Source organism: Pinus tabuliformis, chromosome Q, assembly GCF_031772625.1.
Source record: "Pinus tabuliformis cultivar Carrire ecotype Pingquan chromosome Q, CPIR1, whole genome shotgun sequence".
Taxonomy (NCBI): Eukaryota; Viridiplantae; Streptophyta; class Pinopsida; order Pinales; family Pinaceae; genus Pinus; species Pinus tabuliformis.
Genome location: NC_142296.1, coordinates 31,019,694 through 31,308,051, shown reverse-complemented (window position 1 = coordinate 31,308,051; position 288,358 = coordinate 31,019,694). Strand labels below are relative to the sequence as shown.

Here is a 288,358-nt window from a genome sequence, read left to right as displayed (position 1 = left end):
TTGGAGATCGCTTGGTTCTCCTTCACTAAATCAATCCCCGACAATTCTTAAGGCCTTTGATGGCCGTGGGTTTCATCCTTTTGGAATTCTATAGGATTTGCCTATAGGGGTTGAAGGAAAAACCGTTAGTCTAGATGTGGAGGTGGTTGATGCCCCTCTAGACTAGAACCTTCTCTTGGGTCGAAGCTGGTCTTACGCTATGACAGCGGTCGTTTCATCGGTCTTCCGAGTAATAAAATTCCCACATAATGGAAAGATCGTAACAATAGACCAGCTGGCTTACTTTTCATCCGACCCAGCCTCTTCAGAGAGTATTCATCATGTCGGTAAAACGACTATCCCATATAAGGATCTTGGAGTAGGATTAGTTAAAGATGTCGGTTTACTGGGAACTTTTCATTTTCCTCTGATCAACGCATCAACTTCATTGCAACCATTCATATGATTACATCAGACACTATTTTTTATGACGATCCTTGGATCGTTCCTTCTGAATCTGACATAGACTCATTTGGTAATTTGAGTCCATATGAAATTGCCTATGAAGCCGTGCAGTCTTTTACCGACCCGTGTTCAACCAAAATTGACCAAATGAATGTGGTCCGTGAGGAATCACTTTCCACATCAACCTTGGAGTTAATAGTGTTTCCCGAAGTTGTTTCATCTGACGAGCAAATTCGTGAAGTCCTGTGTATAGATGATTTACCATGGGACGATCTCCATCATAGATCTTCGTTTTTACCTGAGGATGATCATTTTGAAAATGATTTCTCATCAATTTTTACAGCTGAATATGTCAAGGAAGCTCAGAATCCCATGAAAAATCCCGATTCAGAGTTAAATTTGGGAAACATTTCTCGAACTATTCCCATTGACATTTCGATTAAGCCTGGAATTGTTGAAAACATTCATATAGGTGCCTCGTGTACAGATGACGAAATTCAGACATACAAGGCCCTATTTCAAGAATTCGGCGGCGTGTTTGCCTGGTCCTATGAGGAAATGCCAGGAATTGATCCCACGATTGTTGTCCATGAGATCAAGACTTACCCGGACGCTAAACCCGTCCGGCAACGTTTGCGTTAGATTCACCCACGAAAAGCGGCTGCCATTAAAGCAGAAGTTGAGAAACTGTTGAAAGCAGGTTTCATTTATCCGATCCCGTTAACGGATTAGGTATCGAATATTGTTCCGGTTAACAAAAAACAGGGAACAATAAGAATATGCATCGATTATAGGGACATTAATCGAGCTTGTACAAAAGACAACTACCCAACTCCCTATATTGATCAAATAATTGATGATTGTGCCGGCAGCGAAATATTTTCCTTTATGGACGGTTTTTCCGGATACAATCAAATCAACATTCTACCTGCCGATCAACCAAAAATGGCTTTCATTTGTCCATGGGGAACATTTGCTTATTGCAAATTACCTTTTGGGCTCAAGAATGCCGGAGCAACTTTTCAAAGGGCGATGTCTTATGCGTTGCATGACATCAAGCACATTGTGCAACCCTATCTCGATGACTTGCCTGCTCATTCATTACATCGCGTTGATCACCTCGTCCATTTATGAGCAATCTTTATGAGGTGTAGGCATTATCGTATTCGGTTGAACCCACACAAATGTGTCTTCTGTATAGAAACGGGTCGATTGCTGGGGTTTGTAGTTTCGAAAGCCGGCATTCGCGTTGATCCCTCGAAGGTCGAAGCTATCATCAAATTGCCTCCTCCTTCGAGTCTTCGCCAACTCCAAAGTTTGCAGGGGAAAGCAAACTTTTTACGACGATTCATTCCTAACTACGCCGAGATTACAAAGGGTTTTACACGGTTGTTGAAACAGAATGCTCAATTCTCTTGGGATGAGATAGCTCTGAAATATTTTGATGCACTCAAACACGTGTTGACCCATGCACCGTTGTTGCACCCTCCCAACTACAACCAGGATTACTTTTTGTATCTCGCCGCCTCCCATTCCACCATCGGAATGGTCTTAGTTCAGGAAGATGAATTCGGAACGGAACATGGGATATATTACCTTAGTCGAACGTTAAATCCAACTGAGCTAAAATATTCACATGTGGAGAAATTGGCATTGGCAGCCGTTCAAGCTGTCCAACGTTTTCGTCACTACATTTTACTACGTAAAACTACAGTCATTTCGGATTGCAACCCTATGATCTACATTTTGACCAAACAATTGCTAGGGGGCAAGTACTCTAAATGGATTGTTATCCTGCAGGAGTTCGACTTGGAGTTTGAGAAATCTAAGTCTAAGAAATCTTTAGTTTTTGCAGAGTTAATGTGTGACTTCCCGCGTGCTGACAAGGAAACTATGGCAGAGGAGCCCATTGCGGACGAATCTTTGTTTCTAATCAGCACTTTAGATCCGTGGTATGGGGATTTGTTATCCTGCAGGAGTTCGACTTGGAGTTTGAGAAATCTAAGTCTAAGAAATCTTTAGTTTTTTGCAGAGTTAATGTGTGACTTCCCGCGTGCTGACACAGAAACTATGGCAGATGAGCCCATTGCGGACGAATCTTTGTTTCTAATCAGCACTTTAGATCCGTGGTATGGGGATATCATCGTCTATCTCTAGACCCAATCCTTTCGGCCTGAAGTTTCAAAGTCGGAACGTCGGAAAATTCGATTCCAGTCCCAACAATACAAAATTATTGGAGATACTCTTTATCGTCGTGGGGCGGACTCTATTTTTCGACGTTGCTTAACTCACGAAGAGGCTGAAAGGGTTCTAAATCACTGTCACTCTGGAGCGTGTGGCGGTCATATGTCTGGGTATGGCACAACCCAAAAGATATTGCGCGCTGGCTACTTCTGGCCGTCCTTGTTTAAAGATTGTATTACTGCGGTCCGAAAATGCCACAACTGTCAAGTGTTTGATCGAAAGATGCGCGCTCCACCTGCTCCTCTCCACCCTATAATTGCCGTTGGTCCTTTTGCCAAATGGGGTATCGATTTTATTACATGTAACTCTCACTCGGCCGGGGGGCATGTGTATATCATCCTTACGGTAGATTATTTTACTAAGTGGGCCGAGGCAATGCCTACATTCGAGGCAGACGGCAAGACAGCTGCAATTTTCATGTTCAATCATATAATTGCTAGGTTTGGTGTCCCACAAACGATAATCACTGACCATGGGCGCCATTTTCGAAACGTCATGATGATAGAACTTACAGGCCAGCTTGGTTTGCGTCACGATAGCTCAACTCCTTATTATCCACAAGCGAATGGTCTGGTTGAGTCCATCAACAAAGTTTTAGTTATCATGATCCGACGAATCATTGGTATTCATCGATCAAATTGGCATAACATGTTATTTTCAGCGCTTTGGGCATACCGAACCTCAGTGAAAACATCAACAGGGTTCACTCCTTTCCAACTAGTTTATGGTTTGGAAGCTGTGCTACCCATTGAATGCGAAATCCCGTCACTGCAAATGGCCATCGAGTTACTTCCAGCTACTTCCGAAGAGGGAAAGCGTTTATTATACTTAGCTCAAATAGATGAGAATCGACGTGATGCTGCATTAGCGATCGAGACTCACGCAAAACGTATGAAAGCTCAGTATGATCGAAATGTGACTCCTCGAAATTTTTAGGAAGGAGACCTAGTGTTATTGTATGATCAAGCTAATGATAAATTAGGTGCTGGAAAATTCGTTCCTATGTGGCATGGGCCCTATATTGTCAAGCGAAAGCTAGCAAAAGGGGCCTATGAGTTGGTAGACTTTGACGGGGACTCTTTAGGTAAACCCAGAAATGGTCTTTACTTGAAGAGGTATTATGCTTAAAAGAACGGGTATGGAGATTTTTAGTTAGGTTAGTTTTTCTTTCTAGCTGGTGTGTTTGTTAGTTTAGACAGTGTGCTTAGCTTAGAGAGTGTGTTTTTCGTCATTATTCTGGCTTATCTTGGTTTTACTCTTGATATTGCAGATGTCGATGCCTCTCCAAACATACATTGGTTTCGCTGATGGTGCTTGTCGTAGTACACGGAATATATCTTCCGCAGCTTGGGTTATCTATTCGCCCTCTGACGAGTTAGTATCTATGCATGGGGTGAGCCTCGGTCAAACAACGAACAACATTGCCGAATACAGTGCAGTGATTGAGTTATTATCTGAATCTATTTCATTTGGGATTCGGAGTTTGATAGTGAGGTTAGATTCTGAACTCGTTGTATTACAGCTTAATAGAGTGTATGCCATTAGAAATTTAGTGTTATTAACGTTATTTTTTAGAGTGCGTCTCTTGGAACGTGAGTTTGATTACATTGAATATCAGCATATTCCAAGGTCTTTAAATACATTAGCATATGCAATTGCTTCTCGAATGTTAAATAGACATTTGCGATAATCATACATGTAAATTTAAAACCATTCCATAACATGATTTACAAGATAAGCCGGTAATAATGATATATATATATATAGGAGTGTGTCAAAAAAAAGTACATCGTCTTCGATCATAGGTTGAAAAACACCTTATGATCGGCAAAAATGATAAGTACAAAAAACCAAAATGTCACATGTGTCTACAAAACGACCATCCAATCACTGGTGATGATCTCTATATGACACCACTGCACGGACCACCCTACACAAGAACCTCCTAAAAGGTCCTGGGACCCCGACTACATAGCGCTGAAGCCTGATTGGAATATCATATATGGTAGTCTCCGGTATATCTATTGTAAGACGCTCCAGGTCACTCTCCAACTCAGCCAAAGTCTCCGTGGCCTCGTCCTGTGGGGCCGGTGCCGCTGCAACTAGTAGTCTCCTCTCGTAAGGCCCGAGATTGGCTGGACGTCATGGGCCTACATCTGCATTTTGAAAATTATTACTATGAGTTTTGAGACGATATAAAACAAACAAAAATAATAGATAGTTTTAAAAACTTGTGAAAAATGAAGTTACCTGTATCATCCCATTGTTCTCCCGGTGGAAGAACCATGTCCGGATCTCCACGAAAATCAACTCCGGCATAAGGAAAATCCTGTATAGAAAAGACCTCGTCTTCTAACCAGCGAAAATACTCCGGAGTAAATCGGACAACCTCCGTCCCCTCATCAGGATGACGGGCCATAACCGCAACCCATCGCATCAATTTGGGCTCTCGGGGAAGCCCAGCCTCAACAGTGAGCTGCTGTGGGATCAGCATCGGAACCCTCTCTAAGCCAAAACTCACAACTAAAGCCCCATAACCAAAGGTCTTTAGCTGTCCGTTTTTGGCTCTAGTCAGTTGGCCTTTTACATTGGCCAACACAGCATCACACCAATTGAAAATGGTACCTCGATAGCAATCAATTGCCATCCGCATCTGGGATCCAGTGGCAATATGTAAAGCGGCAGCCCTGCAAAGTCTGGTAACTGTAAAGGCAATCGCCATAAGTTCAGGACGGGATATAGTTTTGATCTCTATCCCCTTCTCCTGAGACTGAGTGTTACACCACTCTAGTCGGAGACTAGCGATAGACTGGCCACCTGCCCTAGTCCCGAACAGAGTGAAGTGTTCGCCTCTCTTGGGCAAACCAGTGAGAAAGTAGATATCTGCCGGCTCCATCTCAAGCTGGTGCCCTCCAATATAAAAACACTGGTCCTGAACGTTCCATCTTTCTACCAGCCACTCTAGAAAGTTCACTTGGGCCCTCATGCCAGGTATGGACCAGTATTTATAAAGGTCGCATGCCTTCAAAGCATCAATTGACGATTGATGATTAATGGCGGCCAAATCAACATCTTCGTGCTCTCTCTCGCGCCAATCAAGCATGGTGAACAATCTACATACCATAAAACATCCATTAGATTCCATAAAATCAAAAAAATTTGGTCCATTTTGGAGAATTTAGGGTTTAAAAACTTGTTGCGCAGGGTATGCACCCCGCCTTTAGGCACAGAGCGTGGGTACGCAGAGTCCCTCAAGGCAAGGTGCGTGCCCCTAACATTTTTCCAACTGAGAAAATGTCGGGGTACGCGGGTCCCTAGTGTGGTGCCTGCGTACCCCGAGAGGCGGTTTTTGAAACCACAAAACCTCCCAAAATGAAATCTGGGGCATAAAAAAGAATTCTAAACGGATGAAATTGAAGAGGAGGATGTTGTAGATTACCTGGAAGAGACGGCGTTCGATTTCGACGGTCGGATTCTCTGCAATGTCCACAGGAAGTTTCTTGCCAAAAGCCCTTTTTCTCTCCTCAAATAGTAAAATGGTAAAAATGAATTGGTAAAAGCCCTTTTTATAGGTTTTTTGGGTAAATAAATGGTAAATTTGTTTATTTTTCACCATGAAAAGGTATTTTTCAAAGTATTTTTATCTATCTTCAACAAGTATGAGTAATGTGTTGGTTTTTGTGCAGGATAAAGGATTTTCAGGGAAAATTGTCATTTTTTACAAACAAAAACATCAGAGTCATCTTTAAGCTCTTTTCTGACTCCTAAAATGTGAAAAGATTGCCGAGTTTTCTTTTTAGCTCGTTAAAACGGAATTAAAAAGACGGTCCTCTTACAGCCCTTTTCTGACCGTAAAAACATGAAAAGATAGCCGGATTTTTGTCGTTTCAAATTCGATATTGGAAATAAAACGACGTGTCCTTGATCGCTTTTTACTTTTCAGATCAGAGACACTAATCATGAAAGTACTCCTTGGTCGTAAAGATCAAGCGGTTCTCTCAAGTATTATTTTATACTTTTTCGGGCTTGGGAGACACAAATTTACGAAAAAGGTCAACCCTGGAGTCTTCTTAAGTTTTTCAGACTCTCTAAAATTGAAAAATGCCGAGTTTCTCCTATACTGGACTCGTTAAAATTTCACAATAAAGGACCTGTTCGATTACAAACAGGAACGGACCACTCCTTCTAAGGGTTCGAATCTAAACTAAGTTGGACTCATCCGAAGGATGAGCTTATAATCAAGCAAATGTTATCCTCCTCAAGCTTGTAAAAAATAAAGAGGTACTTGCCAGAAATGGTGGGGGAAAAGAGAGGAAAATGAGCCTATTTGTTATACTTTGTCTCGGAAAAACCTTATCACCACTCTTGAACACGACACTTTTCATTCACCTGGGTTGGGAAATCCTTTGCCTAACAGTTGATCAAACCACATTGAAAGTCTTCAGCCGGTTTCCGGGTATTAACTTTGGGTCAATTGTCACCAAACCATCTGTAGTGTCGTTATGTGTTCAAGAGGAGTCTTGCAAATAAGCCATTCATCTGCAAAATATCTGTCATCCATCTTGACCATCCCTGAGTCAGTCCTTACAGCTACATTTCTTCGACTTGATCTATGATTTCGTGTTGTGGGCTTGCCCGCAACGGATCACTTTCTATCGACTTCAGCACATTATCTAGAAAGATGATCTAGGAATCATCAGTACCTTGAAATCTGCATGCCTCAATGGCAGGTTTCTCACCTTTGACGACAGGTTACATCAATGACCTTCGATCAAGGGATTCTGTGACATGTTCGACATCAACACATTCATTCACATTTCACGGATTGTACTGGGTACTTTGAGAGCCATTGACATCACTGGTGGTTTCTCTCACACTTGTTAACAGTTTACATCATTGACTGGTAATCAAGTGGTTTCTACCATGTTCGACATCAACTCATTTATTCGCATGGATAGAATCGTACTATTTCGGGAAGCAGAAATGAAGACCCTAGATCTAGTTTCCGCCATCCAGGCTGCGAGGAGTTTTGTATTCATTATATAGTAGACTAATTATAAACAGATGGTTGTGTCCATATTGTGTCTACATGTGTCTATGATTATGATGTATTGCGAAATCATTCCTATTTCAGAGCAGTAGTTAGTTTGTTAGTTAAGTTTTTGATCTGAGTATGGGAATGCCTACCTCAGCGATGATATGATCTCATATATGTATTTTGTGTTGAATATTTGCAGGTTCCGACTGGGCTCTCCACAAGATAATCCTCGAAATGATAAAGTGCTTCACCCTTCCTAGATGATATAAAACCCTAATCTACTACAGACCTCGCACTTTAGGGGGCAATCTGTTACACTAAAATTTGTCACCATGACTATTTGCAGTCAGTATGGCTCCATCGATAACCATACTGTCCTCCTTGGCAAGTCTTATACCTCTGCTCTTCATGTCAAACTCCAAAAAAGAGAGAAAGCCTTTAAAAAATCAATATAACTCTGGTTCCGCACTTTCTCTTACTCTTACCTGCGGACACGCACCTCAAGTGCATAATACCTGCGTACTTGTACACTCTGTCTGTAAAGGGGTGGGTGCGTACCCCTGTAAAAGTCAAAAGGCGCAAGTTTTACTTCAAAAAACTTACTTGCGGTCGATTCTAGAGCATTCTAGAAGATGGTTTGACGTGGATTGAGCGCCTCCAGATGGTTCATGCATCCCAATGAAAGAGGAACTTATCCCATGAAGAGGGGAGCTATTCCTTTGAAAGAGGGGCTTATCCCATTGATGGTGGACCTGTTTAACTTCCTCCAAAGCATTATAAATACAGGCATTGGGCCAGAGGCAAGGGAGGTTGAAAGCTAAACATTCCTAAGGGTAGATGCTGCTGAAATTAGGACTCCCTTCTAGAGCTTGAGAGGAGAGATCACATTCCTTTCTTAGCTTCATTTGGAAGTGGGTGAGCTGATCAAAGTAGAGGAGAACTCTTGTTGGACCCTGGGAGGGACCTGCACAACACCAAGGCACTGGTTGTAAGGTTTCTTTTGTTTCCAATTAATACAATTAAGTTCATTTTTCTCAACAAGTTGTTATATATATAATTTGTTTCATAAACTCCTTGGTCTTTATGATGAATATGTTTTATTATATGAGTTATTCAGGTGCTATGTAATCATTTGCTTGTTTGTGTATGCAGGTTTCAAGGAGAAGGAGCTCATCTGAATCGAAGAGGCTTGGCTACTACAAACAGCGTTGGACTAAAGGTAAGCCTTAAACACCTGGTTGCTTTTATTTTAAATGCATATTTAGGGAAAGATAGTGCTTGATTGTTTTGTTTGTCACTAGAAACGCCTTAGTTTCTAGGGAGGTCGGTTTTGTCCGCAAAATTGACTCTTTCCGCATGACATATGTAATGATTCTTCTCATCGCTATACGTTTAATTATTTAGCATATAATCACGATATCTTCATAGTTAATCTTTAAATTGTTAAGTTGCTGAATAGTTAAAGAATGATGTGCAATCCGTGTTGTTGAAACTACCTGGAGTTTGCAATACTATTTTTGCAGTTGCTGAAACAGTTAGAACGGCGCGTAAATCTCGAAGCTGAAACAGTTGAGATTTGCATTCTAAATTTGACAGCAACAGAGGAACTAGACAGATCACCGAGGAAGCTGTTACACTGGATGTAACGCCTATAATCTAAAGATAGTATTACTGTAACAACATTTTGTTGACGGGAAACTGATTTCCCTAATCTTGTATAATGGGTTAAAATAGAATTTATAATGTAAATCTTTTGTAATAGATGTCTCCTCTTTAAAAAGAGGAGACATCTACATTAGAGGGGGATGAACAGACTGTGGAAAAGGGCTCAGTTGAAGGAACAGGACTAGAATCCTTTTTGTAGCATGACATATTTATGGATGAATAAAATTTTGTTCTGAACATCTTTTTCTAGTTCTTGTCTCCTGGGGAATCTTGTGAGAAGGACAGGGCCCACCTTCAACACAAGATTCACCCGTTTTACTTCTGCAGTGTGTCAAGTGTGCCTTTTATTCATACCTTGTTAACAAGTACTATTTACTGGATATTGTTTATAATACCTTTGCTGAAACTCTGTGTCTTTCTCAATTGATTATTGTTCAAAGTCAGTTCGTGAGTGTTTCATCGGTGATTAAGTTATAGAGTGAATTGGCAAGCTAGATAATCAGAGGTAGGTGCTGAAGATTCCCGCTCTGGGGATAGGGTCCTGATTCTTTGTTACAGCATAGCCATTGTTTTCCTTTGTAGATTGAATCTTTTTCATTATATGACTCTTTGAATGAAATTAAGCATTCTTTGATAGTTATCTGCAATAGAGTGTATTCGCTGTAATTCAGAGTGGAGCTTCAGTTTGTTAAATTGAGGTGTGATTTGTTCGTACTACAACTTTTGTTGCTTTTAGAATTGAGTACATATAGTACGCAGTTGCCTTTGAAATAACAAGACTTCCTCGAGTTGACAATTTATGTACCACTTTGTTGTTTAATTCAATAAGCAATTAAAGTGACCAACACTTATTTGCATTAGAATATTTCAGGCAGATCATCGATGCAGACTTAACCCACTTTTGTAATGCAAAGAAGAAGGCTCAGCTGAAAATAAAAAACCAGTTAGGCCCTTATGTCATCAATTCTAGGGATGCATGGAAATATGCTAAGAAGATATTAGAAGAACACCTTAGATTGAAGAAGATTATTCGGTGGGTGCCATATGACCCATATAGTTTCATAAGTGACAGAAGGGTAAGAAACACGCTGCCAGTTTATATACATCATAAGATCCCAGAAATTTAACAGCTTGCAAATCAGGAGGAATGGGTAGAAGGGACTTTAGTAGAAGAAGTTAGTGAGCAAGAAAATATGGAAAATGCCATGAAAGATCTTGAAAAAATCCTTGACCTGGACTCTTTTGGATATGTATCTTTCAAGCTGCCTCAACGAGCAGGAGCTGGTACATCCTCTGCTGGAACTTCTCAGCAGCCTGTATAGGAAATCAGTACACCAATTACAGGAACTTCAAAGGGCAAAGAAGTGGCAAACACAGAGCAGTCTGCAATGATAGATCAACAAGAACAAATTCCTCCAGCCCAAACTAAAGCAGCAGGAATTCCAGCATTGCAAACTCCTCTAAATGAGGAAAGAAATAGGAAGAGAGACAGACAAGCCACTCCCCCCACAGGTGGACCTGCAGAACAACTAGGTGCAAAGAAGCAAAGATTGAATCCTCCATCAGAAGATGAAATTATTGAACAAACCACAGACGACCAGAGGACAGAAAGGGTAGTCAGCCAGCAGACTTCCCCAGTGGTAGAAACATCAACTGGCTCACATAGGCAGGAGCTAGAAAGACAACACAGTGTTGAAGTATCATCTACCAGGCCACAAAGCAAACAAGCCTCTGACATTAAACGGACTTTCATAGAAATTAAGGCTAAAAATGATCCTGTGAGGATTCAAATGTACAATCAATATTTGAAGATGGCCCCCTCAAACCAGCAAAGATTAATGTCTGCCTATGACATTAAAGAAGGCAAAATGTTAATGAGTTATTTTAAGCCAAAGGTACAACAACCCTAGTCGGCAGCAGATTACATCAGAACAAACTTGGAGGTCCTAGCCAAAGACATTCATCCAATGGACCAAATTGAACTTCACAAGCAGACTGGAGAAATGGTCTATTCTACCCTGGCTGACAAAGCAATGTTGGCCCACCAGTTGCAAAACTCCCTGGACAATACAGCAGCTCAACTACATTTGGAAAAAGCCTCTTCTCTGGCCAAGGATAACAGAATCAAATCGTTGGAAGAGATCATCATGGAACTGGGACATGACCCCAAAGATGCTAAAGGCATAAAGGCACTAATCAAGAAGAAAGAAGAGGACATTGCTGCCCTGAGGAAACAGCTGAAGCTACCTCCTTCAAGGCACCCTCAGACTGCAGAAATCATAGAGCAGAAATTAGAGGAAGACATGTTGGACCTGCTCATAAAACTCAATGAAAGATTAACCGATACAGAGCAGGCACTGGAAAAAGCACTAAAAGAGAAGCAGGGAGAGTCGACCTCCCAGCCACTTGAGGTAATCCCTACAGTCACAACTACAGTCCCCTCAACAATTGGATCAGCATTGGTCCCAAATGTCCCAACAATCACAACAGAGGTAATCACAGGTACATCGTCAGCAGGAGCAGCACCAAGCAGTAGTACTAATATGAGCACAGAAGAATTGATAAAGGCCATGGAAGAACTAAAGCTACAAGTGTCAGAGTTGAAACTGGTAAAAGACCAATTGGCTAAGGCAGAGAGAAATTATGATATTTCCAAAATCAATGTTGTGGAAAAAACCAAGGAGATTAAAGCCTTAGAAAGTAAAGTCAAAACATTAGAACAGGAGCTCACCTTTGATAAGCCCTTAGTAGAGATCAGAAAAATCCTTTGGGCAAATATCACCCAGTCTATAAATGAAATATGGCCATCTATCCAAGTGATCTATGAGCAGATCGACTTAATAAACACAACCCATGAGGTAATTCAGCAGACAAGAGTACAGTTGGGCAAAATGCCAGAGGAAGCTAATCGGCTTATACATTTTTTGAACACCCACAATGCAGAACAACTGGAGCAACTTGGCATTCCCGACAGGACAGACACCATTCTAGAAATCAAAAGGGTTCTAACAAAGAGAACTTTGATGCAGAACTTAGAGAGAAGGTGCCAAGATATGCAAGTAAAAATTAATGCCTTTATGGAGAAATTCACAGTTTTGTTGAGTAAAGGGCTACCAAGCCCTTTGGTCATCAATGATAAGTTAATGAAACACATTTATTATGTTGATAAATTAAATAAGTACGTTAGCAATCAAACTAGCGCATCATCAAGTGCATCGGGAGTCAAAGCCCTTCCATCTGGCTGAGTTCTCTATGACAACTTAGTGAATTTATTCTACATCGAGCACGAGGTAACGCATCTATTCGCCATTCAACCTAATTTCTTCAGATAAACTGATGAAACTCTCATAAAACTTCAGAGGCATAAATTGCCAGAGCAGAAATGGTGGCAAGATATGTTAGAAATTTTGTAAATTTCTCTTGGGTAAAACGTAGATTTCGGGTTATTTTTCCATGATAAGATAAACAGAGATAAATAAGGGTCAAGCGGGTCGAAGTGTATTTGATCAGGGTCAAACAATATCCGACAAAGACGGAGCAGCCAGCATAGAGTATCAGTGGAAGATAGCTGTAAACCGACTCGTAGAACCTACCTCCAGCACATCCGACAAAGATGGAGCAGCCAGCACAACAACAATTTATCTTTTCCCTGTTTTCGAGACTGTTTGTCTCTATCTTTTGTAAAAAATGGATTAGTCATCACTAGATATTATCTCCATGAGATATTTTGTAAGATATTTTGTATAAATACCCCCCAAACGAAGTACTTGGGGTTGGTGGGCATTCCTAGATTTTGCTGTAATATTGAGTTTTTGTGGAATAGAAAGTTGTTGGAACCATCTGTTGTCTGGCCTACTGGATGAGGAATTGATGTAGAGGACTTGTCACAGAATTCTTGAATCAAACTCCGGATCAATAAGTCCCCTATATCTCATGTTTTATAGTTTTCTTGTTTGCTATATCATCGGTGTTTCATAATCTGAATGGTAAAGAAAATTATTAATTCAGAATTTGCTTAAACTACACTCTGTTTTCAGTCTTTACTATTCTCTGTGTTTTCTTCAGAATTTGTATAACAGTGAATTCTTAATTGCTCCTATTTCCAGATTCTCTCATATTGACTATTTGCTAAGGAATTCTTAACTGCTCCTTAACAGTGATCATCCATTTTCCCTCTTTCAATATGTTGAAGGATTCTTAACTGCCCTTCACCCATTTGAGTCCATTCCATCTGATTTCAGCCTTAATTTGTTCCATGTTTGACTACCTTGCTCTGTGATGTCATCCTCTGTTAAGAAACCAAATCCAGAAAGCCATCCTTCTTTGACTCCATCATGCCCAATGGACTAAACTATTCAGTTTGCCTCACTGTTCTATTAAATCTTACCACCCAAACCCAAAACAAAACCCTTGAACTTCATAACTAGCCTAACACATTTCAAAAAAAAGCTAAATCATAAAGAGAGAGCCCTCTCTGGATGCAGATTGGCTAGAATCTATATCTAAAAGATTGGTCTGTGGTTACCTCGACCGTATTTCCTTTCTTACAACTTTTGGGAACAACCTAAGTGATAACAGGTTTTGCTATTATTGGTAATGCTATGGCAGGTGGAGCTGTGGGTGCCAATGATGCTACCAGCGTGTATGGAACTGTTGTAGATACTGTGGGGATGACAGTTCTAGAAGTTGTGGCCAAGTCACTTTGCTTCGACTGAATTAAAGTGTTCAACTCCTTCTCTGTCTCCTTAAGTTGATCGTTTAGCTTCATGACCAAGTCCATGAGCTCTTCATGTCCTTGTTGTGCTTCTAGAACTTCCTGTATTTGTGGGTGATGCAGCTAGGGTATCTTTAGATGCTTCTTGAGTGCAGCAATGTCATCATTTTTCTTCTTAATTAGTTGCTCTGCAGCTTTTACATCTTTGGGATCGTGTCCCAATTCAATCACTAAGTCCTCTAAGGACTTGATTCTATTATCTTTAGCCTGTGAGAAGGCCTTCTCCAACTGAAAATGGGCTGATATATTGTTTAGGGAGTTCTGTAATTGGTGGGAAACAATGGCCTTCCCTGTTAATGTGGAGTATATCATCTCCCTTGTTTGCTTGTGCAGTTTAATCTGGTCAATGGGATGAATGTCCCTTGCCAATACTTCAAAGTCCACTTTCTTAAAATCTGATACTGTCCTTGGCTGCTGAGTGGTTGGCTTGATGAAAGTCATATGCATTTTCCCCTCTTTGACATCAAAGGCTGACATTAGCCTTGTTTGATTAGTGGGAGTCATATTTATATTGTGCATATGTTTGGCTTTAAGCCTCACATTCCTAGCCTTGATCTCTTTGTATCTTTCCTTTATGTCTTGATCTTTATCTGTAGGCATCATGAAGGAAGATACCTCAATATTTTTCTGCCTTTCCAACATCTAAGTTTGTGATGTGGAAGGACCTGGCATGCCTCCAGATAGAGTAGCAAGCCTGCTCCTATTTCGTTCTGCACTAGTGATCTCTACTATTTCCTCTGTGTATTCCTGTTCAGAGACAGGATTCACTCTTTGTCTTTTAGCTTGGATTGTTTCTGCGTAAGCTTGTGAAGTTTCTCTTGTTGAAGTGGTGGCCCCTTCCCTTTTTCTCTTTAGGTTTTTCTCCTCATTTAGAGGAGTCTGCACAACTGGGGGGTGCTCATGGTTGTCTCTGATCTGTTTGATATGTTTGATTGGTCTGGTATGTCTGATTGGTCTGGCACCTTTGATTTCTCTGGTACCTTCGATGGTTCTGTCCTGGTTGACTGATCTGGCCTATCTGATTGTTTTGGCCTATCTGACTATTTTGGCACCTGTAGGAAATAATTTTCATAAATTTGTTCTTCCAGATCAATTAATGTGTTTTCCACATCAACTTCTGCATTATCCCTATCCTCTAAAGTGTTTTCCACCCATTGCAATTGGTTGGCATACTTTTCTATCTTAGGGATGTGATGACGGATATAGGGGGCCATCTTGTTCTTCTACCTTCTTTTGCAGATGAAGTCCAAGGGATCATATCTCCGTATGAAGCTCTGTTTTAGTTTTAATCTCTGAAGGATTAGGTCTGCCTCCTTTCCAGCTTTTCTTCTATTACAAATAAAGGGACCCAATTGGTCTTTGATTTTGAGCTGGGCTTTCTTTTTGGCTTTAACAAAGTTTACTCATCTAAATTTATTATTTGCATGTAGTACTCCAGGGCAAATAACCTCATTGGGAGGTATTTAGGTAGTTTGTATGGGGCCAACTCACAGCCATAAATCCTGATTTCAGTGTGGTTTTGGTACAAGTACCAATCTCCCACCTGATGATTGATGTTTAGATGAAGGACTCTCCTAATTTTAGGATTGATTCTTGGTGGAGGGGTTCCAGTGAGCATGGTCATCACAGGGTGGACAAAGGAATCAATGAATTCATTGTATGAATAGGGGGAGGGATGTTGATGAATCAATGGGGTCCAGAAGATAACTGATCTTGGTTGGCCCTTGGTGTCCAATTTTTGCAAGGTAAGTGGGAATTTGTCGAATTGGTAATATAGGAAAAGGTGATACAAGACCGAGGAGTATTTGAAGACTTTCTCATTACTCATTCTCAGGAACTGTTCATGCATTCTATCAGCTATGAACTGAGCATAGTCATATATGACAAGAGGAGGTTGTCCTGGAGTGTATATGGACATGAAAGCTAAAATAATCTCATCAATATATTCACTAGTGGTATAACCCAGGACACTGTATATCATATCCACTATACTTCTACCCTAAGGAGAAAATAAAGCTGCTACATATGGAGGGGGGTCTTTGGGGGTATACTTATCTTCGATGATGAAGGTTTGGATTATTTGGGCCAACCTTGCAGGGCTAAGCTTGGGAAATAAGTCCAACAGGTCTCCAATGGAGATGGGAGTCAAGTTTTGGCCAAGCTGGAGTTGTAGCATCTCATTTATAGATTCAGCAGTTATAGTGAAAAGTATGGCCTGGTTGGGGGACATGACTGCTCTTTGACTAGGGACATAGTTGGAATGGCAATAATGTACAATTTCTGGGAAAATGTGGACTCTGGGGAACTAGTACTTAGGCAAATTGGACTCCCACAATCCAATTTCATCAGCCTGGTTCAAGTATCTATCCCTACTTTGGCAGTATTCTTTGAACGGGGATTCATGGACAGAGGTGTCCTTTATCTGGAAATCCCTATCAGCCAGGGGGAGGTGGTCCAGGTCTAAGTGGGGTGTAGAGATGGGTCTCACATCCATGGCAATTGGGGCAACCATTCTTAGTTCTTGTGGATTTAAGAATGGGGGAGGTAATTTGCAGTGTTTTTAGGGCAATGGTGGTTTAGCACAGAGTAGGCTTAGGTCCTTGAGCTTATTTGATTAATTTTTATCCTAACTAAGAAAACTTAGTAACTGGTTTCTTTGAATTTGACAGGGTAGTGGGTGAATTGTGGCTTAAATACCTGTAAATGGTTCTGAAGAGGGCGGCTGACGACTACAAATGGTCGAAACAACTCTATGTAGGTTGGAAAGCTAATTGGGTGCTCTGTAGCGTCTCTGGAGTGTAATTGGAAGTGAGTTGATGGCTTCAAATGTTTGCAGACGACGTGCGTGCGCGCAGATGTTTACAGTTGAAATTTCAAAAAAAAAAACAAAAAAAAAAAAAACCAAAAAACAAATTATTTGGGGCTTTTTGGATTTTATGCACAAAAAGTCAATTTTGGCGGGTACGGGGTGAACAATGGACATTTTGTCATGTAGCGGGGGGGCGGTAAATGGTTTCCATCGCACCGCTCTTAAGCGTTTGGTGGTATTGGGAAGAGGCCGCCCGATTCCACTCATCAGTGGACACGTAGCATTGGGGACTGGTGGAAAAACCGCTTTTTTGGTGGGTATAGTTCGGCGGATGGGTTGGTCTGATATGGATAAGGGTCGTCAGATGTGGAGGGAGGTGATCGGGCGGGGAAACTGCACGGAGGGTAGTGGGGGGCCCAGCGAGCGCTTAAGTGCAGGGGTATCAGGGTTAATGATGGGTTAAGGCGAGATTAATGACTAAGGGCGGGATTTTAATTTTTTTGGGGATAAGGGGTAATACTATAGTTTATAACTAAACTAATGGGTGAGGTTATTTTATATAGAGGAGTTAAATATCTACGGGATAGTGGGTTTTCGGGAATTAATAAATAAATTTAATAATTAATATGAATGGGCGGAAAAGGGACACACCACACTAAGCAAATGGCTTTTTCGCGATCTAAATGCTTCTCACGTATTAACATTAATACTTAAGGTAATGTGTTTTGTGGGTTTTTTGGAAAAAAAGGGGTTTTCCATGTGGGTGATTACTTTCCCTAGGCAAATAGTGTTTTAACCTTAGGAAAAGGGGTTTTATTAGGGAAATGAGGGGGAATGGAGGGAGAGGAATTTTTATGAGTGGAATTTAGTACTTGATAGCCATAAATCATTGAGTCGAGGGTCCGATCCCTCCAAAAGTCAGAGAAATGCTCTGAGCCTCTTTGACTTAAAGGTTTTAAGTACTTTGAACTTATTTATGAGAAATTAGTAAAGTAAACTGGTGAAATGAATGGGGGAAGTTAATTAATTGACTTTGTAAACCTTATGCATGCTTAATTGCCCATTCACATTTGAAATACATGTTGAAAGATGATAAATGTGCTTTTTTCTAATCAATCATCATACTTCTACAACCTTTCTTCTACTTACCCATCTACTCATCCTACCGTTTTTACTTCTCTTTATTAGGGTGAATTTGAGCTAGCAAACCCTTATCAAACATTTTTCTTTCTCTTTACAATAGTAAACTAACTAAATCTAACCTTATTACATCCAAGGGCTCAGATTAAACGGTTGAGCTCCTTTTATTTACTCTACCTATCTACTTATCAGCCAAGGTTACACTGTTTGGCCATATTTTTATTCTCTATTTATAGACATGAAATTGAAAACATGAAATAGTCAAGTTTAAACATTTTGACTATCATGGATTGTGGCAAGACTTACAAACTGCACACAATCATTTATTCTGTACAAAAAGTAAACAGTAGTGGCATTTTGGCTTGCTCACTTTCATGGCCTCTTTCCTTTCTTGGGTTTCATATTTTTTCATGTTTTTCAACTTTTTTATTCTTTTTGTCCTTTGATTATTCTTTTAGGACAAACCCTCTTTACATTTTTAAATTTTTCAATATGGAAAACTTTTGCAAAAAGCAAAGGTATGTACATATTACAAGTTTTAATCTCAGTCATTCAAAAATTATGATGCCTATTGGTATAGGAACCTAACACTTGGGAATCCATCTCCTTGGATTACATGTCGGGCCTTCCTTCTACTAAGCATGGAAATGATTGTGTTTTTGTGGTCATCGATAGATTCTTGAAGATGGCCATTATGGCAACCTGCAAGAAGAATATCACAGTAGAATCCATTGTTAAACTCTTCTTTGAACGAGTGTGGGTACACTTTCGGATCCCACAGTCTATCATCCCAGATCAGGACAGCAGGTTCCTCAATATATTTTGGTCCAGTCTCTAGTCGTCATTGGACACCAAGCTCACTAAGTCCACAACTTTTCATCCCCAAACTGATGGCCAGACAGAGGTCATCAACAGGATGATCGTACACATTCTGCGCATGCACAACTCAAAGCATCCACGCACATGGGATGAGAATATCCCCTATGTCTAGCATAGTTATAATCGAGCTCTCCACAACTCGACTGGCCACATCCCTTTTCTGGTGGGCTTGGGATTCCAACCACTATTTCCCATTGATGTGGTCATACCATTTGCAGCTACTCAGGTAGATTCGACTCATGTCCAGTACGAAGCCGAAAAGCAAATCAAATTCATTGAGCACATCCAACACATCCACTAGAAATTCCACGACATTCTAGATAAATCAAATGCCAAGTACAAGCAATGACATGATCAACATCAGGTGCCACACAAGTTTCAGGTGGGTGACAAAGTCTGATTGCATTTGCAGAAGGAACGCCTTACTGGAGCCTATCGAACTACTCTTATATGGTTCTAACACCATTACCAAGGTTATGGGAGACAATGCATTTAAGCTCAACATTCCCCCATTCCTTGGCCTACACCCAGTGTTCAATGTGGACCGCCTTCGACCATACTTCCCACCATTGTTGGACACATCAAATGTGGCAGAACAACTCACACCTACATAGTTAAATCCGGAATGCATGGAAAAAGCCACAACTGATTGGATCATGGACACACAGATCAAGAACACCTGATAGTAAAGGATCCAACTATATCGAGTTGTCAAAGCAGGCCAACTCCTTCACCAAGGCAAGTGGCTCACTAGGACCAGTTCAGCAGAAGTTTCCTCATCTCATGGAGGAACTCAACTCAATGGGGACCATTGCTTCCTGAGGGGGAGGAATGATCCAGGTGGATATTGGTGGCCACCCTCCTATTCCACTTGGACCCCCACCATTGTTTCTTTCATTTTTTTCAGTTTCCTTAATTGTAGCACAATTTACTATTTTTGGCAGTTTTTTCGAGTCCTGAACATCAGGAGTTGCTTTGAGGCCCTAAACTATGTTTTTTGGGAAACTTGTATTTGTTGAATATGAGTTTTCAGTTTGATACTCATTATTAGTAGTTATAGTCCTCAGATAGATCTTTCTAGCGAGGTATCATGTGTGTCAAACGGAGATCGTATGCCAAAGTTACAACCCTGGGAAGTTCATGTACCAATTTACCCCAACGAGGCCCATAGTTTGGTGTTTCATCTCCTAGGGTTAGGTTTTTGGATGTTTGTGGTTTTCCATTGTTTCTCAATAATAAATAGTCCTTCAAGTCTCATTGTAACACAGTTCTTAGGCATGTAGCCGCCACATCTCTCCTAAGAGATAAGCTACCATTGCCTGAGCTAGTTTACTTTCATTCTGTATGTAAGCATATTTATGTTCTTTGATATTAATGAAATGAAGTTTTATTTCTGTTGCATCTCTATGTTTATGGTTATATATGTAATTTGTTACATTCCTGTTTAAATTCAGATCAAGTGTTTAGGTAAATATATTAAGAAGGGACAAGATTAAGGGGAGAAAGAAAAAATCTTGAATAAAGGTCAAAATTAGTTGTAGGTGATAATAATATTTTTTTGGTAAAAATTAGCCTTTAATTTTATTTAAAATTTTAATTTTTGATAATGTAATATAGAGAAAGTAAGGGGGGGAAGTAAATAATAAAAAATAAATTATTAAATTGATTTAAATGAAAATCTTTTTTTTAATCAAAATTAGCCATTTGTATTACTAAAAATTCATTTTTTGATAACATAATATAAAACAGGTAAATGAGTGGGGGAAGTAAATAATAAAAATTAAATTAATAAATTGGTTTAAATGAAAAGAAATATTATAACAATTTTTTGGTCACAACTGGCCCATATATATATATATATATATAATTTTTGATAACTTAAAAAAAAAGGAGGAAAAATGTAATTAATAATGATTAAATTAATAAATTGGTTTAAATGAATAATAAAATTAACTCATTAAATTGGCTTAAATGAAAAAAATAAAAAATAAAATAGACTAGACGGAGGGGAGATGTTAACTAAAGATTAAAGGAGCATGGGCAAAGTGTCTGCCCGAAACGTCGGGTGTTTCAACCTATTTACATAGTTCAACTTCAGAAATCTATATACAATATGAACATCTATCGAAATCCACATTCAAACATGGTCACACATATTTATGCATTAGAAATACCCCTAGAGATTTAAGCGAGAGATATGTTCCTACATTTACAAATAACAACATGATCTATTGTTATGCATCTAAAATTGCGGTTTAGGAAGATCATGTTGGGATGCCTAAGACTTTAGAAGGCTACTCATTGAGCTCAAGGCTCGCATTGTTGGAGGTCCGAGTAACCCTTGTTGGTACCCATTTGTGGAATATCGCATGAGACGGTTGTGAAGGTAAATCCCCTCTGCAGACAAAGGTGATCCCTCTAGCCCAATGAGTGGGTCTAGCAACAAACTAAACAAACTAACATACACTTTCCTAGCTTATGTTCAACAAATGCAAAGAGAGAGAGTGGCCTACCTCGCTCTAATGCTAATCGCTTGGTCCTTTGGAGATGACTTTGATTCTTTCATTTTAGGCCTCACTCCTTTCTTGTTCTTTATGTCCAAGTACCCGCAAAGAAGATCAAAGAGCTATGTACGATACAAGAGCATATATGACATACATCAAACATAAACTACTTAATAGATCAAGGAGTATTAAGCTAAAAGCATAAACATTTACACAATTATGGAGACCTCCTTTTGACGACCTATCTAGAGACCTCCTTTTGATGGATGTCCAAGTCCAAGAAAAAAACTCTTCAATCACTCCTTCTCCAAGTTAGAATGGGTAGCATGTAAGCATAATATCAGCATAGGGATGCAGCGATCAATGACCAACCATTTGGGGATGGAAGGGAGTGGATTTATAGGAATGGAAAGGGAGTTAGCGATCCAGAAAAGAGGGAGGAAGGTCAAAATGGGAGATCTCGACCAGATCAAGAGGTCCAAATGGGAGAGCTTGACCATATCAACAACAAATAATATCCAGCACGTTGTTCTCGAAGGTTCTAGTGCATGAAGCTTCTCCAAAAACACTAGGGTAGGACAAAGCAACCTGCCATTAGCACGGGCCCTAAAAATTAGGTTTTTAGTTAAACTTCTTCAGAATTGACCCAAGGCAGTTTTCCTTTGATTTTTTAAGGAGGTTTTGGTCTGTATATCATGATGGATACGCTGCACAGTTCTCAATGTTTTGGCACTTTGGGATATGGAAAAGGAAGTGAACGGGAGGTGTGACAAAATATTGTGTAACACAGACAAACCTGAACATGGACATTACTTTCACGTAGTTTGAGTATATCCAAAGTTCTCCTAGCTCTCTTGATACCAACCATTAATGTGCCTGATTATTATAGTGCAAGAAAAACAACATATTGAAATATCACCCTCGCGCATTGGCCATGTATTGTTATATCTGAGGGCTATATACCTAAAATACCCTTTCTATAAGCCATTTCTTGCCCATAAAATCATAAAATCTATTTGTGTCATTTAGTGAGATTTCTTTCATTATGGAATCAATATTCCATAAATGCATATTTTATTTTGCTGCAAGTGCATTGCTTAAATCACATGCTTTATATACTCTAGACCAAGGTATAAATTTTATGAGCTCTCTACCCATCAAGTAAATTTTTTATGGCGAGTTTTTTTTTTAATTATCTTTGGCATGACATTTGATTTTTACTTTTATCCATCATTTAAATATTATGTATTATGTGTTTTTTCCATTTTTTGTTGTTGATATAAAAACAATTTTTTTTAATATAAGTTTTGTTTTGTCTTTGTAAATGCTTTCATTTTGACTTTAACCAAATAAAATATGCTTCAACCAAGTAATATCTTAGATGTATATGTTTTACATTACTTTAGAAAGATCAACCATGTTCATTCCTAATGCCAAATTAATAATTTGATGCAATTATATATAATCATTATTTATGTAATTTCAAAGATTTTATAAATTACGCTAAATCATTCTTGAAAAGTTTTCAAGTATCTTGGTCAAACCCATTACCTTTAATGTATTTTGAATAGAAACATTCCATCTAGTTTTCAATGTATGAGTTGGGCTTAAGGAGGATCTTATAATTAATAAAAACAAGTTTAAAGCCACTTTTAAATAGGAATTTGGGAGGATCCTGATATTTCGAGCAATAATAATATGCAAGACATGCATTTTAAAGAAATTCATAATCCTCTAAGAATGATAAGAATAGAGCTCTCCTTAAGGCACAATAACACATGAAAGATCCAAGTCTAGTTGTGTTTAGATTCAAGTATTAATGTATCGAAGACATCACAACCTTTGTAGCTCCGCATTTGAGATTTCCATATCCAACAACAAAACATATTTGTTTTATCACCAATATGTCAATACTAAAACAACTACATAAAAAATGGTTATTTATCCAAAATAAACAAGAAAAGTTAGTTAGTGTTTTATATATGGTACCAATGGCCCATGGATGTGGAAATGTCATATGAGTCTCAACCTTAGGCTCCAGGTTTCAATGTTCATGCTTTAGCCTTAAGTATTTACAATGCAAGATTGCATGGTGTGCGTGAAGACATGGATGAGCTCACTAATAGGGTATCCTATGCTTAATTTGAAGTCTCATATTAAGTCTTAGTATTGTGGGTTTGGCATAGTACAATACTTATCTTGGATTCTCGACCAATAGGATCACTAACTTCTTCTTTTTTATGAAATTTTATTATATATATATATATATATATATATATATATATGGCGGTTTGTAAAATTACATAACAATCATAAGGGACATGCATATTTTAAAATGGTCAGTGTTTGACGGTTAACTAAGGAAATTACAGATAAATACCCATCAAATTTAACCCCTACTCTAGACATCTCCACTCATATGCACTAATAATCATCCAAAAAATCAACATTGCAATAGATCTCCTAGCATAAGTCAACATTTAATCCAAATCATACTCTCACTCGTATTAAACCATAGACTTATGATTAAGTATAGGCAATCGCCCTAGGATAGGAAACTATTTCTAAATCTAGGAGCGAAGAGCAAGACTGTTAAGGTGACTGTGGGTAGCTTGCCTAATCATTTCCTTAAGTTTCTCCCTGCTAAATTCAAGACATTTTCTTTTAAAAAAAATTGAGAAATAACATGACACAAAACCTAAAAACATTTAACACCAATAAAAACTATACCATTACAAAACACAAACTTATATTTTTAAACATATTTTTTATTAAATCAACCTACATACATCTTAACTCGGGATCTATCAAGTGCCAAGAGGGATCCAATCTCTCAAGGTGCAAACATTTTTTGAGTGAAAAACTTAAATAAAGGTTTGCACCTCGAGAGATTTGATCCCTCTCAACATGATAGATCTGGAGTTAAGATGGATCTAAATTGGTTATATATATATATTCACAGTGGGAAAACCTATCATAACCCAATTTTCAAACCAACAGTGAGGACAACCATCTCTGATTGTTATCTATGAATGCAGGCTGACTCATTACTATTATTTAAGGAAAACCATGCCACCTAAAATTACTTGCTGGTAGTCCATAAGGGGGCAAGCTCTCACTCCCCCCAAATGCATTTGAGTCTTGGGTTGTTAACCTGTTTCCTTACATCCGAGGAAGACGAGCTCTTAGTCAAGCAGAAGCATTTTTATGTCATACTCTTGGCCTAAGATGTAGGTTGGTTATATATATATATATATATATATATATATATATATATATATATATATATATATATATATATATATATATATATTTCCCAAGGAAAAATCACAATTTTATTCATAATGAAAAAAATTACATATTGTAGATGCTAGAAAGCATATGCGTAAAACAACAGATCTTGGTATCCAAGATCAATAACAACTCATCAAAGAGTTAACACAAGTCTACTCTTTCTACCTTTCTTTTTTTCCACTTTCTGTCAACCACTAGAGTTGGGAGTGGAAGATACAATAGTCATTTGAGTCTCTTTTACATTTACATGGAATTCTTCATCAAAATCTGAACTTTTTGGTGCATGAATTCATCTGGTACCACTATCTTCTTTTCTAGATGGGATTTTCTCAATTTTTTGCTACTAAACGGAAGACATTGGACCTATTGAAGAATTATGCTTGACATTGCTCTTCTACATGGTTTCCTTGGATTTCTAGTTATTATTGTTGGAGTTGTTTTCTAGGATTTCTACATCCTTTGCTTCGACTTCCTTGGATTCTGAAAACTACCAACCTTTTGGCTTTGGAGCTTGTTTCTTTTTCCTTTTAGGGTCTTGTTTTGCTTGAGGACATGCAACTTTTTCCTTTTAGGGTCTTGTTTTGCTTGAGGACATGCATTTTGAAGATGGTCGGTCTGTAAACATATATGGCAATGGAAAGTTGTATTCTCGTAATCAAGACGCTAGGACCACTGCAGATTGTTGTGAATAAGAGTAATGCTATCAGGTAAACCTTTACTAGCGTCTACCTCTACACAGATTCTAGCAAAAGTGAAAAATTCCTTTTGAGACTCTATCTGCATCCACATTTAGGAACTTCCCCAAAGAATTCCATATTCTTTCTAGTACTTTGTAATGCCAAAAATGTAGGGGTGGGTTATGTAACCTGACCCACACTGGAATTTTGAAGACCACCATGGTATTTGCATCAAATCCCGGAAATGAAGGTATCATGAATAGACCCACATTGCCCCAGAACCATGGTCCATAGTTTAATACATAATCCAGATCTTCTGTTGTGTCAAAATTTACAATAAAAACAAAAAACAAAAAAAACATAGGTGAATATCACAACTTTCTGTACATGTAGAGAAAATCCATTGATGTAAATTCTTTGATTTGGGCCAGAATCCATTGAATGTGCATACAACTGCTCTTGCATGGAAACCACAGTAGAGTTCATTTACCTCGGGCAAGTTGATTGCCAATGTCGGCACCTAGTTCATTTGCTCCACAATATAGGGACCAGGAAGATTGGGGGATTGTTCTGGATTATTTTATGGACATATCTTCCCTTTAATTGCATCCTTGAAGAAAACTAGGCCTTTGGAACTAAATCTAGGACAACCTCCAAGAGGTCTCAGGTTCATGATGATGGTTGAATCAAGTACAATGCCATAGTCTTGCAACTTGTAGTCCTCTTACAATGATGATTTCCCCGCATGTTGGGGCCTTCGTTTCAGTTTTGCAAAAAAAGGAGCGAGGGGCAAGTGGTGGGGACTACCATTGTGGTTGCATAGCTGACAGCAAATAGTGGAATAGGAACTGGAAGTGAACCGACAGGTGTGGAAAGGTGGTAGAGAGGAGTAGGAGCAATCGAGCAAGGGGAGAACAAAGGTAGCCGACGATGAAGACAACCAAGCGGAAGACAAGCATAACTAGCAGTCTGAGCATAAGGAGGAGGATAAAAAGTAGAAGGAAGGATGAAGAAAGGTTGTTGTTGGTCAGTTGAGTGAGCTAGGGATCATTGGAGATTTCATTTGTTGCGAAGAAGTGTGAACAACTCCTCGATCTTGTCTGATGGTCATGATATTCATATTGTCGATGATTAGACCTTGAGCCTCTTTGTATTACTTTACGTTATGTTAATGGAAGAGATGGTTTAGAACCACATTGTGTTCTTATGCTCCTTATTGACTCTTTAAAATTTTTAATGAATGTGAACACAACCTCAGATTGTTTACAATACCAATGCCTGGAACATCTAGATTTTCTTGTGTCTCGTACAATTCTCAAGAGATTGGAGACATCACATATATTTTGAACATATATAGATGTGTGTGTATATATATATATATATAGATATATATATGTGCAAATATGTACATATATACATACACACACACACACACACACATATATATATGTATGTATATATGTAGATATATGTACATATGTATATGTATATATATACATGTAATATATATATTACATGTATATATATATATATATATATATACATGTAATATATATATTACATGTATATATATATATATATATATATATATACATGTAATATATATATTACATGTATATATATACATATACATATGTACATATATCTACATATATACATACATAGATATATGCAGATATCTGCATATATCTATGTATGTATATATGTAGATATACGTACATATCTATATATATATATATATAGATATATATACACACACATATATATACACACAATAAAAAGCATGGGTTGGTTCATTCCTTGGAATCATCAAAGGACATAAGCCATGTATTTCTTGTACTCTTTCACATATATAACTCATAGAAATATATGTATAAACTAGTGGAGGCCGAGTAGTTCGAGGACCTACAGTTTAATCAACTTTGGCAGAGCAATGAAAGAAGAGAAGGAGATAGAATAACTCATCATATAGAGCTTGAAACATCAAGAATTCTACACTTATCTGAGTTAAAGATAGACATAATGGATGAAAGAAGATTGGGTGCAATGATTCATGGAGCGCAATTTTAAAGATATAATCTCAAAGATACATACATGCATGTGCATTAACGAGTCAATACAAATGAATCTGTAAGAACATATGAAACATTTATGGCAGCTACAATTACATGAAATCAGAGAGGAAACATGAACATAATGGAATTTAATAGAGAGGTAACATACTATAGTACTCGAAGGTTGGAATCACCACCATTTCATTAATATTCTGAAAGATGCAAATCTGGAAGTCATACAGTCTCAAAAATAACATGTAGTTAATCTTTAGGATTCATAACTTTTTCTAAGTGTTTCTTCATCCCTTTTATAAGGAGAGGGAGAACATGGAAATTACAAAATATCTCAGGCTAGAGCTTCTAGCTGCCTACATGACTAGTTGTCTTGGCGTGTAGGCTCTGTCGCCTCCAATTATTACAACAGAAAGATACTTTTCTTGAAAATAAAACAGAATAACAATAGCAATCATAAAACAACAAAACAAAATTAACAAGTGAAACTGAAATGATAGTCCTGTAAAAATATCTCCATGCCACTCTCTTTGTTGGCCTTTGGTCCAAATGCGTTTCTGCTACATTATGCCTCATGCTCTCTCGGCTAGTTCCCTGTCGCTTTCGGTCTTAACAGTTTCACTTCTTCTTTTACAAGAAGCAAGAGCGATCACCCATGATGGTCATAACATATTCTCAACATTGTTGCCAACTCATCCGTCTCCTTAACTTCCTGCAGAACACTATTGGAGCCATACATGCCCTGTGAAATAGTTAAACAGTTGTATCGGATCTCAGGTTCTTCTAGAACTTTAAACTAGATAAGCTTTGTAAAATTGCGAATGTTGATCTCTTTAAGCCCCTTTTGCTTTGATTCCTTTCAATATTTATTCTCATATGACAGGGTGCTTGGCCAAATATCGGAGGTGTTACACAACATTTTGTCACGGTCCCTGTACTCCCCGTTCCTCGATCTTGGAGGACCTCTACGGTGAACCCTATATGCTTACGCTTCATGAAGAAACCCCCATTGTGTCCCTCTTCATGAGAAGATCAATTCCCTTTTGCACCATTTTCCTTGAAACTTCTATTTTGCTCAGTTTACAAGACCGATGCTAATGGCCCTTTTCCCCCTCGCGTTGATATGCAGGGGTTAGCATTGTCCCTAGCGCTAACCAGAGCAACTACGCGTTGTTTCAGTCACACCGGTCCTCTTATGAAAAGTTTTTAAATAAAGGGCTAAAGCTTCCAACTCTAAAAGCTTCATAACAAAAGTCTGGTAAACGGTTTGGTCGGATGGGGTCGAGGGTGTCAGTTTGGGCTCCTTTCTCCTATAATGATGGAACTACTTCAAGGGATAAGACCTTCTCACATGAGAAGATGATCCATCTCCCATCCATTCAACCTATATAAACCCCCTTTTTCCCAAGCACAAGCTAGTGTTAATGTTGGTGTGCTAGTGCTATTTTTGGTTTCGAGTAAACAACAAGCTATTCATAGTTGTAGCTCTCTAGTTGTGTGAGGGAGAAGTGTGAATTTGGTTTGGAGTGAAGCCTAAAGGGAAGAGCCTTAAAACTACTATTATTGAGGCCATCATGGAATGCTAGCAGAAGTGTGTGGGAACCTGGTCTTGTTAGAGGAGAACAGCAACATCAATACAATGGTTGTAATCTCTTCTTGATTCAATATATGCAACTATCGATTGATTTCCTACATGATTTGTCATCTTACATATTCATGGCTTAATGTTTCTTGACTTGTTAAGTAGGTTGAATTACAATTTGTCTATTATCATTGTTGTTCTTTGTTGTTGTTTACTTGTTTCAGGTATTTGAAGAAGGAAGCGAGAGATAGCTGGAGCGAGCAAGCAAGGACACCATCAAACGGGATAAGTGTACTAAGAGGTAGGCCCTCTTAATTGGTTCTAACCTAAGGAAATCTTCCATAGAATGTATCAGTTGTGGCTAAACCCATTATCGGGCTAGAGGAATTTGTTCGTGTCCGCACTTTATAATTTTACCTCACCACAAATTGACGACCTTTTCCTCTTGAGGGTTTCCCCTATACAGGGGGTATTCCCGCCAATTTGCCACCTAACTATGTATCTTTGGCACAGTTGGTTTCAGGTACACCTAGTGCCTCACCACTTTACCATAACCCTGTTTAGGAGTCAAGCGTCGTGCCTGCTTCAGGTCTGTTCATTGCAAACACGACTTCCCAACAGGCTATTACACCAGTCCTGGTGCAACCCACCGTTTCGAACACCCTTGTATCATCAGTCCCAGTCACCCATCAGTCCTAACCGATGGCTTCGAAGAATGTCTCTGTCAGTTCCTCCATACCTCTAGTCAGTGGGCAAGTTGTGCCACCGCCTGGGGAGAAAAACCTAAATGTTTTTATGGTGTCACGTGCCACCAATGTGAGTGCCTCACAAGCTCACATGCTTGGTATGAACCAACCTTCTTCTGGTGTTATTCATAACCCTGCTGATCCTACTGGATCAAGCAATGTCCAGTACCAACAAGTTCAGAATCCCGTTGGTCCATCTGGATCGAGTAACATCAAGTATCAACAACCCTATGAGGCTCAAGTCCAATACCAGACTCCTTACGTTCCATATGGTTCTCAAGGAATGGTTAATCAACCTTACACCCTTCAGTCTGGGCAATATATATAGCCTGGCTCATCCACCTTCCAGGGTGGCTATGGCCAGATTTAGTTCAGAAATTTTCCGAGCACTCTTCAAGTACCCTTGAAACAGCAAGGATAGCCTCTACAACAACAAGGGCAACCTCAGTTGCAGTAAGGGCTATCCACGCAACAGTAACGGAAAATGATCCTGTAGCAAGGTCAGCTGCAACAACCGCAAGGTAAACCCTTGCAATAGTTGCAGCAAACTGTGTAGAAGTAGATGTAATATGCTCCGCACACCTCCTAGCCCATGTCCTCGCAGGGCCAACCTCTATAGCCCCAGGGACAAATTTTGCAACCGCAAGGTCAACCCTTGCAACAACAAAAGTAACCCGGGCAACAACAACCCTTGTATACATATCAGCAGGGTCAACCCTTGCAAGGCCAAGGCCAAGGTTAAGTCCTACAACAACAAGCCCAAAATCCTAATGTCCAAGGTCAACAGGTCCAGAATCCTTCTGGTCAAGGACATCAAGTACAAAACCCTAATGCCCTAGGTCAATAGGTTCAAAATCCTTTTGGTCAAGGGCAACAGGTATAGAATCCCTATGTCCAAGGGCAACAAGTGTATCAACCTTATGCCCAAGGACATCAGGTCCAAAATCCTCTTGTTCAGGGACAACAGGTTCATCACCCGTATGTTTAAGGACAACAGGACCAATATCCATATGTCCAAGGTCAATAGGCTCAACAGCCTTTTAACCCGTATGTTTCTTATCAGCAACCTATGGCCGGACAGTTCCAAGTTATTCAAGGTCAAAATCCTCCCTATGGTCAAGGTAACTCGCGATGGGGGCAACATTAGATGCCATATGGCCAAAATCCCCCACTTTGGGGTCAAAATCCTTACCAACATGGATGGGTTCCTCCGTTTAGACTTGCTTACTAGCCCAATATGCCTTTTAACACCCAATTGCCATTCTTGGCCACACTCGAGTTGCCAGATGTATCTCACCTTATGAATGATTCAATCCTTCATTCGCCATACTGGCCTCTGATCTCATCCAAGATACCAAGCGATTGTCAAAATTTCGATGGGAAAGCAAAAGAAGATCCTCAAGCCCATGTGATGACATATCACCTCTCGTGCTCGTTGAACTCGTATATTGACAATTCCATTCGTCTCTTTCTTTTCCAATGAACCCTCACAAGCGCTGCAACCCAGTGGTACATCGAGCTCCCTCGAAGTACTTACCATGACTTTAACTCTTTAGCCATAGCTTTCCTCACGCATTTTCAGTTGCTAGTTCGCTATGAAACTGACACCTATTTGCTCACATCGCTCAAGCAAGATACTGCGACACACATCTCCAATCACATCCATGAATGGAGACGTAGACGTTGCCTGATAAAATTTGAGATTGTTGATCAGTTGCTCATTGAATGGTTCACTAAATCATTCGTGTCCCTAGATATAGCTATGGGTGGATGTGTAACTGGAGAGCAAGCCATAGCTCGTGCCCAGTACTTAGATCTAGTTTACTCTAAGTCTGGCACTTTGTATGAGTTATTACCCGATGCTCTCTGGCCATCATCCGATCCGGCGACATCAAAGTCACAAGTTGTACCTCCTGTCGATGGAGTTATTGGTTCATTATCCCAGACCCCTACTAAATCTTCTTCCAAATAGAAGTCGGTCTCAAATGGAGTTCCTAATAGTTTTCCCATAAGCCACGTGGCCCTGGTAAAACCTTAGAGGTTCACACTGTCTAGTCTACAGCTGTGGACAAATCCTTGAAAGGTAAGAAGAAAGGCAAAGGCAAGGGTAAAGCTGATGCCCCAAAACACAGTCCTCTCAAATCATCTGCTGGCAAATTTTCGCAACGGAAACTTAAGTATCCCTGCCTCATTTGCGAGGAAGATCACTACATTAAGGATTGTCCCTGACGATCTGAAGTTAGTTGTTTGCTCAAAGGGACCCCCGTTGTCCTCAAAGAGCCATTTCCGTCTCAGCATACCCAAATGGTAGACCAACCTCAATCATCTGCTTCCTCAGGATCTCAATTGTTCATGATGAGTACACCTATTAATGTGGCTACTAGATCGAAATATTATCAAACTCCTACTCCAGCAGTTGGGAAAGAGAAAGAAGCCACCCCTTCTTCTTCTGCCCCGAGTTCTAACCCTCTTCATATTGAGCACCCTAACCCTGATTCTGCTATATGACCACCCTCTCGAGGTGTGTTGCGGAAATCCTCATACAATCCTAATGCCCGAGACACTCAGCGCTATAATAATGTTAAGGATTTGGCTCAGGCATTGTCAGCTATGTCAGCTCTCGAGGTGCTCCAAAGCTACTCATCGCAGTGGAAATCTTTGTTGTTAGCTATCAGGGGTATCGATCCCACCGATTCCAATTTGATATGTTTTGATCTAGAGAACCATGTTCCACGCCTCCCTCATCAAATTGCCTTTCTCATTCAGGTAATCATCAATGAGAAGACCATCCATAGGACTGTCATCGATGAAGGTGCTTCCACCTGCATCATGTCAACTGCATGCTGGAAGGTTATTGGCTCTCCTGCTTTGAACCAATCTCCGAACACGTTAGAAGCTTTCGATGGGCACAATTCACGACCCTTTGGTGTGTTACCTAACCTTGCCATTACTCTAGAAGGCAAGACAGTGCAAGTCGAGGTAGAGATTGTTAATGCCAATCTTAACTACAATCTTCTTCTCGGCTGGAGTTGGACCCATGCTATGCATGCTATAGCCTCCTCCCTATTTCACGTGATTCGTTTTCCCCATCAAGGGAAGAATATCATTGTCAACCAGCTGTATTTCTTTGCCTCTTCCTCCTCGGATCGCAATGTTTCGTACGTCAAGCACACTGGTGCTCCCTATGAGAGTGTGGGGGTAGGTATTTTTAAAGATTCTGACTTGATGGGAATTTTTCTTCTCCCACCTCCTCATGTTGCCTCTATCAACGTGGTCTCAGTTAAATCTAATCCTTGGGTCATCCCTTCACCAGATCTTGTTGATACCTATGGCGAGGTTATGTCACTTAGTCCTGCCGAAAACAATTATGTCGAAATTGTTTCGGCTTCGAGTTCCGCATCCTCTGATTCTTCTATTTCGAAGACCTCACTCGATACATATTCTCAATTCTCGTGGCTTGGCGTTTTGGAAACCCTTGATCCCTTAGTGGAGACCTTCCTTGTTGATGAAGGTATCATGGAAGTCATGTCTCTTGAGGAACCACCGTGGACCAATACTCATCGCCGTTCCTCGTTCTTGCCTCGCTCGGCGGTCACATATTCTGATCTTGAAGAGTTTTGTTCTCCGCTGCTTATTGACATGTCAGTTTATCCTGACGTGGTCAAGATATTTCAACTAAGAGCACCTTTATCCCTTTATGGATTTAGGATTTTTTTCCCTCCCTGAGTTTTCAGCGATTGCCCATTATTACAATGGGGTTGCCATCCGACTCGTAACCCTCCCTCGCCTAGGGGGCATGGGGGAATGCATTATATGAGTTCTACTCTATTATTTGGCTGAGTCGATGCTTACTCGTCATGGAAACGGTAAAACTCTGGTGTCCATCTGTGTTGATTGATTACCCGAGTCCCAGCATGGACTCTCTCAAGAAGTACTATGCTTAGGTCATCTTGCATGGTTACTTGTGTACATTAGTGTGTCATTCATTTTTGTGTAGTGTGGTTTGGTGTGTTAGTTTTCAAACAGCTTTCCTATTTACTATGCTTTTCTTGCTTTGCAGATGTCTGCGACTCCTCACATCGGTTTCGCTGATGGTGCTTGTCGTAGTACCCAGAACCTATCATCCGCAGCATGGGCTATTTATGACCCTAACGGTGAGTTGATTGACCTTCAAGGTATCTGTTTAGGTCGTACAACTAACAACATTGCTGAATACAGTGTGGTCATCGAACTATTGTCAGAAGCCATTGCTCTTGACATTAGAGAGTTGGTTGTCAACCTGGATTCACAGCTTGTCGTCCTTCAACTCAACGGGCAATATTCCATCAGAAACCCTCAAATATTGAGAATGTATCTCTGTATTCATCTACTGGAAAGACATTTTGATTACATTACATATCATCATATTCCTAGGCGCATGAATACATTGACAGATGCATTAGCTAATTATGTGTTGGATAGACATTTACGAAACATGTGAAAAGATAAAACAAACCATTTGTACCATAGTAAGCAAGGAAATACAACATATATATATATATATATATATATATATATATATATACATATGTATGTATATATAGGTAGATATATATATATATATATATATATATATATATATATATATATATATATATATATATATATATATATATATATATCTACCTATATATACATACATATGTATATATATATATATATATATATATATATATATATGGTGATAATGTTTGATACATCAGAACCCCAAAAAATAATATGTGTGTCCAAAATAACATCGGCAGCTCACAAGCCTCATATATCCGTGGCACGCAGGCCTCAAAAAATGTAAGTGCTGGACCTAGGAACTAATCAGCATGGTGATCATGGTAGCATGATACAGCTCATGCAACACGAGTTAGTAATCGGTGGATCCAATCCGAGACTCCCATCGTGTGTCTCTGGTACTAACGAGGAATGTCTCCTACCCGAGCATACTCTGGGATACCACGAGTCAACCCCTCAAGGTTCCTCGCAATCTCCTCCTCGTTGTCACTCCCCTCCTGATAAGGAGTGACAACATCAATCAGGCGGGGGACGTGCCTGGCTATTGGGGACATCCCAGCAGGCCGCTCTGGTCCAACGTCTGCATTAACAAGAGAAATGTTAAAAGCACATATATACTAAAAACAATTAAGAATTTCTAAAAATTAAAAGATTGATTTTTTACCTTCATTGTCAAAATCCTCTCCATCTGGTAAGGGCATGTCCGGATCTCCACGGAAGTCGATGCCACTGTATGGCTAGTCCTCCACGACGATCTTCTACTATCATAACCATGAAAAGAATGCAGGTCTGTACAACATGTGTTGACCCCCAGTGATCCTAGGAATTAAATGACTCCAGCGGGCCATCTGTGGTTCACGTGGCATAGGAGCATCCACCTCAGTTAGCTGATACTGGAATAGTGGCGCCCGTTCCAAGAAAAAGGTCACGAGCACAGATCCAAAGCAAAATTACTTCAGATTCCACGCCTTAGCTTTGATTAGTTGGCGCTTTATGTTGATCTTCATGGCCTTTGCCCAGTTGAAGATCGTAGGTGTTGTACAGTCGATAACATACAGGAACTTTGACTTGTTGGTCTCATGTTCCACCTAGGACTCCGCCACTTTGTTGATGGTCAATAGAAGCACTCTTAGTGTCAGATCCTGAACACTGGAAATCTCAATCTTCCCACTCTTGGATTTCAGGGCCTCAGGGCAGTGTTCAGCAAGCAATGAAGATATGCTTGCCCTAATCAGTCGTGACCTATACAAGTTGACTGGTTCTCCTCTTCGAAATAGTCCAATGATGAAATATATATCTGAAGTTTTCAACTCTAGCTCCTGGTCAGCAATGACAAATATTTCCCATTTTATGTCCCAAAGACTAATCAGGTACCGAAGAAACTCAGGTTAGGCCCACATCCCTAGCGTGAGAAAGAATTTGAGGAGCCCACAAGCCCTCAAAGCTTCCAGGAAATTTGGATCATTCAATGCCTGGGTGTCCACATCCTCATGTTCCTATTCTTTCCAGTTCACCATTTTCGGCGATTCTTTCCTGCAAAAGCCATTAATTTGAGTCAAAAATCATGCTGGGCCCATAAAATTCAAGATTTAACGGTGATTTTGTGAGGAGCACGATTCCGTGCCCGGAAGTCGCGCCGACCGAGGGCAAAAAACTTTTGATAAAACCCCCCTCAAAAAATCTAAAAATGGCTAAAAACAGGAATAAATGACATGAAAATGGAGCTCAGGGCTTTGGCTCTTACCTGTAACTGGCAGCTCGGCGAATGACCTCCTGGATCTCCCACAATCTGCTCCGGAACAATTAGGGAAAAAGTGAGTAAAAAGTCTTCACAACAAGGTAAAATGGTAAATGGTAAAAATATATTTACTTTTCTCCTTTTTATTCATTTTTTCATGAAAATATTAGGTTTTTGTAAATATTTTAACCTATTTTGCCTCAAGAACTAGATAATACACTTTACCTTTTTGCGCAGCGATAGGTGATGGATGTTCGACGATGATGACGAGTCACGTTTCAACTCTTTTCTCAACTCGTTAAGCTCATATGAAAAGATTGCTGAGTATTTTTCCCTTTTGACTCGTAAAAGAGAATAAAATGGGGGGCTTGCTTTCAAGCTCTTTTCCGACCCTTTAAAAGCGAAAAGATGGTCGAGCCCTTCTCATTTCGAACTCGTTAACGGATGCGAAATGTCGTGTGCCCAGTTTAAGTTTCTACCTTTTTCGAGCTAGGAGGCACTATTTACGAAAATGGTACTCCTTGCCTGAAATGGTCAAGCGATTCTCTCAAGTATCATTTTCTACCTTTTCGGGCCCGAGAGACACAAATGTACGAAAAGGGCCCATGTAGAGTTTTCGTTTATGTGTCTTTTTCAAACTCTCTAAACATGAAAAAGATACCAAGTTAAACATTTGGCAGACTCGTTAAAAGGTTAAACGACCTCAGATTCGTCACCATGACGAACATGAACTTCTCCTTCTTAGGGCTCATTAAACTTAGTAGGTCAGATTCATTCGAAGGATGAACTTACAGTGCAAGCATATGCTATCCCCTTCAAGCTTGCGATTAAAAATAATTGGGGTACCTGCCAGAAATGGTGGGGGAAAATTTAGAAATCTAATCAGTTGTGTCAGCAGCTCACTCTTAAATATGACACTTTCTGCTTCTTGCGGGTTGGTGTATCGTTCACCTTCCTGGGTTGGGCCATTCATTTTTGCCTTCTATTTGATCTATACAATGTCATCATGACCATCGATCCTATGGATCCAAAAGCTGCTAAACTTCCAGTCATGTCGCCAATATGTTCAAGATTTGTCCTTCTGCAGTTACATTTACCTCAGATTCTCTGTATCATCCAAAATCATTTTGCATCCCTCTGTCTTGTGTCAATGATGTGGGATACATTATGGCCCTCCTTCAACACGGTCGCCTCCTGTCGACTTCAGCTCATTATCTGAGAAGTTGACCGAGAGACTCCCTTTCAGTACCTTAGAGCTTGCATGCCCTAATGGCAAGTTCTTTGCACTCGACAATAAGTTCACATCATTGGCTTTCGATCGAGTGATTTCACGGGTGTTTGACTTCAGTTCCTCTGTTCACATTCCATGGATTGTGCTGATAGTACCTTGAGGAGCATTGTCATTATTGGTGGTTTCTCTCGCGCTTGTTAACAGTTTACATCATTGATTGGTAATCAAGTGACTTTCTAGCATGTTCAACGTCAAAACTTCTATTCACATGTTAAAATTTATACTTTGATCAGGTTGTGTTGGAGCACAAGACCCTGGGCTCAGATCACAAAATTCCAGGTTGCGAAGTGATGAGACATGGTTATGTTGATATGCATGTCTCTTTCAGATGGATGGCTACGGTCATACCATGAGTTATCATATGTGATCCTTCTCATTATTGGATGGCCGCGACCATACCTTGGTTTCATTATGATCCTCTTTGACGGATGGCTGCACCCATGCCTGGATCCATTCACATGATCATTCTCTGGATGGATGCATCCATACCATGATTCATGTATCATTTGACAAGAGTTCTCAGTTATGTATATGTATATGTACTTTCTTGCAGGTTTTTCGACGACATACTACGGTTCTCTGCACTAATTCATAAAGAATTTCATCCCTCACTTTAGTTCGGCCTTGACGCTTTAGAAGGCATTTGTTACATAACATTTTGTCACTATCCATTTACTCCTCATTCCTCAATCATGGAGGACCTCTACAGTTAACCCTATATGCTTACCCTTCATGAAGAAACCCCCATCATGTCCCTCTTCATGAGTAGATCAATTCCCTTTTGCACCATTTTCCCTGAAACTTATGTTCTACCCAGTTTACAAGACCGACGTTAATGGCCCTTATCCCCCTTGCACCGATATGTAGGGATTAACATTCCCTAGCGCTGTCCGGAGCGACTAAGCTTTGTTTCAGTCACGTTGGTTCTCTTATGGAAAGTTTTTTAAATAAAGAGCCGAAGCTTCCAGCTCTATAAGCTTCGTAATGGAAGTCTGGTAAATGGTTTGGTCGAATGGGGTCGAGGATGTCAGTTTGGGCTCCTTTCCCCTATAATGATGGAACTACCTCAAGGGATAAGACCTTCTCCCATGAGAAGAGGATCCATCTCCATCCATTCATCCTATATAAACCTCCCTTTTTCCCAAGCACAAGCTAGCGTTAATGTTGGTGTGCTAGTGCTCTTTTGGTTTGGAGTAAACAACATGCTATTCATAGTTTTAGCTCTCTAGTTGTGTGAGGGAGAAGTGTGAAATTGGTTTGGAGTTAAGCCGAAAGGGAAGAGCCTTAAAACTACTATTACTGAGGCCATCATGGAATGCTAGCAAAAGTGTGTGGGAACCTGGTCTTATCAGAGGAGAACGGCAACGTCAAGACAATGGTTGTAATCTCTTCTTGATTCAATATATATGCAACTATCAATTGATTTCCTACATTATTTGTCACCTTACATATTCATGTCTTAATGTTTATTGACTTGTTAAGTAGGTTGAATTACAATTTGTATATTGTCACGGTTGTTTTTTGTTGTTGTTTACTTGTTTCAGGTGTTTGAAGAAGGAAGCGAGAGATAGCTGGAGCGAGCAAGCAAGGACATCATCAAACGGGATAAGCATACTAATAGGTAGCCCTGTTAATTGGTTCTAACCTAAGGAAATCTTTCATAGAATGTATCAGTTGTGGCTAGAGCCATTATCGGGCTAGAGGAATTTGTTTGTGTCCGCACTTATAATTTTATTTCACCATAGGAGGTCAGCAAATCGGTGATTTCCTATCAACATCCTTTGTGCATCCTCCTCAAACTTGCGATCGCCAATCGCCTTTATGCTTAGCCCCTGGTTCCTCGGCTCTTTATGTGATCGCGTGCCAGCGCTCATTGGCGCCCCTTTATCGGTGGATCACAACCGGAGGTTTCACTATAGGGTGATGCCTTATTTCGTCGATTTCTAATCACCCTATCCACTAAGCCCTTGGATCTTTAACTCTTTATGTGACCACGACTAGCCCCCTTATTAGAGCCCCTTTATTGTTGGATCACAATCGAAGTTTCACTGCGGAGTGATGCATTGTTTCGCCAATCGTCAATTATCGATCACCCTCTGCGCTAAGCCCTTGGATCTTCATCTCCTTATGTGACCGCGAATAACCTCCTTATTGAAGCCCCTTTATCGCTGGATCACAATGAGAGGTTTAATTACAGAGTGATGCCTTATTTCACCGATCGATGATTGATGATGTCATCACTGCCACGTGTCACTTCCCGAGTGGTGACATGTGTCACCCGAATATGCCCCCATCTTTCCTTAAAAGTGCCAGATCAGCATGCCACATGTCTGCCATACTACCACATCATGCTGATGTCAGCATCACCATATCTTTATCGGATCCAATAATACTCTTCCACGCGGCCCCTTGGAGGAGAGATAAAAGGCCCGCCTGCCCCTGGTTTTGCGACTAATTTCTATGTTAATCGAAATCGACCCTCCCCGACGCTTTAACACTAACATATCACAACTCACGATATCGCAACATTTTAGAGTTGTCACCCTACCGGCGCACTGATTTACCGATCGTCGATTCACCCCTGACATGTGATGCGCCAATATACATTGTACCTTTAAACCCTCAATCACCGATTTGCAATATCGGTGATCGCTGATTTCAACCCAAACCTCTGATTACCTTGTCACTGCTAGGACCTCCGATCGCTGATTTGCGATTCTTTCCTCCTTTCAAAGGTGACAAAACCCCCATCTTTAATAGGCCATATCTTCTGATTCTGGGGTCCATTTGAGGAGTTCCATATACAGTTGGAAAGCTTATTCCAAGCACTATCCAATGCAGAGGGACCGATTTAGCTTTGAGAGCTTCTGTGGCTTGGAAGATCGCTTCAAACATAACTTCTCTTTTTCACTTTGGACAACTCAAAACACATTTGGCAATGAGTGACAACAAATTGCATCTGTTCATATGGTTTCCTAAGATGGTATGAGTAGATCGTTGTGATTGGGTTAGTGTAGATTATGAGTTACTATGTTGTGGTATCTTTTGTTTGTCATGACTCCCTTGGTGCCTAATTCCACCCTCATCTAACTTCAGTCACGACACACCTTGGGTGAGACTCCTTACCCTCTCTAGGTAAGGTGAAAATGTCGGCGTTGCTCTAGACTACAATGGAACCTTGTTGGCCCCTTATGCCTGAACCTAGGGTCTCAACCCTGTTGTCATTTTCGTGCCAACAAATGGTTCCGTTGTCAAGACCTGAAATAAAAAAGGAGGGTTCAGAATATGGTATCAAGGATTTTTAAGAAGGAAATATGAAACTGGTGGGACGACCAAGTGGATCAGTTTGTATCCTAGTAAGCTCTACTTCGTAACTGAGTCGTTTCTAAAGTGAAAGACAAAGTTCTATACTCAGAGGTTGAAAGTGACCAGTACGAGATCTTCTGGTGTAAGTTCCTAGAGGAACTATACAACTGATTACGGATACTACAAATGAAGGGTAGGATGGGAGGATAGACGCAACGTCATCGCGACTAGACTTCGACGGATGTCACGGCACTGCACCATTTGGACACAGATCTGAAAAGAGCAGAAGATTTTTGGGTGGAGACTACACTGGAAGGGTACGTGGTCGAGTTCGCAGCAGAAAGCTACCAGTCCTTTTCAAAATCCGACATTGTGTTCTGAGCGGGGCTAAGAGGGAAGTTGCTGAAAGAAGTGCCTCTCTAGATTAAAGTCTTAATGGTGGAAGAAGGCTTGCTTATATTCCAAGGTTTAAGCATGGAAGTGTAAACCCCTAGTACTGGGGGAAGGATCTAAGGGGATAAATTCTACTGAGCGGGGGATCATGAGGCCATCAGAAGGATGGACGCAAAAGATTCACGAAGGGCTAGGGAAATGAGAGTGCAGAGGAGGGCACAGATAGCATAGAGGTGACAAGAAAGGGCCATGCAAACAATTGGAAGGCATTTAAGGGGACTACACCAAGCAGGAGTAGCATTGAGGAGTCCAGAGGGAGAATACAGAATGGAGGAGAATTCAGCGAAGGGGATAGAGACAACAAAGACAGTTGGAAGTCTAAAAGGTGATAGGAGCCCTCCCTCACCAGTTGTGGGGGAGGAGTCCAAAGGAATTGGTTGCGGTAACCCAGAGGAAGACATGGATGACGAGATGTGCTTTGTGATGAGAAGACTATTCACGGAAGGTGATGCATCTGAGAGAATTAAATATAGAACTCCTAGAGGCTCAGGTAGCATTCCCCCCCAACCTTCCCCTGGTACTCTACAATAGCCTTGGTAAATTTGTTTCTAAGTTGCTTAAGACAATAAGAGTGCATAGTGTGCATGTCAATTATAAGGCTAGTACTGCTAATAGTAGTGGAAATAGTAGTAATAGTAATCTGGGATTACAAGGATCTCAACAACTGGGAACCCAAGGCTTTGTGCTTCTAGCATGAATGCAATCTACAATGGCAGGATCATTCACAAGATATCCAGAATTCTCTGGTAGAGGAAATGAAGATGTAGAACAACACTGGTACTTATGTGAGGCTATATGGAGGGCTCATCAGATGCTTGACAATGTGAAGTTGATAGAGTTTCAGACCACTCTCAAGGAGATATCCCTAAGGTGGTTCATAAAATGGGCATATTTTAAACTAGAACCTGACAATGGATGAGATTAAGAGGAACTTTGTACAGGAGTTCAAACTTCCCCAGACGGATTAGCAAGGGTTGTCAGAGTTGTGGGAGATCAAACAATGGGAGGGAGAAACCACCTGGGAACTAATGCATAGGTTTAAAGATGCAATTGGTAATCTCAACTATACCATAGACCCAAATCACCAAAGGGATTGGTTCATCAAAGCCCTGCTACCTCTCACCCGAACACCATTAACACAACAGAAAATCAAGACACTACAGGATGCCCTAGAGCAAGCAACCCGCATAGAGGCTATGGTGGGGTATCCGCATGAGTATCGGGGGTATCCACTTCCTATGATCCCTCTATCTTAGGTCTCCAGCACTAGATTGCAAGTTTAATATAGAAGCTGAAAGATCTACAGTGGGCCCAGCCAGCGAGACTGAACATGTGGTGTACCAATTTCCTAGTGGAGGTTCATGTTGCAATAGAGTGTCCAAGGTTGAGGGGTGTGAGTGCCACATCAGGGCCAATGGGACCATTGGGGCCCCACCTATAGTAGGAGTCGTGACAGTAGGTTCCCAAGGTGCATTTTTGGGTTGCAACAAACTAGAGTACTCTGAAGTGTTGGGGGGATATGGACACCCACTGCGCTTATGCCCAATATTGTAGAAGTATTTGAATGTCCCGAATAACAAATATCGTGAGTTCTGTGCATCTATAACCCACCACATGGACCAGTGCCAAGTGTTGGATGCTCTAGCAGATCGACTAGACCATTCAACTTTTAAGATCAACGAGATTGCTTGTGATGGGAGAGGAGGAGGGGGAACGAGAGGAGGAAGAGAAGGGGGAATGGGACCTTTTCGTTGCTATAACTAATTTGATTTAGATTATTAGATTGTTGTGATAAGATCCTCCTCATACTATAAACAAAATGCTTTCATTGTGCTTAAGGATTCATGAATTTTTGCAAGTGAAATGAAGAGTTTTTATGTTAATTTTATGAACAATTTAACATAAATAAGAAAATGAACAACAATGTAAACATGTACAAAACATCATAAAAAAAACATTACAACAAAAACATGATAAAGGAGTTCACCCCTCCTGGGATACGTCTCCTTGATCCAGCTTCCAATGGCTTGGGCCTCTCTATTATGCTCAAAAGTGTAAAAATAGTGTTTACAATGCTCAAATGCTTTTAAAACCTACTCCCATCAGTCCAGAATGTCCAAAAACGGATATCTAGAGTCTTTTTTTAATCCAATATGGTGGAAAACTAAAGAAGTTATGACTTCCCCTTGTTTTCCCCATATTCGCTAAACAAATAGCACCAATTCTGGCATGATCCTACAAATTAGCCCAAAAAACGTGCTAACTGGGCGAAAATTTCACAGCACGATGAGGCATAATCTGTCGGCTGACTGTTTATCGCAAATCGAAATCGGTGAGGAAACCAACAAGCTTTATAGTCTATGAACGCGACGGGTGATGTGTGATTGCGATGTGGCAGACTTGACGGAAGTATTAACCACAACCGATAAACATATCGCGTCTAGGATGCTTTTGCAAATCACAATTTGGAAGATTATCAATGGTACATATATGCGGGACTTCTTTTTTTCTGCGAAGTGCGATTGCGATCCATCACATCGCAACCCTTCCCTACTCGGGATCGATTCTTTAATGCCTTCCCCCCTTCCTTATCGCATCGCACCTTGGTTGTTCTGGGGCCAATTTTTAACGCTGACCCACCTGCGACATGCAATATGTGAGGGCTAATGGTGGCCTGCCACTTGGCGCTTCCCCATTTGCTAAAGGGCCTTGCCACATCATCCAATCTTGCCATGTGTCCAAGTCAAACCTGAACTTTGACTTTCTCTAACTTCTGCATATGAGCTCGGATTTGAGTGTCATTCGCATCATTGGAATCTGAATGACGAGCTCTTCGATTTGAAGATAAGTTTATAAAAAATCTGACACTTTGATTTTTTAGCCTAATTTTGAGCACTTGATCACTCCTCCCCACTGGAAGCCTTTTGGACCTCAAAAATATCACTTTCAATTCTCCAGCAGGTGAGGGTACAATTCCCTCACCTTTCCAACCTCTATCCATTTGGATTTTAAAGGATTTGTACCCTTGAGCCCCACTCGAAGATAATCGATACTTCCCCTTTTTGATGTCCTTGTTCTTCTGTCAAGTATAGTGTCTTGCTAAAGCTCATCAAGGAATTCTGGAGAAAAGTCTTCAATAGAAGGAATTTGAATATTCTCTCCTTGATCTGCAATCAAAGGAGGGTCATACAACCTTAAATTCTCAACATTAACAACAACATAAGTTTGCATTTATGAAGGCAAATCCAACCTGAAGGCATTGTTGCCAAACTTTTCCAAAATTCTGAATGGACCATATCTAATTGGTTTTATATTTTTACCTTCTCCTTGGAGACTCTCTTTGTTAATGTGAAGCCAAAATTCATCACCAACTTGGAACTTGTGATCTTAACGATGCTTGTCATGCCTTGATTTGTACTTGCCTTGGCTTTTGTCAAGTTGTTCTTGAACCTTTTTGTGTACTAATTGGACTTGTTCAATGAACTTCCTTGCTTTGTCTATGTCGCTATGACCTTCAATAGCAACATCTTTGCCAAAAATAAAATCCAAAGGAGATTTAGGCAAGTATCCCAAGCATGCCTCAAATGGAGAAGTTTGAGTAGAAGAGTGGCTAGCTCGGTTGTAAGCGTGTTGAATATAGTGCAAATGTTCATCCCACAACTTAGGATGCTTGCTGCAATACCCACGAAAAAGATGTATCACTGTTTTTTTCACCACTCCGTTTGACCATCTATTTGTGGATGAAAATTTGTACTCTTTTTCAATTTGGTGTCCATGAATCACCACAAGCTTGACCAAAATTTCCTAACAAAGTGAGAATCTCGATCACTAATAATGGGTGTGGGCAATCCAAAATGCACCCAAACATTCTGAAAGAATAACTGAGCGGTTTGTTCAGTTGTAACTTGCTTTTTACATGGCATCAAAATACACATTTTGTTAAACCTATCCACAACTACATACAAATAATCATGATCTGTTTTTGACAATGGAAGAACTCCTAAAAAATCCATAGAAACACTCTCCCACAGTCGTGAAGGAACCGAAAGTGGTGTGTACAATCCTAACTTCCTATTGATGGGCTTACTAATTGCACATAATGAACATCCTTTAATAAAATGAGACACACTTTCAAGCATACGAGGGCAATAGAAATACCTCTGTAGATGTGCCACCATCTTACTTACATTGAAATGACCAACAATACGAGAAGTATGGTCCTCTCTTATGATGTTAACTCTTTCTCCCTGTGGAATACAAAGCTTTCCAAGATGGTACAACAAGTTATCATGCAAATGATAATCCAATTCCTCTACTTGGTTACCTTGACTCAAGCTTACATAAACATCTTGAAAGTCGTTATCTAATGCATATAAAACAAAATTATGCTTAAGTAAAGTAGCTTCACTAACGATAGGCCTAGAAAGCATATCAACAACTTTATTGTAGATACCTTTATTATACCTAATCACTAAGTGGAATTGTTGAAGAAAACACATCCATCGAAAGTGCCTTGATTGCTACAACTTTGATTGTGATTGCAGGTATTGCAATGGTTGATGATCACTGTGAATGACAATTTCCTTACCCATCAAGTAGTGTTTCCATTTTTTTACACTTTGCACCAATGCATACAATTCCTTGTCATATGTAGGATAGTTAATCACTGCACCTTTAAATTTTTTTGAATGAAAATAGATAGGCTTACAATGTTGCATGAGGACTACACCCATAACATAATCATTAGCATCAATCTGAATCTCAAACAATTGTCTCAAGTATGGAAGTGCGAGTACTGGAGTTGTACTGATCTTTTCCTTCAACACATCAAAGGCCTTTTGTTGTTTGCCTCCCCACTGAAAAACCTTTTTCACACTTGTCAACGCATGCAAAGGAGTTGTTATAAGAGAGAAATTAGCAATGAATTTCCTCCAATATTGGGCTACTCCCAAAAAACTTCTTACCTCTGTAACTGTCTTGGGCCTTGGCCAATTCACAATGACATCAACCTTGGAGAGATCTATTTTTAACTTATCTCCTTCAATAATATGACCCAAGTAATCTAAAGAAGTTTTCCCAAACTCACACTTTGACATCTTAAGATACAATTGTTCTTTTTTCAAGACATTAAGTACTTTTCTTACATGCATGACACGTTCATCCCAATATTTACTGAAAATTAAGATGTCATCTAAGTATACTACGGCGAACTCATCAAGAAAGGGCCTCAATACATCATTCATCACATGCATGAATATAGGAGGAGCATTGCATAAACCAAACAACATAACTAGCCATTCAAGCAAACCATGTTTTGTTTTAAATGTTGTCTTCCAAATGTCTCCTTCAACTATTCTAATTTGATGGTAGCCACTTGTTAAGTCCAACTTAGTAAAATAATTTTCATCTTTCAATTGATCAAGTAAATAATCTATTATGGGCAGTGGGTAACGATTCTTTACCTTAATTTTGTTTAATGTGCGAAAGTCCACACACATGCGCCATTTTCCATCCTTCTTTGGCACCAAGACAATCGGTGAACCACACGACGAGGAAGATGGTTTGATGATCCCTTTGTTCAACAACTCTTGAATTTGCTTCTTAATTTATGCACTTTCCATTACTGACATCCTATACAAGCCAATGTTAGGAAGAGGATAAACTTGCTGCAACTGTATCTCATGTTGGATTCCTCTCTTGGGAGGTAATCCCTTTGTTTCCTGAAACATCTCGTGATATTAGTTAACTATGTCAACCAATTCATATTTCAAATTCGAATCACAAACTTTGAAAGCTTCATTATCAACATCATTCTTGGGTTTGATCATGAGAACCACACAATTCTTGCTTGAATTCACTAGTCTTTTCATCTACCCTGCATTAACAAGAGAAAGATTTGTTTTCTTACTGTGAGCTCTCACAATATATTCTACTCCATCTTTGAATAAATGACATTTATTTTCATGTCTATGGAAGATAGCTTTTCTGTCATAAAGGTACGGGTTGCCCAGAACTATGCCACAGATATCTAACGGCACAAAGTCAAGCTCCACTTCATCTATGAAATCTGTAGTAATAGTGAATCTTAGTTTACACTTTCTAGTAACCTGTAATTGCGCATTGTCACACACCCATCCAAGTGGATACGGTTTATGATGTGGAACAGTTTCCAAATTTAAACTTTTGACAATGTTTCAGAGATAAAATTGGCTTGAGAGCTGCTAACGAAAATCGTATCAATCTTGTTGTGTTTTGATATCACCCTTATGTGAAAAATTGTTATTCTCCTCTTTATGTTTGGACTTTCATTTTGTGAGTTTGAATAACTAGTGCTAGCAATGGATTTTTTTCCTTTTAACCCCATGGTTGTGATTTTAGTTTCATCGCCCGAATCGGATCCCAAATCCTGTTGAGTGGTTGTAGTTGTCTTTTGTTTTCCCTTGTTTCTATTTTTCTTTGGTCTCATTTCAGGATGAAGCTTCCAACAATGAGCTTCATCGTGACCCTCTCTGGAACAATGTTTGCATGTAATTTTCTCTCCTTCTTTTTTGATAGATGCATTTTTCTTTTCCTTCCCTTTGAAAGCCTTTTCCTTTCCTTTACTCTTAAATGGCTTTTTACTACCTTCTTATGGAGTGTTTTTCCCTCTTTCCTCAAGATGAGTGGCTTGGGTACACACATCATCTAGATTATTGGGATTAAACATTAAGATAGTATGCCTAAGGTAACTATGTAAACCCCCTATCTACTTTAGCAATGTGTCCTGTGATTGCAAATCTACACCTAACATCAAAGAACTCTTTTTGAATTCTTAGGTGTACTCTTGCACATTTTGACCTTTAAGTTGTCTATAGTTCTACCAATTCATGGTGGCTTTCTACATATAATCTAGAGGGTAGAACTGTCTTTTGATTGCAGCAACGAAATCATTCCAAGAAATTGATATCTTACCGTGTTTTTTAATCTCCTCTTGAGTCTTTGATTCCCACCATACCAGTGATGCACCCTCCATTCTCAAGGAAGCTAACTGAATCTTTATGTAATCCTATTGAAGGTTTTGAATCCTGTAATAGACCTCCAAATAACGAATCCAATTATCAAGCTTCCCTGCATTCACTTCACCATTATACATGGGCAACTCAAATTTAACATCAAGTTTTAAAAAAGGTGATTTACCAGTTCCTTTTGAAGTATGATAATGAGTATGAGTAAGGGTTTTGTTAGTGGAAGAGGGTGAATATGATTGCAAAGAAGAAGATGAAGAAGACGGTGGAGAGGGTGGAGGTTTGTCTCCATTTCCATTACCCCCTATCTACTTCAACAATGTGTCCTATGATTGCAAATCTACACCTAACATCAAAGAACTTTTTCTGAATTCTTGGGTGTAATCTTGCACATTTTGACCTTTAAGCTGTCTAAAGTTCTGCCAATTCATGATGGCTTTCTGCATATAAGCTATAGGGTAGAACTGTCTTTTGATTGCAACAATGAAATCATTCCAAGAAATTGATATCTTACACTATTTTTTAATCTCCTCTTGAGTCTTTGATTCCCACCATACTAGTGATGCACCCTCCATTCTCAAGGAAGCTAACTTAATCTTTATGTCATCTTATTGAAGGTTTTGAATCTTGCAATAAACCTCCAAGTGACGAATCCAATTATCAAGCTTCTCTACATTCACTTCACCATTATACATGGGCAACTCAAATTTAACATCAAGTTTTAAAAAAGGTGATTTACCAGTTCCTTTTGAAGTATGATAATGAGTATGAGTAAGGGTTATGTTAGTAGAAGAGGGTGAAGATGCTTGCGAAGAAGAAGATGAAGAAGAGGGTGGAGAGGGTGGAGGTTTGTCTCCATTTCCATTACCTCCTCCTGAAGAGCCTTCTCCTTTGGGAGGTTGGAACTTTCCCCTTGCAACTTGGCATTCCTCTCTTCATAGAGTACCTTCACCATATCTTTCATATCAAAGAAAGCATTTCTGAGGGTCTTCTCATCTTCTATCTCTCCTTCCCCTTGACTCAACTTCAAGGCTTCCAACCAGCTTTCCTTCACCTATTTTGAGTTTTAACCTTGTAAGCATGAAATAAACTTGCAAACAATTAATCCCTCTTTCACAAAGAAAACCTAATGCTCCGATACCAAATTGATCTAATTTATAATATTAGATTGTTGTGCTAAGATCCTCCTTAGATTATAAACAAAATGTTTTCATTGCTCTTAAGGATTCATGAATTTTTGCAAGTGAAATGAAGAGTTTTTATGTTAATTTTATGAGAAATTTAACATAAATAAGAAATTGAACAACACCATAAACATGTACAAAGCATCATCAAAAACACATTACAACAAGCACATGATAAAGGATTTCACCCCTCCTAGGCTACGTCTCCTTGGTCTAGCTTCCAATGACTTGGGCCTCTCTATTATGCTCAAAAGTGTAAGAATATGTGTTTACAATGCTCAAATGCTTCTGAAACCTACTCCCATCAGTCCAGAATGTTCGAAAAAGGCTATCTAGCCAATTTGGTGGAAAACTGAAGAAGTTATGGCTTGCCCTTGTTTTCCCCATATTCACTCAACAAATTGCACAAATTCCAGCCTGATCCTACGAATTAGCCCCAAAAACGCGTTAACTGGGTGAAATTTTCGCCGTGCGACAGGCCATAATATGTCGATTGATTGTTTATCACAAATTGCAATTGGTGAGGAAACCAACCGACTTTATAGTTTGTGAACGCAATGGGTGATGTGCGATTGCGATGTGGCAGACCCGATAAAAGTATTAACTACAACCGATAAACATATCACGTTCGAGATCCTTTTGCAAATCGCAATTTGGCAGAGTATCGATGGTCCATATATCAGGGACTTCTGTTTTTCTGTGAAGTGCGATTGTGATCTGCGATCCATCGCATCGCAACCCTTCCCTGCTCGAGGCCGGTTCTTTAATGTCTTCCCGCCTGCCTCATCGCATCACACTTTAGATGTTTCGGGGCCGATTTTTAATGCCGACCCGCTTGTGACATGCGTTTTGCGATATGCGGGGGCCAATGGAGGCCTGCCACTTCGCGCCTACCCATTCGCTAAAGGGCCTTGCCACATCATCCAATCCTGCCATGTGTCCAAGTCAAACCTAAACTTTGACTTGCTCTAACTTCTGCATATGAGCTCGGATTTGAGTGTCATTCACACTGTTGGAATCAGAATGATGAGATATTCGATCTAAAGCTAAGTTTATCAAGATTATGACACTTTGATTTTCGAGCCTAATTTTGAGCACCTGATCAATAACTGTGACCAGGAGGGACATGTCGCTCGAGACTGCCCCTACCAAGGAGACCCGGGTGCTCACAATGCAGGGTCAACACCCACACATTGGAGGATTGCCCGGAGCTGATTGCAAGATTGGAGGAGCGGACCAGACAATGGGGGACGAATCTAATCAATGCAAAACGCAGGGTTACTAAGATAGCCTTGCTATCCAATATAACAGTCACCCATAAAGTCAAGAAGATGGGGGTTGACCAGGGTGCCCCGGAATATCCAACAATCATGCGGGTAGCCTCACCAAAGCGGTCATACAACCCTAGGCAGCAGAAGCAATACTATCAGGAGGCAGCAAAATTGTTTTAAAATTTGATAGATTCTCATAAATATTAGACACATAACCTTCCAAAACTAACTGTTTCCTGCCCTATTGAGGAATGGTTCAAACTATTCCTGCATATTGTCAACAATGATCAGATGCTAGGGGAGATGCGTAAAAGCCTGAAAGTAACCCTACTAGAGGAGGAGATTGGGGAAGGGAATATCTCCACAAATTTTCCTAAGAAGCACACAAGGAGAGTCAGAAGAAATAAGAAGAGAACAAGCAGGGAATTCAGGATTGATGCACAGGTCACAGGGTTTCAAATCAAGGATACTATGCTAGACCTAGGCTCCGACGTCAACATTCTACCAAGAAAGACGTGGGAGGCATTGGGGAAGCCTCAACTGAAGTTCTCACCAATCCAATTGAGGATGGCCAACCAATATTGTATATTGTTGATTGGGAGACTAGAGGATGTAGAGGTAGATGTGGCAGGGGTGAAGATACACGTGGATTTTGAAGTGATCAATATTATGGGAGACAAAGATCCTTACTCGGTGCTGCTAGGTATTGACTAGGCTTATGAAAATTATGTCATTATCGATCTAAAAAAGGAGTTGATGATCTTTGAAGTAGGAGTACGAGTCATCTAGCCGCTAGACCTGTACCATGGACCTAGATTCACAGAAATGGTAGACGATAGAGATGATCCAGGGATGTTAGACCAACTCTACCAGTTAACAATGGGCAAAAGAGAAGATTACATCAACCCAACAACAGAAGGATCGGTCAGCTGGAGGAGTATCTAGAGCTCTGAGGTTGGCTTAGAAGCTGCATGGGATGCTTGGCAACAAGGCGGATATGAATTTGACACCAGATGTTGTGCTACGGTATGCATATCAACTGGATCAAAACAGAGGTAAGAGACTTTCCCACTTTCAATGGCATAGATTCAGTAGATGTATTTCTCAACAAGGTTGACAAAACTGTAAGGGAGAGCCATAAAATACCGTTGTTAGACATTGCACTACAAGTGACCCCAACATGCTGGTGGGGGTCCACCACAACCACCTCCAAGATTGGGAGAGGATCAAGAGGGCCATGAGGGAAAGATTCAAGCATGCAGGGGATCACCTGCAAGAGATTACAAAATACAGGGGGAACTCAGATCCCCGACAACACCTGGATAGCTGCAAAGACAGATGGAACAGAGAAGGAGTTCTAAAGGAACTATGGGTACACATGTTCATACACACCTTAGGCATAGTCCCTCAAGCGTGGTACATACAGGAAGAGGTAAGAAGGCAAACGGGAGATTGGGACGCTCTGGCCGAACAATTCACTAGCAGTTTCTCGTTCAAAGATAGTGACAAATGGCTGACCGAGGCTCTGTATGTTATAAAAAGGATCCTCTTCACATCAGGCTAGTTATGGGAGGGATGCATCGATGAGAGGATCCTACAGTGCTTTTATGAGTCGAGATACCTAGAAGCCATGACCTGCGAGAAAGTTAATGAAGATCCAGAGGAGGACGACCTGGAAGGGTTGAGGCACCTTACATTTCATGAGACTGAAGGCGAGAGGGATATCCAGGAGGGACCTGTAATGGAGGCTTCGCACAACATTGGCACGGAGGTTAAATGTAAGATGGCATCAATAGGGGACTACTGGGATGAGCACACGACAAGAGAAATTTTCGATCTCTTACGGGAGTACGAGGATTTATTCCCAGCTTCGGTTGCAGAATTAAAGGGAATTAAGGGAGACATAAGGGAAATGAAGATTGTACTGAAGCCCGATGCTAAGTTGGTGAAGATACAGGTTGAACCCAAGGGTCAAAGAGAAGGTCAAGAAGGAAATAGACAAAATGTTGGAAGTGAGACTTATTTTCCCAATGGACGAGGCAAAATGGGTTAGCCTGATAGTGATATAGAACAAGAAGGATGCCACAGAGATAAGAGTTTGTGTAGACTATCGCAGCCTTAACAACACTTGTGTGCATGACCCATTCCCCACACCCTTCAGTGATGAGGTCCTAGACAATGTTGCAGGGAATGAAGCATATTCCTTCACAGATGGGTTTTTAGGATACCATCAGGTCAGAATAGCTGAGGAGGACAAGAAGAAGACCACGTTCACTACAAAGTGGGGGTCGTATGCTTACCACGTGATTCCATTTGGCCTTAAGAACGCACCTGCAATATTCTCCTGAATTGTCATTGCAACATTCAAAGACTACATTCACATGCCCTATGAGGTATACATGGATGACTGAACGATATACATCCTATTGAAGAAGCATGCCAACCTACTCAAGGTAATTGTTGATCATTGCCAACAATTATAGATATCCTTGAACCTGAAGAAGTGCATATTCGCAGTTCCATTTGACACACTTCTAGGTCACATTGTATGCAAGGATGGGGTCTGCGTAGATCCTGCCAAGGTTGCGAAAATTATTAACATGGACCCGCCAACCAATGTGAAGCAACTGAGGTCAACGTTGGGCTACACGGGGTACTATCGCAAATTCATCCAGAACTACACTTCCATCATTGCCCCAATGGAGAAGTTACTTAGGAAAGCATAAGAATTCACATGGTTGGAGGACTGTTATGAAACCAGCTCAAGAAAAGATAGATCAACGCCTTAGAATTCAGCCTCTTCGAGGGGGAAACCTCCTTTACATTACATAAATGAACAATTCTTGGATGATTCAAATGACAAAACCTCCTTTCTATATATAGGAGTCTAAGGAGTCACAATATAATCCAGCCGACCTAACAATAATAATATAAAGCCACAAAAATAACAATAGAGGGATTCTATGGGGCACAGTAATAACAATATGGGGGCAATAGGGGCACAACAATATTAATAAGGGGTATAACTACAATAGTAATCGGGTAATCACTAGTATTATAGGGACCCAACATGCCCCTCTCCTTCAAAAAAGTGTTGTCCTCAACGCTTGAGTAGTTCTGGATACTTCTGCATAAAATTCTCATCCTCCCATGTGGAATCTTCAGCGGATAAGTTCTTCCACTTGATAAGATACTCTGAAATTGATCGATTTCGTAGCTGTCGAGTTCTTGTTTCTGTGACTGCTTCCGGTTCCAATATAATTTTTCCTTCCTCGTCAAGTTCTGGCAATATTGTTTGAATTGGGAGCTTGTCGCCTATAACCTTCTTTAAACATGAAACATGGAAAACTGGGTGCAATCGAGAAGCTGCAGGAAGCTCCAATTTGTATGCCATAGTACCCATCTTTTGCAACACCTTGTACGGACCATAATACTTTGGTGATAATTTATTATCCTTCTTAGCTTGCTTGAGGGACATTTGCTTATATGGTTGTAGCCGTAGGAATACCCAATCACCTACATCAAAACTTCTTTCACTGCGATGTTGATCTGCCTGTTGTTTCATTCTATTATGTGCCAACACGAGGTTATCCTTTAAGAGTTGGAGGACTTGTTGTTGATGTTCGATGTGATGTTCCACTGCCTGAACCTTAAAATTTTCTCTTAAATATGATGTGATGGATGGTGGTTGATACCCATAAAGTGCCATAAATGGGGTCATTTTTGTTGCTGTATGGAAGGAAGTGTTATACCACCATTCAGCCAGAGGCAACCATTTGACCCATTGTGTCTGTTTATCAGATACAAAGCAACGAAGATATCCTTCCAAACATTTGTTTACTATCTCAGTTTGCCCATCAGATTGAGGATGATAAGATGAGCTATGAGCTAACTGAGTACCAAGACAAGAAAATAATTATGTCCAAAAATTTCCAGTGAAAATGGGATCTCTGTCACTTACAATAATCTTTGGGTTTCCATGTAGCTTTTGAATTGTTTCCATAAATGCAGTAGAAACTGTACTGGCTTTAAATGGATGTGATAATGCACAAAAGTGTGCATACTTGGTAAGTCTGTCAACTACCACCATGATGACACTCTTTCCCTCAGACTTGGGTAAACCTGTGATAAAATCCATTGAAACCTCCTCCAACGTTGGCTTGGAATGGATAAAGGTTGTAATAGACCCGGTGTCTTAATTGTTTCAACTTTATTTTGTTGGCAAACCAAACATTCTGCCACAAAATTTTGAATATCTGATTTAAGGCCATCCCAAAAAAATTCCTTCTTAACCCTGTGGTAAGATTTTAAAAATCCTGAGTGCCCTCCTAAGGGAGAAGTGTGCAATTCCATAAGAATCTTTTGTTTTAGCTGGGAATTCTTACAGAGGTATAAGCGATCTTTGTACCATAACGAATCATTTTTCCAGCTAAATGTATCAGACGTACTGGAATCTTGTTGTAACTTTCGAATAAGTGCCCACACTTCTTCGTCATTCTTCCATTCCTCCCTTGCTTCATTTATCCAATCTGGTTGGATAATAGAAATGGCGCACAACAATGCTTCCACATCCTCATCCTTTCTTGAGAGTGCATCTGCCACCACATTTTGCTTCCCTTTTTTGTAGATGATTTCAAAGTCATAACCCAACATCTTTGTGACCCACTTTTGTTGCTCTTCAGAGGATAATCTTTGTTCTAAAAAGTATTTAAGGCTATCATGATCTGTTTTTACCTTGAAGTGTCTTCCCATTAGGTAGGGTCGCCATTTCTTAAGTGCATGGAGTATTGCCAACATTTCCTTCTCATAAATAGCTTTGCTTAAAAACTTTCCCTTGATTGGACGACTTTCAAAAGCAATGGGTCTTTCATCTTGCATTAGAACAACACCAATTCCATTTCCTGAAGCATCACATTCCACAATAAAGGTTTTTGTGAAGTCCAGTGTAGCTAAGACCGGTGCTTGGCACATTGCCTCTTTAAGATGTTCAAAGGCCTTTGTTGCTTCCGAAGTCCATGAAAATGCATCTTTCTTCAATAATGTTGTTAGAGGTGCTGCTATTCTCCCATAATTCTTAACAAACTTGCGATAATACCCTGTCAACCCAAGAAATCCTCGCAGATGCTTTATGGATGTGGGGATTTTCCATTCCTTAATGGCTTTAATTTTGCTAGGGTCTACCTTAACTCCTTCATGAGATACAATATGACCCAAATATTCCACCTCCTGGACTCCAAAGAAACATTTGGATCTTTTTGCATATAATTGTTTCTCCTCCAATAGTTGTAGCACCCTGTCAACATGTTCAACATGATCCTTCCAAGACTTGCTGTAGATTAGTATATCATCAAAAAATACTAACACAAATTTTCTAAGGAATGGTTTGAAAATTGAATTCATCAAACCTTGAAATGTTGAAGGTGCATTGGTAAGGCCAAAAGGCATGACCAAAAATTCATAATGACCCTCATGAGTTCTAAATGCTGTTTTCGGAATGTCTTCAATCTTCATTCTGATTTGATGATATCCTGAACGAAGATCCAACTTGGTGAAGTAAATTGATCCATGCAATTCATCCAGTAATTCATCAATGACAGGAATGGGGAACTTATCTTTAATAGTGAGCTTGTTGAGCTCCCTATAATCCGGACACATGCACCATGATCCATCCTTCTTGTGCACCAATACTACTGGAGCAGAGAAAGAACTTTGACTAGGTTGAATTATACCAGCCTCTAGCATTTCTGCAACCATACGTTCAATTTCACTCTTTTGGACATAGGGATATCTGTACAGCCTGATGTTTGGAGGAACACTTCCTGGAATCAGATGAATAGCATGATCATGATCACGCATAGGTGGGAGACCTTTGGGAGTCTCAAATACCTTGGAATGATTGTCCAAGACTTTTTGGAGATCTGGAGAAATAGATGATTCCGATGTGGAAACATCTAGCGAACATAATTGTGCAATTACACCTCTTTGCTCCTTTTTTAGAAGCTTTGTCATACCATTAGAGCTGATTATCTTTCCTGGTTTCCCTGCAATACCCCTTAATTCAACTTCCTTTCCTTCCATAGAAAATTTCATGAAAAGTTCTTGAAAATTAAAAGCTATTGTACCCAAGGATTGTAGCCATTGGACTCCTAGTACAACATCAACACCTCCCATTGGAATGGAAAGCATTGGGCTAGTCAATACATATTCTCCCATGGATAGCTTGATATTATGGCACTTTCCAGAGCAATTTATTGTTCCTCCATTTGCAATCATCACTTGACACTCTGGTGCTGGATAAAGGAAGCAATTCAATTCTTTTGCTACCTTACAATGAATAAAATTGTGGGTGCTTCCTGAATCAATCAAAACTATTACCTTTTTCTTCTTGATTTGTCCTTCTATCTTGATGGTTTGAGGAGTGGTAATTCCCGCCAATGCATTACAAGATATGGTCGGATTTATTTGTTCTTCATCTAGGCTTTGTTCCTGGAGTATATCCTCTTCTTTTGACCTTTCTTGCTCCTTTTCTTCTTCCTCTTCACAATCTATGTAGAATAATTTCTTCTCAGCACACTTATGACCTTTAGTGTATTTGCTATCACAACTGTAACAAAGCCCTTTTGCTCTTTTTTCTTCCAATTGTTGTGGTGTCAACCTTATAGGTTGTGGAAGACTAGGGGCAACAACACTTCCGTCTTTATAGTTGTGAGTGGTATGCTTCCTGGTTGCCATAATTTTTCTTTCCATTTTTCTTGCTAACCTGAATGCCTTCTCTAATGAATCAGGTTCCCAAAGGTGAACATCATGTTGGATATTATCCTTTAAAGACCCTATGAACACATCAATCCTATGCTCCTCTGGAATATCTTTTACCCTTATGTTCAATTTTTGGAACTCCTCAATGTGCTCCATTATTGAACCCTTTTGTTTGAGACTTATCAATTGGCTAAAAAAAGTGTTGCTTTTTGTATCCTCATAATGTGCTATCAATTCTTCCGTAAAAATTGCCCAAGTGATAAATTGTTTACGAGAGCAAAGCCATTGATACCATACAAACTGATTTGGTTCCAAATATAAAGTTGCCATATGTACCTTTTGTGTGTTTTGCACATTATTGAGATCGAAGAATTGCTCCATCTGTAATATCCATGTGGCAGGATCCTTGCCATCAAACTTCCTCATATCGATTTTTGGAATATGGTGAGTCTTCGATCCAACATTAGCGTCTATGGAATCATGATTAACATTTCTTTTATTCTCATCATGAGTTTCCTTTAGTACCCTTTCACCCTTAGTTCCCATTTCTTGTAGCAACTTATTCATATTTATCTTAAATTCGTCCATGTCTATCTTCAAATCTATCTTCAAATTATCCATCTTAGCTTCCACGTCAATCATCTTAGCTTCTACGCCTTTCTTTAAACAGTCCATCTTAGCTTCTTCACCTTTCTTTAAACCATCCATCTTAGCTTCTATATCTTTCTTTAAACCATCCATCTAAATTCTGTTCCTTTTTGTGTAAGGGACAATTGTTGCACTTGGTCTTGTAACTTTGATATATCATGTTGCATTTCTTCCTCTTCTTCATGAGTCATGCTAGAGCTTTCAGGTTCCTTACTAGGTGTTTGCATTTTCTTTCCTCGGGGCATAAATTACCAATAATAATGCTCTATAATGCCCTTTGAATTCCTTCAAAATAAATTTTCAAACCAAGCTTAAGCAAAAATTTAAGAAAATCCACACACCTTTTTTCACTTTGTAGGAGCTCGATATTGCCTCTGATGTATCTCTGTACTTTCCGATCATCTAGTTCTAAATTTGTGACCTGTAGTAGCCCTCTGTGTCCTCTTTCCAATGCCACAAGTCTAACCCAAATTGGATTCTCCAAGGAAGAGTTATGCGAAATCTCCCACAATGACTTGATTATAGACTAGTTCAGTAGAGCGAACTTGTACGACGTGCCACGAGTCACTGTTTCGACCTTTGGATTTGAAAAATGCATACAAGAAACTATAGCCCGTCCTCTTTCTGCACCTTCTTATGAAATTTCAATCCAATCCCCAAAGAGAAAGTTATGATGATTTTCCCCAGGTCACCTGTTTGGAATGTAATTCAGGAGTCTGCAAAAAGACCAAATTCCTTAGATCATATATCCGCAAATATAGTGCGAGAAGCTCTGAAATTTGGACCCAAGGTTCAGCGCAATTTCTTCTCAAATGGGTTTTTTTTGCGACTTTTGAAACGTCACAGAAAAAAAAGTTATAGCGAAAATGCCACGATGACCTGTTTGGAGCAGCGAAACCCTAGAATCCAAAGCTCTGATACCAAATGTTATGAAACCAGCTCAAGAAAAGATAGAAAAGATAGATCAACGCCTTAGAATTCAGCCTCTTCGAGGGGCAACCTCCTTTACATTACATAAATGAACAATTCTTGGATGATTCAAATGACAAAACCTCCTTTCTATATATAGGAGTCTAAGGAGTCACAATATAATCCAGCCGACCTAACAATAATAATATAAAGCCACAAAAATAACAATAGAGGGATTCTATGGGGCACAGTAATAACAATATGGGGGCAATAGGGGCACAACAATATTAATAAGGGGTATAACTACAATAGTAATGGGGTAATCACTAGTATTATAGGGACCCAACAAGGACTATCAAGCCGCATTGAACATACTGAAGGAGAAGCTGGTAAGTGCTCAAATTTTAGTATATATTGACTGGAATAAGCACTTCCATGTACATATTGATGTGCCCGACATTACTCTAGGAGCAGTCCTAGTGCAACCGGGAGAAAGAAGCTTGGACCATCCCATCTATTTTGCCAACAAAAAAGTTGTCCACTGCAGAGAAAAACTACACCACAACTGAGAGGGAGGCACTCACTATGGTGTATTCTCTTCAAAATTTTAGGCACTACTTACTTGGGGGCCCATTTAAGTTCTTCACAAATCACTCGACATTGAAATACCTGGTCAACAAATCAGTATTAGAAGGGAGAATTTGCAGATGGTTGCTATTATTCCAGGAGTTTACATTTGAGGTAATCGTCAAACTAGGCCGGTTGAACGTTGGGCCTGATCACTTGTCAAGATTGGAATTAGGGGAAAGTGGGGGCTCCCTCGATGACTAGCTGCCCGATGCTGATTTATTTAGAGTGGAAGCGATACCTGATTACTTAGAAGAGATCGCAACATTCTTGGCCACAAGGAAATGCTTGGAGGAGTACATGGCAACACAAAGAAGATACATGGTCATGCGAGCAGCCGATTATCAGCTTATTGCAGGACATTTGTACAAGTTGGGGTTAGATCAGGTGTTGCAACGATGTTTCCTCCAACATGAGCATCAAGATGTCTTATGGGAATGCCACTAAGGAGTCGCGAGCGACCACATAAGGGGGAAAGCAACCGCATGGAAGGTGTTGCAGGTAGGGCTATGGTAGCCAACAATATATAAGGACGCTAAAGAGTACGCTAAAGGATGTGATGCGTGTGAGAGAGTTGGGAAATCGTCACATCACAATGGGCTCCCACTACATCCGGTACACGCCTTGCAGATATTTGAAAAGTTAGCAATTGATTTCTTCGGTCTGATCAATCCGCCGATGTGTCACACTCAGACTAGATACATCATCACGATGACATAGTATCTCACAAGATGGGCTGAGGCAACACCGATGAAAGACTGTACAACAGACACAACAACAAGATTTATTTTTGAAAATATCATCTCAAGGTTTGGGTGCCCAAGAAGCCTGACAAGCGATCAAGGAACTCACTTCATTAATGAAACGATCGCTTCTATGTTGCAGAACTTCTTGATACAACATCACAAGAGTAGCCCATATCATCCACAGGCTAATGGAATAGTAGAAGCATTTAACAAGATACTTGAAAAGGGCTTAACAAAGGTATGTTCGACAAATCAGGATGATTGGGATGAAAGGGTGTTGGCCATGCTATGGGCATACTGCACAATAGTAAAGAGGTTACACAAGAAAACACCATTCTAGTTGGTATATGGATGAGAAGTCATTGTGCCAGCAAAGTTTGCAATCCCAAGCATCTTCATCACCCAGGCCACAAGGATGATAGAAGAAGCATCACTACAGAAGTGATTGGAGGAGCTATTGGAACTAGATGAGGCCAAGTTTCTAGCAAACTTTCACCAGTCAGTTGAGCAAAGAAGACAGAAGGCATGGCATGATAGACACATCAAGAAGAAAGCCTTCATGGTCGGGGGACAAGTTTTGTTATATGAAAACAAGTTCCAAAAGTTTCCGGGCAAGCTACAAATGCATTGGCTAGGGCCGTTCATAGTTGCGGAGATTAGGGAATCTGGAGTGGTGAAGCTCGTGCAACTGGATGGAATACTACTACCAGGTTGGGTGAATGGCACATGCCTGAAACCCTTCCACCAACCAAAGATTCACATTCAAAATTGATTGGGTCTCTGCAAAGAGACTGTAGGTAGGATTAGGAAAAGTTAGTAGAATCAATTAGTTGATTTAGAATGAGTTCAGTCAGTTAATTCATTAGTCAGTTTATTTTCAATAAAACAAACCCGGGACGTCAAGTTTAGTTGCGACTTCCATGTCACCACATCGCAACTGATTGTGGTTGGGGGGGGGGGGTCAGTTACACGTACTAGAAGTCTTTTCCGTAATAATTAAGCAATAAGACCGCCATCGGGCTGAATTTCCGTAGAATATTTCTCGTTATATTAAAAATTAACTCCTAAACGTTTGCCATTACACCAACATTATTACCCATCCACTATGTAGCAAGATAGTCTTCAGACCTAGTTGTCCGCGCAATTGTTTGGGTTCATACGGCAGGCCGCACAACGAGCATATCAGATTCATAACAACCTTGTTGTCGATCACGAGCAGCAAATCACTGCCTTCACAGTCAAGAGAGACTAGCTCTGCCAGAGCAATCAACAACTGCAGACACAGGTTGACCAGATAACATTGTGGTTTCAAACACTTTGGCCTCCCATTTCCGATTTGGTCATTAAAGCCCCAGAGGACTTTTCTGTGTGCACCTTGGTCGAATGTTGCGACCACATTCAAGTTGCATGCATCAAGTTGATCTCCACCAATAGAGAACTCAAGTAGAGCCTCGATGCTGCGAGAAAGGCTCTGCCCGATCCGTCCACTGCCTACATTGATGAGATTGAACAAAAGCTCACTGTCGTTGTCGTCCTGAAAGCCTCTATTTCTGATGCTCTAAACAATGGGTACATTCTGATGGACCAAGTCCATGATTGGTTTGGTAGTCTGAACACGAAAAATCAACTAGTATACCCACTTTGACAATGAATGCAACTGCTCCTCGGCAACATCCGGAACTCCAAGGACAAAGACCAAAGGAAGAAGTTCGAAGCAGAGGTAGCCTCTCTGGAGGCCCAGGTTCAGCACATTGAAGACGAGTCAATGAAGACTAAAAAGAAGATACGGGACCTTCGCCCACCGGTCGACAATCATGTCAATGCTTTGTAAGAACTTTGTGATGAAATGGAGGAGCAGTGGGTTTCCCTACTGAGCAGTCAACTAGACCAACCAATGTCCAACACGAAAACATAATTCCTCAAACAAGCTGACACAATTACCAGACCTTGGCAAGTAGACCTCAATGATTACCCCCGATTCCACTAAGAGACAATTGCTGCGGTGTTAGAGTTGGGGCCTTTGTTTAGAAAATAAGGCTAGTAAGAAGCTGCAATAGCACAACAGGAAGCAACATCAGCACAACAACAAAACCATTAATGACGACAACAACAGAGGCAACAATAGAAACATCAACAACGCCAACAACGACAACACCAAGGGCAGATTGACTCGGGGACGAGTCAATGGACTGTGGTCGGGGCTTGTGGGGGTCTTCCTTTTGAATTTTTGCGGAAAAAGGAGTAAGGGGCAAGTGGAGGGGACGATTGTTGGGGTTGTGGAGTTGACAACTAAGAGTGGAACCAGAATTGGAATTGAACTGACAATTGTGGAAAGGTGGTAGAGAGGAGAAGGAGCAATCGAGCGAGGGGAGAACAAAGGCAGTCGAGCGAAAGACAGGACAAACTGGCAATCCAAGCACAAAGAAGAGGATAAAAAGTAAAAGGAAGGATGAAGAAAGGTTGTTGTTGGTCAGTCAAGTGAACCAGGGATTGTTGGAGCTTTCCTGTGTTGCAGAGAAGTGTGAACAACTCCTCGGTCCTGTCTGAGTCTGTTTGTGTTGGTTATGATATTCCTGTTATTGATGATCAAGCCTTGAGCCTCTTTGTATTAATTTATATTATGTTAATGGAAGAGATGATTCAGACCCACATTGTGTTCTTATGCTCCTTATTGACTCTTTAAAATTTTGAATGAATGCATCTGTTCATATGGTTTCCTAAGATGGTATGAGTAGATCGTTGTGATTGGGTTAGTGTAGATTATGAGTTATTATGATGTGGTATCTTCTGTTTGTCATGACTCCCTTGGTGCCTAATTCCACCCTCATCTAACTTCAATCGCGACACGCCTCAGGTGAGACTCCTTACCCTCTCTAGGTAAGGTGAAAATGTCGGCGTTGCTCTAGACTACAACAGAGCCTTGTTGGCCCCTTGTGCCTGAACCTAGGGTCTCAACCCTGTCGTCATTTTCGTGCCAACACTGCATAAATCAAATTTCGTATCCCTTGTGCCTGAACCCAGGGTCTCAATCCTGCTGTCATTTCCGTGCCAACACCGTATAAATCAAATTTTGCAACCTTGCTGGAACATCCAACTGTTCTTAAATCTTTTGCTTAAGAGTTTGTACTTGATCCCCGAGCCGGATCCTCATACACACTGATTTCCTTCTCATCTTTTTAATAAAAATTTGGATCAAAACCCCTTCAAGCAGATATGGGCATTGGCATCCCAGATTCGTCCACATATTGGTCTCGACCGATAGATTCGAGGGTAAATTGGGAGCCCAAGAGAGTTTTACCGAATACTGGTAGAAGATGGAGTTGAGAGCCTCCCCGATATCAAATGCTCCAAAACTCCAATCCATGTAATTCCCCAAATCCAACAGATTGGACCAAACTCTAGGAGTTATTGATTCGATGAGATCCACAGGATCTATGACTGGAAGATAGTTCGAGGTTTGTGACCATGATTTCTCACAAATCACATTCCTTTGACTGTAATTAGGGCCCAAATGCGGCCAAACCATTGTTCTTTGATGCTGCGAAACCCGTTGATCGGTCTCATCATGCCAAGTAAAGCAGCGAAGGATGTTGCGTATCAATTCTCCATTTGCAGTTTCACGCTCTTCCTCATATTTCCAGTGAATCCGCCGGATCACAGCCCCATGCCATATGTCAGCCTCAGGTGCCACCACAACATCACTGGGTTTGGCTGGTGACTGCTTCGGCACTTTGTCTTCAACAATAACAACCGTCACTCGCTCGACCTTTCGTGTTTTCTGCTCCGACTTAACACCTCCAACTTTCTCCTTCTTCGGAGTAGGGTTTGTCGTGACAAGCTTATTGGCGAGGTGAGAATCCATGGCAAGAACAATCCTCTCTCTCTCTCTCTCTCTATATATATATATATATTTTTATTTTTATTTTTTATTTTTTATTTTTATTTGATCGAGTCAAAATGTTTACATATCTCTTCCATATTCGGTTGGAGAGTGTCTCTTATTTTATTTTTACTATTTTTTATTCTATTTGATTGAGCCAAAATGTTTAAATAACACAATATAACAAGACATTACATCTCTTCCATTCTGAGCTAGAGAGAGCTTCTTGGCACAATAGTGATAACTAGCCTAGATCCATCTTAACTCTCGATCTATCAAACACCAAGAGGAATAAAATCTCTAAGGCGAAAACCTCTTTTTTAGTGAAAAATTGAGAAAAGGTTTGCACCTTGAGAGATTTGACCATCTAGGTGTTTGATAAATGAGAAGTTAAAATGGATCTACATTGGTTTAATTATTAATAATTAATTATTCATTTTTTTTTCAAGTCAAAATGTTTAACCTAACATCTCTTTCGCACTAGGTTGGAAAGCACCTCTTACCACAACAAAGAAAGATTTACACGTCAAAAAATATGATTTTTCTAAATGCTCGATAAATCTGAAATTAAAATGAACCTAAACTAATATAATAATTATTAATTTAATTTAATTTAAATTTTAAATTTAAATTTATTTTTATTTACATTGATGATACAATTTACAAATGTACTGACTCCAAGTTGCTTTCTTATATAACAAAAAAAATAAAAATAAATATTACACGCCCCATTGCAATCACATACAAAGCTTTGAACCAACCAGCGAGAGAAAGAAAGCCTAAAACTTCAGGGAATACGGCATACACTTACGAGCATGTAGCTATTCTACCTTCCCGGGGTTTTGGGGCTATATCAAATTCTCTTGGGCAATTGACTGGCTTTCAAAATCATGAATTTGACGTTTCCATATCGCGATTGGAGTGGCTGAAATCTTCTGTAACTTTGAAATACCCTTAGACATTAGACCTTTAATACACATCGTGAAAGGATCCTAGCCAGTTTAAGAATTCGCCAGGTTCGAAGGAGTTCTGGATATTCAACCGTGCCCATTAAAAATGGCAGGTTATAAATGTCTTTTCTTGTTTTTTCTGAAACGGTTTACAATTTGGCTTAATTATATTACGTGTTTGATATTAATCATCTTAAGCATTGGCGGTGCAGGGGGCCAAGGTGAAGGGGAGGAGAAATTAGATAAATTATCGATGGAACTCACAGAAGATGTCATGAAAAGCATGGAGATTGGTGCTGTCTTTAAAGATTATGTACGCATGTTTCTCAATTTTTACCTTTTTGTTTTTGCTTTGATCTGTTTGTCATGGAACCATCATATTCATCCGCAGGTTGTGTTTATATTCATCCTTAGGTTGTGTTTGCCTCTTCTAGAACTAAATTTAGAATGACATTTAAACTGAATCGATGGAAGCTAAGTAGTCCTTGTGACTCTTCAACCTTCCTTCATAACTTTATTTGTAATTGTCACAGAATGTGATTTAACTTGTTTTGCTAGGGTTTGAAATGTAAGTGCGTATAAAAAATATGCTTCATTCTTCCTCGATTTTAATTCATAGAGATATTATATAGTCGACGGAAACATGAGTCTTCATAACTATGCAATGATTACTGAGTCACTCTGCTTGCCGAGCCTGCCAGACGGTGTCAAATCTCTGCCCTTGGCCAAACTTGGTCAAACGCACTTTTGGTCAAAGTTTGTCAAAATTTTCAGAGTTTATATTCCTTCATTTTTATTTTACTGCTATATGTTCCCTGATGTTAAATAAGTCGAGTTTTGTACCGTGTTTCGCCGGGTCGACAAGTGGACTCTTCACTTCGAATTTGCTGAGTCGTTGCGAAGTCCAGACTCCAAAATCATGTGATTGAATGATAGTCAATGAGAAGAATTGCCGAGCTATTGAACAAGGACGATTGCGGCCCGCCAAATTTAAAGGAACTTTGGTACTGTAATCTTGAAAAATGTGGTAGAACCAAAATTTTGCTGTTGGTTAACCCTGCAGTTGTTCAGTTTGTCAAATGTATGCTGCACTGTTGACCATGACTAGAAATATCTGAAACCAATTACTCTGCTTATGTTCTTGTTTGAAAGCTTAAGTAATAGACGTTGAATATTTATTGCTAGAAGATTGAATTATTTGACAAGTTCTGGTACTGCGAATGTTGTTGCTGCCCCCTATGAGTACAGTGGTTGTAGCAACCGAAGACAAGGTTGTAGCTGCGCTTCTAACAGGTTGCATCTTCATGAGATATGGGCATTCTTGCTTAAGTCAAGGATGTAATAATAGACGCAGGTTTGATGTTTCTCAAGCACGGATCACAATATCCTATGACACTATTAGTACTCTAGAATATGATCAAAACATTCCATGTTGTTGTTGCAGTGTTAGATTGTGCGGCAGTCATTTCAGGATCACCTTTTTTTTATTTTTTGTTTATTATCTATTTAACAACGTGGTGAATCGGTAATTGCTAGACCTAATCTAAGGAAAACCCAGGATCAATTCTCGTAGCTGCCACTATAACACCAAGAGTACATCCAACAACCTGCAAGCAGATATACTAATTTCTTATGATTTTGGCAAGAGCCGAGACTCATGGATAAGGGGAGTCTACTCCTTGAGCCGCACACCATAGTAGGATAATATACTCAATGTGATTTGAACCCTCACATCTTATTGAGCCATGGGTGTATTATAATGGGGGTTAGACCTGCTTATTTTCTATTCAAGGATCAAACATCAAATTCTTTTAATACCTCTATTGTCTTTAGAAATTTCTCATTATTTGAATAATCATGTTTTTTTCATTGTTCCATTGAAAGCTATGTTGAAAACATTTTCAAACACAAATAACCATTGGAAAGGCTATTAGCAATGGCAACCTCCCTTTCCATCGACCCTAAATGGTAAAGGTTTAACTCACCCAACCTTGGAGTGCTTGAGCTACATAGATAAACCAATAAGTGAAATGATTAAGACCTCTAAGAGATGATCTTGATTTTGACAATTTTTGGGACTTGAACTTTCGTCATGTGTTTCAAGGCTTTCCCATGTGTTTTTCAACCCAAAGCACATAAGCCCATGGAGCGAACTCAGTGTTTTAATTTTTTTACAAGAAGTCAAGGAAGACCTAAAACAAACAATTGAGTGAAAAATCATAGTCCCAACAAGGCTCTTCTTCATTTGGACAACTCAACATTCTTGCTTGGCCCTAGTTTTTGTGCTAGGGCTAGGGTTCTCACATATTAGGGCTTTTGCCTCTTAGGGTTTTGTTGGCATTCATACATTATAGTTTTATCTTTTTGTTATAGGTTTTTTTGGATGAGGATAGGTGACACATTTCTTCTCGGAGCTAAGTTACTACCATTCTAACCAATTTATATTGCTTTGCATATTTTAGTGTTTTTGCTATTTCATTCATTAATAGAATTTGGGTTTCATTGTATCACTGTGCTTTTTGCTATATCTTTGTGTTTAGGTTTTCACCTATTCTTACTATCTTCATTTTGTTCTCAGCATAATCTAGATCAATGGAATAAGAGCAATTTGCTATTTGTTATTTTTTTGTGCATGTTCTTAATGAGGTTAGGTAATAGGGAGTTAGGCCTTGGACTAATTGAGCTTGGTGGAGATGTTCCCTGCCAACCCAAGCAACCTCCCACGGTGAATGAAAAGAAATGCGGCAAAGTAGGAGATCCTATCAAGATGTTGCTCAAGGAATTCCATGGTGCAACTTAGGAACGAGATGATGGATAATTTTGCGTAAATACTTAAGATTCTCAATGGTGGTGAAGGTACCTTCACCAAGTAGTCAGTGCAAAGGGACAATACCCTTGAAAGTACAAGTTATTTTGACATTCCTTTGTGTGAAGGTGAGATAGATGTAAATGCTTTGGAGAAATGGTTAAATCTGCTAGTTGATTATTACTCCATTCAAATTTTTTCAAAGATTGAAAAGATTTCCTTCGTTCTCCTTAAGTCCCTTCTCCATGTCAAAGATTGGTGGGACCCTTACTGTGTGCAACAATAACAAAGATGAATTTGAAGTGTTTGGATAAAACCCACTTGGTTTGTTGTTGTGGATGCCTCAAGGAGGAATTCTGCCTTTGGTTTGTTGTTGTGGATGCCTCAAGGAGGAATTCTGCCTTGTTGGAAACTACAATGATTAGTGTGCGAAATGGACAACTTTGTGTTAGGAGAAAAATTAGGCAGAGCAATAGTACACCAATACCTTCCTTACCTTATGTTCAGTTGGGCATTGTTACACCTTGGTCTACCCTACATTTTTTCACTTGATGGCAAGGCCATTGTAAGCCCAAATTGTGTCTACATGATGGTATTTTTGTAATGTATCGACCATCATGGGATGAGTTATGTCATGGCTATTGCCTTTGGGTCTATGGTACTTATGTACAGACCACCACTTGATAGGTGGTAAGTCCCTACCTCTTTGGGCATTTAATGTCCTGGGTAGGCTTCCGAAGGTCTTGGGATGGATCTATTTGGACACATGATTTACAAGAGCCCCTAATTACTCACTTATTATATTGCCATGTAAAGGGTGATTGTGTTTTGTATCTATTTGGACACGATTTATGGGAACCCCTAGTTACTCACTTATTATATTGCCATGTAAAAGGTGATTGTGCTTTGTAAGGGTTGTCACACCCATGTTTAGCACATCTACTTGTTCCTCCTATGGACCACTTTGCCTTATGTACATAGAAAAATTTAGCTATGGTCTCTTGGAGATGATTATGCATACATCCAATGCAATTTCATAGTTCATGTTTCCCAATGTACATGAGACTCTTTCCCAGTCAAAAGAAGGCTCATTGCACTCATCAATGCCTCTTATGTGCCTACCATATTGAATTTTGTTGAATGCCTTCTTCAGAATCCCATTTCAAGCTTTATTTCATTATTAAATGGAGTCAATTACTCTCCATGACACCTATGGGGGTTTATTGTTGATGTGGTGTTAGCACACAAATCTATCTCTTTGGAAAGTGGTAGGCTTGGTAGATGTGAGATAAAAATCTCAATACAACATCTTGAAGAATTTTCCCTTTAATGTCACATGCAAATCCTTCTTTGTCTTCGGGTTGGTGGTTACTAGCCATAGGGGGTGTGTTCCTAGCCTCGCATGCAATGTTTTCCGTGTAAATCTGCAAAAAACACACAAACAAAAAGTTTCTTTCGACCAACAATGTAGCAGCCAAAGGGGTTATAAAACAATTTATGAATAAGTGATTGAATTATCTCAAGCATTAGCTTTAATGATAAAATAAAAAATAGAAAGAAAGCACTTTAAATGGAAGTTTTTTTACCAAGAAAAAGGCTTAGAAGTTCTAAAATGTTGCACAAAATTCATCAAAATGTTGACAAAATTAGAAAGACAGATTAGATCAAAACCAAGCTTTATTATGCAATAGTTAGGAGGTTGGTTGTGCTAAGAAGATAGTTACAAAACCAAGATTTACTTTGCAAAAGCTAGGAGGTTGGTTGTGCCAGGAAAATAGTTATGAAATTGAGATAGTGATGTTCTTGCATAAGAGAATAGAAGCTAGAAGAGATAAGGAGAGACAATTGAGAGAGAAAAAGAGTAGTTTGTTGCTTCCAAAGAAGATCCAACCCTAAGCCAATAGCCAACACTTGTATTTAAAGAGGGAGTTCGAATTCCTTAGACAAGAGTAGCCTATGCGCATTGATGAGTGAATTTGCCATCAAATTGTAGCTACTCCTTGTCGAAGTGTGTGTGAATCTTGTAATCCCATAAAAGGGTAAAGTGTCAAGCGCTCTAAGTTAGATCAAGGAGTAGTTGAGTCAACACAATTTGAAGTATCCTAAAGTATCAATGCAAGTTGAGTCAAGTTAGAGGAGTTCTAATGCACACTGGCTTAGTTGAGAGTCTAATTGAGTGAAGTTGTTAAGGGCTAGAGAGAAAGTCACATGTTTTGGATGATGTGGAGATCTCGCAGAGATGCATCGATGATAAAGTGATGTGAACCACCCATGTGCACTACGAACTAGGGGAGACAGAGAGTGAAGTGAGGATGAAGTTAGAGAAGAAACTAATGTGCACTAGGCAACTGGGGATGAAGAAGAGTGAAGAGTGATATGCCAGAGTTATTAGATATAATGATAAGCCAAGGCATGTGGAGACAGACTATCCATGCGCATGGGTGAAGAAATGATTCTAGTCTAGTCTAAGTAAAATCAAACTAGAGAGGGAGAGAATTAGACTAAAGCGAAGTGGAGAAAAGAGAATGCATGCACTTAGTTAACTCGAGAGAAAACCTTTTAGTCTCCTCCATGCACGACGTGACTCAATTAACTCAAGTAGGTGCCAAGTCACTCTTCAACCCATGCATGCATCCCAATAGAGTGTAGTTCAAGCGACCCCATTAACTTACCAACATGCCAAGTCCAACTCAAATGACTCACCACCTTACTCTGGCTCATGCATGCATCTATATTTTACCAATGTCATAATCAAATATTGCCACGTGTCATCACTAGATGTTGCCATGTGTCACCCCTACATGACAACTACTAAAAATAGAAAATTGTTTGCATGTCCACAAGGTCATACTTATTGTCATCAATTTTTAGTGAGGAGTCCAAATATGCCATTAGAATTGATATACAAAACCTGCTAAAAATAGAAATATCTCACGTGTTTATGGAACCACTCTCATTAGACTCAATTTTTAGTGAGGCGTTTGAATATGTGACTCGATTTGACATCCAACCCCTACTAAAAATAGACCTATCTCGCATGTTTCCCTAGAGTATTTCATTGGAATTGTGAGCTCACAATAATCTCAGATATACCACCACTAATGACATGTGAGTATCTGAATTGGAGTCTCTACAACAAGTATCATGCATGTAATTTGGAAAAGGCTTATTGGAATCTTGAGCTCGCGAGGACTCTGAATACGTAATCAATAATTCCATGCAAACCTCTGATCCCTGTCTCCTAAAAAGTACGAGAACTGCTGATAATAACAACTCTTTCTAATTTGACAAAAACCTATGCAAGAACTATATCTGAGCAACCATGACATCACTGAATAAATATTGTCGCTGTATTGCATGGGAACCAACCCTTGACTCAAGCAAAGCTATATATATGTCTTTGAACTTCCAACCTAATGAAATGTTCTGTTTATTAGCCCTCCATATTTGTAAGGGGAAAAATCTAGGGGTTAACAATGGCGAGTCAAGGGGACGGGATCTCTATGAGCAATGTCGATAACCTAGTAACCTTTAACTGTATCCATGAATGACAACTTGTGATAGCCAATTTGTAGATTAGAACCTGTGCCTGTATTATGAGGACTATGATTTGAATAATGGTCCCTGATACAATGTGCCTATCCAGTGGGCAATGGAGTCAATAAGTATGGAGCCTAGCTAATTGACTGAAAGAGGGTATCATCGATACATATGTTCCCATCCTAAACCACAACTTGCTACCACATAACTTGTATGCTGCTCCTAATGGATGATGTGCTGAAGTCAACTCATGGGAGACAACTACCTAGTCAAATACCAATAATGGAAGCATGTGCTAGGTGTGGAGGAGCCCACTAATGAGCCTAATGGGCCCTAAGGTACAAATACAACTTGGCAGTGTGGAAAATGTGTTGGAGTTGAATGGCTAGCAAAGATCATCCAATCAAGGCCCAATGATGGTCTCAATGATGGCCAACGAGGCTAACAGGTACCAAGGTGCTCAACTTCTAGGTTACCCCCCTCATAAGATTTCAAAGTGTATGAGTGGTAGCTTGTTGAAAAGAGAGGCAATGGTGATTCCTCTCTCTCAACACGAAGTGATCAACAATAAGTATAAAAAGACACGGCATCATGTTCCTAGTGGTGGATGAGGGGGGACAACTAGCTCAAGATAAGGACTCAATGCAAATTGAAGAGACAAGACAACAATATGACTCAAGACTCATCCTATTGGCTCTTCAACACTATCCACATATCGGACACAAAACTCAAGGAAAGCAACAAGTGGCCCTCATCCAAGCTTGACCTAAGCATTAGCTAAAGAAAAGGCTAGGTGAACAGATTGCATGACACTCAAAGTTTAGCTTAGTAAAATAATAGACACCAAGATTATTAAGGAAAGACATACCAGCCTCATAAGAGGCTTTTATTATGTAATGACACAAGATGATATGTTGATATTAAGCAAGAAAACCATATAATTACTAACTAAGACCAACTATCATTTAGAATAAAGGAAAAATCTGCAAAATAAAGAGAATCGACTTGCTGTCCTAAAAGCAGAAAATTACCAATATCAAAATCTGAAAATGAGACTAGAAATTAGCAATAAATATACTACCCAAGACGTAGAAAATCATCATTATTTTCTTTCCTTATTTTTCTTTTCCGTTATTATTTTGTTAAAGATCAAAAGAATCACTAAAACTAATGTTTCAAACGTTGCCCATTACGCGTCCCCTCACGATCCCTGCTAAGATGGCCAGTCGAAAGTTGTTAAGTCACATAGTCACATCTATGTGATATGGGCCCAACCATAGTTACTGCATTTCTGTGGTTTCTCATTCCTTTTGTCCCACAATAGTACTATATCTCCAGTCTGAAATGCCTTTCCTTTTGCTTTATGGTCAAATACCCTCTTGACTTGAGCCTGATAGTCTGTGAATTGGGTGAATGCCACGTGTTGATCTTCCTCAAGGTGCTCCAACTTGTCAATGTAATATTGTAGAGCCTCTTGGATAGAGGTGAAGTGTCCCAAGAGCTTGTATACTAGTAGTCTCAAATTCATTGGAAGAATCACATCCAAACCATAGACCAACTCGAATGGACTCTTGCCAGTTGCACTCTTCTTTGTGATCATGTTAACCCATATATGAGATAAGTGTCCCAAGTATGTATGTTATCACCATAGTTTTCTTGATAGTTCAGGTCAAATTCTTATTGCTCGAATTAGCTAACGAGTTCTCCTATGGATATTAATTTGCTACATGAGCCAATGTAATGCTATACTGGGAACAAAAGGGTACCAAGTCATCTGACCAAAAAATGTTGCCATTTTTTTTGGTAATTTTGCTTGGGACCCCAAACCTAATGATGTTATCCTCCAAGAATTGACAATGGTGACAAAGGGGGAATTTTTGAGTTAAATTGCCTCATCCCACTTGGTGAAATAGTACATGGTCACTAAATTCAAATTATGATTACCATTGGAAGTTTGTGAAATTTGCCCAATAAAATCTAACCCCCACTTCTAGAAAGGAGCCTCCGTTATAACAGGGTCCAAGGGCAAAGCAGCGAGTTTCTGCCTCCCTTCAAATCTCTAGCAAGCTTGATATTTTAGAGCAAAAACATGCACGTTTGTAAAAAGAGTAAGCCAGTGGTATCCGACACACTTGACTTTGTGTTCGGTGGTCCTAGCTGAGAACAAATCTTTGGCAGGCTTGATATTCTCGAACAAAGACATGCGTGCTTGTAAAATGAGTAGGCCAGTAGTGTTTGGCACACCACATGACTTTGTGTGCGGTGGTCTTGGTTGAGAAATGGCCACCGCACACTCTCGAATGCAAATCTTGTAGAATATCCTTGGATTCCTCGAAATCCGTACAACGTAAGATAACATCATCAAGATTTCTCCATCTTAGGTCACCTTGCACAAAATAGTACTTTGCAACTCGAAGTTGTAGAGATCGCCTCTACGTCTTATTAAGGTTAGGAGAACAAGACAAATTCTTCAAATAAAACATAATATCCTTATATCAATCAAAATGTTCTAAGGAAGAAGATAACGTATTCAATTGTTCCTATACCTGTATGTCTTGTACAACATTCAATTTGCTCTTGGCCATCATTCTTGCTAGTCCTTACCCCCTAAGTAGCTTTTTAGGCTTTACCTTGAGATCATACTCCTTTGTCTTGGTTATTCACCTCCCCTTTGGTTCTTTTTGTACTAATATCTCTTTGACCATTGGATGAGGAATGTAAGCATCTACTTTAGTGTTCCAAAAGTAGTCTTGGAAGTAAGCCAAGGCCTTCAGCAACGCATATGCCTCCTTTTCCATTAGTTTATAATTCAATGCAAAACCTTGAAAATCCCTGCTCATAAACTTTATAGGCTACTCCATACGCTCATTATTTTTCTGCAAAAGAACAATAGCCATGGTGAAGTCAAAGGCAAATGAAACAATTGAAAATATCTACTATAATTAGGACTTGCAAGTAGGAGAAGGCAATACAAAGCCTATTTAATATCTAGGAAAGCTTTCTTGGCTTAAGTGTTCCACTTTAAATTGAGGCCCTTCTTTAGCAAGACTAAAATTGGCTTATCCCTGCGAAGTTATGAATAAGTCACAAAGTTGATCTTGTTCTAGGGAAGGGGAATCTCTTGTATCCCCTTTACTCTTTTAGGGTCTACTATGACACCATCTTTAGAGATGATGTATCCTAACAATTTGCCTTCTAAAACTACCAAAATTGACTTTTTATAATTAGGTGATAATAATAGATATACCAAGTGACTTGCAATGATCAAAGATTTTTCTTAAGTGATTAACATGCTCATTTCAATCTTTAGAACAAAACTATAATGTCATCTTGATAAACTAGAATAAATTTAATGATGAAGTCAGAAAATGCAAAATCCATGGCACGTTGGAAAATAGCTACAACATTCGTGAGTCCAAACTCCATACAACATGCACTTGTATGAATAGGTGTCCCATGGAGTTGTAAAAGTGGTTTTGTAAATGTCCTAATTAGTGACAAATACTTAGTCATACCCTGAAAATTCATCTAGCACGGACATTACACTGGAGATTGTGATCGCTTGAACCACATGCCCCATGCCTAAGAAGTGGGTAGTTATCTTTTAAAGAGGTGAGTTTGAGGTTAGGAAAATCAATGTGAACATGAATTTCACCATTCTTTTTTCGTACTGGTACCATGTTCACTACCTAGTTGGAATATCAAATGGTATCAATGATCTAGGGTTTTTGAACTTTTTGCAATTCTCTTTGGATGGCTAGGGCCACTTTCAAATTTATATGTCTTTTGTGCTGTCTAAATGGTTTTGTATCCTCCTTCAACGAGATCACATGGTTAATGATCTTTGGGTCGTACATTTTGAGTTTGTTGTATGACCATGTGAAGACATCTCTATACCTTTGCACTAATGATCCTATCCTTTTTCTTTCCCTTGTGGTATAATCTTTTCCAATATTTATTGATCTAGGTAATTCTTCTTATTTGACATTAGCTTTGATCACCTGCTCACCTACACAATGTTTATTACCCCCCACAAATGCATTAGATTTATCAAAAAGCTTCTTGGAAGGGACTAAACCTTTCAAGGTTTTGCTAATCCTTAGCTAGACTAAAGGAATGTCCTCCCCTTTGTATACCTCATCAGCAACATGGTCAAACAAATCATTAATGCAATTAAGGAAAATACAAATTTGACACTTATCTTCGAAAATTTGCCATGAACGAGTATTATCAAGAACAAAGGGACGAAACATTACCTCAACCACATATCTAATATGATGATTAGGCACAAGTGGTTAGTGGCATTGCTTAAGGTTGCTTTGTGACTTTGAAACTAGGGTTTTTTGGGACTATTCCTTTTTCTAGTGTTTCCTAGGGTTTGAACCCAATCATCTCTTTTTTAGGGTTTAAACTCTCCTTTAAGATCAATGTACTTTTTCTTTAAGGCTTTCCTCGAGTTTCTCTGGGATTTGAACCTCTTTAAGACTAACACAATTCTTTTAGGGTTTCCTAGGGTTGAAATACTCCTTCAAGACCAATGCACTTTTTTTAGGGTGTCCTAAGGTTGAAGCCCTCCTTTAAGGCCGATACACTATTTCTAGGATTTCCTAGAGTTGAAACCTTCGTTCAAGGCCAAGACTCTCTTCTTTTTCTTATGCAACAAAAGGTGGCACAATGCAGGTTTTATTTTGAAGAAAATGGTACCTCTCCCTTGGGTTATCAAGTAAAACTTTTGAAGACTTTATGGATTCTTCTTCTTGTGCTGAAATTGATGGACTCATCTTATAGGGCACATTTGGTTGTCTACTCCACATATGTGCCCTTCCTTTTCGATTATGGATGAGCCATAGAGGACCTGAATAATAGTTTTAAAGTGGTTACCTCGAGTTATTGTGATGTGAGGCATGCTTCTCAAACTCTTGATTTGGGTGATAGTGATATTTGTGGTCTTGTGACCACTTGTTCTCTTGGGGTAGCTAAGTATTTCGTCACCTTCTAAGACAAAGTTCCTTCTCATTGTTAAATTTTGAATCCATCAACTGGCAATTGATTCCTAATAGATTATCATGGAACTACTAAATAAAACATAACTAGCTTTTTAACAAAATATTCAAGAAAAGCACAATTACAAAATCGATCTCAATCACATATGACATACACAAATTTTTCCCAATCAAATCAATTATTCATCATATCTTAATCAAAACCTACTTCAGCTCTTGTCCCGGGATAACGGGCATATTACCCACTAAGAGTGGGTAACCCATGGGAGAAAAAATTTCTCCTCATTTGACAACTAACCAACCACAACCCTATGATGGTCTTTAGATAACATTATGCCATAGTTCTCCACCTATTGTTCCAGTCAATCTCTCTCCCATCTAGCATTTCTTCTTGAAGGAAGCTGGGTCATCTATCAACATATACTTTAACCATTTAGTAGTCATGTGCTTTCATTTAATGTTATGGGCATATTAATATGAATCACGGGGCAAACTGGATGATTGTCCACTCTTGATTGGATCCTTATTCCTGCACTTCACATGGTAGGATAGCCCTTGACTCTAGTCGAGTGGGACCTCCTCTCAAGTCTTATGGTTTAGGAAGGGAACAACTAGGGATGCACTAATTGATATAGCATGTTGTGAGTAATCCATACTTACAAGTTTCCATCCTTTTGGATTATTCACATCCATTCTTTGGGTTGATTGTCATTGCTCATTGGGATTGGCACCCTATATCCACATGTTGGATTCAGGTTTTGAGAACTTGGCCCCAAAGGTTGATGCAGTTGAAAGAATGATAAAAGCATATAAAAGCATAATAGAAAGAAAATATAAAATGCAAAAGATGGTTGGGACTTATTTAGCACATGGGAAAAAGTCTATCATGGGCTCTACCCCCCTCCTTAGCCATCACCTAGTTCTTCAAGCATTTATTGCCCAATTTAAAAAGAAAGGAACTCTTGAATGTTCCAACCCCGATGAGCGAGAAACTGCTACATCTTTAAGGGGTATTGGGAAAGCACAAAACAATCTTGGGCTCCTAAGCTATACAACAAAGAAAGATAAATCGTTAAAGTAAAAGGCACAACAAATGGGTGGAAAAAATTGTCTAAGGAAAGGGGTAACTCATGCCAACATGATTGCTCCCCTCTTATATCATTACACTAAGGATGTCAGACTCTGATCAACTGGTCTCATGGTTATAGCATCTTTCTTGAAGTCTTTCCCACTCCATGGCCACCTTATTGTTGGAAATATGGTAGCCATGGTCGGTATTTTCATCATGAAGAAATTAGAATTTTTTTTATTTTTATTTTGCCTCATAAAATTGATTAAGTCGGCTGGGCCCCTTGGAGGCACCCATTCACCCCCCTTGAAAGGCTATAAATAGGAGATCACTTCTCCTCGTTTGGACATCGATTTGTGTCTTGGTTATCTCTGATCCAGCTAAGGCAAAAGGAGAAAAGGAGGGTTGAATTTTAGGAGGAGGGCTTGGTACTTGATTTTTGTTCTTGGTTATTGGTTTGGCTATTATCTTGATATGGTTGTTTTTGATGTATTGATGAATCTTGAACTCTCTCTCATAAGGAAAGATTTCTGGGTTTTCCCCTTGTGGGTTTTGCCATGGCCTCAGGCCTAATTTCTATGTCTCTTGTCTCATTGTCTCATGGTTATTTTTCTACTATTCTTTCATGTTTATTGGTTGAAATTTTCTTCTGTATAACTGCTTAATGATATTGGATAAATGCTATGTGAAATTAATGCTAACTGATCATTGGAAGTAGTTATCCGTGGAAGAAAATTACTTCTATCTTGTGCCCTAGAAAAATCAACATGGTATCAAAGTTGAGGAAGATTGAAGGGTTGAAGAGCAGTTGAAAATTATATCTCTTGGAAGGGTCGAATCTCTCTCGGTCTAGTAGGTCGAACTTCTATGAACACAGGAAACCAAGCTCTATAAGCATCTCTGTGAAAGAAGGCTGAAAAATTCCTGTGTGCAAGAGGACCAATTTTGAGATTTATTAGATTGAGGAACAAACCTCGTTGCTAGTTTGAAAACTTGATGATGATCTTAGCTCCCTCGAATTGAAATAATCTTTGAGCTCGAATTCTCTTTGTGGTGAAAGTAATCTGAGTTTTCTATAAGAAGGGCCATATTTGATCCAAATTAAGAAGGTTTGTGAAAAAGGTCACAAGGCAATGAATTATGGGTAAAAATTCTGATGATCCGAGTTCCTTTGTAATGACAAACCAATCCCTTGTGATCTAGCCTAGTGACAACATCTTGAGATAAATGATGGTGGTCAAGTACGCTGCAAATGATCTCCTCCTCGTGGCATCCGAATTTGAAATGAGAAGAGGATTCATAAGTGGAGGATGTCATCCAAATTATTTTTGTGGAAGAGTGATAAGATCTGAACCCTACTGTGGGGCTGCAATCTAGGCCGAGTCTTTTAGCATCATGTCTCTGTTATTCAAGCCTCCTATGGCACCTAGTTCATGAGGAAGTTTGCGGACTTAAGGCATTGAATCTCTATGGAAAATTTGCGACTTGAGGCTCCTATCTCCTATGGAAATTTGCGAACTCTAAGGCACAAACACTTGTAGTTTGATGCAAGGTCCGTGGTTAGTTGTACTGTGGATATGTGAATTCTGAGGTACATTAAGTAAGAGGCTATATATGACTGTGAAACTATGCAAATTTCCTCCATGGTTGAAACCAAGCTTGTATCCGAGCTCTCTCTGTGGTAAAGCATCCAAAATCTCTGAGGTAAGCATTGTCATTTGATTCTCTATTGTTATTCCTATAAGTGCAAGAAGATGATTCGAACTATGAAAAATTATAAGTCCGTGTTCTAATCCAGAGTCTTAACATATCACGCTCCTTGACATAATATAAAAATATCTAAACTGTGTTCTGTAGCATCTTTATGCGAGTGGCATTTTATTCTCTGAATGCGAGCCCCTGTGGCACTATTCTATGTGAGCTGCTCTGTGATATATTTACTGTGGCATGTGAGTGTCCTTGTAGCATTGTTCTCTATATGACTTGAAGCATTTTACCTCTTTGAAAGGACACGACATTTGAGACCATACACTTGTGACACCATGTGAAGTCTATACACTGAGATATGACCGAAAGTATGAGCACCCAATCGAGGTATGAATTTGATCTGAACTCCTTGTGGTATGTCATCTCTATTATGATTACAATCCGAGGCTTAAGTGTAGATCTATGATGTGACCATGACATTGTTTGTAGGAGAGTCCTTCCTATAGATAAAGGTAGGTCGAATTACACTGTAAGGAAGCTGATCTGATTCTTTATGTTAAAAGCTATTTGCCTTTATGAAAAAGGAACAAAATTTGTATTAAAGTCTGATGGCATAAATACGTTAAAATACTTGAAATCAACTTATGAAGGGAATTGTCATGAAGAGAAATCAAACAATGATGAGTGGCTCAATTGCAAGTATGCAAAATAACTTTAGAACACTGCTTTGAAATTTCAAGTATTGAGCAATAAGGTCTGCCAAATCTATTGATGTTGCTTGTTTCTCTTCAAGTCTTAAAGACCAATGCCTCTCTAGAAGTAGTCCTATATAACTAAGTGTTGGCATGAGTAAGCCTAGTCCTGAATGATGGAATTCATTGCATGGCCCAATGTTACTGTCACAATTGTGATGTAGCTTTGGACATTGGAATCAAATGCAAGAATAACAAGATATGATAAGAGGATAAAGCTCCTCTTCAAAAAAAAAAAAAAACTTAAAGTCTGATCAGGTTATTGTTAACGGATTTGAAATTTGTTGAAATTGCAAAACCTGGGGCTTGCAATGATTTGAATATGTAAAGCCTTAGTAAGGATTTGAATAGGAATGACCTAGGGTTTATGGACAAAACCCTAAGACTGATAGCGAGAATGATGAAGTTGGAAAATGAATGCAAGACCCTAGACCAAATTTAAAGAATTATTAGGGTTTGAAGTCAAAATCCTTGCTAATCAGATTGCAAACCCTAAAAGAACAAAGGGGTTGGAAATAAAAGCCTAGGGCTTATGGATTGATTCCCTCCACTTAAATAAATGAACCCTAGCTTCTAGAAGATTTGACATCTTGATGAGGTTGATTTGCGGGTTGGATGCAAGAAGGCTAAAGATTAAGAGGGAGCTGACATGTTCTCAAAAGATAAGTATCTTGTATTTATTTATTTTTAATTTGTTATTTGATGATGTGAACTCTTTGATGATGATGTGGATGAGGTCAACTCCTTGATGATGTGAACAAGGTTAATTCCTTGACGATGTGGACGGGGTTGACTGGATCTGAGAAGGCTAAGATCAAGAGGGAGCTAACACTTTCTCAAGAGATAGTACTTTCTTGTTTATTGTTTCATTATGCGTCTCTTGTCTTTGTATATCTTGCTTGGTTGTATTTGTTCTTCCATGGCCTCTTAGTGAGGATCGTAGGTACATAATGAAGACTGCCAAGGTACTTGTCTCTCTTTTGTGCACTAGCTATTGTTCTCTTTTCTACTTTTTCTTTATGCACTTGCTTGGTTGTATTTGTTGTTCCATGGCCTCCTAGTGAGGATCACAGGTACATAATGAAGACATGTTTGCTGATAAGCAAGATGAGAGGGGAGTGCACAAAAGAGAGACAAATACATTGGCAATCTTGCAATTAGTGAAATGAGACTTGGTTTCCCTCATATAAATAGAGGGGAGTCTCATTCACTTGTTCATCATCATTATTCAATGTACTTGTCTCTCTTTTGTGCACTAGCTATTGTTCTCTTTTCTACTTGGTTGCAATGTAGTTTTATGGAGCGAGTTTTCTTTTGAGGAGGAATTGTACGTGAGGAGACTTATTTGGGATTGATTACAAAGATTCTTGTCAAATGTTGTAAATTTATTGTTGTTTTTCTTCCATTTTTGCATGCTATATTATGTGAATTAGGGTTTCTATGTGTGCCATATTAAAATTGGAATATTTTTCTTGAAATCTTGATTTTTCATGGTATGTAAAATTGTTTTCCTGGAATCCTTCAAGAGAAATTTGATATATTGTTAAAGAGTGCAACTAGGGGAAAATTCCCCTTCCCAGAAGCCCCTCTAATGGCTCATCACTCCATTAGACTACCCTTGATCGCGTTCTTCCTTACCTCAAAAATTAGAATTTTTGTGTACATACAAATACCCTTCTTCAAGTCGGTCTCATCTTCATCTACAAGGCGGCCCCATTGGTGAAAGGTTATGACCCTTGACTTGTAGTATACCTAGGGGGGGATAGTATGGGGTACAGAGGGAGGTATCCAAGGGAATAATGTAATAATGGGATGGGCCATAGTTAATAAATAAAGTGGTTAACCCACATCATGTAAGGGACCACAAGTAGTTAGCAATAATGCGATAAGCCCATTGTATTAGATGTATGGTTTTGAGAGACCCATGGTAATGATCCATGGTATTTTATGTATGAAGCCTATATAGAGGCTAGAGACTCCCCATCGAGAGATGTAAAGGATTATTGTATTGGCAAGCATATGGCTTGTGGAGTGTTCTCTTTCCTAAAGGAGTGATTGTATGGTGTTACCCTACTTTAAGGGTTTTGATCAATAAAGAGAAGCATTTCTATATTCAGATCTTGTTATTTCAGGGCATATTCCTATTTTTATATAATTGCAGGTCAGATATATTACAAGTGGTATCAGAGCACTTTCTTGGGCAAAGCGGAGAGATATTTATTTTTATTTTTGCAAGAATTTTTTGGGCGGCGAGTTGGCAGATCAGATCTGAAACTTTTGGTGCAAAATTTGCAGAAACAAATTGCCGATCTGGATTATTTGCTAAAAAATACCCAAATTCAAAAAAAAAATCGGCCGAATTGGACTCCGGATGAGAGAGAGATATCGTTGATTTAAAAAGCAGTTGTGTTGCAGAATTTTTTTTGACGAAAATTCGTGGACGTCGGATCTCCAGTCAATTTTTGCAGTTTTTGGTGGAGAATTTTGAGAAACTAATTGTAGATTTGGGGTCCTCTTGAAAAATCGGAGTCCGAATGAGGGAGATAGCGCTGATTTAAAATCAAATTTTTTATTTTTATTTTTATTTTTTATTTTTTATTTTTTATTTTTATTTTTATTTTTATTTTTTATTTATTTATTTATTTTTTTTCAGAATTTTTGTGACAGCAGGACGGTTGCAACGCAAATATGAAACCCCAGAATGTCTAGATTGGGATTTCTATCACATGAGAAGTTGTGAAATGGTCATTCATTTTCAAAAACAGGTTATAATAAGGATTTTGAGCAATATTGATCGAGTTGTGTTCATTTTAAATTTTCGCTGAAGTAAGTGATTTTTTTTTCAAAACCCTCTTCATGGCTTCTAGCAAGAATTTTTTTACAGGGAATGATAAGAGTCCTACTATTGAAGAATTCATAAAAAGACAAAAGTCATTATGGCCAAAACATTGGAAATGTTTATGGCATCTTTTTAAAGATGAGACTGCCATATGGTGGCGCTCAGTTGACAGTAAGAAGTTGTTAAGCCTTATTGATGAAGAATTTGAAAAATTCCTTTTAAACAAATGGTCTCATGCTGGAAAACAAGATAATGAGAAACATGTGGGGTTATTTTCTACTGGTATCTCCTTATTAATGGATGTATTCAGAAAGAGAAGATCATTGCGTCTATAAATCCTAGTTGCAAGCAAAATCTTATAAATGTTCATTTGGCAAAAAAATTGCAAGTTGAAAACGCACAGATTGATAATGAGGATGTTCAAGTTTATAAAGATTTGAATATTGTTATGGACAAGTATGTATTGCATTCGGATTTTTATGCTTTAGATATGGCTAATGTGGATATTGTTTTGGGATACCCTTGGATCGAATCTGTTGGTACTATCAATATTAATGTTCAGAAGAAATTCTTGAAGCTTTGGTATAAAAAGAAGAAAATTACATTACAGGATATTTCCATCAATAAACAAGTAGAGTCCAAGGAGGTTGAAGAAGAAAATGTTACAAGTACATCAGATGAGGAGTCCGTGGTTGAAATAACACTAGAAGGTAAGCAACAATTGTAGGGGCCACAACATGTACTAGATACCTATCAGGCTCCATTAGGTGCAGAATTAAAGAAAGATACACCATTGGTTAAAACTTCAGCATATCATCACCCACATTACCTAGCAAGATAACAACCAACAATATGGAAACAAAATTAGCAACAAGGACAACAACCACCACACGACAGATAGAGAGGTGCGCAGATCCAACCATAACACATCAACATAGAGGAACCGCCAAGATCAATTTCCATCTCAAGCGAGCGAGGCACGAGCTAGATCGAGGGTTCACCTTTCTCTTGGATGGCTAGATGCACGTGCATGGTACCAATGGACTACTCTTTTGAGTAGATCTTATTATTTGTGTTCTTCTTATGTTTCGGGGACGAAACATGTTTAAGGGGGGTGGAATGTAGTATACCTAGGGGGGATAGTATGGGGTACAGAGGGAGGTACCCAAGGGAATAATGTAATAATGGGATGGGCTATAGTTAATAAATAAAGTGGTTAACCCGCATCATGTAAAGGACCACAAGTAGTTAGCAATAATGTGATAAGCTCATTGTATTAGATATATGGTATTGAGAGATCCATGGTATTGTATGTATGAAGCCTATATAGAGGCTAGAGACTCCCCATTGAGAGATGTCAAGGATTATTGTATTGGCAAGCATATGGCTTGTGGAGTGTTCTCCTTCGTTAAGGAGTGATTGTATGGTGTTACTCTATCTTAATGGTTTTGATCAATAAAGAGAAGCATTTCTATATTCAGATTTTGTTATTTCAGGGCATATTCCTATTTTTATATAATTGCAGGTTAGATATATTACATGACCCCTCGTTGATCACTATAAATACACCATAAGGCCTCCTCATTTTGGCATCTCATCGTCACACTTTTCTCTTTTCTTGGGTTCGATAGCTCTGAAAATTACAGGAGTTCCTTCACACGTGCAAGGAAGGAGGAGGACGAAATTATAGGTGGCTGAAAATATGAATTGTATGCAACTTTGGCTAGCGTTGACTAATGTTGACTTTGACTTTCTGAGCATATTTTGACTTTGATCCCTTGGGCATATCTCTGTCTGGTGAGGTTGCATTTTTGTGCACAAAAAAGAGGTAATTTGGGCTGTTTGACTAGCATTGACCGCATATAGAATTATAGACATTGATCGCAAAACGTTGAGTAAGTTTGACTAGTTTTTCATCTCCAAGTTCCTTGCTGCATTGACCGAATTAATTGGAGGCTGTTTGATCGCTGTTTGACTACTATTGACCGGATTGGTTAGGGAACATTGATCGCTGTGTATTGCAGACTGCTGACCAAGATTATATTGGACCAGATTGAGCTTCATATCATTGGTTGGTCAACTTTATTAGATAAGTCAATACTTTGACTTTGACCATTGTACTAAATTGGATTTGTCTCTTTGCTAAACATTTGATATTTATCAATAAGAAGGATTAGTTGGGTTTTCCCCCTTGTGGGGTTTTGCCCTGGCAGTAGCCTAAATCTTTGTGTTCATTTTCTTGGCTTGTCTTCTTGTGCATTGTTGATGATGTTCTATCTACAATTATTGTCAATGGTTATCTAAAATGAATGTTAATTGATTGCTACTAAAGTTTATTGTGATTACTATTGGAATCTGAAGTGGAACTATTATTGGGCTAATAAGACATTGAAGTAATTTTTGCAAGCATACAACATACCATAAAAATTTACATGGTATCAGAGCCAAGGTGAAGGCAAGCCCAAGGAAGAAGTAAGCAATCATTGTTGGAATACTTGCTGCTGTTGGACAAGGACTATGGGAACAAGTCTCCATAGCTGCTACCTCTTACTTCAAGACTGAGGATAAACTGAGTGACAAATCAGATTATCATGTCTGGAAGATGACTCTTGATTTGACCTTGGAGGAACATTAAATGTTCGATCATGTGCAAGGGAAAGTGGTGGAGCCTCTTTCAATTGCACCTGTTGCTGCTAGAACGAAGTATAGAAAAGGTGAGGTCAAAGTTAAGAAAATCTTAGTTGACTCCATTCAAAAGCATTTAATCTCTTATATTTCTGATTTGGGAACTTCCAAGGAAATGTATGATAAGTTGATAGGGATGTTCAAGGTCAACAATGCAAATCAAATCCTCTTTCTCAAAAACAAGTTGAGGGATATCAAAATGGACAAAGGGGAATCTATACAAGCTTACTTCATGAGAATAACTCAAGTAAAGAATGATTTGCTATCTATTGGAGAAGTTAGTGTTGATAGGGAACTCACCCTCATTACAGTTGGAGGTCTTTCAAGGCCATGGGAAACATTTGTCACTGCCATTCTCAACAATGATAGGATACCTGGTTTTGATGAACTATTGGCTTGATGCACTCAAGAGGAAATAAAGATGATGGAGAGAGATAAGTCTTTCAATGGAAGTGAACCTACTGCTTTCTTTGCACATGCTAGAAGGAGGAATGATGTTGGTCCATCTAATTCAAGAAAGTAGGGTCAAGGATCTAAGAATGGATTCACAAGAAAAGGCGAAGGAAGATGCTACAATTGCAACAAGTTTGGACACTGTGTTAGAGAATGTCCTAACAAGAAAAATCCCCCAAGGGATAACAACAACAATCAAAGAAACAACAGGTCTAACAACAAAGGAAAAAGGAATGCTCTTGCTGCTCGAGAAGGAAATAATCGACCTCCCAAGAGGACAAGAAATGCCAGGTATGATGAAAATAATGTTGTTGAAAAACAAGATGAATATTATCTCATTTCTGCTTTGTCTACTGCCTCTCCTCCGGACACCTTGGATCATTGGTTAATTGATAGTGGAGCCTCAAGGCATTTCACTGGATATAAGGAGGTTCTCTCAAATTTAGTTGAGAAGAAGACTAATCTAAATATTATTCTTGGAGATAATGCCACCTACCCCGTAAAAGGGATAGGAACTGTTACTCTTCACTTGAACTATGGTCAAACCATACATCTTTAGGATGTTTTGTATGTGCCCGATTTGAAGAAGAATTTGGTCTCTATTTTTGCGATGGAAGACAAAGGCTTTAAGGTAGCTTTCATTGATGGAAAGGTACGTGCATGGAATAAGAACTTTAAAGATGCTTTTACTCTTGGGTTTAGGGTTGATGGTCTTTATCAAGTTGGTGGAAGTCCTTTGGGAGCTTTGGAAAATGACACCTCTATTCAAATTGAGCTATGGCACTGGAAATTTTTTCACTTACATTACAAAGCCTTACTTGGCATAAGGAATATGGTTACAGGGATGTCCGAGTTTCATATGAATCATGAAGGAGTTTGTCAAGGTTGTGCAACTAGAAAACATACAAAGGGACTGCTCCCTTCTAGTGAGAGCAAGACATCTTATATTCTTCAATTGGTCCATTCTGATATGGCTGGTCCTTTGCCTAATGATTTCATTGGAAGGATACTTATACTATGTGATATTTATGGATGACTTCTCTCGCAAGACTTGGATTTATTACCTAAAGTATAAGGTTGAAGTATTTAGATGGTTCTGTTCTTTCAAAGCCTTGGTGGAGAATCATACAGGAAAGAAGATCAAGACATTAAGAACTGATAATGGAACTAAGTATGAATCTAATGAATTCAATGACTTTTGCAGAGAGGCAGGTATTAAGAGGGAGACAACTGTTCCATATAATCCACAACAAAATGGAGTTGTCGAGAGAAAGAATCGAACTATTATGGAAGCCACCTGTGCCATGATTTATGATCAAGATCTACCAATTTTTTTTATGGGGAGAAGCTGTGAACAGTGCTGTGTACGTTCAAAATAGAAGTCCTCATCAAAGTTTGGATTTCAAGACACCCGAAGAAGTCTTCACTAGTAAGAAACTTGATGTTGCTCATTTTAGAATCTTTGGTTGTCCTATATATTTTCATGTACCGAAAGAGAAAAGGAACAAGTTGGAAGCCTCTACGAAGAAAGGTGTATTTGTTAGATATAGTGAATATTCAAAGGCATATCGAATTAATGTACCTAGTCAAAGGGATGTGGAAGTGGGTAGAGATGTTACTTTTGATGAACACACTGCCCTAGAAAAAGCTAGGGATCTCCCTATCACAAGGAAGGACGATGATGCTAAAAGTCAAGAAGAACCTCCAATGGATGAACCCATGCTCTATGGATCCACTTGATCCACCTCCTTGTGATCCCTCTACCTCAAAGAAAAGACCACTATGGCTCCGGGATACACTTCAAGATGTTGAAAATCATGTTGCTCCAAGAGGGACATTTCGGGAAAGTAAGAAGCCCACCAGGTATCAAGGATACTTGGTTGCCATGAGTACTATCATTCAAACCGAACCTTGCACTTTCAAAGAAGCTGTGAAGCACCAGGTATGGAAAGATGCTATGGCTGAGGAATATGAATCGATCATGAAGAACAATGTCTGGGAAGTGGTGCCTAGACCCAAGGACAAGGCTGTGGTCACTTCAAAATGGATCTACAAGATTAAACATGGAGTCGATGGAAGTGCTGAAAAATATAAGGCAAGGTTTGTGGCTCGTGGTTTTTCTCAAAAGGAAGGAGTTGACTATGATGAGATATTTGCACTAGTTGCTCAATACACCACTATACGATCCATAATTACTATCACTGCAAATCAAGGATGGAGCCTGCATCAAATGGATGTCAAGATCGCAATCTTACATGGCTCATTTAAGGAAGAAGTCTACTTGGAACAACCTCAGGGGTTTGAAGAGCAGGATAGAAGGACACATGTATGCAGGTTGAAGAAAGCCCTCTATGGGTTAAAGCAAGCCCCTAGGGCTTGGTATGAGAGGATTGATAGCTATCTCAATTTACAAGGAGCTATGTTGATCTGAACTTATATGTTGATGATCTATTTTTGACTGGTGCAAACCCTCTCATTTATCAATGTAAGAGGGAGTCGACTTCCAAATTCGAAATGAAGGACCAAGGATTGATGCATTACTTCCTAAGGCTTGGAGGTCTAGCAAAAATCAGTTGAGATTTTCCTTTCTCAAGGAAAATATATTATGAAGTTGTTAGAAAGATGTGGTGTGGTGGAATGCAAGTCAATGACTACACCAATGGAACTTAATTTCAAGAAGCTAAGTGGAAGTGCTACTGGTCCGAATTTGGCAAATCCTACTGAACAACTTGTGGGAGTTTTGATGTTCTTGGTGAACACACAACCAAACATATGCTTGGCTGTTAGTACATTGAGTCAGTTTATGGTTGAGCATCATCATATACATTGGGTTGCTGCAAAGAATCTTTTGAGATATCTTCATCTTCATGGTACTATCAACCATGGATTGAGGTACATTGTCCTGATGTCGACTGGGTTGGCAGTGTGGTGGATAGAAAAGGCACATCTGGGTTCTGCTTCTCTTTGGGGTTTGCTTCAATTTCATGGATGAGCCAGAAACAAAAGTTTGTTGCACTGAGCATTGCTGAGGCTGGATATATTGCAACTAGTATGGCTTGTTGTGAAACCATTTGGTTGAGGAAGCTCTTCAGTGAGCTATTTGAGCACGTGCTGGATACTACCGTCATTTATTGCAATAATCAAAGTGGGATTCACCTTTCAGAGAATCTTGTGTTCCACGACCGATCCAAGCATATTGATATTAGGTACCACTTTATCCGAGATATGGTACAACAGGGAGTAATAAGGCTCCAACACATCAGGATGGATGAACAAGTTGCTGACATCCTTACAAAGCCTTTGGGAAAGGCCAAGTTCTTAGCCTTCTGAGAGAGACTTGGAGTCATGGAAAGACCCTCCCATGAGGGTCCTGATTGAGTTGGACATTGAGCTCTGGGAGCTCCTGGGGGCTTGGGGTACTTCTTGGAGCTATATGAGCACAGGGTGAGTGGTTCACCTTCCCCTGTGGAGTACATACCCCAACATGTGAGCATAGGGTGAGTGGTTCACCTTCCCCTGTGGATACCCCAACATACATCCTACCCTTGCAATCTGGGACTCTTGGGAAGTACCTCTCATTTGGCCAATGAGTTGGGAAAAGTGGTTAGGGTTAATTAGTACTGTCGACAGACGCGTCAGGTACGACTGTATTCCCTATGACTAGGATGCATGATGTTCAACAGCTTGATCGTTAAGGATCAAGCTTGGTAGGGGTTCTACCCCTGGGCACGAGGACATGCCTTTGTCATTTTGGCGAGGGTGGCAGGGTCTTGTGACCCACCCCGTTTAGATCCTTTCTTATTGGTCTATGATATCAATCTTCAGCAGAGACGAGACAAGCTGCAAAGATGGTACATGATGGACATGATGACATAACAGTTGATGGATGTTGACAGGTGGTATTCCTCCCTAGCTGAGAGGGAGTGTTAAAGAGTGCAACTAGGGGTAAATTCCCCTTCTTGGAGGCCCCTCTTTTGATGGTTCATCACTGCATTAGACTACCCTTTATGGCATTCTTCTTCACCTCAAAAATTAAAATTTTTGTATACATACAAATACCCTTTCTTCGAGTCGGCCTCATCTTCATCTACAAGTCGACCCCATTGGTGAAAGGTCACGACCCTTAACCCCTCATTGATCACTATAAATATACCATAAGCCCTCCTCATTTTGGCATCTCATCATCACACTTTTCTCTTATCTTCCTGGGTTCGATATGTTGAAGAAAGTGTAACTAGGTTCGGTATTTACAAATGTAATTTTGATCTTTGTACTTGTCAAGAAAAAGAAATATTATTTTTGTAAATTATAAGAATGAGTTTCTTGCTCATTTCATAGGTCTAGGGAAATCAAAGAGTCAAAGTTATGTATAAGGAGCTCTTCTTGAGCCTATGTGTAAATGAATACTAGTCTAGAACAACCCTCCAAGACAAGCACAATCCTCTTGAGAAGAGCAACAAACAAAACGATGTCAAATGCAGTCAAGTCGGCCAACAAAATGATATAAAGAACAGTCATGTCGGCTCAAATGAAGTGACACAACACTTCACTGTCATGTCGGCTTATTTATAGAGACATGACAACTATAAATAGCCCACTGAGGTCACCACAAGAAACAAGAATCTCAGATGTCTCTAAGATTTCAGATGAAGGTACAGGAGCTCTGAAATCTCGGACAAGTGCAGTAAGAAACTCAAACTTATCTGCAATCTCGGATGGGTACAGGAGGTGCAAGAATTTCGGATTAGGAGCAACAGTTCAGGATCTCGGATGAGGAAGTGTCACTGCAATTTCGGATGGATGATACAGTGAGATACTCTCGGCATGATGGAAGGACACAGTCTCCTCCTCGGTACAAATCTAAGCATTGTCATAACCATAGTAAGGATGATCTAAGTAATCCTTCTATACTACACACTGTCTAGGCATGATGGAAGTATTTCATAGTAATACATTGTCTCGGTATGATGGAAGGATCTCATAGTAACACATTGCCTTAGCATAATTGAAGGAACTCATAGCAACACTTTATCTCGACATATAGGTGCAGTCACAATCTTGTTTGTGATGAAGATATAAAGGTCATGATGAGACTATCATAATATCAGTGAATCTATACTCAACTCTCCTATACATATACAAACCTTGTAGATGAAGACCTCAGTGATGGAGCAGTAGTGATGATGATCTCAACATTAATGTAGAAGAGGATTGGTGTCTTGGTCTTGGAGTGGCCTAATAGGTCAAGGGTCAAGGTCTTGGTATTCGTCAATTGGAATCTCTATAAGAAGAATTTTGTGCGGGTTTTCCTCTCCAAGAGGGAGAGGTTTTGGCCCTGGCAGAAAGCCAACATCGCGTGTTCTTGTCTCTTTTGTTTTGGTAGCTATTTGGTGAACTAAGAAGACATACTCTAATAATAACAAGTGAAGACTATGCTAAGAAGAAAAGTTAAAACTCCTCAAAAATAGTTTTCAAGCTAAGAAGAATCACATAAACTTTAAATGCCCTAGATTCTTCAACATGGTATTAGAGCTAAGGTGCTAAAGTCAAGGAAAGGGCAGCAAAAAGAGACACTTAAGGATCAGATTCAAGAAGGGCATCAAAACAAGTTAAAGGAATTGAAAGATCAGTCTTCAACAAGCAGTATACAACAACAAGACAATTCAAGATCAAGTAATCTCAGATAAAGTGAAGTCCCAATACCATTGCTCAGAATTCAGATCACAGTCAAAAGAAGTACCTCTCACAGTTTCAATGCTAGCCCCAAATTGGGTGTCATTACAATCTATGTCATACCACAGAGATATCAATAACTTAAGTCTGAAGCAACTTCGATACTTGGTATTGAACAATGCTTGAAGGCCTCAAAAATCTTTGCTTATTCTAGTCAACTCAAGCAAGGTTCTACTCTAGCAAGGAGCACTACAACAAGGTTACAAGGACATACAATCACATCATACATTACAACAATATCACTTCAGCAGGAGAACACAATGCCACATCTCGGATGGGCATCATGATAGTACTCTAAAATTCTTGATTTCGATTTCATACCCTCACAAGGAATCAAGTAATCTCAACATTTTATAAAAGCAGTAGTGCTTGGTGCTGAACAAGGCAAGGAAGTCTCAAGAAAAGTCTTGGAACTCAATTGTACCAGGCAGCTCAAGCAAGAATCTCATTGAAGGAGATCATTCAAGAAAGCATCAAGGTGAAGATTTCATCTTCACATGACAAGTAAGTATCTTTTCATTCTATATTCAAGTTTGGTTAAAATGACTTCATGATTGCAAGGACATCTATGAATTGGATGGGTTATCAAGATTCCTTGCATGAAGAAGGAGGATAGTCATAGTCCTCTAAGAAGCTGAAGTCATTAAACATATCAATAGGTCTCCTCTGAATTTATGGAAAGGAATGCTTATGAAAGATCCCCTCACATAGCAATATTGGAGACATCAAAGTGATTTAGATGATAAACTCATTCTCTAAAGATGCAATGAAGAAGGTCATATGAAATCTGATCTACATGAAAGTAAAGGGTATCAAAGGATGTAGGATATCTTCCATCTACAAGACCTAGAAAGGAAGATAATCATAATGCACTAACAGATAACCAAGGTAACAAATATCCATGGGATAAGAAGGTTACCTCATTCGACAACTCATGGTCTCTATGCTAAATAGAGAAAGACAAGTGGATGGCAAAAGTATTGAAGGGTAAAGGACTAAATCATGTGCAAAAAGAAAAGGCAAGTTTGATCCTCAAACAAGGCAGAATAGGTAGTGGAAGTTCATATCACCAGATAAATGGAGGAAGCTAAAGAAAAGGGGCAAGGAAAGAGGGAGTAACAGATCTCTATGATTGGGATAATATCCATCACAAAAGGGTCCTATCATAAGCTTCTATAAGATATGACAATGATGATAAGATGCATCGTAGCATCATGGAAGCATTAAAAACAAGGGCTTGTGACATCACCATGGGAATCATGAAGGACAAAAATCCATGAAGGATATAGCTCTTGGGAACCTCAATGGACATTGAAGGAAAGGAAGAAGTCATCTAGGACAAGGCTCATCAAGTCATTTGCCAGTTGGGGATATACAAGATCCTCAAAATTCTCTGATGGAATCCTCATCATAGGGTTCACTAATCTAGAGAGGAAGCAAGTGTTTCAACAAGAAATCCAACTTATGGAATCCATGAGATGATGGTGTGATGACATGAAGCAGATCAAGGGATTGAAGAACTTTTCAATCAAGGAAGCTGTTGGAAGAAGCCTCAATGACTTGAAGGTAAAATAAGGTATGTATGCTTGTGTTTAATATTATAATGTCATGTCATATGGTTGCAGGTAACATGGATCATTGCTTCTATCTTAAGAAGCATGATCAAGAAAAAAAAGGATCTCCTCCTCTAAAAGGATGCAGGAAGGCATAAGTCACACTAGATGAAATCAACATAATATGTCCTCATATGAAGTATGAGGTGATTGACTACAATGAAGTAACTCTGATTGAAAAGCTACTGGGAATGAAATGTGTGAGGAAGAAAGAGATCGTGAGATATGCAACCATGATGAAGGCTATCAACATCCAAAAGACCAAGAAGATTTGACTAGGAAATCTTCTGGAAAGATATGAAGGCCTTGATGAAAGTCTGAAAAAGTTGAAGACCCTTGACAATGGATATCTTTGGGAGATATGTCCATACGTGTGTAGGATGTTGATACCTACAAGAAGATGTCATGATGAAGAGCCATCTCGTAAGGTATGATTTAATTTAATATGATGCTTTGATTTATTGAATAATATCTAGATAATGGAGGGCTACTTAAACAAGAGTTGTAAATACAAGTACAACTAGCATTCATGTGGTGGATGGAAGAAGCATGATGAGAAAGAAGTAGTCATATAATGAAGGTTCCAGATACGAAGAAGGCCACTTTCCATGAAGAAAGGAATGACATGATGAACTAAGGAGGAAAGTGATCGATGATTTTTGCCCTACAAGGAAGAAGCTCAACTAAATTTCATGACATCAAGGAGAGAAGTTGATCAAGCAGCTGAAGGACCCACGAAGAAAGAAGTTGCTGATGTATAGAAGAGTCCCTAGCTAAGAGGGAGCTCTGATAGGTCCCTGATCAAGAGGGAGCTTGGATTGGATCACCCCTGATTAAAAAGGAGTGATAGTTGTGTTTTTCTATTTCATGTGTCATGCACTAGACCAGGACTAACAACCGTAAGTCTAGGTGAAGGCCATGAAGAGAAATGAAGACACATGATATCCTCCCTAGTTGAGAGGGAGAGATAGACACAACATTCTTGTCTTCACTTTGGAAGAAAGAATGGAGGATTGGGTAATCATCTGGCATCCGATGCTCTTTGAGGATGTGTAGGGCATCTAAGACAAGAGTAGGGAAGAGGACCGATGCCTCCTCCATAGTTGCATTAAACTTCTTCCATGAGCTCCTTTAGGTCAACGTAGATCCCTTCCATAGTTTCACTGGTTTGTCTTCTTTGCTGCGGCTAGGGCAGCCTCCTTTCCTCCAACGTCTAGGGCTTCTTCCTTCTAGATTTCTCTCACACTAAAACTCAAGACAAGTGGAGAGAAATCAAGAGAGAAGTGTGTGTAAAATGACTCTCAAGTCATCTCCTTTTATATTAAAACGTTGAGCACATGTGGGGGTTATTTGGTCGTTGGTCGGCCTTGACGAATTGTCCCATAACACGAATAAATTCATAACTCCATGAATACTTATCGGAATCGGATGATCTTTAGATCAATCCCACACCTCTCGATGAGAGGGATCCAAGAAAAATATCAGTTGCCATAAATAAGATGACCCACATGGAGTTTGGCCCTAGTTGCCAATTTTAACAAGTCCCAATACCACGTCTGTAAAAACATCAACAATGCTATTATTTGTATTAAAATGGTTATGAATTACAGAAGCAAAATGACAATACTGTCCTCGTTTACATGGAACTGAGTCCCCTTTATAAGATTTACATGCCCAAAATAAGAAACAGATCAGTCATGAGAATCTCACGATTCTCATGCTGATCAATATCGAGAGAGAATAGAAATCGTTACAATAGGTTCTAAATACAAGGCCTATTGCTATTACATCATTTCTCAAAATCGCAACTGCCTTGATTACTTAGCCGCCCATAGATACAATCTTTACGACAATTGTCCAGTGGAATAGTACCCACGGTCCTAGACAATTGCGATGTAGTCAACATCCTGCGGTGTAACAACAATTTGAGGTGTAACAACAATGCTTGAGGTGTAACAACAATTCGGGGTGTAACAACAATGGTCTGAAACAATAAGTACTCAAAACCCCTTTGTGAATTATCACACCACTGTTCATCCTTTGGCCGTGGACTTTGGAACATCACCTGAAAGAAACAGAGCCAGAGAACTTTTTCCATATTTTCCTCGGACAGCCATAAAAAAGATATCACCTCATTCATATTTAACAAAAGTGGCAAAATAATATGTCATAACAAAAATGGATTCTTATAACCGGGGAAAAGGTAATTATGATATAAAGTCCACAGGTTCAGAGGTGAAATGGTCAAGGATGGGGGGCAAAAGGTGTCTAAAATATGCACAAAACCTGCACCCAACACCTGGTAGTTTATGCATCACCCCTGCTGGGTATTACGCTACCCCTCTTCTGAATCCTCTGCTGGCTGAGAAAATCGATCTTTTGCCTCCCGGACTCACACCTCGACTCCCGGCAACTGAAACTCAACTTCCCCCAGTAGGAAACTCAACTTTCCCTCTATGTTTTGCGTTGCCTCTGCGTCAGCACTGCGTGGGCCAGGGTCTGCCCCTCTCTGGACGTCTTTCTGTCCTCTCTCTGCCTTGTACACTCCAGAACTTCTTTCTTTTGGATTCTCACTGCCCCTCCGCTGCAAGAAATCTCCTCAATCGATTTTTCCTCCTGAGAACTTCTCACTTCAGAAAATCGATTTCTTGATCTCTCTTGGTGTATTTTCCAAATGACCCTCAAGTCCCTTCTTATATCTTCCTGTTGGACAACCAACGACCTAGATTAACTCCTAATCAAAGGCTCAAATCATTTTGACTTGATCTCCATCTTTATCTAGAAGATTCACCCACAATTAGATTAATACCCATTAATATTTTAATTTTCCTAAGTTTAGACTTAGGAACTCCATTAAAAATATTAATTATTTTAATATAATTGTCTCTAGGTGGAATTTCCCAAAACGGTTTCTGGGTTCTTTGGAATGCATGTGCCCAAGCCTCCCCACAAAATTTGAGGTTTAGAGCTGTTATGAATATAATTCATAACAACTAAATAAAATAAATAAATATAAATATTAAATAAGCAAATATCGGTTAGGTTAAATAGCCATTAAGTTAAGTGAAAAGGCATGTTTAAAAGACATGCCCATTCACGAAAGGACACCTGCTTAGGTATAAAAAGTAGGGCCTCATTGTAACATTCATATCATCTTATACAATTTTATATATATAATAAATTATTATTATTAAATACCTGTGTGTATTTTGACGTATTAAGTTTTCAAGCTATCAGTTTTTGTGCTTTAGCATAGTTTTTATGCTACAGTGGTATCAGAGCCATGGCACACGATATAATCATGCAGGCCTTTGAATGTAGTTCGCCGCACAATGTGCCATTACGTTCACATCTTGATTACGTTGAACATTTTAGTATTCAAGAAGCATTACAGCCTAGGTTGCATGAAACGGGGAAACGGGTACGAGTTTCCGAAACGGGAACCGATATGAAACGCGACCTCCCCAAATTTTGGAAACGGGGAAACACGAATATATATATATTAGGACATTTAAGAAATATGTGCAATCATAAAGCATATATGATACATTCTAATTTATTACATTATGATAAAATTGTCAATTGTCAATGCATAAACTATAAGTCTCTAAACGAGAAATTTCTAATTTCTTGTCTCGTGCTTGATTGGGAGTCTCCTACATAGTCAAATGACCTTAGTGCTCTTGATTAAATACAAGTTTCATACCCTAGTACCCTACATGCTCTTCATTATTGGGAGTCTCCCCTGCATAGAGGGCTTGGTTCTCTTGATTAAATACAAGTTCTATACCCTAGTACATGATAAAATCCAATGGAAACGTTGCAATCCCCCCAATCCTGAAATCCTGAAAAATAGATAAGTCTGCTGGATTTTGAGTGAGATCTAAAATTCTACTTTCTCCATATGAAATCCAATGAGGGCGAAACCACTCTCAAACATCCTGAGTCATTTCATAGTAATGTTAAAAATTTAAGTAAAATGATGAAAATGAAAAATAAAGGAGAATATCACTTTTACTTTAAGAATTTAACATTACTATGAACTGCATATGCCTCAAACTTCCTGATGAATTGCATATCAACACTAGGGCAAAAGTTCACTTTTATAACTTTAGACAGGCATTTAGAAGCAACTAGAAGTCACTAGGATAACCTAAAAATAAATTAGAAAACAAATAAAAAAAAATTTAAAAAACACAAGTAAAAGGCTGAAACGTGAGTCGTACGGCCTTGAAACGCGTTTCAGGCCTTATTGGCCACGTTTTAGTTTCGTGAAACGTGGTAGTATGGCCTGAAACACGTTTCGGGGCCGTACCACACGCATTTTAGCGTTTCGTACTCGTTTCCGTACGGAAACACCCCCTTGCCCTACATTTCCTACAACATAGATTACAGCGTTTAGAAAAATCATTTGCAGAAGTTAAAGAATGTCCAAAGGAAATCGATAATAAGGAAAATGATCTAGATCAAGTTAATGATTTAGATGAAGATGATGTGGATGAGGACTATCTTGAGAAACAAGAAGATGAACAACTGCCTTCTGTATCTAGTGGCATTTTTAGAGAAGCAGTGGCTATAAGCAGAGATTCTGAGACCAGCAGTCAGAAAAGCCATAATGACGAAGTACCCAGTAGGAGAAACTCTGTGACCAACAGTCAGAAAAGCTGCAGAAATGAAGTACACACCAGCAGAGACTCTGAAATCTGCCATACAAGTTACAGATATGAGAAACCGAGACGCAGAAAATCTAAAACCAGCCACAAGTTAAGCAAAGAAGTTATACCAAATGAAATTTCACCTGTCTGCTGGACATTTTCTCCTCATGTTATTCAGCACAGAGCTGAACGACTAGAGATGGATGAAACTAAAAATTTACAGCTTGTTCCATCGTCTTTAAGTTTTCTTGGGGATCTATTTGATGAAGTCTATACCATGCTTCAACCAAGTATACAAGGTTATGAAGCACGACAAGCATTGATTACTTTTGTTGACAAAATTGTAAAGCTAAAGATTCATGGTAGCAGTGTTAGTAGTTCTGGACTTTCTGTAAGGGCATTTGGTTCGTTTACAATGGATTTATTTACAGCAGAAAGTGACTTGGACTTAGCTGTAAGTCTTGGTCATACTGGGAATGCTTTCCCGAGAGAAAATAAAATTCAAGTTCTCAAGAAGTTGGTAAAGGGACTTTATGGTCTTCAAGGTGGAGGCAAGATCCGTGCTGTTCAACCAATACTGAGGGCTATTGTGCCTATTGTGAAATTTGTGGATTGCAGAAGTGGAATTGAGTGTGATATTTCTATTGAAAATAAAGAGGGAGTCTATAAATCGGAGCTAATCCACATTTTTTCTTCAATTGACAAGAGAATTCAAAAGCTTTGCTATCTGATGAAAGCTTGGGTAAAGGCACATAACATCAATAACTCAAAGGATGGAACACTAAATTCTCTGTCAATAATTCTCTTAGTTTATTTTCACTTGCAGACTTGGGCTACTCCATTTCTTCCACCATTTTCTGTGTTTTTGGAAGTTGGATGTGGCCTTCCAGAGGTGGAGAAAAGAGTGTTGCGCTACAAGCAGTTTGGTAATAGTAATCGAGAAACTGTTCCTGAGCTGTTCATCTCTCTCATGTGCAAGCTATTATTTGTCGAGAAGGGCTATGTGCAAGTATTTATGAAGGATCTTGGACTTCCAAAATGTTCAATAATAACTGTATGAATGTGGAGGATTTCACCAACCGCTCTCAGAATGCTGCGAGATCAGTAGGGATGAGGGAGTGTGAAATAATTTACAAGTGCATAAGAGATCCTTCAATGACTGAAAACTTAGCGAATTTAACAATACCTGCACAAATCAGTGATATAGCAAACTCAACAAGACCGTCACCTATCGAATCCGCCATTGACGCTGCTCTACATTGGCTCGAACACGCCTCTGCGATCGTGCTCCAATTGAGCCATCCGTTGTCATCACCTCTTTGCCCGCTTTTCATTTTGATAAACAATTATTTTGATAAACGTCAAAGCCGCCTCTCTATTTGCTATCAATGTGTTGGGTTGCGCTGTAATTTCACATATGCCATGAAAAACCTGCTGCATGCTAGCCTCAGATTTCAACAAAATTTGTATTTCACTCCGTTAACTAGCCCGAACATTTTCACTGAATTCTTGTCCGCTCACCCACGCCATCGAATTTCTTGTTGTGTACATCCTATCACCAACTGTGTCTCCTCCGTCTCCGTGAGCGACCACTCCTTCGCCCAGTCATCAAGCATACGTGGAGCAGAAGCCTGTGAGGCATGGGTTAACGTAGCAGGAGCCTTGGTATTAACACACGAAAGATATGGGAGTCAGGGTATCGGTCAACCGTCATTCGTCACGACCTTAGCACCTGCCAAAATCAAATTAAACAACGTTAATTAAATGGAAGCTATATAATATATATTGTGGTTTTATATATATATATATATATATGTTTACGAAAAAAAAAAAACTTCACAGAAAAAAAAAAATATAGTGTTGTATATATAACAATTATATAAAGTTATATATATAACTAATATATTATAATTATAATTTAATTAATTAAATTATTGTTTAAAAAAGTAGAGTTATATATAAATAAAAATAAAAACAAAAGTCAAAGGGAATATTAGTGACCACTGACGAGCTACTTGATGAGAGGACGACCATATTATCCAGATTATATACATCGAGATGACATACACTAAGTGAAGAAAACCCCCAACGTTAAAGCTTTGAGGACAAAGCCTCTGAAGGAAAGGGCTATGTTATGAATATAATTCATAACAATTAAATAAAATAAATAAATTTAAATATTAAATAATCAAATATCGGTTAGGTTAAATAGCTATTAAGTTAAGTGAAAATGCATGTCTAAAAGACATGCCCATTCACGAAAAGATCCCTGCTTAGGTATAAAAGTAGGGCCTCATTGTAACATTCATATCATCTTATACAATTTTATATATATAATAAATTATTATTATTAAATACCTGTGTATTTTAACATATTAAGTTTTCAAGCTATCAGTTTTTGTGCTTCAGCATAGTTTTTATGTACAAGAGCACATTCGATGCTACCCCAAATCAACACTCCCTCTTAGTGAGGAATGTGCTCTAGCAATATACTGCTACTGTATACTGCTCTGACTCTGAAGCATCGTCTTCTGCGCTGCTAATGTCTGACATGCTGTCCACCAACTACTGCACTGCTGCTGCAATTGTACTGCTGCCTTTGACACTACCACTGCCAATGCTGCATCTGTACTACAACTCACTCTCAAACATTGCATCTGCTATGCTGCTAGCACTGCCACTGCTAACACTACATTCGTACGATAACTCAGTTGCTGAGAGGAGCAACTGAAAACACCCAAAACTGGATAAGTATCCCGTGGATACACCTCGGTGCTGAAGGCCTGACCGCTGCTAGTCCCATGTTGTCTTCTGAAGCCACTGCGTTGTTGAAGCTCTGCACTGTGCCTCCATGCACTGTTGTCTCTCTGCTCTGCGTTGCTCAAGTTCTGGCGTTTCTAACTACTGCATCTGTCGCTCCAACACCCCATGGCACCAACTGAAAACTCTTCCATCCCGCCCATTTGTAGCTCTATCGAGCTACAGTTCTATATCAGCCCAACTCCCTCCTGGAGGTATCCTGGAGGTATCTTGGCTGTCATGGCGAACTCCTCTTCTTGTTCAATCTTTGCGGCTACAACCTTAGGATCGTGCTTCTCATCCTTGTCCTTTTTCTTCAAGGGACACTGGGATGCATAGTGGCCCGTCTCGCCAAATCTGAAACACTTCATCTTGGAGGTGTCCTCCTTTCGTCTTTGTTGCCCCTGCTGCCCCTTTGATGCAAGGGTTGCATTGCCATCCTCCTCTACTTTGGGCTTTGACCCACTGTTGCTGCTGCTTTCGTCAAGTTTGACCTTGACCATGTCTCTCCTCATCTCTTCTTGTTTTAGAGCTGCCCACATCTCATCCCAATTTGGCAATGCTGCTTTGCCCAGGATACTCTAGACAAAGACTTGCCATTCATCTGAGACAGAATTTAGAGCCAGTCTCACTAACTCCGAATCTTGAGGTGTATGCCCCGCAACTGACAACTCATCACGGGTCTCCTTTAGTTTCGTGAGGAATGGATCCACACGTTCTCCCTTCTGCATTTGCGCAGATCTCAACTTCTGTTCTAAGTACATCTTTCGCTGCTCGGAAGATCCTTGATACAATGTGGCCAAGGCATCCCACATCTCCTTAGCAGTCCCTCTGCTAGCAACGTGACACACCACGTGATCCTTGACTCCATCCAGGATCATCCTCTTGGCCTTTGCCATCTCAGCTCTGTACTTCTTTAGTGGATCTGCATCCGCAGGGACAACTACCACACTATCAACATACGTCTTGAGGGCATGCTCATCTAGAAGGAAAGACATTCTAGCCTTCCAGATGACGTAGTTGGAAGCCCTGTCCAACCTGTCCTGATCCCTCAAGCCACTGGTTGCCATATCCTCCGAAAACTGTTGAACAACTCCCTCTTTCTCCCTACTGCGTAGCTTCTAGGCTGGCTTATGCACTCCTTGATGGAGCTGGTAAGTCTGCTGCTCCTCTGCTGCCCAACAAATGAGAAACACTGATTTCCTCGGCAAAAAATTGCTGAGAAAATATTCCCTCACTATGCGATCTGCTTCCTTCCGATGACTTTTCTGTGTAGCACTCAGCTTGCAGAAAACTGCTTCCCTCTAGCTTTGCGTGGCTCCCTCTGCCTTGGCAAATTCTCGATCTGGCAGTCTTACCTCTATGTCGACTCACTTAGAGAGTGACAACCCCGAAAATATCGCCCTCCTGGCTAGAACTACGCAATCTCTCAGGGGATTCGAACTGCTGCTTGCTGCAACAAGTTGGCCCTTGCTTCAGTGCTAGATCTGCGCTATCGCTGTTTCACATCAACAACTCTGATTCCATGTGAAAATTCCTAGATCTAACAATCTCAGGAATCGTACTGCAACCAGCAGAATCTACATCACCTAGATTGTAAATTACATTACAAACTTATTTAAGATTTCTTCTTGAAACATTGAAGTAAATTACTGAAGCAGCCTAGGCCCTACACTAATTAAATATGATTATGAAACATAGAAACTGAGCAAGGAAATACAAACACATAGGACACCATTATTTTTGGACAAATGTCCCCGGAAAAACCCAATGCGGGAAAACCGATGCAACAACTCTGAGGGTTTTATTATTATGTAGGAGAAAATCTGAGTACAATTCTAGGATGCTCAACTAGCAATCCAATACAGAGAGAATATTGGACAAAAGATTGGTGAAATGATCTCACCCTGTCACTGGGAGAATCAGTGACTGATCCTGCTAAATTGGAGGCTCTGCGTCACCCTCTACGTGGCCTTTGCACAGAACTGCATCACTCCTGGCAGTTTCTGCGTCACCCCTGCTGGGTATTACGTTGTCCCTCTTCTGGATCATCTGCTGGCTGAGAAAATCGATCTTCTGCCTCCCAGACTCACACCCTGGCTCCTGACAACTGAAACTCGACTTCCCCCAGCAGGAAACTCGACTTTCCCTCTATGGCATGTGCTGCCTCTGCGTCAGCACTGCGTGGGCCAACGTTTGCCCCTCCCTAGACGTCTTTCTGTCCTCTCTCTGCCTTGTACTCTCCGGAACTTCGTTCTTCCGGATTCTCACTGCCCCTCTGCTGCAAGAAATCTTCTCAATCGATTTTTCCTCATGAGAACCCTTAAGTCCCTTCTTATATCTTCCTGATGGACAACCAACGGCCTAGATTAACTCCTAATCTAAGGCTCAGATCATTTTGACTTGATCTCCGTCTTTATTTAGAAGATTTACCCACAAGTAGATTAATACCCATTAATATTTTAATTTTGCTAAGTTTAGACTTAGGAGCTCCATTAAAAATATTAATTATTTTAATATAATCGTCTCTAGGTGGAATTTTCCAAAACGGTTTTTGGGTTCTTTGGAATGCATGTGCCCAAGCCTCTCTGCAAAATTTGAGGCTTAGAGCACATCCGATGCTACCTCAAATCAACACTCCCTCTTAGTGAGAAATGTGCTCTAGCAATATACTGCTACTGCATACTGCTCTAACTCTGAAGCATTGTCCTCTGCGCTGCTGATGTCTGACATGCTGTCCACCAACTACTGTGCTGCTGTTGCAACTGTACTACTGCCTTTGACACTGCCACTGCCAATGCTACATTTGTACTATAGCTCCCTCTCAAACGCTGCATCTGTTATGCTGCTAGCACTGCCACTTCTAACACTACATCCGTATTGCAACTCAGTTGCTGAGATGAGCAACTGAAAACACCCAAACTGGATAAGTATCCTATGGAAACACCTCGGTGCTGAAGGTCAGACTGCTGCTAGTCCCATGTTGTCTTCTGAAGCCACTGCACTGTTGAAGCTCTGCACTATGCCTCCATGCACTGCTGCCTCTCTGCTTTACGCTGCTCAAGTTCTGGCGCTACTAACTACTTCATCTGTCGCTCCAACACTCCATGGCACCAACTGAAAAGTCCTCCATCACGCTACTACTGATCATGGGTTCCTGTAGCAAGTTTATGGTCCAAGAGGTGGGCTCCTCAAGGATCCTGTCCATCTGTAGCTCTATCGAGCTACAGTTCTATATCAGCCCACCTTCCTCCTGGAGGTATCTTGGCTGTCATGGCGAACTCCTCCAACTGTTCAATCTTTGCAGCTGCAACCTTACGATCGTGCTTCTCATCCTTGTCCTTTTTCTTCAAGGGACACTGGGATGCATAGTGGCCCATCTCGCCACATTTGAAACACTTCACCTTGGAGACGTCCTTATTTCGTCTTTGTTGCCCCTGCTGTCCCTTTGATGCAAGGGTTGCGTTGTCCTCCTCCTTTACTTTGGGCGTCGACCCATTGCTGCTGCTGCTTCCGTCAAAGTTTGACCTTGACCAGGTCTCTCCTCAACTCTTCTTGTTTTAGAGCTGCCCACATCTCATTCCAATTTGGTAATGCTGCTTTGCCCAGGATACTCTGGACAAAGACTTGCCATTCATCTGAGACAACCAGTCTCACTAACTCCGAATCTTGAGGTGTATGCCCCGTAGTCAACAACTCATCACGGGTCTCCTTCAGTTTCGTGAGGAATGGATCCACACGTTCTCCCTTCTGCATCTGTGCAGATCTCAACTTCTGTTCTAAGTACATCTTCTGCTGCTCGGAAGATCCCTGATACAATGTGGCCAAGGCATCCCACATCTCATTAGTAGTCCCTCTGCTCGCAACGTGACACACCACGTGATCCTTGACTCCATCCTGGATCATCCTCTTGGCCTTCGCCATCTCAGCTCTGTACTTCTTCAGCGAATCTGCATCCGCAAGGACAGCTACCACACTAGCAACATACGTCTTGAGGGCATGCTCATCTAGAAGGAAAGACATTCTAGCCTTCCAGATGACGTAGTTGGAAGCCCCGTCCAACCTGTCCTGATCCCTCGAGCCACTGTTTTCCATATCCTCCGAAAATTGTCGAACAACTCCCTCTTTCTCCTTACTGTGTAGCTTCTAGGCTGGTTTACGCACTTCTTGATGGATCTGGTAAGTCTATTGCTCCTTTGCTGCCTAGCAAATGAGAAATACTGATTTCCTCGGCAAGAAATCACTGAGGAAGTATTCCATCACTATGCGATTTGCTTCCTTCCGACGACTTTTTTGCGCAGCACTTATCTTGCAGAAAAATGCGTTCCTCTAGCTCTGGGTGGCTCCTTCTGCCTTGGAAGATTCTCGATCTGGCAGTCTTACCTCTCCGTTGACTCACTTGGAGAGAGACAACCTCGAAAATATCGCCCTCCTGGCTAGAACTGCACAATCCCTCAGGGGATTCGAACTGTTTCTTGCTGTAGCAAGTTGGCCCTTGCTTCAGTGCTAGATTTGCTCTTCCCCTGTTTGACATCAACAACTCTGATACCATGTGAAAATTCTTAGATCTAACAATCTCAGGAATCCTACTGCAACCAGTTGAATCTACTTCACCTAGATTGTAAATTACATGACAAACTTATTTTAGATTTCTTCTTGAAACATTGAAGTAAATTACTGAAGCAGCCTATGCCCTACACTAACTAAATATGAATCTGAAACATAGAAACTGAGAAAGGAAATACAAACACATAGGACATTGTTCTTTTTGGACAAATGTCCCCGGAAAAACCCAATGCGGGAAAACCGGTGCAATAGCTCTGAGGGTTTTATTATTATGTAGGAGAAAATCTGAGTACAATTCTAGGATGCTCAACTAGAAAACCAATATAGAGAGAATACTAGACAAAATATTGGTGAAATGATCTCACCCTTTCATTGGGAGAATCAATGACTAAACCTGCTGAATTGGGGGCTCTACGTCACCCTTTGCGTGGCCTCTGCGTAGAACTGCATCACTCCCAGTAGTTTCTGTGTCACCCCTGCCGCTGTCCCTCTTCTGGATTCGAACTGTTTCTTGCTGTAGCAAGTTGGCCCTTGCTTCAGTGCTAGATTTGCTCTTCCCCTGTTTGACATCAACAACTCTGATACCATGTGAAAATTCTTAGATCTAACAATCTCAGGAATCCTACTGCAACCAGTTGAATCTACTTCACCTAGATTGTAAATTACATGACAAACTTATGTTAGATTTCTTCTTGAAACATTGAAGTAAATTACTGAAGCAGCCTATGCCCTACACTAACTAAATATGAATCTGAAACATAGAAACTGAGAAAGGAAATACAAACACATAGGACATTGTTCTTTTTGGACAAATGTCCCCGGAAAAACCCAATGCGGGAAAACCGGTGCAATAGCTCTGAGGGTTTTATTATTATGTAGGAGAAAATCTGAGTACAATTCTAGGATGCTCAACTAGAAAACCAATATAGAGAGAATACTAGACAAAATATTGGTGAAATGATCTCACCCTTTCATTGGGAGAATCAATGACTAAACCTGCTGAATTGGGGGCTCTACGTCACCCTTTGCGTGGCCTCTGCGTAGAACTGCATCACTCCCAGTAGTTTCTGTGTCACCCCTGCCGCTGTCCCTCTTCTGGATCATCTGCTGGCTGAGAAAATCGATCTTCTCCCTCCCGGAATCACACCCCGGCTCCTGGCAACTGAAACTCGACTTTCCCTCTATGGCCTGTGTTGCCTTTGCGTCAGCACTGTGTGGGACATCGTTTGCCCCTCTCTGATTGTCTTTCTGTCCTCTCTTTGCCTCGTACTCTTTGGAACTTCCTTCTTCTGGATACTCACTGCCCCTCTGCTGCAAGAAAACTTCTCAATCGATTTTTCCTCTTGAGAACTTCTCACATCAGAAAATCGATTTCTTGATCTCTCTTGGTGTATTTTCCAAATGACCCTCAAGTCCCTTCTTATGTTTTCCTGTTGGATAACCAACAGCCTAGATTAACTCCTAATCAAAGGCTCATACTATTTTGACTTGATCTCTGTCTTTAATTAGAAGATTCACCCACCCACAATTAGATTAATACCCATTAATATTTTAATTTTCCTAAGTTTAGACTTAGGAACTCCATTAAAAATATTAATTATTTTAATATAATTGTCTCTGGGTGGAATTTCTCAAAACGGTTTCTAGGTTCTTTGGAATGCATGTGCCCAAGCCTCCTTGCAAAATTTGAGGCTTAGAGCCCATTCGATGCTACCCCAAATCAATAAATACCTGCCTGAGCTACAGGCATCAACACTCATGATCCACATGATTGTTTCTGCTACTTGTAGATGATTTTCCTATAGATGATTCTCAATGTGTTTGAGTGGATCTCTCCTTCACATTGCGATGTTAATCCTCATATAGTGATTGTGCATACTGATGTTGATCACTGATTTGAATCCCATCATGTAGATGTCTCGCCTACTATACCTTTGATAGAAGCCGTCTTCACTAGGGAAATATGGCATTCAGAGGGGATAATTTGTTATGTCTTTTCTCTATAGTGGATGTGACTCTTGCGATGTAATCTCTTCTCTCCATGGCCCACTCTTGAGAATGTAGGTTAAGGGGGATGTTTTAAGTAAGGTTGTAATCTTTATTTTCGGCCACAACGATTCTTATATTGAGTTGACTACCTATACCATTTTTCCTGTGACCAACCTATATTCATTTAGGTATCTATACATTCACTTTCATTTGTATTTTGACCATGATTGCCCCTATATTGAGTTAGGTGTCTATGCACCCAGTGCCATTTGTATTCATCATTTTTCTGTGTGCCCCATGTTCAACTTGGTTTTTTTTTTTTTGGGGGGGGGGTGTTGGAATTAGTGTAAGTTTCACTTTTAGTCACGTTAGACCTTGTATTGTAAATATTATATTTCTATGATTGGCTGAGGTCGACCTTGTACATGTAGGCTTGTAACTCCTCTTGGGGAAAGTGCACTACCTCATGAGTTGTGTATATATAACCAACTCTTATTTCTAATTTATCATCAAGTGATTTTCTTTTATTCGTGATAAATTGATTTGTTGAAGGGCACCTATCAAGTCTTGTTCTCTCTTTTGCTAGAATTTATTTCTCTCTAGCACACTTGTTCTTGGGTTCACTCTCTCTCTATAGTTGTGTTTTTCTTGGCTGATTTCTCTTCAAGGGTTGCATTGTGAGTTTTCTTCTCTTTATTTTAGAATTTGGGTTTATGTTGTGGGTTTGTTTGATTCTATCACTGTGTCTTTTGAATCTCAACAATTTTATCTATTATGAGCTAGAGGAGTACAACCTACTTGAGAGCTTATGCTTAGAATTTGACTTCAACTTATCTAGAGCGACTTGTACACGAAGCAAACTATCTTTTTTAGGGTGACTTCCACTTCAAGCAAGTGATCTATTTCAGGCTAGGAGGAGTGTGCCCTATCTTGGAGATCATTTGCTTTGACCTTTTCAACCATACATATGGTTTATTCTAGGCAAAAGGAGTTTATTCCACTTGACGCTATTTCAGGTGGATTCTAGTTTTGATTCACATGCATTAGGGTGATCTATTTTTAAAGATTTCAGTGTTTTTTTAGGCGGTTACTTAGTTGATTTTCTAGTGCATGGAAGCAGGGTGCTTCACTTCTCATGATTTTGTGCTATTCTTAAGTGGCTGGTGCACCTTGGTTGAGTCTTCTTGAAGTTAGATGATTTGACATGAGAATAGATCCACCCTACCTCAAGAAGGAAGGAGAGAGTGTAGTAGGTAGTTAGTTTTAAGGCTAAACCAAGAAACCGTAGGAAAGAGAAAAGAAAAAAATCCTTTGGGTTAATTAGTTATCTAGGGATGTAGGTGAATTAGGATGCTTCAATAAGGTTTTCATTAACAAATGAAATCAAACTAACATAGAACTAATTTCCAATCTCCTTGGTGAGGTAATTGAACTAAGTGTTGAAAAGGAAAGAGAGGAGAAAATGAAAAACTCACTTGGATTAGCATAGCTGTAGTTGTTGAAGTTTTTTGGGTAGAAGATGAGCATTGTGATAGGCCTCTAAGAGAGTGTTCCACCTCCTCAATGAACCTCCATGTGCAACTCGATCTCCCTACAAAACACACTTATACCAAACTCCAATACTATGCAATAATAACAGTAGATCTATCACATAAATGATATAGTGACGAAGTATTGGATACTAACCCAAAGTGCCCTTAATAGGGTTTGATACCACCCTTGCTATTGCTGTGTTGGAAACTCCGTTGAGGTGTTAGGGATAGATTGTACAAGCTATGAGAGGATTAAGCCTTTGAAGAAGCACTAATATGAAGCAACAGGCCCACAAAATTGGAATCAGACTAACAACAAGAGTTCCTCACAAGTAGTATAAGAACCTTGCATGTAGATTAGGAAGCTAGAGCAATACTTGACTCCAATCTTAGTGCATACCTACATGATATGAGAGAAGGAAAGATGAATCTGAGAGTTTAAGAGAAGATCCTTTACAAAGATTGTTTAAGACCATACTATGAGATTTTCCCCAAATATAACATTTTTGTTATATAAACACTAGACATCCTTGAGAGTTTGTACATCTAAGCTAAGGTAAAGGAGGGGCTCAAGGAAGGTGGTTTGGCATTGAGAGATGGTAGAGAGATATCTGTTGATTTTCCACGACCTTGGTGTCTAGGATAGAATCTTAAATCTCTGATGCTACCAAACCAAGAATCTCAACGATACTAATTTGCACAACGAAATATAAACTACAGTAAATCACACATACACAGAATATAGACAACTTTTTACATTTTCAACCCAACTTCGTTATATTAAACAACATATAATCTAAGTCACCAGATTCGAGTTCGAGTTCGAGTTCGAGGACCATGAAATTCGAATAAAGTTCGGTAACTCAAATTTTGTCGATAAAATTCGACATAAAATTCGACATATAAAAATTCGAAAAAAAAAATGTATATTATAGATAGATATATCATATGCATATGAGAAATGGTATGGCAACTTCAAATGCATTTAGTATAGTTGTTTATGTTCTGCACCTATGATTAAAATACTTAATATTTATAAATCCATATACCTAAAAACAAAAGTTATTTCAAATTATAACTATAAAAATAAAATAAAAATTATAATTTCAATATTAAATATTAAATATTAAATATAATATATATATAATATATAATATATTATATAATATATATAATATATTATATAATATATATAATATATTATATATATTATACAATATATTATATATAATATATAATAGTTCTACATGCGAAAGGGCATTGTGTCATTTTATTCCAAAGAAAAGCAGATCACGAGAGTTATTCGAAAGACAAGCCAATATCACATAGAATATTACAGATGGAGGGAGTTTACATAACAGAACAGAAACAGCTATACTAAATGCAGATGCACACGCGGGCCGCGGCAGTTTTCTGAGTTTCGTTGTTTTCTATTGGCCTGTAGGCTGTAGGCCGAGTTGGTTTTAAGGGAGCGTCCATATAACCCTTGATCAGTCACGAATTTTAACGCATCTCTGGCGAATTTCATCGATTTTAATGTCGAATTTAATCGACAGAAATTCGAATTCGCCATGCAATTCGAATACGTCATTAAATACGGCGAATTTTATCGAACAAATTCGAATGAGGATTAAATACGGCGAATTTCGAATTTTAAGGATTAAATACGGCGAATCCGGTGACTATGCATATAATACAACAGTCTAGGGCTCCCATACCAAGGATAATGGCCCTCATGCATCCACTAGTACAAGATACACACTGGGGCTTGGTGTCAGTACATTGACGACCAATCTGCCTTGAACAAGATACTCTGACCATTTCGCTGATGTAGCGCGCTCTCTCAGCTCCTCTTAGTCGTACCTTGTACCTTCCCAATCCTTCGGCTCCCGATCTGCAGCACTGCCTCTATCAACGATCCAAGTCCATCTGGCCACTGAACCTCGGCTATCCAATCTGCTCATTAGTTGTGCCTTAGTCCATCAAGGGCACAACACATCGAGACTCCTGTCGAGTTTTTCACAGCTCCACTTGTGAACAACTCTCAATCTGCCCACTGTTGCTCCTTAACTACTCAGGGACTTCAGCCCACTATGGTCTTCCTGCGCTGCTCCAATGAAGACCAACATAGGGCACGGAGGGCTGCCACCTATCACTGCAAGATGTCCATCTCCCACAATGAACACGGGCTAGGAGGACTGCCCATCTTCTGCTATAGTTGTGCTTCTCCACACACAAGTGTAGGGCTCCACAAACTGCTCCTTTGGTTCGCCAACCCTTGAGCTCAACAACTATCACTCTAGGAACCACCTAAGTCCACGAAGATGGTGCACACCAGGCTCCAACTTGGGCACTATCATGCTGTCCTCCAGCAGACCATAAATGCCCAATCACTATCCACACTTGGTCCACTCTCACGCTGCCCTCCAACAGTCCACGAGTGACCAATCCTTGCTGTAGCATCTGCTCCTAGTTAGGGCATCCAACACCTAAGAAACCCCTCCACATGGCTGCTAACAGACTTCTCCAAGTGTCTAATACATCAATGAATAATCACTGTAGAAACTGCCACTGGTTAGGGCATCTAACCACCAAGTCTGCCCCTCCACTTTGGCTACTACAGGCTGCAAACAAATCCCATCCAAACTGATCCAAAATCATGGACCCAACACAAGTCATTAATGGAGAAAATACATACCTCTGTACTGCTGTTCATGGGCAGAGTTCTGGTCACTGGTTAGGGCATCCTCCTGTAACCTACAGTAGCCCAACGATGATGCCAAAACCCTTAAATTATGCGGCCTCCCTTTCCTTACAAGGTAAGTGACCTCGCTGTTTGAGGAGGCACCTACAGCTCCATGTATAGGGCTGTTTGACCCTCAAAACAACACCTACAGGCCTGCGGCCTAATCATCCCAGCAAGATCCCTTACTCGGCCTCTCTCAGGGAGGATTCTCCTTGGTTTTCTTGCCCAGAACAGCCTTCACACAAACCTTGCTGCCTCTTCAAACAATCCTCAAGGAGCAAATCCGAGCTCCTTTCCTTTGCGGCCTGCAGCAAGGTAACCTCGCTCTCCAACAGTCACAAGGGTGACCTTAACGTCCCCTCTCCTTCGTTGAAGTAGACTCTGTATTGCGGCCTTCTAGCCCAGCTCCTCGGCCCTCCTAACAGCAGCTCTGTCGCCCTAAAATGACCCTGAAACAGTCCTTTGTTCCCTCGCTGTTCTTGCCTTCTTGTTGCGGCTACCACAGAGGTATTTCTCTCCTCCTCTACGAGATTCTTGCTGTCCTTGTGTTGCGCAATGGATGTGTCTCAAATGATCACAATCACCTCCTATTTATACACAATAGAAGGGCTTCTTCCAACGTCTTCCATGGGCTTGTCCAGCTGTCAAGGAGGCTTATTTAACTCAATTCGACCTTAACTCATATGGTGCAAACCCACTCCATAACTTCAAAAATTCATATCTCCATTTCTACAACTCGGAATTGGGTGATCTTTGTTGCATCGGATTCGTCTTGACGAGAGCTATCATTCTTATCCATCACATGTCGAAATGTGCTCATGGTTTTTGCCCAAATCATGATGGGTGCAAAACCCCAAGCTTGGGTTTCAAGCCGACAAGGCCACTTGTGGAGCTCCTTCCTCCAAACCCTCAATCCACAAGGCTTGGAGTACCTCCCAAGCTACAAAAAATCGACAATATAAATGTCATCTTTGGACAAGTCATGTATGGGCATGACTTAGAAGTAGGCCCCCATGACATTATGCCATCATTGGGCAACTCATGCATGGGCATGACTTAGAAGTAGGCCTCCATGTCATCCCTAATGGATAGACATACATGAGATTAAGTGTAAAATTGATATGCTACAAATGGAGGGTGCTTTGTTCTATTTCGAGATGTGTTGCAGATTTACCTTTGTGCTATTCTTGGTCTTTGACTCTTTTTTCTTTTTTAGAGTTTCTCTTTGCCATAATAAAGAGTGCTGTTGTAGCACAAGACTTTTAAGAGTTTATGGTTTGCGATGGTTTAAAATTCCAGCTTGTATAGGTTAACTTTTTTAATTTTTATTAAATAAATTTCAAAATCCAACAAATTCTACCTGTTTCATAATATGGTTAAATATTGAGCAGCTTAGATAGCACATCGCCAGTGTTCAGACATCCACGGTTGACAATCATTTTGGGACTCCCCAACATGAACAATGGTCAATTGGGGGGGGGGGGTGTTCGAAATGCCGCCGAGGCAGTAAACCACAAGTGATATGTGGCACTTTATGAAAGGATTTGCTCCCACTCGCCTATTTGCCACAACTACCATCAATCCCCCCCAAAAACCACTTGGGATGATGTGGGACCAGTGACCCTGATGCGACTGGTGGACCTGACAAGTAAGCGACACCAACTGATAGAGCATCTAGGTGTCAATGAACTATCATGCTTACGTGTACTCCATGTAAGCATGATATCATCAGAAATTTGAAAAATAAACGAGAATGTGTTTTTCATGTGGTTTTGCGCAATTGGAAGTTGTCACGTGTCCAAGAAAGTTTGGCTTCATCGCAAAAGGGAAAAAACAACAATTTGTCTCATTCACAACCATTGAAAGACAAAGACAACCGGAATTATTACTACACTTGTACCAGTGACTGTTGGAAGACCTACCAACACTCTCTGTCAGCCATTTCCTAGGTAATTTCCAATGTTGTCTTGTTTGCTTTTGAAATGAAAAAGTTAACCATGAATCTAGAGACGGTTCCTGACCAATGAATTTAGATGAATTGCCCCTAATTGACTGAGAAGGGCATGTCCATGACACACATTGTGAATTCGACCTTTATGAACTAAGAGATTGGGCTTACCAACGATTTACAAACCAACAAGCTATTTCTTTGATTTGGGAATCATATTTGGCTCGGTTCACTGTCTCATAGACTTATTCTTTCCCGAGTTTGTACACTGGTCTGCTAATAACTACATTCCAAGTAAGCAAGCTCTTATTTGTAAGAATGGTGTAATTTTATTTTCTGTAAACCCCAATCGATCCAAGAAATGCTCAGGTTAGTTATGCCTACTCAAACCCAATCCCTGGACGAGGAAACTCTTAGTTTCAATTACTGAGAATTGACTTCAGAAGACAAAGCAACTCTGCTTGCGTCATACTTACCACTGAATGCTTCCTTACCAAAAAAGTGAACGCCCATATCCAGACAAATTATATCTATAAGTGTTGTTTACTAGGGTATGATCATGATCAATTTGTTGATGAAACCGTCCTAGTGTTCCGAGCATCTACTTCCCCTGTCAAAAATTCTTTTTTTAGATTCCCATTTCAGTCAGTATCTTGGAGATGCGATCAGTTTGCAGTTGTCTCAATACAACTTGACCAAGTATTTTAGGTATTAGTCCTTCTTAGTCTATTTGTTTCTCTATGTTCAAGTTGAAAAATTCGCCAGTCTGCATTTACAACTTCAAGATGAAGGTGGAAATCCAAATGCTGTCGTCTGTTGGACTCCTATTTCTAGAGAACAACCTCAGGACTCTGGACTTTCTGATTATATTTATAAATTAATGCTAATTGTGTATTCTGTGATGTATGAAGAATCTCCTCCCATAATTTTTCCTGAGATAAGGAAAATTCTTCAGCTCAGCCCAGACACCAGAGTTGGAGATTGGTTTTTATATAAAGGTTTTCACAAAGATCAGGGTATGTGGTTGTGAGCTTCCACCTTATCAACTCCCAACTTTTTTGACAATGAAGATTTTTGCTTTGGAATACATCAAGTGGAGTCTGAGTTCTGTTCAACTACATTTTATATCCAAGAAACATCAAGCTATGTTTAAATTGAAGAAAGAGGTGGGCCCATTCCTTGTTAACGCCAGCTGCTATCCATGAGGTAGAGTAAATGATCAAACATATGAATTTATCTCAAGGAGAGGTTGGGCCTTGTCAGGCCAGGCTAGCTCAGAAATTAATGAGCGCAAAACTGAACTGTGTGATATTATTCATTCAACTATTATTATTTATACAAATACAAAAACGGATCAGTTCATCTTCTAGATGACTGTCCGGCTTCACCTCATCCGTTTCGGATTAGGTGTCAACATTCCCCCCCTTAATCTGAAGGGATGTTGGTGAGTCCAAGCATCGTTCTGAATCTTTCAAGCTTTTCTCTTCCAAGCGCTTTGGTGAAGATGTCTGCAATTTGCTCGTTTGTGGAACAATGACGGAGATGGATTGTTTTGGCCTCAACATGATGTCGGATCAGATGATATTTAGTATTGATGTGCTTAGTGTGATCATGGAACTTTGGGTTCTTGGCCAACTTTATTGCAGATGTGTTATCAATCATGAGTGGAGTTGATTGTATTTGTTTTACCTGCAAATCTTCAAGAATTTTCCTGAGCCACACAATTTCTTTCGTTGCCTCAGCTGCTGCCACATATTCTGCTTCTGTTGTGGAATCTGCTGGTACTGATTGTTTGCGTGATCTCCAGGAGACAGCTCCTGATCCAAGACTCATAGCATATCCTGAAGTAGATACCCCAGTTTCTTTGTCTCCATCGAAGTCTGAATCAGAGTATCCAATCAAGTTGAAGTCGTCCACCTGTGTATACTTGATTCCAAGGTCTGGAGTTCCCTTCAAGTACCTTAGAACTCTTTTTGCAGCAGACCAATGTCCCTCACAAGGCCTTTGCATAAACCTGGAGAGGATTCCAACAGCAAATGAAATGTCTGGTCTGGTAGTAGTGAGGTAGATGAGACTTCCTACAAGCTGTCTATACTTTGTTGCATCCTCAAATTCCTTTCCTTCAGTAGATGTGAGCTTCAAGTTTTGTTCCATTGGAGTAGAGAGGGGATTGCACTCTGTCATGCCAAATCTGTATAACAAATCTCCAATGTATTTCTTTTGAGAAAGAAATATGGACTTTGGATGTTGGGTTACTTCAATGCCAAGATAGTAATGAACATAGCCCAAATCAGTCATTTCAAAGATTTTTCCTAATTCTTTCTTTATGGATGCAATATAGCTTTCATTGTTCCCTGTCATTAAAAGATCATCTACATATACCACAAGATATACAACTGTTTTGCCAACTTTCTTGACAAATAAAGTTGCATCATCAAGATCAAAATGATTGAAGTTGAGTTTCAGAAGATGCTCAGTTAGTTTTTCATACCAGGCTCGTGGTGCTTGTTTGAGGCCATACAAGGACTTCACAAGTTTGCATACTTTGTGTTCATTTCCTTTCACAGCAAATCCTTCAGGCTGGGACATAAAAACATTCTCTTTTAGATCTCCATTCAAGAATGCAGTTTTTACATCCATTTGGTGGACTTTCCAACCGTTCTGAGCAGCTAGTGCAAAAAGTGTCCGGATGGTGGCCCATTTTGCTGTGGGGGCAAAAGTTTCCTCATAATCGACCCCTTCCTTCTGTGCAAAACCTTTTGCCACAAGCCTAGCTTTGTGCTTGTCAAGTGAGCCATCAGCTTTGTACTTGTTCTTGTAGACCCACTTGCAGCCAATTGGTTTGGTTCCAAATGGAGGATCAACCAGCTTCCAAGTGCCATTCTTTATGAGGGCATCATACTCCTTCTGCATCGCTTCTTTCCATTCATCATGAGAAGCAGCTTCTTTGAAGGAAGTTGGTTCAAAATCTGTAGACAAGTTCAATTCACAATCATAAGTAACATCCATATCAACAGGTGAATTAGAGTTATCTACATCACCTCCATCTTGTCGGTTTGAATTTCTGGTTCCTGTTTTTCCAATTTCATCAGGATGAACACTTTCAAGTGTCTTTGTCAGCCACTTTGGGGGACCTTTCTGAGATGGTCCAGGCTGTTCTGTTGATTGAGTTGGGTCTGAATCAAGATTGAGTCTCCCAATTCTATCAATTACATCACTTAAGGCATCATCCGTTGTTGGAGTGTCATGCAGGGGAGATTGTTCTTCAGAAGGAGATTCCACATGTTGATCTAGTATAGGAATCCCCCCTTCAAGATGTGGAATCTGATTATCAAACTCTTGGAATGATTTCGGTTTTGTGAATCTATCCAAGCGATCAAGTTGCCGCTCAACAACACTGTCAGATTTGGATGATTCAAGAAAAATGACATCTCTAGATAAAACAAACTTTTTATTTACTTCATCATAAAGGCGGTATGCTTTAGATGTGTTTGAATACCCCAGGAAGATACACTTACGACTTCTAGCACCAAGTTTGTTTCTATGTACCTTTGGTATTAAAGCATAACAGGTGGAACCAAATATCCTGAGATGTTTTACCGAAGGAACATGTCCATACCACAATTCATAAGGAGTCTTGTTTCTTATAGTACTAGATGGACATCTATTCTTTATATATGCAGCACATAGAACAGCATCAGCCCAAAACATTGTCTTTACATTTTTGAAGAAAAGCATGGATCGTACCATATTCAAAATCGTTCTGTTCATTCTTTCAGCTACACCATTCTGTTGAGGATTATAAGGCACAGTTGTTTGATGTTTAATCCCATGTTGGCGAAGATAGTGTTCAAATTCATTTGATGTATATTCTTTTCCATTATCAGTGCGAATAGACCCAATATGAGATTGTGCTCATTTTCAATCCACTTATGAAAATTCTTAAATGTTTGAAAAGCATCAGATTTGTTCTTCAATAAGTAAACCCAACACATTCTGGTGTAATCATCAATAAATGTCATGATATATTTATTTCCATTTGCAGAAGGAACAGGCATTGGACCACATAAATCTGAATGAATAAGTTCAAGCTTCCTATGTGCTCTTGAATGTGAATCATGAAAAGACTGTTTGCTATGCTTTCCTAGAATGCAAGCATCACATTGTTTATGTTTTCTAGGAATTGTAGGCAAACCAGCAACACCATTTTTCTTCAACAAGTGGAGACTATCATAGTTTAAATGCCCAAATCTAGCATGCCATAATAAACTTGATGGAAGTGTACATTCTTCATGATGAGAAATATATGAGAAATGCTGTGCATGAGCAGAGGTTCCTTGCAGTTTAAGGAGTCTTTCTTCTTCTATACCCCTCATGACAAGTGAGTGGTCAGATGCCTTTCTTACCTCAAGCTTGCCATCAAACATGTGAATGGAGTGACCTTGCTGGCGGATGTGGACCAGGGACAGCAAGTTTCTCTTCAGCTGTGGGAGATATAGAACATGATCCAGAAGAAAGTCTGGAAGACCAGGCAGTTTAAGCCTGATTGTGCCAAGCCCTGATGGCTTGATTTTTGACTGATCTGCAAAGTATACTGCTCCATCAACATTGTTAGTGAAATCTTCAAAGAAATCTCTCCTATGAGTCATATGACAGGTTGCTCCTGAATCAAGCAACCAGTCATTTTTCGAAGAAGCAAGTGAAGCATTAAACAAATCTTCATTTACTCCAATATTACATTGTGCCTCAATATAGTGTGCAGATTCGGGTGCTTTACCTTTGTCTGAGTCATCAGTTTTACCTTTCTGCTGATTTCTTCTCTGCTCAACCTTGTCCCATGGTAGCTTGCATGTAGAAGCATCATGTGATCCATTTCGTTTGCAGCGAATGCAATGCAGATCTGCCTTTTCTGCTTGAGAATGTCTGCCCCCCCTGCCTCTGAAGTATCTTCCTCTTCCTCTTCGTCCACCTCTTCCTCTTGTAGAATCTTGAACAGGATGCTTTTCTTTGTGAGCAAGGCAAACAGTCTCTTCAGAAGATTCAGGGACTGTTTTCTTTCCAAAGGCTTTCTCTCTTTCAGCAAACTTTTTCACAAGAGAGTCAAAGGTTATATCTTTAAGGTTTCCATTTGCTTGTAAAGACTCAAGATAATTGGAGTAGGTAGGATAGAGTGCTTTGAGAAAGGCAATAAGAGAGATATCCAGCTCAACCTTAGTGGATTTTATATCATGCATTATAGACTTTATTTCAGATGCAAGAGCAAGAGGATCATTATTTTTCAGTTCAAGAGTGAAGAGTTTAATCATGAGCTGAACAACTTCAAGTGCAGAATGTGTATCATAGAGTTCTTTCAGCTTTTGTATAGCTTCAAAGGCAGTGGAATAGCAGGAAATATGACGACTTACTTCCTCATTGACAGATGCTGCGATCAATGCAAAGGCTTTGCTGTTCTTGTTTTCCCAAATGGCGAGTTCTTTGTCAGATGTGGGCTGCACAGGGTCTCTGTCTTCTTCTCCCACACACACTCCTTTCCACAGTTCATTGTAGATAAGGGTGTGTTTTACCATCTGGGACCATTCAGAATAGTTCTCCTTGCCAGTGAGAACTATTCCGACCATAGAAATGATTGAATGCATTCTGTAAAAAAAATCTCTGCCAAAAAACACTTCTGTTGAGAGAGAAAAAAAATCCTTCTGAAAAAATATCTCTGCCAAAAAACTTCTGTAAAAATATCCTTATATGATTGCCTTATGCATTATATATATCACTGCTCAATATGATTGCCTTATGCATTATATATATCACTGCTCAATATGATTGCCTTATGCATTATATATATATCAATATCTCAACAAAAAAACCAAGGGCGCTCACTGCTTCACATACATCAATATATCACTGTTTTGAAAAAAAAGAGGGCGCTCACTGCTTCACATACATCAATATATCACTGTTTTGAAAAAAAGAGGGCGCTCACTGCTTCACATACATCAATATATCACTCTTTTGAAAAAAAGAGGGCGCTCACATGACTTTGACTATCAGTTTTCAAATCCCGTAATCTTAAAAAAGATGCACAGATTACAAAAAAAATATATTGCAGATACCACACATCACCTTTTCGTTGCCACAAGTGTCTGGCAATGAATTGCTGGAAGTTTACAGTCTTTTATACCTGATGTGCAGTTAGATCGACCCTTGTGGGCTCGCACCAACATCTGGTTTCACGGTTTCAAGCGCTCTGATTACAAACAAACGCAGCCATTACAAACAAACCATACCATACCACCGTATGTTGCCTTGGGCCCGGAGAGTTTTTATAAACCTAGTGCATGAAAGTTATACCACGTATTTTTTTTGCAATACCAGAGTGTTTACAAAGAAATAACGCGGTCACCATATACTAGGCCCAATAGGCAAGAGACAGCAGCGTTAATAGAAAACGCAGTCATCATAAGGAGGATCTGTGACAGCAGCGTTAATAGACCAGCGTTAATAGAAAACGCAATCACCATACCAAGGCAACAACCGATGCAGCGTTCCAGCTTTCCAGTTGATGCAGCTTCAAAAAACGGCAGTCAAATATACCATAATATTAAAAGGCATGTCAGGCCAGGACTTCAATACGTTAAAGGATTCTCACCACCGTTAAACTCAGGTCTTCAATACGTTAAAGCAGCACCGTTAACATCAACCACAGTTCTTAAGAAAAAAACGCAGTCACAGTTCTACATACATCAACCACAGCTCTTAAGAAAAAAACGCAGTCATAGTTCTATATACCATCACCATTCACCAAAGCTTCAAAACGCAGGCTTCTTCAAAAACGTTTCAGGCCACGGATATCACAACCCGATCAATGGAGTAATGGATGCTTACTCAATGTGATTGAATGGCAGTTCAAATGAAAATTAGGGATTCATAAACGCAGGTTTCAATAACATAACATTAAACGCATTCATCAATTCATTAAACGCAGTCTTCGATACCTTTTCTTCCTTGAACGGACCTGATGTCAGAAGGGATGTCAGAGAGCGTATGCAGCGCTGGTGCGCCAGGGAGCCGAGGCAGCAGAGGAGTTACGCTATTTCTGGAACCTGGGCTCTGATACCATGTCAGGCCAGGCTAGCTCAGAAATTAATGAGCGCAAAACTGAACTGTGTGATATTATTCATTCAACTATTATTATTTATACAAATACAAAAACGGATCAGTTCATCTTCTAGATGACTGTCCGGCTTCACCTCATCCGTTTCGGATTAGGTGTCAACAGGCCTTATGATCTTTATAAAATCATATCAAATAGAAGAACTAAACAGGGTTCTGCCCCTGTATACATGTGGCCGAACCAGACATTGAAAGACTGAAAGACTGGCCAACAGGGACACTTGGGTAATAGAACAAACTCAGTGTATAGAGCAAATTGCAGATGTTGAGCAATCATCTCGGCCACTTGTTTTAGAAACATCTCAATGAAGGGAGAAGAGTCTAAAAGAACTTATACACAAGGTCTCCAAACAATTTTTGAGACAGAGGAAGAAGATCGACAATTTGGAAAAAGGCAAAGGACAAAAGAAGGAGAAAGAGAAATGTCAGTACAGAGTGCAGAAGCAACATCAAGCTAGCTTGCTTTTAATTGGGAGCTTCCACCAACAACTTCTACAAGTCAAGAACATCAGGTAAGAATGCCACCATCAACCTCAAGAAAGCAAGAAAATATATATTCACAATTTATGGAAATCAAGACTAAAAGTATTAAAATTAATTAGGATTCATCCTCATAGCTTTGGAAACAAGGGTCAGGTTCATCTCAGACTAGGCTACTATCTTCCTTAAATTATGAAAATGGGACAGTTAAATATGGTTGTATTAGAGCCAAAAAATCCAGTAATCAGAACACCAGAAGATCAAAGCTCACAGTATATTTAAAGAAGATACTCCTGGTAGATCAAATGGATCCACAGACAAACTGGTGAGATGATATTCAGAAGCCTTACAAATACTGCATTGAATGTATCTAAGGTAGAAAACATGGTCTCAAAAGTTACTAATCTGTTGACGCAGAAGAAGATTGCCACTAGAACTGAACAGATGAAGATAGATGGATTGGAGCAGTTGCTCATCAAGGTGGGGGCTGACCTGAAGGATACAGCCTCAATACAAGCCCTGATTAAATCAAGGGACACAGACATTCAAGTATTGAGAAGGAGATTAAAATTGCCCAACATAGAGCATGTACAAGCATCTGAATTGGAGGCAGTGTAGAAGGAAAAACTGCAATTATTGACAGTAATCATTGAATTAAATAAGAAGGTAGGAAATTGTGAAAAACAGATTGAAATTTTATCAAAAGATAAAGAGTGAACATATTTTCCCAGTAGCCTCATCCGCACCATCAGCCTCTGAAGACCCATCTGAAAAGTTGGCTGAAACAATGTCTGATTTGAGTTTGAAGGATGTGGAGATGAAAATCTCAGAAGAATAATTTTAGTCAAAAATGAAGAGATTGGTATTTTGAATGAACAGGTAGCTGACACGAATGATCAAGATTTAAAAGCCAGACTTCAACAGGAGAAACAACAATCGAAGGATCAATTGGTAGGTTCAGGAGCCTTGTTTGAAGCAAGGCCTATCATATGGGCTGAGATTGTTATTGAAATTTCAAGCACATGGAATTTTTTTAGGGTGATGAGTTATGAATCAGATTGGTTTATACTACAGAACAAGCTATCTAGCAGACCCAAATGAATTGGGAAACAAACCACAGATAGCTAACAAGATTGTTAAATTTCTCAATTCCAGGACCTGGGAACAACTGCATGCCTTGGGAGTTCAAGATTGAACGTCAATTATATTGTAAACTAACATATTTTTGACAAAGAGAAATTTGCTTTTGTAGGCCCATGACAAATGCAAAGTAGTGAAAAATAATGTGAAAGCATTTACAAATAAGTTTAATGCTTTGGTAGAAATGGGTCTTCCATCCCGCTGGGACTTGAATGAGAATTTGATATCTTTAGATGCATACAGGGAAATGCTGCTGAGGGAAAGGAATAAAGTGGATAAATTTTCACACATGGCAAGAGCTCTGAAACAGCAACCCATTGTTGACAAAATGATCGATGATTTTTAACTCCTCTGCCAGGTGAAAAATCATTTTCCAGTTGTTCCTAATTACCAGAAATATACTGAGCAGGTTGTTGCCTATAGAAAATTGTCAACATTTTATCATGCAGTTTGAATGGAGTGGAACAAGTTGGCCAAGTTTGATCCATGAAGCTTCTGAAATTACATCAACAGAATACAGTTGAATTGAGGCATCACTGGAAGATAATTAGTTTGGGTTGTTGAACTACTTTCTTATTTTATAGATTACTTCCTATAAAGTGGCATCTGCAATGAATATCTGTTATAATAATTTTGTATAAATGTAAGAAATGCACTCTGAACAAGGATTTGATTTTGGAGAGACAGAACTGTATTGTGTTTTTGTCTGTGGACAATATTTTTATGATCAGTCATAATAGATTCTCTTTTTAGCTATTTGCATTTTTGCTCTCTATGAATCTACTTCTTATAAATCACAGTCTTTGCATCTATAAGATATTTCAAAGTTACATGAATTACTCTTTGAGATGCCAAAGTTGAGTGTCATTTTTCCTTGGGTCAATTGCAGCATCTCCCTAGGGACAGAGATTTATGTTAGATTCAGTTTGTTTCTATCGTACCTCTACTTGGTGAGTGTTGATTTGTGTAGCTTGGGTGGTACTCCAAGCCTTAGGGTTCAGGGTTTGGAGGGCAAAGCACCACAATGGTCACTTGTGGGCTTGGAACCCAAGGAAGGGGTTTTGCACCCATTGGGATTTGGGTCAAAACCATGATGAATTTGTTGATTTTGGGTAGCATCGGATGTGCTCTAGCCATGAAAATTGGGGGAGAGGCTAAAGCACATGAGATCTCCAAGACCCAGAAATGGTTTGGACAGATTGTACCCGATTTGGGAGATATTAAAATAATTAATATTTTTAATGGAGCTCCTAAGTCTAAACTTTAGGAAAAATAAGATATTAATGGATATTAATATAAAACTGGGTTAGAAGGTTCCAAAAGTCATGGATCAAGCCAAACCTAATCTTAGCCGTTGATTAGAGATTTAATCTTGGCCGTTGAAGGACCAACAGGAAAAGTATAAGAGGAGGTTTGAGGGTCAGTTGGAGAACACACCAGAGTGAACAGTCATTCGATTTGCTAGAGCAGGGTTGCTAAGCGAAGTCGAATCAGTGATCAACAACGAGGGGCAGTGAGTACTGGATAGAGAGGCAGAGAGCGAGACGCGGTAGTCAGAGCAGGCCACGCAAAGCCTAGCAGAGACAGTGCAGAGGCCAAAAGGCCTGCATCATCCACGCAGAAGGCAACAGGATTGACGCAGAGGATCCTAGAGGCTACGCAGTGCCTCAGAGGGCTGACGCAGAGGGTCCTGAGGCTGACATAGAGCAGCAAGAGGCTGACGCAGTGATTAAGAGTCGCTGGAGAGGGTTTCGTGGGACAGGTTTTCTGAATACCTGTGTTCGAATAGAGAGGTATTATTGCCGGTTGTTTTTCTTTGTCGGGTGAGCTAGTTTGGCACCCAATTGTACTCAAGGAAATACTGCATAATAATAAACACTTAGAATAGCTGCACCGGCTTTCTCACATTGGGTTTTTCCGGGGACGATTTTCAAAAAATAACGGTGTCACTTGTGTGTTTGTTTTCTTTCAGCTGTTGATCTGTAGATGTTTGTTGGAATATCTAAGTCTAACCCATTGGAAATTCTTCCTGTACTATCTGGTTTATTTCACCTACTTGTTTAATTACTTAACAAGTTATTTACCATGTAAATACTGAAAATAAACACAAGTACAGTATCAACATCTACAGATCATCAATTGAAAGAAGACAAGCACACAAGTGACACCGTTATTTTGGACCAATGTCCCTGGGAAAACCTAATGCGGTAAAATCGGTGCAGCTATTCAAAGGGTTATATCATTATGCAGTTTATCTGAGTACAACTGGGTAACTAAACTGGCTCACTCGACAGAGAACAATAGACAACAACAATACCTCTATATCCGAAAACAGGTATTCAGAAAACTTGTCCCACGAAACCCTCTCCGGCACAATTGAAGCTCAGTGCTGGCCCTTCTGGCCTCTGCGTCAGCCTGCTGCTGACTTGCGTCAGCCCCATGCTGACCTGTGTCAGCCCTATGACCCTCTGCGTCAGCCTTCTGAGGCACTGCGCAACCTCTGCGTCACTCCCTCTGCCCTCTGCGTGGATGACGCAGTCTCTCTAGGCTCTACACTGCCTCTACTGGGCTTTGCGTGGATGATGCAGTCTCTCTGGGCTCTGCACTGCCTCTACTGGGCTTTGCGTAGACTGACTGCTGCCCTCGCTCTCTCCGCTTCTGTGTTGGTCTCCCAGTATTGCCCCTGCCTCTTTGCCTTGTACTCACTGCCTCTCGCTGCTGATCACTGATTCAACTTTGCTTAGCAACCCCGCTCTAGCAAAATGAATGATTGATCACTCTGGTGTATTCTCCAACTGACCCTCAAGCCTCCTCTTATACTTTTCCTGTTGGTCCTTCAACGACCGAGATTAAATCTATAATCAACGACTAAGATTAGATTTGGCTTGATCCATGACTTTTGGGACCTTCTAACCCAGTTTTATATTAATACCCATTAATATTTTATTTTTCCTAAGTTTAGACCTAGGAACTCCATTAAAAATATTAATTATTTTAAGATCTCCCAAACCGGTTAGAATCTGCCAAACCATTTATGGGTCTTGGAGATCTCATGTGCTTTCGCCTCTCCACCAATTTTCATGGCTAGAGCACATCCGATGCTACCCCAAATCAACAATGTTGAGACTGTAATGTGTTTAGTTCGTTATTTATATGTTTTAAATAACTTGTTCAGAATTAACAAGTAGAAGAAATAAACCAGGGGAATACAGATTAAATTTCTAATGGATAGACGTAGAAATTTCAACATGGTATCAGAGCGTGGTTGCGGATCACAGAAGAGTTGAAGACATCATCTAAGCAGAGCATTTGCAGTAGAATCAGCTGTTTCGAGTGACAGAAGCTGATACTTGCAGAAAGCCACAGAAGAAGGCTTGACGCAGAGGGACTGCGTCATTAGTCCGGGCCAAAGTGAGGCCAGCGCAGAGGCCGAGGAGGGCAGAAAGAGGCCCACGCAAAGACGAGGAGGGTTGATGCAGTTGGCTGAGGGAGCTGTTTTGCCAGTGCCGGGATTGCCCAGAGCCTAGAGGCTTAGTCCTTCAGTTGCTGGAGCATAGGAAGCTACCCTTGTGCATACCCCATCGGCTTGCGGGCGTAGCGCGCAGTGCCCAGTCCAAAGCTTGGAAGAGTTGCTTCTCTGGTACCTCCCTCTCAAATGCATCCAAAAAGATATCTACATCATTCAGGCCATCATAAGTGGGCAAATTTCTTACCTCTGACGACACAACGTAGCGACCGGGTCATCATGTTACAGCTTAGCATGGTTACTTCATGTAACCGATTTTGCCAGCGCTTTAATTCTTCATCAGAGTCCAAGGTGCAGGAGCCTTCGCGATCCCATGTAATTTGTCCATCCGCTGTTGGATTCACCCAATCTTGGTCTCACACTGTTATCTTATAGATACAGTCCAGATCGTCATTACTCTCATAATCGCGGATTGGTTCAGTATAGCGCGATCCTTTAGTAGGATCTAGGGGTACTATTACGCGGAGTGATTTCTTCTCAAATATCATCTTTCGCTTCTTTAGGTTGATTATCCCGTTCATATCGGTAGCCCAATCAATGCCAAGGAGCGCAGGGTAGGGGTTGCTATCATCCACAATTTCTATTACTTCAAAGTCAGCCAATGCGCTCGCACCTTCAATATCTACAGTCACCCCTTGTAACCACCCCATGGGGATGATCTTCTGTTGATTTTCCATCCTTAACTGAATTGGAGACCACTGCAGTGCAGGTCTTTCCATCCATTCCCAATTCTGCTTCGGTAGGACGTTCGCATCTGACCCCAGGTCCAAAATAACCTAATCCATCTCATACTCTCCTATCTGAGCGGTTAACCTCATTTCTCGTCCTGTTTTTGTTTTATGCTTACCAATCTTTCGTACCAAGCGCGGTTTATCCGGAGTGTTTCCGGCGCATCTATTTATAAGCTCCTGTAATCCTTTTACAGCCTTGCTATCGCGCAACAACTTCATGCAGGTCTCTAGGAAGGTTGTAAGCATAGAAGGGTCCATTTCCTGATCAGGCTTATCCTTGCTCCCTGAGGTGGAGGCCTCAACGAAGCTCTTCTTTGCTTCCATGAACATTTCACGTGCGTGCTCCAAATCGAATTCAGCCTCCTTCGCCGGAGCTTTGCGAACCCATGCGCTGTCTTCGGGCTGTTTCCCCTTATCATCCCCTATTGCAATTCCACTTCGGAGTACTATATTCACATTTGGATCCTCTTCGCAAGGCTCAGACCTCATCATTTGCAGGTTCTGAGTCGGCTGAGGTGGTAGCGCCCCTTTGTCACGTATCCTTGCTATCAGCGTAGGACAGTCTTCTGTCTCATGATCAAACAGAGTGCAATATTTGCATGACAGACATGTTGGGTTAGTGCAATCGTGGGCATAGTGTCTTGGTCCTCTGCAATTGTAGCAAATCAGCTGTCCTCGACCTCTGCCAGGTCCTCCTCCGCCTCGGCCTCATCCACGCCCCTAAAAGCCTGTTCGCGCCATCCCTGCACTCTGGTCAGGGGGCCGCGTTTCTGCCTGAACCCTATAGGCGGGTGTTCTGTCCATCATCAATTCATAACTTCTGCAGTTGTGCTCATCATGCCCTACTGACCTACAGAAGTTGCAGAATAGTTGCTGTGGTGTTTGTACAAACTTCTGCAGCAAATGGCAGTTATTCGTGGCATGTTTTCTTGCTACCTGACATATAGTGCACCACAATGTAGGCCCCGCGCTTGGTCCTGCTTGAGCTTTCGGCCTCAAAGGCATCGGTCCTCCTCCTGCAATATAGTTCGCAAAAACCGGGCAATGGTCCAATGAGCCAAATTCCCATTGAGTCCGAAGGAGCGGAGGTAGATAGGGCAGCTGGTAGATAATATTCAGCCTGCTTATCGTCAACAGTGTTAGATTCACACCTGGAATTTCTAGCCTTGCTCTCTTCCTTGATTTCCCGCATTCCTTTTTCCTTTGTTTGTTCTTGAATGCATCTAGCCATTAATTCCTCGAAACTAGGAATTACATTATTGTTCAGAAGAGTAGTCCTGAACACATACCATTCAGATGGTAATCCTCCGAGAGTTGTGAGTGCGATTTCTCTGTCAGTAATGGTTTCCTCAATAGGTAGGAGATCGTTCTTGATCTCGGTGATTCTTAAGAAGTATGCTTGCATACTTTCATCTTTACCCTTAATGATTACCCTCAACTTATTTCTAAGAAACAAAACTTGATTTGCATCATTAACTTTAAATAAACTCACCAGTCTGTCGTAGATTTCCTTGGAGGTGTCTAGATCAGAGATGTAGGCCACCAAGCGCTTGTCGATAGAGTCCCGAATGATCTTCTTTGTTTTGACTTCTCCATTTTTCCATTTGTTCCAGGCAGCAGCAGATGCATTTGATGAAGGCTCAACAATATTGCCTCTTACATGGTCCAGCACTCCTTGATCTTCAAGGGTTAGATTGATAGACATCTTCCATCCGTGATAGTCAGCTTTCTCACGGAGCTTGTCTTCGGCAGGAAAGAGTTTTGAGGACCCCATAGTTCTTTTATGATAGCCTTGCCAATCTTCTCTTCAATGATTGCTCTTGCTCTTGCTCGGGCTTTGTCTTCACCTCAGCTCTGATACCATGTTAAGTTATGGTATGTTCTATGCTTATAACAGTTTACTTCTTTTTCTTATTATATTCCACCGATTAGCAATCACATGTACATAAAGTAAAGTGCAGATAGAACATTAAACGATCGACAGAAAACAAGCCAAGACAAGAGACACAAGATGTGGCGGCTAGCCAGGGACAAACCCCACAATGTGTGGGGAAACCCTTTGATCAAATCTTCTTTTATCTTCAATAATTCAGCAGAGAGAAATAGTACAATAAATTTGATTCATATCAGCAGTAGCAAACCCTAGATTAGTAGCATTAGCATTAGCGACTTCATTATCAAACTAGGGCAGACCATATCTCACAAACCGACAGTTGGATTGACTTCATTCCACCACCAAAAGTTTCGGCTTCCAGAGGAGGTTCAGATGAACCTACAGCGCAGTTCAGATGAGGAGATCTTCTAGGCCATGCAAGTCAATCTTTACTTCTGCAGTTGCAGCTTCAGTTTCAGCAGTTTCTGGCTTCAAACTAGGGCAGTCGATATCTTGCAAACCGTTCATCGGATTGACTTCATTCCACCACCAAAAGTTGCGGCTTTCAAAGGAGGTTCAGATGAACCTACAACGCAGTTCCAAAGAGGAGATCTTCTAGGCCACGCAAGTCAATCTTTACTACTGCAGTTGCAGCTTCAGTTTCAGCAGTTTTCGGCTTCACATGTGTGAGAGAGAGAGACCCATTTCAGCGCAGTAGAGAAGAGACTCATATCTGCGCAGTAGAGAGAGAGAGATGTGATGAGATGAGTGAGTCCAAATGAGGAAAAGTCCTCTTATATTTATACACAACGTTGGTGGGTAAATAGATGCGACTTTTGGGCTTCTGAGCCTACATGAGTTGTAGGTTGGCTTGATAAGAATTCCATAATCAAAATAAATTCATATCTCCATGAATACTTATCGGAATTGGATGATCTTTATATCAATCCTACACCTCTCGATGAGAGGAATCTAATAAAAATATTATTAGCCATGAATAAGATGACCCACATGAAGTTTTGCCCTGGTTGCCAATTTTAACACTCATCGTGATCTCCAAGACTTCTGCTTGAGTCGTTATCTTTTGTTGTGACAACGCGACCCTTAGGTGTGGCAGGAGCAAAGCCACGAACCATTCGCGGTGCTGTCCATCCGTGAAGTTCATATTAGCTTCACGGATTTTACACTTCAACCTCTGATCTAATTCCCAAGGTGTCTCGCCTGGTTTCATCGTGATTTCTTTAAACCCCACAATCGACTGTGCCTCAGATTTAGGCCTATTGAATTCTTTATTCAGCGCGGTCTGGATGTCCGCCACTCCAGCGTTTGGGTTATCATTAGAGTATTTAATGTACCAGGTTAGCGCGCGATCCTGCAGAGCACTAACCAGTGTTGCCTTCTTCATGTGATCATCTGTAACACCTTGAGCTTCCCATACAGCTTTCACGACGAACCAGAATTGGTTCGAGTCCTCATTTCCCAAGCCTTTAAACAAAGGCAGCTTCACTGAATTTGCCATGCTGAATTGCGGTGGAGGTGGTGGCGGTATGGGTGAAGTCGCAGGTGATGGTGGTGAAGTTGGAGGTGGTGTGGGTGGAGGTGGCAGTCGCAGGAATCCTTGTCTTATTAGTTGAATAACACTTTGCGGAGAAGCCTGCACTACTCCCTCTTCGTCACCCAATGGAGGTGAAATCAATGGACTATATTCGGGACCCTTTCTTCCTTCGTTCTTGTAAGTTTTTCTGCTTCGCGTAGCTCCGAACATCAAGGTAGCTGCATAACTTGTTTTTCGCACAATAACATCTTAATCCAGGTATTCAAAGACTTCAAGTACTTACCTCGCAGTCCTTTGAAAAAGCGTTGCTCCGCCTCGCTGTAGCTGATTAAGGTATTGATGGCGAATTTAGTCACAAATCCTCCTATGACGTGATCGAGCCAATGATCGACAACGCGGACAATCTTATCCTCAGAGGCTTCTAGTCTCTGTACTAACTTTGGGGTCCAAACAATAGGATCGTCAAGTCTCCACTTTCCTTGGCTATTTGCTAGCTTCACGATCCACTCATATAGCTCAACCGGAAAGGAACAGAAAAAGATGTCGTGGATTTCTGTATATAGGTACCTATTCAGCCACTGTTCCTTGGTGAGTCGCGGATTTCTGTTCTCCTGCGCCGTGAATTTGTGGATCTTCTTATCCAACTAGTCTCCGATCTCTTTCTTAGTTGGATTCCCGTGATACAACATCACACATCTCTTATGCAGATTCCGGTCCCGGCAACGGAACCATTTGTTGGCATGGTGGGGCCTAACCCAGGTTCAGCGTTAGTTAGCCAAACAAAACCCTACACTACTGGCCCTTTCAGCATCAGCCCGTGGAGAGCGGACCGAAGTCTCACCCGAAGCAGTATGGGGGGATGCTGGAACCAAGTTTCCGCACCTTGAGATGGTTGTGATGTCGGTTTATTCCTTCTATTCCGCCCTTCAATACCTCCGCGAAGGGGTACAATTGGCCTTCTCGCAGCTCGAACCTATGGTTCAAGTACTTTCACGCTGCTAGGGCAGTGTATCGTGCAGATTCCCAACCTAGCTTAAGTGTCTTATTTATCTTATTAAACAGTCACAGTGAGTGCCGCATAAACATATATCCTTATTTGCGTTCAATTATCCAACGTAATTACATACATTCGTGCATCACATAAGCATTATAAATGAAATTCATACATAATATGACAAGATGCATTAACAGGAAATAAAGACACAAAATTTGTAGAATATTTCTTTTTATTGATATCTTCAGATGATTACAGACTCTATCCACCCTGCGCACACAGCTACAGCGGTCTGCGCACTCAGTTACGGACTTCTACCCTAGGTCTTTGCGCACTCAGTTACGGACTTCTACCCTAGGTCTTTGCGCACTCCATTGTAGAGCCTCTACCTACACTAAGACCCGAAACTTAGACTTCTCTCCTTATTCTCAAGACTTCATACTTCTTAGAACTTATTGATGACTTGTTAAGACTACGTAGAGCTTACTTAGCTCTTTTTATACAATCCCATGGTCCGCGGACCATGGGTAGATCTTTTACAGCCGACTTTACTTTACAAAATAAGGGTGGACAACCCTTTATGACTCATGACACCTTCGCGCTCCGTGACCACAAAATGCAGAGACTTTACAACTTTATTACAAAATTCGACCCAAAACATGGGCTTTTAGCCCCAAAATTGTCCTTGGGGGATCCCATTCCCAACACTGCCATAGCTAAACTTGCAAGGGAAGAATAGATTATTTTACCAGATTGCTTATGAAGGTCAATATGGTCAATAGGATGAATCAAATTTGTATCAAAAGTAAAAATAGACTTGGTATAATCTTCAACACTCCTAGGATGAATGACTTTGGGCTCTAGAAAGGCTATTTGCATCTTTCCCTTCTCAGTGTCAAAGGCAGAAACTAGCCTGTATTGAGTAGATGATGTCTACTTCTAAAACTATGTGTAGGTGGAAGCCTTCAAAGCTTCATTCCTCTGCTTGATTTCTTTGTAAACTGTGAAGATACTCTTCTCTTTTTGCTGCAATTCTCTTGTCTGAGATGATGACACATTTGGACTGGATGAAGATAAAGGAGAGCTTACAATCATTTCTTCTCTGCTAGAAGATGATGATATGAATGGGCATGTTAGGATAATTGGGCGCTGCTGTGTAGTGTCTTTTGAATGTGTATCACTTGTACTAGTTGTCTTCTGCCTTTTACTGTAAATTTTAAATTCCTTGGTTGAAGTTGTTGTTTCCATGGGAGAAGCACTATCTCTGGGCCTTTTATCCTATTTTTCTTCTCTTAGAGGAGTCTGTGATGGTGTAGATGTTATAACCTGTTCCTCTGCTTCTTGAAGTGTGTTTTCCTGCGATTCATCCTGGTTCATAAATTGTTCTATTTCAACCCTAGGAGTATGCGTATATGTGGTAGTTTTTTGTTCTACCCTTAGTTTTGAAATTACTCCTAGGGGATCATAAGACTAGGTGAAACTAAGCTTAAAGTTCATCTGTCTAAGGAGATCTTCTGCTTCCTTGCCTGCTGCTCTAGCATTACAAATAAAGGGCCCTACTTGAGTTTTAATCTTAAATTGAGCCTTTTTCTTTGCTGCAACAAAATGTAGTTGATCCATGTTGATCATTTGTCTTATATACTCTAATGCAAATTTACGAATAGGAAGAAATTTAGGTAATTTGAATGGAGGCAACTCACATCCATATATCCTAATCTTTGTATAATTTTGGTATAAATACCAATATCCCATTTTGGTCTCTTCACTGAGATGGAGGATTTTCCTGATCTCTATCCCAATTCTTGGTTCTGCATCACTATTGAATAAACATACAACAACATATAGGAACTAATCTACAAAATCACTGAATGTGAATTCAGTGGTGTTCTTCCTCACCAGGGAAGTCCAATGGATGATTGAGTGTGGATTCCCTTGACAGTCCATCTTCTGTAGAGGAAAGGAAAATCTCTTTCACTGATTAAACAAAAACAAGTATACTAAAACAGAGGCATACTTGAATACTCCTTCTGTAGGTAATTTCATGAACTGATCATGAATTGACTCTGCTAAGTATGCACTATAATTGACAATCAAAGAAGGCTTTTCATTTGTGGAGAAAACTGACAAAAAGCCTGTTAAGACCTCATCGACCTGCTGATCAGAATGATAAAGGCAATGGATATAATCTGCTTGGTCATTTTTTCAAACATAGATGACTGATAAGGTGGGTTGGTTTTAGGTAACCGGACATCTTCTGGTAAAAAGGTTTAAAAAGTTCTGGCTCTGAGGAAAGTCAAGACTTTTGTAAATGTCCATGAGGGATTATGGAGAAAATGGATGCAAGGGTTCAGTGTTTTGAATCTGCAACATTTGGTTGATTGACTCAGCAGTAATGGTAAAGAGAACTTCATTGTTTTTAGAAACTACTGCTCTTTGAGTGGGAATATACCTATCATGACACCATACAACAAAATCTGGGAAATGGTGGGTCTGTGGAATACTGAACTGGGGTAAGGAGGATTGCAGAGGTTTATTTCATCACTTTGGTCAATGAATTTTTGTTTTAACCAACTATGGAGTTCATAGAGATCAAACTCACAGTGGGTTTCAACAATTTTAAATTACTGGTTGACCAAAGGTTGATGATCTAAATCAATTGTAGGGGGCAACATGGGGTTTTCCATAACATTAGATTTCTTTTTAGAAGCCATGATTGGAAAAGAAGGGTGAAAACGACCGCAATTACCCGAAAAATTGATGGTTTTGTTGTTGACTAATAGGTAGCAATGTGTACAATCTTTGCTGATAACTTGGGCAGCTATTGGGCCTAGTACTGGTTGCAAATCGCTGATTCTGGTTGGGCAGAGCAGGAGGGCATGGTTAGCCAATCACCTGCGAAGAAAAACAAGTAAAATGGCTTTTGGTTGGTTAAATATTTTTATTGGGTAATACCCGTTAAATGGTGCGGGAGAAGCATTAATTGGTAACGAGATTTTAACGGGTTTCAGAATCGGCATATGAGAGAGTGACAAGTGGCAGAATAGGAGTGGACGGGGTTTTATTTGAAAACGGCAGGAATGGAGGTGTAATAGGCTACTGGATGTGGAAAGGCGGATTTCGGAGGGGGTAGCGAGTGGTATGTGGTTTGGGAGTGGGGGGATGCGGAGTGACTGTGCAGAGGGCATGTGGCGCAAGTGGTTTCGGGGCAGACTGTTTTTTCGCACCCCCCTTCATTGATTAAACATCAGAGGGGCTAGGGGGTGCAGAGCCGTTGATCTTCGCGCTCGGGATCGTCAACCGCCGAAAGTGTTTGGAACTTTAACCAATAAACGACAAAAGGTCGCATTCTCACTTATTTACAAACAAACTTTAATGTAAGTTTAATCTAATGATGTTTAGAATGAATTAAACACAATTTAAAAATAAATGAGTGATATTTAAACTAGCCTGCTAAATTGCTTAGGATTTTCATTATTTTCTATTTTTTTTTTGTATTTTTTCTTTTATCCCTTTTTTACACTATCCTCTTTTTTATATATATATTTTATATTCAAACATCTAACTTATAAAAACAAATAATGTTACAACATCGGCTCCAACTGGGGATTGCTTCCTCCTGTAGGATGCAGAGAACATGCAGATCCAAGTGCCTTCTCCTCGGGCTAATGGAGTCTTTGCTGAAAATTAATCACACTTGCAAAAAAATGTAACAAACCGGTAATGTACAGATGATGAATGATTAAAGCAATATAAGTATTGAATGTAGTGTTTCAAATATTTTCCATTGACTGGCAATGAAGAATATTGACCTTCTAAGTTCTACAAAACAAAAGTATTGTTGCCTTTAACCTATGCAATGCTGAAAGGTCCCAACCAGAGATTGTCAAACTTTCCATGCTTTCCCTTTTCTTCTCTTCTAGCATCCCATTTTAGTACTAAATCTCCTTCCTTGAAGTCCCTTTCTCTAGCCTTTCTGTCAAATAAGCTTTTCATTTTGTTCTGATATTTCCTAAGCTTATATTGGACTTCATCCCTGTCTTCATTAAGTTCTATGATCTGATTGATTCTCCTAGAAAAATCATCAGGCTCTTCATTTGCTTCTTGTAAGAATTTGACAACAGGAAAAGCTAGTTGTGTAGGAAAAAGTGCCTCAGTGCCATAAACAAGTTGAAAAGGTGATTTACCTATTGATCTTTTTGGCGAAATTCTATTTGCCCAAACTGCATACTTGAGATGGCTGTCCCAATTTCTTTTGTGATCTGCAAGTACCTTTTTAATGACCTTGACTAGACTTTTGTTTGATGACTCTGCCAATCCATTTCCTTGAGGATAATAAGGAGTAGAATGATGTAGAAGAATTTGATATTTTTGGCAAAATTCAATCATTTTGACACTACTGAATGCCTGTGGGACATCCAAATCTAGATAGAATGTTCTCTTCAATGAATTTAATAACAACAATATCAGTAGCATTCCTGATTGGTATGTCTTCTACCCACTTTGTAAAATAGTTTGTGGCAATCAAAATCCATATGTGCTTATCACTAGACGTTGTGTGAATCTCCCCAATAAAGTCTAATCCCCACTGAAGGAAAGGTCTTTCAACTAGAACTGGAACTAGAGGAAGTGATGATAATTTTTGCTTCCCAACAAAAAATGACATGGTATATAGGCTCTAACCTTTTCTCCTACTTGTGAAAACAATTTGGGCCAATAAAACCCAACTCTTAAAATTTTGTATGCTGTTGCTCTCCAAGCATAATGACCTCCACAAATACCTACATGAAGCTGATCTATAACTCGTTCAGTCTCACTTTTTGTTAGGTATAGTAAATGGATCTTTAGTGGATCCTTCCAATACAGATTTGCATTGATGATGCAATACTTTATGGCCTCTAACTTGATGGTTTTGCATTGATTTTTGTGAATCCAGGTGGATACTCAAAATTGCGAAGGAAATGCACAATATTAGTGTACCATTCAAAAACAGAAGGAATTTGTCATTGATGTGGAGTGGAAGGGGAATGGGTTCAGCTGAATATGGAGGTTCTTGTGGGTTCTCCTCTGTTGGAGAAGATTCTTCTGGATTCTTCTCAGTTGGAGAAGGTTCTTATGGATTCTTCTCTGCTGAAATCTGCATTATTGAATTTATCCCCAAAACTTTACAATTGTATTCTGCTAATAGCTGTGTTGCATGGGTACCCGCACCCGGGGGTGGGGTTCTCGAACCCGTCCCGGGTTCCCGCACCCAAGTACCGGATTCGGGTACGGGTTCTTCCCAGACGAACCCAGAAGAACCGGGTTCTTCCATGAAGAACCGGGTTCTTCAAAAAAAAAATTGGGTTCTTTTCCTTTAATGGGTTCTTGGGTTCTTGGGTTCTTCGGGTGCTTGGGTTCTTGGGTTCTTCGGGTTCTTCGGGTTGGGTTCTTTGGGTTCTTCATAAAAAAACTATATTAAAAATTTAATTTTCAAATAATTTTTTTTATTGAAATTTAAAAAATAACTTATAACAAAGGTAAAACTTATAACAAAACCTAAAAAACCCTAAATCAGTTCTTGTAAATCAATTTGGAATGAAACATTCTTCCACGGTCCTTACCATCAAAACCTGTGTTGCACGGGTACCCGCACCCAGTTTTTTAAGTTTTTTACAAGTCTTGTTTTTTAAGAATTCTTATAAATCAATTTGGAATGAAACATTCATTCCCGAGCCAAATAACCATCAAATTATAAACTGTAAATGCACACATACAGGTTCAGACATTTTCGGTCAAATAGAAAGTAGGATTGAGACCAGCCATAAGTTGTAATCAACTGATGTTGTTAAATGGCGAAGGGCTATTTTGGACAATGGCTAAATTAAGTATCAAAATCTGCCAATTTCTCACAACATTCTGATAACATCATGTTAAGATTAAAACTAGGAAAATATGCCTAAATCATATATGGTCTCTACAGACTTGTACACCAAGTAATCTCTAAAAACTGCGAAGATGTTTTATGTTTATATAATTAATATTCAGGCAGAGCTTCACACTCAAAGACAAACTATCCCTCAAGCCATCAGATGGCTGCTATGCATTTTATTGGGAAACAAAGACTGATAAGCGTGTTTTGTGGAAGGGTAAGGCTGCCACTGTTTTTGGGATTGCTTTACCACAAAGCACACCATGCATGGGGCAGGTGGATGATTAGACATCAAGAAAATTCTAGACCACTATCAAGTTGAGAAGAATCTCTTATGAAAAAATTGTGTTTTTATATGGGAGAGACTAAACATTCAAAGCAAAGTTACAAGCTCAAGCTCCAGCCAGAATGAGCAATTTCAATAAGGAGAGAAGCTGTCTTGAAATTAGAGCAGGAGGCAGAAATGCTAACACTCCTTGGCTGTGTAGGAGGAAGGGTCTGTACGACCATAGCCTGATTCATTGATAGGCATCCTTGCAAATGAACCTAAGCTGCATAGTTATTTTAAAGCATGTGTGTGACAAAATTTGTCCCAAGTTTCACCAAAATAGCTGAGTCTAGCATTTATCCTAGTATGTATTTTGAATTTTCAGTTTTAGTAGTAGCCTTGAGCTCTCTCACATAGCTGTCACAGTGTCATGGTTACACGGAAAAGATTCAAAAGAACAGTTTTTTGGTGATAAATTTTGAAATATCAATGTCAATGTTGAATGTTCAATGATGTGCATGTTTAAGTGATTATCATTAAAGTTTTCTTGTTTAAAGTTGAAAAAATATACAAATACAAATTTCATATATATTATTAATTATGAATTTATAATTTATAAAATATAATTATTAAAATTTAATATTATTATATTACCCGACGAACCCACGCACCTTGTTTCCAAAAATGCCGTCCCTGTCCCCGTCCCCGCACCCGTCCCCGCACCCACGTTTCCTGGCAACATAGGCTAATAGTTTGGCTAAACCCTGACCCTTTATCAACTTTGTAGTTTTGATAATGAGATCAAATTCTAATATCTTGGTGATCCATTTTCCTCTTTGACCATTTGTATTAGGCTGTGATAAGACAATTTTAACAACACTGTTTGGAACATAGGCAATAATGGAAGAATGAAGGATATAGACTCTGAAAGCTTTCAAGGCTTGAACTAAGGCATAGGCTTGTTTTTCAATAATGTCATATTTTAATTTAGCATCTCTCATGACTTTACTGAAAAAGGCAATAGGCTGGTCATCTCCATTTTCATTTTTTTGGAAAAGGACAATAGCTAGGGTGTTTTCAGAAGCAAAGGAAAAAATGTTGAAAGGTTTAGAATAGTCTGGACTAGCTAATACTGGGGCTTCAGAGATGGCTTTCTTAATTTGGTTAAAAGAAAATCTTGCTTGAACTATCCATTTTACCTCATGGCCCTTTCTCAGCATATCACTAATATCATTTCAACATGGTTAGGTATGAATCTCTTGAGAAAGTTGATTTTCCCAAGAAAATCTTGAACTTCCTTTTTATTCCTTGGTAATGAAAGTGCTTGGATGGATGAAACTCTTTTTGGGTCAATGACTACTCCTTCCTTTGAAATAATATGACCCAATAATTTTCCTTCTTTAATGGCAAACAAGGACTTCTTTGGATTTAGTGATATCCCAAATTTCCTGCACCTATCAAAAACCTTTCTCAAGTGTTTTAAATTTTTTTGATCTGAATTTGAAAATACAGTTAAATCATCTAGATAAATGACAACAAACTTGTTAATCTTACCAACAAATGCTAGATCCATGGCTCTTTGGAAAGTAGCTCAAGCATTTGTTAGTCCAAAAGGCATCCTTGCATACATGAATGTACCCCAAGGAGTTGTGAATGTTGTCTTTTCTCTATCATCTGGGCTCACCATAATCTGATTGTATCCAGAAAAACCATCTAACATAGAAATTCTATTAGAACCAGAAACCCTTTGAAGTAATTGATCCATCTTGGGTAATGGATAATTATCTTTTAAGGATGACTTGTTTAAGTTCCTGAAATCCACACACAATCTAATTTCACCATTTTTCTTTCTAACTGGAACCAAATTTGATATCCAGTCAGAATATCTTAAGGGAACTATGATCTTGGCATCCAATAGCTTTTTAAGTTCTTTTTCAATTGTGGGTAGCAAGACTGGATTTATTCTCCTTAACTTTTGCTTAAAAGGTTTAACATCTGGTTTCAAAGGAATTTTATGTTTGATGAGTGATGTATCATAGGTTTTTAGCTCATCATAAGACCAAGCAAAAACATCTTTGTAACTCCTAAGGAGAGCTAGATATTTATCTTTTATTTCCTTTGGTAATGATGCAAATATTTTAACATTTTTGGTTTCTTCTTGAGATCCTATGTTGCATTCTTCTATATCTTCTTCAGATGAATCTGATAATCGGTTTTTTGGAACATCATTATGGTCAAATAATTTTTCAAGAGGGACTAAGCCCTTTGGGATGAAATTGGTGGGTAATTGAATGATGTTATGATCAACTATTTTTGAGTTTAATTGTGAAGTTTCATTTTCATTATTCAACTCTTTATCATCAAGTTGTTCTTCTTTGATTTGTAAGACTGAAAATTCATCAATTACTTGCAAAAATGACTTTAGTTGTTCATCATCTTCAAATATTTGCCAATATTTAAGATTATCAGGAATTGATGGTTTGTATTTTACTTGAATCTGATATTGTAACTGCATTTGATCGGGAATTTTAAAAGAACTAGCTGAAACAGCTAAAGAATCTGCATGAATATTTTCATTTCTTGGAATAACAGTGATGTTAAATGCCTGAAAGAAATTATCCATTGAGTCCCATACCTCATTTCTGTATGATCTAAGTCTGGGATGTTTGGTTTGACAAAGATTCCTGACTTGTTTAACAATGAGTTATGAGTCACTAAATACACTTAAATTTTGTATTTTAAGACTTTTAGCTAATTCCAACCCTAGAAGTAAAGCTTCATATTCTGCTACATTGTTTGTAACATCAAATTCTAACTTATAGGATTGAGTTATGTTCTCTTTATCTGGTGAAATAAGTACAATACCAGCTCCAACTCCTTTTGAAAAAGCTCCATCAAAGTATAATTTCCAAATATCAGTTTTGACAGTCTTAGGTTTATCCACAATCTGTTCAATGGTAAGTTGAGTGTTTTGTAAATTATTTGATGATAATGTGAAACATCCAAAATATTGGTCAACTGCATAAATGGGATGATTTCTTGCTTGATTAGCTCTACTAACAATATTGATGAATCTAACCTCCCTGTATAATCTTAGCTGTTCTCCTCCATATACAGGAATAGTAGCATAAGACATGTCCATTTGCAGACTTCCTCCTAATTTGGCACAACATGATCTAGACAATAACATGCCAAATTTAGGAGGAATATCTGTAACTACAATATCTAATACTACACTCTTAACAGGGATTTGTGCTAGAGTGACAACTAAGTCTTTTATAAGTCCAAGACAGGGTACCTTCTTTGAGTCAAAAGTATATAAATCATGATAGGGTCTAGTAACCTGTAATTGAAGTTGATCCATGATCACTTTAGGCATCAGATTATGGGAAGCCCCAGAATCTAACATACAATTGTATAACAAAAAATCATGAACTTTTAAAGTGACATAAAAAGGTGGTACATTTTCATCAATCATATCAGAACTGGGACCAAATATTACTGAAGGTTTCTCATCTTGCAAGCTTATAACATCTCCTTCAGCATCAACACTTGAAGATTGAATCCATTTAGAAACTTGATTTTTATACCCTGGATTTTTGGAAAGTTCAGATAAGGGAATAGGTATTTTGACCCTTTCTAGCTCTCTTTCCACATTGAAAGTAGTTAAAATTGTTTTATCAACTGAATTTGGTTCATTTGATTGATTCAATGGTTGAATTATTGTTGTTTGAGTTTCAGTGGTTTTAATTGGTGGTTCATTTACAGTGGGATTCTTAGGAGGTCTACCAGGCCCTGGTCTTGGTCTTAAATCATATCTTCTATTTAATTCTGCAATTAAGAATTCAGAGAAGGCTTGGTATTTTGATTTTGCTGTGGGAATTGATTTTGAGGGAGGGGGACAATGGCATTTTGAACTGATGAGTTATCAAAACTATTGATGTCATCTGTAATCAGAGGGCCAGTGTCTTCAGGTTCCTGATCATCAATCATTAGTGGAGGTTGAATTTGCTGATCAGTATTAGGTCTTTGCAAAATTTGAGGTTGAGTAGTTCTTCTGAATAGAGCTTGAGGTCTATTTGCTGTTTGTTGAACTGTTCTAGGTTGAGCCTCCATTTTCGAAATCCTATTTGAAAGATTTCTAAGAAGTGAAGTGATTTCATCTATCTTTTGATCTTCCTTTGTACTTTTTGATGAAGAACCCTCTTCCTTAGCTTTTATTTTTCTTTCAGCCTTTTCTGCTTTAGCCCTAAGTTTAGCTAATGCTAATCTATTGGCTTCAACTTCTATGGCATTTGTTTGCATGTCTTCTAGGGTGATGGATGTTCTTTCTCTAAGCATGACTATGAAATCATCATCAAAAGCTTTAGAAAATCTAACTTTAGCTGTTGATACTAGTGGTTTACAGTCAGGTGGCATCTTATGATAAAATTTGTTAAATCTTTTTATAAAGTCAGCCACTGGTTCACCAGGATTTCTTTTCAGTTCTTCAAATTCTGTAACAAAATATACAGGATCCTTTTTAACCCCCCATTGATTTTTAAAGATGTTTGTTAACTGATTCCAAGATGGAATAGAATTTTCTCTTAGTTGTCTAAACCAAATTCTAACATTTCCTTCAAGTGATTGGACAAACAACCTCATATACACATCTTCATGTTCAATATTCATGTTATCAACAAAATCTAAAAAGGCAACTAAGTGATCTTTAGCAGACAAACCAGTTTCTCCATTAAATCTAGGTAGATGTTTTAAATACCCATCAGGAAAATTATTAAGTTGATGAGGGAGCTGTAAGGCAGCATACCTAGCTTGAATGATAGGTTGAAAAGCCATATCTGAAGATGAGGATGAGTCTGTAGAAGATGAGGAAGATTCTGAAGAAGATGTTGTAGATGAAGATGAATTTGTGGAGGAAGATGGAGGTGTGGTTGTAGGAGGAGGTCCTCTTAAACCTTTTATTAATGGTGATTGGATAACTAACTTCTGCTCTTTTGGTTGAAATTTTCCTTTAGTTTCAAATAAAGGATTTGTATAGACAGAAAAAGTGTCCTCAGCTTCGGCAGAAGTAGATGCAAAAGTATGTACAATAGGTGAGATAAAATCAGTAGGTTTTAACTCAGGCAAGTGTAAATCTAATTCTTGTTCTGACTTAGGTGATTTTGAAAGAGTTTCAGGGATTTGATAAGATTCCAATTGATGGACTAGAAGGGTTGACTGCAAATCAACTCCTCTGGACAAAAGTTCTAATACCTTAGGGGGTAGATCAGACAATTCAGGGGGAATTGGAACTGGCTCAAAAGGATCAGTAACTGAAACAGTTTCAGGTTGTATTGGTACAGAAAAAGAAGTGGAAGCTTCTAATCTTCTTCTTAAAGAAGCTTCTCTTACCAGTCTCTCTGGATCTGATAATGGGGAATATAATTTAGGGTCAGAGTGGGATCTGGTATGTCTAGAAGAAGCCAGTTTGGCTTGTGGAGTCACCAGGTGAAAGATTTCAACCTGCTAATCCTTTATTCACCTTAAAGGAAAAGCTTAATCGTTGTCCCAGGGAGAAAGATTCAAATTTCATTCCCCGGCAACAACGCCAATCTGATGTTGTCCTCTGAGATAATTCTAGGTTAGGTAATTATGCCAGAGCATCTAAAATATTTTGGTTGTTTTTAAATTTGTGGAAGACCAATGTTTTAAGCTTATGTAAACAGGTACTGTGTCCTAATTTCTCTCAACACAATGAAAGCGATGTTTCTTCACTTCTAAACTATAATTAAGTTTTAAAGGATTTGGAATGCAGAATTCAGAGAAAATATGAGTTTTAAGTATTCAGATAGAATATTTAAAATGATCATAAGAGAGATGCTAGTAAATTGTGTTCACTAACCAACAAAAATGCGTCTAAATTCACGAAGAATTGACAATTAATTGATGTAGAGGAGTTTATTTAGACAAATAGTTTGATAAACCAACCTCTGTAATTGATTATAACTTCATAGGAGATTTAAGATAGACTGATATTCAGTTTATATCTTACTCAGATTTCTTCATAAAACTAAATACATGTTGAAATAACAAAATGGAATGAACATGTAGAAAAGTCACAGAGATACAAGTTGTTTGAAACAAATTCAGAATCCTTTTATTGATATCAAACAACTTTAGATACATGTAACTCTGCTTCAAATAAACTTAGTCCAAGGGTGCAACCCTTTACATTTCGAATTGGGAATTATTTATAGAAAATGTTCCCAAATTATCTAAAGTAAAATATCTAGATACATTGGAAAAATATCTAGATCTGTTTCTACAAAAATAGTACAAAAATATAGGGAAATGAAACTGCTGAAGCTGTTGTCTCTAGATTCGAGGATTCTGGTGCTGATGTGGCTGATAAACTTGCTATTTTGCTGCTGAATTTGCTGATGACTGTTGCTGACTCATTACTTCAGTAATTTGCATAATTCTTCCCATCTTTCTTCATTTGGAATCTGGTATTTGATTAATCTTCTATAAGTTTCATCTACCTCAGTATATTTTTGAAAAGTTGGTTTTACCACAAATAAATGATTTATCTCATGCTTGATGAGTAAATCATAACTAAGGCCTTCAATGAATGCTTTACCTGTGATTGTGCCTTTGATCTTTGCAAACCTGGATTTATCATTGGCAATTGAACATAATTTTGTTTGATATTCTTCTAAATCAATTAATTTATCTGCCACTCCCTGTAATCCAGGGAATCCCTTTTGGTGTAAAACTGAAAATTTCTTGTGAAACCTCTGGATACTTGATTCGAGGTTATGGCACTTATTTTCCAGTTGCAGCATCAAATTCTTCTTAGTGAGAACTCTTCTCACTTCCAGTATGGTCTCTGTCCTGTCCTCTATATCATATTCCTCCAATTCATCTTTGGTTTTGGAATTCAAAACCCTTATCAATGCATGTGCTCTTCCTGGCTTTGAAGCCAAATCTTTCTTTACATCTGCTATGGCTTGCTTGGCCCTTTGTACTAGTTCATCCTGCTCAAAGATTATTTCAATTGAAGGCCATATCTCAGTGATGGCTTCATTTATCTAGATCCAGATACATTCTCTAGCCTGTGTGATAGTATCAATCATAACAGATTGGCCTTCTAGGAATTGAACTCTTTGTGTCAGCTTGTATGAATTTTGCAACTCAGCTAAATAAGCATTATCAATCTTTAGTTTCTGTTCCTGTAAATTATTGAGCTAACTCCTTAGTTTTTTGACCTCTTGCCCCTTAATTGAAAAATCTTCCATAGCCTTTGCCAGCTCTGTTGCTGGATCAGTAGATGTAGTCCCCTATACTGTTGTAGTGGCTGATGTAGATGCTAGTGCTGTATCAGGTGCTGGGGTTCCCTGTTGTTCTTTTTCCTTTAGGAGTTTTTCAATCTCAGTCTCCATTTTCTCAATCTGCACATTTTGTTCAATTATGATCTTGAACATATTTTCTTTCTCCATTTCTAGCTGACCTATCTCTTTTGCTTGTGGATCTTCTGTAGATGGCAACTTAAGTTGTTTTCTTAGAGCAACTATGTCTGCATTTTTAGTCTTGATAAGTTCTTCTACTGCTTTTACATCCTTGGGATCATATCCCAACTTTATCACTAAATCCTGTAAGGATTTGATTTTGGTATCTTTCGCTGAAGAAGAAACTTTTTCTAACTTTAACTGAGACTGTACATTGTCTAATGACTGTTGAAGTTTTGATGCTGCCATAGCTGAACTTGTAAGGGAAGAATAGATCATTTTACCAGATTGCTCATGAAGGTCAATCTGGTCAATAGGATGAATCAAATTTGTATCAAAAGTAAAAATAGACTTGGTATAATCTTCAACACTCCTAGGATGAGCGACTTTGGGGTATGGAAAGGCTATTTGCATCTTTCCCTTCTCAGTGTCGAAGGCAGAAAGTAGCCTGTGTTGAGTAGATGATGTTTGTGTCCAAAACTGTGTGTAGGTGGAAGCCTTCAAAGCTTCATTCCTCTGCTTGATTTCTTTGTAAACTGTGAAGATACTCTTCTCTTTTTGCTGCAATTCTCCTATCTAAGATGATGACACATTTGGAGTGGATGAAGATAAAGGAGAGGTTACAATCATTTCTTCTCTGCTAGAAGATGATGATATGAATGGGTCTGTTAGGATAATTGGGCGTTGCTGTGTAGTGTCTTCTGAATGTGTATCACTTGTACTAGTTGTCTTCTGCCTTTTAGTGTAAATTTCAAATTCCTTGGCTGAAGTTGTTGTTTCCATGGGAGAGGCACTATCTCTGGGCCTTTTATCATGTCTTTCTTCTCTTAGGGGAGTCTGTGATGGTGTAGATGTTATAATCCGTTCCTCTACTTCCTGAAGTGTGTTTTCCTGCCATTCATCTTGGTTCATAAATTGTTCTATCTCAGGCCTAGGAGTATGAGTATATGGGGTAGTTTTTTGTTCTACCCTTAGTTTTGAAATTATTCCTAGGGGATCATAAGACTAGGTGAAACTAAGCTTAAAGTTCATCTGTTTGAGGAGATCTTCTGCTTCCTTGCCTGCTGCTCTAGCATTACAAATAAAGGGTCTTACTTGAGTTTTAATCTTAAATTGAGCCTTTTTCTTTGCTGCAACAAAATGTAGTTGATCCATGTTGATCATTTGTCTGATATACTCTAATGCAAATATACGAATAAGAAGAAATTTAGGTAATTTGAATGGAGGCAGCTCACATCCATATATCTTAATCTCTATATAATTTTGGTATAAATACCAATCTCCCATTTTGGTCTGCTCACTGAGATGGAGGATTTTCCTGATCTCTGTCACAATTCTTGGTTCTACATCACTATTGAATAAACATGTAGCAACATATAGGAACTGATCTACAAAATCACTGAATGTGAATTCAGTGGTGTTCTTCCTCACCAGGGAAGTCCAATGGATGACTGAGTGTGGATTCCCTTGACTGTCCATCTTTTGTAGAGGAAAGGAAAACCTCTCTGACTGATTAAACAAAAACAAGTATACTAAAATAGAGGCATACTTGAGTACTCCTTCTGTAGGTAATTTCATGAATTGGTCATGAATTGACTCTGCTAAGTATGCATTGTAATTGACAATCAAAGATGGCTTTTCATTTGTGGAGAAAACTGACAGAAAACCTATTAAGACCTCATTGACCCATTGATCAGAATGATAACCTAATAGACATGAGGCAATGGATATAATTTGCTTGGTCATTTCTGGAAACATAGATGACTGATAAGGTGGGTTGGTTTTAGGTAACTGGACATCTTCCGGTAAAACGGTTTAAAAAATTCTGTGTCTCTGAAGAAAGTCAAGACTTTTGTAAATGTCCGTGAGGGATTCTAGAGAAAATGGATGTAAAGGTTCAGTGTTTTGAATCTGCAACATTTGGTTGATTAACTCAGCAGTAAAGGTAAAGAGAACGTCATTGTTTTTAGAAGCTACTAATCTTTGAGTGGGAATATACCTATCATTACACGATACAACAAAGTCTGGGAAATGATGGGTCTGTGGAATACTGAACTGGGGTAAGGAGGACTGCCAGAGGTTTATTTTATCACTTTGGTCAATGAATTTTTGTTTTAACCAACTATGGAGTTCATAGAGATCGAAATCACAGTTGGTTTCAACAATTTTAAAGTACTGATCGACTAAAGGTTGATGATCTAAATCAATGGTAGGGGGCAACATGGGGTTTTCCATAACATTAGATTTCTTTTTAGAAGCCATGACTGGAAAATAAATGTGAAAACGATTGTAATTACTTGGAAAATTGATGGTTTTGCTATTGACTGATAGGTAGCAATGTGTACAATATGTATGTGTAATGCATGCAATAGATCATCTAGATAACATTCAATATATCTTCAACAAATTAGGGCACAATTAGCATAACGTAGAATCAACATTATTCCATACATTAGACACTATGTTGCCAGGAAATGTGGGTTCGGGGACGGGAACGGGGACGGGGACGGGGACGGCATTTTTGGAAACAGGGTGCGTGGGTTCGTCGGGTAATATAATAATATTAAATTTTAATAATTATATTTTATAAATTATAAATTTATAAATTATAAATTTATAATTAATAATATATATGAAATTTGAATTTGTATATTTTTTCAACTTTAAACAAGAAAACTTTAATGATAATCATTTAAACATGGACATCATTGAACATTCAACATTGACATTGAAATTTCAAAATTTATCACCAAAAAATTGTTCATTGTTTACATATTAACATGAATCATGGTATGGGGCAGATTTTGTCACACACAACTGACTGAGATACACTAGCCAAGTTTCCTACAAACTTAGGAGTATGCTCAAAAATCCTAAAGTATTATGAGTTCTCAAAGACTCAATATTTTAAACTTTATTTTATTGGGCTGCCTTGTGTGTTTGGTGAGATAGCAGTGAAATATATGTTGCCAGCAGCCATAATTTATACTTTAATGTAGCCACAAGCCTTGAAAAAAACCACAGAATTTATATGTTAATGTAATGATTCAATTTTCAAAAATTAAAATATATATACTATGAACTGTTTTACTTTTTCCTAAACAAATTCTGAACCATCTAATTGGATTTTGTTGATCCATGGTGAAATTACATTGCAAGGGCAAGCAACACCATTGTTAGAGGGTAGATAATGAACTGGCTTGAATTTTGTGTAGATGATTGAGTTGAAATACATTCTCACTGAATGGTTTATATTGTAAAGAATAGCATAGAGCTATATTCAATGTATGAATGCATTTATGTAATGCCATTCATTAATGCAAAAAATGATGAAGATTTTCTGCGCTTTATTAATCTAATTGCAACTATTTCAGGTTAAAAGAACTGAAACATATACTTCTCATATTATAGTATATAGTATAAAAAATTAAAAATTTAACAAGTCTGGGCTGAGTAGAGGTAAGTTTGTGGCATTGTCATCTCCGTTTAGGGCTTCGGTTGGGTACAAGAGTTTGCATAGGGAGGCCGAGGTCTGTTCCTTAGTGAACAGTGAGCTGTTTTGTGTAAACAATGGCATGAACCAAGCCCTACAGCTTAACGTTTGACAACAACAAGGAGGAGGGACTATGCCGCAGCTGTAGGAGGCAAATTGAGTATATAAAAGTGGACTGACAGTTGTGGCTCATGTTGCAGACAGTCCAAAACAACAAGAAATTGTGACATTCATTTCGGCAAGCCTTTAAAAGAACCCAACCCGAAGAACCCAAGAATCCAAGAACCCATTAAAGGAAAAGAACCCAACTTTTTTTTTTGAAGAACCCGGTTCTTCATGGAAGAACCTGGTTCTTCTGGGAAGAACCCGTACCCGAATCCGGTACTTGGGTGCGGGAACCCGGGACGGGTTCGAGAACCCCACCCCCGGGTGCGGGAACCCGTGCAACATAGATTAGACATGTAGAAAATATATATTCAACAATTATGTTCACTTACAGGATAACATGCAAAGATTCCATCCATTAATCCAAAGAATAGCTCCAAAGATAAGAAAATCAACTCAAAATGTCAAAATGCATTCATAGATTCCAAATTCTCCCCAAGAAAGAAGGCTGAATTCAGCTGAAGGCCCTAAAAATCCCAAGTGTGTGATGATGATTTGATACAATGAGAGTCTCCTCTATTTATATGAGGAGATCGAATGTCTAAATTAGCCTAATGCCTCCCTAAAAATCATAAAATATTGTGCAACAACAACTTAGGCCACAAGCCGACCTAATAGACAATGATAAAACATAACAAATCTCCCACACGTGTGAGCCGCATGAGAGAGAATGCTTACATCATCCATGTGTAGGCCCTTCTAAGGAATGCGTTGAGGGCTATGGGTGCCATGTGATGTGTAGAAGGCTAGAAGCCCTCTAAAATCATCTCCTAAGGGTTCGCCTTTAAATCTTCGTCAATCTCCCTTTGTGATCCCTGATTTTGATTTTGGGGCACAAAAGTGGTCTCATGGGTCACTATGTGGTCAAAATGCTTGTATTTGCTCCAACGTTGAGGGCTCTCAAGGTGGTGCTAGCCCTCCCATCTCTCAAGGTGTGAGACCATCCTCCTCTAGGGATCAACTGGCAATCCCTCATGAAGTGCAAAGTTGGTTGGGGGCATGCTGTGTCCAGGTGCATCATCCCATAAGTCATTAATGTAGGGCAAAGTGTTGGAACACTATTGGTGCTGGAAGTGCCCATGGCTAGGCGTGATGATCTGCTATAGCTCGGAGACCCATGGCTCTCAACTCTCCACTTGTGGGTGTCAATAGGCACCTCTAAGAGACTTGGGCTCTAATTAAGTTGCCCAAGCCATGGCTGTGGAACCACCCGGAAATTACACAATATCCAGTGCTAGCAACTACATCATTAGGTACATTTAATCATTTTTGCATCTAAGTGAACCAAGCTTGCAAGAAATGGGCAATTTGACACTTCAAATAAGGCTTCCCTTCCAAAATTAAAGCTTTGAACTCACAATGGTGTTACCTCCCTAGGTAGGCGTGTCTAATAGACCACCCTATTCGATGTTTTCGGGCCCTAAGGGGAAATGACATGTCCTTGGTCGACCCTTCAATTGATAGATGTCATGTGAATAATAATGGAATGGAGAGGAGAAGACTTCATGGCTAAGTGCTATGGTCAAAGGGACCAACTATGATGGGCTCCTCATCCTGAGCATATATATGTGGGGAGGGAGCAATCATGGATGCATGAATTACCAACTCGACCTTTGTTTTCCCACCCCTCTTGTGTGCCTTTTACTTTTACTTGATATTTCATTACTGCTCGTAGCTCAAAGGGTTAGAGCTTGCTTTGTATAATGTATAACAATTATTACCCTCTTAATGGTGAGGCTCATTGCCCACCAGGGATTGGGACATGCAAGGGTTCCTTATCATAATATGAAGAGCAACATGTGCTTAGGAATTGGGTGATGGCCATAATGAGTGAGGTAGAGCTCATGCTAGGATTTTGCCCACGTGCTAATGTGCATGTCTTGACCATCTTTTGCATTTTGATCTTCTTTTGTTTTTGTTTGTGGCCATCATATACTTTTTGTTGTTCCTTTAGTTGCATCAACCTCCCAAGCCCAAGTTTCGAGCCCTACCCAGGTATGCGCATGTATGGTGCTAGATCCCATAAAGCCAGTGGTCAGTTGAATTCAAAGAAGGGAAGTGGAGTATAGGGCTTGTAATGTGAGATGGAAAGTGGTAAGAATGGAATAGTGAGAGATGGGGCTAAGCTATCTCACTTGGGGTTTCCCAAGTAATGCCCCTCCTATACCCATTGGGCCATTAGGGGAGGTCCCACTCAATGTTTTAAAACTCTGATTTGGGTTCGAAACCGACCAAGGGTTGGCTTTGACTCCGACTCCGACTCGGTATCAACTCGGCCGATTTGATTTCAATGACTTGGTCATTGTAAAAAATACATTATTTTTTATTTTATTTTTATGAAAAAACATAATTTGAAAGATTTCCATTCATGTTTCTAAACACAAAGCATTAGAATATAGAGAGAAGACAACATATGATCAAAGTAGGCTCATGAATATATCCATTATATCAAATTGGCACGCGGTGCATTGTCCAATACATACATGATATAGAGATCAAAACAAAAACACATAACCAAGGAGCCTCTAAATGGCATCTACAACAAAAGTAAACTGTAAAACATCACTAGTCACCAGTACTATTGGCTACTGCTAGAGAAGCCAACATCATCTGGCTCAGACTCTGAATTAGAGTCAGACAGGGAAACCCATGGCTCCTCCTCATCACCATCTCCAACTGCAACTGTAGAAGTAGTAGCACTAGTAGGCGCAGCAGCTGCACGCTGAGATAGACGAGATATGCGCTTCCGTCGTGGCTGAGTAGAGGAAGTGCCTGCAACTGGAGGACTTGGGGTTGGGCCTGGTACAAGTGGATCTGCATTCAACTGAACATTATGTTCAACAGCAACTTCAGCTAATGCCTCTGTCTGTAAATCCAAATCAATACCAAAATCCTTGTCAGAATCAAACTCTGCTGGATGACTCTCCACTACCCAATCTGATGCTGGATCAATATCTTCCAACACAATGGGATCTGTATTAGGTCTTTTGTTCAACAATTGGTTGCATCTTAGTCGGAGGTTGTATTGGACATAGACTAGATCATTTAACCGTTTTTGTTCCAAACAATTTCTCTTCTTTGTGTGAATCCTCTAAAAGACAGACCAATTGCGCTCACACTCAGTGGCACTGCAAGTTTGACTCAAAATACGGATTGCAAACTTCTGTAATTGAGGACAATGGCTATCAAATGCCTCCCAACATTGTGTTGCAAAAAACATAGTTGTGATGAGTTAGCTCAATAAATTATATCCAACTTTCAAATTATAAACAATTTAACAAAATAAGAATTTGAAAATTGAAATTGTTTGTTTACCTGGCTCATCTGCTTCCCTTGCAATCCTTGCTAGGTTCTTGCCAAAGGTACCTGTGGCTCTGCTGAAACAAGTGATCTGTCGGTGTATCTCTAGCTGATCACTCTCCTTAGGGATCATGCAGTCAATGCAGTCAATCAATCCATCTCTAACCTCCCCAATCAAAGCTTCTGCCTCCAGAGCTTTATAATGATACCTTGGGTTCAGAAAAAACTCAGCTGCATGTATAGGGCGATGGAGTTGATTGTTCCATCTTTCATCAATGATTGCCCAAATGGGCCCATACTTAGCCACTCTATCCTTGTATACTGCCTTTATTTGCTCCTTTGCTTGATCCATAGCCTCATAAATGAAGCCCATAGCCAATCTTTCCCCATCCACCAACTGCAACACCTTAACCAATGGCTCAACAACCTTCACAATCTCTGCTGCCTTTTTCCAAAATATTTCTTCATTAACTTTCTTTTTCACATCTTTGCCATCTTGTTTGCGAGACCATTGGCATTCATTCCATTCATCACTGGAAAACACCCTTTGCAAGTTTCTATGTTGGGAAAGCATAGATTGCAATGTCAAAAAATGAGTTGCAAATCTAGTGATGGCAAGCCTAGTAATATCCCTTCCCCCTGTGTGTTTCCTCATCAGGGTCAAAATCCATGAGTGATTGTAGATATATTTTGTTATGATTTTGGCATGCTCTACAGTGTTCTTGACCCAATCTATTTTGCTAATATCCTCAAGCATGAGGTCTATGCAATGTGCATCACATGGGGTCTAAAAGATGGTTTTGTGTTTTTCCTCTTACATTTTACCAGCAAGAACATAGTTAGAGGCATTATCTGTGATGATTTGAACAACATTAGCCACCCCACCTCTTCAACAATCTCATCCAAAAGCTAAAACGACAAGTGTGTATCTTTCACCCTATCAGATGCATCAACTGATTTTAAAAACATGGTTCCCTGTGGGCAAAAGATAAGAAAGTCTATGATGGTACGGTTCCTTTGATCAAGTCATCCATTTGACATGATGGTGCATCCTGTTTTTGCCCATGAGCTTTTGAAATCTTTCAAATATTCATCAATGGAGGAAGCTTCTTTTCGCAAAAGAGATCCCCTTAACTCATGCATAGTAGGGCCTTTGAAGCCCTTTCCAGTAGCAAATATGGCATCAAACATAGGTTCATAATATGGTGAATGAGAAGCATTGAAGGGGATATCAGAATCATACCACCATCTAGCTCTGTAATTACAAGAAGTCTCTCTCAATTATTTCTTCCAATGGTCATCTAAAGTGGGCTGCATATGGACTTCTACTAGCTTGAGGACCATGTGCATTTGATGGAGAGTAGGGTGCGAAATAACTTTTGATATCACCCCTCTTTTTCATTTTACCCTTACACTTTTCTTGAATAGACTCCAAAGAGGGAGGCACTGTTGAAATTTCTATGTCTAACCCGTTAGAATTTTTTCTGCACTATCTGGTTTGTTTCTCCTACTTGTTAATTATTGAACAAGTTATTTAACCATATAAATATTGAAATAAACACAATGCAGTCTCAACCATCTACAGATCAACAACTGAAAGAAATAGACAAACACACAAGGGACACCGTTATTTTTGGACAATCGTCCCCAGAAAAACCCAACTTGGGAAAACCGGTGCAACAGTTCTGAAGGTTTTATTATTATGCAATTTTTCTGAGTACAACTGGGTCACCCTACAGAGAAAATAATATGGCAGTAATACCTCTCTTCTGAAGTAGATATTCTGAAAGTCTTCTCCACGAAACCCTCTCCAATGCTTCTCTGAGGCACTGCGTCAGCCCTCTTGGCCTCTGCGTCAGCCCTCTGAGGCTCTGGGCAGCCTCTCTGGCCCTCTGTGTCACTTTTGCAGCCTCTGCGTCACTCACGCAGGCCATCAAAATTGGGATTGGTAGCCATCATTTGTTGTATACTCCTCTTCCTCCCATTTTCAGCCTCTATTTCTTTTTGCCTAGCTTTTTCTTGCTCAACTCCTTCCTAATCTCCCCAATTTGTGCTGATCGTGCTTCACATGGAGTAATTTGGCCTCTAATACCAGCCAAGTGTTGTTTCAGCCTATGAATGCTCCCTCCACCCTGCTTAAATTTTCTATGACAAAATTTGCAATGCATTTGATTATCAATCATTTCAGCGTATGCCCAAGCAACATCTTTCACTCTAGGAGCCATTTTCTGATATTTGGACTTGGAAATGAAAGGAAAAAATCTGAAAATGAAAAAAAAAACATTGCTCCAATGTTCATTTCTTTTACAAAAAAGACTCTTTTCAATTTCCAGATTTGCACAAAAACGAAGAAGCAAAAACAGATTTAGAAGTGAAAAAATACCTCTAGGCACAAACCGCCTCCTCAATGCTGCTCCAACAAACCAACTCCTCAATGCTGCTCCAATGGCTGCCCAAAAAGCTCCTCACTACTGCTCCAATGATTGCCCAAGACTCCACACTGTTGCACCAAAAACAAACTCCACAACTCTTCACAAATTCTCACACAAATGAAATGAGTGTGAAAATTCTATCCTTGCAGCAACTGATTTAATTTTACTACTTATTTCATCATAAGTTATTCTTGAAATTACTTCAACAAACATTAAAATAAATACTGTTGCAAATATCGCCTCATAATAGAGAAACAAAAATATGCACTCATTTGACACAATTATTTTGGACTAATGTCCCTGGAAAAACCCAATGTGGGAAAACCTGTGCAGCGAGGGAGGACTTTATTATTCAACAATTTTCTTGTACAACAGGGTGCCAAACTGGCTTACCCACAGATAGACAAAATTCCAGCACTTACCTAAACCCAGCGTAGGCCCTACTGACCTTTTCTACAGCCTGAAACCCTCTGCGTCAGCCTACTGAGGCTCTGTGCATCCTCTCTGGGCTTTTACGTCACTCCTGCAGCCTTTGCGTGGATGACGCAGGCCCTTCTGGCTTTGCACAGTCCCTGTTGCCTCTGTGTGGCTTCCTCTGGCTCTGTGTTTGCCTCTTCTGCGCTGATCTCTCGTGTCTCTGTTCCGTACTTGCTGCCTCTTGACTGCTCTCCAGACCACTGGTTCAATTTGTCAGCAAACCCCGCTCCAGAAATTGAACTAACTGGTCTCCCTCAGTGTGTTCTCCAAGTGCCCCTCAAGCCTCCTCTTATACTTTTTCTGTTGACATCTCAACGATCGAGATTAAGTCCCTAATCAACGACTAAGATTAGATCTAGCTTGATCCATGTCTTTTGGACCATTCTAATATAGATTCATATTAATACACATTAATATTTTATTTTCCCTAAGTTTAGACTTAGGGACTCCATTAAAAATATTAATTATTTTAATATCTCTTGATTTGTTTAGAATTTGTCCAAACCCTTTCTGGGTATTGTAAATCTCATGTGCCCCAACCTCTCCACCGAATTTCGTGGCTAGAGCACATCCGATGCTACCCCAAATCAACAATGAGATAACTGTGAGGAAATGTGAGGGGGTTGGGTAGCTTTTATAGGCTTCGGAGAGGTAAATGGACTTCAAACGAACTTAAAACCCAATTAGAATCAAGTTAGGGGTCCGCCCCCCTAAAACGGTTGGCTGGGCATGTTTGAGCGTGGCTGGCCGAACCGACCGGTTTAACTCGGGCTCGACCGAGCCGGCCGGTTTGTTACCAAACCGGCTGAGTTGGTGACCGGCTTGGCTGGTTCGGTGAAAAACCGGCCACCGGGCTGTTTTTTCTGCCGAGCTGGACTGGTCGGGGGTCTGGCTTGGTCGGCTCGGCCGTTTCGGAGCTGGCTCGGCTCAGACTCCCACTGGACTAGGATGAAAGATTAATCCCCCTATTTAAGGTGAGGGAATAAGATCACAGTCAAAACCCCTCTTCCTTCCAGATTACCCTTTAATCCATGTCAAATGCCCAAAATACTAGCAAGCTAAGCACCCGATTGCAAAATGAATAAAATACCTTCTGATCAGAAGCCCACCTTCCAACATGTGCTCTTGCAAAGTGGGTGAGGAAACATATGACTGATGCAAGTGGCTAAGACATGAATGGCACATCGTCATCGGCTACTAGTGGCTGTCTGAGGCTGCTTGCTGCTGGTAGGGGTTCGTTCCCCCTCCAAAATGGTTGGCTGGGTGTGTTTGAGCGTGGCTGGTCGGTTTAACTCGAGCTCGACCGAGCTGGCCGGTTTGTCACCGAACTGACTGAGTTGGTGACCGGCTTGGCCGGTTCGGTAACAAACTGGTCATCGGGCCGTTTTTTCTGCCGAGCCAAATCGGCCAGGGGTCTGGCTCGGTTGGCTCGGCCGTTTCGGAGCTGGCTTGGCTCAGACTTCCACTGGACTAGGATGAAAGATTAATCCCCCCATTTAAGGTGAGGGAACAAGATCACAGTCAAAACCCCTCTTCCTTCCAGATTACCCTATAATCCATGTCAAATGCCCAAAATACTAGCAAGCATAAGCACCTGATTGCAAAATGAATAAAGTACCTTTTGATTAGAAGCCCACCTTCCAACATGTGCCCTTGCAAAGTGGGCGAGGAAACATATCATTGATGCAAGTGGCTAAGACATGAATGGCACATCGTCATCGGCTACTAGTGGCTGTCTGGGGCTGCTTGCTGCTGGTTGGAAGAGATGATGGGAGAAAAATTTCTTCTATGGGGTCAGCCACCTTCGGTGGTTAACATGCCCCACTTGAAACTACCAACCATAGTATAACAAATTCATAATGGACATGAAACCATGCCAAAAAGCCAAAACACTATAGCAAGGAGTCTCCGTGCTGTCAAGCTACTGTAAAATGAATATTCAGAGCAGCATCAATATTAGCGCCGAGGATAGTGCTCCATGAAAGGGGAATCTTATCATTATAATAAAATGATCTAGCAATCATGAAACCCCAAAGTGCCTAGGGCGCCCATGCTAGAAGGCCCCCAAGATGGGAAGCCATAACCATATGTCTACAAATTGATGATAATCAATGATGCTAGACACTCCATCCAAATGGTGATGCAAACCATATAAATGTGCCATCCTCATGCCCAATAATATCAGTATAAGATGAAAATCATCTGCTATGCAATCTGTGTACCATCAACATATCAGTTAGGGGTACAACAACATGAAACCACAACACTGAATGACATCAAAATAACTTTGGTGCTCATAATCAATCAACCAATAAAATCCTGCCAGTCCGTCAGGGTATAAACATATAACACATCACATTAACCATGCTCCTCTAGACACCACACACCCACAGCTGAGAAAGTGGTCAATGATACCACAAGGGTAATGCCAAGGAAAGTGTGTGCGTCCATAAAATAACCCTCAACTGCATCTGAAAACTGAATCACCTGTGCCATCAAGAAATGCCCGCTAAGCGCAATTGGGACATGCTGACAGACTCACATGTAGCCTGAGGGATAACAGATTGGAGGTGTTGCATCTTAGCATAGTAACTATGAGCCTCACATGTGCATTGTTATGTCAAATGGAGAACCCAATTTTGTCTGGTCCCTTCATGGTGAAATCTTGCATTCTGCTGAAAATAGAGTTGGGCTTATTCTACTGGAAAGCTTTACAATTCATTAGGCTTCTCCCAGATTTAATGGAATAGATGACCATTAGAAAATTGTGTGAAAATTACTACCACATCATATGGCAGAATCTTCTATGGTTTGTATACTCTGTCTATTTTTACATATGCACACCTTAGTATTGAAGTTATTTCTCCAATTCTCTGTTTTTTTCTTTTTGTTGCGTTCAGTTTCCTTTTTGATAGCTACTGCTGTTAAGACACAAATTTCAAATGGTGTAGAACTCTATTTTTATCAACCCACATCTCAGTAGTCAAGTTGCTATTTAAATTCCATATTTTTTGTTGTTGCATTTTTGCTTTCCTTTTAGCTAAGAAATGCTGTGAAAGGGGCATTGGAAATGATTTCATGGACTTTATGAGAGCATTATCTTAATTTTCTGCAAATCAATTGTTAATATGCAGAATGGGAAAATCAATTCGTTGGATTTTCACAGAACGAACAATTATTTGGTTACGGCTAGTGATGATGAGGCTATTCGGCTTTTCGACACTGCAAGTGCAACGTATATTTCCGACCCTGCGTTTTTTTACCTTGAAGGAAATTGAGAATGTACAATTTTCAAGTTTTTGAACGTGGTTCTAAATTATATTATTGTTTCCATTGCTCCAACATTATATTTTGTTATATGTGATTCTAGATTTTAACTATTTTCTCGCAAAGTAAAATTCTCCATTGCTCCAACATATATTTTGTTATATGTGATTCTAGATTTTAACTATTTTCTTGCAAAGTAAAATTCTCCATTGCTTTCAGTTCTTGGGCTGTCTAAAACTTATAGTGAGGTCTAAGTAACTATTAGGATTTTCCGTAAATCTTTGAGATTCACTGTAGGAATCTCAAGGATCTGGAAGCTGAAAGTGATCATTGATTCAGACAGCAATTACAACATAGTCCTAGATCCTGGTATTCAACTCATATCTGGCTTAAGAGGCTGCCGTTGTGTTGAAAATAATTATGCATGCTGAACCCTTTATGAAACTGATTTTGCTATAGCTCTGTTGATGACCTCAGCCTACGGAGTCTTAGATGAATAAAGAAAAACCATATATCAAAACCATCTTTGGGACAGCTAACAAGACTTGAAGAACATCATTCTTATCTTAACAGACTTTAACAGATCCGAGAGTTGAACAGGCTCTGATACCAAATGTAATGACTGTAAATAATTTAAACAACTATTTACTCTGAACAGAATATGAAATCTTCATGAACCTGCTTTAAAATTTAACAAAATTTCATATATCAAATTGATTGATTTGATGAGAAGTACCTACCTGGTTTCCTGCGGATGAAGAGGCTTAAGAATTTCTCCAGCTCTCGCTGCCGTTACCAAAAGACCATAACCTCCTAGCTAAACTAAGTACAACCTAGGTACTCAGTCCAGAATTCTTCTCAATTGCTGCAATTTGTTCCCCCGTGCCCAAAAACTTCGGAACAAACAAGGCTCAGTCCTTACTGTTGATAACTTCGTGTTACAAATTTTCCTCCTCTCAACTGTACTTCTTCCAATCGCCCTCTCATTCTTTGTTTCTCCCCCTTTCTCTCAAGATAACCTTCCTTCTTTTAAATCTCCATTCACCACCTCCCTCCATCTCGGTGTCCTAATTTTGATATGTGTTGATTTTATAAAACAAAATCTTATTTGATTTGGTGATTTTATTCGAATATGTAAATTTGATTTGATAAAGTTTATTTATTATTTTAATGAATTAATTTAATTTATAATTTTAATTTAATTAATTTCATAAATTTTAATTTACAAATTAAAATTTAACATTAAAACTAACATTTTCTGTTCGTTTGAGGGTTTATCATATATATAGTGCGTTACATATGGGTCCATGCATACGTAGCTATCGTATGGAGGCCTCGTATGTATGCTAATACTTGTATTTTATTTATAGCTATAGGTGGGTCATTACACGGGTCATCACACCGGGAGGTCAGCAAAACTAGGATGTGCAGAGGACAATGGGGAAAATATCTTTCTCCAACTTTGATGGATCAACTAGGTGTTTGGCTAGAGCATGGGTGTAGAAGTTGGCCACCTATTTCTAGCTTAACCCATGAGGGAGGCAGATGCGATTAAGTTCGCTGCCTTGCACCTGGATGTGGATGCGCAGGAGTGGCGGTACCATAAACTGATTACTTTGGGTCATGCAGGCATTATTTCCTACACGGAGTTCACGCAGAGACTCATAAAGCGTTTTGATAGGAAGGACCTAGGGTTGCAGTTTCAGGAGTTGGTGCATCTGAAGTAGACAGGTAGTGCAGAGGCTTATATGGAAGAGTTCCAGAGACTAGTTATGATGGTTACAGATATTTCAGAGGCGAGCCTTATCATGCTATTCGTTGAGGGGCTGACAGACCCATTGCGTGGATGGGTGAGGGATTATTAACCCATATCTTTGCAGTATGCTATTACCCGGACTAGGTGCATGTGGGATGCAGTCCCTAAGACTAGGGCACCTCCCAGACCTACCTTTCCTCGGAGGGGTAAGGACACCAGACCTCCACCGAGAGAGTTGACAGGGTGGGGGCAACTTGATGATGAAACCAGGAGTGATCTTCGGAGGAGGAAGCTTTGCTTCACCTGCTAACAACCATGGGCCCCAAGCCACAAATGTACTAAGGGCAAGGCCCATTACGTAGAGGTATTTTCAGATAGCGAGCCAAAGGAGGAGATAGAGCATGAGGCTGTTAGAGGGGAGGATGAGCCCCATGACACAAGGGGAGACACGAGTTTCATTATGCCCCTAGGAGGTGTCATTGCTTCGCTTATAGGGGTCCTGAGATACTTGACATTATGGATCAGAGGTACTATTCAGGGGCAATGAGTATTTGTTCTTGTAGACTATGGGGCCACCCACAACTTTATTGATGCACAGTTGGGAGAGCGGAGAGGGCTACACACACAGTCCTTTGAGGGCTTCTTAGTATTGGCGTCGGGGAACCAAGCCATGCAGTGTACTAGATATGTTCCCAAGCTGACTTTGACTATGAGGAACTACTTGGTCACCGACCATCTCTTTGTGGTGAATGAGCCAGACACCAACATGGTGATGGGTGTCCAGTGGTTGTACTCTCTTGGGCGTGTCACTACAGATTACACGACATTAGAGATGGAGTTTATGAGACCTGATGGGAAGATGGTAGTGCTGAGGGGCATGCATTCCTATCCACCACATGCAGTGTCGGCCAATCGGATGGAGGCAAACTTGAGACATGGGGATATAACATGGGCAATGGAGCTCAGGATTTCAGAGACAGGGACCTAGGCACGACAACCACACCCAGACATTCTAACAGTATTGGAGAGGCACCAAGCCGTTTTTGGGAACATTCCTCCATGCCGTCCTCTAGATAGATGATTTGAGCACACTGTTGAGCTAGAGGAGGGGGTTCACGCTGTCATCACTACCCCCTATAGACATTCGAAGGCTTACCGGGATAAAATTGGGAGGTCGATTTAGGAGTTGCTGGCCTTTGGCCACATTAGGTCGATTTCTAGTCCCTTTGCCTCTTCTGTGGTGCTGGTGAAGAGGAAGGATAGGGCTTTACGTATGTGAATTGACTACCAAGCCCTTAATAAGAAGACACTAAAGAACCAATATCCTATCCCACACATAGATGAGTTGATGGATAAGCTGAGAGGAGCTAAGTACTTCTGTAAGATAGATTTGCACTCGGGATACCACCAGATCAAGGTGAGGGAGCAAGACATCCTGAAGACCGCATTCTAGTGTCACTATGGTCACTACGAGTTCCTGGCCATGCCCTTTGGACTAACCTATGCACCAGCTACTTTCCAGTCTTGCATGAACCATGTGTTCCGCAAGCAACTGCGCAGATATGTGTTGGTATTCTTCGATGACATCTTGATTTACAACTGGAATTGGGAGGAGCATTTACAACACTTGGAGGAGGTGTTGCACATCTTGGAGGAGCATCAGTGGTACGACAAGATGTCCAAGTGTGAGTTTGGCCTAATGGAGGAGGCTTTTGAGTGCCTCAAGGTAGTCATGGGTTCTTGCCTAGTTTTAGCACTGCCAAATTTTTCACAGCCCTTCATATTAGAGTGTGACGCTTCAGGAGAGGGCATTGGAGCAGTTTTGATGCAGGGTGGTCATCCAATTGCCTATGAGAGATGGAGGCTCCAGGATTATGAGAGATTATATTCTATATATGGCAAGGAGATGGCACTGGCCAAATTCTGATAATAATTGGTGGGTAACTGGTTCCGGGTGGAGACTAATCACAATAGTCTGCGGTATTTCTTGGAGTGGAAGGAACTCAACGAGTGACAATAAAAGCGGGTCAGTAAGATCCAAGCTTATGACTTTGAGATAGAGTGTGTCAAGGGAGGCACAATGTAGTAGCTGATGCACTTTCCAGAGACCCCCAACACTCTCTCTCATGGATGTTGTGCGAGATTGGAAGGCACTGCTCCATGTAGAGTACTCTAAGAACCAACATGCGTGTGAGATTTTGGACGGGACCTTTGGAGATCACAGGTACATGGTCATGGATGACGTCATTTATTGCGAGAATCAGATTTATCTAGTTCCCAGTTCTCAACTGCGGGAGAAGATTTTAAAGGCAACACATGATACACCATTAGTAGGGCATCCAGGATTCCTAAAGACTTATAAGGTTGTTAGAGAGCATTTTACTTGAAGGGGCCTCAAGGAGGACGTGCTATGATATGTGTTAGTGCAGCACGTGCCAAAGGAATAAGATAGATCACACACACCCAATAGGATTACTTCATCCTCTACCTATTCTGGAGCAGAAATGGGAGAGTATCTCCATGGATTTCATCATAAGGCTTCCCTCTATTCAGGGACTAGATTGCATATATCGCTGGTGGACTGGTTGATGAAGTTTACCCTTTTCTTCACTATTCCAACCCGGTACTCAGCTTCATAGGCAACGAAGACGAAGCTGTTCTTTAGGGAGGTGTTCAGATTCCATGGTCTTCCCAAGACCATTGTTAATGACCGGGACAACAAATTCATGGGGGTTTTTGGCAGGAGCTCTTCATACTAGTGGGCACAAAACTCACTCTCAACACTAGCTACCACACCCTCAGACAAAAGGGCAGACAAAGAAAATGGTTGGAGGGCTACTTGAGGAATTATTTGCATGTCAGCAACCAGCGTGGGTGAAGTGGCTACATCTTGGGGAGTACTGCTACAACACCATCGATTATATGTCCATTGGTATGCCCCGTTTTCGGGATCTTTATGGTTATGATGCTTTATCTTTTGCTGACATGGTGTTTGGAGATAGTAGGGTCTTGGGGGCCAAAGATTGGATCCAAGAGAGCCAAGAGATACTCAAGGCTCTCAAGGACACTTTGCAGATCACCCAAAATAAGCATATGTTTTATGCAGATCACCACCGAGTTGAGAGGCAATTTGAGGTTGAGGACATGGTCTATTTGTGCCTAAAACCATACAAGCAATCAACTCTCAAGCATAAGGGGGCTAAAAAAACTCAAGCCTCGTTTCTATGGACCATACAGGGTGACTAGGCATGTAGGGGAGGTGGCATATGAGTTGGAGCTTCCAGCAGAAAGCAAAGTGCATAATGTGTTCCTTGTGTCTTGCCTGAAGAAGGGATTGGGACAATAGGTAACAACTTCAGTAGAGCTACCACCCTTGGATGAGGAGCGACATCTAGTACAGGTTCCTGAAGCCATTTTGGAAGTGAGAGAGAGGAAGCTCAGGAATAGGGTGATTAGGGAGTACCTGGTTAGATGGAGGGACTTGCCCGAGGACGATGCTACCTGGGAGGGTGAGCAGGTATTGCAGCACCCAACATTGCAGTTGCTTGAGGATAAGCAACTTTTGGCGAGGACTGTGATATCCCCAACTTGAATATTTTTGCTAAGTATAGCCCATTTTTGCTATTTGGGCATTGGAGGCACATTGTAGACTTTTTGGACTTAGAAGAAATGGGAAGAATCATGTTCACAGTGGAAGGTGGGGGCCACTAATGGAGACAGTTCGACCCGCAAGGGAAAGGAGGCGAGTTAGTGGATTGTGGGGGCCACCAAGGGGTTACGCATGGGCCTAGAGTACTTGAGGCAAAAGGGAGACATTTTGGAGCATATTTTCACTGTCTCACTTACACAATTTGACCTCTCTTCTTTTTAGCACAGGAGTTGGAGTGCTGTTCAACACATGAATTTTGGGTGACATTCCACCCTCATCTTTGGAGAACTTCAAGTGTCCCCCTAGTGAGAAATTTGATAGTCCACTTCCAAGCTCCTACAGGGCTTCAATTGCAGTAGAGTTCCATTTTTGCGCACTTCATGGGCGTGGAGGCAGTTCGTGTGGCACATTTTGGTTCAATTGTAGTGGGTTGGAGGAGCCGACTAATTGCAGGAGTATTTTCCTATTTGGTGCTCGAGTTTTGGTGGTTATTTTGCAGGGCTAGAGTGCAACAATTATGTGGGCTAAATTTATCTTCCTTTGGCAATGCGCAAGGGTTTTTTGGTAGAGTTTGTGTAGGTGTAGGAGAAGAAGAGATTTGAAGGAGCCAAGGGTTGAAAAAGGTTGGGTGTCTAGAGGATATTCTACACGGAGCGTGGAGAATTCGTTTAGGGGTTGATTTGGGGCTTTAGCAACAAATTTCTTATCAGTAGTTTGTACAACTAGCCAAAAAGGCACTTGCACCTCTTGGAGGGCTTTCCTGTCACTCAGAACTAGCCTAACACTTTCTGGGTTGTTGCGGGTATTTGGTGGAGGGCTTGTAGTTGAAGTTTCAAATTTTTTTTAGTGTACAGGGAAGAATCTTCAGTTTCAGTTGGCAGCCAACAACAAAATTTTTGGGTAGTGCACATTTCTAGTTTGGAGCCATTTCAGCATTTGGGTCAGCGAGATTCCACCTTGGTTTTGCATAGCTTGCTTAGCAAGCCTAAGTTCTATCATTCCTACCCATTTTTGTGTACTCAGATTCCCATAATTAATAAAATGGCTCAATTGTTTAACTATTTTTCCTTGGTGTTATGATTTTGTCTGCATGGTTTAAAATCGTGTGTTGTTCCTAGTTCCTAGTTCTGTTATTCATCGTTAATTTCCTAGTAGGAATATTACAGTGTGCAAAGACAAGCATCTTCTGCCTTTAATCATAAAAAAATTTGGCCTATGATTTGGTTGTCTGAATGTCTCGGCTTTGTGATCATTCTTTGAGACCTCTTAGTCTTCCTGAGGTCTCTCAGCCCCCTATAACTATCCCTAACGTAACTTTGGCCTCTGTACTATCATCTTAGGCCTTTCAATACTCTATAAGTTCAGACTGAGGTCTAGAGCTTAAGCTTCGACCCTCCTACAACTATTAACAAAGTTTCGTCTACAAACTTCAAAAAATGATCTTAGGTGCTTCAATTCTCTATAGAACAAGGTCTCAGGTTTTTCTAGGGTTTCTAGTCAAACCACAAAAGACAAACAAACAACAAACCTCAAGTCTCTTTGGCTATTCTTTAACCAAAACTCTGATACGATGTTGAGTTTTCCAGAGTTCCTTAACTGATAATTACTTCCAATGATACTTAAACAAATTCAACTTATGCCACATTCATCATTAAGTAATTATACAAGAAAATCTTCAACAATAAAACAATAATGGCAATAGAGATAGCCAATCACAAGGGACACAAAATTTATCTTGGGAAAACACCAAACTAGGGGAAAACCCAACAACCTTTTCTTAGAGAAATTTGTTCAATTCAACAAGGAATACAATTTGAACTTTTCCAGTCAAATCAAGTCAAACTGACTAGTAACCAAACCCAATTCAAACTTGGTGAAACTGCCCATGAATAGCCTCATAAATTTTCAGTCAGCCTCACTGAATTCGATCTGCCTTACGAGAATTGGTATGCCCTAGATTTCGTCCCTTCTGCCTCTTCGTCATGATTAGCCTCAGACTCCATCCTTGTTTAGATTCAAATTGTGCCTCAGAAGATCTGAATTTAGTCTCAGATGTGATTAGAATTCTCGCCCAAAAGAGGACGAATGGCCCTTTTATAGTGGCCAAATGTTCCCAAGTGCTGTGATTGTTGGGTTGAGCCGACATGAACAGGTTGGGGCGACTTTACATTTGGAGGCAAAATTCGAAATTAAAAATTCAATATATTTTTTTTTTGAAATATAATTCGTATTTGTCATTTCCTACTATTTGGAGGGCTAAGACAAATTATGAAGGCCGACCTTAGCTATAAAAATCCAACATTTCCATCATGAAGAATGATGTGTGGGATATTGTGCTGAGGCTAGAGGGGAAATTGATGGTTAGTTTGAAATGGATCTTTAGGATCAAGCATGCTACAAATGGCAGTGTTGAGAAGCATAAGGCTAGGTTCATGGCAAGAGGATTCTCCTAGAAAAAGGTAGTGGACTACGAGGAGACATTTGCTCCAGTTACTAGGTGCACGTCTATCATGGTTGTTATATCTATTTCCATTAGAGGTAGGGTGGAAGATATATCAGATGGATGGAAGACAACCTTCCTCAATGGAGCTATTGAGGAGGAGGTGTACATTAAGAAACCGTAGGGTTTGGAGGTGCATGGGAGAGAGTCTCATGTATGCAGGTTGAAGAAGGCACTATATGGACTCAAGAAAGCACCAAGAGCATGGTACTCAAGGATTGATGGGTATCTACTAGGTATGGGCTTCACCAAGAGTGAGGCGAATGCCAACTTGTATTACACACTTGTTGGAGATGATCCACTCATCTTGGTGTTGTATGTTGATGACATATTTCTCACAGGGTTAGAGAAGCTTGTAGAGATGTGCAAGGGAGATCTTACTTTGGAGTTTGAAATGAAGGACATCAACATGATACACTACTTTTTGGGTTTGGAGGTGTGGTAGTAGACATGTGAGATTTTCCTTGGACAAGGAAAATATGTAGTTGATATTTTGAGGATATTAAAAATGGTGGATTGCAGGCCTATGTCTACACCTATGATCACCAATTTGAGGAAGCTAAATGATTCAGAATTAGAGTTGCTGGATTCCACTTTGTACAGGCAGTTGATAGGTTCCTTGATGTATCTGGTCAACACCAAGCCTGATATATGCTTTGTTGTGAATACCCTGAGCCAGTTTATGGTGGTCTCAAGGAGGGTGCATTGGGTGGCAACAAATCATGTGCTCAGGTATCCCCAAGGTACAATGGAGTATGGCATGAGATATGTAAGGAGTGGTGGAGTGCAATTGTAGGGCTATACAAACTCAGAATGTGTTGAAGTGCAATGGACAGGAAGTGCACCTCAGTGTGCTTCTTCAGTTTGGCATCAATAGCAATTTCATGGTTTAGCAGAAAGTAGAGTTCAGCAAAGGCCAAGTACATGGCAGCATGTTTGGCAAGTTGTGAGGCTATTTGTATAGAGCTATTTGGTTTGCTTTGTTTTGTGATTGATTTTCTAGTAAATTTCCATTGAAAATTATTTAAGTTTAGTGCTAGTGTATTTTTTATTTGGTAGTTTTCAGAAAAATTAATTTGCTGGGTACAAAATAAATTGTTAAGAATAATAAATTAAATTTGGTATTGAAAATTAATAGATACTTGTTTCTTCTTGACTTTGACAATTCTTTTTTTCTTCTTTCAATCTCTTGATGTCATCCATTAATTTTGTATTATGTTTTTGTAATCTACATATTTCTTCATCTTTCATTCTCAATTCTTCCTTTGAATTATCCATTTTCCAATTCCCCTTGCAACTCTTTCCCTCCTTTAGTTATTGAATCTCCCTAATGAGTGCTTCATTAAGATTCTGTATTTTATATAACTCATCACCCTTATTCTTGATCTCTTCTTTAGCTTGGTTGAACTCATCTTAAATTTTATGCATCACTTCCTTTTTTGAATCTGAAGCACTCAGACTCTTTAATTAACAAAAAACATGAACATATATATTGATTATTGAATGATGCTACAAATGTGGGAGGCCCTTGACTTAAATACAACCTTGGGTGCCTCTTGATGAATGGGCATTGTTGGGCTTCAAATATGCCCATTTTTTCCACTGTACAATTCCACTATTCATAACCTAAATTCCTATATTTTTAACTCATTTCATACCATAATTCCACAACTTGCCGCCAATTCATATCTTACACTTCGTGGTTGATTATCATTAGTTTTCTTAAATTTTAAATGATTAGAGATGACTTTGCTATGATTTGCTAATGATGGTTTGCCAAGTTTATTTACTGTAGGGATTCATTGCCAAAATTCTTCATAAGTCAATTAAACTAGTTGCTACAGGTTAAGTACAGAATGGATGTAGATTAAAATCTCAATTTGTGATCAAATGAAGAAGAATCTTGTGATTCTAAGACATGGAGCTTGTTCAAAGTACCCTCATTCAGGTAACCCAGAAACCGTTTGTCAAAATTCGTCATCATGAAGAAGTTATGGTTAGCGCAATTTTTAAGTACAAAATCAGTGCCGAAATTCTGAAGTTAAGTACAGAATCATTGGGTTTGACGGTTTCAGGTCAGCCACGGTTCCATATATTTCGGGTTGAAGATTTATTTTGTTTCTTTTTCAAGCTATATGGAGTTGCAATCAGATATTCTATATCTCAATCATGCTATGCATGGATCATGAGATTTCCCAAGACAAATTTGCCATAACCAATTCCAAAAACATCATTTGAAATGTATTTTTGTAATTTTGTTGGCATTTGGCTAAGATCAGATCCTTGAGTTTTGGATCTCAAATTGTGAAAGCATAGTATATAGAGGGAGAGTTACACAGAAGAGTTGCAGGTTACACATAGAGGAGCTACGTAGGAGAGGAAGCACAACTACAAGGCTGTTGTATATTAAAATTTTGTTTTTGGATGAATAAAGGATGATGAAGTTGCTGTAGCTTTGGTGTCCATTTTGTGAATTGAGCTTTGACCTGCAGCACATGGAAAGGAAAGGCCACCTGAACCCATCGTGTTTGCAGGGTTAACATAGATTATGTAAGTGTGAATTTTAGTGTTTATTTCCTTTTTATATTTAATTTCTTGCAAATGGTTTGAATTAGATTTAATTGTTTTGTCAATTTATTTCTGCATTTTAGATTATGTAATTGCTTCCTGATTTATGGTGTGATCTCGAGAATAGTTTTAGGAAGTGTGTTTTGTTTCAGTCAATAGATTTATATTTCATTTCCAAGTTGTTTGCTAAATAGTTTTCAGAATTCCAGCACTTCAATTCATATTCTAGATTCATTTATGTTTTGTAGATATGAGTAGAGGGCAGCGAGTGCATTGCTATTGGTTTCACTTTGCAGGTTGTGGAGTAAGCACTCGACTATATTTTGTACTCAGCCGCATTCTGCACTCAGTCGCATTCTGTACTCAACCGCATTCTGTACTTAGGCCACGTTCTATACTTAGCTGCGTTCTGTGCTCAGAATTTTTCTGATTTAGTTAATTAGCAAAATCTAGTTTGGAAGCGTGAGTTGTGTGATTTCAATAGGGTAATTATCATAGTTAATCATTTGTTTATTTTGCAGTTTATGGAATTATAGACTGTTTGTTAACAAATTGCGTTGTGTGAACAATTAGCTTTAGGCATAAATTTTATCTTTTACATGTTGAGTTGTTTTGAATCAAGTAGCACTCATTTGAATAGATCATTCATTATTTTCCCTGATTTCTCAGTAAGTTTTAATTAATTCATTATTTGATTAGAGTTATTCCTTTGCTTATCAATAGATTAGTTTCAAACTAGGAATAGAAATTTCGTACTTAATTTAGGAACAAATTTCAGATTTCATGATGATAGTTTAGGTTAGATGCTCTGATCCTGCGTTACCTGCGCTTGTGCCTCGAAGCTTACGAGCCCTGGATTGATAATTTAATGTTGGAATTATAACACATATAATTTCCCCAACATTTTTGGCGTCGTTGTCGGGGAGGTGCTAAAGGGATTAGAGCATAGTTTCTTTCACAAGTTTTCGGTGTGATATTAGTTGCAGGGCAACTAGAGGGCGGAGAGTGTACGGTAAGACATGAGTGAAGAGCCACGCATCCACTATGGTGGGGTTGCTCCAAAGTTTGGTTGTCCAAGTAAGCAAGTTTGGTGAGTTTTATTGTAATTAGTTTTAATTCATTTAGATTAAAAATTCAAGCTCTTTAAAGATAAAACATTTTTGGGGTGCTGTAAGAACCCCTAGGTACTAATCCATGTTGTGAGATAGGGATCATCAACCAGTAGGAGAAATTCAAAGAACGATTGAGAGCTTGAAGAATGTCCCTCGAAGTACTTTCTCAAATCCTAACAGTAGTTGGGATATCTGCCTCTCAGGAAGAGTTCATCCTAACCACATTTAGGAAATTATCTATCTCTCCACAACCAGAAAAGGATTTGGAAGTTTCCCTTGATTCCTCTTGGCTATCTACCAAGGAGATCGGGAACTCATGTACCAAATCCAATGGGGAGCATCTAGCTGAACCTGAAGGAAACTAACATACATAAAATAAACTCAATAAAATAAACACTCAGAAATATAGAAATCAAACATGGCGGAAAAGGCCTCAGCCTTACAACATTCCTCACATTCTCATTATTAATCAATCCCAATGTACAAAGAATTATAATAGTACAAATGGTCTCAAGATAGTACGTCTATCTTGGACACTATGGTTGAGAAATTTTCTCAACAAAACACTAATCTAAGAGATCTAGTTGGAGAGAATCTCTCATCCTAACTAAACTCCCTAGTTTGAAGAACTAACTCCTAATTCTCAAGATTTGATTTATTTAATTAAAATTTTGGATTTAAAATTGTTTTGTTATGAGAGTGAGGTTAACATTCCCCCCCTCAATGATAAATCCAAAATAAGAACAAGGAACTCTCTTCCAAGTTCTCAAGTTGATCCTCAAAAAACATTTGCCTGAAAACTGCCAAAGCTGGATGCTGAAAAAACTCAAATCTGAAGAGAACATGAATCAGATGCATGTCTGATTCATCTCTGAATGTCGCTTGACAACTCCATCACGTGCCAAGCTGCAAAAGGATCCATCTGTCCTTTGCTTGCAATCAACATCCTTTGTCCACTAACAAAATATAGAGAACGCCCACTGGTTGATGACGTTGAAAGGCAACTCACTGTTGCTTTTGCTGTGTTTGAAAACTGCTCACGGCTGACTTTGCTGTCGATCGCCCACTGGCGAATTTATTGATGCTCACTTGCTGATGAAAATTCCAACTGGCTGCTTCACTGATGTTGTCGAGACTTTTTGTCTGACAACCACTGTTAATTTCATTGACATTTCCCCCCTTTGTCAGCTGAAAGGAGAGACAATTATTTTCACTTGATTTCTGAACTCCCCCCTTTAGGTGTAGGAGTGTTTCACTGGTGTACTCCCCCGTTCAACTGCGCGAGAGTACCATCTTCATTTTTACTGTTGGCTGCATTATGTGTGAGTGAATTCGATTGTAAAACTTATACAATCTTCTGATCGTGGATGACCATTCCTAGGGATCAATCCATGAATAATCGATCTTCAATCTGTTTGATTGTTGTTGTTTGCTGCATTGTGTTGATGAATGATTTGACTTGCCACAATGGTGACAAGGATGGAGATCAAAACACTGATCTTCTAGATGACCAGTTCTTCGACAATGAAGGCATTTTGGTTTGGCTGCAACTTCAGTTTGTGTTTATTTCTGTTTGTCTGCAACTTTCTCATGGCTCTTTGATATTATTTGATCAAGAAACCCTGCACTGATGAACTTGATCGACTTAGAATAACCGGGGATATGCAAGTTGTTTTCATCTTTGTCATATCCTAAGCTTCGTCGATTTCTGTTACTTTGGATTTCTTCCCATGGCTTGATGATTGGTTTGGAAGAAAGTTGAACTGGATCAGGGACCACTTGAATTTGGTTGGATCAGTGACTTGGAATCAACATCGGTATCTTCATTTGTACGGATGAAAGACTTGGAAACAACACTCTTTTGTTGCAACTCATCTCTTTAAAGTTGCGACTCCAGTTGAAGAAACTCGATCATTTCATGTGCATGTTGAAGATGCACTTGGATATCAGCAAGAGTTGTTTTGCTGATGTTCACCATGTCACCAGCTGATGATAAAATCAAATTGTTAAGAATTTGGGACAGTTGAATGTGTGTCGCCATGTTAGCTTGCTCACTTTGAATTCAGGCTCTCTTATACTGTTGCTGATTGCTGATGCTTTAAACACTTGCTAGAGTTTTATAACTTGGTTGCTTGAACTCTTGATTTCACGCTCGCTTGATGACGATTGCTTTGCTTGAATGCTTCACTGACACTTTGTGAATGCTTCAATCAAATTCACACTGGCTCGTTTGTTGTAGATGTCGTGCTTTGTACTTTCGTACTTGATTTTGACATGCTCACTTGCTTTGTTGTTTGAATGACACGCTCCCTTGATTTATTGCTTATTGTACTTGTGTTAAACACTTGCCTGATTTAATGCTCACTTGAGAAATAGAATACTAAAATTCACACTCGTTTGATGATGATTGCTTGCTCGATGGCTTGCTTGAACTTGCTTGATTGATTACTGACACTTTGTGCTTTTTTTGAATGTACTCACTGAATGTGCTGATTTTAAAAAAGGAAGGGTGTCGAACACTGTCAAAAATGCACCCAAGAGACAAATGACAAGTTCAATCTTGATGACTTAGTTGAAGACTTACTTGACTTAATGTATTCACCTTAACAATTCAAATTAGGGTGTCGGTTACAATCGAGAATGCACCCGTACAATTCAGTTAAAAAATGTTTATCTGCAAGTGATACAAAAAGTGTTGATGATGTTGATGTCATATTGGCTTGAAATACTTGATTTTGTAGCGTCCTTAACTTGATTGCTTTGATTACATAATGTGAAATGTGCTTGCTTGGAAGATCATCTTATCAAGTTGATGATGTGACGCTTTGTGCTTGTGTACTTAAGCTTGATTACAGGAGCTTGATTAAGCGTTCTTATACTTAAACTTGCTTATGTGCATGTAATTGTTTAAGCATAATATACAGTGTTTTGATAATCTGAACACAAGTCATGCACACACATTCATTACACATAGTGTATCTAAGATCCCCATATTCAATTTTGGGCGGATCTAGGACACAAGCACCACAAAAAAAATATATGTTTTATTAAATAGTGAATTACATCAACCTTCACTTTCACAACATCATGAATGAAATTTCTCCAACAATGAGAATGCCAAGCTCACAGCCCCTTGAAGCAACTTGTCTTCAAAAATAAAAGTACACTCTACTAAAAAACTTTCTTGAAAATACAACAATGAGCTTCTCTTTTAAAAATCTTCACTTATCACTCCAAAAATTTAAAATATGCACCTTAGGACTCCACAAAATCACTTATGACTCTCTTCTTAATTCACATGCTTTTACTGTTCTGGAACAACTGTTACACAATGGTGGTTGTTACATTCTGTTGGTCGGCATTTGTAATCTTTGTGCAGAATTGGAGAATTCTTACCTAAATGTTCTATTAAAATTCACATTTTCTCTTCCCTGAGGTTTTCATATACTAAATTTCCATCCATCTTTGCGCAAATCAGACAAAAAACCTCAAATTTTTGCATCAATCACAGAACAGTGCTGCTCCAATTCTTACTGAATTAGATAACATTCAACATACTATCTTCAGTCCATGATCTGTTGAGAGATGTATCTTCAAAATAAACAAAAGCTACTGTACTTTGGCAATAAGAATTAACAATTGCAGCCCATACCTCATTAGTTGGTGACAACCTTCATATCTCTTGTGACAAGTATAAGATTTGACTGTTTCTTGCAGTGAGGTTGGCCTAATTTCTTTTGATCTGGAGCTGTAGGTAGTGATACATATGCAAGCCTCAGAACTTCTTCAACGTTCAGGTCTGCATTGAGATGCTACTGGAGGTAACACTGTAACTTTCAACAGCGTAATGCTACTCCAGGTCAATAAGATCACTGCTAAAAACCAACTATTTAATCCGCAAGTAATCTGCTTTTATGCCCAGAATGCAGGCCTTATCTCGCTGGTTCTTGTTGTAATTTTGCCACATGAATAGGAAGTAATAATGGGCAGCACAGAGGAGGAGGAGGCCGCATCGTCTTCTTCTTGCACGATGGATAAGTTTGAAGGTCTAACATTGAAAGAGGGGGAGAGGATCGTGGCGCCAACAAGGAGGCCTGATGGCACCCTTCGCAAACCCATTTGCATAAGAGCGGGCTATGTCCCTTAGGAAGAAGTCGCCATTTATTAGTCTAAAGGCGCTCTTTTGAGAAGAGGAATGCCCGAAGTCCCGCCAGGGTATGACCCGCTTGTGGAGTCCAAACCAAAGACCAAGTATGCAAAAAGGAACGAAAGGAGAAAGGAGAAGAAGCAACAGGCTACTCTTGTTTCATCAACATCTGAAAAAGGTCAAGCTTTCAAGAACACAGTGAACGGACAAGCACCAACAACTGAAAATAGGGAAAATAAAGATCTGGACGTGGAGGCTGTAGCTCAGCAGATGGGCTCATTAACTGTTACCACAAATGTTTCTGTTTCTGCCTCTTCAGAGGAGGCAAGTCCCGATAGAATTGATCTAGATAAACACATTAGAGCATTGAAGAAGAAGATTCGTCTGACAGAGTCACAACAAGCATCTATGGCTGGTGAAGGAACACTGAATCCCGAGCAAAGAGAAAAGTTGGCTAAATTGGATATGTGGCAAAAAGAATTGAAGAACCTCGAGGAGAAAAGAATGGCGTTGAGGTCTTAAGAATTAGTTTATGGCATTCACTTGTTTGGATTTGGTTTTCATAACTTCACTACAGCTGAAATATGTAATACTCTGCTCTGTCACGAAGTATTGAACAACAACTTTAGTGGGATGGAGACAAGGCAGTCCGTTGGTAAAAACCGATGATTGGTGTTTGCGACGCAAAAGTATTCTCCAAACCATGCTTGTTTGAAAAATTCTGCCTCGAACTCTCCAAGTTGAGCACAAAAATGCTCCATTGTAGATTCCGCCTCCCCGAAACCAAACAAATTTCAAAGCTAGCGCTCTCTTTCTCCAGGTGGCCTTGCTAACACGCATCAGCCACACAAGCGCATAGGTCTTTCATAACTTCCTAGCTTCGCTGACAGAGGATGTTGATTTCTACAACAGCTACACCTTCCAGCTCGCAGATCTCAAGATTGGGCAGCAAACATCCTCCAGCTTGCAAATCGACTTTCCAGAAGCCCATACGAGCCGAAAGCCACCAAATCGGCAACCTCAACCAATATTCATTGCAGCTTACGGTGCAACACCACTCAGCAGGGATGCCACTTCGAATGCAGAGGCAGTCTCCAAAAAACGCCTTTCGAGATCTTCACAAACGCTTCAACTCACTATCGCTCAAGAGAAACGTTGTCTGTGAGAGAGCCTCCACGCTTCTGATGATCGTGCTGCTTCAATACCGTTATGCAGGATGGAAATTGTTGACGTGCACCCATACATTGAATCCTTCACAGTCTTTCACGGAGAGAAAAAACAAAAAAAACCAGCGTTTCTTTAATCTTTTTTTGATTGGAGATCCGATCTGGATCTACACATCCTCCAAATTCATGGCATTCATATTCACATATTTAGATCATAGTTCAAATTCATGGTTTCTCATGGAACACTACCATGGAAAAATCAGGCCCTAAGAATTATAGTGCTTCGATACCACATGAAGGAAACTAACACACATAAAATAAACTCAATAAAATAAACACTCAGAAATATAGAAACCAGACATGGTGGAAAAGGCCTCAGCCTTACAACATTCCTCACATTCTCATTATTAATCAATCCAATGTACAAAGAATGATAATAGTACAAATAAATACATGAGGAAGTTGGTCTCAAGATAGTACGTCTATCTTGGACACTATGGTTGAGAAATTTTCTCAACAAAACACTAATCTAGGAGAACTAGTTGGAGAGAATCTCTCATCCTAACTAAACTCCCTAGTTTGAGGAACTAACTCCTAATTCTCAAGATTTGATTTATTTAATTATAATTTCGGATTTATAATTGTTTTATTATGAGAGTAAGGCTAACAGAACCTGAGATCAAAGAACTTTCACCATGCCTAACAACAAGCCTTGTATGCATTCTTGAGACCAATTATCCAAGTTTGCCTGGCATGACCGATGAGGACTTTCATAGTGGTGGTCCAAATGAAGAAGTGTGCCAATACCACCAGGATTATATCGAGCATTGGTTCCAAATCACAATCCAGTCAAAGTACCACTCTCATCTTCAAATACTCTTTGTCTCACATCTTTCAAAACTGCTGATTTTCCATGCTCATGTACGTTCTAAAGTTTATATGTTAAATCTGGGCATGAATATATCTTTGTACCTGATCCGCACATGGCTTCATTGGAAGTTCTCCTTCACTTGGAGGACGTCTTTTCTCCAGTAGAGTAGGAAAGTTAGTATTGTAATAAATAAATAAATGAAAATAGTAAAGAAAAAAATAAGTCCTTTTGTGAAAACCAGCTTGTTTGGTGCAACTGGACAGGGACTTTTCTTGAAAACCAGGTAACTGGCGGGCAAAGTTCCCAATAAAGTTTGTAAAGTTTTATGAGTTCTTCAAATCATGTATCTTTCAAGTAATTATGCTTTTACTTGAGTTGGTTGATGTGGGATCCCGTAAAGCCCATCTGCCAACAAGCCTTGTCCCATCGACATCAACATATTATCTAGGATCAAGGTTAGGGTTAGATAAGGTACCTGGGAGCTTGCATGCCTTAATGGCAGGTGTCCTTGTCATCTACTAAGGAAATACATCAATGTTTCTTGGTGGATGAATTCTGCAATCCATTCGACTTTGACAAATCTATTCATGGCTAGTAGAATGTACTTAGTGCCTTGATTCCCATTGACATCACAGATGGGATATCTTGCATTGGTTAACGACCTCCTCAATGGTTGGTAATCCAATGATTCTTGCTTATGTTCGACATCGACACCATTTATTCAGATATGCAAGATTGCACATGGGTGTGTAGTGTTTGAAGACTATATGGTTTCGTGATCTCAACATAGATTTGCAGCAGTTTGGATCTTTGTATCAACAATTCCAGCAGTATATTTATTTCAGTAAAGGCTGCCATATAGCAGCCCGACCATTCATTTGTAGCAATAGTCACCTTTCCTCAGTTGTTTGGGGACATACAACTCCTCAGGCACGAGGGAGAAGGGGACCTTCAGTTCATCCTTCATCCTTTTTCAGTAGACAAGATTAGCAGTCAAATCAGCTCCAACCATTCCATCCTCCACTTCATCCTACAACACCAAGCACATCAACAATAAAGGTAAAACTTGAGGTAAAATTTGGCTTAAGATTCTCTAATTCATTAGAAGGTTTAAGAAACTTAATGATTAACCACTTCTCATTCCATGCATTTCATCTTTCATAAATAATTATCCTTTTGTTTTCCTTCCATTCACCACTCATAATAAAAAGACTTATACTCTGATTACAAGACCATGTTAAAAGCAAATCCTTATGGTATATTAATAAAGGCAGTCTCTATAGTGTCTTCTCCTAGCATTCTATTCAGAGGATGAATTCATTACTGCCATGAAATGATAAAGGAAAACCACCTATAAGCATTGGCCTCGTGATGACAGAGTATGCAAGCACCCATTCACATACTTACCATCTCCATCACCACCTCATTTCATCCATCATCTCTTCCTCATCCATCCCTTTCTTGTCCTCAATTTGTATTGCTCTATAAATTAGTATGATATGTTAATGTGAAGAGTGCTGCTCCACAAGAACCAACACCTCCAAATATTCAAGTAGTGCTGCTCCACAAGAACCAACACCTCCAAATATTAAAGCAATGTTGTCCCACAAGAACCAACATCTACAAAATAATGTCAAGAATCTGTAAATGAGCAAGGGATTTTTTTGCATGAGGACATGAAAATCCATAGGCATGGGGGGATGTTGGGCCTCAAATATGCCCATTTTTTCCATCGTACAATTCCACTATTCATAACCTAAATTCCTATATTTTTAACTCATTTCATACCATAATTCCACAACTTGCCGCCAATTCATATCTTACACTTCGTGGTTGATTATCATTAGTTTTCTTAACTTTTAAATGATTAGATATGACTTTGCTAATGATAGTTTTGCCAAGTTTATTCACTGCAGGGATTCATTGCCAAAATTCTTCATAAGTCAACTAAACTAGTTGCTTAGGTTAAGTACATAATGGCTGTAGATTAAAATCTCAATTTGTGATCAAATGAAGAAAAATCTTGTGATTTTGAGACATGGAGCTTGTTCAAAGTACCCTCATTTCTGTAACGCAGAAACCGTTTGTCAAAATTCGGCATCATGAAGAAGTTATTGCTAGCGCAATTTTAAGTACAGAATTAGTGCTGAAATTCTGAAGTTAAGTACAAAATCGCTGGGTTTGACGGTTTCGGGTCCGCCACGGTTTCGGGTCAGCCACGGTTCCATATATTTCAGGTTGAAGATTTATTTTGTTTCTTTTTCAAGCTATATGGAGCTACAATAAGATATTCTATATCTCAATCATGCTATGCATGGATCATGAGATTTCCCAAGACAAATTTGCCATAACCAATTCCAAAAACATCATTTGAAATGTATTTTTGTAATTTTGTTGGCATTTGGCTAAGATCAGATCCTTGAGTTTTGGATCTCAAATTGTGAAAGCATAGTATATAGAGGGAGAGTTACACACAAGAGTTGTAGGTTACACATAAAGGAGCTACGTAGGAGAGGAAGCACAACTACAAGGCTGTTGTATATTAAACTTTTGTTTTTGGATGAATAAAGGATGATGAAGTTGTTGTAGCTTTGGTGTCCATTTTGTGAATTGAACTTTGAACTACAACACATGGAAAGGAAAGGCTACCTGAACCCATCGTGTTTGCAGGGTTAACATAGATTTTATAAGTGTGAATTTTAGTGTTTATTTCATTTTTATATTTAATTTCTTGCAAATGGTTTGAATTAGATTTAATTGTTTTGTCCATTTATTTCTGCAATTTATTTTTGCATTTTAGATTATGTAATTGCTTCTTGATTTATGGTGTGATCCTGGGAATAATTTTAGGAAGTGTGTTTTGTTTCAGTCAATAGATTTATATTTCATTCCCAAGTTGTTTGGTAAATAGTTTTCAGAATTCCAGCACTTCAATTCGTATTCTAGATTCATTTATGTTTTGTAGATATGAGTAGAGGGTAGCAAGTGCATTGCTATTGGTTTCACTTTGCAGGTTGTGGAGTAAGGACTCGACCGCATTCTACACTCAACCACATTCTGTGCTCAACTGCATTCTGTACTTCGCTGCGTTTTGTACTCATAATTGCTCTGATTTAGTTAATTAGCAAAATCTAGTTTGGAAGTGTGAGTTGTGTGATTTCAATAGAGTAATTATCATAGTTAATCATTTGTTTATTTTGCAGTTTATGGAATTAGAGACCGTTATTAATAAATTGCGTTGTGTGAACGATTAGCTTTAGGCATAAATTCTATCTTTTACATGTTGAGTTTTTTTGAATCAAGTAGCACTCATTTGAATTGATCGTTCATTATTTTCCTTGATTTCTCAGTAAGTTTTAATTAATTCATTATTTGATTAGAATTATTTCTTTGCTTATCAATAGATTAATTTCAAACTAGGAATAGAGATTTCGTACTTAATTTAGGAACAAATTTCAGATTTTATGATGATTGTTTAGGTTAGATGCTCTGATCCTGCATTACCTGTGCTTGTGTCTCGAGGGCTTACGAGCCCCGAATTGATAATTTAATGTTGGAATTATAACACACAATTTCCCCAACAAGCATGATCTATGACCATGCCCTTTGCTTAATCAGTTAATAATTACATAGTTTAATTAAGATTAATTTACATAACATTGCCTTCCTCTTGAAAAGATGCTTTCTCCTCAAAGCATACGTAATGACAGGTGCTGTTGACGAAACACTTCTGTCTCCCAAGAAGCTTCTTCTTCCGGTAAGTCCTTCCACTTGATCAGGTATTCTTTGATTACTCATGATCGCAACTTCTTTTCCTTGATGGCAATGATACCTTCTGGTTCTAGAATCATCCTTCCTTCGTCATCTAAGGTCGGATTTTAAGGCAGGATACATGGAAAACATTGTGAACACGACTTCTATCAAGAAGGATTAAATTGTATGCTACTTGGGTGATCTTCTTGTTGATCTGGTATAGTCCCTAAAACCTTGGTGCCAATTTGTTTTTTCCCTTCTGTTTTAAGGACAACTGCTTGTAAGGCTGAAGTTTAAAAAATACCCATTGTCCGACTTCAAATTCTCTCTTTGTTCAGTTCTGTTTAGCTTGCAGCTTCATACGATTTTTTGCATTATTTAGATTTTCTTTTAGGGTTTGGACGAATTTTTGGGTTTCTTCTAACTTGTCTTTAACAACTGGAAGTTTTGTCTTGATGATAGCAAAGTCCTTCCATTTCGGAGGTTCGTAACCGTATAGAGTTTGAAATGGAGTCATTTTCGCTACATGTGGTAACTAGAATTGTACCACCATTCAACGAGATGTAACCATAGAGCCCACTTATTTTGTTTGTTTGTGGCATAACAACGTAGCTAGATTTCTAAACATTTATTGACAACCTCTGTTTGGCCATCTGTTTGAGGATGGTAGGCTGAACTCATGTTGAGGTAGGTTCCTATATGATTGAAAAATTCCTTCCAAAAATTACCTTTAAATTTGGCATCTTTATCGTTCACAATGACCTTGGGAAATCCATGTAATTCGTAAACATTTTTGCAAAATATCTCAGCGATTTGTTTTGCTGAGTCCGATTTCCTCATTCCAATAAAGTGAGCATACTTGGTGAGTCTGTCGACTACTATGAGAATTTTATCCTTACCATCAGATATAGGTAAACCTTCGATAAAGTCCATTGATATTTCCTCCCATTTTTGATTAAGGATATTTAAAGGATGTAGTAATCCAGGTGTCATAATATTTTCATTTTTATTCCTCTGGCATTTATCGTATTCTGCTACATATTTTTGAATATCATTACGCATTCCCTTCCAAAAGAATGATTGGCATGCATTATAATAAGTTTTAAAGAATCCTACAGGTCCAACTGACAGTGAATCATGTGACTCTTTAAGAATGTTGGACACCTAATCCTAAAGGGTTAGTGTGGAAGCCAAAAAGACTAAGCAGTCCAAGAGACCTTGGGATCTGAAACCCAAGAGTCACAACATTGTATTATAAATGTACATCTCCTGTTAATAAAAAAAAAAGTACTCACTGATTTATCTTTCACATTGTTTGCTGTCCATGTGTGTTTAACATGGTATCAGAGCGGGCGAATTCTGGCCCTGCTCATATTTGAGCCACTTGTTTTGTGGTCTCTACCTACATGTCAGTTCTGTCTTTCTACTAATCAGAGTTATCAGAATTGCCACCTTATTGAGCTTTGTATTCCTCATTCTGCACCATATTCTTTCCTACGCTCTGTGCACTCTCTATAACCGTTTTCTGCCATATTCTATTTATATTCCCTGCGCTATGCTCCATACAAACCTGACATTTGAACGCTGGTCCGACATTATTCTCCTGCTCTTCTGTTGCGCTGTCTAACCACCTGTTTGAATGCGTTGAGTGCCTGCCATTACCTGTGGTCTGCTACAATTCCATGTGGAGTATGAGGATTGTCCTGAGAATTATGAGGTTGCCCGTTACCTTTTAGAAATGAATCGCTGGAACGTTCTGTTACTCACAGTCAGAAATTTTAATGGCATTCATTTTAATTAAGCGTCACAGTTTTCTCTTTATCTCCCTGTAAATTTTTTTTGATTGGTGTTACTCACCGTTTGTGCTCTATACAAAGCATGTACACACATCAAAAGAGGACCTTGATATTTTGCAGCAGGCAGTAATCGTTTGTTATATATGTAACACATGTAAGAAGGATCATCCAACAGTCACTCGAAACATAAAAGAATTTTCCATGTTGAAACCAGAAAAGAAGTGCCACTGTTCCTATCTATAGGTAGTCGTAAAGGCAGTATGAGTGGTTGATGGTCTAAACATTCTCGTAAAAAAAAAATATATATAGTTATGTTTATTTCCATTTCTGATTGAACCGAGCAGGTGAATCAGCAAGGTGATTGGTTGGTTATATGACTCGTTGGCAATGCATTGGCTATGATTCTCGGTTGACCCGTTGACCCCACTTTGCATGCATCACTGGATCAGATGACAAGCCAGGCTATCCTTTCTCTCTTGTTAGTAGCAAAATGAACTGGGGTTAGATATTCTGATCGATATTGAGTAGTTCTACGAGTTGTATGGGCTAGAAAGGGCATAGAGGCTATACTACTAAGTGAGATAGTGCTCTCTGAATAATCGACAACTTGGGGGCAGAACCAACCCTTGTTGGCGCCTAGTTTGAGTGATGCGAAATCACCGAGAGAGCATTTCTTTATTGATTGACGGTTATTTCAGGAGGGGTGGTCCAACGGGTGAATGACAACCAATTGCGGGTTTTGATAGGTGCACATCGACTATTGTTCTTCTATCGCATATTCTCTTTCGCTGTTCTCGTGATTTTGATTAGTCTTCTTGGTGGAACTCAGGTACACAACGAGGCACACTGGTTCCAGCTCTAATGGTCGTGGCAACTATGTACACAACAGGACTTGCTGCTCTGTTGTAAGCTGTGTTTCAACGGGGGTCAAAGTATTCATATATTCAAGTCTTGTCTCGTGGAATAAAAATAGCAGAAAGTTGGAAGCGTGAAAGCATGTTTAATGAGTTCTCCAAAGCGATAAATTCATGGAGCGTGGAGGTTGGATTATCATAGGTATCTCAGATTTCTTCAAAGAGGCTTAGTGCAGTGAAACGTGAGCGGTGTAGCTGCCGAAAATTTGTAAGTTGAAATGAAACTGTAGGAGTTCAAACTCAGCGGAGGACCAGGTATTTTAAATTCGCTCAGGGAATAATTTCATTATCTTCCAAAACTGCTTTGGGAAGCCGACCGATATATATATATATATATATATATATATATATATATATATATAACATGTGCATTGAGCTTGGATTCATATTATTGTGTTGGCGTTGTAAGTGTGTTTAGTAAAACAGAAATCCTGTAATACCTCCTGGCATTTGATATGGGTTTTCTCCTATCCCATGATGAACAACTCTAATTAACAGCAGAGTTTGGAGTAGAGAAGTCATCACTTTATTCTTGGTGTTGTACACATTTATGTCACTGTTTCTATACACATTTAACCTCACTGTTTCTATACTATATACATGCAGAAGAGGGTGTTTATTATAAGGTAATATTCACAAAATGCAAAATACAGATAGAAGGTTACAGTTTTGAGCATTCAACAAACAAAAAGAGGTTATAGTTATCGCAGTTATAGTCCATTTGGTGTGCAAACTTGCAAATTCTCATTTAATCAACCAGTTTTGTGTAAATTATCAGTTGGAGAAAATGGCTAGATTTGATGATGTATTAGAGTTACTGAATACACTAATGCACTCCACTATTGGTGGGATGGTAAATGTCAGCAAAGACACTCTTTTTGACATTCAGACCTGCCTGCATGATGCACAAGAAAAGATTGATTTTTTGCAACTAGAATCTCAATTCCAGCAAGATGAGCTTCAACAGATTTGTCATTCCAAATTGTTTTCTGCTCAAAACAATATATCGTTCAAGGTTAAACCAGCAAGTGGTGAAATTAGTAAGATTGAAGTTGAATCAGATCCAGAACCCAATAAAGCAGCAGTTGTACATTCAGATGCAGAAACTCAGTCTGCACTTCCCAAGCCCATCATCAGACCTTGGGAACAGCTTGTCCACAACAAGCACAGAACTGGTCTTGGATATGACAAGGACTTGTCCTTTCATATTCCAGACTATGCCAAGCCCATTCAGTTTCAGAGTGCTGGATTCATTTATGACAGTTCACCTGCTCCTTATGACAGTTCAGTTTCAGCTGTTCCAGATTCTACTCCTCTTCCACCGCAGCAACAACACCAACAACAACAACAACAACAGATCGTGAAATGCCAACACTGTGATCGAGTTGGCCATCTGAAAGATCACTGTTTTGATCTTCATCCATGTGAGCACTGTCATAAAACCAGCCATTCTTCACACAGATGCTTCAGAAACAAACGTCCTGCAAGAACAAAGATTCATCTTGGATGGATCGCTTCTTGGCAATGGGCATCAACAGCCAAGAAGATATTCCAAACACATGTCAGAACTTGTTCCAGAGTATTGAACAGTCTTGCAGTTGAGTTTTCTCCATCTTCTCACCTTGTATCTGACAGGGGGGGAAATGATGGTCATCTACAAGCTTCAAAGTCACATCAAGCGAGCCTGAGCCACAACCTGCCACACCAGTTTCAGAGTTGTAGCCAGAGACAAAGATGCCCTTGAACAGATTGAGAACACTTCCTCTAGCAGAAGACTCCAGCTTCTTGCCAGTTTTGGAAGAGTTCCAGGATTTGCATTAAGCATTCCAGAGTTGTTGGTCATCCTTAAACCATCACAGATTGAGAACACTTCCTCTAGCAGAAAACTTCAGTTTCTTGCCAGTTTTGGAAGAGTTCCGGGAACTGCACTAAGCGTTCCAGTGTTGGTGGTCATCCTTAAACCACTGCCCTTTATACCAACATTTCATAGAGCACATTCAGCCTAGTGCTGCCATGCATTTTTTTGCACATTTTGTATTACAGCTCTCTTCTTGGACGCATACATAACCCTTCGGATTAAGGGGGGGAATGTTGGACACCTAATCCTAAAGGGTTAGTGTGGAAGCCAAAAAGACTAAGCAGTCCAAGAGACCTTGGGATCTGAAACCCAAGAGTCACAACATTGTATTATAAATGTACATCTCCTGTTAATAAAAAAAAAAGTACTCACTGATTTATCTTTCACATTGTTTGCTGTCCATGTGTGTTTAACAAAGAATCTTGTCTTTGTATTTGGAATTTGAATTTCGATAAATTCTTCCCTTGTACCATACAATATCGTTTTTCCATTCAAATTTTGAATCTGAGATACGCTATTCATTATAGCACTTGTTTCCGGATCTTTTGCATATTCACTTCCAATCTCATTAAGCCATTTGGGAACAACAATTAAAATTGCAAGTAATGATGGTTCTTCGTCTTTCCTCGACAAAGCATCATCTACTACATTATCTTTCCCTTTCTTATGTAATATATCTATGTCGAAGGCAACAATTTTTTCTATCCATTTTTGTTGTTCTATAGATAACGTTTTTTGCTGGAGTAGATGTTGAAGACTATTATGATATGTTTGTATTAATAACTTACTTCCCAAGAGATATTGTCTCCATTTGGCTAATGCGTGCATAATAGCAAGCATTTCCTTGCTGTATGTAGACTTGATACGTTCTTGCATATTGAGCTTCCTGCTTTCAAACGTGATTGGGTGACCAACCTGCATTAGTACTGTAACACCCTCCTCCCACATCTACCCAAGCAATTGGCCAGCCGGGATAAACATGCAACGAGAGACCACTATGATATGATTTGACCTCCTAAGTCACATTAAGGAAGTGGAACTGACGGAAATATGCTATACAGACATCCAACATCATCAACAAAACACTCAGAAGAGAAGTCAACCACTCAGACAGCCTGTCCCTGGGTCCCACTGCTGTTTTTGGTCTCTTGGGCCATAGTGGCTCTCATGCTATGGGCAAGGGAGTGATTAAAAACCTAAAGTCGCTCTCACAGAGCTGCCTTCTAGCGACTGTGGAACAAAAGTGTCAGTGTTCTGCCAACGACTTTGAGATTTGAGCCACTTTTTCAGGCCCAGAGGCCAGGACACTGCCCAAAATTGATCCATCTTTTTAAATCAGTAAAGTAACATGGAAATGAAAGTACTAAAGCAAATACTTGTTCAAGACATTAACTAGATCCCTACTAGCCATGGTGGGCATTTCATCAAACATATCATCGACATGTAATCTGCAAGTGTAAACAACAAAATTAAGTGTAGGGATCTCATACTTATCTGAGAATCGCTATGAGCCATTGCTCCCTTGTGCCATTGTTGCATTATCATCTATTAGGTCATAAACACATTATCCATTCACATACAAGTAAAAACATGCTAAGAGCCATACATAGCTGCTGCCATACAATGTGCATATAACTAGCATAATAGGAACAAAAATACAATAAACATATCAGCCATCAAATCCATAAATACATCAGTACCTTTACACTTGATAATCAAGGGAATGGATTTCTCATTAGTGAATGCAATGAACCAACCAGAGAGGGGACAACCATGTTCCACCCGACTGTAGAATGGCTGTGTCAAATCTCTCTTCAACGATTTACCCCCTTGCCATATTCCAAGCATGAATGTGGGATTTCATAGAATACATCAATCAAAACTCATCCAGGGCTTCCATAGGCCATCCACCTCAACCCATCAAACAATGATTCCATCTCATGGTCATACATCATCAAAACCATCATCAGATTGGTCCCCATCTTAGCCATTTAGGGCTCTAGAGCGTTTGTTCTAGCCAAGGCTCCAAGACTAGTAACTCAACCCACAGCTGCCGCTGGGCTCCAGAGCGTTTGTCCAACCAAGGCTCTAGGACTAGTAACTCAACCCATCAAGGGCTCCCGAGCGTTTGTCCAGCCAAGGCTGAAGGACTAGTAACTCAACCCAAGCTGTTACAAGGCTCCAGAGCGTTTGTCCAACTAAGGCTCCAGAAACTAATAACTCAACCTAAGCTAAGGAAGCATGAGAGCCAACCAAAACAAAATAATGAAAATAAACCCACAATCACCATGGCTATCTAGGAAATGGCAAGGCTAGGCAATCCACTGTCAATCCAAGCAATCCTTCATGCCAATGACAGATCATGACCAAGAATCCACTTGCATATGCCATGCATGTCCAAACTAGTGAAGAAATCATACATGCAACTAGGTACCTGCAAGCAAATCTGATGTAGCTGTTGATGCCGATGCCTTCTTTTGCTTTCCTGCTCTTCCTTTGCCTTCTTGTTCCAAGAATCCAAGTATGCCACACCCTCCAAGAGTGCTCCAAGAAAACTCTAAGTATCCAAGAGTATGAGAGAGAGAGAGAATAATGAGAGAGCTCCAAAACTGAACTGACAAAAGATTACCAACTGATCCTTAGAAGCCTTTTTATGAATGAGGCCTCTATTTTTTTCATTTTCCATTATTTTCTTTCATTTTCCTCCTCACATGCAACCTGTGACCTTTCACCTCCTTTTTCTCCCAATTTCCATTATTTTCATAAATAAATGTGCCAAAAGGCCTTTTTGCCTTTTAATGCCTTAGCCATTGCCTTTGCCAATTTCCTTAGCCATAAACAACCAAATGAACACCCCCTAGGATGTCTTGCCCAACATTCAGCTTGGAATAAGTGTCCCATTCATTCGTGGTTATTGTTTTTAACTTTATTACATGTAATTTTCAATAGGGCTGTTACAGAACCCTCCCCCTTGGGGAACACGTCCTCTGTGTTCAATCACACATATACCTCAGCAACCTGCTAAAAGAAGACATACGGCTCATGGAGCTTTATAACACAACTCAATGCAGTATTTTCAATGAAAGACCTGTTCAAGACAAAACATCATGACAACATGACAACATACTGCATAGTGGAGCTTTATAACACAACTCATTACGATATTTACAATGATCATCCTGCTGTGTCCCAACTCATATGGCATCATAACATCATATAGCATAACCACATGATAGCATAATAACATGACACCCATACCGCATAGTGGAGCTTTATGACATAGCTCGTTACGGTATTTACATCCATACACGGGTGTACATATAGCAACATCATCAAAAATATATATACCCAAACATATGCCAAATCATATACCGCAACATATATCAAACATATATACTAACACCATATCTAGGCATATATCAAAACATCATATAACATATATCAATCACCATAAAGCATATACTAAACCAACATAAGCAAATACCAAACCACCATAAGCAAATACCAAACCACCATGTCAAGCTGCTTTTCCTCAACTGGCAAACAAGGAAGGATACATAGCCCGCATTTGATCCGCCATCTCCCATGTAGCTTTATCGGGCCCAAAGTGCTTCCATTGCACTTTAACTTGCTCTATTGTTCGGTTCTGGAGCATGATCACTTTTTTTTGCAAAATACACTAAGGCTCTAGCTGGAATTCTCTATCTAGTTCCACCTGCAATACAAACAAATCAATTACATGATTAACATATTTAACATACTTCTTAAGAAATGAGACATGGAAAACATTGTGGACTTTCACTGTCGGAGGCAGTGCAAGCCAATAGGCTATTGGCCCAATCCGCTCAATAATACTGAAGGGGCCACAAAACCGTGGTGCTAGCTTGGCACATGAGCCAATCTGTAAGGAGCTCTTCTTTGGTTTGATGCGCAAGTACACTTGTTCCCTAACTTGGAACTCCTTGAACAACTTGTTCCTGTTTGCATAACTCTTCCGCCTATTTTGTGCTGCCTTAAGATTCTTCTTGATCACAAGCATCTCCTGTTCCATGTCTGCAAACATATTTGGTCCAATCAATACCCTGCTAACCAGACCACTCCAACTAATGGGAATGTTACAACTCCGCCCATACAATGCCTCAAAGGGACTCATCTTCAGTGACTCTTGATAACCGCTGTTGTATGCAAACTCAACCAATGGGAGATACTTTTCCCACTTCTGCTGCTCATGCATCACATATATCCTCAACATGTCCTCTAATATCCTGTTGACCCTATCTGTCTGTCCATCCGTCTGCGGATGATAAGATGTGTTGAAGGCAACTCTGTTCCCAAACCTGCAAATAACTCCTTCCAAAACTTGGAAGTGAACTTTGCATCTTTGTCTGATACAATCTTCTTTCGAACACCATTTAGTCTAACCACGTCTTGGATGAATACTTATGCCACATCACTAGCTAAGAATGTAGACTTTTGTTGGCATTATGAGACAAGTGTTGTCCTTGATGGCAAACCACACTGATGACAAATCATAGTGCAGAAGGTCAGCAGCAAGGAATTGATGATCAGACTATAAGAAGAAGAGAAAATTCATATACGCAGGTTCATCAAGCCCAAGTCGCGTATACAAGCAGGTTCACTATATACCAAGTCGCGTATACGCAGGTTCGCTATATACCAAGTCGCGTGTACACGCTGGTTATGTGGAAAACTCATTTTTGGTCCGTGGCGGTTATTCCTTGGAAGTTGTGCCTATGGTTTCGGACCATGGTGTCTCGACGGACGTGTCGATCCCTAGTTTTGAAGTTGATGGTTTTGGATTTCTATGGTTTTGGCTCGTGGTATTGAGCAAGGCCTAAGGCTATATAAGGAGAAGAAGATCATTAGGCAAAGGCATCTGAAATGTCTTGAAACATCTGATGAAGTATTAGATCCAGTATGCAGGTTATGGGTTGATGATGCATTGCTTGATCTGAACTAAGGAGAGATCTCACCGGTTAATGAAGAACAAGATCTAAGGAGAGATCGGGATCAAATGGTTTGAAAAGCACTATTATGGTTGTTTATGCGTATTTCTAGATCTACATACTGACGCAATGTTATGTTCTGGGTCTAACTGATGTCTGGTACAGCTGCAAGTTGAAAGAATTTATTTTTAGATCTGTACGCAGGTTGTCCTTGGTAAAAGCGCGTGTATACGCGGGTTGCTCTCATTAAAGTAGCGTATATCTTTTTGAAGCTTGATTTTGGGTTTGCAGTTGGGTCTGACTGTTATTACAGAGTTCTGTAGTCTGCTCTGTGTTCTGGTGACAGGTGTTGACAGGGGTTTCAGTGGTTCAGTGATTCAAAGATTGATGATGCTTGTATTGGTTGTTTTATGCTTCAATGAGTTATGAATGAATCATGGTCTTCAGATTGTAATGTTGTGCTTCAGGAATATCCAGTCTGAAAATTGATGAAAAGTGGTACCTGAAGGAAAGAAGATTGTAGGCCAGCACCTACGTACTAGTATCTTAGCTAGTACAAGAGCAAAGGGGGTTGGAGCTCCCTTCCAAGGAAGTTTGGAGAACGAGAGAAGGTTGAAGCCTTCTGCAGGTTGTAGCCTGCGTACTGGTATAAGGCTGCACCAGTGTAAAAGATTGTAAATTGAAGTTCTTATTAAAGAAAGATAGAGACGACTTGCAGCAGGTGGTTTTCACCCACATTGGGTTTCCACCTTATATCATGGTGTTCATGTGTGTGGCTTTTGTGTGATAATCTGTTCTGTTATACTGCATCTGTTTACTCTTAATATGGTGAATAATGTCCTGATGCACTTAACTGAAGAATAAAATAACTGAATTATAAGTTTTTGGTTATACGCCGTTTTCTTTAGACACAGTAGCGTGTACACGCTGGTTCACTTAACTGAAGTAGCGTATATGTTTCTGAGCATTGAAAAAGTTTGATTGATCTGATAATACTGATTCACCCCCCCCCTCTCGGTATTATTTCCAACAATTGGTATCAGAGCAGGTCCTTCAGAGAAGCTTGATCGCTTGAAGGTAGATCGTTCATCATGAGCAACTACGAGAGAGAAGCATCAATCAGGCCACCGGTTTTTGATGGGACAAACTTCAATTATTGGAAGGTAAGAGTTACTGCCTATCTTCAATCTCTTGGTACAGAAGTTTGGGACATTGTAGAAACAGGCTACGCTTTTCCTTCAGCTACTCCTACAGATGCAGCCGAGAAAAAGAAGTATGAAACAAATGCGAAAGCAGTCAGTACCCTATTAGGATGTATATCCCAAACGGAATTCATGAAGGTAATGCACTACAAATCCGCAAAAGAGATATGGGACAAAATTGTCACGAGCTATGAGGGAGATGACCAGGTAAAACGTGCTAAACTTCAAACTCTCAGGATTCAGTATGAGACTCTCAAGATGTATAATGATGAAAGTGTGGCTAACTATTTTCTTCGGGTAGATGAGATTGTTAATTGTATGAAAAATTTGGGTGAAGAAATAAAAGAGGCTATAGTGGTTGAAAAGGTTCTAAGATCATTATCCCCCAAGTTTGAATCTAAAGTATCTGCAATAGAAGAAAAGGAAAATCTACGAATTCTTACTATGTCTCAGCTACATGGAATTCTAACTGCTTATGAAATGAGAAAGGGAGGTCCATCAGACAGAAGAGAAGCTGCTTTCAAGGCATGAGGCAAAGAAGATTATTATGAAGCAAGCCACGTCCCAGAAGAAGAGGAAGAAGAATCAAATTTTGTCAGAAATCTTCAAAGGGGTTCTGGAAGGTTCAGAGGTAAGTTACCATTTAAATACTTTGTTTGTGGAAGAGTAGGTCATTATGCTGCAAAATGTCCTTATAAGAATAAAGGAAAGGAACCTGCTAGATGGAACAAGAAACATAATGAAAAGAAGAAAAGCTATTACACTCATGAAGATAGTGATGGTCTTTCAAATAGTGACGAAGATGAACAGGTTAATAGATATAAACTCTTAATGGCTTTTGAAGATGATAACTACATGGATGCTATAGATGTAGAAGGCTTTTATGAAGAAATGAATAAACTCAAAGTTTGCTTAGAAGAGAAAAGTGCTATTATTGACTCTTTACAATGTCAATTGGCTGAAAAGGAAAAACATCTTGAAAAATTGGAATGTGAGATTGTTTGTCTTAGAAAGGAGATTGAGAAAACAAAAGCGATTAATCTTAAATTTGTTAAAGGATCTGAAACCTTGGATGAGATTATCAATGTGCAGCGTTCTCCTCTGATCAAGACAGGTCTGGGATATAATGGAGAAACATCTCAAGCTTCTACTTTTAAAAGTTATCTTGATGCAGCAAGAAGAAGTGAGCAAAGGCCAAATAAAAGTCATCAAGTGAATCAGGGACAGTTTGCCTCAAGAACAAATCAAGAAACTCGGGGACAAGGTGCCTTAAGAACAAACAGGAGCTACAAACAGCCACAGGTAAAATCTTCCCAATTTGCCCCAAGGATGGATAGAAGCTACAATAGATTGGATGATAGATCTGATTATCGCAGAAATTTCTTTAATGGCCAATGTTTTTCTTGCCATAACTTCGGTCACAAAGCAGCTCAATGTGTTGCCTACAAGACAATCATGACTAGAGAAGCTCAAAAGCAAAAAAGTATGACTGGAACCATGAAAAGGACTTATAACAACTTTTCGGTTCTTGAAAATGAAGTTGAATGCTCTATTTGTAATAACTTTGGTCATGAAGACTCTGAATGCAGGAGCAGGTTCTGGAAAACAACTCAGAAGGAACAAACCTCAAATGTCAGAACATGGAGAATAAAGGAACCGCAACCAGAAAGATGTGGGATAGCCTTTTATGCAGAAGGTCAAGAAAGTCTATGGTACATTGACAGCGGATGTTCGAAGCATATGACAGGGGACAAAGAAAAGCTTGAGTCATATATCGCATTAGAAAAGGGGAAGAAAGTTTCTTTTGGAAACGACATCTCTGCAACCATAAAAGGAAAAGGTGTTGCTCCATTAAAAGAGAAGGTCAAAGTTGGAAATGTCTTGTATGTTGATGGGTTGAAGCACAATCTTCTGAGTGTCAGTCAGATGTGCGATCAAGGAACAGAGGTAATATTTAGATCAAATAGATGTTGTGTTCGTGATCTTGATACAGGTAAAACAGTGATCAAAGGAAGAAGGACTCCAAATAATCTATACATATTTGAAGAAAGACCACAACAATGCTATTTGAGCAAAGATGATGAACACTGGCTATGGCATAGGAGGTTGGGGCATCTAAGCTTTTCACAAATAAGGAAAGCATGCAAATATCAGGCAGTTCGCGGTCTTCCAGATATCAAAATTCCAGACAATACTATATGCAAATCTTGTCAGTTTGGAAAGCAAACTAGAACTAATTTTCCTGAGAAGGAAGGATCAGCTAGCATGCCTCTTGAGCTAGTACATACAGATACATGTGGACCATTCAGAAAAAGAACACCTCGAGGAGAAGAATATTTGATATTATTCATTGACGATTTCTCCAGGTTTGTCTGGTTAGGACTTATGAAGCACAAAGATGAAGCATTCGAAAAATTCAAATCCTTCAAAGCCTTGGCTGAAAATGAATCAGGACACAAAATTAAGTGCCTCAGATCTGACAGAGGTGGGGAGTTTACCTCGAATGAATTTTTCGATTTCTGTGAAGAACATGGGATAAGAAGAGAATTCTCTACAGCTAGAATTCCTCAGCAAAATGGAGTTGTGGAAAGAATGAACAGAACAATCCAACAAATGGCTCGTGCTATGCTCGATGAGTCAGGTACTCCCGCAACTTTCTGGGGTGAAGCTGCACATGCTGCGGTTATTATTCTCAACAAAACAAATGTCCGAGTAAATAGCACTCAAACTCCTCATGAGCTCTGGTGTGGTAAGACTCCTTCGGTGAACCACTTCAAAATCTTTGGGAGCAAATGTTATATTAAGAATACTAATGAGCAACTTGGCAAACTTGAACCAAGAGCAGATGAAGGCATTCTTCTTGGTTATTCTCCACATAGCAAAGCATACAAGTGCTACAATAAAAGACTTGGTAGAATTGTTGACAACATTGATGTAGTGGTTGATGAGAAGGGATATATTCCTAGGCAAGTTCATCATGAAGACATTGAAGAAGATGAAGGCTATTCTCAAAGGCAGAATGATGAAGAAGGAGAACCTCAAGAAGAAGAAGAACCTCAAGAAGAACCAGAGGAGCAGACAAGAATAGAAGAAAAGACTCCATCCAGATATGTTCAAAAGAACCATCCAGAATCTCAGATTGTGGGGCAGAAAGAAGCAGGAATACAAACAAGAAGAAGAATTGCAGAAGCTTCAAGCTATTTGGCATTACTCTCCTCCACTGAACCACAAAATGTGAAAGAGTCATGCAAAGATGAATGCTGGGTCAAAGCAATGGATGAAGAACTTGAACAGATCGAAAAGAACAATACTTGGGAATTGGTTCCAAGACCAAAAGATAAAAATGTCATAGGGACTAAATGGGTCTTCAAAAATAAATTGAATGAAAATGGAGAAGTAATTAGAAACAAGGCCAGACTTGTTTGTAAAGGGTATGCGCAGCAAGAAGGAATAGATTTTGAAGAGACCTTTGCTCCTGTTGCAAGACTTGAGGCCATCCGAATGTTCCTTGCTCTCTCAAGCTTTCAAAATTTCAAGGTATTCCAAATGGATGTAAAATCAGCCTTTCTGAATGGTGACTTAGAAGAAGAAGTATATATTGAGCAGCCAGATGGTTTCATTCTTGGGAATGATCCAAACCTTGTATGCAGATTGAAAAAGGCTCTCTATGGTCTCAAACAAGCTCCAAGGGCTTGGTATTATCGGTTGGACAAATATCTTCACCAACAAGGTTTTTCAAAAGGATCAGCAGATAGCAATCTCTATATGAAAGTTGAAAATAACAAATTGCTAATACTTGTTGTGTATGTAGATGATATTATCTTTGGCAGCAATGAAGAGGCTATGAGTCAGAACTTTGCCTTGGTTATGCAGAAAGAATTTGAAATGTCATTACTTGGAGAATTGACATACTTTCTTGGATTGCAAATCCAACAAAGTGAAGGAGGCATTTTCTTGTCTCAAACCAAGTACCTCAAGCAGATCTTGAAGAAGTATGGCATGGAAGATTCAAAGCCAGTTTGTACCCCCATGGTTATAGGATGCAGCCTCAGTGCAAATGACGAATCAGCAGCCGTTCACCAACCAACTTATAGATCCATGATTGGGAGTTTACTTTATTTGACAGGTACCCGACCAGATATTATGCATGCAGTAGGAATTGTTGGAAGATTTCAAGCCAACCCAAAGGAAACTCATCTTCAGGCAGTCAAAAGAATCTTCAAGTATCTTCAAGGGACCCAAAACTATGGCTTATGGTATCCTAGAGATACAGATCTCACTCTTCATGCTTACACAGATGCAGATTGGGCCGGAAGTGTGGATGATAGGAAAAGCACAAGTGGTGGTGCTTTCTTCATGGGTTCCAGATTAGTATCTTGGTTCAGCAAGAAACAGAGTTCGATTGCCTTATCTACAGCTGAAGCAGAATATGTGGCTGCGGCATCTTGTTGTACACAACTTCTTTGGATGATGCAGACCTTGCAGGATTTTCAAATCACTTGCACTCCACCAGTCTCTATCTTATGTGATAATACAAGTGCAATCAGCATTTCAAAGAATCCAGTCATGCACTCAAAGACCAAGCACATACCAATCAAGTACCATTTTCTTCGGGAACAAGTGCTTGAGCAGAAGGTCAAGTTGGAATATGTTCCTTCTAAGGAACAAGTTGCTGATATTCTCACAAAACCACTGCCTAGGGAAACTTTTGAATATCTCAGACAAAAGCTGGGAGTAATGGATGCTTCATCCTGCTGTTAAAGCTTGTCTGTTCTACAGAAAAGTTGGTATACGCGAGTTTCGTAAGGGATATCCGCGTATATACGCCGATTTATGCAGGGAAAGTCGCGTGTATGGTGTACGCGTGCTGCAGAAATTCTATCCGCGTACATACGCTGTTTTGTGCAGGAGAAGTCGCGTATATGGAGTTCTGATCAATAAGGGCAGACTCTGGTTGGAGAAGGTCTGAGATGGGTAAGCCAGAATTCTTCAGGCACAGTTTCAGGGGGTACAGCAGGCACAGATTCAGGGGGAGCAGCTTAAAGTCTCATAAAGCATTGTTGGCATTTAGATGCTTTCGGTCCTAGTTCACAACTGTTGTTAATTTCAGGAGAAGGAGCTCAGAAGGAAATCTTGGCTGCTGATATAAAAGATGTTTATCAGATACTGCTGGTGTCTTTCAGAAGTCTTGGTCTAGATTTGTTGTCTCTATGTCATATTTCTTTTATAGTGTCAAGGTCATGTAACGGCCTATGATTTCCCCACTATGCCTGGGATGGATGAATGATGTAATGTTATTGGTTATTATATTTCTGATGTATCTCCTCTTGGTTGGGAGTATGGATGCATGCATTGAGTCTTTTGGTGATAGGAAGGTCCTTTATGATGTATAAGTCTTGGTTCGTTTGAAGAACATCTTTTGCAGATCTTGCCTACAGTCAGGGGGAGCATGTTCAGCACAACAGAGCAGAGAGATCAGCATGTACTCAGGGGGAGCACAGCCCTTTGCCCTTGATGACAAAGGGGGAGAATGATTCTAAGGATCTTGGGGTTGCCATCAAGTCCAAAGGGGGAGATTGTTGGCATTATGAGACAAGTGTTGTCCTTGATGGCAAACCACACTGATGACAAATCATAGTGCAGAAGGTCAGCAGCAAGGAATTGATGATCAGACTATAAGAAGAAGAGAAAATTCATATACACAGGTTCATCAAGCCCAAGTCGCGTATACAAGCAGGTTCACTATATACCAAGTCGCGTATACGCCGGTTCGCTATATACCAAGTCGCGTGTACACGCTGGTTGGCTTCAGTAAAAGCGCGTGTATGTGGAAAACTCATTTTTGGTCCGTGGCGGTTATTCCTTGGAAGTTGTGCCTATGGTTTCGGACCATGGTGTCTCGACGGACGTGTCGATCCCTAGTTTTGAAGTTGATGGTTTTGGATTTCTATGGTTTTGGCTCGTGGTATTGAGCAAGGCCTAAGGCTATATAAGGAGAAGAAGATCATTAGGCAAAGGCATCTGAAATGTCTTGAAACATCTGATGAAGTATTAGATCCAGTATGCAGGTTATGGGTTGATGATGCATTGCTTGATCTGAACTAAGGAGAGATCTCACCGGTTAATGAAGAACGAGATCTAAGGAGAGATCAGGATCAAATGGTTTGAAACGCACTATTATGGTTGTTTATGCGTATTTCTAGATCTACATACTGACGCAATGTTATGTTCTGGGTCTAACTGATGTCTGGTACAGCTGCAAGTTGAAAGAATTTATTTTTAGATCTGTACGCAGGTTGTCCTTGGTAAAAGCGCGTGTATATGCGGGTTTCTCTCATTAAAGTAGCGTATATCTTTTTGAAGCTTGATTTTGGGTTTGCAGTTGGGTCTGACTGTTATTACAGAGTTCTGTAGTCTGCTCTGTGTTCTGGTGACAGGTGTTGACAGGGGTTTCAGTGGTTCAGTGATTCAAAGATTGATGATGCTTGTATTGGTTGTTTTATGCTTCAATGAGTTATGAATGAATCATAGTCTTCAGATTGTAATGTTGTGCTTCAAGAATATCCAGTCTGAAAATTGATGAAAAGTGGTACCTGAAGGAAAGAAGATTGTAGGCCAGCACCTACGTACTAGTATCTTAGTTAGTACAAGAGCAAAGGGGGTTGGAGCTCCCTTCCAAGGAAGTTTGGAGAACGAGAGAAGGTTGAAGCCTTCTGCAGGTTGTAGCCTGCGTACTGGTATAAGGCTGCACCAGTACAAAAGATTGTAAATTGAAGTTCTTATTAAAGAAAGATAGAGACGACTTGCAGCAGGTGGTTTTCACCCACATTGGGTTTCCACCTTATATCATGGTGTTCATGTGTGTGGCTTTTGTGTGATAATCTGTTCTGTTATACTGCATCTGTTTACTCTTAATATGGTGAATAATGTCCTGATGCACTTAACTGAAGAATAAACTAACTGAATTATAAGTTTTTGGTTATACGCCGTTTTCTTTAGACACAGTAGCGTGTACACGTTGGTTCACTTAACTGAAGTAGCGTATATGTTTCTGAGCATTGAAAAAGTTTGATTGATCTGATAATACTGATTCACCCCCCCCCTCTCAGTATTATTTCCAACAACTTTACCGGGACAAAGTGTGCAACCTTTATTAACTGGTCCACAATGACCATGATGGAATCATGTCGTTTCATTGTCTTTGGCAACCTTGTGATGAAATCCATGTAAATGACCTCCCATTTCCACTCCGGAATCACGATCAACTATAGCAGTGCACCTGGATGTTTACACTTTGCCTTCATTTGCTGACAATCGAAACATCTCGCCACGAACTCTGCTACATCCCTCTTCAGATCCAGCGAATAGTAATACCTCTTCACTGCTGTCAGTGTCCTCTGATAACGTGGGTGGTTTGAATATGGTTTCGTATGAAACTCCCTCAAGATTACCTTCTTGAGCTCATTGTTATTCGGTACATATATCCTGTCTTAGAACCTGACCAATCCATTTGCTTCAAGACAATAGTCCAAGTCTTGTGCACCTGCACCTGTACCTGTACCTGCATCTGTACATGTACCTGCACCTGTATGATCACCCTGCCACAACTTGTGCCCAATCTCCATATCCCTGACATCCTGTTGTCCTGCACGCAAGATGCTGTCTTGTAAATCTGTTCCATAAGAGCTCATAGCTGCGAAGTGCTCGACATTCTCTTCCTAATTCTTAGAATATACCAGTATATCATCAATGAACACAATACCAAATTAATCCAAATATGGACGCAACACACTATTCATCAAACACATGAATGTAGCTGGAGCATTAGTTAAGCCAAATGGAACAACAACAAACTCATAATGCCCATACCTGGTCCTGAACGCAGTCTTGTAAATGTCATCCTCTTTGATGCGTACCTGATGATATCCAGATCTCAAGTCAATCTTCGAGAACAACGATGCTCCCTTCAATTGATCGAACAAGTCATCAATCCTCGACAAAGGGTACCTTTTCTTGATAGTCACTTTGTTCAGCTGCCTGTAATCAATGCATAATTTGAGGGTACCATCTTTCTTCCTCACAAACAAGACCGGTGCACCCCAAGGTGATACACTTGGCCTAATGTATCCCTTGTCCAACATTTCCTTCAGCTGCAATTTTAACTCAACCAACTCAGGTGTGCTCATCCTGTAAGGTGCTTTCGATGCTGGAGCTGCCCCTAGTACTAACTCAATAGAAAAGTCTACCTCCCTATGAGGTGGCAACTCTGTAATGTCCTCAGGAAATACATCCCTGAACTGCTGTAAAACTGGGTACTTATTCAACACATTTGCATCCTCAACCTCCTTACCCTTATCACTAGAAATATGTACTGCAAATAGCTTGCACCCTTTCCTACGACTATGCTTTTCTTGCATAGCTATCACCATCCTAACTGATGTGGCCTTCTTCTTACCTTGCAAGACTCTTGGTTCCCCATTGTCATCAACACACTCAATAGCTTTGTCATAACAATTAACCTTGGTTCTATGTAGATACAACCAATCCATGCCCAATAACATACTGTATGAACCCAACGGTAAAACATTCAAATGTGTTGTTGTAGGCATACCATTTAAGTCAAATGCACAAGCTCTTACCCAATGATGAACTCGCTTCTTCATACCTGTAGCCAACTGAACTAACCAAGATTCTGCATGCAACTCCTTATTCAACCCACACTTATCCACTAAGTTAGGACTAACATAGCTATAATTAGATCCAGGTTCAATCAAAATAGAAATAACATGATCACAAAGCTAATTTTCCATCTCAATGATAGATGCCTGGTGTTTTGCTTGCCCATTGTCCACGAATGCATAGATACGGGGAATACTCTGGCCTACATCTCCAATAGTCTGTCCCTCCCGTGCACTTTATATCTAAGGTCTACCACTTTGATGCTGCGGACAATCTCTCCTAAGGTGGTCTTTGCCACAAGTCCAACAACGCATGGGCTCCTTACTCTGCTCCTGAGGCCGATGTCCCTGTCCTCTATCTGATGCATTGAACTTCTTAGGTGGTGCAACATTCTCCTTGTTATCTGGACCCTGCGGCATTGTTCGCTTTTTATCCCATTTGCCTTTGTTCTTTTCATTACCTCTCTAGTTTGGCTTAGTCTCAGTTCTGCGCTTCGATTGCTCATAACATTCAAATGGCCTCCTCCAATGATCTAGGCTCATCGAATTCATTCCTGTCTTTGAATGCAACCGGTAATCTGCTAATGAACCTCTGAATCTTGGCCTTTTGCTTAGTAAGATAAGGCACACACCTCAGCAACTCCAAGAATCTGCTAGTGTACTCATCATTTGTCATGGAACCCATCTTTAGTTCATAAAATTCTTTTTCCCTGTCATCAAAGTACCTTTCTGACAAGTACTTCTTCTTAAATAGCCGCTCAAACTCACTCCAAGACAAATCTTCCTCATGAATACACCTGACATTCTTCACATCTTCCCACCAGATGTCCGCTTTACCTTTGAGATTGAAGGTAGCCACTCTAGCTTTCATGTTCTCCGAGTAATCATGCAACTTGAAGAACTTCTTCATGCCAAGCAGCTATGCCTTTGCATCCTGTGGTTTCTTCATTTCCCTGTCAAAATAGGTGGCTTTGCTTTCTTAAATTTATCCGACAAATACCCCTATCACTCCCCCTGTAAGGATGATACCGATGACGATCATAGTGCCTATCTGAATCAGAACTAGAATCATACCTGTGTCTATCCCTTCTCCTCTTCAGAGTGCCCAACAATCTGCCATTTTGGATGGTGTCAGATCGACTCGACCTGTGCCTACTACGAGACCTACTGCCATATGTCCCATTAGTTTTGTCCTCCTGCTCATGACTGATTCAAAGCAGTCCTTGTTGCTGCAAATCCGACAAGCTCTGAAGTATGACCGCATTTACCTCTGCTAAATTTTCCTGTGACTGTATGATTCTGTCATTATTTGCCTTACAACTCTTGATCTCTTCCTTTAAACTTCTCAGTGTCACTGCCAAGTTGGAAGAGTTCCCAACACCACACTGCTCTTCGGATTCGTAGGGAGAGTCTCTATAGTCAACCATATTACTAGCCATTTGATATTTCTTCCTGCAAGGCATAGTATGTCAGAGAAGCCAATCGCAATAAATCACGTACCTTGGCATAACTTGGGGAGGATACTATGTCTGCAAGATTACCAAATCAGCATGATACATGTATAACATAATCATAACAACATATAGACATACGTGAGTAAATGTATCAACTCATAAACATTACTCTAACTAGGATCCAGTCATCAATGCAAGGCCATATCAACAATGCATGCTATGACCTCATGCATGACAACAACCATTACTCCATTGTACACATTGCCACATGCAACCAGCAGTATGCATAAGCAATGCCAAACCAACTACAAATACGCATAACCACATGTAGTCAGACATAATCAATCAGTTCTTGTAATCAACCTACAAGACTGATGCATGTAATCAAAATATTCAAAATGTAACCTAACATACAAGGATGTAAGTAGGTACCATGAAATCGACATGTAAGCGACATGTAATCCATACACAGTCAGTCACATACTCATTTCAAATACATTTCATGAAATCAATAACAAATTCTCCATGATAACCATACTACAACCCTAATCAATCATCAAGCAAATGTAACAAGTATATAAGTGTAAGAGACACACATGCAACTGACATGCATGCATGACCAACACATAGCCCATCCAGTCCGAGGGGTGAACCATGCTCTGATAACCCTCTTTAAGACATTCCTCCCACATCTACCAAAGCAACCGGTTAGCCGGGGTAAACATGTGACAAGAGGCCACTATGATATGATTCGACCTCCTAAGTCACATTAAGGAAGTGGAACTGACGGAAACACACCACAGACATCCATCATCATCAACAGAACCCTCAGAAGACAAGTCAGCTACTTAGACAGCCTGTCCCTAGGTCCCACTGCTGTTTTAGGTCTCTTGGGCCATATTTGCTCTCATGTTATGGGCAAGGGAGCAACTAGCAGCCTAAAGTCGCTCTCACAGGCCTGCCTGCCAGCGACTCTGGGATTTGAGTCACTTTTTCAGGCCCAGAGCCCAAGACACTGCCCATAACTGATCCATATCTTCAAATGAGTAAAGTAACATGGAAATGAAAGTACTAAAACAAATACTTGTTGAAGACCTTAACTAGATCCCTACTAGCCATGACAGGGATTTCATCAAACATATCATCGACATGTAATCTACAGGTGTAAACAACAAAATTAAGTGTAGGGATCTCATACTTATCTGAGAATCGCTACGAACCATTGTTCCCTTATGCCATTTGTTGCATTATCTATTAGGTCATAGACACATTATCCATTCACATACAAGTAATGCTAAGAGCTATACATAGCTGCTGCCATACAAAGTGCATATAACCAACATAATAGTAACAAAAATACAATAAACATATCAACCATCCAATCCATAAGTACATCAGTGCCTTTACACATGAAAATCAAGGGAATGGATTACTCATTAATGAATGCAATGAACCAATTGGAGAGGGTACTACCACGTTCCACCTGACTGTAGAATGGTTGAGCCAAATCTCTCTTTAGCCATTCACCCTCCTGCCGTATTCCAAGCATGAACGTGGGATGTCATTGAACACATCAATCAAAACTCATCTAGGGCTTCTAGAAGCCATCCACCTCAACCCATCAAACAATGATTCCACCTCACAGTCAGATATCACCAAAACCATCAGTAGATCGGTCTCCATCCTAGCCATTCAGGCTCCAGAGCGTTTGTCTAACCAAGGCTGAAGGACTAGTAACTCAACCCACCAAGGGCTCTAGAGCGTTTGTCCAACTAAGGCTCTAGAAACTAATAACTCAACCTAAGCTAAGGAAGCATGAGAGCCAACCAAAACAAAATAATGAAAATAAACCCACAATCACCATGGCTATCTAGGAAATGGCAAGGCTAGGCAATCCACTGTCAATCCAAGCAATCCTCCATGCCAATGACAGATCATGACCAAGAATCCACATGCATATGCCATGCATGTCCAAACTAGTGAAGAAATCATACATGCAACTCGGTACCTGCAAGCAAATCTGATGTAGCTGTTGATGCCGATGCCTTCTTCTGCTTTCTTGCTCTTCCTTTGCCTTCTTGTTCCAAGAATCCAAGTATGCCACACCCTCAAAGAGTGCTCCAAGAAAACTCTAAGTATCCAAGAGTATGAGAGAGAGAGAGAGAATAATGAGAGAGCTCCAAAACTGAACTGACAAAAGGTTACCAACTGATCCTCAGAAGCCTTTTTATGAATGAGGCCTCTATTTTCTTCATTTTCCATTATTTTCCTTCATTTTCTTCCTCACATGCAACCTGTGACCTTTCACCTCCTTTTTCTCCCAATTTCCATTATTTTCATAAATAAATGTGCCAAAATGCCTTTTTGCCTTTTAATACCTTAGCCATTGCCTTTGCCAATTTCCTTAGCCATAAACAACCAAATGAACACCCCCTAGGATGTATTGCCCAACATTCAGCTTGGAATAAGTTTCCCATTCATCCGTGGTTATTGTTTTTAACTTTGTTACATGGAATTTTCACCAGGGTTGTTACAAGTACTGCTCCTATGCCAAAACCTAGAGCATCACACTCAATTACAAATGGTTTTGAGAAGTCTAGAGTTGTCAATATAGGGGCATTAAGCATAACTTCCTTCAAGTCTTCAAAACACTTTTTTGCTTCATCATTCCATCGAAGTGAGTTCTTCTTTAGAAGGTTCGTCAGTGATGCGGTTATATGGGCATAGTTTTTTATAAATCTTCGATAATACCCGGTCAATCCTAAGAATCCTCTTAGCTTGGAGATATTAACTGGTTTGGGTCATTCCCTTATAACCTTGATCTTATTAGGATCCACTTTTACTCCTTCCTTCGATATTATATGTCTGAGATACTCTACTTCTTTCCCAAAAGTGCATTTGGACTTCTTGGCATAGAATTGATGTTTTTCTAATACAATAAGAACTTTCTCCAAATGTTGTAGGTGCTCCTTCCATGTTTTACTTTAAATTAGAATGTCATCAAAGAATACTAACACAAACCTCGTTAGATATGGGCAGAATAAATCATTCATTGTAACTTGGAATGTTGCTGGTGCATTGGTTAAACCAAAAGGCATTACCTTAAACTTGTAATGACCTTCATGTGCTTAGAACACAATTTTTGATATGTCTTCCAACCTTATTCTGATTTGGTAATACCCTAACCTTAAGTCCAATTTGAAAAGTATTTAGCGCCATGTAGTTCATCCAACATTTCATCGATAAAAGGAATTGAAAACTTGTTTTTAATTGTTATTTTGTTTAGTCCTCGATAATCGACGCATAATCTGAACGATCCATCTTTCTTTCGAACTAATACAACTGGAGCAACATACAAACTTCTACTTTTTGTGATAATGCCACATTTTAAAAGATCCTAGACTAATATTTCAATTTCGGTTTTTTGATGATGTGGATATCGATACGGCTTGATGTTGATGGGATTTGATCCTGATTTGACTTTGATTGTATGCTCGATTTCTCTTTTAGGAGGGAAACTTCATTGGAAGATCTTGGAATACTTTTTCGTGCTTTTGAATTAGCTCTTGGACTTCCAATGCTTCTTTGTTGACCAGATTTGAAGTTAACATTTCTAATTGATGACACTGTACTAAATAAGCTGGTGCTCCCTTCCGAATCATTTTCATCATCTGGGATGATGATACAATTTGATTCTTAGGGGGCTGGAACCCATATAACTTATATTTCTGACCTTCCTGTTTAAATTTTATAAATTGCTTCTGATGGTTGGTAGAGTAAGTGCCCAGGGTTTGAAACCATTGGACACCTAGGACCACATCCACTCCTCCTAATGGTACAATGTAGAACGGAGATTCTAGATTATAGTCTTGAATCTGTAATTTGACTTTATGGAATTTCCCTACTTTTTCAATTTTCTTACCATTGGCTACCATAAGCTTCATGTTGGGCATGGGAAATGTAGAAATGTTGAGTCTTTTCGCCATAGTTGAGTCCAAAAAGTTGCGGGTGCTACTGGTATTTGATCGGAACGATTACGTTATTCTTCTTGATATGTCCTTTTAACTTTAGTGTTTGGGGTTGCGATATACCTGTCATGGCTGATAATGACACTTGCGGAATATTCTCGTTATCTAGTTCTGGAGAAAATATTAGAGAATCTTCAATTTCTTCTTTGTCTGATTCTTCACTGTTGAATCATCAGTTGCTTCACATTTATACAGGTTCTTGGTCTCTTTTCCTTTAGTACACCTATGTTTAAAGTCCCATTTTTCGCCACAACGTTTGCACTTGCCCTCTTTCATTCTTTGCATTTCCAAGTTAGTTTTTCTCCTTCACAAAGGATGTGGAGGAACATGTTTTGTGTTATTCGTGTTCGCAGCTTGGGAAAATCATCGTCTTGAATATACTCTTTCAACTTTTGGGCACTGCATATTTTCGTGCTTCTTTTCAACAACTTTTTCCTTTTGTCTTGCTACTTCTATAGAAGTGATGTCATGAAGCTCAAGCTCAACTTGGATATGGGCTTTAAGCATTGTGATGTATGACTGAATGAGACGAGTTTCTGATAATTCAAGTACTCGTGTAACTAAAGTTTCCCATTCTCGAGTGTATTCATCCACATCTCCTTTTTGTTGCAGTCTGGTGAGTATTGAGAGGAACTCTTCTTCCTTGATACCTTCGAACCTTTTAAAGAATGCATTTTTGAATTTCCTCCAACTAATAACAAGTGTTGCCTTTTTCCACCACATATACCAATTATATGCCTTGCCTTCCATTGGCATGGATGCATGCTTGATCTTTTCATCATCATTTCAATATCGTAAATCTCGAAATATTCCTCTGCTTTATTGAAACATGCAACACTGCACTTCTTGTTACCGTCAAATTTGGAGAGTTCAAGTTTTGCTCTTCGTTGATATGTCACAACTGTTGGAGTAAAGAGAGGGTACTGATTCACAAGCTGCATATTTGAGAATTGATTCCAGAGCTGCATATTTTGAAAATTTGTGTTATTATTTTGTTGATGGGGTATGGACGATGCTTTTGGAGACTCGGGTTTCTCATGTGATTCTGACAAATCCGGAGAATTGAGATGTTGAGTAGCTTCATTATTCGGGGTGTTTGATCGGGTGTAATCTTCAACTTGTCACAAATACATGTCAACATCACCATTGATTGACTATGATTTAGATTCATCGTATTCGAAAGGATTGCATGATCCTTTTTAAATTTGTTATGGTTCTGCTCGAGTTGACTTTTTATTCTCTTTGTTGTATTTTGGAGCTCCTCGATGTTTTCTCCATGTCTCGTCACCTTAGTCTCGAGATCTATCAATCTTTTATTAAAATCAACCATCGACATTGACAAAGACATTGACCCTAATTTTTAATTTTTTAATTAAATAATAATTATTATTGTAAACTTTTAGTTTTTATCTAATATATATATATATATATATATATATATGGCTATACTATATAACTATATAGTATATATTTAATGCCCACTATTATAAAATCAAAGTGCGGTGTTCGTGGCTCAACAAAATGACAACTCCATTAATTGAGATTTGGATGTGACGCGAGTGACAACGACGTTAACCGAAGATTTGGACGCGGGGAATGAGTGCAGTAGGGACGGCGGATGGGCGGTGCAGAATATTGGAGGAAGGGGTGGCATGGGAGATAGCAGAAAGGAACGACGGTGAAGATCACAACGGCACGATACAAGGACAACAAAACAGAGAGAGTGCAAGTGACTGAGTGGATGAGTACACAACGATAGGTGACGGTGGAGGAGAACAACTATTCATGATTGAGTAGTTTGTAGGTAGAAGATCGACTGCTCTGATACCACCTGAAGCACTCAGACTCTTTAATTAACAGAAAACATGAACAGATATATTGATTATTGAATGATGCTACAAATGTGGGAGGCCCTTGGCTTAAATATAGCCTTGGGTGTCTCTTGATGAATGGGCATGATCTATGATCATGCCCTTTGCTTAATCAGTTAATAATTACAAACTTTAATTAAGATTAATTTACATAACATAATCCTTGCTCTATTTTTTTGAGAAAAATTCTTCAAAATTTTCGCATGTGATGTGCAATCTAGGATCTTCATCAATGCCTTTACACCACTTGGAAGCTTCACCCTCAAAAGCAAGTGTTGCCAAATAAGGACTTGAAAGGCTTCCTTGATCATCCTCATCTTTATCTTGCTTTCCTATAAATCTAGGTATTTCCATTGACTCTTAAGTGGCGTCAAACCCAACCCCTCAAATTAAAACTCAATAATTTATCAATGGTGATTCAGTATAGATATTATTATTTTTCCAACATAATCTCCTATATTTTCTCGTTTCAATATTTTTTTAATCAACATTGGACATCCCAATCAAAAGGTATGATAGTTTGAAGTTAACGTACCTTTTAAAACCCCGTTTTGGAGTCTGTCCTTTGGGCCGACCTTTCTTCTAGTGTGTCTTTGTAATTACAGCCCTTCTGAGTTGGAAATTTTGTCCTGTAGTGCTTTGATTTTTCTTTTCTGCAATTCCATATGTCTGACCCAAATCAGATGTGCCAAGTGAAAGCTATGTAACTTTTTCAAAATTTGCTGACTTTTGGCCCCTTCCCAAGAACATGCTTGTGCAATGTGCCACATGTCCAAGTTCTAGAATCTGATTATGATATTTTTACCTGAGCTACTTTAGTATGTCTTCTTCGATCCCTAAAAGTTTCAGTTAGAAAACTATTTAGGAAAAAACTACTACGAACAGTCCAAGATGACTTGTTTGAAACTGATTTATGGATTAGGCACAAACCCTAACTTTGCATAGGGTATACCTCTAAAATGATAATGAACCAAACCCTAAAAGTTTTACCACTTGTACCCTAATTTTCTTCTTAGTCTTATAAAAATTTCACTTTTTGAAGCTTCACAGGGAAAATATTATAACAAAATTTTCTAGATGACTTGTTTGAAACTGATTTCAGGACTAATCACAGACCCTATCTTGCACAGGCTGTATCTTTGTATCTTTGAGAGTATAATGAACTTGACATTGAAATATTTGACTACTTATACCTTAATATTGTGCCTCAGTCTCCCCAAAATTTTGCTGTTTAAAACTTCCCAAGAAAAAAGTTATAGTGAATTTCCTAGCTGATTTGTTTGAAGCAGAAAAACCTTAGGATTGTATGCTCTGATACCAATTGTTTATACCAAATACTCAAAATATCATAACAAACCGGAAGTACATGCCATGTAAACGAAGTACACACCATGTACACAAATGTGAGCATGGAGCACAACTCCAAGATAGATAAGAGAGATAAGTTACACAATAACTCCTTAAAGAATACGAAACTCCCCCAATACCCCAATACATTCATACATCCAAATCACATGTCCTCAATAATAACTACATGATCTCTATACATTCTTATTAACACATTGCACATGTGGCCCATTTTTATTAGGATGATCCGGTTACATATTCATTTACACATTACATGTACATTTAGCCCCATATATGCCCCTCCTTGGAGTCATATCATATACATTTAACCCCATATATGCCCCCTTGGGGTCATATCAGTGTAGGAGAGTGCACAAGCAAAATGTCACTCATCAAGCCAAGAGATACATCATTTCAACCTTGTGTATCTGACATGTGTGTTGAAAATGCCAACTGAATGGTAATCACTGATATATGTGCATGCAAACCAAACATATGGCTTGAAAGCCATCATACACCAAATGCAGCCTGCTTGGGTAGGGTCTTCAACCTGGGACAAAATCCTCATGCAATATGAAGGATAAATAATGTACTGTGTTTCATGGCTGGTATTCAATTGCTGCATACTCTCATCTATGATATCGTATATTTATGAAAGTACTTAATGGTTGTGCCGGTGTATCTTCATGAGAATTTGTATTTGGCTGTATATGATATGTCAGACCTGTTATTATTGGTAAAAATTGCTGCTCAGTGAGTTTTCTCAATTCTCTTTGCTTCATAGTCAAACTCTAAGTTCTTTTCATGTTCCAACTACATAGCTCTGTGATAAGGAACTCATCTACTAAAATCCACAGCTGAAAATATTGGAAATATTTAAACATTTATGTTTTGCCAGTCGTGAAAATACTACAGGGCTTTAAAGGACAGATTGATAATCCTACTAGGGAACCATTCTTGTGCTGGAAAAGAACCAGCAGCTTAAAGAGTCTTTTTTTCGCAATTTCTGTTTTACTGTTCTTGAATTTCCTTTGCATGCTAGTTATTAAATACGTATAATTCACTGTTTTCTTCTTTTTCGTTTCTTAGATGGCAAAAGACCAGTTATAGTAAAAAGTATGGTGTTGACTTGATTTGTTTCACCAACCATCCAACATCAGTACTGTACTCTTCGAAAAATGGCTGGGATGGTATGTATTCAGGATGTGGTCTGCCTTGTTTAGATTGTCCATCTTCTAATTTGAATATATTTGGGTTTGTACATGGAAATATTTTAATATGGATTGCTTTTCCTTCAGAATCATTGCGGCATCTTTCCCTCATGGACAATAAATATCTGCGTTATTTCAAAGGTCACCATGATAGGTATATAATTGTCTAATCATTTGCAGTGCATGTTTCAAGTGATTCTAATTTTAAAATAGATGATTGCTACCATTTTTCACAGATTATTCATCATCTGAGTATGTATAATGTTGCCATCAGGGTGGTTTCCCTTTGTATGTCACCAAAGGGTGAGTGCTTCATGTCAGGTTCCTTGGATCGCACTGTGCTTCTTTGGGATCTACGAATTGATAAGTGTCAGGTTATTTTAGTGAAACTGTTGATTCATTTTCAAGAGATGATCATCTACTTGGCTGTAATGAAGTTCTGTTGATTTGGAGTTAATGTCTATAGGGTTTGATCCGAGTACGAGGACGACCTGCTGTGGCATATGATGAACAAGGGCTTGTCTTTGCTATTTCCAATGAAGGGGGTTTAATAAAAATGTTTGATGCTCGCTTATATGATAAGGTAGGGGGTTTTGAGTATAAAGGTGTCTTTTAGATATCTAGTCATTGTGGATTTGTGGTTTGGTTATGTAATTTGTCTGCTCTATTCAGGGTCCATTTGATACCTTTGTTGTGGAAGGAGACAAATCTGAGGCATCAGGGATAAAATTTAGCAATGATGGGAAGCTAATTCTTTTGTCTACCATGGACAGCAATATACATGTCTTGGATGCATATCAAGGGACAACGGTGAGATTTTTCTCAAGTTACACACATTTCTGTATGTGCAGTTATGCTATCCTGTCTTTGCCAGATTTTGAAGATATGGGTGCATTTTAAACCTCCATTACAGAGTTATATGCGTTTTGTTTTCAGCAGGTCTACCTAGTGCTATGAATTATTAATTTCTGTTAGATTATATTTTTGAGTCCATTCTTTTTTAGAAGTTATTTGAGTAATTACTGATACTGGTCATGACATGCAAGGGTTGACATGTAATATACAGTAGCATAATCTCACTTTTTTTTTTTAAACTTGTTAATGACTCTATACACTTTGACACATTGATGGAATCTGTTTTAATTCTTATGATGGAAAAGGCTTGCGAAACTGGAAACCCCCAGCACTAGTGTTATGTTATAAATCTTTTGTTATTTTAAGCACATATTATTACATTAATAAAGTGTATAATTTTCCTTGCATTTTTTGTGTTATACTGTATCTGAAATATTGTCTATCATAATGAAAAGCATTTGGGTATCATAATGAAAAGCATTTGGGAGATTGTTTTAATAATTTCATTGATGTTGACATGCAAATGCTGTTGTTTCTGTTGTTGCGAAATTTCTAGGAACCTGATCAGAAATAGTTATATGTGGTTGTAGCTAAATTTTTTGGGTTATTGATTAATCACATTCTTTTTCAGGTGCATAGTTTTAGTGTGGAAGCTGTTCCCAACGGTGGTGAAGCTGTTCCCAATGGTGGAACTCTGGAGGCATCTTTCAGCCCAGATGGCAAATTTGTGATTTCAGGTTATTTGCTACTCAGCTCTTTCTCCGTACTCATTATTTTGTGATCTCGCACTGTTTTTCAATTCAAAAGTTCATGTTATATTTAGCTGCATAATAATATGCCATCTGGTAACTCAATGCATAAGGCGGCCTTCCTATCTTCATATATTGGTTAATCAGGTTTCCTATCTTCATACATTGGTTAATCAGGTTTGCTTGTAATATTGAAGGCTTATTACTATTCAGTTTTCAGCAAATTATTGCGAATTTAGAGAACCCAAATGCTTGAGACACTCATTCATTGTAGAGGTATTTATGTTAAAAGTTAAAATAGAGGTCCTTGCTACCCATAATAACACATGAGAGGTAAACTTGTGATTTTAATCACATGATTCAGATTTCTGTAGGTTGGTGTGATGATTTTAGCCTTACAAAAGGTTGGAATGTTGGTAGAAGACTGCTTCAATTGTGCATCATGGAGATGACTTACAAAAGTTCTAGTCATTTCTTTCACTTGGTGTTGCATGGTTAGTTCATATCCTAGTTGTGAGTGTTCTCTAGCATGGTGGATTTACTTGTCTAGTGTTTTCATAGTTTCATTCATGTTTGATAACATTTCCATAATTTTGCCCACGTAATTTGTTTGTTTCGAGTATATCTTCACTTTTTGCCTAGGTGGAACCCACTTCACTCTTAACATTTTTCATCACATTTCATGATTTTACCTAGGTAGTGTTACCCATTCTTTAGCAGGGGTACTCTAGGACATTTTGGCCTCACCATATAATCCCAGAGGATGTGCCCAATAGCCTTGGAAAGCCATGTGTGTGTGTGTTATCTTTGAAAGTGGCTCTTAGATCCCCAATGTGTGGACAGCCATGGCTATTCTTGGCATCGTTTGTTTCATGATATGTCTGCCCCTATGGCATTGCTGACTTCCCCCTGGTGTTGAGATATTGTCATTGATTGCAAAGCAAGGGCCAGCTCATGGATGCTATGATCAGAAACTACACCTAAGGCACCAACTTGAAGTGAAAATGAGCATTGTCTAAAGTTGCACTAAGTCTTCAATAGTACAGTCACTCTTGCATATTCAAATTTTCAATGGGCCAAGGAATTGTATGCCTATTTCTTATTGAGGAGCAGCTATCTGCTAAAATCTAATGATGAACACAATGACCTTTAGTGGAGATTATTTATTTACCTTACCCAATCTGAGCACAGAGGCTGGCTTCAAGCATCATGATGAATACCTTCTTTCAAAAACATTTATAACTGAGCATCAAGCTACAAGAGATGGTATTATTGTATATGGCTCTTTTAGCAAAGTCCCTGTCATTACTTCCATGGGCAATCTGACCCTATATGACCCCTAAAACAAATTCAAATGAATACTGATTTTCATATACAGGTCCTGCTTCAATATATAGACTAGCCATTGGGAAATCTGGGGTAAGGAGTTCGGTGAAGAATAGAGAATAATTTTGGGCCCGAGGAAAAGGAAAAGGGCACACTTTGAAGGAAGATTTCTTGATACTATTTCTGTTTTGATCAAGGTACTGGTATATTGCTCAGTTCCTGGAGTCAGTTTTTTGCTGCATTTGTTACCTCCTTGTAAAGAATTTTTGGCCCTCCTTGGAAACAAAATTCGGCCCCTTGGAGCACATTACAGCCTGGGTTCGGTGTGCTAACCTCAGCCTTACACAAAAGTAGTCGCGGATCTGAGGGAGCCACAGGCCTCGGCCCTGTGGGAGCTGATCTCGGGCCTGTGGAGCTGCAGATCTCGGCCCTGTAACAGCAAACTCTCGGCCCTGTAGCAGCAGACCTCACCATGTGAGATTTGGTCTTGTTGGAGCTGAACTTAGTCCCCTTCTTGAACAGACTTTGGGCTTCTTTTACAGCAGACTTTTGGTCTTACCTTGGAGCAGTTTTAGCCTAGCTTAAGAGCAGATCTTGACACCTCTTTTGGCAGATCTCTGGGTTTATTGAAACAAACTTTGACTTGGGAAGGAGCAGTGTTTTTAGGCTTGTTGGATCATTCTCGTTGAGAAGACCTACTTGGTCTTGGAGCAGACTTCTATCTCGTCTCTTGTAGAGCTGAATAGTGACATCATTGGATCAGATTTTGAAAATATTTTGAGGATTCCTTGGAGCAGAGAATTGAACACCTTGAAGCCATCTTTGGAACATCCTCATTGAAGAGTTTTTGTGTTGACTTGAAGATTATGTTAAAGCAGACTTGTGTGGAGATCTGAGCAGTCTCATTGAAGACTTGTTGAGCTGATATAGAGCAAGCATCTTTGTCTACACCTGGATCACTATTGGAGGCAGCCTTAAAAGCATTATTGGAGTCAATCTTGGAAGCAACTTGGAGCACTATTGAAGGGTGTTTTGGAAGCAGTATTAAAGGCATTTTTGGAGAATTGTTGAAGCATTACTGAAGACATTTTGAAGTATTTCTTGAGCAGACATGAAGAGCCTTGGAGAGACTTTCAATACCTTGCTGAAGTTGACTTTGATTTGAACCAGACTTTGAAGTATCTTGGAGGCCATTTGTAGCAGCTCTACAAGCATTTGTTGAAGTAGAACTTGGACCAGTATGTGAAGCATTGTTGGAGTATTGTTGAAGAGATCTTTCAAGTCTTGTTGAAGAAGCTCTTGGAAGACTTGAAGTGGTATTGAAGCCACGTTAAAGAAGTGAAGCAAGTAGAGAGGGTTAGAGACCTAGAGGATTGCAGTCCACATACAAGGTTGGAGCTTGGATTGTCTTTTGGGATTGGAGTCCTCATAAGAGGTTGGAGCAATGTTGTACGAAGCGGTGACGCGAAAGTGTCATTTTCCAAAAATCTAGGAAGCGAAGTGTCTGTGGAAGCGTCTGCTATATATATATATATATTTATATTTTTTGCATTTATACTCAAAACAAACATCCCAAACAGGCGGAAGCATCCAGGAAGCGTCGAAAACAGGTGCAAGCGTCCAAAACAGGCGGAAGCGCACTTCCGGGGACGCTTCCTGTACGATGCTTCGGGCCTTAGAACCGGGGGGGGGGGGGGGGGGCGGGGGGACGCTTCCTGCAACATTGGGTTGGAGCCTCATTAACACTATGTTGGAGCCTGGATTGATATTTGAGGATTCGAGTCCTCATTCAAGGTTGGATCCTTGAAGAAGTCAGAATTTTGTTGTATTGGTTGAAGCCTGAATTGTGTAGAGGATTGGAGTCCTCACTATTTTATTTATATAATTATTTTTTATTCTATATCTTGTGTTCTAGTGTAATTTAAGATCTTCATTGGCGCAATCTAACAATTGAAAGAAACACTGATTTACCCCCCTTTCAGTATTTCCAACACCTAGTGGGTGGTAACTTCTTGCATTGATGGATATTCTTATATCCTTGGAAGGTGTGCAGGTATCATGGAGTAAGTAGTGTTAGGAATCTTGATTTAAGTGAACACTTACTTCAATAAAGCCATGTAAGAGTGATCACCATATCTACTTTTCCCTCACATTATCTTAGTGCACCCCGTACCCCACATGTGCCATGTCTTATGTATTTTGCACTCCTATTTGGCCTTGGTTCTTGCATCCTGATAGTCTCATAGTTACCAAGGAATTTGCGTCTCCCAAGGTACCATGCTACAGGTTTCAAGGCACATGAGGTGTCTGTTTGATTCTCTATGACCAAATAAACCACTTGCCTTTTGAAGCAGTTGAATCCTTCTTAGAGAACTCAAGTTATAACAGTGGAACCAGTTTTGGGGCAAGTGGGTTTTCCATGTGGCAGAGCAAGCAACATAGTTTGAAGCCCTGTGACGAAGTGGACAATGAAGATAAAGTAAGAAGACATCTAGCAAAGGTCAAAGCAACTCAATGCTAAAGTCAAATCAGCTAATTCCAAGCCCTTACACCAGATGTGTGGAATGCCGTCACTCTGTCAAGAGGCTAATAGGTGAATGTTGGAGCTTAAGAGGCAATTTTGGGGTCCCCAAGGGCTAATTATCAAGCTTAAAGCATAATCTACTCCAAGGAAGGGATATGATATTCTCTCAATCAAGCTGACCATTAGCTTTCAAGGCAAAGGGGGCAGGCCGAACATCAAATAAGATAGCAAGGGGTCTTCCAAGGTAAATGTTGAAGCAATTCAAGGAGAAGCAAGCCCCCACTGGCTAATGCCACCTAATCAAGGTCATTACAAGTGCAAGTTTCAAGCATATCAATGAACTAAGGCAGTTGTTGGGGTGGTTTCAGATCAAAGAAGGGAGGTCGAGTCCTCTTGACGGAAGGAGAAGCCCTCATCAAGCAAAGTCAAGGAAGCTTGTGGATGAAGTAAGGCCCCCAAGGACATTTCAACGTCAAAAAGGTCAATTTCAAGCTTATTTCTCAAGCAAGATCAACTCTAATCAGCTAGCCATTCGCAAAAGGAGAGGCTGAGTCCTCAATTTGGGGGGGTAAGGGGACAAATAACCAAATCAAAGCATGGAGAGGTCTCCCCCAAGTCAAGTAAAGGAGCTTCCAAGCAAGGAAAGGCAACATTCAAGGCAAAATTTATCAAAAGCAAGCAAGGAAATACCACCAAACAAGTCTTACCCTAGCCCTTGTGATAGCCCCAATTAATTTACACTCATGTATGCAATGTAAATATTTTGAATAAAAAAGGTGGGCTTAGTAATGGGACACCGATTCCAGAGGCTGGGGAGGTTACTTGATGGGATATTTTAAGGTTTCCTTACAACAGAAATGGGAGCAGGTACATAGCAGCTGATGGCTGTGCAAAAAGGGCAAAATTGTATTTTCGTATCAAGTTGTGCTTTTACAACGTGGACAAGAAAATAGGGATAGGAAAATTTAAAATGAATAATGGGTAGGCTGCTAGCTGGTAAGATGTGCTGGCCACTCACTGTAGCAAACAAAACAACATTTAACAACCTGGGGAACATGCAGGCAGGTTGCACATTTTGCATTGGCTGACATGATTTTGCTGGCCGGAGTTACTGTCAGGAGGAGGCAAGCGAGAGGGCAATTCGAACTGCTGGGACAATGCAGCAGAGGGGGCGGGAAAAGGAAAATTCGAACTGCTGGAAAAGGCAACAAAACAGGGAATTCAAACAGCCAGGGACAATGCAGTAGGAAAGGCAAGAGAGGATTTGAACTGTTAGAGGAGGACATTCGAACGACAAGGAGAAGAACACAGAGGAAGAGAGGAGAAATTGGGGAAAAGGAAAAACGCAGCAGGAGGACTTAGACAAGATTGGAAAAGCTAGGAAAAATGCTGAACAACAGAGGAATGATGTTTTAGTTGGCTAGGGAGCCAGAAGAAAACACTTCTAGGTGAGAAATTAATTGCCTCTCAAGTCTCCAATTGTCCAGAGGGTGGAGATGGTGTTTCTCAGAAATCCATAAGGGCTGGGGTGTAGGAATTATTCCTGGAAAAATTCTTGGAGGATTCCTGGAGGCTTCCTTGATGTAGCTTGGTTTTATTGTGGGTTTTGGATTCCCCAAATGGGGTGGAACCATAGTGTTGAATTCTGAAGGGTGGAGACAGCTAGTGTCTAGACTCCCTGTGCACTTTGTTGACTGCAACTCAGTTTGTGGGTGGAGGTGGAAGAATTTCTAGAGTCCCTGGTTCAATAAGTAGCTGTGTTTAATCCCTGAGCAAAGGATCCCTCAACCTCTGGAATCTGGTTTGAGGGTGACAGTTGCAAGTGAAAATTTGGCTGTAGTTGTCTATGGTTGAGTAGAGAGTCATTGTCCCAGACACAATTGCCCATTAGCTTTCAAAGTAAGTGTTCTTCATGTTTTCAATGACAATGAATATGTGTTTATAACTTTATAACTTCTGATGTGCACTGATGCCATTGTTGTATGAAGAATGGTTTATATTTTATTGCTTACATGAGCTGATTGGTATGCTATTTATACTGTTTAAAAGGTGTTGGGACAGAGTAACGAGTTTATGAATTGAGGAGCTGTTTAATTATAATGCTCATACAAGACTATATTTCAATAATGTGTGTGTTGGTTACCTTTTTACACTAATCTACATGAAGACCCTTTCATGATTATAATGGCATACTTATTATTTTTGTTGGAAGCTCTTACCGGTACTGTGTATGTTTCTGTGTGTAAATTGCTGATTACAATCCACATGAGGATGTGAATGAATGATTTCATGAGATGAATGGTCCTACACTAACATCTTGGATACAGTGATTATTTCACTATGATGGTGATGAGTGGTTGAAGTGATTTTTCAGTAGTGTTAAGGGATATTGTGGAATGATTTATAATCTGTTCGATTGCATGTTTGAATTGCTGATTTATAATGATTTAGTTGAAATGATTATAATCCCTTGCAAATTGCTGATGCTGAACTTAACTATCTAATTGCTTAGATGAGAGGGCTGTTGAGCTAATGAGAGAAGGCTTTCTGTTCTGTTAGTGAGCTGTTCCATCTCTCGGTAAATTTGGGAAGAAATGCATTTAGAAGTGTCATTGATTGGCATCATTCTTATGATGATTTGTTGCCATGTTCGTTCATCAGTCTTTTGGGTTCATTGGCAATCAAGTGCTAGTAAAAGTGCTTGAAAAGCTTGAAAGGTTAGAAAAATGCTAGCACTGTCAAAGTGCTGGAAACAGGGAAAAATTTAAGTTAAAAATTAATATTCTGGTTTAACAGGTCGGCCAGGTTGGAGGTCAAGATGTCGGCCAAAAGCATCGGACCTCTGGTGGGCTTTGCCCTGATCATCGCTGGGCCAACCAAACAGTCTATGACTCGCTATTCGGTCGGGTCGTGGGGTGTGAAAATTTCTGAACAGAAATTCTAATGCTGCAGTAACTGATTTATTTTACCTACTTACGTTCAATAAGTTATTTATCAAATCCCTTCAGTAAATATTAAAATAAATTCTACTGTAGATATCACACCATTATACAGAAACATGCATAAGAATCAAACACATCAACACAGTTATTTTTGGACAATTGTCCCTGGAAAAACCCAATGCAGGAAAACCGGTGCAGCAGAGGAGGGTTTTATTAATCTTCAACAATAATTGCTTTTACAGAAATATTTTACATAGACACTGGGAGAAAACACCTGAAACTTTTCTCTAGACTTTCTGACACCCTGGAGGACTTCCTTTCCCAACTGCGTCAGCCCTACGTCATCTTGCTTGGCTCTGTCCTTCACTGCGTCATCCATTGCGTCCTTGATCTGCGTCTCCCTCCGTGCTCTCTCATAGTCCCTGTGTCACCCTTTTTGAGCTTCCTGATTGTGCTAGTCACCCCCTCTTCCTCCACCCTGCAACTCTCCCTTTGAAATTGATTTTCCTTCCTCTCTGAGAAAATCGATTTTCCTTGGGATACTGAGTATTTATTGATGTGTCTCCAAATGACCCTCAAGTCTTCTCTTATACTTTTCATGTTGATGAATCAATGGCCGAGATTAAGTCCCTAATCAACGACTAAGATTAAAATAGACTTGATCCTCGTCTCTTAGAAGCTTTTCATCCTTATCTTTATTAATACCCATTAATTTTTTTTATTTTCCTAAGTTTAGACTTGAGAACCCATTAAAAATATTAATTATTTTAATAACTCCTCATCTGGATGGAAGTTCCCAAAACGATTTCTGGGTTTTAGAGATCTCATGTGCTTTAGCCTCTCCACCAATTTTCATGGCTAGAGCACATCCGATGCTACCCCAAATCAACAGAGGGTCGGCCAGGTCAGGGGTTGGGTCGGTCCCAACCTAAAGTTTACACCATATAAGTAGTGTTAGTTTTTGTAGCATCGAATGTGTTCTAACCACAAAATTTGGTGGAGAGGCTAGAATACATGAGATCTCCAAAACCCAGATATCGTTTCTGGAAATTCCACCTAGAGATGACTTAATAAGATTATTAACCCACTTTTTAATGTTTCCTAGGTCTAAACTTAGGAAATTTGGTTAATTAATCAGAATTAATTAAGTCAAGGTGAGAAACTTACACAGATCGACTTCATGATGATCCTAGACCTTGATTAAGTTTTAGTTTTGGCTGTTGGTGCTCCAACAAAGGATTATAAGAAGAAGTCGATGGGAACTTGGAGAACACACGAGAGACACTTGTACCATTCGATTTCCTTGGTAGATCGATTTCGAGAGAGCAGTAGCAGTTGCCAGAGAGCCAAAGATTGAAGCAGAGACAGTGAGGGGCAATAACAGTGATCCGAAGGAAGTTTTCAGATCTGGAGAGGTAGCAACAAGGAGGCCGAGTTATTCCCAGTGAGGCAGCGTAGAGGACTGCATTATTGCTTCAGAAAAGCAACTCAATTTAGCTAGAGGAAAAATCGTTTTCAGTTCCAGAGGCCAGACAGAGGTTCTAGAGTGCCGGAGAAACAATTTCCTTAGCAGAGACATGCATAATGACCTCATCAAAGACAATTCAGAGGCTAGACATCATAGGGCTTGCGCAAGCACTGCGCAGAGGGTCCAGGAAGACGAATTTTCTGAAGGAAAGTTGTGCTGGGGTTTCTTGTGGAAGAAGGGTAATTCCCTTAGATAATTTTGTGCAAATTTTCTTGCTATTTGGATTGCCAGTTGGGCATCCATAAATTGTACTCAGATTTCACTACTGCATAATAATAAAACCCTCATTTCCTGGACTGTTTTTCCCAAGTTGGTTTTTTCTGGGGACATTTGTCCAAAAATAATTGTCATTTTTATTGTGCGCTAGAATTTTCTCAGTTTCCATTGTCCAACTCTATTTTCTTCCGCAGTTTATTTGTGAAAATCACAATGTGAGTTATTTGGTATTTGCCTTAGCAAACAACAAATAAAATTGTTAAATAAATTAGCAATTAGAAAAATAATTTCCAGTTGTTGTGATAAATGAAATTTTCACATGGTATTAGAGCGTGAGTGATCAACCGGGAAGCTTGGAAGTGGAGGAAAGAAGTTCGCTGCTCAGAGGGAGCAGTAGGCCGAAAATTCGTAGAGGCAACGCAATGCTTAGATAGTTAGGCCGAATTGTTGAGGCATAAATTCGATTTTTAGTTGTAGAAAGGTCAAGTTGCTCGAGTTATTGATTCCAACAGTTAGAGGGAGCAACAACAACTCAAATTTTCGCTCAACATATTCTTTGGTTAGACGCAGAGGGTTTTGCAGTAGCAGAACTAGCGTCGGGTGGAAGAGAAAAGCACACACAACAGAGGGAAAATTTCTCTCAAGGAACTTTGAGTCTCAGAAGTTCGATTTTTCCAGGCAGATTGGCAGTAGCAGCTAGCAGATCTGCGCATTCCAGGAGGGAGTGCGAGTAGCAGAGCAACAACCAAGCAGAGGGAAAGAGGGAGTTTTCGACAGATTCAGAGATGGCCATAGTAGGGCTTAGAGATCAAGATAGGTTGGATGGAGCTTCCAACTATGTCATCTGGAAGGCTAGGATGTCCTTCTTTCTAGATGAATATGGCCTGAAAGCCTACATAGATAATGTGGTGGCAGTTCCCCAAGATGCAGATCAACTCAAAGAATACAAGAAGGAGATGGCAAGGGCAAAGCAGTTGATCTTGGATGGAGTCCGAGATCATATAGTCTCACATCTGGCAGATAAAGGTACAACCAGAGAGATGTGGGTAGCTCTCTCCATGCTATATCAAGGTACTTCCGAGCAACGAAAGATGTTCCTGGAAGAAAAGCTGAGATGCATAAGGATGCAGAAGGGAGAAGGCATAGATCCCTTCCTCACCAGGATTTAGGAGGTTCGAGATCAACTTGTAGCTATTGGGGCAGCGCCTCAACCATTAGAGCTAGTGCGATTGGCACTAAACAATATCTCAAAGGATTGGCAAGTGTTTTTCCAAAGCATATTGGACAGAGACACTTTGCCAAGATGGGATAGGATGTGGGCCTATTTGCAACAAGAGGGGTTGTGGTGAGCTCTGTTAAAGAGCTCCATTAGTGGCAACAGTAGCAACAGATTGAAGAGTGTGAAGGAGGAGGTGAATGTGGCTCTTGCATTGAAGGGTCCCAGTCAGGGGTAGGGGGAGCAGAAGAAGGAGAAGGGCCTATCTAAGGTCAAGTGCTTCAAGTGTGGCGAGTTTGGCCACTACAGTACCTAGTGTCCTCTCAGGAAGAAGGACAAGAAGGAGAAGCAGGACCAAGCGGCAACACATGCTGAGATAGATAGCCTGTCCTCCAAGTTGGAGGAAGATTTTGTGATGTTCGCAGATATACCTCCAGGAGTGAGGTGGGGAGATTTGGGGCAGTAACCCCAAAGAGCTATAGAGATGGACATGCTCTTTGAGGAGTTCACCTCATGGGTCATTTAGTAGCAAGATGTATCAGTGGAAGTTGATGCAGTTAGTACCAGGGTGGTAGTTGCAGACTAGTAGTAGTCAGTTGCTGAGGAGTGCAGTGCCACGTTGACAACAGAGTAGGTGGCTAAGTGCAAAGTTAACAACAACACAAATTCTTTAGTGATAGTGCAGGGGCTAGTAGCAGTCAGGGCTCAGGAGACATGCATCATAATAAACACAAATGATTCAATGTTTTGGATGCTTCTTAATTGCAGTTGCAACAACAACAAATGAGAGGTAGCTATAGCGCAGATGCAGAGTTGGCAGTAAAATGGCAGTGTCAACAACAACACAAATGCATCATCAGAGTTGCACAGTGGTTGGTATGCAGTGTGGCCAGACATTGGCAATGTAATAGGAGGTGATATAGAGATAGGGTGTTGTGGTAGGATGTGCAACACTAGAGAGAACACATTCCTCGCTTAGAGGGAATGTTAGTTTCTATAACATCGAATGTGTTCTAGCCACAAAATTTGCTAGAGAGACTAGAATACCTGAGATATGCAAAACCCAGAAATCGTTTATGGCAATTCCACCTAGGGATGACTTAATTAGATTATTAACCCATTTTTTAATGTTTACTAAATCTAAACTTAGGAAAAATGGTAATTAATCATAATTAATTAAGTCAAGGTGAGAATAGTCTAGAAACTCACACGGATTGACTTCAAGATGTTAATCTAGGTTGCCATTGATGTCAATATGGTATTGGCTTCTTACCTTGGATGATCTTGATGATGGAATATGATGCCGTGGAAAAGTCAATATGATTAATGGCATATCACCACTATCTTGATGACATTATAAGCCTATGATGAAGAAGCCTAACAAGAAGCCAAACCATGAAGAAACCTAATTGTCCTACCTCCATTTCTGCGCTCATAAAGGACCAGCCACATTAAAAATTATTTTTCACCTCCTTAGAGGCATAATCTCACCAAGAGACCTTCACCATCTTGAAGAGTTTAATTTTGCCTTTCCAACGAGCGATTACTCAGCCCAAAACTCCAAGCGGTTTGGGAGAAATTAATTTTTGAAGTTAAGTTATTAATTCTTGACATGGAGCCGACCTGAGCAAACCTACCTTGTTGGCCAACAAAAGTGACATGTCTCTTCATACCTCTGTACAAAAAAGACTATTAATACACAGTCTGAGTTTTAGTTTTCATCATCCAATTTGGTGAAGAGTAATTATAGGAAGACAGAAAGGTGATAAGTGTTCACATCTCGTGAACCAAAGAGGCTGAGGAAAAGTTTGTTGTTTGGGTATTTTTAGTGATAACGTTGCTTGCAAGTTCGGAACAACCTCCTGTGGGATTGCAGACTTAAAACTGTGATAATTTATAGACCTCGGTCCTATGAAGAGGAGGCTAAACAACAACTTGGATTGCACTTCTTTTGCTGGACAACTCACCTCGGAATTACAGATTATCTATTTCTGATTTTGAACTATGTTTTGGGGACTGTGCTAAATTTGTAACTAGGGCTTGAAGCTTTCAGAACAATGCAGACTTATATCTTGTCTCAAAGGTGCCTCAGACTGAGATTAATCTCTTCGGACCTGTGCTGTAGTAGTGAGGTGCTTCAGACGGTTGACAATCTGCTTCAGACTTGTATCTTCACTTTGTTTTAGAGCTGTGAAGAGATAATCTATGGAGTATATACTTGTTACAAACCTGTTGCCTGTTTTGTGGAGTGACAATACTTTGAGTTGTTGCAGAGTTGGTGCAACATGGTGCAAGGATATTGTTGCTGAATAGATGGTGCAAAATTGGTGAGCTGTGGTGAAGAAGTGTTGGTGAAGTACTGGTGACATTTGGTGCAAAAACATTGATGCAGAATTGATGAAGAAGTATGGTGCGAAATAGATGGTGCAGAGTTGATGGTGCAGATTGGGTGATGAAGAATGGTGCAATGGAGCAGGCTTAATGCAACATAGTGAAGAGACCTTGAAGACATCTTGAAGCACCCATTGAAGTCTTGTGGAGAAAATGATGAACTGTTGAAGTAAGTCTTTCATACACTCTATTTGTTAGAAATGGAAGGATTGGTGTCCTTTGGGTAGGTGCCCATAAACACAAGGTTGGTTCCTTGGAGAAGATAAGGTCGAAGCCCTAGAGGTCGGAGCTTCTTTAAGTCCACGTTGGTGCCTGAATTTCTGAAGGGTTGGAACCCTCACATCTTATTGTACTTCTTCATTTGATAAAAGGGTTTTTTCTATAAAAAGATCATTCATTTCCTTGATTTTAATTGTGAAGTATCTAACTGGACATAATAACAATTGAAAAGAAATACTGATACACCCCCCTCTCAGTATTTCCAACAATTGGTATCACAACGAGCTTCTTCATAATCAACCTACCAGCTAGAAGAAGGATTCTTAATCACAATGAAAAATCAAGAAGTGTCAAGAAGGCTTCCTTTGTTCGATGGCACAAATTTGGTTTTTGGAAAAAAGAATGTCCTACTACTTAATGTCCCTTGGACTTGAAGTTTGGCATTCTGTTTTGAATGGGTACACTGCTCCTTCCACTCTTCCAACTGATCAAGACGAAAGGAAAGCTTACATTGCAAATGACAAAGCCTTAAATTCCATCACTAGTGGAATCATTGATTTTGAATTTACAAAAGTCATGAATTGTGACTCGGCCAAAGAAGTATGGGACAAGCTGATTGCCTTATATGATGGGGATTCTAAAGTTAAAAAGGCAAAGCTTCAAACTCATAGAAGACAATTCGAAAGTCTTAAAATGGATGACAAAGAAGATATTGCATCATACCTTCTCTATGTGATTGAAGTTATCAACTCCCTTAAAGGGTTAGGAGAAAAAGTCGAAGAAAGTACAGTTGTTCCAACGTTTTTGAGATCTCTTCTTGACAGATGTGACTCCAAAGTAAGTGCTATAGAAGAAATGAAGGATCTAGACACCCTCAAGATGGATGAACTTCATGGAATTCTCACTGCCTATGAAATGAGGAAAGGAATCTCAAATTCCAAAGAAGCAACATTCAAAGCCTCAAAATCAACAAGAGGAAGAAAAGGATGGAATACCAGCAGTGATGACTCCGATGCTGAAACCGAATTAGCACAATTTGTACAAAGACTCAAGAAAGGATCCAAGCTAAAAGGTAAGTACCCTCTTATTTGTTTCAATTGTGGAAGAATAGGTCATTATGCTGCAAAATGTCCTCATAAACATGATAGTGATGATGAGGAAGATTCTAAAAGGATGGTATACAAAAAGAAAGGGTTTAATAAGAAGAATTTCTTCTCTAAGCAAGATGAGTCTGATGAAGATGAATTTGTAGTCATCAAAAAGAAATCAACTAAAAATTTCCCTCATCGCAAAGGAGGTAATGATGAATCAAATGAAGAAAATGACTATGTTGGAAGCCAAGAAGTATATTCATGGCATTCACAAATGATGATGATTAAGGACTAGAAGGAAATGTAGATGAATTGTTAATGAGTGCCATTGAAGAAAATGAGAAATTACGAAATAAAATCATTTCTCTCAAGGTAGAAAAGGAGGAAGCAAAAAGAAGGGAAGACCTCTTGAAAAATAAGCTAAAAGAAAAGGAAGAAATCTGTGAAAATTGTGAAGCTGAAATAGTATCTCTGAGGAAGGAATTGGAGCAAGTCAAAAAGAGTTGGGAAAGCTCTCAAACACTTGACAATATCCTTAATGCTAAAAAACCTCAATATGACAAATCTGGGATTGGTTTTAAAGGAGAATCATCAAGTACTAAGGATAATGCAAGAAATTATGTCGACATACTTTCCAAGAATCCAAAAAATAAAAATCATCTCATCAAAGGCCCATCTCAAATCCAAAGAATGAAGAAAGAGTAACTCCAGGGAAGAATGTTGGTTCAAATCGTGGCTATTAGAATAGGTACCAAACTATCTTTTTTGGGCATTGTTATTATTGTAAAAACTTTGGTCATCAAGCTAAACATTGCATGGCTCATAAGAATACAACACTAAGATTGAAGGATCAAACAAATAAACAACGAGGTCTCAAAGAGCAAGGACAAATCAAGACTTATAACTCCTTTGATCCTTTGACCAAGTTTGATCCAATTTGCTCATTATGTAATTATTATGGACATAACAAACAAAATTGTCCACTCAAAAGAAGAGAAGCTAGAAGGGAGAATCTCAATACGGATAAATGTGCCCTAGCTCTATGTGCTCATAGTGATGAAAACCATTGGTTTGTGGACAGTGGATTCTCAAGACATATGATAGTTGACAAAAAGAAGTTTGTCTCATTGAACAATAAGGATGGAAGTGGATTTACTAAAATTACTGGAAAAGGGACCGTTGCCCTTGTTAATGGAAAAGGAAAGGCTCAAAACACTTTGTTGGTAGAAGGACTCAAACACAATCTCTTGAGTGTTAGCCAAATTTGTGACCAAGGACATAATGTTGTCTTTAGCACCAAAGATTGTGAAATAAGAAACTCATCCTCAGGAGAACTTGTGGCTAAAGGAGTAAGAACACCAGATAACGTTTACATCCTGAGCAAAATCCACGAAGATAAATGTTACTTGAGTCAAACAGATGAAAGTTGGTTATGGCACAAGCGATTGGGGCATATAAGTTTTGATAACTTGATCAATATTAGCAAAATTAATGCAGTAAGGGACATTCCAAAGATGTTCAAACCAGATCAAGCTGTATGTGGCCCATGTCAACATGGTAAGCAAACTAGAACCAACCACAAGACTAAGGAGTTCTCAACATCAAAACCTCTGGAGATCATTCATGTAGATTTATGTGGGCCAACTAGAACTCCAACACTCCAAGGAGAAAGGTACTTTGCTTTATTTGTTGATGACTATACTAGAATGATGTGGGTATATTTCATAAAATATAAATCCGAAGCATTTGATTATTTTAAGAGTCTTAAAGCTCATGTAGAAAATGAAAAGGATTCTAAGATTAAATGTCTTAGAATGGATAGAGGGGGGAATTAACATCAAAAGAATTTGACGAATTCAGTAAAGTACATGGAATCGAAAGAGAACTCTTTGCTGCTAGAACACCTAAGCAAAATTGGGTAGTTGAAAGAAGAAACCGAACCGTCCAAGAAATGGCAAGAACAATGTTACTAGCAGCTGACTTGCAGCCAAAATTTTGGAGAGAAGTAGTCAGAACAACAGTTTATACCTTGAGTTGCACTCAACTAAGACCAAATAATGAGAAGACTCCTTATGAATTATGGAAAAGGTACCAGTGGAAATGTATTCTTCATAGGAGATTGTCTAGTATCTTGGCTCAGCAAAAAGCAATCATCTATATCTCTTTCCACAGCTGAAGCCGAATATATAGCTGCTGCAGATTGTTGTACACAGATACTATGGATGAAGGAAGCTTTGAAGGATGTCAACATAGAAACTAAACAACCAATCATCATCTTTTGTGACAACACTAGTGCCATTAGTCTCTCAAAAAATCCAATCATGCACTCAAAGACCAAACATATGTTCGAAATACTGAGGGGGGGGGGGGTGAATCAGTATTCCTTTTTAATTGTTCTTTTTATCACCAAAACATACATACATACATACATACATACATACATACATATATATATATATATATATATATATATATATATGGAACACAGAAATAGATAGCTGGAATAATGCTTTTATTAACACAAACAGTGCAATAAAATAAATACAATATATAAATGGTTACAATCAGTTGCTAAGCACCAACTTGGACTTTTGTGAGGCTCCAACCTCCAGAGCACCAACTGTGTTTTGCCAAGGCAATAGTTCTGCACTTAGGAGCACCAACTCCCAAGGATTCCAATCCTTTCAGTTCTGAGGCTCCATCCTCGTGGGCTCCAACCCAAACCTGGTATAAATTGTTTTGCTGTAGTTCTCTGCTCCCAAGCCTGCTGAGCTTCTGCTTCACTCCTGTTCTCCTGCTTCTCTTGCCTCTCCTGCCTCTGCTTGAACTTCGGCTTCCTCTCACTCTGATTATCTGCACGCACTTCCTTGTTTTTTCCTGTTTTTGTATTCTTGATGCCTCTGACTGTTCGTTTCCGCTTTCCACTGGCTCTTCGGCTTCTTCAACGCTTGCTTCAGCTTCCTCTACGCTGGCTTGTCCTTTGGCTTCCTTCTTCTTCATTGCTTTGGCTTTTCAGTTTCCTCTGCGCTGGCTTACCCTTCGGCTTCCTAGCTTTTCGGTCGCTGTAGCTTCCTCTGTCTCTTCGTGCTCACCAACACTCCTGGGACACGTTGATTCAACGACGAGGACCGAAATACACAGAGAAAGTTGCCATGTCACCACCGCCATCGCAATCGGCATCATTCAGGCCTTCTGAACTATCAGGAGCGTTTCTTATGCATTTTGGCCTTCAAAACCCCACGCAATACAGATATTCTTATACCACAAGTGGTATTTCGGAAGGGGCATAAGCAAGAACTGGTATTCAGAGGATGGCTTCTGATTCCACTCGGCAAGCGACATGTAGCAGCGGGAAGGAAGAGGATACCGCTTTTCAGGCGGGTATTCCTCGAGCTACATGTCCACCCGAAATATATGTAGACCGTTGGATCCACGAAGGGATGATCAACGGTGGAGGGTTGGATGCACCGGGAATGTGGACCCGCCTTTTTATGGTCACGAATGTAATACACAGGAATATATGAAAAAACGACCGAAATGTTAAAGGGTGGACTTCAAATTTATTACACCCGCATTTATAACTTTATCGGGTCCGCTACATATATTGCAATCGGTAGTCGCAGCTTCCTGATGGTCGATGGCCGATTCACCTACGGATGCGATATGATATTAAGCCAAATTGTAATGTTGCATCGGGTCCGCAACATATATCGCAATCGACGCTTTTGAAGTGGCAAGGCCTTAAGCACTTGCGATATGTCGGATGCGACATAACAATAGACCAAACTGCATTGTTGCATCGGGTTTGCAACATTCATTGCAATTGGCACTTGCAGGAGTGACAACCCTTTGGGTATTGCGATATGCAAGTACCGATAGGGCGGATGCGATATAACATTAAGCAGTGTCTCAGCGGGTCTGCATGCTTTATCGTAATTATATAATATATATGTATATATGTCGCAAATTTCGCAAGTTTTAATGCACCAAGGCTTAGAGCTCGAAAATCTGAAATACACTGAAAAGCATGCTTTGGAACACTTTGGCGGACTTCACCTGTTTATACACCCGAACATATATGTTTCGTCGGGTCCGCACATATATATCACTGTCGGGGGTTTGGGGTGATACATATTTCTCCGCTCCGATAGTGTATTCCTAAATATGCGCTCTTTTCCGCCTCTGATAGTGTATTTGCATATATATAAGTTTTTCTGCCTCCGATAGTGTATATAGCCTATATATATGTGTTTGCACCTCCGATAGTGTATTTGGCCTATATATATGTGTTTGTGCCTCCGATAGTGTATTTGCATGCATATACACTATATTGCTCCCGATAGCTCACCCGACAGTAAGGAGGAGCATTATCAACCAAATTAGTTGGCGGATTAGGAGGTCTCTGCTCACTAGATTGACCCTTCCTTTGCCAATTATTATTTCTATTATTATTATTTCGAGGTTGAAAATTCTGCGTTTGCGCTCTTTCCATTTGGATCAACCTATTTTGCAAAGTGGTTATCTCCTTATTATGATTAATTTCGATAGTTTCAATTTTTTGAAGCAATTTGAGAACAAGCTCACTTTCAGGTTCTTGAACTGCTTTTCCTTTAGGTTCCTTTAGTTTCGTAGCAGCCCTATCGAAACCTGGGATCTCAGACTTCCCAGATGCGGCCTTGTCCTTTTCAAGCTCTATAGCTAAGGCTTGGCAATCTCTATAATCGTTAAGTTTAGCATGCCTTAATTCATAAGATGGCTCAGGACTAAAGGCATCAATGTAAAAATCTTGGAGAGTTTTGTCTGTAGGTTTATAGTCTTGAGGTAATTCTCTAACAATACCATTAAACCTTTTATTAAATTCTTCAACAGTTTCATCCTCTCTCTTTTTTATTAGGCTAATAGCTTTTACGAGGTGTCTTCCTTCTCTCTTATCTCCATATTTTTCTTTAAAAGCATTAACGATCGATTCTAAGGAATCAAATGAATTCTAAGGCTTTTCAGTGAACCATTCATGAGCATCACCTCCCAAGGTTAAAATGAAAAGAGTCATTCTAACATCTTCATGATCGAAATCAGGAGACCTTGCATATTTAGCGATCCATATACTAAAGTCTCTTAGATGCGAATTTGCACTAATAGCATTATCTCCCTGAAAGTTAGGCAATTTATCTATCCCAACTGATGGAATAGCATTGGGATACCCTGGAATGCTAGAAAAATTGCAAGGGGCATACATATCCATGATGATGTGCCTAACTTGACTATTAAAAAGCAAATGGATATCAAAGAGGGCTTCTTGTCCAAGGTTAACAAGAAGTGTACGAGAAGAGAGTTTGTGTAATCGTACCCTGAGGACCTTTTCAGGATCAGGAGTAGGATTGCACAGACTGCTTGGATGTCTTCTAGTATATACTCTTGAAGATAATATATGAAGTGGAGTCGCCACCTGAACAAGAAGTGAAACACGAAAAAGCTCGAAATGAAGGAACCAAGGACAGAAAAACTCTATCCCCGGCAACGGTGCCAAAAAATGTTGTCGCACAGATTGTCATGACAACGCTCAGACCGGGGGCAGTCATCCTGATCCCCGATCTCTCCGTTTAAGCCTGTCTCCCGCGGCTAAGGGGGGTAAACCCTATGAGATGATGAAGACCCACTGTGGACCAGTTGGTTTGGGAGACATGAAGAAACAAGTACTAAATTGATTTGTTAAATAAATAGACCAGTGCCTTATAAAGTTAATGTTTAAATGATTACTTACTAAATGCTGTAGAAAAGTAAACCATGCAGAGCAATCATTTATCATCAAATAGCTCGAACAGAGACTAACTTTTACCAAATGAGAGAAAATGCTTAAATGATATTCCAGCGATTAAAGCTTCGTAAGATGAAATTCGATATAAAACCATGAAATGTTAGACGCTAACCATATATGACATTCATGATCACTCAGGCATGTTAAATCACATAAACATTAGTTTCACATCAAAATTTTTAGCCTTAGCAAAAAAAAGATAAAACAGGATCAAATCCCGAGGCAAGACTAAATCAGGTAAAATATTTCCAAAATATTTTTTATGTTTTTTTTTAATAAAATAAATCTAAAGACTAAAAGAAAAATCAAATCAAAATCTAAATGCTAAAATCTAAACTAAAGATTTTTTTTTTTTTTTTTTTTAATATATACAGTGTTCCACGGGGACGCGTCCCCCAGGGTCGGGTGCGCGCACCCCTCGCACCCCACGCACCCGGGACGGGGAGTCTCTTGGGGGTGCGTTTCCCCACGCACCCTTTTTGGGGAGTCTTGGGGAGACGCAAGGGGGTGCGTTTCCCCAGTGTGGGAGTCTAGACTCCCCAAGACTCCCCAAAAAGGGTGCTTCTGGGCGTCCCCCTTCAGTATGGGAGTCTAGACTCCCCAAAAAGGGTGCGCCTGGGCGTCCCCCTTTAAATTTGTCTAATAAGACTTAAAAATTCAAAATTCAAAACTCAAAACCATTAAATTTTATTTTTTTAAACTAAATAACTAAAACTTAAAAGTCTAAAAAAAAAATTAAAATTAAAACTAAATAACTAAAACTTAAAAGCCTAAACCTTAAAGTTAAAAGCTCATTTCATTTCAACCCAAAGTCATTTCCATTTCACTCTTAACTATTTTTGAGTTTGAACTTTGAAACTTTGAGTTATATAGATTTAGTGTTCAAACTTTGAAAATATACTAGTATGTTTTGCTTTCAATTTAGATTCTAGATTGATGGATGATGAATTTAGTTTTTAAATCAATGTAGATTGTAGAATGATGAACCATTGAATGATGAATGATATCGATCAATGTATTTGAATTTTCGAATCTCATGGTATGTATGAATAATAATTAATTCAATAATGAGACTTGTCACTTGAGTATGTCATATGAATGATGTATGTATCAAAATGAATGATGAGGATGGATCAATGATTCAAATTTCAATTGTCTATTTAATATTTTTATGCTTTCATTATTGAACAGTGAACAATGAATATGAACTTGAATTATATATATATATATATATATATAGATATACATATACACCTCGACGACTCCCCGCACCCCGAAATTTCCCTAAAATTTGAGGGTACTCCCACACGTCCCCCCTGTGCGTCTCCCCGCACCCGCGTCTCCCCGCACCAGAGTCTTGGTGGAACATTGAATATATATATATATATATATATATTTTTTATTGTAAACCTAAAACTAAGGAAAAGGACCTACACTATGAAATAAAATGACAATGGAAAAACTAAACCTATGCTAAACATCTAAACTCACCTGATTGCATTTATGTTGAAAACCAAAAAAAAAAAATAAATTTGACTGCTTCCTACACAAACAGAAAGGAGACCTACACATACACAGCTCACCTGCGCGTAATATATTACCAGGCCCGTAAAAAAAAAAGGCGTGACCCCTTACAACAGATTTCTTCAACAGCGGGCAAAGAACGTTTGCAGGTTGGCCACGATGAGTGAGGACGCAACAGCGAGGGTATAAAGCCTCAATGGTTTCTGCGTGGATCTAATGTAGGCCCACGGATGTTTTGGCGGCGACAGCGTGAAAGGCCTCACGCAGGTTTGCAGGTGGTTCGATGGACAGCAGAACGTTGGTGGAACGAATGAAGTATGGCGGAGATCCTTGCATATGGTGTATTGCTGGCCCGTATTGTTTGATCACCGTGTACGTTTGCAGGTGCGCGCGGCTCCACAAATTAGCTGTGTGAAAGATGAGTATAGGCTGCGTGCAGAGGACAAGCAAGTTATCTTGCAGGTATTGGAAACCAGAGAAGATCAAGCAATGGGCAAAGAAAACCGTAGGATAAACTGTGTGAAGGGATGGCGTGAGAAAAAAAGAGAAATACGCAGTGATTAGCGTGGACAGTGTTTGGAGGCAGCGTGGGTATGCTAGGCGTTGAAAAAATGGACGCAAGAGAGAGGAGTTGGGGGATGGCAACAGTAGAACAAGTAGGGGACAGTTGAACTGAGCAGCGCAGGTAGGCTGGATCCGCAAATGAGAATGCAGTTGAGGGAGGAAAAAGAACTGCAAGCCAAGGAGCTGAAGTGAGGGGAAGGCGTAGGTAGCCCGGATAGGCAGCGATTGGGAGCACCACGTGAGGAGGGCAAGGGAAAAGGTGCTTTGCTGCTGATTGCAGGTTTGCTGAAAGATTCGGCACGTTTGTAGAACAGCAACTCAGAAACCCTTGAAGAAGCTTTAAATAAAAATTTTAAGCTTTCCCTGCTTCAGATTTTATTGATGAAAACCCCAAAAAATTTCTCAATTACCAGCACCTGTAACCTGCAGAAGAAAGGAAAACCCTAATAAAATCTGTGTATAAAACAAAATTTAAACCCTAGATCAGCTAAACAATTTACAGCTTTTGACTCTTTAACAGCCACATTTATCAATGATAATCAGTAGTTTTATCAAAATTCCAGATTCACTATGAAAAACCTCAGAAAATCTCTCATGCAATTCAGAAGAAATAAACTTAAATAATAAACCCAGGATCAAAATTAGTTGGGCTCTGCGAGAAAATGCTTGCGGGAGTTGGCTGGTTCAGCCGAGAACTTCCCCAAACGCCCACTGATCTTCTTCAATAAGGGTTTCCTGCACAACTCATTTCAACCATCAATAAAGAGAGAAAGAACAATACTAGATCTCAAAAAGCAATGGAGATACCTGCCATTACTTCAGAAAACCTAATACCATTCAAACCCTAGCAAGTGAACAAGATACCTATGCTCAACAATACTCTTCAATAAGCTGTTACTAATGGCTGAAAATTAAAATATGCAGAAAATAAAATAGCTCACAGCACTTCCAGAGAGTAACACCAGCAAGATTTCAACCCCAAAGTCTTTCTTTATTAGCACCAGAAAAAGTTTACAAGAGAGCTTCTTCAGCACAAGACTCACAGATCCAATGATCTCAAATGACCCCTAGCACCCTATTTAAAGGAAAAATTCCCAACAGCTAGTTCGAGTGATCCACGTCAAAATGATCTCGACCGTCGATGAGGATCAAGATATCTCTTGATCTCATCCGTTGAATTTTTAATGTATTAAAAAATTGAAATTCTGCATTTATTTACTCAAAATATTATTATTTTATTATTTTTAGGTTTTTTACTTTATTTTTTATTTTTTTAATTATTTTTAAATGGATCCTCGAACTTAGCTTTTGGAAAAATCACCTAGGACCTAGGACTTAGGACTTATGAGGGGATTAAAACATTTCTTAACCCTCAAGACACTTTACATCATGACTTTTACAACTTCACATCCAAAAGGGGGAAACCCATTTGACATAGACCCTCATAAGCCACCCAGTTCTGCGACACAACTATAATCTAGTAGATTAACACACTAGGATTCTCCTAAGATTCTAATGACAATCCATTCTGGCTTTAGGGTTAGGCTGAAGGAAAACTCTGCCGATCATGGATCGGTGAGACGAAAAACCTTCCGGAACGTAGATTATCACTTAGAAAATTAGGTCCACCTAGGCAATTTACATACATGACTCATATCTGCTAAGATTATTTACAATTTATACATGCAGACTGGGTTTACAACATAAATTGATCAAGCTGTCGATGACTGTCGAATGGCACAGACATGTCGATCAAGCGCGACCCTTTTTGCAAAGAAAAGGGGGTGTATTGCTATGGGTAGTTGACCGGTAGTGGTCAACAAGCCCCAAAAGTACAGTCAATTTGCAGATTTCTGAAGTCAACTTGCAGCCCTAAACTAGGGCAGTGAACACCGGTCAAACTAGAGGTTAGATCACCTCAGTTTTCGTGCCAAAAATTGCGGCCTGCCTAGGAGAGGCAACCACACCCAATCCACACTTTTAGGTGGTCAACGTTGGTCAAAGAGATGACCTGCTGCCCTAGTGTCCTCCTTTCTGCGTCTTCCTTGCCCTAGGACGTCTTCCTTTCAGCCACACGTGTGCGAGAGAGAGAGGCTTCTTTTATGCGTAGGAGAGAGAGAGAGAAGATGAGTGAATGAATTGTCCAATTGAGGAGAATGCTCCTTGTATTTACATGCAAATGTTGAGGATGAATAGAAGTGACTGTTGGGCTTCTGAGCCTACATAAGTTCGCTGACCGACCTTGACAATATGTCCAATAAATTCATATCTTCATAAATACTTATTGAAATTGAATGATCTTTAGATCAATCCTACACCTCTCGATGAGAGGAATCTAGGAAAAATATCAGAAACCATAAATAAGGTGATCCACATGGAGTTTGGCCCTAGTTGCCAATTTTAACGCTATTCCATCTCACTTATTTGTCACTTTCCACCCCCATTAGAGGGATGTACCTTGGACATACTATCCCCTTTAAGGGCTAAAAGCACCTAATAAGGTACTTGGCTAACCCCCTTTGGAACTTGGAGACACTAGTGTTGAAGGAAGTGTAACTAGGTTTGGTCTTCATAAATGTAAGTTTGAATTTTGTATTTATTCAAGAAAAGAGATTATTTTTATGATATTTGTCAATGAGTTTCTTGCTCATTGAATTAGGTCGAGCAGATGTTTAAGTGCTTCTAAGAAGTCAAGAGTCAATGTATTATGTAAGACCCTTTGAGGGCATGTTACACTATGTATAAAATAGTATAAAGGATACCTATAATCAAAGTCCCAAGTCCTCTCCATATAGCAATGTCATTCTAATAAAGCAAAACGAAGAAAATAGTGAAGATATGGTCAAGTTGGCTTGAAGACAGAATGTCGGCCTAATGTCGACCTAGAGGAGGTGTAGAAATTTCTCATTTCCCACCCCGGTTTTCAGTTTCACTTTATTTCTCCAAAATAGTTAAATGCCCTTTCCCATATCCATACATTCAACAACTGGAAAATAAATTTTGCTGAAAACACAAATTCTGGAAAAATTACAGAATGCTGGAAAATGCAGAAATAAATATCAGCACATACAAACAGCGATTCAACACATTTAAACACAATGATTTTTGGTCAAGGTGACCCTAGAAAAACCCCTGACAACTCTTGGGGAAAACTAGTTCGAAAGCTCCTTCTTATTTCTGGAAAATGCTTTTTACAGTGAGAAATATTCAGCAAAAAATCAGCAAGCAAACTTTTACAACTTATCTTGTTTTCCGTGCTTCACAGCCAATTGGAAAAACTTGCAAACAACAAAACAGAATAGCAATAAATGCTGTACGACCTCCTCGATTTTGTGCCCAAATTTCAGCCTTAAATGCTACTGCACGGCTTGCCTAGAAAAGCGTGCAAGCTGCCATAAATACGTTGTACGAATTTCCTCGATTCGCGTGCAGAAAAACCAGCATTACAGCTATACGGATTTGCCTCGATTTGTGTGCCGAGGTATAGCCACTTGCTGTACAGATTTTTGCTCCTCGATTTTTGTGCATTTGCTATACGGATTTCTAGAAAATCGTGCCCACTATCTGCCTTTCACTGTGTGCTAACTCCGCTGTATGGATTTGCTAAAATGCTGCCTTGGAATGTGTGCCAAGCTGCTGCCTCCTTCTCTTCACTGTCCAGAAATCTCCCTTGCTCTCTTGCTCTCCCTCTCAATTTGCTCATGAAAGAATAAATGACATTTTCCTCCTTTTCCTCCTTTAATCTAACCCTAAGTGACTTTTGGGGAATCCCTAAATCCAATGGCTGAAATAGATTGAGATCTAGGGCTCAGATTAAATGCTCATTTAAATCTCACTTTCTATTTTTTAATTCTCCCCACTTTAATAAAGACCCACTTAGTCATTTATTTCCAAAGTCACTTTAAAATTAGATTTTAGTAACTTTATCACTTAAAGTCACTTTTAAATTAGATTTGACTTTATAAAAATTATAAAGTCACTTTAGGAGAAAAATTAAATTCTTTTGGATACTTTTCCTTAGGCCAAAGATCAAAGCCTTAGGGAACCACCTATCCTCCGGTACCAAATTTCAACACTCCCTCTTACCGAGGAAGATGTTCCTCACCACACCCATCTTGTCTCTGAAGTAGGCATGCTTGCCCCATGGTAAGACTTTGATAAGAATATCTGCAACCTGCTCATCAGTGGGAATATACTCAAGCTTCACAGCTCCCCCTCTGAACATAGTCTCTGATGAAGTGATATTTGATCCCGATATGCTTTGACCTGTCATGAAATACTGGATTCTCCGTGAATTTAATGCAACTCTGATTATCACAGTAAATCACTGAAGGTCTCAATGGCTGACCAAATAAGCCAAACAACATCTTGCAAAGCCAGATGGCCTCACAACTAGCTAGACTGGCTGCCATATACTCTGCTTCCGCTAAACTTAATGCTATTGACTGCTGCTTTTGGTTGAATCATGACACTACTGCCGAACCCAACCCAAAACAGCACCCTGAAGTGCTCTTCCTATCAGAAGCACAACCTGCCCAATCAAAATCAGTATAACCTGCCAATCTCACTCCATCCCCTTGCTTGTAGTCCAGACCATAATCCACTGTCCCCTGCAAGTACCGCAAAATGTGTTTTGCAGCCACCCAGTGAACCTTCCTAGGCTCACACATAAACTGACTCATCGTGTTGATTGCAAAACAAATATCTGGTCTAGTGTTGACCAAATACATCAAGGAACCAATTAGCTGCCTGTACAATGTGGGATCCACTAACTCGGAATCTGAAGCATGAAGCTTCTTCCAGTTGGTGATCATCGGTGTAGACATGGGTTTACAATCCTCCATGTGGAATCTGCCAAGGATGTCCACAATATACTTCCCCTGCCCCAGGAAGAAATGCCCCTCCTCCTGCCACACCTCCAAACCCAAAAAGTAATGCGTCAAGCCGATATCCTTCATCTCAAACTCCGCCGCAAGATCTCTCTTGCACTGCTCTATGAGTCTCTCTGCACCTGTAATGACCAAGTCATCCACATACAACACCAGAATGAGAGGCTCCTCACCTATCACAATATAGTAAAGGTTCGGATTTGCCTCACTCTTTGTGAAACACATCCCCTGCAAGTATGTATCTATCCTGGAGTACTAAGCTCTGGGAGCTTGTTTCAGGCCATAAAGGGCCTTCTTCAGTCTGCACACATGGGACTCCCCATGCACCTCAAAGCCCTGTGGCTGCTCAATGTACACCTCCTCCTATATGAAGCCATTGACAAATGCAGTCTTCACATCCATCTGGTGGATCTTCCAACCCATCTCTGCTGCTATCGATATAATGGAGCGGATCGAAGTATATCGAGCCACGAGAGTGAAGGTCTCCTCATAATCAACTGCCTCTACCTGGGAGAACCCTCTAGCCACAAACCTCGCTTTGAATTTCTCAATGTTGCCATCTGCAGCATGCTTTACCTTGTAAAGCCATTTGGAAGTAACCATGGATTTGCCCTCAGGCCTTGGCACCACCTCCCAAACATCATTCTTCATGATAGAAGAATACTCCTGCATGGCCTCTCTCCAGACCTGCTGGCTAGCTGCCTCCTCATAGCTAGAAGGCTCAGAGTCAAGGATGCTGGTGCCATATAGCTACAAAACCTCTCAGGTGGTCTACTCTCTCTGACCGGCCTCTTAGGCTCAACAACAGATGTGGCATCTCTCAAGGTGTCCTGAAGCCACTTGGGCTTCCTCTTCCCTGAGCGTACTTCTCCCATTGGAGAATGAAACTCCTCCTCCTCATCATCATCAGGAGCCTGAACTCCTGACTGTCTGTCTGCTGTCCTCCTGCCTGCACCTGAACTTGTAGAAGCTGAGGTACCGTGTGAACTGTCCATCAGTGGACTCCCTAGTGAACTGCTCTGTGGACTGCTCTGCATGCTGCTCGGAGCACCATCCCTCTGGCTCGGCGAACCACTGCTCATTGACGGACCTGACATCCTCATAGATGTACCTCCGGATCCTCCTGATCCCTGCCCACTGGATCCCTGCGACTGACTCAACTGCTGCTGAGGGTCTGGCTGATCCAGATACTCTAACTCCCGTGACCTCCTAAAGGCCCTGTCCTCCTCGAACTTCACATCCCGCCTGACAACAACTTTCCTCTGTGCAGGAATGTAAATCCGAAAGGCCTTTGAGGTCTCACTGTAGCCCACAAAGATACCCTTCTCTGCGGTGGGCTCTAGTTTGGTCCTCTTCTCCTTGGGTATGTAGGAGTATGTAATGCACCCAAAGATACGAAGATGACCAATATCAGGCTTCTTCCCAGAAAAAGCCTCCTCTGGAGTCATGTGCCCCAAGGCACGATGCAGACTCCTGTTCTGCAAATAAACAGCTGTGTTGCAGGCCTCTGCCCACAAGAACAATGGCAACCCCTGATCATGTAACATGGCTTTGGCAGCCCCTCCGATGGATCTGTTCTTCCTCTCTGCAACCCCGTTCTGTTGGGGGTTGTAAGGAACAATGAACTCCCTGCTAATGCTTTCCTCCGCACAATAGTCAACAAACTCTCCAAGGGTGTATTCTCCCCCATTGTCCGACCTCAGGGACTTGATCTTCCGACCTGTCTGTGTCTCCACAAGAGTTCTAAACTCTTGAAATCGCTTGAAGACCTCACTCTTGGTCTTCAAGAAATAAATCCAGGTCCTCCTGGAGTGATCATCAATGAATAAAACATAGTACTCATATCCACTCAAGGAAACATGAGACATCCAACCGCTCACATCGGAATGAATCAAATCAAGTATCCCAGTCGCTCTGCTGTCACCGCTGGGAAAAGGGGATTTGGCAAACTTGCCCATTGCACATCCTTTGCAAGTATCAAAGTGATCAGTGCTGAAATCTGACACACCTGTAGTGATCTCCCGCAAGGTCCTCAAAGCTCCATGATACATATGCCCCATCCTGCGGTGCCAAATCTCACACAGCTCAGAACTGCTAGCTTTGCTGTCGGTACTACTGCTCAATGCCAAAAGGGGCTGGAATGCAAACTTGTACACCTTTGCATGGCGTACACCGATCACTCTAGCTGAATCAGCTGGAGTGCCCCTGGGATACATCAACACCTGTCCTCCCCTGAACAGTACTTCATATCCTCTGTCCTCCAAAGCTGAGACAGATATGAGGTTCTTCCTCATCCCTGGCACATAAAGAACATCTGACACCTTCAAGGGAGGTTTGGACTCCCTCTGAAATGTCAGTGTCCCCACACCGACTGCTCTAACAACTCTGTCATCATTGAGTACTACCTCTATATCAGTGCCACTCTTTGAAAGCTCTGAGAAGTACTCATGGACTCCTGTCATGTGACGTGAAGCCCCACTGTCCACATACTAGATAATCGAAGATGCTTCGTTAATCGAGGGAAAAGCATGCTCCATCTGAACCTGTGTGGCACGTGATCCTGCACTAGAGGACTCACACGCAGTGAACCCAAACTCCCGGTCAAAACGATCTGCAAAGTCCTCAACCTCTACTGAAGCTGCCAAGCTCTGGTTCTTCCCCTTCTTCTTCTTCTTCTTCTCCGGACACATAATTGCATAGTGTCCCATCTTTTGACAATTCCAACACTTTACCTTGGAATAGTCCTTCTGTGTGTTACCCTGTTTACCTTTACCTTTGCCTTTGCCCCCACCATTGCTTGTGGAAGCATGCTTCTTCCCTTTGCCTTTCTTGCCTCCTGCCAATAATGCTACATCCTCATCCTGCTCAACTGTCTTGGCTGCCCCAGGCTGACCTTTCCTGATCTCTGTCTGAATGCAATCATCCCAAAACCTCTCCCATGTGGGAAGGGTCTCACGTGCACAAACCTTATCAGCAAAGTTCATCCATGAACGGGGGAGGCCATTCACTGCAATCCACACCAACTCTGTGGGTGGAATGACCTCTCCCACTGCTGCCAACTCATCTCTCACATTAGTAATCTTTGTGAGATATCCAGCTGCACTATCATTACCCATCTTAATGGTTTTCAGCTTCTCTTTCAGGACCATTTTCCAGTTTTCATTGGTACTTTGGTAGAGATTGGACAATGTTGTCCACATCTCATGGGCATTTATCTTTCCTCTCACATGTGGAATGCAATGGTATTTGACTCCGTCTAGAATTAGTCTCTTACCCTTGTTGTTCTTTCTATTATAAGCAACCAACTGAGTGGCCTCGGCCCTCAGTAGGCACAACAACAGGGTTCTGTGTGGTATGCACCATAATGTCCCAAACTTCTGCCTCCTCAAAGATACTCTGCATTCTCTCCTTTCAAATGCTGTAATTGGTATGCCCATCCAACCTATCCTTCACCCTCAATCCCAATGACATCCTGCTGTCCTAAAACTGAAAAATAGCACTGCTGTAGTAAAGATAAAGCTACTGTTTGTGAAAAATCAGCTTGCTGGAATTTTCTGAGTGAAAAAATCAGCAGGCTGTAATTTTCTTCCTTGCTGTCCCAAACTGCACTTCAACACTCAAGCTCTGATACCATATAGAAATTTCTCATTTCCCACCCCGGTTTTCAGTTTCACCTTATTTCTCCAAAATAGTTAAATGCCCTTTCCCATATCCATACATTCAACAACTGGAAAATAAATTTTGCTGAAAAGACAAATTCTGGAAAAATTACAGAATGCTGGAAAATGCAGAAATAAATATCAGCACATACAAATAGCCATTCAACACATTTTAACACTGTGATTTTTTGTCAAGGTGACCCTGGAAAAACCCCCTACAACTCTTGGGGAAAACCAGTTCTAAAGCTCCTCCTTATTTCTAGAAAATGCTTTTTACAGTGAGAAATATTCAGCAAAAAATCAGCGAGCAAACTTTTACAACTTATCTCGTTTTCCGTGCCTCACAGCCAACTGGAAAAACTTGCAAACAACAAAACAGAACAGTAATAAATGCTGTACGACCTCCTCGATTTTGTGCCCAAATTTTAGCCTTAAATGCTATTGTACAACCTGCCTAGAAAAGCATGCAAGCTGCCATAAATACGCTGTACGGATTTCCTCGATTTGCGTGCAGAAAAACTAGTAGTATAACTGTACGGATTTGCCTTGATTTGCGTGCCAAGGTACAACCAATTGCTATATGGATTTCTGCTCCTCAATTTCTGTGCACTTGTACGGATTTCTAGAAAATCGTGCCCACTATCTGCCTTTCATTGTGTGCTAACTCAGCTGTACGGATTTGCTAAAATGTTGCCTTGGAATGTGTGCCAAGCTGCTGCCTCCTTCTCCTCATTGTCCAGAAATCTCCCTTGCTCTCTTGCTCTCCCTCTCTCAATCTGCTCATGAAAGAATAAATGACCTTTTCCTCCTTTAATCTAACCCTAAGTGACTTTTGGGGAATCCCTAAATCCAATGGCTGAAATAGATTGAGATCTAGGGCTGAGATTAAATGCTCATTTAAATCTCACTTTCTATTTTTTAATTCACCCCACTTTAATAAAGACCCACTTAGTCATTTATTTCCAAAGTCACTTTTCCTTTTTAATTTTACATTGACTTTATTAAAGTCACTTTAAAATTAGACTTTAGTAACTTTATCACTTAAAGTCACTTTTAAATTAGATTTGACTTTATAAAAATTATAAAGTCACTTTAGGAGAAAAATTAAATTCTTTTGGACACTTCTCCCTAGGCCAAAGATCAAAGCCTTAGGGAACCACCTGTCCTCCGGTACCAAATTTCAACAGGAGGGACAATCCTCTATATATAGAGGTTGTCCACTCAACACGTGAGAAAACTAAGGCAGCAGAACAAGAATACAGTGATACACCCATATCTCAAGAAGGATCTCGTTTGGTCAACAAAAGAAGAAGTCTACTTGAGCAAAGGATAGAAGAGGAACATCTCATCTAGAAGGCTCACTCAAGGAAGGTCTATCTCTAGACTAGAAACAAAGAAGGAGGCCGAAGTGCTGGGGAGCAAAGTGTCGGAAGTATGAATTCTATGTGTTGGGAAACAAAGTGCAAAAAAGAGGAGAGGACTTGACTTGTGCTTGGAGGACATCCTAGTCAAGGGTCTAGGGTTTAGCAGTGATCAAGAAAGAAGCTTCAATAAGAGAAAACTTATCGAAGGGTTTTCCTCTCAAGAGAAGAGAGGTTTTGGCCCTGGCAGAGAGCCAACATCTTGTTTTCTTCTTCTTATGTTTTGGTAGCAGTTTGATGAAGTACACACACATGCATTAATAATAATAAGAAGAAGATTAAGCTAACAAGTAAAAGTAAAAAGACTCCACAAATTATTATTAAGTAACGAAGAATCCTACTATAACTTATTTGCCCTAGATTTTTCAACAACTAGCACATGCCAAAGCCCACTACAGAAGTGCATGCCATTATGAAGTACCCACTTTGTTATCCATGATTTGTAAGATCTTTTACCCAATTATTTTAATGACTGGTTGTATTGGAAGCCTAGGGGACACATTGGATCTTGTGCAGGATTACAGGTGGTTTCCGTTCGAGTTTGGTCTCCCTATATGGGATCCTAACCCTAGAGGTCTAAATTGAAACATGTAGGGTGTGCATAGAGAGCCATTGGCCTCCACAATAGCAGAGGATGTACAGGCATCTCCGATTCATATGGAGACCCATGGGGTCATTTATGTGCCCTCAGAACCACTGGGAGCACCACAGGTCTACTACTTGGAGAACAAGGGGCCACCCCCTTGTCCATCATATTCCGAGCAATTTATTCCTCAATATGGTACTTCTGGAAATCAAGGGGCCACCCCCTTGTCCATCATATTCCGAGCAATTTATTCCTCAATATGGTACTTCTGGAAATTATTATTTGGCCTCTTGTGAGGCTTATTTTTACACTTATGAGCTAGTTTGGTGGGCTTGTCACCAATAGGGGTTTTATTTGCACATTATTTTATCATTAGGGGCTAATGTAGGCCCATAGGCTAATTCAAACTCCTTAGGAGGGTATATATTGCTGTTAGATACACTCATTTGTATCATCAATTGACTTGGGATCTCTCTAATGATAGAGAACTTCACATTTTTTCCTTGGAGGATATTTTTGGAGAATGGATGAATTTTAACGTATGGATTTGGGCTATTTATCTTGTCTTGGGGCTTTGTCTTGTAAATGAAATGCTGGTTGGATATACTCTAAAACGTTGTAAGTAAATTTTGGTGTTATTATTCTTGTTGCTGCATACTTCTAAAACTAGGGCTAGTCGCTGCATGATTGAAATGTGGAATTGAGCATGTTTTAGCTAATTTAATGTATGGGCCAATGTTATATGAATGGAATGTCTAAGAGATTATATGTCTCGATAAGCTTGCATCGTTTGCTTAGAAGTATAAATGCTTGAAGGTCACTTTTCTTTTCTTTCTCCCAACATTGGATGAAGCTGACTTTCTGGGCCTCCTTGATCAAGAAACCAAGTTCTTACTCATCATCATCCTTGACTCCATATCCCCAAGTAAATTAGGCACTAATCCATAAAAAGGGTGGTTATCCCCTTAACCTTTTTCACCTTTTATCACTTTTTCCTAGGTCTAGCCCTCAAAGGTCACCTAGGGCATCAATTTCCCGGGAATTAACCCAAGGAAAATCTTCGATATCCTACAGACTGCCGCGCTGGTGGGTCCCCTCCCTCTCCAAATTTGAAGCAATTCTAATGGTGGAATCTCGGGAATCCCAAGCCCTAGCTCTAGGGTTGAATTTTGCCTAGGCATCCCCAAGGCTAAACCTCAACAAGATCAATTTAACCTTTTGAAGTAGATATTCTTGTTTGGTCCTTTCCCCTCACCTTGTCTAGGATAGGAACATCATTGGTTGCTGCATTCCATCCCCGAACCTTGGTTGGGTCCACTTGGCCCCGTGTGGTCCCACTTCTCAATAAAGATCATTTGTCAAAGACCATTTGGGAATCCAAGTCTCCAAGGATTATAAGGCCTAAGAACCTCGTTTACAAGCCTATCCTTTCTCCCTCAGCCCTCCAATCCTCACCCTTACCCTTGGTGGACCAAGTCCCTTGCTTAAAGAGCAAGCAAGTTCTATTCTTCACTCCATCCTTGGGAAAGGGTTTTCAGGGTCACTTTTCACCTATCCATTGAGATATACTTTACAAGTGATCCCTACAATAACGAGATTCCTCCCATTGGTGAAAGTGAGTAAAGCGCAGGGAGACTTCGCTGTGGTGACAGTGGGCTGAGCCTCCACCGTTGCGCTTAACCTAGCAGTTGCCCTCTTATGAACCCCTTTTAGGTCCCCTGCTGGTTTGAGTGGCAATAGTTCCAAAGCAAAGATCCTTGTTTCAGAAAGAAATTCCTCCCTAGCTGAGAGGGAGTTTTCAAAGTTGGTAGCTAAGGGATGAATTTCCTTGATTAAAATCTCATTTCTGACTATTCTAGAGTGACTTTCTAAAATTAGAAATTCATGTCTATCATTTCAAGCATGGTTTTCCAAAAATAGTAAATCACCATGCTTCAATTGGTAATCAAGTATAGATGACGGAAAATCTCTAAACATATCCTTAGTCAATTTTAATTGCTTAATTTTTACTTAATCAACAATATTATTATTATTATTATCCTTATGATACTATAATATTATTATGAAAATGGAAATACATGTCACCATTCTTAGTTGGCACTCAATCACTCCATTTCGCACCTCTCCCTCTCCTTGATGACACTCGTACCCCTCTCTCTCACTTAATGATGCGTTACCCTCTCTCTCTCTTTGTGGATTTGTTGCACTCCTCTTACACTCTCTTACGTGCATTAAAGACTTGTCATAGCACTCGTCTTACACGCATTAAATACTCATCATAAAAGATTCCTCTTACGCACTCTTCAATGCATATGTTACACTCTCTCCTTCAAGGCATGTGTACTCCTCTTTATGGCATGAGTTACAAAGAAAAACATACCTCCTTAATGGCATGAGTTACAAAGGCATGTGTAATTCCCTAAATGGTATATGTAACTCTCCCTCAAGGCATGTGTAATTCCCTAAATGGTATATGTAACTCTCCCTCAAGGCATGCGAGTTACTCCTTCATGGCTCGAAGTCCTTGCTCCTCCTATATATATGTGCCTCTCATCTTCACTACTTGTGCATTGTGACTTCGAACATGTGAAAGAGAGTTGGAGAGACTAGAGAAGGATTGACAGTGAGAGAGAGACTTGGAGAGTAAGAGTAGAACTTGGTGAGCCAAAGTGATTCAGTGTTTGCATCAGTTGCTGCTATCAGACATCTTCTTCAGATTTGGGTGAACTTCTTCATTCTCTCATCGTATTTTGTTTCTCCGCTGAACAATTGATTTAGGATAAAAGAAGAATCTGGTTGGGCTTTCTCCTTATGGGTTTTGCGCTGGTCATTGGACCTAAATTCTCTGTCTCATTGTGTTGTTGGCTATTTTCTATTTTTGCATATGGTTTATATGGTGCATGTTCTATCTACAATTGCTTAACTGATATTGCAGCTTGAAGGAGTTTCATTTTAAGCAATTGTTTCAGCATAAAACATGAAGTTTGAACAAAAATCACCTCTAAAAATTGCGAGTTAAGGAAGCCCTAGTCCTCAAGTCTAGATGAACTCCCTTTATTTCCACCATATTGTTGTTCTAACCATATTTCCAAGTGTTTAAAGGCTATTTACAGGTGCTGGAGATAATCTACAACAGTTGGAATTATTTACCCTTGCCTTGGGATATGTGAAAATCAAGCTAAACCCTTTGTATCCGTTAGAACTGATTTAACAAGCTTCCAATTAATTAATTATTCCTATTTGATTGTATATTGGTTGTCTAAATTAATTTATAGGTCTGATTATTATTTTTGGGCAAGTTGAATTCTCAGCCCTCATGGTTGTGGGGTCAATTCTGAGTAATCATGTTGCAGTCTTAATATATTTCATCCTACTCATCCAAATCAAGTGTTCTTGTGCTCATATGAAATCTATTTGATGGTACTGACATCTTTGATGAAGTTCCTTGAGTTTCAGACCCCTGAAGTGGCTCCATGCTTGCTGCCCTGCGACAATCTTCAGAAATACTAAAATTACATGTCTGAACAACAAGAATTTTTTACTTTTGACAACCATATAGAATAGGTACTGTTGTCGCACAGATTGTCTAGGCAGCGCGACGACGCTCAGACCGGGGGCTGTCACCCTGATCCCCGATCTCTTCGTTTAAGCCGTCCCCTTGAAGCAAGGCTAAGGGGGGTAGACCCTATGGGAAAAAGGAAGACCAACTGGGAACCAGCTGGCTTGGGAGACACAGCAGGGGGAAACAAGCACTTGATCGATGTTAGAATTTGATTAGATTATTAAATGCTTAAGACCAATGCCTTATGGAGTTAATGAAAACTAAGTAATTAATTAGCTGTTGCTGCTTATGAAGTAATTTAACGATCGCTTGAAAATATTTACAAAATATCAAAGATGTAGTGAGCATTATATAATCTAGGGAATAATTAATTTTACCAGATGCAAGATATTCAAAAGATGCACAAAGTTCTAGCAATTAAATTTCAAAAGATCAAAATTCATTCCTCAACCATGAAATTCAAATGCTAACCAACCCACAAAATGATTCACCACTTTTCAATAGCTAATCTTTAAATAAACATTTAAGCGCATTTAACTATAGAGAAGTGGAACATAAATACCACAAAAAGACACCAAATTAAAATTTCAATTTTTAGTTAATCTTGTAAAAAAAATAAAAATAATTTTTATATTTTTTGATATTATTTAAAATCAAAATTTAAACAAAATTAAATTGAACTTAAATAAATCTAAAATAAAAAAATAAAAAAAAGATGAAACCAAAACTTTAAAATCTAAAACTTAAACCTTTTATGGTTTTTATATATATATATATATTTTGAGTTGATTTAAAAAAAAACAAAATTAAACTAAAAAAAGTCTAACTCTAAACTAAATGAAACTTAAAATATAAATAAATATATACAATTAAAATGAGATCTAAAACTAAAAAAATTATAAAAAAATCTAATTCTAAAAACCTAATAAAGATTATAAAAATCTACCCTACACATTAAAATCGAAATGTTAACTAAATCTACCCGCATACATACAAAAATAAAAAAAGGAAGTTCAATTTAATTCTAAAAAAGTAAAACCTAATCGAATTAAAATGAAACGAACTAAAAAAATATGCTCTAGCTACTTACTAACCTAAACCCTACCTATGCATAAGAAAACAATTTTTATTTGTTTTAGCGTGTTTATGCAGGTGATGGCTGACGGAGGACAGCAGATCGATGGGGAAGAGAGATCGCAGGAGAAAGGAGTCTGCGTGAGAGATTTGGGTGATGTGAATGAAGGGTGAGCAACAACGAAGAGGTTTGATTGTAGGTCAAGGGGACGCAGATAGCCGTAGATGATGAATGCAATGAGGCTGAGGACGCTAGAGGGATGGCTGGACAGAGCTACGTAAGGAGGTGCATACAAGTGAGATGCGTGTGGGTCTTGTCGCGTTTTGCAGGCAGCGAAGGAGAGGTAATGCGTGGAGCGCAAATGGAGCTATGGATCAGTTGTAGCGTGAGCAGGGTTTGCAGGGGTGCTGGCAGCGTGAAGGAGATGGTGCGATAGTTGGAAGAGGACTGCGTGTGGAGCAGCAAGGAAGTTTTGCAATGGTGAAGAAAGCGGATGAGAGGTTGCAACGTAAAACCTATGGGATATGACGGGTGGGAGAAGCTTGAGGGAGAGCAAACTTGCGTTTGATTGTTTTCTTGCAGGTTTGCGTGGAGAGCGATGGTGAAATGTATGGCTGCAGGTGAGAGGCAGCGAAGGACGCAGGTTGCAAGATGGGTTTCACGCAGGTTTTGAAGAAGGGTCGATGGCAGAAGAGCGATGATGAAGAACTTCACGGAGAGGAGTGGTATGACTTGGACAGCCTTGAACCTCCTCAGAAACCTTAAAATTTTTTAACTCCCTTTGCTTCTGATGAAAACCCTGCAATAAATTTCCAGATTTGAAGTAAATTTTCCTGCCAGAACTGAAACCCCAGCAGACAGATAGCTTGGAGAGCCTCGAATTTCTTAAAAAAAAACCCTACAAGAACTGATCCTGAGGCCAGATCTTACCCTCCATGGCCTAGATCTGGTTTCAAACAAAAATTTCTTCTCAGACTTGTAACCTGCAATGGCAAAACAAAATACCCAGAAACAACATGCACAAGAAACAAAACTAAAAACCCTAAAACCTGCTAAATAATTACACTATTCACAGTTTAAAGGCTCTAAATAGCCAGATTTGTCAGTATGCCACAAAAATATTTTTTAAGATTTTGAATATAAGATGACGTGCTTCAGAAAACCCTTCATGCATTCACCAGAAAATTTCAAATGATAAGCCCGGGATCAAAACTGGCTGGGCTCTTCAGAAAATGCAATCCGGGAGTTGGCTAGTTCAGTCGAGAACTTCCCCAAACACCCGGTAATCTCAAAAATAAGATTTCCTGCACAGCTTAATTCAACCATTAACAAAGAGGGAGAAAACGATACTAAAATCCAGATCTAATGGAGATACCTGCCATCATATTCAGAAATTTAACTACCATTCAAACCCTAGCGACTAAACAAGATCCCCGTGTTTAAAATCACTCTTCATCAAGCTATCATCAATGGTTGAAAATAACTTTATGCAGAAAAATAAAACATCTTACAACACTTCCAAAAGAGTAACACCAGCAAGATTCGAACCCCAAAGTCTTTCTTTATTGCACATGAAAAAGGACTATAAGAGAGCTTTCTTTAGCACAGGACTCTCAGATCGAATGATCTCAAATGACCCCTGACACCCTATTTAAAGGAAAATTTCCCAATGGCTAGTTCGAGTGATCCATGTCAAAATTGATCTCGATTGTCAATGAGGATCAAAATCTCTTTTAATCTCATCCGTCGAAATTTTAAATGCATTTTAATATATTAAAAAATTAAAATCTTGCATTTATTTCCTCAAAACTTTGACTTATTATTATTTTATTTTATTTTTTCAAAATTTTTATTTATTTTTAATTTTAATTTTATTTTTTAATTTTATTATTTTTAATTTTTATTATTTTTACTGGACCCTCGAACCTAGCCTTTGGAAAAAAACACCTAGGACCTAGGACTTATGAGGGGATAAAACATTTTCTAACCCTCAAGACACTTTACATCATGACTTTTACAATTTTACATCTTAAGGGGGAAAACCCATTTGACATAGACCCTCATAGACCACCCAATTCTGCAACACAAATATAATCTTGCAGATCAAGCAATTCATAAAAAATATCAATTAATAAATAACATTAAAATAATAATATTATCAATAATTAATTAATTAAATTAATGAATGTCCCATTAATAATGAAGGGGCATAGGTCAAAAGACGTGACCACTCATCTTCGTGGCTAGTCAATGCCTATATAGGCACACCACCACGAAGAATTGTAATCACCATTCATTTCTTCAATACAATACATTTACTTATTTGACACTTACAAATACAAGACTACACACAATATTCTTGCACCAGGTTTCTGGCTAACAGTGGTATTAGAGCCACATCCTCGGCCGATGCTCTTCGAATCACCACTCACACAACTGTTCCGCCAGCAACTACTCTGCAACTATCAACCCTTCACGCCACCGGTTTCGCTACTTCGATCCATTTTAGTTCGAAGTCACCGAACTTGCTCCGTCTTCCTTTCACTGCCTGTTCCTTGTGCTTTGTTCCATGAGAATGACACGCCTCATCCCACCGTTACCGCCACCAAAAATCTTGGCTGATCGCTGTCATCGGTTTCTAGCCAGTGGCAGACCAACTGTCGTGAATCTCCAAGGTTGTCGCGACCCTTTTCTGTTCTGCTCGACCAATTCCTCTATCCAACGATCCCTTGTCTGTTGACCGTTGCCTTTTTAACCAGTCGCCACGTCCTTCGGCACACAACGTCCCTCGATTGTCTAAGCGTTGTCTTCCTCGATGTTGTTCTTCGTATCGTGTGGACTCGTCAAACACCATATCATTGTGAGTTAAATATAATTAATTACATAATAATATTGTTATATACTTTATTATTTCATTATATTATGTTATATAAATAATTTATTATATAGTTAATTATTTTATAAAAAAATTATATTATTATTATTTAATATATAAAAAACAAAAAAAGGGTTGCTATTACTATTTAAAAAAAATATTATTATTATTTAATTTAGGAAAAAGAATGGTTCTGCCAAGAAAAAAGGAACAAAATGGGGAATAATAATGATGAAGTTGACATAAAAAAAAATATCAAGAAGAACTCGATAAGATACGACATCATCTCGACAATGTCGAAAAGAAGCAAACAAAGCTAGGAGAAGGATAAAAACTAACAATAGAAACTCAAGAAGAATTATCAACTGAGATAAAGAAGATAGACAACATTGAGAAAATGTTGCAAGGGATGCAAAACCAAGAAAAAAGAGACTTCGATTATCGATGGCAAGCTTTCTTAAGATTAAGAGAAGAAGACAAGCAAGAAACAACTTGTAAGGGTAGAGAACAAGTAGTAAGAATGGATCAGTTAATATAAACTTTAAAGGGTTAATTCATTTTTTGTTAATCCTTTAAATGCTCAAGAACCAACACAAAGTCCCAAAACTCCAGCTAGCGAAGATCCCCCAAATCATGAAATTCCACAAATGCTACACTTCTCAGGTAGGCAGTGCTATACAAAATTTCCAGAAAAAGACTATCAACGGATTAAAAAGGAGCTCCCAAAATACGATGGTAAAGACCATAAGGGTGCTATTGTTTGGGTTAATAAAATGGAAGCCATTTTTGAATCAAACCCGTCAATAGGAGAACGAGAAAAAATCATGACCGCATTCAACAATTTGGATGCAAAGGCATATGATTGGTTCCTATGGTGGTCTGGAAAATGTGATGCCCGTTTTTTTCATTGGAAGTCTTTTGTGGATGCCTTGCTAAAAATATTTTATGATAAAGAAGAAGATGTCTACGAAAAATTTGTTCATCTCAGGCAAAAAGGGTTTGTAAGCGAGTACACCCATGAATGAGAAATATTAGCTACAAGACAAAGATGATTTCATAATGAACAACTACTTAAAATGTATAGATGTGGACTTAAAGAGTATATCCGCACAGAGTTGAAATTGTACAAGCCCCAAACTATCGAAGAAGCTAGACATGCAACAAAACTTATTGAACAGAAACATAAATTCAAAATGTCATTATTCAAGGAAGATAAAGACCAACAACAATACTCAAGTAAAAAAGAATCTAACAAATGTAAGTATTGTGGAGACAAATGGACTTCAGGACACAGATGCCTTAACAAAAAGTTGTATGCTTATGAAGTAGAAAAAGAGTCAGACACTTCAAGTAATGAGTCAACTGTCAGAGAAAAGGATAAAAAAGAAAAAAAAAATTGGCGCAAGTGTGGAGAAAACTGGACGCCAGGACATAAATGTGATGACACGTCCTTACGCCACTATAAAATAGTAGATGGAAGGCAAGTTGAAGTACAAGAACCTGATGAAGAAATCATTGTCACACACAGTGAAGATTCAGATCCTGAGGAACCATCATTAGCTGCAATCTCATGTGTCCAACAAAATCAAGATGAAGAGAGCAATTCTTCAAAAGGTCAAAAACAACAAGTCACTGCAAAATACGTTCCACCACACCTTCGGAAGCAGGGAAAACAATCTCCAGAAAGAAAGAACATTAAGCCTACTACTCTACCAACAAACATGACAAGGAGATTACGCCCTAAAACCCTGAAACTTAAAGGGCTCATAAGAAGCAAAAATGTCAATATACTTATAGATTCTAGCAGTACTCATAATTGTATAAACATTGATCTTGCTAAACAACTTAATCTTTGTATATGCCCAATCAAGGACCTGACCATGTCTGTCACTACTGGGCAAAAGTTCGAAGAGATAGGAGAATGCCATAAGGTTTCAATCTAGATACAAGAACTAGAGCTACAAACAAATCTATTTGCCCTACCACTCAAAGAAATGGATATAGTTCTAGGTGCAGAATGGTTAATACAACTAGGAAGCTATACTACAAACCTTGAAGAATAGTTCATGGAGTTTAATTGGCAAGGACGACATTATAAATTATATGGTGTTAACGCTTCCAGCTTCAAGGAAGGTACAAATACACATGAGGACTTCACCAGGCACAAACAAAGTCAAAGTAAAGATGCCATTCCATAGCAACATGTTCAACTAGAGAAAACCCTTCTTGTTATGCTTTGAGGACAAAGCATCTCTAAAGGGGGTGGCAATGTTATGAATAAAATATTCATAAAAAATATCAATTAATAAATAACATTAAAATAATAATATTAATAATAATTAATTAATTAAATTAATGAATGTCCCATTAATTATGAAGGGGCATAGGTCAAAAGATGTGACCACTCATCTTCATGGCCAAACAATGCTTATATAGACACACCGCCACGAAGAATTGTAATCACCATTCAGTTCTTCAATACAATACAGTTACTTATTTGACACTTACAAATACAAGACTACACACAATATTCTTGCACCAGGTTTCTGGGTAACATCTTTCAAGATATTGAACACTTTTTTCATTGCTGTTTTGCTTAATTAATTGGCTGTTAAATTACAGATCAGATCAGATTGTTGTTATCATACTAACTCCTACCTCTTCCATCCATTTAAATAAGGCACTGGTCTACTAATTTGTTGGTTGAGTTGTTTCGTGTAGGGATATCACCCGGAGCTTTTAGTGGGAGTTGGCCTAAAGCGAGAGGAATACGCTGAGGTGACAGTGGGTTTATTCCTAATAATGCTTATTGTATAGCAGCCTTGGTTGAACCTTGCCAACACTGCTAATTTGAGTAGTAACATTCTTTGGCGTCGTTGCCAAGGAGAAGGTTTTCAAATCTGACATTTCGACATTTCAAAGACATATTCAACAATGAATATTCTAGTGAGTTTTTGTTCGTGTTTGTACCTTGGTGATATTTTCTCATGCTAACCTAACAAGTCTCATTTGGCAACTCCACTTCAAGAAAATAATAAGAGGTACAATACATGGGTCAACTCTAGAGGTTAGTCTCTTCAAGTCCCTGAGCCTCATTTAACTTATTGGAGATAGGATAACAAACAAACTCCATCATCATTTTGTAGTTTTAAAGAAAAACTTGGCTTGTATGAATACACTCAAGAGATAGTTGCTGTCACATGGATGAGTAACATTTATAAACCTATTAATTTGGCAGCTATTTCTCCTCAGCTCCATAATTTGTCTAATACAGAAAAGATTACAATTTTTCTTGGGGATAGCACTGTTACAACCCAAAAACATTAGGATACATTTATAGAACACAGGGTCGATATTTTTGTTTTCCATCGTGATGTTTTGTTTAGATGTTGTGCAGTATCTCTTAAACAAGAGGTGTGAAAATGGTTCATGAGTTTACCTGATAACTGCATTGACTCTTTGGAATCTTGCAAAAATAAGTTTTTTGAGAGATAGGCTGAAAAGCAAAATGTTCATTTGCTTTTAAATGCTCTTACTAACATTAAATGTTTCGACGAAACCGTTGATGAATTTAACAAGAGATTTGACATGACACTGAGTGAGATCCCACAATCACATAATTCTACTCCAGACACTTCACTTACATAATACCTCGATGCTTTCAGTGGGCCATTTTAGCTTCATTCTTATTGAGTCAAATCCTGCAACACTTGAACAAGTGAAGAGTATGGACGAGCGTTGGATGATTGCAAGGAACTCTGATCATTTGGGACCAATAAGAAAGGTTGAAGTTAAGCAAAAGTCCCAGAAAGAAGAGCCATCAGCATCAAATGACCTGATGATGTTTATGGTCAATAAATTCAAGGAATTGGAGCTCAACATTACCAAAAGTTAAGCATCATTGTAGGAAAGAATTCTCCAAATAGAGAAGAATCAACAGAGTCAAGAGAATTATCAAAACCAACAGTTCCGTTTTCCCCAAAGGAATGAGATCAGAAAGGGTCCAAGAAATGATAAGATCCCGAACTGATTTGAGCATGCTAATATGTCCTATTTGCCATATCCTTGCTACTTTTGCCGAGCATGCCAACAACTTCATTCGGAAGCAACATGTCTGAGATATTGGGAAAAAATGCAGGAAGAGGACTGGGGGGAACCTGACTCATGCAACATGGTGTTTGATAATTCCAATCTGTTTCAAGAAGAACGAGTTAGTACAGCTATAGAGGATCAAGTCACCAAGGTATTTGGGGAAATGCCATCTCATGAAGAAATAGCTCGCATGGCTGTAGTCCTTTCAAGAAGGTTCAAAGGTAAAATCTATAGTAGAAGGAATGAACCTAATCAAGGGGTATCATCCAACCCTTCCAAGGAGACAGCACTCCGAAGTTCAACTGAAAATTGAATAAGTCCAGAGAAGCAACTCAAGGGAACCACTGTCCAAGAAATGTTTGCTTGCTTCTTGCGCTAATAATTCAAAGGTAGCAATGCCTTTGAAACAATTGATAAAGATGGGCATGGTGATGTGTGGGGCTCTATTCCATCTCTAGTTACCAAAATGATACAACCTCGTCAGGAAAAATAAAGTGTCTTACAAAAGGATTTGTCAAAGAAGCAAAGGCTTGGCAAGTACTGTTTGGTCCTCATGCATAAGTGAGGCTATTGCAACGATCGAGTATACATTCAGGTCTGCAGTCTTCATGTCTCAAGTTTTATAAAAGGATACCACACACACACAAGAAAATGCTTCATCCCATCCTTGGGTTGGTATCATTGGTAGTGATGTCATCATGAATCTACTCAACTAATCCCTCATGCAAATTTGAGCAACCAACCATTTAAAGACAACGACTGTGCTTATAACACACTACATGTTGGAGAGAGGTGCTATAGTGACAGGTGTTTGACCTTTGTACTTTTGCTTCTAGCACGTTTGTTTACCTTAGCCATCATATCTAAGCATCTGTTTTCTCCATTACCAGTAGCTTCAGTTTTCATCAAGTTAACCTCAATGCTTTTAAGCTGTTGTAAATTCAAAGTTTCAAGGACAAACTAAAGCCTGAAGAATGTGACTGAAACTTTGTTCCTTCTTTACCTCCCCATTTAGCTATTTCTATTTTCATTTTTGTTGTATGTGAGGGGTTGAAATATTTTTATGTAGGTGAAGTACTCTCGAGTGTTGGTTGATTGGAGGAAAGATTACATGGAGCACCAGTTTAAATAATTGTTTTTGGTGTTTGTTTGCTATATCATATCTAATATCTGAATCAAAATGCAGTCTGTAAGCAGGCTCAAAATCTTGCTTGCAGAGTAGGCAGTGTCACAAGTTTAAAGGTTGCACGTCCCTTCCCCTTTCAAGAAGAGATGAATCATCTTTATAGTTAATTTTTCAACTAGTCATACAGGGATTATAATTCAGTCTATATAGTAAAGCTAACGTCTGTTTTTAGGAGTCTCGGTGGGTGCTCAAGTTTGTGTAGATGTAGAGGTGGATCTTACCATAATGATATGAATTTATGGTGCCTTACCAAAATGTATAATTCTTTCAATAAATCAATGTGTCATTCATATTTATGTCTATTATATTGTTGAATGCCGTGGTTATTTTATTGGTCTTTATCTTGACAGGTTCAGGGAATGGTAATATCCATGCTTGGAGTGTCAACTCTGGCAAAGAAGTACGCTTTTATGAGTCAATTTCTGGTTTTAGAACTCTATTTCTTCTTTGAATTCATTGAAAAAGTGAGTTGTATCTGTTTGTGAAACTGCTATTGAGTTATTGGTTTTATTGATCCCCAGGTTGCTTGTTGGACGACTGAGGGAGTCATTCCTGCAGTGGTAAAATGGGCCCCAAGACGCTTAATGTTTGCTAGTGGATCGTCTGTGCTGTCATTATGGGTACCAGATTTATCAAAGTTGGCTTCTCTTACTGGTTCAAATTCTAATAGTGCTTATTGATGACATTCAGTGGAGCCCAAGAGAGACAGATCTGACATTCCTCCAGCAACCCTGGGATGACAACAGCTCTTCATTTCTTTCTTGGATATATATTTTTCCTTACATCTAGTGTCTTCTGTCTTCTCTGCCTTTCGTAATTTTATATTCACTGTGGTGGGATTATCCTCTCCCCTTTTTGACCCACTGTTGCTTGTATTTGAATTTGTACGTATAACTTTTTATTTTTTTTATATAATTAGCTCTTAATCACAACTTTTAAATTTCCATATAATTAGCTCTTAATTTTAATTTCTTATATGTGGCACTAGTCCCTATCACATCCTTACCTTTACACCTGGAATGTTATGATGTACTTTCATTGTCATTAGCCATTTTTTATTACCTGTGGTCATAAATGTATTTGCTCATTCTTGCTTTATGTTAATCTCAATAATGTGCTTGTAGGATTCTTGTCATAAACTTGATCCTCGAGGTGATGTATGTAGGGTCCTTGCCAATGGTTGAAAGCGGATGATTACACTGGCAGTGATGCACCTAGTTATCATTTGAAACAGGGAGTCTAATGGACATATAGGAAAAGTGCCATTGTCACCTTTTACAGTCCCTGTTGCTTTGGGCTAATGGTTGCTCGCCTTTGGGGGGTTTAACTATTGATCTGAAGTAAAAAATCCTCAATTGTACCCTGCAAAAGACTTCAAATCTGCAAAAGATAGTCACTGGAGTCTTGAAAATTATTCACATTTTTTCCATTGAGAACTTGGAACAAGAAGTAAATTTCAGGTTTGTGTTAAAATATCAAATCAGCATTTACCCTTCATAAATACTTGATAATCTGTGACAAGAAGTTACAGATTTGGAAGTAAAACACCCAAAACTCAGTAAAATAAATTGTTTTTTTCAAGTATTTTTTCTGCCAGTACTTTCAATCCAATGGCATGGAGAGAAGATAGAAGCAAATTTACTCATTAACCCATTAAAAAACCGAAGGGGATATACAATCGATGCTCAGGTGTTTTACTGGCACAGTACTTAGGTAATAGGGACAATGTCAGATTAACACTCGAAGCTATGGGAGTTTCTCCGTTATTTCAGCACTGTAAATACAACGTTTCAGAATACCATGTTAACGCCATAAAGAACTCGGGGATGTGCAATCATTGCTGAAGTGCTATACTCTCACAATACTTGGGTTCCGGGACAATGTCACACGAATAGTATGGGAGCAACTCCGAAACTCGATCATGAGCTCACTCAAACCTCTGACATGAGAGAACTCAGAAAGTGAGGAATGAAGTGGGAAAATAGAGGTGGGAGGATTTGGAAATTGCCAATCCCTCTCTCTTATAAATCACGGGTTTCATACCAAAGAAAATATTGAATAATATATTAATACCAAAAATATGCATGTGAATTGGAAAACGATTAAAGTGCTTTTTGGACTCCTAGTTTGTCCAGTGATGCTATATGGGTGTGAATTGTGGGCTAGCAGCACTCCCGTCTCAAAATGGAAACAAATTGAGAAAATCCAAAAACGCTTGATCATGAGCAAGTTCAAAATAAAAAGTTCGGTACCTTATGAGATAATGTTGAGTGAAACAGGAGTAACTTCCATTGAATCAATTGCTATGGTGCGGCTCATAAGATACCTAAAAAGAATTGAATAAATGAGAGTAGGTAGATGGCCTAATGTTATCTTCAATGAAGGCATCAGTGAAAGAAAGAAAACATAGATGAAACAAAACTACACATGGATGCAAAAATGGAATATCTACCTCAATGCCTGTCCCACAAATAGCAAGGAGCCAAAGGATTTTGTTATGGAGAAGTTTCGTAAAAAGGAATTCAACCCTACGTGTGATTTACAACAAAAAGAGTTCATTGGAACTAGCATTTCGTGGAGGGCAAAGGTTCTTATTGCTCAACTAAGGACCAACTAACATCAACTTCGGTGTGAAACAGGATGGTGGAAAAGGCCTAAAGAAGCTTGGGAAGAAAGGGTGTGTACATTTTGCATGTCTGGGGCTGTGGAATCGCAAAAACATTTCATTTTGGAATGTGATGCATTCAAAGACATCAGAGAAAGTTATGAGAACATGTTAGCATCAATTTCTTGGCATTGTCTTTTTAGCAAGGGGATTGTTGGAAGGTTGGGTCAGCTCACCATCAATTTGAATCGGAAAATGACTGAATTGCAAATAGCGAAAAATAGGAAATCAATGGTCTCATAGACTATTTTTAGTCTCGTGGACCTTAAAATATCATTTCACTTCATTATGCGCCAATCAATTCAAGGTAGGAATTTGAAATATGAAGCACCCATCAACTTTGATGGTTTTTGCAACTTTAATGCCCATTTTAATATTTTATCACAAAATGTTGACGACTAAGCTTTTTTTTAGTTGATGGGCAAATCACCATGTGACAAGAATTTGCCCATCAAATTCCATCCCTCAGTGACATGTAAACCTCGGAAACCGTTAAAGCATGCTAAATCCGTGTAGAAGATGGTGCTTAGCTTAAGGTGTTGTGACCCCCATGCAAAAAGGTTAACCCACTTAAGTGCCCAACAGTGACATGTAAACCTCAGAAACTGTTAAAGCATGCTAAATCCGTGTAGAAGATGGTGCTTAGCTTAAGGTGCTGTGACCCCCATGCAAAAAAGTTAACCCACTTAAGTGCCCAACAAATGCAAGGAGATTTGTCTTGAAAATTACAAAGCATCTCTAAGTGGCATGCCGTGCACTAGTTGGAAAAGAATGAAAGAAGAAACAAGGTTGCATAGCTAGCGTTCCCTGCCGCTTAGTTTAATTATTGAACTTTGAAAGGTATGAACTAGCTTCCATATTTAAACAAGGGCTATAGAGTAGATTAGAGTCGAAAACAATAAAGATATACCACTTTATATTAACAAAAATTACAATTAAAATAGCAAGATAATTCATATTAGCATTATCTTTGGCTAGGCAGAAATAATAAGAACTCTATTTGTGGATGATTTTTTTTAGAAACTTTAATATCATATTTGTTCATTTTATATATTATTTGTATAGATGTATGGAAAATTTATATTTTTTTAGACAAAAGATACCACTGCCTTCTAGAAACGTTCTCATGAGAAAAGATTGATGTATGGTGTTAGATTAAATATAGTTAAATTAAAATAAATGTTATTGTTAAATATGTCATTTTTATTATGAATTTGTACTATATACTTAAAACAACAAATTAACACAATTAGTAATATGATACACAAGTGGACATCAACAAAATCACTGAGCCATTTTATTAATCCACTGGAAAGAGTACATCAACATGAAGGAATAGTGGAACTTGGGCTTGCCAAGCAAGCAGAGCAAAACCTAGAAAATAATCTTTGATCCAAATGATATATGACCCTGGGAATGATGTGGATGACCCAGTGAGAAAAATTGTTGCTGGTTGGTAGATAGAATGACGATAGGTAGCCTGGAAATTGTCATGATCAACTTGTAAATCCTCCCACAACCTCCTCTCTAAAAACCCAAAAAGACCCATAAAGGTTTTGGCCCGATACTTGGAAGTGAGTGACCCCACAAAATAGTGCATATGACCTAGTTGAGCAACTAATGTGGCCCTCTGCAAGAAATGATACTATGGAGACTGGCCCCAATTTGTCCACTGGATACTTTGCTAATAATCTCCAAACTGAACTGCAACTGATAAGTGTTCTTGTGAATTTTGGATGAATTCACCAAGGGAAGAGATGGGTCCACACCCACTCTCACTAAATCACCAGAAGGTTTTCGTCTTGGGGCTACAGAAGCTGAGAACTAGGTTCTCCAATCCTCACCAAAGATCAAATACATAAATCCAAGATGTCCCCAGTGATGTGCTCATCCTCTCCTTTTATAAATCCAATTTGTCCCTCTCCAACCTTCTAGAAGTATTTGAATTTATTATTTTATTTTCATTCTAGAAGATTCTCCCATTAAATTTATCTTAAGTGACTTTTTATTTTAGTTACTTGTCCCCTTTTTGTCCCCTTTCTCCTATTAAGCACATTACCTTTTTTTATCAATAAAATAATTAATTAATAATTACCTTTTACCTGAAAAATGATTATTCAACCAACATACCTTCTCCGACCACTGAAAATTTCTCCTCACCATCCTTGGAAACCCATCTTATCCTCATCATAAGGAAAACTGAAAAATGGGAACATTACAAGTCCTCCTGCCCCAAGATTGCTTTCCCTCAAGCAATCCATACTTGTCCACCGCAGAGGCATCTACGCACTGATACCAAGATCCCATACAAACCACTGGGTCACAACATGCCTCCATGCTAGTAGAAATGAACAGGTCCCTTGATACCTGGATCCCAAACAAGCCACCGACTCAATCTGCCATCAATGGATCCACCTAGATCCTAAAGCCTCCATGGCCAATCATCATCACCCATGCCCCATGCTCTACCTGTACTCTATCTTTGGCCATTGTTTTAACTCTACCAATAGAACACCAACTCATCAATTCTCTCCAATCCAACTCTTGGCATAAACGAAGGTCAACCGCATTATGTTGATGCTCGGCTAGTGCAACTAAACTGTTGATGAACTGTCAGCCTACATCCCATTGTCAACTGGAGCATGTAGTATCCCTCAAATATAAGGGCCTCTGTTGTACTATGCCCATGACTAAGAACGATGCCCCATCAATAAAATACTAACTTATGATCTCTTGCTAATACATCCTATGAGAAGGATCGGATGCTTGGGTACCTGTATATGGAAAATGTCCACCATGTTGCACTGTGATCAACTCATGCAGCTCTGCCTGGTCAATTAACAAGATCTGTCTAGGAAACCCTGCCCCTCTTTCTATACTGGACCAAAGTGGGCAAATCGTGTTGCAAGCCCTATCTATGGACTCTTAGAGGGGGCTACTATATGAAAGTATTGCAACTTTGCTGGTTCCCTGTGCATCTATTTGCTCCTCATCGATGGGTGGTCCAAAATGTTGGAAATACTGAGAGGGGGGTGAATCAATATTTTCTTCCAATTGTTATTATTACCAGTTAGATTCTTCACAATTTAATCAGAGAAACGTATAAGAATAATTTTATTGAGTATAAAAGGATAAATAAAATGTATGATAATTATTCCCAAGCACCAACTTCGTTTTGATGAGGCTCTGACCTATAGGGCTTCGACCCTATCTAATCCAAGGCACCTACCTTGTGTTTAGGAGGACAGACTCCAAGGACACCAATGTTGTTGTTCTTAATATACAACATAAATATAACTTACTTGAATGTTCTTATTCCAGAAATACTTGAGATTAACTTCACTTACTTTTCACAGTACCTTTTCCAACACTAGACTTCATTGTTGTTGCAATCTCAGTTCATAAACCATAGCTTAGCTACATACACAAGCTCCAAGCCACTGTACAAATTGGTCATTTCACTTCACTGCATCATAGAGAATCCTCCACTGTCACTATTGTCTGAGAAGAGTGTCCAGGTTTCTATTTGAAATACCTTTCCACAGTGCAAGCAATACTGGAGCCAAAAAATCAGAGTTACTGTGTTAATGGAGGTGCAGTTATGATCCATTGTGATTAAGTATCAATCATGATTAGAGTTTCTACACCACAGTTTGAGCCTGAATAAGATGGTCCACCGCTTAGATTGTATACATTTTTGTTTTAAGATGATGTCTCTGTCCGCAGTCCTTAAATACTTCTACGCAACCTTTACAATCCACAGTTAATTGATTTATTCGCCGTTGGATAGACCCACAGTTAAGTAGAACCTTGTGAAGTATAAGTGCAAACCCCTTATCCACACTTCAATTTTTAGGCACAACAATCCGCAAATAAGTTCTTAAGGTGGCTAGCTCTGTCCTTAGTTCACGAGATGTGAACTGTATATCCTTATCTTTTCACACCAAATTGTTCTATCCTTCAAAAATGTGGAGTTCCTTTTGTATATATACTTGTTTGCGTATGAAAAACAAAAGGTTGTGTCTTCTAGCTAAGCCGACATGAGTTTGATAAGTTTAGGTCGACTTACTGACCATAATTATACCCTTTTCTTAAAAAATTCATATCTCCTAAAATATTTGGAGTTTCAGGGCATGTGATAGCTCATTAGAAAGCTAAAAGTATGCTCTAAAATATGGTATGGGTCTCATGATGATATTCTTCCTCTAAGATGGAGAAAAATATTATTTAATGTGACTGATCATCATTAGTGTAGAAATGGAGGTAGGGCAGAGTGTCTTTGAGTGTTGGGCTTCTCCATCATTTGGTTCCTTCATTGATTGCCACCAAGTCCCTGCCTTCTTCAATATATTGACATCAATGACAACTAGATTAACAATCTCCCCCTTTGTCATTGGATGGCAATATTTTTCTTCTCTCCCCCTTTGACATCAATGGCAAAGGAGTGCACAAGGACTCCCCCTGTCAAACTGCTCCCCCTGTCATGCGGCATCTTAAGAATCAACTTAGTGTGATGCTAGAGCAATAACCCCCATATTTTGGCGAAGATGTTCAAATGCTTCTCGAGGAAGAGGTTTTGTGAAAATATCAACAATTTGCTCCTTGGTATTGATATATTCCAACTTTATGTTTTGTTCAACTACTTGTTCACGAAGGAAATGATACTTGATTGGTATATGTTTGGTCTTTGAGTGCATCACCAGATTTTTGCTGAGACTGATAGCACTTGTGTTATCACAATAGATGGTGATTGGTTGATTGGTACCTATGTTGACATCTTTTAGAGCTTCCTTCATCCATAATATTTGAGTACAACAATTTGCAGCAGCTATATACTTGGCTTCAGCTGTAGATAGTGATATGGATGTTTGTTTTTTGTTGAGCCAAGATACTAGATAATCTCCTAGGAAGAATGCATTCCCACTAGTACTTTTTCAATCATCGACACTTCCGGCCCAATCAGCGTGTGTGTATGCAGTCACAGTAAGAGTTGAGCTCTTAGGGTACCAAAGACAAAAATCGGGAGTTCCTTTCAAGTATCTGAGAATTCTTTTTACAACCAACAAATGGGATTGTTTAGGAGCTGATTGAAATCTTCCCACCATTGCTACTGCTTGCATAATGTCAGGTCTCGTACCAGTCAAGTATAGGAGGGCTCCAATTATTGACCTGTAATGAGTTGCATCTGCCGGAGGAGAGTCATCATCTTTGTTTAATTTGCAATATGTGGTCATAGGTGTGCTCATGGGTGCACAGTCTTCCATTCCATATCTTTTAAGCATGTATTTAAGATATTTTGCTTGAGATATGAACATGCCTGCTGTGGTTTGAGATACTTGTAGTCCAAGGAAGTAAGATAACTCTCCTATCATCGACATTTCGAACTCTTTTGACATATTTTGAGCAAACTCATGGCTCATCTCATCATTATTGCTAGCAAAAATCAGATCATCAACATAGACAAGAGTGACTAGTAACTTATCCTCATTTATCTTCATGTAGAGATTACTTCCTGCCACCCCCTTCTTGAAGCCTTGTTGTTGTAGATAGTGATCCAATCTTGCGTACCAAGCTCTAGGAGCTTGTTTCAACCCATATATTGCCTTTTTCAATTTACAAACAAAGTCTTTTCCTTCTGCTAGATTAAACCCTTCTGGTTGCTCCATGTAGACTTTTTCCTTGGGTTCCCCATTCACAAATTCTGATTTTACGTTCATTTGATAGACTTTGAATCCTTTTGAGCAAGAAAATGCCAAGAACATCCTTATAGCTTCCATACGAGCTACCGGTGCAAAGGTTTCTTCAAAGTTGATTCCTGCAATTTGTGAATAACCTTTACAAACAAGTCTTGCCTTATTTATGATGATTTGTCCATCTTCATTCATTTTGTTTTTGAACACCCACTTGGTTCCAATTATGTTTTTATCCTTTGGACGAGGTACCAACTCCCATGTCTCATTCTTCTCGATTTGAGACATTTCTTCTTCCATGGCTTTCGCCCAATGAGGATCCTTGCTTGAGTAAAAGTTTCTAGTTCTATCATAGATAGGAGAGCAACATCATTTTTCCTTGGTGTACTTGTCATCCTTCTTCAGGTTTGTATCCCCTCATCTACATTGCCAATAATCTGCTCTTCTAGGTGATGTTTTTGGAGGAACTTCACGTTTGAAGGGGTTTGAGATGGTTCTTTTTCCTTTTGTTTTTCTTGGTCTTTTTCCTCTTTCAGGTTCTTCTTCATTTTCTTCAATGAGAGGGTCAACTTCATGATCTTCAATTTCCTTTTCTGGAAGGTCTTCATCAATCTTCACATCAATGCTTTCCACTATTTTCCATAGTCGATTATTGTAGCACTTGTAGGCTTTGCTCCTTGTAGAATATCCAAGGAATATTCCTTTGTCAACCCGAGAATCAAATTTTCCTTGTGAGTCATCATTGATTTTTATGAAGCACTTGCTTCCAAAAATCTTGAAGTATTTTACTGAAGCAAGTCTTCCTTTCCATAATTCATAAGGAGTCTTCTCATTATTTGGTCTTAGTTGAGTTCGATTCAAGGTATAAACTGTTGTCCTGATTGCTTCTCTCCAAAATTTTGGCTACAAGTCAGCTGCTAGTAACATTGTTCTTGCCATTTCTTGAATAGTTCGGTTTCTTCTTTCAACTACCCCATTCTGCTTGGGTGTTCTAGCAGCAGAGAGTTCTCTTTCGATTCCATGTACTTTATAGAATTCATCAAATTCTTTTGATGTGAATTCTCCCCCTCTATCTGTTCTAAGACATTTAATCTTAGAATCCTTTTCATTTTCTACAAGAGCTTTAAGATTCTTAAAACATTCAAATGCTTCGGATTTATATTTTATGAAATATACCCACATCATTCTAGTATAGTCATCAACAAATAAAGCAAAGCATCTTTCTCATTCATGCTGATTTATGTGGACCAACTAGAACTCCGACGCTCCAAGGTTTTGATGTAAAGAACTCCTTGGTCTTGTGGTTGGTTCTAGTTTTATTTCGATGTTGACATGGACCACATACACCTTGATTTGGCTTGAATAACTTTGGGATGTCTCGCACTGCATTGATCTTGCTGATATTGATCAAGTTATCGAAACTTGTATGTCCCAGTCGCTTGTGCCACAACCAACTTTCATTTGTTTGACTTAGATAACATTTATCTTCTTGAATTTTGTTCAGAATGTATACATTATCTGATGTTCTAACTCCTTTTGCCACAAGTTCTCCAGAGGAAGAGTTCCTTATTTCACAATCTTTGGTGCTAAAGACAACATTATGTCCTTGATCACAGATTTAGCTAACACTAAAGAGATTGTATTTGAGCCTGTTTACCAGCAAAGCATTTTGAGCCTTTCCTTTTCCATTAATAAGGGTAACAATTCCTTTTCCAACAATTTTGGCAAATCCACTTCCAAAGGATACATTTCCTTCCTTTTTGTTCAATGAGACAAACTTCCTTTTGTCACCTGTCATATGTTTGGAGCCCCCACTATCCACAAACCAATGATTTTTATTACTATGAGCACATAGGGCTAGGCCACATTTATCCGTATTGGAATTCTCATTTTTTGCTTCTCTTCTTTTGAGGGAGCAATTTTGTTCATTATGACCATTATCATTACATAATGCACAGATTGGATCAAATTTGGCCAAAGGATCAAAAGAGTTGTAGGTCTTGATTTGTCCTTACCCTTTGAGACCATATGATGTGTTTGTTTGATCCTTCAATTTTGGTGTTTTATTCTTACGAGCCATGCAATGTTTAGCTTGATGACCAATTTTTTTACAATAATAACAATGCCCAAAAAATATAGTTTGGTACCTGTTGTAATAGCCATGATTTGAATCAACATTCTTCCTTGGAGTTACTCTTTCTTCATTCTTTGGATTTGAGATGGGCCTTTGATGAAATGATTTTTCTTCTTTTGGGTTGCTGGAAAGTATGTCGACATAGCTTTTCACATTATCCTTAGTACTTGATGATTCTCCTTTAAAACCTATCCTAGATTTGTCATATTGAGGTTTTTGAGCATTTAGGATAATGTCAAGTGTTTGAGAGCTTTCCCAACTCTTTTTGACTTGCTCCAATTCCTTCCTCAGAGATACTATTTTAGCTTCATGATTTTCACAAATTTCTTCCTTTTCTTTTAGCTTATTTTCCAAGAGGTTTTTCCTTCTTTTTGCTTCCTCCTTTTCTACTTTGAGAGAGATGATTTTATTTCGTAATTTCTCATTTTCTTCAATGGCACTCATTAACAATTCATCTACATTTCCTTCTAGTCCTAAATCATCATTATTTGTGAATGCCATGAATAATACTTCTTGGCTTCCAACATAGTCATTTTCTTCATTTGATTCATCATTACCTCCTTTGTGATGAGGGAAATGATTAGTTGATTTCCTTTTGATGACTACAAATTCATCTTCATCAGACTCATCTTTCTTAGAGAAAAAATTCTTCTTATTGAACCCTTTCTTTTTGTATACCATCCTTTTAGAATCCTCCTCATCATCACTATCATGCTTATGAGGACATTTTGCAGCATAATGACCTATTCTTCCACATTTGAAACAAATAAGAGGGTACTTACCTTTTAGCTTGGATCCTTTCTTTAGTCTTCATACAAATTGCGCCAATTCGGATTCAACATTGAAGTCATCACTGCTGGTATTCCATCCTTTCCCCTTTTTTGATTTTGAGGCCTTGAATGCTGCATCTTTGGAACTTGGGATTCCTTTTCTCATCTCATAGGCAATGAGGATTCCATGAAGTTCATCCATCTTGAGAGTATCTAGGTCCTTCATTTCTTCTATAACACTTACTTTGGAGTCAAATCTATCAGGGAGAGATCTTAAGATCTTTTGGACAACAATGCTTTCTTCAATCTTTTCTCGCAATCCTTTAAGAGAGTTGACCACTTCAGCGACTTAGAGAAAGCATGATGCAATATCTTCTTCATCATCCATTTTCGGACTTTCGAATAGCCTTCTATGAGTTTGAAGCTTTGCCTTCTTAACTTTGGAGTCCCCATCGTATAAGCTAACCAACTTATCCCATACTTCTTTGGCGGAGTCACAATTCATGACTTTTGTAAATTTAGAATCAACGATTCCACTAGTGATGGAATTTAAGGCTTTTTAATTTGCAATGTAAGCTCTTCTTTCATCTTGATTAGTTGGAAGAGTGAAAGAAGTAGTGTACCCATTCAAAACTAAATGCCAAACTTCAGGTCCAAGGGACATCAAGTAGTAGGACGGTCTTTTTTTCCAAAAACCAAAATTTGTGCCATCGAACAAAGGAAGCCTTCCTAATGCTTCTTGATTTTTCATTGTGACTAAGAATGCTTCTTCCAATTGTTAGGCTGATTATGAAGAAGCTGGCTCTGATACCAATTGTTGGAAATACTAAGAGGGAGGTGAATCAATATTTTCTTTCAATTGCTATTATTACCAGTTAGATTCTTCACAATTTAATCAGAGAAACATATAAGAATAATTTTATTGAGTATAAAAGGATACATACAATATATGATAATTATTCCCAAGCACCAACTTGGTTTTGATGAGGCTTCGACCTCTAGGGCTTCGACCCTATCTAATCCAAGGCACCTACCTTGTGTTTAGGAGCATCGACTCCAAGGACACCAATCTTGTTGTTCTTAATAGACAATATAAATATAACTTACTTGAATGTTCTTATTCCAGAAATACTTGAGATTAACTTCACTTACTTTTCATTGTACCTTGTCCACCACTAGACTTCACTGTTGCTGCAATCTCAGTTCATAAACCATAGCTCAGCTACATAACAAGCTCCAAGCCACTGTACAAATTGGTCATTTCACTTCATTGCATCATAGAGAATCCTCCATTATCACTATTGTCCGAGAAGAGTGTCCAGGTTTCTATTTGAAATACCTTTCCACAGTGTGAGCAATACTGGAGCCAAAAAATCAGAGTTATTGTGTTAATGGAGGCACAGTTATGATCCACTGTGATTAAGTATCAGTCATGATCAGAGTTTCTGCACCACAGTCTAAGCCTGAATAAGATGGTCCACCACTTAAACTCTATACAATGCTGTTTTAAGATGATGTCTCTGTCCATAGTCCTTAAATACTTCTCCACAACCTTTTACAGTCCACAGTTCATTGATTTAATCGCAGTTGGACAGACCCACAATTAAGTAGACCCTTGTGAAGTATAAGTGCAAACCCCTTATCCGCACTTCAGTTTTTAGGCACAACAATCCGCAAATCAGTTCTTAAGGTGGCTAGCTCTATCCTTAGTTCACGAGATGTGAACTGTATATCCTTATCTTTTCACACCAAATTGTTCTGTACTTCAAAAATGCGGAGTTCCTTCTGTATATATACTTGTTTGCGTATGAAAAACGAAAGGTCGTGTCTCCTAGCTAAGCCGACATGAGTTTGACAAGTTCAGGTCAGCTTACTGACCATAATTATACCCTTTTCTTAAAAAAATCATATCTCCTAAAATATTTGGAGTTTCGGGGCATGTGATAGCTCATTAGAAAGCTAAAAGTATGCTCTAAAATATGGTATGGGTCTCATGATGATATTCTTCCTCTAAGATGGAGAAAAATATTATTTAATGTGACTGATCATCATTAGTGTAGAAATGGAGGTAGGGCAGAGTGTCTTTGAGTGTTGGGCTTCTCCATCGTTTGGTTCCTTCATTGATTGCTATCAAGTCCCTACCTTCTTCAATATATTGACATCAATGACAACTAGATTAACACAAAAGATGTATGCTCATCCTCCTCCACCATGGACTCAACATGTGCCACTAACTGCCTCTCCACAGATAGATCATCATGCATAACATCATCATCTAACTCACGTCTGTTTACGTGCTCTCCATGCTGAATCATTATTGGTAGCTCATCTTCCTAAGTGTCTCCTACTCGGTCTTCTTTACTTATGGGGACTATAAACTACTCATCACACTCATCCCTCAAATATGAATGCACATATGGTCTGCTATCAGTAACTCCACATGACTACTCATGCTCCTCAAAGGTATCCTCATAAAAACCCATGGACTCAACTATAAAGGAATAATCCTCATCCAGAAAGTCAAAAGGGAACTCCACTTGATCTACTTTTGTCATCTCCTCTATGTCACTCTAGTGTGAGTGGTTGGGCCCCCAATGTTCCTTGCAAATGAAGCAATACCCTTCCTCCTTAACTAATTCTCGCTGCACGGTCCAAAAATCCTGAGCAACTCCTCCCTAGTCAACTGCCTTCTGAACAAATTTATGGTCTTCTCAACCAACCTTTCGACTAGTTCATGAGCAACAAGTGAGACTAACTATTCACCTCTCCAAATGGCCAACAACTGAGACTGCAACTTCTTGCAAATGGCATCGCGATCTCCCATAACTGAAGACAAAATGGATTTCAGGTTTGTTTTGACCGGGTTAGGATGATGTTTCTTAATGTTGAAAAAACATTGGAACATTTGACGAATAGAGTCATCACACTCTAGATCAAACATTACATGATATGATCTGATCATGGCCATGAATTCTAAAATCTCGAGCTTTTTCCCAAAGGTAAGACCCACGGTGCTATCCAAGCCTTGAACGGTCTCTACTATCAACTTGAAGATTCCCTTCATAATATCATCATTGTAAGGGGGTATAGGTGAGGTTAGCCTCACGATATTACTCAGACAGGAGGCCATTGGAAGTTTAACCCCTTCATAATGGTGCTCCAAGAACTTGTGTTGTATTAGGGCAAACATTGTTGGTTTTAGAGCCCAACTTAAATTCTTCCAATCTGACTGGTTCACCTTGGAAATGAGTGAGTCTAGTTCTTCCAAGTGCAAAGATTTTGTGCTCGATTCCCTGCTCTTTTTGCAAATTTCTTCGCTGCTCTTGTTAAACAATGGCATGAACCCCTCTTGAGAAAGGTCTATTGTTTTGCTTAGGTCTTTAGTCCCATGATGCAATGTGATTCAATGAACCAATCTTTGTACTGTTGGCCTGATTCAATCTTGCTAATTCATTTAGGATCTCTATGAGCCTGTCCATATTTTTCCCAATGATGACACCGGTATAATATTCCCTCTTGGAATTGACCCAAAATACCGTTGAGTCTTCTGAGTTTTAGTATGTTTTCTCCGTGAGAGGTTTCGTCAAACATGTTGAGAACATACTATTGTAGATGCATTTATTTCACAAGATGATTTCAAATAACATATGCAACATTCATTTCATACCCAAAAAATGTTTTTTTAGTGAGAGGTTTCATTAAACACGTTGAGAACATATTGTTGTAGATGCATTTATTTAACAATTTATTTCGAATAACACATGTGGCATTCATTTCATACCCAAAAAATGCCTTAAAGAAACACAATCTACTTAATATTGAGCCTAGAAATAGGTACACTTTTGATATAGCTAATTTTAACAATACATTTAAACCAAAACAACCATTATATTAACCAAAGATAACAATACGAAACCTAGTATAGAAGACCACAAGCGTTTACAAATATTAGTCCCTTTCTATGGAAGTATGAAATCTCCAATGAAGGTTTTCGACCTAGAAATTAGCATAGGAATGTGTCTCAACTCAACTGCCTTTAATGACCCCGAACTCTACCAACACTATGTCTTTTCTCATTCAACAATAGTATATAACTTTGACTCGAACTACGGCAACAAATTATTACAAGGCTTATACAAAGAAGCTACAACACAACAATTGTTGTAGGATATGTCACCCTTGCAATCATAATTATGTCAACAATTCTATCACACCAAGTCAATGATCTGTTATGGGTGCACAGTGCACACAAACACTCTGCCCCATGTGCACAGGGACACTCTGCCTTAACATTATCTTGCTCCATACGCAAATACGAGAACTCACACTTGTTGTAACTATATCTCATGCGTAACAATCACTAGATTCAACTCACGTACTGAAGTAATCACTGTTAAAATAAGCTAATTACTCACACATGAAGAGTTGGCTAAATTTAGAGAGTTAAGTTGAGTCAAGTCAAGTCATAGTCAAATTTAGTGTGTGGTTGCATGTTGAAAAAGTAGAGGAAATTTAGTGTGTGGTTGCATGTTGCTAATTTTATAAGGAAATTATAAAATAATAGAGGAAATAATAAAATAAGATTAGATTACATCATCAAATTTTAGAGGAAAAAAAGAAAACTTTTTTTTTTTTCAACTCGTATTTTCAACTTATCTCCCTATAGGTTTACTCAAATTTCGAGCAACAAAATTCGTTGGATGCAGAATTTGATTCCTCATCCAAAAAGTACACATGTTGCATACTTTTGATAAACCCTGATATATGAAAAATGAGAAATACATGAAAAACGTGATTGTAATCACTTTTTTTCATGTATTTCTCATTTTTTGTGTAGCAGAGTCCATCAAAAGTATGCAACATGGGTACTCTTTGGATGAGGAATCAAATTTTTCATCCAATGAGTACTCCTACTTGAAATTTGAGTTAAAACTTAGGGAGATAAGTTGAAAATACGAGTTGAAAAAGTAGTTTTATTATTTTTTAAACTTTTTACTTTTTTACTCCAAAAATGGTGAACCACCCCCATGGTTGACATCATCATCTTGAATCCTATTGGTTCTTATAAAGTTTATTTTGGTTGTACATTTTTCTTAGGAGGCCCATTTTAGGCCTCAAAATTCCCCTAATGAATATTGCTGACAACGGAGATGTCAACGCTCCTTGTTCGCTCCAAAATCGCTGATAGACACACTATTGGCCTTTATCCCTGTATTGTTTTCCCATCAACCGACACACAGTTTTCACCCCAAAATAGCTGATAGTGGCTCTGTCAGCTTTATAAAAAATGCTGACAATGGGAACATCAACTCTCTCGACTATTACGCTGCATGCAAAAGCTATAAGGTTGATTGTCAGCGATAAAGTGAAAACTCTGTTTCATAAGATAGGTAGGCAAAAAATCTAAGTTTAATACCCAAGCATTTTAGCTGAGGGTACTAGCAGCTTTGAGCAATACATCTACCTTCTCCAATCTCTGCTTTTTACTCTGCCTTGTCTCCATGGGTCCCTTTTTCACAGTTTCTCTGCTTCGGCTCTTCTTAGAACCTGTAGCCTTCTTCTTCCTGTTAATAATGAGGTCCTTTAGTGGCATGTTATCAACGTTAATCACCTCCTTAGCCAACTCTGGGTTATTTATGAGTTTGATCTTGTATCTTAACTGGTTAGTTGGCTTGGTATGTCTATTTCCACCCTGAATATCTTAGGCAATGTTTCGTCCCTATGCTTTCCACCTTTCGTTCTTTGCCATTAGGGTCCTCTATTTTGTTTGTGTCTGCAGGGGAAGTTTTGGAGGGTGGGGTTGTAGCATGGGAAGAGCCAACATCAACAAGTGGTTTCATAGGGGGTACATGGTCTGTTTTATGAAGACAAACACTTTTTCTCTGGTAAACTTTAGGGATCTTCAGACCAGATGAGGTAGATGGAGCTCCTAGGTTTTCTTGGCTGGGAGGGAGCTCAATAAGAGCTTGTTTTTTTGCTTTCTTCCCCTTTTTGGCAGTTTGTGGTATGCCTCTTCTTCTCTTAATGGGTTGAGGTTGAAAACGTCCCCAGAAAATGAAATGACTCCAAGTCCTTCCTACCTTGGTTAGCTGGTTCTCTATTATTAGTTTTTATTAGGGCTTTGTGGTATATAAAACGAGAAGATGGATTAGTGTGAGACTTGAACCTGGTTTCCATATGTTTAAGGCTCTCTAACAAATAAAAACATGGATTGATCCTAATTTGATTAACAAGATGAGTGAGAAAGTAAAAATGGTAGAGGTTTACTTGATTAAACTAGCCTTCACACGTAAAATATTGCTGACAGAGGCGTAGAGGGACATGCCATTGATCCTGCGATCACTCCTTTCAAACTCCAGCCCTACAATTTTTCCCTCTGAATTCTTCTTTGAAGAATAAAGGGACATTAATCCCTACCAAAATGTGACTGTGAAAAATCTTCTCACTGTTCACTGGTAAGGTTGTGGCCTTAACAATGGTTTTCTTTGTAACTGCAAATGAAAAGCCTCCCACCTCCATACGGTTCCCATCGAACCCTTGAGCACAAGACCGAGCCACAAGATCATGGTAATAGGTACAATGGTGGAAGAATTCACTCTAGCCTGCCTATTGAAGCAATCAAAGAATTTCAGTGTAAATGTGCAACAAATCTGGCGCCTTGGTCTTGCACTGGTTCATCTTACCTCCTCTTCCCATTTCGCTGTGTGGTCTTCTCGAGATTCGATCCTAAAACCCTATGATCAGAACAATTCCCAATGCCAAGTGTAAAGGATCCCAAATTAACACCAACAAATTGCTTATGGGACAAGCTGAGGTAACTTAACATACAATTGAGGTAAAATAGGTGGCGAGTGAAATAATCACATCATTTCAGGTTATGATTATGAATAAAATTCATATCATATGATAAGATCGTGTTAAATGACATTTCACTGATTACAATGGATGAAAAATGATTTAACCTGTACTTTTACCCTCTCGAAACAGATGGAGACACGTTTAATCAAAATCGTTGACGCTGACGTGGTCAACCAATCATCATTTTTTGAATTTGAAAACTGGTTTTGGCGCTAGCAATTGGCTTGTTAGCCAAAATGAAAAATGTTGCTACCCTTCTTGTCAGCGAATTGCTTTTCAAGACCATATCGGATTGCCAAAAACGTTAATAGCTCCGCTATTATAAATTTTCCATGTTTATTACAATTTAAATGCTGACACTACAACTCTTAGTATTTAAAAAAAAATTAAAAACGAAGTTTATTGTGATAAAAGGAGGCTGTACGGGGATTTTGTCGATCAATGATGGTAGCAAGAACTCCCCATAGACCAGTTGCCTCATCCATTACAAACACTAGCTTAAAATAAAACTGGCTCAGAAATAAGGACTTCATCTTTTAAGAGATGATTTTACAGACTCTGAACTTGAAAAAACATAACTGTTTCTAAAAACTTTTGTTTTTCTGATGAATATCAGCAGAACCTCAGGGCCTTCGCTTTGGGCTTCAAGTCCTTTAGAATATTCATCCACACTTGCAAGATATTTTTCAAAATATATGGATATGTACAATGAAATTTGAAAATCATTATGTGTTTAGGAGATATAATGCTTCAAGAAACGTCCATTGACTAGACCTCCTGTCAGGAATTCTCCTTGCAGACCTTTTAAGATGAAACTATTCTTACCTTGGAAAGCTGCAATTTTGTATGACCCTTTCCAAATGTTCTCAAACTTCCCATGTTTACCCTTATCCTCAATGCCGGCATCCCATTTTAGAACTAGGTATTGTCATTTGAAGTCAACATCTTTAGTTTTTCTGTCAAAAAATTTCTTAATCTGATCTTGTAATTCCTGATATTTTTCATATCCCTTTCCCTGGTTTCTTGCACTTCAATTATCTGATTTATCCTTTTTTGCCGCTGATTTGGTTCTTCTTCCAACTCTTGCAAATGTTTCATAACATGCATTCCAATTTAAACAGGAAACAATGCATCAACACTATACACCAAATGGAAAGGAGAAGTGTTGATTTACCTCTTAGTACTTACTCTATCTTCCCATAAGGCAAACTTGGGTTTTGTGTGCTAAGCCTTTTTGTTATTTCTAACGACTTTTTAATAATTCTGACCAAACTCTTATTGGAGGATTCTGCAAGTCCATTACCTTGAGGGTAATAAGCTTTGGAATGGCTAAGTGTGATATTGTAGTCTTCATAGAATTTTACTAACCTCTTAGACTTAAAGCACTGTGCATTATCAATAATTATCATCTTTGGGCAACCAAATCTAGAAAGAATATTTGGTAAGAATTGAATAACCACAAGATCAATAGCTTGCCTGCTCAGAAGTGCCTCAATCCACTTTGTGAAGTAATTTGTCCTTGTCAAGAACCATCTATGTTGTGTTGATGATGCTAGATGAATTTCACCTATGAAGTCAAGGTTCCACTGTTGGAATGGTGCCTCTACAAAGATAGGTTTCAAAGGTAAATACATTAGTTTTGACTTACCCTCAAACAACTCACATTTGTGACAAGCTGCTACTTCTTTTCTAATACCAGAAAATAGAGTAGGCCAATAAAATCCATTTGTCAATATTTTATTTTCCGTCACGGTCTTCCATTAATGATGTCCCCCACATGCTCCTTCATGAAACTCTTTACTTATTTTCTTAGCTTCATCTTCTAGCAGGCAGTTCAATAAAATACCCTGAGGATCTTTCTATTATAGATAACCATTCAAAAGACAATACTTAACATATTTTAATCTAAAAAATCTAGCTTGTATCTTATCTATTCCTGGTGGTACTTGCAAATTCTGCAAAATGTAAACAACCTTAGCGTTGGCTTGAGGGGGCCTGACCCAGGTTTGGAGTTAATTAGCCAAACAAATCCCTACACTATTGGCCCTTTCGGCATCAACCCGTGGTGTGCGCACTGAAGTCTCACCCGAAGCAGTATGGGGGGATGCTAGAACCAAGATTCCGCACCTTGGAGATGTCTGAGGGGTCGATTTAGTCCAATTGTGCCTACCTTCGCGCAGGTTACTTCGTGCACTGTCTTGACCTATGAGACCTTCGCAATCTGTTAGGATCGCCTTTCGCGTAGCCCTAACCAGGCGCTGAGATGCTTTCGCGCTGCTAGGGCAACAATCTGCGCTATTTCCCCAAGTTACACCACGTATCTTAATTATCTTCTTACAATTGTTAGTTAACTTCACGTAAACAGATACCTTATCTCACATTTACTTAATCAACACAATCAGATATGTTCGTGCACCATATAGACAACAGAAATGCAATTTATACCCAATATATTCAATACAGAAAACAAGAAATAAATACACAGAATTGATGTAAAACTTCTCTTTATTAATGCTTCAAAAATTATAGACTCGACTCGCCCTGCGCACTCAGCTGCAGGGGTCCGCGCACTCAGCTGCGGACTACTAGGCCTCTGCACAGTCTGCTGGAGAGCCTTCTCCTACTCTACAACCCAAAGACTCGACTCTACGCTTAGATCTTCTGCTATCCTTCTATTCCATCATCATTCCTTCTAATTCTATTCTTTTTTCTCAACTACTTAGAGCCTCGCTCTATTTATACAATCCCATGGTCCGCGGACCATGGGTAGATCTCTAAAGCCGACATTTTGTTACAAATTTGAGGGCAGAAAACCCTATGAATGATTTACAACTTCACGCTCCGCGCCCACAAAATGCGTAGTATTTACATCGGATTTACAACTTTTAACCAAAAACTGGAATTTAAGCCCCAAAATTTTACTTGGGGGATCCCGCGCCCAACAGACCCCCAACACAAACATCGTGACTCGCCCTCGAGTCACTCTGTCGGTGTGGAGATCTTCGTGCAGAGACCTCCCAACTCTGCTTGTGCTGCTGCAAGATCGACAATGCACTGAGAAGCTACCTGCTGCACTTCCTGGACGCGCTGCTAAGACACTGCTATAGCTGAACTGCTGCCCTGCACCTGTTCTTGCTTTCCCTGCATCTAGTGCGAGCTTGGCTTCAATCGAGGCTGTAATGACGAACACCTCATTGATCCATGGTTGTATGCGTGCCTTCAAGACAACTTCCTTATGTCGCGCAACATCTACCCTGCTCCTTGAGCGCTTTTTCCTGCTGCATCCGTGCGAGCCTCTGTGTAAGGGCCATCGTTTGCGCAGTCCCTTTTATTTCATCGTATTGTTGCTACAGCTCGCGCACCTCTGTTTCTAAGTGCTGTATGTTCAGGTCCTCCTACAGAGTGGTGAGGACCTCAAATGACTCTTCAAACTGTTTGGTGTAGTCCTTCACTACACTACTCATCTCCACTATTCCTGCTGTAATGGCGTTGGTGCGCTGTTCCTTCACCTCAGGTGTAGTTGAAGGTTGCGCCTTCAATTGCAGCTCAGCTATCTGAAGGTTCAGCTCAAGCTGAATCTTAGCCATTTCCTCTTTTGCCTTGCACACCCCTGTTGCTAGTCTCTCGATGTGCACCTCCGTTGGTTCCTCTGCTGGGATGGCCAACATGGGGACCATTTGACAGGCTTCCTCAAACACTTGCACTAGCTATCTGTTCTGTGTCATGACCTCGTCGCGCTGCATGCTCAATTGTTCAATATTAATCCGTTGCTCACTCATCACCTGGAGCACACGACCCTCCCTAGCCCGCAGTTCTGCAGTCACTCCATCCTACAGAACATAGAGCGTCTCCTGAGGGAGTGAAACCATGTTTATCCCAACTCCCTTCAGTGCACTGACCATAGGCCTGTTGGCCTCATTTTCTGTAATCAGTGCACCCTCTGGAAACACTATGGTGTTGGTCATGCGGGCGCGCAACATTTCCTCAGCCGCGGTCGTGCCTACTGCGAGGCTGGTTGATAGAGTACTGTTCAAATATGGGAACAAGAATATTCCAATTTAATTTGTCCTTGAATTAAACTGTGAATTAAAATCGAATTTAGTCTTAACAGCTACTTGGAAATAATTAATTAATTTATTTTAAACTAATTAGTTTGAGAAATTCAAGTTAGAAGTCTTTCTAAAGTCATGAAAGAGTTATCCCTTAAAATAAGGAGATAAGATTGAGTTATATTTGAGTTGTAATTAGTTAAATCAGTTTACTGAGTTAAGTCTAGTTAAATTAGTTCCAAACTGTGTGAGGAACTAATAGCGAGTTAACAGTCAGTTGATGCATTAATGCACTCAGCTAGTGCTACTCCAGTTAACTAAAGATTCTGTCATCAGAAACTCATGCATGTCTATTATGAGAAAGACCAAGATGAGATAAATGTTCAAGGACAATGTACTATCAGTTGCATGTGTTTTCTCATGGAGAAAACTCATGCATGTAGTCAAGGATTTATCCTTGCGGATTGCGCAGTTTTGATGGATTGGTTTTCCACTTGGTAAGAGAGAATCATCGACAAGGAACAACGCAAGGAAATAGGAGATTGGAGGGCAAAAAGAAAGGTTGGAGAGAAGCCAAGATTGCTTGTAAGCATCTGTGAGGATTGTACTAAGAGCTGGCTAGCTGTGAGAGCTAAGGCTTTGTATAATTCCTATGTATTTCCACCATGTATGATAATACAAAAGTGTGGGGTTTTTAGCTGAGGCTTTCCCCAAAGTATTTTCACCTGTATTGTGCCATTGATTCTTCTTCTTCTGGTTATATTGTTCAGTTCGATCTTCAAGCTTCCGCAAATTTATAGTAGAAGTAGGTTATAGTATTCTGCTTTGATTTATATTGCATTATCATGTTAACTTACCATCATATTTTTCTACATGGTATCAAAGCTGGAGTTGTAGAAATTTTCTACATGGTATCAGAGCTGTGACCAGTATATTGAGAAGAGAATTCGAAGTTTAAAGTTTGGGGTTGCAGGTGAAAATCGAATTCATATCATACTTCAAGGTTGGCCAATGGCGTTCTATGGCTTGAGACTCGAGTATGCCTTGGAAGATGGCTCGAATTCAATAGCATGGAAAGATAGAATCAACAGACAATGGCTTGAAGAAATTCATTGATCAAGAAATTCCAAAGCCAGCTTCAACTAATGCACAAGAGTTGGCTGAGTGGAAGAAGTGTGTGGCGAAAGCGAGATGGATCATCCTTGAGGGAGTTCGAGACCATATTGTCTCGAGTCTTCATGGGAAGGATACTCCATTTTCAATGTGGAAGACATTGAAGGACCTCTACCAGAACAATATCGACCAAAGGAAATTGGCGCTCAAGGATAAGCTTTGAAGAATCAAGATGAAGAAGGGCGATACTATTTCCACATATCTGAACAAGCTCACCACCTGCAGAGATGAGCTTGGCAGCGTGGGAATAACTACTGCCGATGATGATATGGTGAGCCTTGCTCTCCTTGGCCTTCCAAAGTTTTGGAATAACTACCAGGACTTTGTGAATGGAAGGGAGAAACCGCCGGATTGGGAACGACTGTGGTCGGATCTTATGCAGGAGGAGATCAGGAAGAGAACATGAGATGGTTCTTCATCCAAGAATGATGATGAAGAAAATCTGGCCTTAGCAAGTAAGGCAAGGAAAGGGAACGGGAAGGCTTCCATTTCAAATCGAATTCTTCTCATGGAGGGAAGAAGGGTGACATGTCTAAAGTAAGATGCTTTAAATGTCACAAGATGGGACATTATGCGACTAATTGCCCATCGAAGAAGTCCAAGAAGGGATCCTCGGAAGGATCGGAAGGTGAGGCATTAGCCTCTCAGTTTGAAATGGACTTTACCCTCATCTCATGCAATTTGTCATCGATGATGGGTTGTGTCTGGTATCTTGATAGTGGAGCCTCATTCCACATGACCGGTGATAAAAATTTATTCAGTGCCTTGGAGGAGAAAGACCTCAAGATGTGCATAGAGATGGGTGACGATAGAAGGTATAATGTTTCAGGAGTGGGCACGGTTGCTTTTCAGAGGGAGCATAGAGCTCCTCTGACCTTCACAAATGTGATGTATGTGCCTGGATTGAAGAAGAACTTGGTATTGGTCGCAATGTTGGAGGAAAAAGGCTACGATGTTGTCCTCAATAAAGGAAAGGCGTTCCTAAGACACATAGCCATGGGTCAGACCAAGAGGATAGGGATTCGGGTGAAGAATCTCTATAAACTAGAGGTAGATGATTGTGTAGCATTGAGTACGAAAGAAAAATTGGTGCAAAGCCAAGACATTGGCGAGTTGTGGCACAGGTAGTTGGGCCATTTGCATCATGGGGCTTTGAAGATAATGCAGTAGATATCTACAGGACTTCCCAAAGGTAAACTTGAGCAAGTTGACACATGCAAAGGTTGTACCTTGGGAAAGTACACCAAGTCTTCCTTTCATGATCGAGACAGTCGAGCAAAGGCTATCTCAAAGCGAGTTCATACTGATTGTGTGGACCATTCTCGATGGAATCCACAACGAAGCAAAGGTATTATGTGATTTTCATTGATGACTATTCTCGCAAATGTTGGGTTTATTTCATGCAAAAGAAGGACCAAATCTTCACAAAGTTTTGTCAGTTCAAAGCTTTGGTCGAGAAAGAGTCAGGGAAGAAGATCAAGGCTTTGAGAAGCGACAACAGTGGAGAATATGTCTCTCAAGAGTTTAAGGACTTCTGTGCAACGGAAGGAATTAATGAGAGTTGACGGCACCTCATAACCCACAGTAGAATGGGGTGGTCGGGAGGAAGAACAGAACTATTGTAGGGGCAGCATGGGCAATGCTGCATGACCAAGGCCTACTACTTCACTTGTGGGCTAAGGCATGAAACACAACGGTCCATTTGCAGAATAGAAGCCCGCATTGCATACTTGGGATGAAGACACTAGAGGAAGCTTTCTCTGGTAAGAGACCAGATGTGGGTTAGTTCAGGATCTTTGGCTCATCGGTATATTGCCATGTGACAAAGGATGCACGGAAGAAGCTTGAGCCGACAACAAAGTTGGAGATATTTGTGGGGTACACTGATACACCTCAAAACTATCAGGTGTACTTGCCTACCAATCGGAGGACAGTGGTTCACAGAGATCTCAAGTTTGATGAGCAGAAGGCCATGCGAGTTTCCCTTGAGAGGGAGCTCCAACTACAGGCTGTGGAGGAACTGTTGGTTCCTAAGGAGGAGGAGCCTCAGACTGATGCAGAGCAACCACATGCAGAGGTTCCAGGAGTGGAGACATCCACTCAAGCAGAGTCTTCCAGAGATGGACAGAAGCGCACAAGAGAAGCTGACAAATTGTTGGAGGATGCAAGAGAGAATATGGGAGCACCATCTTCTCAGCGTAGACAGAGGAGGTCACCTGAGAGGTACACTAGATACATGGCCCTTGCTGGGGAATGTGTTGAAACCGAGCCATCTTCCTTTGAGGAAGTAGTGCAACAACCGATTTGGGTTGATGCTATGGTGGAGGAGTATGACTCCATAGTTCGTAACAGTGTTTGGGACGTGGTTTCGAGACCGGAGAACAAGTCATTTGTGAGTTCCCGTTGGCTTTACAAGGTAAAGCAAGCTACTGATGGTAGTGTGGAGAAGCATAAGGCAAGATTTGTTGCCCGTGGCTTTTCATAGGTCGAGGGGATTGACTATGATGAGACTTTTGCTCCTGTCGCAAGGTACTCATCTATCATATCTATATTGGCACTATCAACACAGATGGGTTGGAAGATCCATTAGATGGATGTGAAGACTGCATTCCTCAATGGCTAGATTGAGGAAGAGGTGTACATAGAGCAGCCATAAGGTTTTGAGACCTTCGATCATGAGTCGCATGTGTGCTGACTCAAGAGAGCGTTGTACGGGCTGAAGCAAGCACCTCATGCTTGGTACACCAGGATAGACAACTACTTCACCGGGTTGGGCTTCACAAAGAATGAAGCGGATGCGAACCTGTACCACATCGTGGTGAAAGGTAAGCAGTTGATCATCATACTTTATGTTGATGATCTCATATTGACTGGTGATGATTACTTGATCGTGTCTTGCAAGGAGGACATTACAAGAGAATTCGAGATGAAAGACATGGGTCTCATGCATTACTTCCTTGGCATGGAAGTGTGGCAGAAGGATGGGGAGTTGTTTGTGTCTCAAGGAAAGTATGCCAACGAGATACTCATGAGATTCCACATGGAGAAGTGCAAGCCCATGCAGACTCCTCTAGTATGTAACTGGAGGTAGGAGGTTGCTACTTCAAGAGAAGTGGTAGATGCTACTGTGTACAGGCAACTTGTGGGTTCACTGATGTAGTTAGTGAACACACGACTAGATTTGTGCTATGCGGTGAGCCAGCTGAGTCAAGCGATGGTTCAGCCTACCAAGATGTTTTGGAAGGCGGAAAAGCATGTATTGAGATACCTCAGAGGCACATCTCAGTATGGATTATGGTACATACAGACAGAGGGAGTGAAGCTACAGGGCTTCACTGATGCAGATTGGGCAGGGAGTCCATCAAATCAGAAGAGCACATTAGGAGGGATTTTCAACCTTGGGTCAGCGACAATTTTTTGGTATAGCACGAAACAGAGGTTGGTTGCACTCAACTCAGCAGAGGCAGAATACATGGCCGTGTTGAAAATAGCAACAAGAAATGCTAAAAATAGAAGTGCTAAAAATAACATTTCTATAAATAGCATTGCGGGATACATTCCAATTTTAATTAGTCCCTAAAATAAAATTGTGAATTAAAATTCGAATTTGAGCTCAGCAATTGTTTGTAAAATAATCAATTAATTCATCTTGAGTTAATTAGTTAGAGAAAATCAAACATGAAGTCTATGTGAAGACATGCAATAGTGATCCCTTTGATTGAGGAAGTTATCCCTTAATTAAGGAGATCAGGATGAGTTGTAATTAGTTAGCTTAGTTAACTGAGTTAAGTCCAGTTAGATTAGTTCCAACAATTTGTGGAACTGATTGTGAGTTCAGCTAGTCAATGCATGCATGCATGCAAATTGTGTACTTTAGATAATTGAATATTTTCTTATAAAGAACTCATGCATGTCAGTTCAGATAGAGACCCAGTTGAGATCAAAGAATGGGACAATGTACTATAAGTTGCAAGAATATTCCCATGAGGATATCTCTTGCATGCAGAAGGAATTCTTTCCTTGAGGATTGCACAGTTATTTCTAAGTTTGGTGAGCAGTGCGTGAGGTAATTACCCACAGGTGGCAGCTTGAGGACATGGGAGAAACTGCGCAAGGAAATAGGAGGCTTGGAGGACTGAAGGAAGGCATATGTGTTGTCTATTCTGTCTATGAGCAGCATTAAGGGATTGTACTAAGAGCTGGATAGCTTGTGAGCTAAAGCTTTGTGTAATCCGAAGATATTTCCACTTGTATGATAATACAGAGATCGAGGTTTTTAGCTGAGGCTTTCCCCAGAGTATTCTTCTGTGTTCATGTGTGATTGTTTCTTCTTCATCTGTTATATGTGTTCTATTTGATCTTGCTCAAAATCGATTAAGCTTCCACAAGTTTGTTTGTAGAAGTAGATCAAGTATTTTGCTTTAGTATATTGCATTATCAGGTGATCTACAGTGAGAATTTCTACATGGTATTAGAGAAAAGGTGATCAAAGCGGAGAACAGTATACAAAGTTCTAAGTTCGAAGTTTGAAGTTCTTGATTATAGAAATTGAATTCTTATCACATCTCAAATTTCACCAATGGCGTTCAATGGTTTGAGACTCGAGTATGCCCTGGATGGCAGCTCGAATTATATAGCCTGGAAGGATCACATGGAAGCAGTATTAGAGGACAATGGTTTGAAGGACTTCATTGATCAAGAAGTCCCCAAGCCAGTAGCTGCTAATGCCCAAGAATTGGCGGAATGGAAAAAACGTGTGGCTAGAGCAAGGAGGATTCCTCTGGAGGGAGTTTGAGACCACATTGTCTCAAGTCTCCATGGGAAGGAGACACCATTTTCAATGTGGAAAACATTGAAGGATCTATATCAAAACAACAACGATCAAAGGAGGCTGGCGCTGAAAGACAAGCTTTGGAAAATCAAGTGTGAAAAGGGCGACACGATCTCTACATATCTGAACAAGCTCACCACCTGTAGGGATGAGCTTGGAATTGTAGGAATCACGACAGTCGATGATGACATGGTTAGTCTTGCTCTCCTCGGTCTTCCTAAGAGCTGGCATAGCTACCAAGATTCAATAAATGGAAGAGAGAAACTGCTAGATTGGGAACGACCGTGGTTGGATCTGATGCAGGAGGAGATCAGGAGAAGCACCAGAGATGGATCTTCATCAAAGCATGATGATGAATAAAATCTAGCCTTAACGAGCAAGGTGAGGAAAGGGAAAGGGAAGGCTTCCCATTCCAAATCTAGTTCTTCCCATGGTGGGAAGAATATTGACAAATCTAAAGTGCGATGCTTTAATTGTCATGAGGTGGGCCATTATGCTACAAATTGTCCAAAGAACAAATCCAAGAAGGGATCCTCGAAAGGATCAGATGGTGAGGCACTGGCCTCACAGTTCGAATTGGATTTCACCCTCATCGCATGCATGGTTTCATCGATGGTGGGTTGTGTTTGGTACCTGGACAGTGGAGCCTCATTCCACATGAACGATGACAAGAGTCTATTCAGTACCTTGGAGGAGAAGGACCTCCATATGCGCATAGAGATGGGCAATGATGGAAACTACTGTGTTTTAGGTGAATGCACGGTTGTGTTTCAGAGGGAGCATGGAGCTCCTCTCACCCTGACTGATGTAAAGTATGTGTTTAGACTGAAGAAGAACCTAGTATCCATTGCAATGTTGGAAGACAAAGGCTATGATGTAGTCTTTAGTAAAGGAAAGGCATTCCTGAGACACATCGGTACGGGACAGACCAAGAGGGATGGGATTCGATTGAATAATCTCTACAAGCTGGAGGTAGATGACTGTGTTGCATTGAGTTCCAAAGCAGAGTTGGTGCAAAGCCAAGATATTGGCGAGCTATGGCATAGAAGATTGGGCCACTCGCACCATGGGGCCTTGAAGATCATGCAACATATTTCTATTGGACTTCCCAAGGGTAAACTTGAGCAAGTGGATACATGCAAAGGTTGTACCTTGAGTAAGTATGCAAAATATTCCTTTCAGGATCGAGACAGTCGAGCTAGAGTAATCTTGGACCGAGTTCATACAGATGTGTGTGGACCATTCTTGACAGCCTCCACCACTAAAAAAAGGTACTATGTTATTTTCATTGATGATTTTTCTCATAGATGTTGGATCTATTTCATGCAGAAGAAGGATAAAACCTTCTCAAGGTTTTGTGAGTTAAAAGCCTTGGTTGAGAAATAATCTGGAAAGAAAATAAGGGCCTTGTGAAGCGATAATGGTGGAGAGTATGTCTCTCAACAGTTTAAGGACTTCTATGTAGCAGAAGGAATTAAACGGGAGTTGAGAGCACCCCATAAACCATAGCAGAATGGGGTGGCTGAAAGGAAGAACAAAATGATTGTGGGCGCAGCTCGGGCGATGCTGCATGACCAAGGCCTACCACTTCATTTGTGGGCTGAGGCATGCAATACAATGGTATACTTGCAGAATAGAAGCCCACATCGCATACTGGGGATGAAGACACCAGAGGAGGCTTTTTCCGGGAAGAGACTAGATATGAGTCACTCAGGATCTTTGACTCATCGGTATTTTTCCATGCGACCAAAGATGCTCGGAAGAAGCTAGAGCCAACAACTGAGTTGGGGATACTTATGGAGTACACTGATACACCCCACAACTATCGGGTGTTCTTGCCTACCAGTCAGAGGACAGTGGTATGTAGAGATCTGAAGTTCAACGAGCAAAAGGCCATGTGAGTTTCCCTTGAGAGTGAGCTCAAGTTTCATGCAGCGGAGGAACTTTTGGTTCCTAAGGAGGAGGAGCCTTAGACTGATGTGGAGTAATCGCATGCAGAGGATCCAGGAGTGGAGACATCCACTCATGCAGAGTCTTCCAGAGATGGGCAAAAACGCTCAAGGGAAGCTGATAGATTGTTGATGGATGTGAGAGAGAATCTGGGACAACCATCTTCTCAGCGCAGAGAGAGGAGGTCACCTGAGCAGTACACTGGTTACATGGCCCTTGTTGGGGAGTGTGTAGAGACCGAACCATCTTCCTTTGAGGAAGCAGTGCAGCAACCATTCTGGGTTGATGCTATGGTGGAGGAGTATGACTCCATAGTTCAGAACAATGTTTGGGATGTTGTTCCAAGACCGGAGAACAAGTCAGTGGTGAGTTCTCGATGGCTTTACAAGGTAAAGCAAGCAACTGATGGTTTGTTGCCCATGGTTTTTCACAAGTCGAGGGGATCAACTATGATGAGACTCTTGCTCTTGTAGCAAGGTACTCATCTATCAGATCGATGTTGACACTATCAGCACAGATGGGTTGAAAGATCCATCAGATGGATGTGAAGACTGCATTCCTCAATGGCAAGATTGAGGAAGAGGTGTACATAGAGAAACTAGAAGGATTTGATACCTTCGATTGTGAGTCACATGTGTGCCGACTCAAGAGAGCTTTGTACGGGCTGAAGCAAGCACCTCGTGCTTGGTACACCAGGATCGACAACTATTTAACCGAGTTGGGCTTCACAAAGAGGGAAGCAGATGCGAACCTATACCACATCATGGTAGAAGGTAAGCCATTAATCATTGTTTTTTATGTTGATGATCTGATATTGACAGGTGATGATCAGTTGATCAAGTATTGCAAGGAGGACCTTGCAAGAGAGTTCGAGATGAAAGACATGGGTCTCATGCGCTACTTTCTAGGCATGGAAGTGTGGCAGAAAGATGGGGAACTGTTTGTGTCTCAAGGCAAGTATGCCAATGAGATACTCAGGAGATTCCACATGGAGAAGTGCAAGCCCATGCAGACTCCTCTAGTAGATAAATGGAGGAAGGAGGATGCTACTTCAGGTGAGGTAGTAGCTGCTACTGTGTATCGACAAATTGTGGGTTCATTGATGTATTTAGTGAACACACGACCATATTTGTGCTTTGCAATGAGCTAGCTGAGTCAAGCTATGGTTCAGCCTACCAAGCTGTTTTGGAAGGAAGCTAAGCATGTGCTGAGATACCTTAGAGGCACATCTAAGTATGGATTATGGTACAGACGAACAGAGGGAGTGAAGCTTTAGGGCTTCACGAATGCAGATTGGACAGGGAGTCCATTAGATCGGAAGAGCACTTTAGGAGGAATTTTCAACCTTAGTTTAGCTGCTGTTTCTTGGTACAGCAGGAAACAGAGGTTCGTTGCACTTATCTCAATAGAGGTTGAATACATGGCTACCAGTCAGGCAACATGTGAGGCCATTTGGATGTGGAAAATTCTAGTTGGATTGTTTGATCAGAGGATGGATCCAACTGTGATCTATTGCGATAATCAGAGTTGTATCAAATTCTCTGAGAATCTAGTATTTCATGACATGTCCAAGCACATCGATATCCGGTATCATCATCTTTGAGACTGTTTGGTGAAGAGGATCATGTTGTTGCAATATGTTTCGATCGAGGAGCAGGATGCTGACATTTTGACTAAGGCATTGTCAAAATGCAAATTCGAGTTCCACAGAGACAAGATCAGGGTGACAAATAATCCCTTTCTTGTTGAGAGGGAGTGTTGAAAATAACAACAAGAAATGCTAAAAATATCATTTCGGGATACATTCCAATTTTAATTAATCCCTAAATTAAAATTGTGAATTAAAATTCGAATTTGAGCTCAACAATTGTTTGTAAAATAATTAATTAATTCATCTTGAGTTAAATAGTTAAAGAAAATCAAACATGAAGTTTATGTGAAGACATGCAACAATTATCCCTTTGATTGAGGAAGTTATCCCTTAATTAAGGAGATCAGGATGAGTTGTAATTAGTTAGCTCAGTTAACTGAGTTAAATCCAGTTAGATTAGTTCCAACAGTTTGTGGAACTGATTGTGAGTTCAGTTAGTCAATGCATGCATGAATGCAACCAGTGCACTTCAGATAACTGAATATTCTTTCATAAATAACTCATACATGTCAGTTTAGAGAGAGACCCAGTTGAGATCAAAGGATGAGACATTGTACTATCAGTTGCAGGAATATTCCCATGAGGATATCTCTTACATGCAGAAGGAATTCTTTCCTTGAGGATTGCAGTTATTTCTGAGTTTGGTGAGCAGTGTGTGAGGTAATTACACACAGGTGGCAGCTTGAGGACCCAGGAGAAACTGCGCAAGGAAATAGGAGGCTTGGAGGACTGAAGGAAGGCATATGTGTTGTCTATTCTGTCTATGAGCAACATAGAGGGATTGTACTGAGAACTGGATAGCTTGTGAGCTAAAGCTTTGTGTAATCCGAAGATATTTCACTTGTATGATAATACAGAGATCGAGGTTTTTAGCTGAGGCTTTCCCCAGAGTATTCTTTTGTGTTCATGTGTAATTTTTTTTTCTTCGTCTGTTATATGTGTTCTATTTGATCTTGCTCAAAATCAATTAAGCTTCCGCAAGTTTGATTGTAGAAGTAGATCAAGTATTTTGCTTGAGTATATTGCATTATCAGGTGATCTACAGTGAGAATTTCTATAGGCTGCAAGTCAGGCAGTATGTGAGGCCATCTGGATGCGGAAAATCCTAGTTGGTTTGTTTGATCAGAGGATGGATGCAGCTGTGATCTATTGTGATAATCAGAGTTGTATCAAAATCTCTAAGAATCCAGTATTTCATGATAGGTCCAAGCACATCAACATTCGGTATCATCATCTCAGAGACTTTGTAGCGAGGAGGATCATGTTGCTGCAATATATTTTGACAGAGGAGCAAGATGTTGACATTTTGACAAAGGCACCATCAAAGTGTAAATTCGAGTTCCATAGAGACAGGATTGGGGTGGAAGATAATCCCTTTCTTGTTGAGAGGGAGTGTTGAAATATGGAAACAAGAATATTCCAATTTAATTTGTCTTTGAGTTAAAATCAAATTTAGTCTTAACAACTACTTGGAATTAATTAATTAATTAATTTTAAATTAATTAGTTGGAGAAATTCAAGCTATAAGTCTTTCTGAAGTCATGCAAGAGTTATCCCTTAAAATAA

At 39.6% G+C, this 288,358-nt stretch overlaps 1 protein-coding gene and 1 pseudogene across 1 annotated transcript; both read left to right on the top strand.

Annotated features, from left to right (window-relative positions):
* The first annotated feature begins 64,944 nt into the window (after positions 1-64,944).
* LOC149218121 (Transducin/WD40 repeat-like superfamily protein) lies at positions 64,945-255,972 on the top strand. Its single transcript, XM_089383820.1, has 11 exons — positions 64,945-65,283; positions 65,383-65,483; positions 157,736-157,836; positions 208,595-208,695; positions 208,804-208,870; positions 208,991-209,090; positions 209,183-209,299; positions 209,389-209,526; positions 210,203-210,308; positions 255,372-255,421; positions 255,543-255,972. Exons 1-11 carry the CDS (start codon positions 65,277-65,279, stop codon positions 255,699-255,701), a joined length of 1,047 nt encoding a protein of 348 aa, XP_089239946.1. The 5' UTR covers positions 64,945-65,276; the 3' UTR covers positions 255,702-255,972.
* LOC149218122 (partner of Y14 and mago pseudogene) lies at positions 173,431-174,122 on the top strand (annotated as a pseudogene).
* Positions 255,973-288,358: the final 32,386 nt, after the last annotated feature.

Excerpts from the sequence above, each read along its gene's own strand:
- LOC149218121 (XM_089383820.1), top strand. Across the intron at positions 157,837-208,594 it reads TTCGACACTGCAAGTGCAAC|ATGGCAAAAGACCAGTTATA; the intron begins GTATATTTCCGA and ends TTCGTTTCTTAG. Across the intron at positions 208,871-208,990 it reads TTCAAAGGTCACCATGATAG|GGTGGTTTCCCTTTGTATGT; the intron begins GTATATAATTGT and ends TGTTGCCATCAG.